The sequence below is a fragment of the Trachemys scripta genome, chromosome 7, assembly GCF_013100865.1.
Source record: "Trachemys scripta elegans isolate TJP31775 chromosome 7, CAS_Tse_1.0, whole genome shotgun sequence".
NCBI classification, from domain to species: domain Eukaryota; kingdom Metazoa; phylum Chordata; order Testudines; family Emydidae; genus Trachemys; species Trachemys scripta.
Genome location: NC_048304.1, coordinates 12998282 through 13286639, shown reverse-complemented (window position 1 = coordinate 13286639; position 288358 = coordinate 12998282). Strand labels below are relative to the sequence as shown.

The following is a 288358-nucleotide window of genomic DNA, read 5'->3' as shown; positions in this document are numbered from 1 at the left end:
TGGGTGGTGCCCTTCCCCCCGCCCCACTGCCCAGCTGGAGAGAGGATTGGTAGGGACCCAGCAGCTCCCCATGGATATTTTTAGTCCACGTCTGGGACAGGTCATGGACTTCCATGAATTTTTCTTTATTGCCCCTGTCCTGTGCATGACTTGGACTAAAAATACCCGTGACAGAATCTTACCCTTAGTTATAAGCTCTTTTGTGCTGGGATTTTTTCTCATTATGTGTTTTTACAAACACTAAAACAGATAATACACACTAAGAAAAAATTATATCATGGCACTGTGGTTTCTGTGGAATGGCAAATGTTGATTTTTTTTTAATGGCAACCACTATAATCTACTAAAGATATTGCTTTTTTACTCAAAACTATTAGGATAACTGTACAAAGCCTGAGAGATAAAGGAAGTCGATACAACACTATGTGCTATTATACAGTCTACAATCTCTTGACATAAAGAAATACAATCCCCATGTGGCGTGCTGCTTTAAGATCTCACATGAAAGTATTTTGGCAATGAAATTATTTTAATCAGGTAATTATCACTTTTTTAAAAAACAAAAACAAGAAACCCACAGATTTGCTTAATAACATTAGTCCTCCCTTGAGTGCAGGGGACTGGACTAGATGACCTCTCGAGTTCTATGATTACTACTGCAAGGAAGTAGAAGAAGGGATTGCCAATAAAACTGATTACATGTTAAATGGGAGATAAAAAATATAATATAGCATGGAGATCTCTCTCTCTCTTTTCTTTTTTGTAATTGCAAATGATTGTCCTTGTATGAAACAAGAAGTCATAAAACAGATCAATACTGGTGATCACCATTAGGTTAGATTTCATTTTCTGTCTAGTTACATTTCAGTGATGTTTCCTGAATTACCGTAGACTTTCCTGTAAAGAATATATATTAATGGGGAATTTGTTACTAGGCATGGAGGAGGCTAATCAAATTAGCCTCTCTCCCAATTGATCACTCAAAATTCAAACAAAAGTCCAATGGTTCCGAACATTTGCTAAGTGTCTTAAAACTTCAGATGTCATTTCTTTACCATCGTTTTTCATTTTGATACATCTCAACATTTATTGTTTTTGAGAAAAAAACATGAGTCCCCCCCTAAAAGGCATGAAAAAGGCCTTTCTCATTGCATTTCTGACTGTAAGTTTTTTCACTATTTTTCACAAGGTATCCAGGGTTTTTGTTTTGTTTTGTTTTTTGTTTTTGTGTGTGCACACTATAGTGTATAGGAATCGCATAGTCTCCCTTTAACTAGTTTGATACCATTGTTTTTTGGATATCATATTCGCAGAAAACACTTTTCTGTTTTAGAGGAAATATCCTTCTCACAATTATTTGTTGAGTACTCACTGTGTGCTCTGAGTAACACATGTAAAAGACTTATCTCCCGTACCACCAAGGTATTGATAATCTAGTGTACTGTAGTGGAGATTAGGAGTGATTAATTACAATTATAAACAATGTCTTTTATTTAATATTAGAGTCCATTACTTCAATAGGACTACTCAAGTATTTAAAATTATGCACAGGCTTAAGAGTTGTATTGCATTTGGGCCAATGTGAATGGCAAAGTGGAATATGGCCCTGAAGATAAACTGACAGGTATTCAAATGGGAGTGCACAAATATTCCCAGTTGAAATGCTGAAAATGGATTGAAAAGTGTTTGGATGTACAGGGCTATTTTGAAACTGATTTTAGCTATTGTGGAGCGAGATTTGGTGGCTAGGGAATTTTATTTCTAATCTGATCAATGTAGGATTTTTGTGCTCTGACTGGAAGTTGGAATGCAAATATGTGTGAAAAAACAGCTTTCAGGATCCTGAGAGCCTGTACATTTCTTAACATCTTTAGGGATGGACTGTATTAGCAAAGATGCTAGTGCTTTTCTTTAATTCGGATTTGTCATGTTAATTAAGTTTAAATAGAGAAAAATGTCTACCAGAAATAATAATAATAATTATTATTAATAACAGTAAAGAAAGAGAATAAATAAGTGGCTTCTAAAATGTTCAACACCACAGGAGAAGTTGGTTTCCATATTAATAGGTTAACAAACTATTGCTCTAGTAATAATTCTATAGAGTTTGGTATGTAAGACCATTTGTATTTCAAGAAACACTTGAATTTACAAGCAAAGAGACAAAAGAGAAATGTTTCTCAAATACTGATAAGTTTACATTCGTAACTTATTTAGGAATTGCAATGATCACAGGATTATAATGCATCTTCAAAACACAATGTCATTGCCAGGTTAGGTTAATGTAACTGGAAACCTTTGTTCAGCTTCATTGTTCAGACCAATAAGTTACTGATATATAGGCCTTCTGTTCACATGAATTTAGATGATCACCTGGAGAACACAAGGTAACATTTTCCAAAGTGCCTACTTGACTTAGGACCTTAAATCCTGCGTTGCCCACTGGGACCAGGAATGAGGACTCTGACTCATTCTATATTAGGTCAGAACTCATCATGAGAAAATTCCATTCTTTTCAATACAACCCTTTTTTGTTGGAAAACAGAATCCCATTTTTGTAAAACATAATCCCAACTATACAAAATGATGGAGTCTAAATTAGCTGTTACCATTCAAAAAAGATCTTGGAGTTATTGTGGATAGTTCTCTGAAAACATCCTCTGAACGTGCAGCGGCAGTCAAAAAAGATAACAGAATGTGAGTGTAACAGGGTGCTGGCTTAAGAGGCACTGAACCAGCCCCTGTTAGCTCAGAACCTGCTAGCGTAGCTCCCATAAAGGGGAACTGACTGGAGCTGGCAGGGTGTGGCTTATTAAAGGAGCCTAAGAGCAATCACCTGTGAGCCTGCTGAGAAGAAGGCCTACAAAGCTGATAGGAAGGAAGTGGAAGTGGAAATGGGGGGGAGAAACAGGAGGAGTAAGGAACTACTGCTCCTAGCTAGCAACAGGCACTAGTTGTCCCCTAGCTGGCTACCTAACTGCAATTGACTTGTACATAGACTTGTATACAGATGGTGGTGGGAATGAACACAGGGAAATAAACGTACACTGGGTTGCAAAATAAGAGGTCTCTGGCTAATTTGTACAGCGAGCAAGAAAGCGCTCATCTACAGTGAGGAATTATTAGGAAAGGAATAGATAAGGCAGAAAATATCATAATGCAACTATATAAATCCATGGTATGCCCATATCTTGAATATTGCTTGCAGTTCTAGTCACCCCATCTCAAAAAATATATTAGAAATGGAAAAGGTACAGAGAAAGTCAACAAAAATGACAAAGGGTATAGAACAGCTTCCTTCTGAGGAGAGATTAAAAAGACTGGGACTTTTCATCTTGGAAAAAAGATGACTAAGGGCCCCCCTTATATGATAGAATTCTATAACATCATGACTGGTGTGGAGAAACTGAATAAGGAAGTGTTATTTATTCCTTCATATAATACAAGAATGAGGGGTCACTTGGTGAAATTAATGGGAAGCAGGTTTAAAACAAATAAAAGGAAGCACTTTGTACAACATACAATCAACCTGTGGAACTCGTTGCCTGGGGATGTTGTGAAGGCCAAAACTATAATAGGGTTAAAAAAAGAATTAGATAAGTTCATGGAGGATAGGTCTATCAATGGCTATTAGCCAAGATGGTCAGGGATGCAACCTCATGCTCTGGGTGTCCCTAGCCTCTGACTGCCAGAAGTTGGGAGTGGACAAAAGGGATCAATCATTCAATGATTGCCTAGTCTGTACATTCTCTCTGAAGCACCTGGCATTGGCCACTGTCGAAAGATGGGATAATAGGCTAGAGATGCACCACTGGTCTGACCCAGTATGTCTGTTCTTATGTGTTGTTCACCAACAATGAAAAGTAGCTTTGGACTTTTTTTTTTCCAATTCTTCATTTTTCATCTAGTGAAAACCACTAGAAGCACAGGCTTGTTTCAAATAACCCTACATGAAAATAAAAAAATTCCATTTGTCTGGCTATTGTTTAGGCTTCAATTAGATTCAGAGTCAGCATGCAAGTTATGGTCACTCATTACTATCCCTTGCAAAGGGACTTAGTTGTTTTGAAAATTTTACCCAGAAAGAGTGTTCTAATAAGGATGTTGCGGAACTGACTGATCTGTGCAGTATTAAAATGATTGATATATGGTTCAAGAGAAAATAGAAAAATATACTATTGTTTTTAATCAAATTTGAGTTGAAATAGCTAAACATGAAAACAAGAAATGACTGTGTGTCCCACCCAAGAAAAAACATAACAAAAGAACAACCATTGTGCCAAAGTATTGAAAGCATAGAATGTTTCCAAACTGTTAAAACACTGAGATACCTCTAAGAACTGGTTCACAGGACGTGCCTTTGAGACTCGCTATTAATTTCCTTGTTTTCATTCTCTCACTATTTTAATATCCCTTTAAATAGAGAGGGGATATTTTTTTAGTATTTTTTTGGTGTGGATTATTTCTACTCTGAGACTTTAAATTTAATGAGTGGGCTTAAGTTGCATGCAGACTGTGAAACTAATTCAGGACTTGCCCACAATGGCACATACTGGAAAATCGATCTAAATAAAATAAATTGTAAAGTGGATTAGTTTAACTGCATTAAACCACTGTGTGAACACCTTCATCCAGAATAAAAGTAGATTTAGACCATGTCTACACTGCAAACTTTGGTAAAGCTGCTTGCGTGTGTGCATACTTGGCTGCATGTGTTGGCACTATGCATGCTCACCAGGAATGCTTGTGTTTATGCACAGCGAGGTGAACTATGGATGGGTATTCTAGTATGCTATGCAGCACCATTTGGTACACTGCCTTTTGAGAAACTTTTTTGCAATGCATTTATGGGTAGAAAAGAGTCATGCAGAGATGACTGGAAGCAAAGGGTCAAGTTCCCTCAATACAACTTTCACTATTCCTTAATGCAATCTACATGACATAAATTTTGTTCCTTTTTTTCAGTCCCACAAACTGTACCCTAATTTTTTGCTGTATGTGGTCTCTGACAGAAGCATGGAGCTTGCAGAGCTCTGCACTAATGTCATGAATGTTGCAAACATAGGATGAACAATACTCCATTATTTTCAGAGCTGCAAGAAAAAAACACAACGATTTCATCAAGGACAGATTGCCAAGGGACATAGTGAAAAACAATTGAAGATTGTTGGTGGCATGCATGAAGCAATTGTATACATTGCATTGCTGCTTCTGGGCCAGAGAAACAGGCATTGACTGATGGGATTACATCGTAATGTAGGTTTGGGATGATAAGCAGTGGCTGCATAACTTTGAGATGCAAAAAGCCACATTCCTGGAACTGTGTGCTGAATTTCCTCCAGCGTAGGGACACCAGAATGAGAGCTGCATTGACAGTGGAGAAACGAGTGGCGATAGCACCAAGGAAACTTGCAATGTTGACATGTGACTGATCAGTAGGAAATTATTTCGGAGTTGGAAAATCCACAGTATGCAAGTATGTAGATCCATCAATTGTCTCCTGCTACAAGTATTGTAACTCGGCAATGTGAAGAGCATAATGAATTTGCAGCAATGGGTTTCCCAAACTGCAGTGAGGCAACAGATGACGTGCACATCCCTAATTTGTCACAAACCCATTCCCTGCCAGACAGTGGAAAATGCACTCAACTCCTCCAGCTGGGTCACATATATTCAAAACATAGACCGGTGTGTCATCATATTAACAGGGATTCATAGGCATTGTTGTCCTGCTGACAGTGAAATGAACAGCAAAGTATCTTTTGACTTCAGTGGAAGACACAATACAACAAATTATATGCCTTGAAGGGCTTAAAGTCAAAATAGGTGAGATAGACAAACCATGGGGGAAGGAAGCATTATTATCCTCCTTACAGAGATTGGGTACTGAGGTGCAGAGACTAAAAGGCTAGATGCTTTGCTTGGTACAGGAATTAGTGCATCAGAAAGCTAGCTCCTGATTACTGGGGGCATCCCTGCCCTGTGTTAAAATTGCTGTGAGTTTTAATTTGAACAAATGCACCCTTTGACAGTACATTACTGCTATGGTAGAGGAGAGATCTGCCATACTCCTTGCACTGGGGTGTCAGAGGTGCAGGTCCCATAGACGGCACATTTGTGACTGCTCAGAGTTCCCCTCTGATGGGAATTTTCAGCTGTCTAGTTGCAGTTCCATTTGCACCTCCTTGGTGATGTAAGGGGACTGGAAACTGATTAGAGAATCTGTCCCTAAGTGACTTGCTCTAGGTTACACATTAAGCCTCTAGCACAGCTAAGAACTGAACCCAGTCTCAGGGTAACTGCATCTGTATCCCCTTCTCCATGGTCCACTCCAGAAGTGCCCAGTCTGGTCTCAGGTCTTCAGCTGTCTCTGGGAACAGACCTTTGTCCCATTCCCTTCTGACCAGGGGGTTTTAAGGCTGCCTTATCTCCAGCAAGTGAATCTGTCTAATGACAAGAGCCCGTGCATTGTTTTCTCTCTATGGGCTATAAACCGTCTATTGCCAGCAGTTACAAGGTACCACACCGCTCTTTCTGAGCAAGCACATTTATTCTTAAGGTAAAAGTATTATAGAGAAAATGTATTAAAAACAATAAAAAGTTCCTAAAAGCTTACCAGAGGCCACCCAGGGGCCCTAGTAGGCCAAAGTCTTTCCAACCCTTTTGCAAGAGTCGGGGTCTCCTTGGACAGAAGGTCCTGTTCATTTACTGGAGCAGAAAGAAGGCCCAGGTCAGTTTAAACAATCTTTTTATATCCAAAGCCCTTTCTTTGTCTGTTAGTCTCTGGAAAATCCAATGTGAACCAGTATTGGCAAACCTCCCCTGGGGGTGCTACCTCTCTGGAGGTGTTTACACCATAAGTGATTCACCTTAATCACCCTCCATTGGTGGTTCCTGGTGGAGCTGCAGTACCTCTCCTCCCCCGAGTAGCATACAATCCCTGGTCCACAGTGATATTTACATTACTTACAAACTTAATACCATATGGTCCCCAAAGGTATTGCAGAGGGTTTGGGGGGTTGCAATCTCTGTCAGACCTGGGTCTGATGTCAGACCTGGGTCTACTGATCCTCAGTCCATTGCTTTAATTATGAGACCACCAATTTCCCCAGCAACCAATGCTTCCTTTCCAGCACCTGGCATTCACTGTAAATTCATTTCATTTAATTAAAAACAGCCAAGAATTCTAAGATCATTACGGGTAATGGGTAACTTTTCAATCAGCTTCACGGTGTCATAGTTTTCTTCCCTAGACTGTATTGGGTGCCACATAGAGATATCAGAATTTATAATTCTATCCTAATTGCTGACTCCCCATGCTTCCTTCCCAATACACAAATGTTTTGTCCATAGAGAATACAACCGTGCTATCAGTGAGCAGGTTAAAACTTTATTAGACAAGGTCAGGAATTTCTTCGACATGCCTGTGTAGCTGGAATACCAATATAGCAACATTTTTGACTGAAAGGGAAGTGGGAAGGATCACAGTAAATGTCATATCCCAACAGTTTACTCTGTATGCTGTTTAGTCTGTTTTCTTTTTATATTTCCATTTAATTATATCAGTATTATACAATGCTGTTAGGGAGGTTTGTTACGCTTGCTTTGATAGTCCCAAAGCCAGCAGAACATTTTGTGGTTGTTGAACAATTATGCAATTAATTGCTCAATAAGATTAGCAATTGTGTTGCTAGGGAGATAGTCAAAATGATTTTTTATTATTAGTTTTGTAATTCAAAGTGGGTCCCAAAGAGTATTGTAGTTTCTGCCTTGTTTGCTGTCACTCGTGCTCTAAATGTCAATGAGAGAGAACCTTGTTCATGTTGCACTCTGAGCATAAAGGCAGTGGAACAGAGGACAATTTAGCATATTGATATTTTTACTTTTTTTTCCCTATCTCCCTAAACAATTTTCTAACTTTATAAAAAAATTCTATCAATCATGTTCTTTTTTAGTGTTAGAATAATAGTAAGATTTCATATATAAATTCCCTTCCCTTACTTTGTAACATCCTTTGTAAATCGGGCCCTTTATATACAATTTTTTTCTCTTCTGACTTTTGCACATAAGCACTATCATAAGAATTTCTCTCAACTCCATAACAGAAAAATAATGTGATCCACACTTGCTGTAAAGTCATGTCAATTTATCTGTTGTATGTGTGTATAGAGAGAGAGAGACCTGAAGTAGAGGTCTGAGTAAGCTTGAAAATTTTTCACCCACAGAAGTTGATCCAATAAAAGATATTACCTCACCCTTGTCTCTCTCTCTCTCCACACACACAGACTCACACTCACACTCATGCTCAATGTGTGTACATGAGCATCTGTGTTCACATGCACCTGTGCAAGCTAATTTTATATTCAAGCCAGCTGGAAAATTCTTCTCTGGAATTTGTGATTACGGCTCTGATCTTCCTCATGAGAAATCCATTGGAATCTGCTCACACTCATCTCATTGCAGGATCAGGGCTTGAGTAAAGATATTGTAAAATTGTAAAATAAAGGAAGCAACAGGGTTTGGAGAGATGTATAAAGTTGTGTGTGTGTTTGCATGACATTTTTCTACTATATTGGTTGGCTGTAGAAAAATCTCTCACACACACACACACACACACACACACACACAAACTTTATACATCTCTCCAAACCCTGTTGTTTCCTTTCTCACTTTAATGAAATCCCCAGTAATGATGCATGTCAAAGAAGACTTGTAATGATTCATTTTACAATTTAATCATGTTATTTGACCATCCAATTTTCTGGTTGCTGATATAATAAAGAAGTGGAACCATATGGATGAAATAAAAGGTAACAGAAATCCTACAAACAGTGATTAATGCCTCTTACACACCACCCATATACCAATTAGCACACCATGTTTCACAGCATGCAGCCTCATAAAAATAACCCCTCCACAATGTTATTGACAAGATATTTTCATCTACAGTTAACAGATGAAAACTGAGAGCCTCCGTCCCACAAAAGAGTGGTTAGCTGCTTGGATTTCTGGCTGAGCTTTGAAAACTTTGGAAAATCCAGCTTCCAAGCAAGCCTGCTTTCTATTAAACCATGCTATGTTTGCAATTTCTCTCTTGCAATTACAAGTGAGCCTATGGGGTGAATGGCACTTAGCTTACAAGCTTTGAGGGGCTTATTTGCCAGACATCGAAACTCTAGTGCGCAGCTTGCTGCAATTCTGTTTCTTAATGGCATGTCAGGGAGTTATAGCCTGGGGCTATAGAAATCTGTGGACGTGGAAAATCTGTGACTTCTGAGGAGTTAGAGTTTTCACAAAGCTTTCCTGAAGATTTTTGTCATATTTCCACAATGTAAGCTTTCATTTTCAGAAAACAAAATTTCTACAACTAACCAGAATGAAAAAACAGAGAATGTGGACTTCAGAAAGAATAAATATCAAAGGAATGTTTTAAATACAGTTTAAAACCTGCAATTTTTACTCACTCCTCACTGAGGGAAAAACTCCCCCTAGAATTGACGGGAGTTTGCTTGCATGGTCACTCAAAGATTTAACCCAATGGGCCAAAATCCACAAATATGACAGTCATATCTGTCTCGTCCTTAAATCCATTTACTCACAAATGGCTAGAATGTGACATCAGGCACAAGCTTGAGCAAGAGGTGATATGAAGCATCAATCCAAGAGTAGTCTCTGGAGACATCATGACTCAGAATCACATTTCTGTCACAATTCTTCCCTTCCTTCCCATTTGCTCTGGGGGATTAATACTTTGCTGCTGGCCTATAGCTGCAGAAAATTACAATCCTCCCTCATCTTGTCTGCACTAGCCAGCAAGTGCATCTGTGTGTGTGTGTGTGTGTGTGTGTGTCAGAAGGAAGGAGGGGAGATGAAGGCGCTGCACATTCTTTGCTTCTCCCCACACACCCCTTCCAACTCAGAGTGTAAAAGTAGCAAGTGAAAGGAGAGAGTGGTACCTGTATTGATAGAATAAAGGAATCGTTAAGAGTATAGACAGTTCTCCTACTGCAGAGCTGTCTGGGAAGAGAAAACAGAGCCAGAAACTCAGTGATACTGGCGATGGAGGCTAATGGACATAGGTCAGAGTAAGAGTAAACAGCTGCGAAATGGTGAAAGGGGGAGAAACAGGTGCATAAGAAATGTTCACATAACGGTGGCTACCAAGCATTTTGTGAAAATATACATCCCAGTAGAACTGGTCGGGAATCATTTTTCATTGACAAGTGCCAATTTGTTGGATCCAAAACTGTTTGTGAAATGGGGTTGAGTTTGAGGAATTTCTTGACTCAAAAAATGCTGAGAAAAGAAGTTTTGAAATTGTTGCAACATTTCATTTTGACATTTTTAAAAATAAAAAAATTCCAGTTTTCCGGTTCAAAACGACTTTTTGTTTAGAAATTTCAACTCATCAGACTGAAAAACGTGCTTGAATTCATGAAACATTTAATAACCAAAACAAAATGTTTAAAAATTTGTTTTTGATTTGCCAATATTTGAGATTGACTTCTAATCTCAATTCGAGTTGCCCACTCGCTGGACAATGGGAAAACAGTTCTGCATCATGCCCAGCTCTACATCCCAGAATCATATTTCTGTGGGATATATATATATTTTCAGTATCAAAAGAACAACATCAATGCAATTATCTAGTTGTACAGAAAACATGGCACTGGAGAGAAAGAAGGTGAGGAAATCTGGGCCAAATTCTATCAGTGGGTAGGTCTGCACAGCTCCCTCTCACTTTAAAGGAATCTACCTGTACTGAGGGCAGAGTTTGGTCATTGGAATCAGCTTTAAAAATAACCATGACATAGCACTGGAAAAACATCTGTCAAGCATTCATTAGACCAGCAATAGAGCACTGAGAATGGATGGAGGTTACAGTGGAAGAATAGAACTGAAGCCAGTAGAATGATGGGAACAGAAGAGCTTGGATGGAAGGAAGAGTATGGATGTCTATAAAGGCAGCTGGAAATGTGGCGGAGGAGGAGCTGCCTTTACTTAGGGGCCACACCTTTATCTCAGCTGCCTTTATTAAGGGCCACTGCTACATAAAGGGGAAGAGGAGAAGAAACAGACTTTGTGCTCTTTGGAGTGGGCAGAGTTGTTTCATAATGTGTTGTACAATGTCTAGTGCAGTGGTGTCCTGATCCATGCATAGGTGCTGCAACTAGGGGCTCTGGGGGTCCGGCTGCACCCCCGGGCTTGAAGTGGTTTCCCTCATATACAGGATTTACAGTTTGATTCAATGGCTCTCAGCACCTCCAATATACAAATTATTCCAGCACCCCTGGATCCATGTGTGGAGGTCCCTGTGTGTTACATTCATAGCATACAAACAGAGATGTTAGATTTAAAAAATGCTTTTTTAGGTAGCTTTGTGCTAGGCTAGCCCCCTAGCCTGCAAGCAGGACCAGGAAACTCCTTGCAAATTAAAGTGACAGCCTACAATTCCCATACACCATGCTATGCACTACCACAATACTATCACTACTATATTACTACTATGAGCTGCCATTTCAAACTTGTGACACCAGTAAGGCCATAGCTGCCAAACATAACTGGGAGTGAACAGTGGAAGAGGGAGAGCCACCACTGGTAGAGGAACATGCAACAGGGAAGTATTAGCAGGACAAGAGATGGAAAGGCACAACAGATGGAGGAGGGAGATGCACTGAAGAGTAAGGAGAGACCGTTTCTAATTCTCTCTGTCAAATAAGGACCAAATACAAACATATTGCATTAAACACAGTTCAAATACACACATACTTTCCTACTATAGCACTTCCCTGTAAACAACTGCTTTTGACCTTGATAAAAAACAACAGGGAGGAACCAGCCAGAGACTCCAACTGGTTGGAGCAACTGCGGAGCAGCCAAAGCACAGACTGCTGTACTGAGGAGAGAGGGGCTAAATGAAGCCCAGCCCAGGCCACATCACGCCCAAGCATCCCCCCTCCAGCTTTGTGGAAACTAGGACTCAGGGTGTACTTTTTTCCCTACCACAAGCCTCCACTACCTGGTCAATAACTCCAGCCAGAGGGAGCGGCTGCAGAAGCAGCCAAAGCAAGGACCTTTGGACATTCAGAGACCTTTCTACAGTTTTGACTGGTCTTTCTCTGCCCCATGTTGACTGGCAGTTTGCTCCAACCCTTCCTCCTCCTTCTCCCTCACAGTCTCTTTTACCTTAGCTTCATTCCACAACAGTCTGTTTTACCCTTTTCTTCCCTCCCCTGGTCCTCTTACATCCTCTCCCTTAAATGTCCCCTCTCCCTTCACTTTTTTCCCCATCTACCTGATCCCCTCCTAATCACCCCACCCAAAATATGTGGAACTTAACATGACATTTGCTGCTATCACATCTTGTATTATATTCCTTTCTAGCATCCCATGGTTGCCTTGTCTCTTCAGATTGTACTGTGTGTCTGGGGTCCATATGTGCTAGGCATTCTTGGTTGGTCTCTAGGCACTGCTGTAATAAACATGATTAATAATAATAATAATTTGTCACAGGGATTTTGTATGCTCATGAATGCAGACTTGATTGGGAGGTAGGGAAAATGTGGGCCAGAAGACTATTTTACTATTAATATATAATAAAAACAATAACATCTAGCTCTATATGGCCCACACTATGGAGCATTTTGAGACTCCTCCACACCTCCTCTGAAGTTTTCCACTACCCACACAGATACAGAAGGGTTTTCCTTAAACTATGCACGTAGGGCCTCAGTCTCCCCATTACTCATGCTAAGTCATAACTTATTCCATGGCTAGTCCCTTTGGGCCAAATTCTATCCCTCTTGCATTGATTTCAGTGGGACTACTCATGGAGTAAGATGCTACTCAGTGTGAGTGTTGTTGAATCTGGTTCTTACTCTTTTGGACTATTTACTTACTTTAAAAGATTTCATACAAAGAAACCATTTTTTTTTGTGAGAGAACTTGAATTCATGTTGAACTTTCATGAAAATGGATTTGGAAGAAAAACGTGTTATGTACATCTGTACTATTCCTTATTCCGGTATCTGTTTTTATTTGAGAATTGACAATGAGACAAAAAAGAAAGGATTTGCTGATTGAAATGGATTAATTAGACAATATTGTATTGGACTGTATTGTTGAGGAAGCAATTTTGTTAGACCTCTGAATACTTATTGTTCTGTGCTGTAAAGTGGAGATTGCTTTTATTTATTTTTTTATGGTACCATAAAAAATAAAAAGGAAAAAAGAGCACTGATCAACAATCTTTTATTACACTCAGAGACTAATACAATGCAGCTGCTTCAAACATAAGAAAATATATTCAACAGGCTACTTTACCCCGGATTCCTTGTGGTAGGACTTATTGAACTAAGAGGTTGTTGATTTGTTTATTTTTATATAGATCCTTTCAAGAAGAATGTACACCACAGACCAAATGTTCATATGATGAGTGGGATCCTTGTATAGATGAGTTATATCTCTGCACGGCTGTCTTAATGACAAATGAGTCAGTTCACTTTGGCTAATTGATCATGCTTTGTATATTTGTTTATTAGCATGAAACCATTTGTTTCTGTTCTTATTTTGCATCTGTAGAAAAGTAAAGCTGGCACCTGGTAAATTATATAAGAGATCTCCTTTGAATTGTAATGATAGGATCATTTTTGAGATAAGTTGGGCTGCACTTTCTTTCAGATACTTTTGTGTTCATATAAGTAAACTACAAAACTGATTTTAAAATCATGTGCTAGATTGTAACCTGTCCTAACATGGTTGCAAAAGGCAACCAGAAGAAGTAAAGCCATGGACACATTAGTGGAACTGTCCCAATTACTGCTTTCCAGCCATCAGAGGAGTGAGGTTCAGGAACAGCTTCCCAATAGGAGTTGGGAGGACAAACAACTTAATTTTTAAGAGAGATCTGAACACATTTATAAGTGCAGTTGTATGACGGGGTTGCTTGTGATGGAAGGGAATAGGGCTCAGAAGACCTGAGGCTCACTTCCAGTTTGTCTTATGTTCCTAAGTCTCATGCTTCAGAGTTTCAGCCAACCACTGTCAGGGATCAGGAAAGGATTTTTCCTCCCAATGGTATTCTGGGAGGTTTTTTTAATCTACCATACTTTCTCTGAAGCATTAGGAATGGTCATAACTGGAGATGAGACATTGGGTGAAGGTTCGGCAAGGGCTCTGAGGTGGCCCTGGGCATTCTCTCATTGATATCAACTCCTGCTTTCATGTATTGTGTGGGTCTCTATTAGCAATTAAGGAAATATTTGAACCCAATAACATTGTTTAGGGAAATCAATATAAATTTACAACAAGGCTAACTGACTTTCAGATTGCCCTGTAACATCTCTTCCCTAGAGTAGTTCAGGAATTCATGTGAATGGAGAGGTTTGGATTTCAGGTGGGAAAGTAATTGGACCAAATGAGGGATTACCCAGGGAACTACAAGATAGGGCCTTTGAGGATCACATAAAGGAACACAGTGGGAAGGAAAGCACAAAATAAAAAGCCAGATCCTCAGCTGGTTTATAATGCCGTAGCTCTACTGAAGCCAGTGAGCTGGGCTGATTTACAATAGCTAAGGATCAGGCTTAACATTATTTTGCAGTAGGTACAAGTTGCTTTTTAGGAAGTTGCATAATGATAACTTTCAGCAGAGAACAATATTCAACAGTAAAGTATATTAAGGAAAGAGCTGAAAAGGAAGATAAGGAGACAGTCTGAGGAGTCATAACTCAAGACAGGAAGAAAGTGGAGTAACTTTCAAAGGAATTAGCAGAAACAGAATCTCTTGTCTTGTTGGTAGGAGTTAAAACATTTTTCATGCTGACGATGATCACAGTTAGAGGTGTATCTGTTCTGATCAAAAGTAACTATGTTTGATTGAGGCTTATTTGGCCAGATTAAAATTACCCAAGACATGATTCCTTGAAAATAGAAGGGGTAACTTGACTACCACAAAATGGTTAGTGCTCAGCCATGGAAGTAGGGTGACCACCCATCCCGAATTGGGTGGGCCAGTCCCAAAATGCAGACTTCAAGTCCTGGCCCCAGGCTGAATGACTTTGACTTTGGGACAGCATTAGTCACGGATTCCCTGCAGCACCGCTCCATGGCTCAGGGATGGCACCAGCATCTTCCCGGTGGTGGGAGGAGGGGACTTAGTCCCCCTTGCCACAGGGTGCCGCCCTCTGCTCCCCTGAACCCCCTCCCCCTATCCAGACCAGAAGTCAGACCCAAGCAGTAGTAAGAGCTGCCCAGGGAGCCTGGGCCATTGTGGGGAGTCCCGGACCCTCCACCTGCCCTGGGGACCAGGGATGGGCTCGGGCCCCCCGGCCAGGGCAGATGGAGGGTCCAGGGCTCCCCACAGTGGCCCAGGCTCCCTGGGAGGCTCTTACCACTGGCCAGGGGGCAGGATCTTGGCAGGAGGAGGGGAGAGAAGAGAAGGATCAGATGGCAGGGCCACAGAGGGGTCAGGGCTCCTGCATATATCTGGCTTTTACCTTTTGAAAATGTGGTCATCCTACATGGAAGACACTGCATAAGAAGAACTGTGTGGGGTAATACCAAGTATTTTCTCCTCAATGTTTACCAGCTGCTGGAGTAAGAAAGGGAACTTCCACCTCTGCACACATTCAAACAAGAACATGAGAGGAAGGCAGTACAATGAGAAGAAATAATACTTACTCACTGAACTGTAGGCTATCTAAGGGTGAAATTCACCCATGCAGAAGGCACTGGGTTGCATGGCCCTCTGCACATTTCTCCCCTTATGTATTTAAAACCATGAAGAGTGTTCACACTGCCCTTAATGCCCTATTGTCTAGGTGTTTTCCTGGACTGACAGCTAACTCCATCACTGAACCATTCTTCAAGACTCATTTATTTGATAGACAGTAGCCAGTAGGTAGTTTCCATCCTGCTTTAATATTGGTTTAACCACCAGAAGAATTTTACTGTTTAAAATATTAAACACATCTTCAAATATTAAACAGTTAACATTCCCCCTCCTCCCGATTGTTACATTTGTACTGAAACTGCCTGGAAACTGTGGTGCAGCCAGTATCTATGGATCTGCGGAAAACTGGTATCAATGGCTATCTCTGATCTCATATACATTTATAAAAGCAGAAAGGGCTCGTTGTGAAGACTTTCAGAACATTGCACAGAGCAAAATGGGGAAAGCTTTTCTTATGTGCCTTTGTGATTGCTCCTGTGGGAAAAAAATCCATGCCAATGAGCCTAAAGGGCCAAATTGATCAGTAGAATAACGGACAGATTATTTTTGCTTTTCCAAGTTTAACAAATGAAAATAATTAAAAATGGGAAAGTAGATAAATGACAAAATCTACTTTTAGTGAGTAGTACTGGGGGCTAACTGCTCTTCCCAGTTCTCTCTGCTCACTGAAAACAAAAGAACAAGTAAAAGGACTATGAGCAGGGGATCTAAGAGAAGCTAATGGGGTTGGGTGTAAGGACACCACTTCTCCACTCCTCTGACATTGCCTGAATGGATGTGCAGCTGCTCCACTGAAATAATTACAAGCAGAGAGTTGTTGTAGCATCCACCAGGCGAGGTTAGGAAAGGTGTGGTTAAGATTGTGAATCCATGTAGTGATGGATCTACTGGGAAAACTCACACCATGCCTGCCCCGGCCATACCTGAAACCCCTGTCTCTGTTGTCATGGGGAGAGGGGCTTCACAGTGTGTTGGAGGTCTAGAGTCTCTCCATGGTCTGTCCTTTCCTTTCCCCTTGCCATGCAGTGTATCGGTGGTAGGTTCACTGGGTTTAGGATCTCACACACAGATAAAAAGGAAAGAAGGGATGTAGTGGCTTTGAGTGGTTCCTCTCGGTCAGCCTCGAAAGGAGGCCACTCCGTCTCACTATGCCACCTAGCTATCGATAATCAATTGGCAGGGGATTAGCAAGGTATGGTAGCAGTTAATGGTCTAGGCCCCGGCCCCTGGGGCAAGTACCAGCAATCACCCAAGCTCCCTCACTTGGGAGGATGGCAGCCACCATCTGGCTCCAGGCCTCTGGGCAGGGCAGAGCAGTTAGCAGTCTTTAGTCCAGCCTCCCTGGCTGGGGAAGACAGCAAACACAGTCAGGCTTTAGCCCTTTGGGTATTTGGCAGATGGCAGCAAGGCAGGAGCGTCTGCCTCCTTCTCTGGCTCCAGCCCAAATGAGCTGGAAGCCCTGCCTCATATACTTCCTGCCCCGCCCCTCTGCTTCTGGCATTGGTGGCAAGCCTGGCCTAGCTCTGCCTACCAGGGGGCAGGGAGTGGTTCCTCCTGATCAGCCTTGGAGGGAGGTCACTCCACCTCACTATGGGGAGGTAAACAGTTGGTCCTGAATATCTATATTTCTAAGGAAAAAAAATGACATTTCATAAATATTGAACTGTGGTGTCATTTTCAACCTATGTCCACTTTCCTATATTGGATTCATTTCTAAAATCTACTAAACCAGTTCAAAAGACTGAAATGTTAAATTAACAAGTTCTGGAGTTTTATCAGCAACATGTAGCTTTTTCATTCAATATATTTGCATTTAAATGACCCCGATGGCTCCAGGGCACTAAGGCAACAATTATTTCATTATATTATTCCATGAATAACTAATAATCATTAGTGGGATGGAGTTTACTACTCTTTTAAGTAGATTTAAAGGAAACTATTGTGCTTGGGAGAATTCTTCTATAGATAGCACTAGAGAGTGAAATCTTCAATATGCCTATGCCATTTACTAAACGGACAGCAGAAATGTAAGGTTCCTCACAATACTCCCCCAGTTTGCTATAGCCTTGACATGGAGAGAAATATTGTTTGTTCTCTGTGATGAGACTGCCGGCAAAAACTGTCAATTAGTGACAGTTTCATTTTGTTTTGTTGCTGTTGTTGTGGTCATCAGTCACTTAGGAACTGCACTGAAGCATTCAACTCACAAGGCCACTGAACAGTCCTCAGTTGTTATTAATTTTAGCTAATTTCCCTGTTGTGCCAGATTTGTGTCAGTGTTCTACAATACTGTTGATGGTATACTTTGTATTTTCTCCAGAAAAACTGGTTTAATGTCAAAATACGAAAGTGTCACTGAACAGTTTCTCTGTTCTTTGACGGAAATTCGAGATTCTTTAAATTGAAAATTCTGAAAACTCCGATCAGCACTACGAATCATTTTGTTTAGCTGATCTAAAACATATTAAGTATTTGAAAATGGATGTATCTTTTATCCTTTGTTTTCTCTGAGCATACAGTTTACTGGAACTAGTATGATGATTAATCATGTGTCTTGAGATGGGATTTGAAGAGAGTCAGAAAGGTCCAGAAGGTGGGACAACATGGGAGAAAATGTTTCCCATTTTTGTGAGACAAGAGACCAGGCTGGAGAATAGGAAAGGTTTCAGGAAAGGACCTTGAAAATTATAAGGAGAAATATTGCATTGGATTCTTAAATGGACTGGAAGCCATTGCAGATTTCTGAAGGCTGAGGTCTTCCATAAAGCCAAACACACAGCCCTAAGCAATTTAATTTCTTTCCATTTTTAGGAATCCATAAAGAGATGAACCACCATGTTTTTATCAAATCAAAAGTCACATTTTTTAAAACTAGAATCCCTAAATCAACCTCAGGAGTTCAGAAGTACATTGGAGTCACTTTATGTAAAAGTGTACATATAGGTAGCACATGTAGTATATAGAAAATACACTGGCTATATGAAGAGTGGATGTTTCTCTTGTTTTGTTGACACTTCCATTCATATGGAAAATTCAGTGCCAAGTTTTCATCTCTTCATGTTCTGTTACCTCTTGTAAAAGTCAATATGTTACTATTTTCTGTATGTCAGCTAAGACTGATTGGACTGCTGACTTTAAAGACAGGTCAGAAAGTCACTGGGAAATAAAACAACAACCTTTGCTAGAACAGAACAATGATAAATGTCACAGAACAAAAGATTTAGATTCAGAGAAGTGACATGCAAAATGTTTTGACTGCCATGTTTAGGAGAACATTCTTTTAATCATATTATTGTTTAACAAACTTTGCAATATAAACATATGGATAGGGATAGCTTAACATGTCATGTTCTCTTCTAAACTGCACCAGCTTAACTGTACCTTTAAGACAGTGAGCTCTGTGTTGTGGGCCGTGCAGAGCTGCACTATTAAGAGAAGCACCTACTGGCACTCTGCAGAATGTCTCCCAGAACTCACAGCACACACAGGGAGCAATGTGCATTTCTACACCCATTTCTAGGATACACTCCCCCTTCATGATGGCCCATTTCCATGGGCTGGTGGAGGTGAGGATTATGCCCCTTCTCTTCCCTGCCATTTTGGATAACTCCAAAGGGAGAATAAAGAGACTTTTTAAATGGCTATAAATGTTTTTCAGTAAAATGTCAGACCTGGGAATTCTGAATTCACTTCAGTTGCCTCATTCATTCCTTATTCTGTGCTATTAATAATCATGCATAGAGCACTATAAATGTACAAAGTACTTTACAGACATAGAGTAAGATATGTCCTTGACCCCAAAGAACTTTAATCTATGGGCTCAGTTGGGAAACACCTACTCACACCACTTGTCCTCATTCACAAAATTAGTCTCATTGAAGTAAATAGAAATGACTGAGTTGCGGTTGCAAGATCAGACCCTTACAATCACTTCTGCATGTCTTTCTTCAGAAGACACTATTTTAGTTCCAGTGACAGAGCAACAAGATAAGAGCACCTTAAAATGCTTTTGACCAAATGGAAATTAAAGCATTTGCCTATTTATAATATAATCTAAGATTTGATCTTCTTCCTAGTATTAACTGGGTCTCAATTTTCAAACCCACGTTTTTGGGGCTGAAAATAATCAGAGGCAAATAGTGAATACAAAAATAAAGGCCAGCTGTTAAAAACTTGTTCCTTACTGTGCATCCATGCTTCACTTAATACATTCTTCATACCACTTTAAAAGCCACAAAGTCAGAATTTGAACATATGACTACTGAACACGTCCATTTTAAATGGTTCTTTAACAGCAGAGTTAGATTCAAAAGTAAAACAAAGTAGAAACTGGATGATTTCAAGGTATTGGTAATGGGAGGTGTAGTCTTTCAACTCTAGGTCAATGGACCGCATCTGGCTGAGTTTGGAAATGACAAAGTCGTTACCATCTGATTGTTCAGTGTGAAATAAGTTGCTAGTCTCAGTCCTGTTCTACTATTACAAGTGGCATGAACTGAGAACCTAAATGACAGTCTAAGCACAAAGGGCAAAGGTTGAATGAGCCCTGAGATGCTGGAACTTCTCACCTCAGAGGGGGTTGCTGAATTCTCCCGGTCTAAATGAAACTTGTGGAAGATACAAACAGATTCCTTCCTGCAAACATGCTGCAAGTGGAACTCCTGCATGTTGGACACTTACAGTACCTGGCATGTATATTCAGTTCAAGTATGATCAACATTTATTAACAGTTGCCATATGGCAGTATCTGACATATTTCCTTACCTAAGTATTTTTGAAGATTTTGATTCTATCTTTGAGCTCTTAGAAATTTGGCAAGGTGCACAAACAGGTTTAACATAAGCATTATTTTACAAAAGTTCCTTGGTTATTACTCTATAATTTTATGGGATCTTATTTATATGATATTAAATTAAAATTAAAATAATAAACTGTGTAATTGCTTATTGTGCAATACTAACTTTTATTTGATCAATTATGAAAAAATTACCTACCCAATACATTTAAACTACAACATTTTATTTTTAGTCTATTCCTGTATTCCAAGTTACTCATGGATGTTATCAAGGGAATTCAATCCAAGTTTTTTAAAACTTTGATCAGCAAAACAGTTTGAATAATTGTGACTGACAACCATAGTTATTAAACTGTTGATCTGTGTAGTCCCATTTTAATGGTATCTTTCAGGGAAGAATATATGTATCATATTAGCATAAATTTAATTTAGTTTCTCATTCAAAATGCAAATCAATTAAGCTTAATTTTAAGTAGCTATCCTTTATTTTTATTTTCTTTTAATGCGAGCAACTCTGTAGGGCCAAGTTTCTCAGCATCGGTGAGATATAGGTGGCTAGATAAACAAATCACTCTAAATCTAGTTTGGACTCATCTACGAAGATATAGCAAATTGTCAGTTTTGGGTGTTTGCCTGATGAGGAATCTATGAAATCTGAGTTGGGTACACCTACTACAATAATTTTCTCAGATATGATGTGATGACAAGGAGATGTTCTTATATTGTTTGCTGGAGACTCAAACTTAAAAATGAACAGTAGAAACTTCAGGGTTGGATGTACAGCAACATCACTCCAGCTGAGGATCTGGTCCCCAGACATTATTTATTTATTGAAGACCAAATCTGGCCATCCTACTCGAAATGACTAATACCTTAATTCACAAATTAGCAGTCTCATTGATTTCAGTGGGATTACTTACAGAGTCTAGTCATACTCAGTGTGAACAAGGTTATCAGAATCTGGCACGGGAACAGCTCCTAAGCTGATTTTAGCCCCCAACCAACAAATCTCTACCCAACAAAACTCCACTCCTGTGCAAATATGAGCTCCCATCAAAGCCCTACTTCATTCCAAGCCTGGGAAAATAAATTGTCTTTTGGAGTGTGCCCCAAAGGTCCTTCTAACCTGAAAATAGAGCATGGCTTTCTAGAAGATGACAGTTCTTTAATATGATTTCTATGTTTATATATTTTTCAACTTAAAATCCTATCTTTATAATTGAATTGAGAAGCAAAATATTTTGCCTCTGATTGACTGGAAAGAAACATTTTACAGCTTTCTCTAGAGTTCTAAGAACTGTTTAAAGTCATCTGGTTTTTAAAGACAAAAGTTAAAGGGGAGCAATTTCAAAGAACCACAGAGGAGAGAAATCACATTTTCTGTATCTTCTTATTTGTATACACTTAAGCACTTATTTAAAAGAAGGGAAAATACATTCTGTTTTGTACAGGCTCAGGATGTGAGACAAATACTGCTTAGGCATTGTCAACTGCAATGCAGTAAAAGCCTGATCCCAGCGCTCATAGAAATCAACGTGATCCTTTCAATTGACTTCAGTGCAAAAAGAATCTGGCTCTGAAACATTCAGAAGCAGAAGAGTATTGTAGCACACTGAGACACATTCTGTATTTACTCCGTTTGAGCAGATTATGTCATTGGGCATTATGTCCGAGCATAATTTAAGGGTAGAACATGATTATGACTTCCAGGTAGAATTAAACAAAAGTCACCTGCCATAGAGAAGCTGCTGTTAAAAGCTAGAAATCTGACATTTTCTGATTGTGAGGTTTCAACAGTAAAATCTTGATGCAAAATGAAAACTAATTTCTAGCATTCTTTTTTTTCCCCATGTCCCAATCAGCTCTATTGATAATATTGTTGCCCCTTCTGCTAGCACCAGTGACCATTCCAGCATCCCTAACATCCTTCTGGCAAGTGGTAATAATGGAGAAGAAATCCATGAAACAGAGTCTGGATATATTTAAAGTGCAACTTGCTTTAATTACACATACACCATTCCTGGAACAAAGACAGTCACAAGCATGATGCAGGTAATCTCCTCTTCCAGACATTTCCATCCCCTTATCAGTGCCTAGTTTCCAGGATTCTACTCTGTCCCAAGTATTCTATCCAAATAGAGAATAAAGCAGAGATCAATCTCCATCTGTCACAGCTTCTTTCAAAGGGCCATCACATAACAAAACTGACAATACAGCATTTCTTCAAGGACTGAAAACTTGCTCGCACTCAAAGAAAAAGAGAAACTATCTGTGACAGTGCCATCTGCTGACTTGTGACAAACAATAGCCTACATTTTTAGGATTTCATTAATCTCGAAGTTGCCCAAAGTTCTTAACTATACAGAAATCACTTCATTTACCAGTGAAGGGCAGATACATCTGAAGTGAAACATGGCATCTACTTTACAGCACACAGGTAGGTATTAAAATATCCAACTTAAAATACAGTTATCTTCCAGGAGGGAAGAATGTACCTTTCTGAGAACACTGTGGTATGGCTGCCTAAAGCAGAGGAAAAGGTTGATCAGAGAATTTTGGAGATTTTCTTTCCCCAGAGATAAAGGCAGTTCTCATAATTACTGTTAACAGTAACTGGCTTTATTTTCTGCTTGGTTATAGTTAGTTTAATTTTCTTTCTCTTTTTGACATTTTCCTGGTTTTCATAACAATAGTTGTTGGTTATTTACTGTATGTGAATACATATGTTTTGAAATAGTCTCTCAATCCTATTTATTTGCATTCTCATTATATTCCTTTTCTTCAGAAGTTTTCAGGGTCCATTGACTTGAGAAACTTAGTCTGAACTCCTTGACGAAAGCATTTCATTTGACAGATCATTTTAACCTTCTGAGTATAAACCTCTCTCTCCACACACATGCAAAGTCAGTCCTACTTCATAATCTTATCTCACAAATATAATCTGGCCTATCCATCTTTTAATGCTACTTCTCCAAAGGCAAATGTCATATCACCACAATGACTCAAAGTTCCAATTCTTCAAATCTCCCCAGGGCAAACACAGTCATTGCAAAATCCCCAGATATGTTGAAAATATCAGATCAAGAATTAAGTCATATCCACTGGTCAATAGTCAAATAAAAGCTTCCTGTTTACGGTAGCCTCTTCACTTGGAGATATTTTCCCCACCATATTTGGCCTTTGATTACTACTAGCACAAATCCTGCTCCTGTTGAATCAGCTATAAAATTGCCATTGACCTCACTGGGAAAAGGTTCAGGTTCCGATTTTTGTCATTCAATCAACAAGAAATTTTAAAGATTAGTCTCTTTACATCTTTGCTTGGTTTGATCTTATATATTCAGTGAGCTGCTCTGGCTGATGCTCAGAGCAATCTTTGCAGACTTTGGAGAGAGCCTTTATGTCACAAAGGAGAATCCCTACAATGGGGCATTTCAGGATGGAGGAAGGAAAGCAAAGAAGAAAAACAACAAGCTGCAAAGATTCTCCCAAGAAGAACAAAGAATAAAATTAATTAAATTATTTGAAAGCAGTGTTTAATCTTTTCAAATGAACTGAAACCTGTTTCCACCCTCCTACCTCTGTTGATTTCTCTTTGATATAAACCCTCAATTAATTTTTTGTAGGCTTTTTTACCAAGGCAGTAAAAAGCTCTCATGAAAATGTCCAACTAGCTGATTCTGTTAATCCACTTTTCTAGATTAATATCTAAATTACATTATAGTATCTGTCCAGCACGTCTACATAACATTCTCTCTTCTATTTTCAATACACCTTCATATAATCACTGGTCCCTATGAAAGGCTTAGTTTGTCATTTCCTAAAACTAATTCATCTTCTTTAAATCCCTTTTCAGTAATCTCTGAAATTAAGAGAAATTATATAAATAAACGATTCAATCAACAATTTTATTTAGTCTTCTGTTTTTTTCTGATGTGTCTGGTCTCAACATTATCCACAATTTTTAGAGATTAATCAGGTTCTCTTGCAAAGGCTTCAGTTGCTCTTAAATAGTTTCATCTCATCTATATTAAATATTTAAACTTCCAACATTTAATAATGATGAATAAGGTTAAGATTGGAGCTAAAAGTAAATTAAGAAAAGTTCTTTTATTTCAGCCAGTGATCACCTAATAGTTTTAAAGAATTATTAAAACCATCGTTCCCATATTTCTTTTCAGGTCATAATGTTGCCACTCTTATATTTAAATATATTCCCTTTTTTGTCTGCTTTGTACTGCTCTTGCTGTACATTAGAGTTGGTGCTTGAAAGATTTTAATCTGGCCTCGTCTATTTGCATACAGCACACTGCTTTTTATGTTGTCTTTTAGGAGACCTAAGTTTGAAAGTGACCTCAGATCTTCTGATTTTTTTTTTTAGCTCAGCAGAGGATGGAAGATGAGGGATTAATTGGCCAAGCACTGTGCAAGTCAAACCAATGGGATTCCTTCCGTGAACAAGTGCTAAACTATCTGGCCCAAAATTATTCATTTTGGGGTGTTTTTCTTTCCCTAGAGGAGGAACATGATTTACCATTTCAAATACTTCTTCTCCACTCCAGAAATCTCAAATGCATTTTTAATGTAACAACACCTAATAACTTTCTAATGTTTGCATTATTGCTTTTTATTTTCAGATCTCCCTTTGAAGAAATATTGAACTTCACATGCAGTCTATATGCACATAGATATTGCAGGTGGCAATTCATCCTGTTTGTGACTCTTCTGTTTATATATATTGTAGTGCATTCATTTTTTTATCGTTCTCAGTAATAAAACATTTTAGCTATTGAGTGTTCCATTCACCAACATCTCTGAAGTCTAATTTTCTAAGTGACGTATGCTTTTGGGGTATTAATTTACCCTGTTTCCCCAATCCACCTTTCTTGAGGTGTAACACCCAATTACCTCCAGATGTTTCAGACTGTTAGTAATAAATATTAAGTCATTAAGACATTCTGAAATTTCTGTTGTGATGCATGTGTTTGTAGTATGAAATCATGATTTAAAGCTTTAGTTGTGGTCCCTTATTAGACACTTCACCAAATTTTCAGTCAAACTCCCTTAGTAACTGTCCTTTTTGCAGCCTGTAAAATCAGCCTTCTTTCAGGCAAGGCTCAATGTTAGTTTCTTATTTTACTTGTAAGATATGTAATGCTTTTCAACTGTTATTTAATGAGTGCATTTCAGTTACATTCTCCCAACACCCTGATGAGTAGTAGTATCCCCATTTTACAGATGCATAACTGAGGCACAGATAACCCGAATCAATGGCCATTGAAGGCAATGAAATGACTCCCATTGACTTCAATGGGCAAAAAAGATTAAACATGGGGTTTTCAAAATCACTCAAGTCTGCTCCCATTCAAATCAATGTAAGTTTTACCATTGACCTCATTGGGAGCAGGGTTAGGCCAAAAACTGGACTATTTTTGAAAATCTCACCCTAAGTGGCATACACAAGGAGTTCTGTGTGAGAGATTGAAATAGAACTCCACTATCTGGAATCACAGTCCATCTGTGGGGAGGAAAATTCAATAATGTATGCTATATATGCATTAGACAGACTACATCTTCATGAGATGAAGATGTTATTAAGACTAACCCTTGAAGGCATTAAGCCAATAAAAGGATGGCAACAGCTAATTTTTGAATACAGCTAGCCCTAAAAGAGGTGAGTCTTCCTCTTTCAGCGAAATTAAAAGAGAGTGGTATAAAGTCTTTCTGAATGGAACAAGCAATGCTCTTTGCTCCCCACTTTTGTGATAATTGGACCTACAAATTTACACTAATTGTGAGTTCAACTGTAAAAGGTACGTGAAAGTTCATAAAATGTCCCGGTAACTTATAGTGACAAACATTAATGGGAAAAGGTACAAAAGGGAGATGGACTGAATTAGACTAAACACAACAGACTACTGATATAACTCAAGGACGGTGTTGATATCATGCTTGGTAAAAACAGAAGTGGAACCGGAAATTAATGTACTAAAACAAATAATAAGGGGATGGGCTATTCCACCTATCACTCCCTTTTTGGGTCCTTAAAGAAAGAAACTTTGGGTATAAAAGATGGAAGAACAGATGGAGGATCTGGAGCAAGCTTCACTATCATGTCTTCCGTCCCACATTTTCCTGGGACACTAAGCCTTCGTCTTCATAATCCTGAGAGATGTCTTGACCCGAGCGGTCAAGAGAGACACAGATGGCATTGCCACTTCTACCAGCTCCAGCTAAATCCCAAATATGGCCTGAGATGAAAAGGGATTAAATTTAAAAACAGCAGCAGTGACAACAGCCAGAGGCGATGAGTTACTAATCTGTTGGGGGGGTGCTTCCCCCCAGCTCCGCCCAGGCCCCACCCCCGCTCCACGCCTGCCCGTCCTACCTCTTTCCCGCCCAGGTCCGCCCCCTCCCCTGAGTGCGCTGTGCCCTATCTCCGACCCTCTCCCTCCTAGTGCCTCCTGACACTGCGAAACAGCTGATCCATGGCAGGCAGTAGGCGTTAGGAGGGAGGGGGAGGTGCTGCATGTCGGGGCACGCCGGCAGACAGGAGGCACTGCAGGGAAGGGGAGGTTCTGGTAGGGGGGCTGCCGGTGGGTGCTCAGCATCCACCATTTTTTCCCATGGGTGCTCCAGCCCCAAAGCACCCACAGAGTTGGCACCTATGACAACAGCAGCTCCAGCTCATCTCAACTAACTTCTTTTACCCAAATGGATAGTTATTACCATTTTTATACCAGCCAAACAGAAAAGGTACAAGAAATGTTGTCAAAATGAAAGTCTTACTTAATACTTTACATTTAAAATACTTTAAGTGTTTTTATTTCTCTGTATCTTTAATAAAAGGTTAAAGGGATTTTTAAAGGTGTGTTTACTTTACATGTACAGTACTAAGCAGGCTGAGGTTTCTGTATAACAAATCCTGCACCCCATTTAATGTTGGACAATGACTAGGTTATGTTAACATCTTTGGCCCATTTATTCCAACTAAACCAATATAACAGCACCCTTTACAGAGCGCATCATGACTCACCCTGTTCATTTCACCTCTGCAAAGAACCAGCAGCTGCAAAACTACAGCTAAGAAGAACAAACAGCCACAGAGGAGCATTACAAATAATCAGCTTTCCGGTTCAGATGACATCATCCATGTTGCAGTCATGTATTGGTGAGATGAAGTTATAGAGCACTGCCAAAGAATTAATTTAGAATGTATCTTCAATGATTTTAAATGGATGTTGAAATGCTATGGTAATTTAAGCTACTAACAGCTTCTCCTATTAAACACATAGTTGTTTAGACAGTGTATTTCTGGAAAGGAGATATAAATTCACATTGGTAAACAAAAAGATATAGTGGGATTTAATTCAAATTTAAAATTGGGAATATTCATTCATTTGTGGGTCTCAAGACAGCTCCTTGTATGGCCTACTTTGACTCAAATTCTTTCTTTGTTATAGGACTTAGTGGAGATTACACACCTTTGCCCACAGCCTGTTTAGGTTATCCATAATAAACCAAACAAGACTCGCACTGGCTCTGTGGATGAGGGGAAAGCAGTGGATGTGTTATTCCTTGACTTTAGCAAAGCTTTTGATATGGTCTCCCACAGTATTCTTGACAGCAAGTTAAAGAAATGTGGGCTGGATGAACGGACTATAAGATGGATAGAAAGCTGGCTAGATCCTCGGGCTCAACAGGTAGTGATCAATGGCTCCATGTCTAGTTTGCAGCCGATATCAAGTGGAGTGCCCCAAGGGTTGGTCCTGGGGCAGGTTTTGTTCAATATCTTCATTAATGATCTAGAGGATGGTATGGACTGCACCCTCAGCAAGTTTGCAGTTGACACTAAACTGGGAGGAGTAGTAGATACGCTGGAGGTTGGGGATAGGATACAGAGGGAGCTAAACAAATTAGAGGATTGGGCCAAAAGAAATCTGATGAGTTCAACAAGGACAAGTGCAGAGTCCTGCACTTAGGACGGAAGAATTCCATGCACTGCTACAGACTAGGGACCGAGTGGCTAGGCAGCAGTTCTGCAGAAAAGGACCTAGGGGTTACAGTGGACAAGAAGCTGGATATGAGTCAACAGTGTGCCATTGTTGCCAAGAAGGCTAATGGCATTTTGGGCTGTATACGTTGGGGAATTGCCAGCAGATCAAGGGACAAGATCATTCCCTTCTATTTGACATTGGTGAGGCCTCATCTGGAATACTGTGTCCAGTTTTGGGCCCCACACTGCAAGAAGGATGTGGAAAAATTGGAACGAGTCCAGCGGAGGGCAACAAAAATGATTAGGGGGCTGGAGCACATAACTTATGAGGGGAGGCTGAGGGAACTGGGATTGTTTAGTCTGCAAAAGAGAAGAATGAGGGGGGATTTGATAGCTGCTTTCAACTACCTGAAAGGGCATTCCAAAGAGGATGGATCTAGACTGTTCTCAGTGGTACCAGATGACAGAACAAGGATTAATGGTCTCAAGTTGCAGTGGGGGAGGTTTAGGTTGGATATTAGGGAAAAAATTTTCACTAGGAGGGTGATGAAGCACTGGAATGGGTTACCTAGGGAGGTGGTGGAATCTCCTTCCTTAGAGTTTTTTAAGGTCAGGCTTGACAAAGCCCTGGCTGGGATGATTTAGTTGGGGAATTGGTCCTGCTTTGAGCAGGGGATTGGACTAGATAACCTTCTGAGGTCCCATCCAACCCTGCTATTCTATGATTAAATGAAATTATTTTGTCCATCTTTAAACTGTTTAGCCATCTATAGTTCCATAAAACAGGACTCACTCCTGATTTTGAGAACAAGGATAGACCACCTCTGAATGGTATCATCTCTGGTGAAAGTTCTCCATAGAAGCCCATAAAGAAGAGACTGTAACCAAAATACTTGTTTGCTGTTTTATTTGGTTTTTAATTTCCCCCTTTCTTTAGCAATAAAATAGTTATAGTTAATTGTGATTGTTGTTCTTGTCTTTAATCATGGTGTCCATGAAGCCATGACAGAGAACCCCCTATGACTAGTATAGTGGGAATTACATCCCTGTATTGGCACTAAGAGACAGAGCTATTAAGATTTGTTTCTCTAGCCTAGAAAATGTTAGTAACATGGAGGGGGGGGGGAATTACTTGAAACCGCCCTTTTCTATTCTCCACATCCTTCCGCACAAGTGCACTCCTGTAGTGGAGGACCGATGGATAACCTCTGGTGTAAACCTCAGTCATCTTTTCTTGACCTATTTTTTAAGGAGGACTATCGAACTGTAGATTAATCAAGATCCATACGGAATGTCTGAAAACAGAGTACAATGAAATCTGCCAAAACAGGGCTGAGCTTGCTGTGATCCTTCTTTTCATCACTCTTTAAAAGCTTTTCTAAGGATAAGTCTAGAAGTGAGCATACTAAGCCACTGAAACCTTTTCCTAGGGCTTAATGAGTCCTACATTTCTTCAGCTCTGGGGCAAAGCAATAGCTGTGTCGCAGCTACTTACACTTTTTTAATTTGTATCCCCGTTTATTCTGTTGTCCCTAGATATACAGTTACTGGGAATGTGCCAGTAGCTAATGTCTCCATTTTATTACCTTGATTTTGTCTGTCCCTAAAGGGGATCTATTTTTTTCTATGGTTTCCTAACCTTGCTTCATATCTGATTCAATAGCTGCCCTACAGTTGGATCCTGCATAAGCTGGAGTCAATGGCAAAACTCCCCATGACTTCACTGGTGCACTAGTAGGCCTGGAATGAATAGTATACTGTTCATGTTATTTCTCTCTCTTCTGGCTAATCACCAGAATTAGGCCAAGGGAATGTATATGGACAACATCCAGTCAAGATGCCAAATAACACAAAAATCAGTAGGCCATATGCAGCAATGGAAAGATCGTCCATGATATGCCACTGTTCTATTGTGGTCCTCGCCTTCCCTCAGTTCTAAGAAGCTCATGCAAAACGATACATTCTTTAAAAAGTTCCCAAAATAAAAAGTTTGTTTCTACTTGCTTGGCAGGAGGAAGAAGCAGCTAATGTCTCCCTGCTGAAAGCATTAACTGATTGCATTGTTGCTTGAGCACAGCAGCTGTCCTTATACATTTAGACTCCTAGTGACAACAAAATTAAGGCAGTCTCCCCTCCTGTCAGGCAATAAAATGATTTTATCAACTTCTTTATTTCTTATGAGAACCTCTCAGATTAGGAGGGACTCACAGGAGAGAGAGAAGACGTGGTCTTTTCAGTGACTGACCCTCTACAGCTGCACAAAGCTGGTCACATGGAATAAGTCCAACCGAACGTAATGACAGAGCCCGCTTTTTATTGTTCCCAAGGAAGGCAAAGAAAAAAATAAACAAGAAAAAACTCAAATTCCAATGTGCCCTGGGGAGAGATTTCCTTCCTGGTCCCAAATTTCCCACTTAGTTTAAATTTGTTCATGTGAGCAAGTGTTTCATCTCGTTTAAGCCCAAGATACCACAGGCATTCCAAGTAATTGTTCATTGTTTTCTTGTATGCTGTTAAGTGGATCCTGCCAGTATATCTGCAGCAGAGTATGATTATCCAGCAAGGGGAGGGAGGATGCCCCTGCATATATTTAACTATTTCTTTTTCATTTCCTGAAGGAGTTCCCAGAGGCTTTCTCATTGCTGCTAAATCTGACAAGATCCCTACTATCCCTAAGGTGAGCTTTCACTGCTGTAATGTCTGTGATGTCCCAGGCAGGCTATGGATCAAAACTCAGGAGCTGTCAGGGTTCCCTCCCCACTCTGAACTCTGGGGTACAGATGTGGGGACCCACATGAAAGACCCCCTAAGCTTATTTCTACCAGCTTAGGTTAAAAACTTCCCCAAGATACAAATCCTTCTTTGTCCTTGGATGAGTACTGCTGCCACCACCAAGTGAGTTAGACAAAGATTGAGGAAAAGAAACACTAGGAGTTCCTGTTTCTCCAAAATATCCCCCCAAGCCCCTTCACCCCCTTTCCTGGGGAGGCTTGAGAGTAACCAAGGTGAGCACAGACCAGACCCTTGGGTTTTTAGGACACTAAAAACCCAATCAGATTCTTAAAAAACAGAACTTTATTATAAAGAAAAAGTAAAAGAAGCACCCCTGTAAAATCAGGATGGAAGGTAATTTACAGGGTAATCAGGTTCAAAACACAGAGGATTTCCCCTCTAGGCAAAACTTTGAAGTTACAAAAACAGGGATAAACCTCCCTCTCAGCACAGGGAAAATTCACAAGCTAAAACAAAAGATAATCTAACGCATTTCCTTGCTATTACTTCCTATTTCTGTAATATTGGATGCTTAATTCAGCTATGGCTTAGGGAGATGTATTTTCCCTGCCCTGGTTCCTCGCTGACCCAGAGAGAACACAAGGGAACACAAAACAAAAACCTTCCCCCACAGATTTGAAAGTATCTTCTCCCCTCATTGGTCCTTTTTTTCAGGTGCCAACTAGGTTATCTGAGCTGCTTAACCCTTTACAGGTAAAGGAGGGATTTTATGCTACCCTTAGCTATATATTTATGACAGGGGCCGATTTGGACTTTGGTTGCCCTTTGGATTGTGTAACCCTACCTTTGCCCCTTCTCCTCCTTTGGGTTCTGTCAAAGTTGATCTAACAGGGCAACTATGGATCTCCTTGTATAGAACAAAAGGCGGGGGGGGGGAAATAGCTCAGTGGTTTGAGCATTGGCCTGCTAAATCCAGGGTTGTGAGCTCAATCCTTGAGGGGGCCATTTAGGGATCTGGGGCAAAAATCTGATCTGTCTGGGGATTGGTCCTGCTTTGTGTAGGGGGTTGGACTAGATGACCTCCTGAGGTCCCTTCCAACCCTCATATTCTATGATCTTTAGAAAAATCTACATATGGCACAGCCAATTCTACATCACCTTCCCTTAGCCCCCTGTAGTGCAGGGTACATGTTGATGGCATAATGTGGATAGAAGGGCATATGGGCAGCATAGAATACTCTTCAGTGGTCTCCAGATGGTGAAGCCCCAGGTGACCTAAATTAGGTTGGGAGCTGAACCAGCCCCAGCAGTCCCATGTATATTGTCCCAAGTATACCTGAAGCCATCATAGACCCTCCCCTTTCAGGTGCACCAATGCTCTGTTCTGGATCATTTGAAGATCTGGGCCACTATCTCTAGTTCTTTCTACTGCTTTCATGTTAGGCCATCGCTGAAATATGGCTTTGCGATCTGATAGTGTAGCGAGGAATAAGAAAACTCCAAGTAGTTTTAGCCTCCAGGACTTTAACACTTTTTGGAGACAAAATTATTAAGGGAAAAAACACAAAACACTTGATCCATTTCCGTGTCTTCAAACGCCTATGAATGTTTTTATTTGGGTGGACATCTTACCTCCTGTGAAACCAATGGAAAGAGGAAACCTCTGGAACCTGAGTGACCCATTGCTGAATTGAATTGCATATAGTTGAAATAAACGGAAGATGAGTACAATGGAATCACAATTTCAGTATATATATATGAAAAAAAATGAATGAAAAAAAGTTAAATCTTTTTTAGGAAAGAATAAAGAGCTAATTTTTGTATAGTTGTTGTTATATATGATTGCATACATACAGCTGAATTCAAGTCAAAGACTTCAGGAGCATTGCTGAGTTCTTGTATCCAATTGACTGTAGAAGAAAATGTTAAAACGTTTCAGCATTCAGCTAAATCATCCAAATTTGCCACAGCAGGATACTTTACCTATTTTCTGAAACATTTAGTTTCATTTTTCCCCCCTCTTAATCTGACCCTTGTAAATCAGTGATGGTAATTTGTGGTCTCTTAAAAATCCCATTTTAAACATTCAGCGTTGATAAATGCATAGTAATACACATTGGGAAACATAATCCCAACTATACATATGAAATGATGGGGTCTAAATTAATGGTTACCACTCAAGAAACAGATCTTGGAGTAATCATGGATAGTTCTCTGAAAACATCCGCTCAATGTGCAATGGCAGTCAAAAAAGCGACCAGAATGTTAGGAACCACTAGGAAAGGGATAGATAATAAGACATTAAATATCGTAATGCCACTGTGTAAATCCATAGTACATCTGCACCTTAAATACTGTGTTCAGTTCAGGTCATTCTATCTCAGAAAAGATATTAGAACTGGAAAAAGTACAGGGAAGCACAACAAAAATGATTAGGGTTATGGAACAGCTTCCATCTGAAGAGATTAAAAAGACTGGAACTGTTCAGCTTAGGAAAGACATGACTAATGGGGCACATGATAAAGATCTATAAAGTCATCAATGGTGTGGAGCAAGTGAATATGGAACTGTCAGTTGCAAGTGCTTTGTAGGATAGAATAAAAATTCAAAATGATCTGAATAAACTGGAGAAATGATCTAAAGTAAATAGGATGAAATTCAATAAGGGCAAATGCAAAGTACTTCACTAAGGAAGGAACAATCAATTGCACACATACAAAATGGGAAATGACTGCCTAGGAAGGAGTACTGTGGAAAGGGATCCAGGAGTCATAGTGGATCACAAAATAAATATGAGTCAACAGTGTAACACTCTTGCAAAAAAGCAAACATCATTCTGGGATGTATTATCAGGAGTGTTGTAAGCAAGACACAAGAAGTAATTCTTCCATGATACTCCATGCTAATTAGGCCCCAACTGGAGTATTGTGTCCAGTTCTGGATGCCACATTTCAGGAAAGATGTGGACAAATTGGACAAAGTCGAGAGAAGAGCAACAAAAATGATGAAAGCCCTAGAAAACATGAACTATGAAGGAAGATTGAAAAACTTGGGTTTGTTTAGTCTGGAGAAGAGAAGACTGAGAGGGTACATGCTAATAGTTTTTGAATACATAAAAAGTTGTTACAAGTAGGAGGGAGAAAAATTGTTCTACTTAACCTCTGATGATAGGACAAGAAGCAATGGGCTTAAATTGCAGCTAGGTCGGTTTAGGTTGGACATTAGGAAAAACTTCCTGTCAGGATAGTTGAGCGCTGGAATAAATTGCCTAGAGAGGTTGTGGAATCTCTATTATGGAGGTTTTTAAGAACATCTGTCAGGGATTGTCTAGATAATACTTAGTCCTGCCATGAGTGCAGGGGACTGAACTAGATGACCTCTCAAGGTCCTTTCCAGTCCTGATTCTATGATTTAGCCCTTCACATAACACAACCACCAGGGGTCACCCAATGAAATTAATAGGCAGCAGGTTTAACATAAACATAAGAAAGTACTTCTTCACACAGAGCACAGCCAACCTGTGAAACTCATTGGCAGGGGATGCTGTGAAGGCCAAAAGTATAACTTAGTTCAAAAAAAGAATTAGATGAATGGAAGCTAGGTCCATCAATGGCTATTCGGCAAGATAGTCAGGAGCACACCACCACACTGTGGGTGTCCCTAAACAGTGAACAGGGGATGGATCACTTGATAAATTGCCCTATTCTGTTCACTGTTGGAAGACAGGATACTTTGCTAGATGGACTATTGGTCTTATCCAGTATGGCCATTCTTATGTTCTTAAACCATTATTACATAGGTATTGCCATGGAACATTGGAAAACAGCTCATGATATAAGAGCAATTGTTATAAAATGACACTCATGCATTTGGATTTTAGCTTTAGAATTAAAAACACCGTTTATTTTGAAATAATGAGGCAATGTTATTTCTACAATTTTTAGTTTGATTTCAGCTGTTAGAATCTCAGTCTGACATCCTAACATGCTAGCATCTTTGCAAGAAAAACACTGATGTGCCATAATTAGTATATTAACATAAATATTGTAAATTTCTTTTGAAATATGCCATTTTTCTGCCCTTGGCCTTCAAAATGTTATGATCACTTTAGCAAGGGATGGTGTATGAAAGTAAGCTTTATAACCATGTTTCCTTGTGACATACAACATGAAGTACCATTACTCGTGTACCTTACCATCTGCTTCCTTCTTTCTCACTCTTCCTATCTGCTTGAGAACCTCTCACACAAGTGACATGGCCACACACCTCCAATGATTCTGCATCAGCCCACATGCTCATTCAGTCCCTAGCTTTCTACTTACACTGGTGCCCATTGATATGGTGTCCTTTATGCTACAAAATGGACACATGCTCAGTTGGTATGGGAATGAGCCTTATCTAAATGCCTAGACAGACTCATATCGCCATCTGTTTTCACCAGAGAGGCCTTTAAACAGTGGCCTATTTTTTTTTAACAGATAAGCTAAAACCTCCAGGACTTTTAAAGACACATCAGTCCTAGTTAGCTAGGACACTCACACCCAGTTGCTTATTATAACTATGGATTTTAAATTTAAATTTAAATCGTATTTCTCTTTTAGCAAAAAAATCAAGTTTTAGGGGATTCTAGGAAGTACATTACTGACTAAGATCCCAATCTTGCTACGATAGTGTCGCCAGTTCTCACAATTATTGTGAGTCTTATCATATTTAATTTTTGTTAACACTCCAACTGCTGGAAAAAAAAGATTGACTGCAGGAGAATCTCAGCATTTGTTTCTCCAAAAAAGTACTTTCTAGCCCTCAGGATTTCAAACAAAAGCTGACCTGAGGGCATTCTCAAGCTCAGAAACCAGAAGGCAAATAAAAAGAACCCCAAATTTATTATTTAGGGAAAAAACCCTGATAATTTTATAGGGCTAACTTATGAATTTTGAATGCTTGAGGTTGTCAATGCTTCAGTAAGTTCTGTGCAGGAGTAGGGCCTGCCTGCATGGAGTTCTTAGCAGAACTGAGTGGATGGAGGGCGGCTAAGTACGAAATCCATTGCTGTGCAGATGGCCCCCATGAGGACTAAGTCCTACTTACATGTTATTTTGAATGCTTAAGTGGGTCTTAAGTAGTGTACAGGTTTTAAGCTGGCGCTCTTCAGCGGTATGAATTGCACTGTAACAGAAAACAGAGAGGGGTCTATCCTCTTCTTTGAAGTCAGTGGCATAAGTTTCAGTGACTTCAATGGAAACAGGTTGCAGATAGGCAACATAAGCTACTCCCCTCCTATCCTCCAGCTCTGTCTTCCAGAGCTACATGCTAGCTAATTTCCAAAGGAAGATTGATATGGACAGAATGTTGCTTTTAGAATCTGGCTTTTTTATTGAATTCCTCTCTCCTCACCAAAATTTTAACTGCTTAGCTGTGCTGACCTGAGATTTTCAGTCAGTTTGTGTACTAGTTAACATGATATATTGCTGCTAAAGAAATTCCATTGAATGTGGCAAACTTTTTATCTATAACACAAGATCAGGATGAAACTCCTTAATGCCATCCTGAAAGAGATCTATTTTCATTCCTTTTTGAGCCACCAGAAACACATTTTGTATTACAAACCACAATTGTAAATAATGATTCTCTTTTAATTCAGTAACCTCAGTGTCTAATCTTCCACTGATGTGTATATGTCACAAGGAAAGCTTAAAGACATAGCTGCTAAATAGATCAAAATGAGCTAAGGAAAAATGCCTTTAGCTGAAGAGAAATCACAAATATTATTTAAGGCACTTTATATGTTCTCAACATGCATGAATGCTAATCTTTGGGAAATCTCATGTAGCAAACATGGTTTTAATTCTCATCTTTAGTTCTCTCAGTCTGGAATTGTAAATGAACTTCACCCTATAAAAAGAAATAGAGACATTAATTTTCTTAAGCGATCTAGCTTATTCAGCTGGAAACTAAATGTGAATTAATGGTCCTGATACACTGAATATAAAATTAGTGATAATGTGAAATGCACATAATGATAATATCAGCTGAAAGAGTTATAATGCTAGGGTATAACTCCCCCCCTCCCTCAATACACTCCACTAGTATAAAAAATGCAGTGAAATGTGCTATCTAGCACTTGGGTGCTTTTTCAATAGCTTCTTTAAAAGAGTTTGTAACACCAGCCATATTAACACTGTGAATGTATACTTTATCTTATTTGTGTGAGACCTGATTTATAACTATGTTGTTCACTGGGATAATATTATAATGGAGCTCAGGTAAAAACCTTCTTGCCACAGGTGGACATGACAGCTGCCCTTCATCCAGGATAAATGTAAGAAACAGCTAAGCTCCTTTTTGGAGTAGATAGCTGAAATAACAGGAGGCAATGCAGAAACTGACTGGTGCAGGCGATGGATTTCACTGGGTATTGTTTGATGGAGATATCTCTGATTGGGAACAGAAGCACTCCGAAGTAGAGCTGGTCAGAAATTTTTCAGCAAAAAGGTTTTTTTGGTTAAAACTGAAACTCTTTGTGGGAAAGGGTTGGTTCTAATTCATTTCTCTTTTTAAATAAAATGGAAACAAGTTTTGAAATTGCCAAAGTGATCCATCTTGACATTTTCAAAATGTAAAATCCCTTTCTTATGGATTTAAAATGGCTTTATGTTTTGAAATTTAAGCTATTTATACTAAAAAAAGACTTTTTGCAGGAGGCGGCATACTAAAACACTGTAATCCTGGCCAACTTCCAAATTACTTAGATTCATTCTACCATTCTTCACTTCTTGCCCTAAATTGTTATGTAGTATTGCTATACACTGTTAAACAGTTGCTGCATTTCACTGTACTGTGGGGTACATTTCTTTGTATCTGTGTAATGGCATCTTCTTTAATGATGTAAAAGCAACCCAAGTATCAGAATGCATGTTGGTAGAAGTCTGGGTATGTCTTTATTAGTGAACAAGATGTGTTCATTCATGTTAGTGGATACATGGTGACTAACGATGTAAAGTCCCATGATGACAAGATAATTTGTAGTTATAACACCAGTAATTAGGCCAAAGTATACCATATTTACAAGTTTGGTTGACAGAGATAATAGTATTGATGTAATATACTTACATTTCTGTATGACATTTGACATGGTACCGCATGTCATTTTGATTAAGAATTAGAATGATACAAAGTCAACAAGGCACATATGAAATGGATTTAAAACTGGCTAGCTGATAGGTCTCAAAATGTCATTGTAAACAAAGAATCATCACTGATGGTGTATTTCTAGTGGTATACCACAGAGAGAGGTTTTTGGCCCAACACTATTTAATATTTTTATCAATGACCCGGAAGAAAACAAAAACTCATCACTGAAAAAGTTTGAAGATGACCCAAAGATTGGGGGAGTGGTAAATAATGAAAAGGACAGGTCACTGATACAGAACAATCTGGATCACTTAATAAGCTAGGCACAAGCAAATTATTAGCATTTCAATATGGACAAAGGGAAGGAATAAAGAATGCAGGCCTTACTTATAGGATGGGGACTCTATTCTGGAAAGCAGTGAATCTGAAAAAGACTTGGGGGGCCATGTCTTGGGGGGGGACTTAATGTTATCAGTGCAACGTTGTGGCGAAATGTGCTTATGTGATCTGTGGATGTATAAACAGGGGAGTATTGCCTAGAGGTAGGGAGGTTTTTATCACCTCTGTATTTGACACTGGTGCAACCACTCGACCCAATAAGTTAATCAGTTCTGACGTCCACATTTCAAGGAGAACGTTGAAAAATTGGACAGTGTTCAAAGAAGAGCCACAAAAATGATTAAAGGATTGGAAAACATGCCTTACAGTGTGCGAATCAATGAGCTCAATCTATTTAATTCAGGGGTGGGCAACTTTCGGCATGGGCCCCATCAAGGTAATCCGCTGGCAGGCCGTGAGACATTTTGTTTACGTTGACCGTTCACAGGCCCCCAGTATGTGCCCACAGCTTCCTGCAGCTCCCATTGGCGGGGAATGGCGAATCACGGCCACTGGGAGCTCTGGGAAGCCGTGTCTGCGGACAGTCACCATAAACAAAATGTCTCGCAGCCCGCCAGCAGATTACCCTGATGGGCCACGTGCTGAAAGTTGCTGACCCCTGATTTAGTTCATAAAAAGAAATGGTGATAGGAATTCTTCAGTCTGAAAGATAAGAGTGTAGCAAGTTCTAATGGTTGAAGTTATACAAATTCAAACTAGAAATAAGGCATTTTTTAATCAGTGGGGGGTAATTAACTATTGGAACAACATTCCAGTGGTTGTGGTGGCTCTTCCAACACTGAAAATGTTGTAACAAAGATTGGATGTTTCCCTAAAAGTTACGTTCTAGTTCAACCACAGCAATTAGCATCGAGAAGGAATTAATTCAAGGAAGTCCTACAGCCTATGTTATGCAGAAGATTAAACTTGATGATCATAGCAGTCCCTTCTGACCTAAAAATCTAGGCTCCCCCATAGTCTTATCTCAACCCTATAACACATTTTAAAACTACAAATTGCTTTGTCTTCACTAGGATTTTATCTCATGTTAGTTACCACATTAGCTAACATGAGTCAAGAACACGACTGTTTTCCTAGTAAAGACAAGACTATTTTCTGAAGAGGTTAGATGTCAGTTTAAATTTGTACACGGAAATGCACTACGTCTAATCAGAACAGTTGCAGAATATTGACTGTGCCTGTAGCCCATTAAGCACAAAATGTTCTCTGTAAAATAAAGTCTAGTTTAATAACCAGTAATTATTAATTTCCTTTCTTTTCATACATTAATCTTTGAGAAATAAACAAATGTTTAAGATGTAGTTTAATTTAACAAAAGTTCAGTTGAATTAAAATCCACAAATAAGTCTTAGAAAATGAATCCTGCAATTTAAAGCCTCCTCAGTTTAACCTTTGTAGTGCTCAGTTAGGAACAAAAGATAAGTGTAAGCAGACAAAGTGTGACTCACAGGCCAAATATAATTGTGAAATATGGCTTGCTGTCATCTTCATCTTTAATAGGCCTACAGAGACTACAGGTTCCAGCATGCCATACTACATCTTAATCTGAACGGAATTGTTGCAGCATCACATGCTAGGACTTTTATTATCTCTGTTTGTCTTAAATTGGAATATTGAACACTGGGACTAGAGCTGCTTGGAAAAAAACAACGAAGAAATCTTTTTCCAGTGCAAAAAATGCAGTTCCGTTAAAATCTAAAAGCTTTGTAAAATCATATTGATTTTGTTTTGAGCAAAAAAAGGGAAAAAATAGTTCTGCCATTGTCAAAACATCCTTATTTGACACTTTTGGAATGAACCATTTCAATTTTTCCTTTTGAAATGAGTTTTCATTTCAAAATTTGTTTATTTTAATGTAAGAGTCAAAATTGAAACAAAAAGTTTAGCTCGGCCAAAACAATATTTCCCCCAAAATTTTCTTTCATGGATCATTTTGAAATGTTCAGGTTTTGTTTCTAATTGGAATGAAAACAAATTTTGCAATCTCATTCATTAAATTTTTGTTCTCCTCACAACTGTAGCTGGGACATAATTTTTTGGCTCTATACAAAAGACAAAAGAAACGACAATCCTGCCTGAGAGTTTCCACAAATCACTTGCAGTTCTTTGGCACCAAGTAAATTGCCTTTATGAAGTCTTTGATTGGATGATGTTTGGATGTCACTGTGTAATTAAACCCCAAAAGAAGAGTCTGATAAAGCAAGTAGCTCTGAAAAAGTAGTGCACGTCTCACATACAAATGGGAAAACTCTCCTCTGAGGTCTATGTGGCAAATTTTGACTCCAATATTCTATGCAAGTGGAATGTGCAGGGTCCATGTAATGTAAATATGAGTTCTGTGAAATGAAGGAGAGCAGAATATTGGAGGGTCTGGGATTGGAAGCCTAAGGACCAGAGAGTAGCATTTTGTCCATAGTAAGTAATGAGCAATATCTTATTAAACATCAGGGACCACATTGGAATTGTGGTTTAAAAATGATGATGTGATTGGGCCCTCGATATTTAATTTTATTAAATGCCAAACTACATACCATAATAGCTTGGAGAGCCTATGAATCAATAAGGCTTGGCAGTTTTATTTTGTTTAAAGCTGTGAACTACCACGTAGTGACCAAACCATAGTTAATGTCTTTAATTTAAAATAAAAAACCCAACTGTTAGGCTGGCATAATGATAAGCAACAGACTGTGATTTTATCTCGTACTTTTCATTTAGTGTTTTTATTAAAATGCTTTACAGACAAGGTTTTATAGAGCAGGGCATGTTCCCATTTTTTACTTCCTCGCAGTGACTTGTATGTCAAAGAACCAGTGATGTATTTATAGAAGAAATCTTCCAGGAGTTGGAAAAAAATAGTTTTATGTTTGGAAATGATTAGGAATCCATACTTATGAGTGTAGTACCATAGATAAATTAGATAAATTATTATGGTGGGCCTTAGATACAAATGTCTGCTGCTATGCACTGCCTAATATTTCAGAATCACTTTGATTTTCCTTCTCTGGGAAAGAGAGATGATGAATAATTTACTCACCTCTTGACTATGTTCTGCTTCTAAAATAAGGATTTTTAGTTACTGACTCTTTTTATTTTATTTTTCTAAGCATTCTCAAGCTCTCTGTGTATGAACAATGTAAAGATTTGGCGGCTTAGCTATTTCAAACCTCAATAACAGGAAGGTCCTTTTGGAATATCCTAATCAAACCACCCTGTATTCAAATTTCTGTCTCTTAGTGAGATCAAGCTTGCTGTTTTCAGGCTATATGATTACATGAAAATGAGGTTGCAACAAAATGATTTTTTAAAGAGACAACAAATAAACCAATATAAATCTGAAAATCATACTGTTCTATTCAGGAGGGTAGGAACATTTGAAATTCATCAGTTAATGGAATAAACAGCAACTGCAAATCTTTTATGGTCAAGGTTACCTAGCGCACACGAGCAGGGTCTACATGGACCAATTAATGTGCAATACATTAGTGCTTTTAGAAATCACAAAACCCATTATGCACATTTCCCCATTGTGTAGACACTCCTAGGTCCCTTTTGAAAAGATACTTTGGCTCCTAAATCATATAGCTGCTTTTGAAAATTACACCCTTTCTCTAATCTTTTGTTCTTTGTCATTGAAGCTTAAGTGTAATTAACAGCTCAGTTCCACAGTACCACCTTCAGATTCAGTCTGTCACTGCTAGACAAGTAGGATGGCACAATTTTTAATCAATTGTATAAGCTTCAATAATTATACTGTACATGTTCCATACACTGGGGGCATCTCAGGTGTTTGTATACATATTTATAAATATAGCATCAACATCCTGAAAGTCGAAGGCAACACAGACTGGCAGGAAGAAGTTGGTCAGAAAATGGAATTTCTGTCTGGAAAGAAATTCTGATGTTTTGAAGTGTCCTTTTGTCCCAAATCCAGATGAAAAAGTCAACAATTCTAAATTTAGTTTGCGACGAAAATGTCAAAATATTTTATTTCAGAACCATCAAAATACTTTATTCAAATGTTTCATTTTGACAATGTAAAATATAATGTATTCAATATTCTATCATACATATTAAATATTGAGTATACTATATGATATAATATTATACATTAACTCCTCACTTAACGTTGTAGCTATGTTCCTGAAAAATGCGACTTTAAGCGAAATGATATTAAGCGAATCCAATTTCCCCATAAGAATTAATGTAAATGAGGGGGTTAGGTTCCAGGGAAATTTTTTTCACCAGGCATACACACACAGTATAAGTTTTAAACAAACAATTTAATACTGGTACACAGTGATGATGATTGTGAAGCTTGGTTGAGGTGAAGGAGTCAGAGCGTGGGATATTTCCCTTACTGCTAAATGATGAACTAGCAATTGGCTGAGCCCTCAAGGGTTAACTCTCTCACTGTACAAGGCAGCAGGAATGGAAGGAGATATGCGCATTTCCCCTTTAAGCACACTGCCTTGTTAATTAGATCAGCTTGCTGAGATGCAGCTGCTGCAAGCTCCCTCTGTCCTGAGCCCTGGTGTCCCCCCCCTGCTCTATGGAAGATGGGGTAAATGGCATGCAGGAGCAGGGGGAGGGGGACACCCTGACATTACCCCCCTCTTCCTCTTCTTCCTCCCCCCCCACCCCCCGCACAGCAAGCAGGAGTCTCAGAGAGCAGCTCCAAGGCAGAGGGCAGGAGCAGCAAATGGCAGTGGGGGGAGGGACAGCTGCAATTGCTAGCCTGCTGGGCAGCTGCTGCACAGGGAACTTAGGGGAGCAGGGAGTTGATAGGGGGGCAGCTGGTCCACCCTGGTTCCAAGCCCCCACCAACTAGCTGCAGGGCTGCTCTTCCTGCAAGCAGTGGACAAAGTAGGCGGCTGCCAAACGACATTAGAAGGGAGCATTGCACAACTTTAAATGAGCATGTTCCCTAATTGATCAGCAACGTAACAATGAAACAATGTTAACTGGGATGACTTTAAGTGAGGAGTTACTGTACTAAATTAATTAAAAGTTACAAAACTCAGAATGAAACAGGAAAGTCAGAACAACAACAACAAAAAGTTGAAATGAAATACTCCATTTTGATAGAAATTGTTTCAATTTTTTCTGTCAAATTTCACTGAAATTGACACATTGCCATAAAATGTTTCGATTTTGATGAAAACAGTTCAGACAAAAAAAAAAAAGATCAACCATCTCTAGCAGGAACATTGCCTATTCCCATTGTGTGGGCAAGTGAAGAATATATATTATTTTAGGCTCGATTCCAGTAGTTTATAGGAAAGTGGATCTGTAATAGTACTCTTTCAGTCAGGCAACTAGTTGTGAGGGATGCTGTAGTTAATAGTACAATAGCACCTAATATTTCTATGCACCTCACTTGACATTGAGTAAGAGAAAGTGTTGTTATGAAATCCCTCTCAGTAAGACTGTGTTCTTCCAGGCAAGTTCACAGTATCAAATAATGGTTGAGCTGATAAATTTCAAAATGTTCAGGTCTGATCATCGCTTTCGCCTTTTCCTCTTTCTCTCTCTCTCTCTTTTAAACAAGGAGAACAAACATTAGAGGTTGCTAGCTGGACTGGATTTTTTTCACACCAAGAGACATTATTCTTTGTCTTCTCTTAGGGCTTCAACAAAAGATCTGCCTCATTGATATTTTTGTGTATTTGTTGTAACATTTTATTATATGCTAGATCTTTTGGATTTTTGCATTCCTTAAAATCAGTCAGGAACTGCCATCTACTTCTCATGGTGGCTGGGGGTGTGTGCATAAATTCAGACCTCAACGTTTTTATACTTTTGCAAGTAGTTGCTTTGAGTGTTTTTTCTCTCTTTGGTCTTGTCATATACAGTGCTACCACTAAAACATACGTGTTTCATTACACAGTAATGTAAATTCTATATGGAAATCATCATTATATAATAGGCATAAAGCCCAGAATAAGTGATAAAAATGCAGTGATCTGGTTAAAAGTACTCCTGTTCTTTTTGCGGATACAGACTAACACGGCTGCTACTCTGAAAAGTGATGTGGTTGTTTTTTTAAAACATTTACACTTTATCATCAGGGGTTGGGATGAAAATTTAGTCCCATTTCAAATGAGATCATGAAGGATCCTAAGAGTTTTCCCTCTAGCCACTATTAGATTTCTGCCTCTATTTCTTATAGGCAGAGGTCATAGAAAATAACTATACACCTCTACCTCGATATAATGTGACCCGATATAACATGAATTCGGATATAACACAGTAAAGCAGTGCTCCGAGGGGGCAGGGCTGCGCACGCCGGTGGATCAAAGCAAGTTTGATATAACGCGGTTTCACCTATAATGCAGTAAGATTTTTTGGCTCTCGAGGACAGCGTTATATCGGGGTAGAGGTGTACTTTGCACTTACTAGACAAAATTTTTGGACAAAACTTTTTGGGTAATAAACATGCATATTTGGGTTGACCAAAAAATTTTGTGAATTAGTGTTGAATTCACCAGATTGTTTTGGCTGGGGAAAAAAAATCCAAAAAATATCTAAACGTTTTGTTCAATAGAAGCTGGTCCAATAAAAGATATTACCTCACTCACCTTGTCTCTTTAATATCCTAAGAGCAACATGGTAACTACAACACTGCATAGATTTCTGATTTTGATTTTTTTCATTTGAAATGACTTTTGGTCTTAAATTTTCATTTCATTTTATTTTAAAAAGGTAAAAAAAAAACCCTCCTCAAAAAATGAAATTACGTATTTTGTTTTGCTACAAACTAAATGTTTCATGTAAACTAACACTATTTTTTTTACGTTTTGTTTCCCTGAAAAACTCAAAAACAAAATTGGGTCAACCAAACCAACAAAAGGATTATTCGCCTAGCTCTAGCACATAGTGGACCAGGTCCTGAGCTGTACATAAGAAACACAACACTTCTCAGAATAAAGAGACACAAAGTTGTCATTTGGTCCTCCCTCATCTTAGAATGGCTTACTGCCCAAGCACATATTAGAATGCTACATGAAGGCTACTCTAAGGCCTGGTCTACACAAGGAAATTAGGTCAGTATAATTATGTCACTCAGGCATAGTTAAGCCATTGTAACCCCCCAAGTAGAAAGCACGTGCTACCCCTCCTGGGGAGGTGGATTACTTAAACTGATGGAAGAGCTAATCTGCTTATAAGGATTTGGGGACTAGAAGCCAGATCTGCAGAGCATGGGACAGCTGATGTTCCCACAATGCCACCAGGAGGCCCCCGCAGGAAGCACTATGGAGAATAGGTGCCTCAGGAAATACACCCAAAACATCCAGAGTGACAGTGCCATGTGGCCCTTTGATTGGCCAAGCACACAATTTAACAATGGAGGGTACCTCAGGAAGCTCTTTTTTAATAATTGGTGTCACATTAGCTATCCTCCAGTAATTTGGTACAGAAGCTGATTTAAATGATAGGTTACAGACGACAGTTATTAGTCCGGCAATTTCACATTTGAATTCCTTCAGATCTCTTGGGTGAATACAATCTGGTCCTGGTGACTTATTACTGTTTAGTTTATCAATTTGTTCCAAAACCTCCTCTAATGACACTTCAGTCTGGGACAGTTCCTCAGATTTGTCACCTAAAAAGAATGGGCCAGGTTTGGGAATTTCCCTCACATCCTCAGCTGTGAAGACCAATGCAAAGAATTTGTTTAGTTTCTTCGCAATGGCCTTATCATTCTTGAGTGCTCCTTTAGCATCTCAATCGTCCAGTGTCCGCACTGTCAGGCTTCCTGCTTCTGATATACTTAAAATGTTTTGCTTTTACTTTTTGAGACTTTGGCTAGCTGTTCTTCAATTTATTTTTGTTTTTGATCTTCCTAATTATATTTTTCATTTGCCAGAGTTTATGCTCCTTTCTATTTTCCTCACTAGGATTTAACTTCCACTTTTTAAAGGATGCCTTTTTGTCTCTCACTGTTTCTTTTACTTTGTTGTTTAGCCATGGTGGCACTTTTTTGGTTCTCTTACTTTGTTTTTTAATTTGGGGTATACATTTAAGTTAAGCCTCTATTATGGTGTCCTTAAAGAGTTTCCATGCAGCTTGCAGGGATTTAACTTTTAGCACTGTACCTTTTAATTTCTGTTTAAGTAACTTCCTCATTTTTGTGTAGACCCCTTTTCTGAAATTAAAGGCTATAGTGTTGGGCTGCTGTGGTGTTTTCCCCACCAAAGGGATGTTAAATTTAATTATATTATGATCACTATTACCAAGCAGTCCAGTTATATTCACCTCTTGGACCAGATCCTGTACTCCACTTAGAACCAAATCAAGAATTGCCTCTCCTCTTATGGGTTCCAGCACTAGCTGCTTCAAGAAGTAGTCATTTAAGGTGTCAAGTAAGTTTTTCTCTGCATGCCTTCCTGAGGTGACATGTACCCAGTCAATATGGGGATAGTTAAAATCCTCCATTATTATTGAGTTTTTTTTATTTTTATAGCCTCCCTAGTCTCCCTGAGCATTTCACAGTCACTATCACCATCCTGGTCAGGTGGTCGGTAATATATCCCTACTGCTATATTCTTATTATTAAATCATGGAATCACTATCCATAGAGATTCTATGGTATAGTTTGATTCATTTAAGATTTTTACTTCATTTGATTCTACGCTTTCTTTCACATATAGTGCCACTCCCCCACCAGCACGTACTGTTCTGTCCTTCCAATATATTTTGTACCCTGGTATTACTGTGTCCCATTGATTATCCTCATTCACCTCATACCAACCCCCCCCCAAAAAACAACAGTTGACCTATAGGGTCCAGTAGGTGAGTTATGAGCATGCTTGCTGGATCAGACCTCCTGGGCGAAGTAGGAGGAGGAACTCCTATCTTCTCCTGGTTCTGGGATGCAGGTGTAATCCACACATCTTCTGGGTGTGGTGTTCTGTCCCATCTAGTGGCACCAAGACCACTTAAAGAGAAAGCTAAAATGAGTCTGCTCTACAGCCTTAGCTAAGAGGCAGGTGGCTTTTAGCTCATGTGCTAGAGGCTCATGCACTAAGCTCCAGAAGTCCCAGGTTCAATCCCGCCTGCCGACAACCCGGGTCTGTGGGAGTTACAAGTGGGGTCCGGACTGGGATTTCAACTGGGAAGTCTCTGAAGCTCGAGATGTGCTTCCTAGGCTACAGGAAGTATGTAACCAACACACCTTCTGGGTGTGGTGCTCTGTCCCATCTAGTAGCACCGAGACTACTTAAAGCAAGAGATAAAATGAGTCTGCTAACACAGCCAGTTGGCTTTTAGCACATGCTGTAGAGGCTCACACACTAAGCTCCAGAGGTCCCCAGTTCAATCCTACCTGCCAAGGATCGGGGTCTGTCGACATTACACAGGCATCTGGCTGCAAAGTGCCTGACCAGAGGCAGAAGATATAGGCACCTAGGGAACTTTTACTGCAAAAATTTAGGCACCAAGCAAGTTTGGGTACCTGCAGGGTTTTGTGAATCCTAGTGGGGCTGGAATCTGGGATTTACGTGTCTAAAGTGGCATTTAGGGGCCTACATCCTTTTGTGAATCTAGCCCTAGGTGTCCTGACTCTCTCTGCTGCTCTACCCACTGTCCAACCCACCCTCCCAATAAACCAGTCCAACCCATACAAAGCAACACTTCTTCCCCTGTTCCTTCTGGGGACAGTAAGGCCCTCACATTTCTTTCCTTCACAAGTCTAGCTGACCCTTCCACTCTCCTGAAGAAGGGAGCGGGGGAGGGAAAACAGAGCTCACCACCAGCATCAGTGAACAGCAGTAAACTCCAAGACTCACCTGGAAAAGCTTGAAGAATGAATAGCTATTTGATCCTTTAGTTCAAAATTAAAAGTTATCCTCTTAACATCCAAGTGTCCCAACTCATTCCCTACCTGAGATTATGGGGTAGGTGTTAGCTCAACTACAGTGATATTGCAGGGGTTGAGCCATGTAGAGTCAGGAGCTTCTTTTCTTGGAATCAGCTTTTGTCTAGTACTTTCTGTGCTAGAAGCAGGAATATAAACATGTAGCACAAGCTCAGCCAGGAGGAAGACTTTCATCAGCTCATTTTTGTCAATAAAGAGAGGAGTCAATCACTCTTGGAATGCAGCTCTTTCCAGTGCTGTACATACTAGGCCAGTGCAATCGCAGAATAAATCAATAACCACATTAATCAATACGCAGTAAAATGCTGATCTCAGTGGATAAATTGTACAGCTGTAAGAAGGCCTTCAAATAAATTTCAAACCCACTCGAACTTTGTAGGCTTTCAATTTACTTAGGATAGTGAGATGTGTGACAGATTCCTGTTGCACATATGCAGTCCCTTTAAAATCTCCAGGGTAGCAGTGCTGCAGAATAACACAATTAACTCACACTAGCACCACCTAAAATGTCTACTTCATGGCACATTGAATGCCCCAGGAAATATCCTTTAGCTGATACCTGTCAGCACAGAAAATTATCAGGAGGCAATGACTCAGGAAGAAAGACTCCTGAATGCAGAGGAGTATAAAACTAGTGGATTCTGGACTGGAATCTGGGCAGCACAGGATTGAAGACATTGTGGTTTCATGGATGTAAAGAAGGGTAGATTTGTGAATCTAATTGCCACACATGCTACCATGTGCCTAGGGCAGGCTGGAATAGTTGTCCCACCAGACACTTTGAGTTCTGATTGAGTGATTAACTCCAGGGGTATGTCGATGCCGCAGCTGTGCGGGTGCTTGCCAGCAGAGATACACAGACACACACTAGTTCTGATAAATCTACCGCACTAGAAGTAGCCACATGTCCATGGTGGTTTGGGGTGGCAGCTCAAGTTAGCCACCCATGTACCAACCCACCTGACCCTTGGGTCTGTACTTAGATTGCTAGCCTGAGTCAGTGCCCATCACCACGCAGCCACACTACTATTTTTAGCATGCTAGTGTAACCCACACACTTTCTGGGTGTGGTGTCGGTCCCATCTAGTGGCACCAAGACCACTTAGAGAGAGTTAAATGAGTCTGCTCTACAGCCTTAGCTGACAGTCAGATGGCTTTTAGCTCATGTGGTAGAGGCTCATGCACTAAACTCATGAGGTCCCCGGTTTGATCCCGGTGTCTGGGGTCTGTCAGCGTTACACTAACTCAAGCAGAGCTAGCATGTGTCCATCTACCTACATTGGGAAGCACACTCCCAGCTGCTGTATAGACATACAAGCAGGAGATGACTGGAAAGAATATTAACATTGAAGTTAAACAAAACTAAAATCCTCAGATGAAAGGCACTATGTAACCACAAAGCAATATTTTCTCAGTGTTAATAATAATTACTAATGAATATCTAACCAATAAAACAAATCCTTTTTCTTGTTGAGAAGGCCATGGAGAAAATACAATTTTTTAAATCTATTTGTTATTCAGGATTATTCAGTAGTTGTAGTTTAAAATTCAAGCTGTGTTTCTTTTTTGTTTTTTTATTAGTTGGGCAAATCAGATGGTGTTGATTATGTTACCTGACTGAAACTTTAATGTTTTTGCTCAGGTTTCTGTCTAGGAGACAAGACTGCTTTTGAAGTCACTTTAGGGTAGTTGGTATTTCTCAGCGTGAAATCCACTCCATCTTCTAATCATCTGAGGTACTCTAGTATCTACAGGCCAGATTTTAAAAGACATTTAGACCTGCCTAAAGATTCAGATAGGCATATAATCAGACTTTTTAAAGCACTATATACCTAATGCCCATTGAAATCAATGGGAGTTAGGCACCTAGTTACTTTTGAAATTCCTGCTAGGCCAAGAAGGCTAACGGCATTTTGAGCTGTATAAGTAGGGGCATTGCCAGCAGATCGAGGAACGTGATCGTTCCCCTTTATTCCCTTTTATTCGACATTGGTGAGGCCTCATCTGGAGTACTGTGTCCAGTTTTGGGCCCCACACTACAAGTTGGAAAGAGTCCAGCGGAGGGCAACAAAAATTATTAGGGCTCTGGAGCACATGACTTATGAGGAGAGGCTGAGGGAACTGGGATTGTTCCAGAAGAGAAGAATGAGGGTGGGGTTGGACTAGATGACCTCCTGAGGTCCCTTCCAACCCTGATATTCTATTATTCTAGGCACCTTTAAAGATCTGGGCCTGGACACCTCAGTATCTTTTAATATATGTATCCATCTTCACAATGCCACTGCGAGTAGAGTAGCTCTATTATCCCCATTTTACAGATGGGGACCTCAGGTAAAAAGACCAAGCCCAGCGTCACACAGAATGTTTGTGGAATAGCAGGAATTGATCCCCCTCCCCCTCTGGCCCAGCGTGCTAACCACTGGGCCAGCCTTCCTATCCAACCCAATAAAGCCCTAATTGTGCTCTATCTGCATAGAGTACAGAGATGTTGCTAGCCACCACACAATCTGCAGACAATGAGCAGAGTTGTTGTGAGCCCACCTCCTACTTCCTCATGCCTGATATTCAACTGTAGCACTTTTGCCTTCGTTCACTAAGCAAAATGGACACAAAAACAATTTCTGTGGTACAAGTGTACAGGCATACATTAGTGGCCACTGCTTTGTTCTCCTTTCACACATCTAAGTATTGTGGAGGGCCTAATGGGGTTCCTTTATACCACTGTGGATCTCAGCCTTATTGCTACCAAATAATTCTCTTTCTAAAGAAACATGTTGGCATATGAAAGGGAAGGTTAAGTAATGAAAAGATACATAACAATAGTATAAAAATGACTTTCTAATTGCTACCTCAGACATATTTTCAGGTACTAAGTGCTAGGAATTTACAAAGAAAAGAAGTTCATATTAGAAAATGAAATGTTTGAGGGCTGTGGAGAGGCCTTGATTTTACCATTCTGTCAAAAATGTCCAAGTGACCTTTTCTATATGGGAAATTTCTCCAAGGAAGACTTTTTATGAACCATTTAATAACACTGATTTTTTTTCTCCTGCTTTTAGGATTAGATAATGGTCAGTGTGAGAGAAATGCCAAGTCCCTGTGTATACTCTGGAGATGACATGGGGCACATTTGAATTATATGTTGATGTTTTGCAACGTTGTTTAAATTTTCAGAAAGAGTTCATATTTTTAATGCGTCATTTTCTATATTTTTTTGTCCCTGTCAGACAGAGCTATCCTCATAAGTGGCAGAACTCCAGTAATACACACTCAGTACTAGAAGGCAGGAAATAGACATTATATCGTTGCAATGGCAGAGAGAGGTTGGACTACCTTTTTTTTTTAAATTATTCCAGAAAGAGAGGTGCAGTGTATGTTTCCACACTATCTGCACTTTGAAAATTTCATATATGTTCTTTTCGAACCAATTTATAGGTCATTGGTCTGATAGTTTTATGCAGCCAGTTTTGAAAATGTTGGCCTTTGCGTAAATGTGGATGGACATATAATAAAATTAAGTCCTTAAATCCATTTTTAGGCACTGATGTAAAAGTGGTCCAATTTCCTGGGCAACTTCTATGGGAACTGTGGGTGCTAGACATCTCAGAAAGCCAGACCTCTGACTATGCATCCACATTTGAAAATATTGTCCCAGACAATACTAAAATATTCTCCTGAAAAGGTGTGTGCAGTACGCCAAATACTGCCTTTGAAAACACCATGCATCCTCTACTGAAGCCAAAGGAGCTGAATGAAGCAGCTGAAAATCCATCCCACTGTGATCTTGTTTTCATGTTTGTCATCTCAGCTGATATCAAAAACGTACGAGCAGGAGCAGAGTGAAGCTATAGGCTCAGCTCATTAGTTCATTAGGGAACAAGGAGTATTCTTGCCTCAGCTGTGCAGAGCAGTTGGAGCACGTCCTACTGAGCATTCATTATCAAAACACAGGTCATTTAGCTGCTGCATGTTCCAGAAGAGGAGGGGAAGACTTGTCTGTGGGGGGAAGGAAGCCTTCTGTTGATGTGAGTGGCCAACAGTCCCCCAGCATATAACACCAAGACAGTCAATCAGAGATGGTGCCCTGAGGCCTGGCAGGTGGACAAGCAAGCTGTAAGCTAATCAGACCCCCAGGAAACCCAAGTGTGTCGCACATACTCAGATATGCCAACAGCAAAAGATGTTAGAAGAAACGCTGTGGCATATAGGCATTGACAGAAGAGAGGCAGGGGACGGCCCAGGAAGGGTGCCAAGTGTCAGCGATATAAATGTGCAGCTGTATCCCACATATATTTCCAATAGCAGAGGGCAGGTCAGCACATGGAACTGGTGTAGCTGGAACCAACAATAACAGTGTGAGAGACAGCCCAGTATATATGTCGTGCCCAGCCAATATTCTGTACAGGCACTAGAAAAAGACAATATGGAGGGTATTATGGGAGCTTGGAGAAGTGACTTGTTCCAGATAAAGAATATGGTGAAATGAGTGGGATTCTTCAAATCCACACATTAGTGAGAGAGCAAGGAATCAAGACTCAAAAACACACAGAGACTGCTGGACCTTGCATAATTATGCTTCACATGCATAATTCCCAAGACCTTCAAGTGACCCTGTCTAATAGCTATTGATTTCTGTCATACCTCAAACATATTCAATCCCAGGCTCTGCTCACCATCACACGCTCCCAGCTGTGACTATGATGTAGTCGGGATTTGAGCTCTTCTGAGAGCCATCACAGGACTACCACACTATTCTCACCACTGAGTTCCCAACCCCCAGTGCAAATGGAAGGAGTGGATATGCATGTAAGGGATCCTTCTGAGATCTGTTGTGTTGATAAAGGGGTGTTTCCTGCCCAACAAGAAGTAAGATGTTAATAAAATCCTTCTTCACTTGTTAGAACATTGAATGGGTAAGTGTGGTTTGGGGTTTCCAATCAAGTTATTGCTGGTACTGCTTTTGTAACAAACACCATTAAAATTTTTACCATTTATTAAAGAGACAGAATAAGAAGGAAAAAGAATTTGAAATGTAAATTACTAAGTAAGGCCTTCATTAAATAGTGTCTCCTATGCCCTTTCCCTTTAATTGTAAACAGACTTTTATAGGGAAAAACCCTCTTTGACAGTCTTTTAGAGGTAGTTAAAGATGGTATTAACAGCCCTTTTCAGTAAAGAAGAGAACAAGTCAGTCTAGGTAGTCTTGAGCTGCTGCTGACGTCCAACTTTGTTTCCTTTAAGACAATGCAAAACAAATGCACACAAGAGGGAAGGAAAAAGAGCAGCAAAGACAGAAACAATTCTGTCTCTGGTGCTGACTTTGTAACCTTGGTGCTGGGAAACACAGACTCAGCAAGTGGTCCGATCAGTCACTCCAAGATGTGGCAAGCTTTTATTAGCATTGGCTGCTTAAGGCATTGTCTTACAGGCTCACAGCTGTTGTTACAAAGGTTGCCTTGGCCAGATGGGCCAGACTCTACTTAGCTAGAAAGCTGGGGAAGAAAATAAGAAAAAGGAGAAATAAAATGGGGAAGGAAAATGACAATGAGGGGTGAGAAGGGAGGCAGCTCATGTCCTAGGTATTAGTCAGGATTTAGCCAAAGCTGGGGGGAGGAGTGGCAATGTCATTTGTTTCCCCCTCTGTGTCATGGTCTGGTCAGAGTGCCTTACAGTATCAGAATAACAAAGACCCAGTGGTGGTGTGGTAGATCCGGGGGTCCCAGGAGATGCTGAGGATGATGACAAAGTTTCCTCCTTCTGTTCAAGCATTCCGCTATTCCTTTGAGTGACCACCTTCCCATAAAAAGATTGAGAAAAAATTGACAAATTTCCATTTAAATTAACAAATCAAAACACGTTAGTGATTTAACTGTAAACATTTCCTCACTGCACTTCACTTGTTCAAGCTTTCCCTCCAAACCACAAGGGACCAAATTTTACTTTAAAAAAACAAAAGCTGAAATTCTCCTAGAATCTCTTCATTTTAGCAGATAGGGCTTCAATGAAAATGTCAAACATCGGAAGACTTCCCATAACATCAAGAGCTGGCAAAACTGCCCTTATAGCTGGTCTTTTAATTTAAACAATTTAGTTTGTCCCAGCCTCAGTTTTTCTCTAATTTTTGTTAACTTTCATAAACAACTTTTTTGAACAGGCTGAGTTGGATTTTTGACAGCTTAGAGTACAGGCCTCCTCACAACAGATCCTCTCTGTAGTGCTGCACTGCAAAGGAAGGCCAGGGCTAAAGTGAGAAACATAAAACCATTGTTATTGTTTTATGGTCTTGCTACTGCAAGACCATAGTTAAGGTTCCCTCTGAATATTTTTATAGGATCTGTAACTTAGTGTCTTGCCTTTATTCAGAAACTTTTTTCGTAAACATACCATGAGAAATTTGAACCAAATTTCAGCCACAAATTACTATGTGTCTGGAATGATCTCCAATGTGTATTTTGTGTTACCATGTTGTTGATGTGTTAGTAAATTTGGGAAAACCAGAACACAGGAAAAACTTTTTTTTTTCCTCACTGTGAACATTTGCTGTCCCCTGCTGCTGACTAAACAGTAACATTGTGACATCAGAGACCGACAACCACTCATCACACCCTCCCTCCAGTTCATTTGCATACTTGGGAAGAATGACTATTGTGCTGGTTGTCGTGGCAATGGTTGCCTTTGATAACTGATTTACATCAAATGACCAGAACATTATTACTGAGAGGAGTCATGGGAGGAACTGTAAGGAAAGCAGACTGGGTTTGGATAAGCACCTGGCACCTGCTTGTGGTAAGTTATACTGTTTCTTTTCAAAGGGTAATTGTATGTTATAGAGTCATAGCGTTGAAGACCAGAAAGTCGCATCAGAACATCTAGTTTGATCCACTGCATATCACAGGCCACCAACACCACCCAGCATCCACATGCTAAACCTAACAGCCTAAAGTAGACCAAAGTATTGTAGCCCACAGAAGACTAGACTATTATATGCCACAGGCAGAGAAAAGAAGTGACCAAGGTGCACCAGTTCCCAAGGCCCCCACAGTGGCAGGGAAGTAGTTAAGTGAGCAATACACAGATAATCTTGGCAAATGACCCACAGCCACACACTGCACCCCACCACCCCCAGGTCACTGCCAATCTGACCTGGGGGGAAATTCCTTCCTGACTCCACATATGGTGATTGGTTAGATCCTGAGCATGTGAGCAAGAACCAGGCAACAAAGCACTTGAGAGAGAGAATGATCGGTGCCACCTCAGAGCCCTGGCCCTCCCCACTTAGTGTCCCATCTCTCGACATGGCCATCCCTGATGCTTCAAAGGAAGGAGACCAAAGAAACCCAAATACACTGGTTGGACAGAGAGGTCCCTTCCTGACCTCTGCAGCTGGCCAGCTGAAACCCTGAAGCATGAGCTTTTAGGAACATAAGACATTCAGCAGAGCTGAGCTCCAAGGGTGCTGAGCCCTGCCCTCTATCATCAAATAATTGCATTCATAAATTTGTCCTGCTCTCTCTAAAAACTAAAGTTGTTTATTGGTTTGCTGCCACAACTCCTATTGGGAACCTGTTCCAGAATCTCATTCCTCTGACAGTTCGAAACATTCTCATTTCCAGCCTGAATTTGTTCATGGCTAAGACTAAGATTTTGTCATGGTTATTTTTAGTACAAGTCACCGACAGGTCATCGGCAATAAACAAAAATTCATGGAGCCCTGGCTCCAGAGCTGGCCACAGCTGCAGGACAGAGGCACACAGCCCAGCTGCAGCCTTTGCTAAGCCTGGGCGATAGCCGGGGGGATGGGGGTTCAGGGCTCTGAGAAGCCATGAGGGGGGCACACGGCACCAATGCAGCTGCTGGCCAGGGGCACACAGCCCTAGCTGCAGCCTTTCCCCCTACAAGCCACAGGGCAAGGGCTGCAGGGTCTTGGTTCCAGCCATCCAGCCCCAGCTGCAGCAGGGCAGGGGCGCACAGTCCCACGTCCAGGCCCGGCTTCAGCTGCTGACAGCTGAAGTGGAAGAAATCACAGAAGTCCGGTAAAGTCACAGAATCCATGACTGCAGAGACCTCTGTGACTAAATCATAGCCTAATTCATGAACAGTTTATATCCATTTATTCTTGTGCTAACAGTGTCCTTTGGCCAAATAGCTCTTCATCCTTTCTGGCGTTTACCACCCTGATGTATTTGTAGAGAGCAACAATATCCCCTCTCAGCCTTCTTTTTGCTAGATTAAACAAGCCAATCTCTTCCAGGCTCCTCTCATAAAATAGGCCCTCCATCCCCCTGACCATGCTAGTAGCTCTTCTCTGCACCTGTTCAAGTTAGAATTCATCTTGCTTGAACATGGGTGACCAGAACTATACACAGTATTCCAAATGGTGTCTTACCAGTGCCTTGTACAATGGCACTAATACTTCTCTCTCTCTGCTGTAAATGCTTCACTTAACACATCCGAGGATTGCATTTCCCTTTTTCCACAGTGGTATCCAATTGGTGGCTTGTAATCAGGTTGTGATTGACGCACACACCCATGTCTCTCTCCTCTGTCACTTCAAGCTGATGAGCCCTCAGCTTTTAGGAGAAAAACTTACTATTAGACCTAAAGTGCATGACCCTGCACTTTGTACTTTTGAACTTTATCCCATTTCTGTTACTTCAGCCTTCAGGAAGATTGGAATGACTTCGTATAATATTCTGATCCTCTGTATTGATTATGTCTCCCAACTTTGTCTCATCAGCTAATTTCATTAGCACACTCCTACTTTTTATGTCAAGGTCATTAATCAAAAAAATTGAATAACATTGGCTCCAAGACCGATCCTTGAGAAATTCCACCAATAACCTCTTTTCAATCCTATAATACACCTTTCAGCACAACATTTTGCCTTTTCCCCTTTAGCCCTTTCCTTATCCACCTTACAATTCTGTACTAATCCCCATCTTCTCAAATGATATTCCCATGTAGTACACTGTCAAATGCTTTACTAAAGTCCAAGTGTATTAAATTTACTGTATTTCCAGTATCTAAAAAAATCAGTTATTTTCTCAAAGAAAAAAATCAGATTAATCTGTATGATCTATTTTTGATAAACCCATGTTGCATTACTTCCCTTTTACTGTTTACCTCCATTAATTTAATTATTCTTTTCTTCACAATTTCTTCTAAAGCCTTGCATACTATTGAGGTCAGACTAACAGGGCTCTAATTGCCTGGGTCACTTTCTTTCTCTTTCTTGACTATAAGTAAGGCATTGGCCAATCTCCAGCCATATGGTACTACCCCGAATAGATAGATGTATTAAAAATCCTTGCTACCAGATTAACAATTTCATGTGCCAAATCTTTTGGAAATTATCTGACAATCTCCACCCCCCCCATCAATCCCTCCAATTTGAGCATATTAAATTCTTTACGTTTTCTTCCACCTCAGATGTGGTAATTTCCATTTCTATATGCTCACTTCCATCAGCTTTCCTGCCTTGTTGTGCCTGTTCCATATTATCACCCTTATTGAAAATTGAGGCAAAGTATTCGCTTAACTTTGGTCATACCTAGATTATCTTTAATCTCCTTCCCATGCACACTGTAAAGTTTTTTTTTTTTATTTGAGAATTTACTTAAAGGTTTGCTCTTTGGGACAGCTTGGTAGGCATATATTTATATATATAGGTGAGAGTATTAGCTCAGGCATGTTATTCCAGAATAACATACTTTATTACCACATAAATACAGTGCAGGGTACTATAAATGGCAGACTAAAGCAGTGAGCAGGGTCAATTTCAGTTCCTTTTACTCTATTAAAGTTTCTCCAGGAAAGAGATTCATATATTTTGTTAAAACCAGGTAACGTGTCTATATCAGTGGAATAGTTTATTCCAGTTGAATGATACCAAAAGCCTGCGTCCTGCAGACATCTTTAGAACATATTTTAATCGAACCGTTTGAATGAACAGTAGCAGCTAGCAGACTGCTGGGGCCGCACAGATAAATAATGATTGTTGCTAATAAATATTTACAACGTAATTATAGTGGGCTAGATTGTGTTTAGGCTCAGCCCTGTGGACAGTCCCAGGCCAGAAATGTGACCAAAAGAGGCACAATTGCTTGTTTGTTCTAAGGGAGTTTAATACACATGTAACTTTATTCACATGAGTAGTACCACCGCCTTTGCAGGAGCTCCACACTTTAATGGGCCTACTCACATGAGTAAAGTTGCACACTATGAGGAGTTTCATGGCTAGGCCTTGTGAACATTTTCTCAAGCAAATAATCCTATTGCAGTCAATGGGACTAATGGCATGACAAAAGGGTTTGTAGGATCAGATAAATATTTGAGGCTAGAATGAGAATAGCAAGGAATGGCTAGAAAAAAATGCTTCCATTTGAAAACTTTCTTCAAAAAGAGAGAGAGAGCAACAACACTGTATATCGAACTGTCCCCATGAAATGTTTCATTTTCCACTAATCTGCGCTCTCTGATGGAAAACCAGTCCCTCGGAGAAATTCTGACTAGCTCTAACTGTAACTAATAGCAGCTTACCTATGACCAAAACAAAACAAAACTTTTCATTATGGTACCTTCCTGGTAACACTACACAAGCAATACATCCATGAGAGAGTGAAATGGATTCTCGTCTGGCTCTGATATCATCAATGTGAGATGCAAATTTCTAACAGTGTTTGCAGGATCAGGGCCAAAGGGAATTTTGCCTCTGTGAAGGCTGCTTCCAGCTGCAGAATCTTTATGAATTATAATGTCAGACAGCCCAGAAAGAACCAGCCTAACATTCAGAGCCTGCTTACGTTGCGGAAGTGGTACATAGAGACGTCAACTCTTTACATGTGAGCTGCGGAAGTTAGATGACTGATTATTGAGAGGTAATTAACATGGAAACTCCCAGCAGCACGCTTGCAGAATGGCTTTCTAGAATAGAACTATACTTTTGTTTTGTGACAAAATCTAACAAGAGAATGTACGGATGTTCAGCCTCCCATCCCCATGTTATTTCTTTGTCTGGTAGACACTATACATTCAGATTACAGACATCTGAAATTGCTATTAGCATGGAAAGGTGCCACGTGAACTGTAACCTACCTGCTGTGTCTGTAAATTGGCAGATACAGCACTTGCACTGACTATTCAAATTAGCTGAAAATAGTTTTGCTTATCTCTATTTTTAAATGTCATCTGTCATAAAATATTAAGCGACTCTAAACAATGTTCAGATGGCTTGTGGGGTTGTGCATGCAGTCAGATATCTGAGTTGGGATTTTGCTCTGACTGTGAGCTCTCCGCAACGCAGAAGAGTGGGAGCAACTCAGCACGTGCTTGCAAGGTTAAATGCAACGGTAACTTCATGAGACAGTCTCTTCATTTTGAAGTAGATAATAAAATGTTCTGATTTTGAAGCCTACTAGTGGATTTGATCATCATGTCAACACAGTCATTTTTTTTTAAATTAATCTCAGTTTTGAAATTATTGGGGTTTACTCTGGTCTCACACTGATCTTCCTCTATTGACTGCAATGGAAAACTCCTGATTTACTCCAATGGGTGAGGAGAATTAGAACCACCCTACTCTTAATCCATCTGTTCCTTTTTCAACGATAATTCAACGTTGCTATAACAGCTAGAGTTGCCATTTGAAACACTTGAAAATATTTCAGCCTCTTCATCTACACAGGTTATTTTGGACATGAAATTTGTTGGCTAAGGCTGAGGTGAGCTTTGGATAGTCCTAGTGCCTTTCTTTGATTTAGAGGAAATAATTAGTTATTATTCTTTCTTTTCATGCTTACAGATATTCATTGTCTTTCAGGAAGTCTTCAAGGTAAACAGAGAGACAATGGCGTTAAAAGAAAAGGTTGAAATTAGTCTCTTATTCAGATATTTAACCGCAGCATTTGTTCTATCTACAGCAGGGCTAGTCAATAGGCAGACCATGAGCCAAATCCAGACTGCCAAATGCTTTGGAACAGACTCTGAAATCTGTTTATTTACTTATTATTATCATTATTGTCGTTTTTGTATTATTTTCTCTGGAGTCTGGACCTTGACTATACCTTGACCAAGAAATTTGGACCTTGACAACAGATAATTGATTACCCCTGACCTAAAGACTAAGTGTTCTGCCCCAATTTACATGGATTTTTAAAATTAATACACTACACAAAGCATCTTTGTGCAGTTAATACACTACACAAAAATAATAAAGATACTAAGTGCAGCATAAATCCTGGTTCTGTATCATAGTGATGTCCCAGGAAATGGATCTGGATTACATTGGAAAAAAAAAAGTCACTGGTGCTGTCTCTCTCTCTTTCAAGGGTGGACTGGAAGTTTCATTTGTCTTCCCTGGAGCTGGGAGAGGACATGTACCAAACAGTTCCAAATACAAAGCAATGTTCCCGAAAGTAAACAATTCAGGTTCCCCAGCAGGGTTTTTCCAGACTGCAATTCCCCTAGCATATGTACCTTAACTGCCCCAGCATTTGGAAGCAGGAAGCTAAAGCTTCCAACATTTGAATGACCCTTCTCTCATCGACAGGAAAGCTGCATTTATTTTGCTTCTCTAGTCCTGATTGGCCCCAGACTCTGTTTTATTCAGAGGCAAGGTTAGGCTTGCTGAGAATTAAACTAAGACAATTAGCCCTGTCTTGTCTGGCCAATTGTTGTTAAGGCAACCCAACCGAGTCCCAGGTGTCAGGAATCTCTTAGGCTCATTTGATTCCCAAAAGAGCGTGAAAAAGGAATTCAAACAACAACAATTCTGCAGCATAGACAGAGTATAGTACAGAAAGAGAAAACAAGACAAGATGATCTTTCATACTCCACTTACATCACATTTATTCACTTAATCAAACCACATACAAACCTGAGTTTTATAGGCTATAGAAGCATCTATATACCCCACAAAGCACCAGACCATCTTGTCACATTCCTGAATATGGGCATCCTTCATGGCACATCTTATCCCTATGTATTACCAAACAGTGTAAAAAAAGATGTGATTCATAAGTGTGCTGGTAAGAGATTAATCTTTATTTCCAACTCCTGGTTCAGTCAGCTGACATGAGTCCAGATTACAAAAGGTTATACCATTGTCACATACCAGGGATCATTGTCTATTGAGTCCTGTGTTTATTGTTACCTCTTCTTTTTGTTTAATCTTTTTGTTAAATCAAATGCAAATAAAGCCTAGTATCAATAAAATTAGCAACCATCAACAAGCACAGGTGATCAGTGGAACACACCAATAGAGATGGAAAAATTTTATGTTTTCAGAACAGTTTTGTGCCTGATTTGGCTTCTGAGGTGAATCTGCCATCTAAAGCCCGTGTTTTTTAGTGCCAGTGACTGGGTGACTTTTGTTACCTCCCTCTGTCAACAGCATTCTGGATGTCCTCAAGAAATAGAGACAATGTCTGCCTTACTTTTGTTTAAATATCATCTTTTCCTCCAGCACAACTGGTTATTGCATATAATCATGTTGTGGATTAACTAGATATTAATTTAGCACATTGGACGCCAATTTCTGTTTGAAATTTGCCCTTCTCTCCCACTTGACATGGGGTAACTGTTTGACATTTGTCTTGTTCACTATCCTCCATTCAAGTTTCCTGGCATATCAGTTTCTTGTAGAGGTGGTTGGAACATTTTCTGCAAAATTTCATTTTGTTGCCATATGCTGTTTCATCAAAGCTGAAACATTTTGTGGGGGTGTATTGGTTTTGACAAAGTTTACCTTGGAAAGGAGAGGGAGACTTTCACACAGCCTGATGTTTAGGGCACTTACCTTTACACACACACACACCCAAAATGAAAATCTCTGTTTTTTGTCTGAAAATGGACATTTCAACACAATTCCATTTTCATAAAAACATTTGAAATAGCTTGTTTTCATGCCAGTGTGGAACAAAAACAAATTCTGAAAATTGCTGTAAATTGGAATTGTCAACTCTAGTTTTTGTTATCTACTTTAAAGTCAATTTCTTTGACTCAAGAAGCATTTTTAGATATTGTCATTCTGCCCATACATCTCCAGAATGGTGATCCTACTAACACATGGGAAGTGTAATCTGATATTGTAATTAATGCTTAGTATGACTCCCTTGAGTTAATCGGGGATATTTTAGCAAGTTTTTTGCTATTTGCAGTGACTTTTCTGCTAATCCATGTAACGGTATTGAGTAATGGTTTGGTGCTTAGATATCAGAGTTCCTGAAATGAACCATAGATGAATTAGGGTCAGATATCTGCTCTTAACACTTATGAACAAACTATGACTCACGATATATGGTAATGAGCAATTACATTGCTACTGAGGGGGTTATCCAACAGCTCAATTTTCAAAGAAACTGAGTATTAGTCCACTTAAAAAACGGTAATCTTTTCTATTTAGTTTAGATATGCAGGCCTTGCAGGAAGGGTGATCAGGAATCTCATGTGATTTTTCTGCCTTTTGTTGTATTTATTGCAAACTCCTCTCCCTGCAGTTCCTTCTTTTCACTTGCTCTTGAAAGTGTATCCACTATAGGAAGTTCCTCCTTGGGCCTGTATTTCACATTTAATGAGGGTTTTTGCAAGTTCATGCTAATTTATGGATGTGTAGATGTCACCTCTCACAATGGTAATATAGTTTCCAATGGTTTATAATCTCTACCGTAACAGATTTCTGCCAATATACATATGCATGAAGCTGCTCACAACCAAGCACAATTGCCAGCATTTCTTTTTCAATCTCAACATAGTTCTGTGGTGTTTTAATCAGTGCTTTAAAAGTGTATGCCAGGGGGTGACTAGTCTGCAGAATGACATCCCCCAATCCATTTGAGCTCACATCTGTTATAGGCAGCACTGGCTCTGCTGCTGATCAGGTCTTCCATGTCTATGGACGAGCATGATGTTTTGAGCTTTGCAAAATGTGACCTGTTCAAAATAAATACTAATCTTAATAAGAATCTGTTCTTACTGCTCTGCTCCTTAGTATGTGAATAGATTTCTTTTCCCTCTGGGCCTTTTGTGAAAGGGAATGGGTACACAATAATCATCAGTAGGAACATTCAGAACATGCAAGCATGTTTCATGAAAAGTGCTGGTGTTAGTAAATATTTTCTCCATATTTCAGTTTTGTAACAAGGAAAGGGGACACAGCCTGGGTCTTCATGCTGAGGGTGCACGTTACACAGTATTTAGTAGTGGAGAGGGAATGTAAACTAGTGCGAAGTGCTGAGGAACTTTTTGGTCCCCCAAACCTAATGTGAGAGAGTCAGTCCATTGATACTGGTGTTCATAAAGCTGTCAAGCTATAATCAACTAGTGTCACTTCACATTTTGGGCCAAACTCGTTTATTTTAAATGGTTTCTAGTCACCTACTATGGGGCTGAGTTTGACTGTCTAATAACTGAATAAATTGAAGAACTTAATCAGGTGATTTTCATCTGAAAGTATACCTGTAGTATAAATATAAAATATTGTTCCTTTCCTTCCCCTTCACAGTCCCGCCTGAAGATGAATCTACAGTTTCAAACCGTGACAAAATAACTAATAGCTAATACATAGTGACGGAATCTGTCAGGAGACTAGTATAATTTTTTTAGTGACAAAGCATTTTAACAAGCTCTGATATAACATTATTGCTCTGATAAATGTGAGAAAATGGTGGAAGTCAAACACAAAGGGAAAACAGATTTTTCCTTGTGAAGGTTGGTAAAATCTATACTGTATATATCTGAGAGAAAGAGAGACAATCTGTAGGAATTATGACTAATACTCTTGCTGAATTGATTAAAGAGCAACTTTACAAACCATTAAAGACATTGGATCCTATTCTCCCACCACATGATTTCAGTATCTCCTGGTCAGATCCCTTTAAGGGCCCTTTAAGATTAGTCAGTGATGTAATATGCATTAGGTGATATTGTACCCCATTGAAGTCAATGGGAGATTTGCTATTGACTTCAATAGGGCCAGGATTTCATCCACTACGTACAGGCAGAGGGGAACCACATAAATGTGAATACCCTGCAATTAGATGGCTGGGCACAAAACATTTCAGAACTTTTTCAACATTTGAGATGATTTATGTCAAATCAATATGCAGAGCTTTTCAACAAGCCACTGTATACTTTATTGGTAACGGAAAAAAGTTCTCCTCAGATTAGTCATTAATTCTTTCAATGATTGCATTTTATTCAATAGGGTAGTATTGGTATAAAAAAAGATATTGTGAAAAGTTTTCTGTAAGGTCACACAACAACCTTTCATCTTTTGAGTGGCATTGCTGTATGCTTGTGAATTGCATTAATGCTAAAGGAAATTATGTACACAAAGTATATCCCAAAGCAGCAAGATGAAAATGTAGTCTTAAATATTTAAGTAACTATATGGTTGGATTATTCAGTTATTTATTTATTAGAAAAACAGAACCGAAGCAGATGATTTAGAAAATGAAACACAAAATTACATTGAATTTATAAGAAAAATAGTACGTCAAATATTTCACAGACCGTGAAGATGTTCCTTTACTAATAATATTAATGTAAATATTTAGCCCCCTCTGAAATGCTTGATTTATTGACCAGAATAGTTTCTTTGCATGAAAAAGTTTTTTAAAAATGTATTTTGAGACTATACTGGTATAGTGTATGCTATATCATAAGAAATATTGTCTCGTTAAGGGCCTAATCCACAGGCTGTGGGATTGAAGTCAATGGGATTGTTTTAACTGAGTTCAATGGGTTTTGGATTGGACTCTAATTCCTTTTGTAGAAGCAGATGACTATTTCCCTTTTCAGAGAAAATAATTTGGTAAAGTTCAAAAGGGTACATTATATGTCGATTCATGTCTTGTAACATCCAGGTGGTAACCTGATACAAATAGGTGCAAAATGTAAACAAATATTTTTTCATTAAATTGTAAAGTGTGATTATTATTCTTTTGTAAAGATTGAAATGAGGAAGATAGGGTAAATATCCACTCCACAAACATCTGCAAACCTATTCCCTCTTTGTTATCAATTCACAATGTATGAGTTGGCCCGGGTCTTTCATGTGGGTCATATAATTAAACTGGATTTGCACCATACCTCATTGTTTGCAAAATATAATAGGTGTCACTTGTTGCAATCACACAGCTATATTTTGGCACCACTCCATTTAATTTATTTATATATATTTATCCACAGATTTTAATATATTTTTATTAATGCAATATTGATATTTACATTCTTAATACTGTACAGTGTATATTCCCACCCCCCAATAGTATAGTCATCGGGAATGTTGACTGTGGCTGGAGTATCAGGATAAAATCTATAGACGATTTACTTTCAAAGGTCCATGACTGTCCGTGGCTTTAATCATCAAAGAGCTGAGAAAGTAAGAATGCAACTCAGAATCATAATCCCATTTGTTACCACATGGACTACCAACTGGAATGATTTTGTTCCTCTGGAGTTTAAACCTATAAAAATACAAAAATAAAACCACCTCAGGCAAGTAAATTCATATGCAAGAGTACTTTGTGTCAGATCTATTTTTCAAAGAATTCAGAATCATTCAAATTTTTCAGCAAAAATGCATATACACATGTTATGAATTATTATAATTCATATCAGCTCATGCAAGGTGCTAAGTGTCATCAGTGCCCAGAGACGCTAGCACGTCATAAGATTGGGACCATGATGCTTTGTTACTAGGGTGACCAAATGTCCTGATTTTATAGGGACAGTCCCAATTTTGGGGGCTTTTTCTTATATAGGCACCTATTACCCTCCAACCCCATCCCGATTTTTTAGACTTGCTATCTGGTAACCCTCTTTGTTATTGCTAATGGGCTCAAATAGTACTTTTTCCGGCAGCGTTGCCCAGGAATTACAGAAGTAAAATGACATAACTTCATCTCAACAAGAGAAAAGGAGGAACCTTTTCATGATAGCTGGCACCTTCTCTGAAGGTATTTTAGGAGGAGATGCACCCCCAAGTCTATTACCAACAAATCAGTGCTACATAATGCCTATTAGGCACACCCTTGTGTTGAATAGAGTCACTTATTCCACATGGAGTTTTGGTCCCACTCTCCAGGCCACTGCAGAGGGAGAGATACCCTAAAAAGTTAGGCCACACACAGACTGTATAAATTGCTTTCCCCAATTTGCATTAAACATAAAACTATACCAGAGATTGCTCCAGGTTTACCTAGATTAAGCCATGCTATTGCTCATCGATCGTGGTGAAGATCTAGTTAGCCTTCCCTTTAGAAGTGCACTGGCTTCATTTTAGACAATAATATTCAGAAAAAAAACCAACTTACTTGACATTTTTGGAATCCTAATTTCCTCACTACTGCTGCCATCCCCACCATCACTGACTGTTCTTATTTCTATGAGATAATCTTCTTCAAATGGTACCAGAAGCTCAGCTGAGGTGTTATTTGTCTCCAGTATATGAGTTTTGCTTTGTCTAGTTTGCCTGTATGAAATCTAAATATAAAGGGATTAGAAAAAAACAGAAGTAATTGGATTTTTGTAGTTGCCTTTTTTAGGGTCTCTGAGAGCGCATTATTTCTCATATCTCACACACATGTAATTCTTCATGTTCAGAACCCTGCAGATTTATTGAGCAGAAACACAGACCACTTCAGAAAGTTACTATAATTTTCTGTGTAGATTCAGCATATGGGGCCTAATGGGTGTAGTGCTTCAATTACAATGCCAATTACAACATTGTCCTATGTGCAATACAGTATTCATAAGAAATAGATCCAAATTTCAGTTACAGTGTAAGGCCATGAAAGATTATTCAAAATGTATTATTCATGTCTCTATCTCACCCAGTGTGGAAGTACGGAGGATGCACTTAAGGCCAGATTTTAGAGTTTCTCATCCACAATTGAGGCCTGATTTGAAAACAGCTCAGCTCATTGCCCATCATCTCCCCTTGTGGCCCCATTTTCGAAACAGCAAAGAAACCATCATGCTTTGAAAATCTGCCCATTTGTTTCTGATCCAAAGTCCATCTGAATCAATACAAATACTCCCATTGAGTGCAATGTAATGCTTAGCTGCAGATCTGAACAGGGGCGGCTCTAGCTTTTTTGCCGCCCCAAGCACGGCAGGCAGATGGCTTTCGGCGGCATGCCTGCGGGAAGTCCGCCGGTCCCGCGGCTTCGGCGTACCCACCGCCGAATTGCCGCCGAATCCACGGGACTGGCAGACCTCCTGCAGGCGCGCCGCCGAAGGCTGCCTGACTGCCACCCTCGCAGGGACCGGCAGGGCACCCCTTGCGGCTTGCCGCTCCAGGCATGCGCTTGGTGTGCTGGTGCCTGGAGCTGCCGCTGGATCTGAAAAAAGTGAAGCAACCTGTAGGTGTATGTACTAAAAAAGCTCAAGAGGAGACAGTAATTTGGATAGTGTCAACTAGAACTCCTTCTCTCCTAACACAGAACTCACTTCATTTAGTACTGTTCATGTGGTCTTTTTGTTATGATATCGTTGTGCCAGCTTACAGATTGGTTGGACTATTTCACTGGTGCACGAGGGCTAGCCAGAGATAAATTTAGATGCAAATCCTGCATGCAAGAATAATCTCTTCTTCAGGAAGTCTTTCTTCTTTGCCAGCACAGCAATGACAGTATATAACTTCTTGCTCTTGGCAGCTTTTTGACACTTTTATGTTAAAAAAGATAAACTGAAGAGTGAAGTGGATGGAGAAATGGTGTTAATGGGCATTTTTAAAATAGGTTTATTGCAGTGAGTACTTAAAGAGCTCCTAGAATGTTGAAATATAATAGAAAAGTATTGCCTAGAAGCAAATGGTTAAAGCACAAAGGAGTGAACCTAACAGAACTCAACAGTCTAGTCTGTCCCCAAAAGTGTGCAGCTCGTCAAATAACATAACTCACTAGGGAGTAACAGTGTGTGGGCTCACCTCTCTTCCAGAAATGTTGGATGTTTTTGTTTTGTTTTTTGGGGCAGGGTTCTTTTTTTTTCATGGGAAATATCTGTGCATAACCTTGGGGTGAATAAAACAACAATTCCACAAAGGTCCTGCATATCCTTACTCATGCAAGTCTTCACCCATGTGAGGAAGAGTTTTTTCAGGACTGGGCCTAAAGGCCAGTGTCTAAATTCTTCATGATGGGAATGAAGAATCTTTCCTTTCTTGCACTGGATTGTGGTCACCTCCCTCCTTGGTCAAAACCACTGCAAACAGGCTTCATACTAAATTTACCCTTTTAAAACAATAGATTTATTAAAATGATTTTCATGTAGAGCTCCTTGACACTTCTATTACCTAGAGGTCTATCCTCTGATCTGTGTGAAGATGCATTTATGCATTGACAAATTATAAGAGCTAATAGCAGATAGCCCAATTTTAATTTTTATATTTGACTGTCCATCATGCATCCCAAACACTGAAGAAGTCAATATTTTCCACTTAGTGATTAGTCTCAGGGAAAGTATGATTGTCATCAAGCATTTGCTCTACTTGTGGTGTCTCTATTATAACCAATATGTATGATTAATTAGACAAAGAAATTACTTACTTTGTAGCCTAACACCTCTGATTCATTTTCCATTGTTTTTACATGTTCCCAATTCAAGCATATTTTTGAATTTGTCAGTTTCCATGCAATGTTTGCTGGTGGTTGACTTGGTGCTTTAAAAAAGATAATCACAAGATACAATTGGATATTAATTTGCATAGTATAATCGAACAAGCTGCTGACATGAAAGTAACCAATGCACGGCTGATCCAAACCAAGAGGAATAAAAATATTTTCAGGTCAGTCATCCCTATCATGTTAGTTAGAACTGTAAAGTTCTACTCATAACACAAATTACCTACTGAGAAAAGTGCAATTTAGGAATATAGGAAGAATCTGGTGCTTTCAGCCTATACTACGTTACACTGAATAGATTTTGTTAAATTTTAAGTACTATTACGAATATTTAGATGTAATGTACTACAAAATGTTTTTCTATGTGGATATCAGAAAAAAAAGAGGTTACAAAGCTTGAAACAAGCTCAATGTGCAAATCTTTGTTTTTGATAGATCAGACTGCCAGGATTTTAGAAACCCTTGTGTCCAGTAGACAGAGTAGACTTTTGAAGGCACAAATAACACTCATTAGGTGATAGATCCACAATGTTCCAGATCCTCAAAGGTATTTAGGTGACTAATTCCTGCTACAATCAAGTGGAGTTAGGCACCTAAATGCCTTTAAAAGTTTAGTGCCTAAATTGAACCTTTCGGGACTACTGAGATCCAATGTTGAATTTAGGCACCACTGAGATCCTCAAAACCCTGCTGATCTGCCACCTAACCCAGTAGGCACCTGGAGTCCCCACGGCACCTAAGCTTCCAGTTGTGGGCATGTGCAAAAAATGCCTAAGTCCTGACTGCCACCAACCTGCTTGGTGCACTAGCCATGCCAGCATTCCTAAATGAGGTGTTCCCCTGCCTGTCTTGCTTGTGGGGCCCAATCTGGTATATATGCTCACAATCCTCTGTCTTTTTTTTCATGAGAAAGGACTGACTAGGTTTAGGAGACTAATTCCAGGAGAAGGTTCATGGCTGAGAATCCCAAACAGGGGGAGGTGCCTCCCTTTTGCCTGGAATTGGGCACCTAAATATCTTGGAGTGGAGACTGGTGGGACTTAAGCCTGTCCCCACTCCTTGGCATTTCCTAGTGGCTAGTTTAGAGAGCTCTTCACTCGGGCCATTGAAAATCTACCCCAAAATGACTGGGATTAAATCCTGCAAAATTCAGAGTTCTCCAAGTATCAGGGGGTTCTCCAAGGATGTGTGAAGTTGAAACAGCATCTCTGAAGTAAATTTGAGATCTAGAATGGTGGATTGTATCCTGCTGTATGGTGTATCTGTCTTGGTTAGGGACCACATCTGGGAGGAGAGCATTTAGAAATTAAGGGAATGAGATGAGATTGCCTACAATGGCATATGGCCCATCTGTGACTACTAATAGAAAATATCTCCAACAGCCAGATATGGGACACTACATGGGGTGGGCTTTGAGTTACTACAGTGAATTCTTTCCTTGGTGTCTGTCTCACTGGTCTCACTGACATGCCCAGGATCTGATTGTCATATCTGAGGTCTGGAAGGAATTTCCCCCCAGGTCAGATTGACAGAGATTCTGGGGATTTTTTGCCTTCCCCGATGCATGGGGCACAAGTCATTTGCTGGTTCGAACTGGAGTAAATGGTAAATTCTTTGTAACTTAAGTCTTCAAATCATGATTTGAGTATTTCAGTAACTCAACCAGAGGTTATAAATCTATTACAGGTTCTGTGGCCTGCAACGTGCAGGAGGTCAGATCAGATGACCACACTGGTCCCTTCTGGCCTTAAAGTCTATAAATATAGACTTGGATTGGAAGGAAGGAAATGGATTCATTAGGACCAGAAGGACTCCTATGGTTTTCATGACTCAGACCTGAAATGAACATATTAATTTTCTGGCATCCATTTTCTCCCCTTTTAAATTTATGCACTGCTGTTTCCACATCTGACCTTGACACTTAACATATGTAAATGATAAGGAACAGTTAATTTGATAACAGTCTGTAATCTCTTTTTGTTTCCTACAGAGATGGAACAAACTAATTGTTACATTATGCAAGAAAAGTAGTGTTGTTTGTTTCATAATTGTGGAGAGGTTTAATCCTTTTCATCATTAGGAAAGGAAGATGTTGGTGAACAACCGAGGTGTAACCAAACAGATGTGTGCATATTTCAGGCGCTCCCTCACTGAGAAATAGTCTGAAAGCTGGGTGAATTCTGATTTCTTTCTTTAGAAAACGCCCATGAACTTGCATAAAAAAGTGAACTCACTTAACTGATGTTCACAACCTTTCCACAAACACTTTTTCAAGCAATTACTTGTTCACAAGGAGGCCCAGTGAAGGGAAAGTGTCATGAATCCTCAACCAATTGTGTATGCTGACGGGTATTTTCATGGTAGCGTTGCAAGTACTTGTGCATGGAGGATCTTCACCCCTCTCCAAAGAGCCGCCACAAAGGTCTTTGTTGTGCCACTGAAGTCTAACTTAAACTCATAAGCCATTACCATTTGACTTTCACCCAAAATGTGTCCGTTTGTATCACAGGAGAGTTATCCAAACCCTCTTGCTGTTACGGTGTATATTCTGGCTGCCTTTGTGCAGCAAAACTGGGGTGGAGGGGAAGGAGATTGCAGAGGGAACTCCAGGCCCTACTGCTATCTGTATGTAAAAGCCACCCAGAATCTAGAACTAGTGTTTGTTCTCTTCAGCACAAGGATGTAGGCTGGCCAGCCACCATGAATTTCCTAAACACCAAAGGGGTAACAGAGACCTCCAAACCATGTAGCCAAGAGCAAAAATTCATGGCAGTCACATTTGCCAACCTAATATACAAAAATACAGCTATATGTGTGATGGTGTCCTTGCTGTGATAAATGTACAGCACCCTGTGATCTTAGTTGTATTTAATAATTTTTGGCTTATATAGGAGAATAAAAAAATGCAGCGTGCATATTAATTTTCTTGCTTTATCAAACAGTCAATTAGCTCCAAAATGGAATCTCAACTGTGCTACCCATTCCCAGTCAGTAACTTCACAGCCTCCTTTCAGGCTGCTTTCTCAGGATCTGCCCAGGTCCTTTTTTCCACACTCACTGCTGGTACCATGTCCTGGATGGTCACCAAGTGAAGAACAAAGGGAGGAGGAGCACTTTCAATTTGCCTGCTCCAGGACTGGATTCCCAATACAACTGGGCTAAGAAGTGGAAACTTCATGGGTGAAATTCAGTTTCTCCTCAACCATCCCAGTGGGATCCCCCTAACATCCCCAAAGTGGAATGAGCCAAGAGGCTTGCCTGTTGTGCCCCCTCCCCCTGCACTACCCATCAACAAGGCTCCAGTGGAGCAATATGACCAGGGATGCCCTGTGATCTCAGCTGCCCCTTAAAATGGGATCCCAACAGTGAAGAGGGTTACAACAGGGCTGGTAATATGGCCTGTGGTACTACCATCCTCTCCAGAGAATCCCCAAGGAGCTTGAGGAGGGGAGAATGCATGATTCACCAGCCTCACTCCATCCTACATGGGGCTACCTATGCCTCTATTTTGCCCTCCATAGCTATTTGTAAGGCAGATTTCACAAAAAAATAAAAACAAATAAAAATATAAAAGCTCGGGGCCAGATCCTTTGCCCTCCACCTGGCTGCTGTACACCTTGTAAAGCTCATGTGGTATTCTGGGATTCCTCCCTCTAGCCAGCAGTACCCTGTCCACTCCTAGCCCCACCACTGTAGGGGGATACATCTGGAGAGGCCTGAATGTGTATCATAGAATCATAGAATATCAGGGTTGGAAGGGACCTCAAGAGGTCATCTAGTCCAACCGCCTGCTCAAAGCAGGACCAATTTCCAACTAAATCATCCCAGCCAGGGCTTTGTCAAGCCGGGCCGTAAAAACCTCCAAGGAAGGAGACTCCACCACCTCCCTAGGTAACGCATTCCAGTGCTTCACCACTCTCCTAGTGAAATAGTGTTTCCTAATATCCAACGTGGAGTTCACTGTGCTAATGGAACAGTCAGTGGGGCAGTCACTACCTGTGTAAATTAGAGCAGTCCTAAGGCTGCTCCAAATTACTTTGGAGGCCAGATTGGCCCCCAGCCAGTCCTAGATTGGTGGACAAGAAAGGTGGCTTACAGCTATCTTTCCCATCCCTCATACCTCCATGTGACTGGACTAGGAGGTCTGGCCTACAGAGAGAAAATAATGTGAATACAATATTCTTATTAAAATAAATTAAGCAAACAAACAAAAGCCTAACAGTCTTTGCAATATTTGGAATTACACTTTCTTGGGCAAGAAGCTTCATCCTATTGAATATTCTGATAGGCAGATCTCACTTTGATATGTCATTCTAGTGTCATGCTAATCAAAAGAAAACACAGATGCTTTAAAAAGAACAGGAGTGCTTGTGGCACCTTAGAGACTAACAAATTTATTTGAGCATAAACTTTTGTGGGCTACAGCCCATTTGTTAGTCTCTAAGGTGCCACAAGTACTCCTGTTCTTTTTACGGATACAGACTAACACGGCTGCTACTCTGAAACAGATGCTTTCCTAACCACAAGTATTTTGGTACATAGAGAGAAGTGGGTATTTGGTGGTGAAGGTGGGAACTAATCAACAAAGCTGCTAGTGAATATAGTTAGAAGTGCTTAATCTTTTTGCTGTCAGTCATAATAAATACTAAAGATAGGCCTAAAACACACAGATCCAAATCCCCTTGAACTGTGGGGAATTTCAGTTCTAGATCAGAACTTCATAGTTCAGGCCTATATGGTACCTACTCTACATTCTTATGTACTGTCCTCTAGTGATAAATGTTAGAGTATCTAGAGAGCTTAGTTTCATTTATCATTACTATTACTTGATACTTGTCACATATAAAGCACCTATCTTCTGAGGAACTTAGAGTTTTTCAAATATTAGTTAATGAGCCCTCATAATGTCGAAGTATAATTACACCCTTTAATAGATAGATAAATTAAGGTTCTAAGAAATTAAGGGACAGATTCTGCCATTTTCAGTTATGGTGAGTAATGCCTTACTGTGTGCTTAGGTGACCAATCACACCACTTCAATGACAGGGTGTAACAGGGTGGCTTGCCTCTTTAAATGCTAGCCAACCCTAGTTACTAGGCAGGCATACCCGAGCAGGGCTCACCTGTATCTGTTATTAAGGGCAGCGGGAAGCTGCAGAGATGATATTCCCTAGGAGACTAGAGTGGGGATGGAGGGAGACGACTGATTTTGGAGAGCAAATAGGCTCCAGCAGAGAACACTGAGATACCAGGGCTGAGCTGAGAGAGTTATGGAGGCCATCTTGAGTACAAAGGTTGCTGGGAGCAAGTAGGTTCCAGCGCAGAAACCTGGGACTCTGGGATTGAAATCGGAAGCAGGAGGCCTCCAAGTGACCTGATGAGAAGATGTAAACAGATCAATTTAAGGAGGAATTTGAATGTTTATTAATTTAATAAACCAAAATCTAAGGAGATGTGTGAATGGACAAAAGGATTTGTGAGTTATAGAAGAAGCACCTAAAAGGCAGAAATTGAGGTAGGGGCTATTTGCAGGACTGCCTTGAGGTCACAAGAAGGCACTCAGCCACATGATGATGTATTCAAACTGATATATGTAGTGAGCAGCTCACAACAAATCCATAGGCTAAAAGATTTTACCCACAATAATCATTTTGAAGGGTAAATTAATCTGCATAAAGCAGTCACTTCGGACAGGAAAAAGGACTAAATTCATTGGATAAACTGTTTGTTACAAATTTTGTGTTTAGCTCTAATTCTGATGTACTCTTTTGAGGAATAGGCAAAATTCAGTTCTGCTGATAGTGAAGTTTACAAAAAACAGTACAAAACAAAACATATTTTTTCTCTCTTCTACAAGACAAACAAAATGCTACCTTTTCATTTTTCTAGCAGCAAAAGTTGTAGATCCGTTCCAGGAAGCAGTATGTAAGTTGTGGACTGAAGGTGGGGAGATAGGACCCAAGGTTATGATAACCACATTTATCATGGGTAAAATAAACTATATGAACTGTAACTAGAAATTTAGAGTGAGAAGGGTACATCTTGAATTATTTGGCCTTCCCCTATGCCCTAAGTATGATTCAGTCAATGGAGCTAAGTGTCCAATTCCCAATGGAGCTAAGTGTCCAATTTAGTCCTAACTCACTAAATCCCTTTTGAACATTGAAGTCTTTGCAATCTAAAAAGGAGATGCAGGTAAACAAAAATAAGGATGGCAATACTCAATACAATTGTTTCTTAAATTGACATTAATAGGGGACTCACTCTTTCTAAAGCCTAATATTCAGGAGGAAGAGCAAATCCAAGAAGCAAATGCAAAAGATTTTGAGAACATTAAGGGCTTTTCACACAGGCCCTAATTCTGGACTGAGAACTCCACTCCAACTCTATTTTTTCTAATAATACTTGAAATATTAAGCTGTATGTCCTGGGACACGTTTGAGCTTTCATAATGTATCATAACACTACATATTAAAAAGTCATTTGGTTCCTCTTAGTTGCCATTATGTTTTGCTTCCAGGATATGCCAAATTTCCAGGTTCTATGCCAGGTTTCTGCCTGAATTATTTTTCACTTCCAACTCAGAAACCATTGAAAACAAGAGTTTATTATGAAAATGATGACAAAAATGTATAGCAGAGTTTCCAGACAGCACTATAATAATAAATTTGGCTTTATAGAGCCCCTTGTATGTGCATTTTTTCATCTGTAGAAATGATATGTAATAAAGGCAGAAAAAAAAAGCAGAATTATGACTGGGGTTAAGATAATATGTGAGAGGCACTCAGAATGTATTTGATAGCAAGGAAAAAACTGTATACTACTTAGTAACTTACATGTCCAACATTCCCACCACTGTATCTAATTAAGGATCAGTACAATTTCTAGCTGTAAATGCTATCAATCTTCAAGGGGCAAAAGAAGTTTAAGTAGTTGATTTAAGCCTTTGACAACAATATGCTTATTTAGATATCATTTAGACATGAAATGTCTGGTTAATATTCAGATTTTGTTTTGAATCTGCCATATGGTATGCACATGCATGCTCACTATTGCACAAAATTGTTCTTCAAACTCTTGCTATTTTTATCCCTGTTTTATCCAGTGCCCACTGACGTTAATGACTTCCACTGGAATTGGATCAGTCTTAAATCTTATTCTTATCAGGATTCCACAAATACATCCCTTCTGTGTAGATCTGTGGCATAATGCTTTTTCTAATGTGTGTTTACTGTTAAGTAATAGGTCTCTCACACGTCTTTAAAGACTCTATCCTGCGAGATGCGTGGTAGCTCCTGGATTGCGCTTGATACTTCCAGGAGTTTCTCAGAACCTTGGAGAATCAAGCCTTAAAACACCATCAGTTATTAGCTTCATTGGACAGCGTTCTAAAAAGGGAGTGGCATGTTTTGTCATAATTCTGTTACCATGGGAAATTTAAATGACTGAATAATCTGCCTTTATATGAATCCATTACATATATTTCTCTCACTCTGCAGAACACTGGAAGACAACAATGTAACCAGTAACATTTAACAACTGTATTACAAAAGAACCCACCCCAAACTCATATTCCTGGTTCCCAATATTGTTGTTTGCCATTTGGAACAGCTTTTCTTTATTGACGTGCCATCTCTTTTGAAATCGCATATGAAAACATGCAGCAATGTAGCACATCATGGCTATTCAAAAGTAAATGTTTATCAATGGTTGCCACATGGCAGCATAATAATGTATGGAGATATAATGATCGCATAGAACTGGAAGGTCATCAAGTCCAGCCCCCTGCCTTCACTAGGAGGACCAAGTACTGATTTTGCCCCAGATCCCTAAGTGGCCCCTCAAGGATTAAACGCACAATGCTGGGTTTAGCAGGCCAATGCTCAAACCACTGAGCTATCCCTCCCCCCTAGTGAACATAGTTACAAGTGCTTAATCTTTTTGCTGTCAGTCATAATAAATACTAAAGATAGGCCTAAAACATACAGAACCAAATCCCCTTGAACTGTGGGGAATTTCAGTTCTGAAATGCCATAGATATTTTATGTTCTAAAAAATGTGGAATTACTGGGGGAATCACCTAAAGGTAGAATAGAACAGATAAAATAACCTGCAGAGGTGAAATCATGGTCCTATTGAAATCCATGGGAGTTTTGCCATTGACCTAATTAGATGACTCTATACTGCTTGCGACTGGCCCTTTTCAGCTGACTTGGGCTTGATCTAAAGGTCTGTTTAATTCTGGTGTAGACATTCGGGCTCAGCCTGGCGCTGGGCTCTAGAACCATGAAAGGTGGGAGGGTCCCAGAGCTCAAGCTGCAGCCGGAGTCCAAGTATCTACCCCGCAATTAAACAGACCCTTAGCCCGAGCCCCTTACCCCGAGTCAGCTGGCACAGGCCAGCCACAGGTGTCTAGTTGTAGCGCAGACATATCTATTGTGGCCAGGATTTCACCCCAGGAGTTCCCTTTGCCTATTTACTGAATGGGCATCTCAGATATCACAGGGGAGGAAACTGTTGGTAAATGTTGACTTTTTAATGTTGACTACTCTGCCTATTAACAGCAGAAGGAGAGATAAATTAGTTTATTTTATTTTTAAATGCACTGTTTAATACTGTCAAGCTATTTGGGATCCATTTATTAACATCACCACATAAAACAAAGATGCACTGTGATATGTTGATATAAGGTTAGGCATTTGTTCTGCTTTTGTATAACTCATTGCATATGAAATTAAATACTTACGTGACTTCTTAGTAGTGATGTTGACTGGAGTGCTGGATGGGCCTGTCCCAGCTGTATTGTAAGCTCTTATTGTTGCAAAATATATTGTGTTGGCCTTTAGTCCTGTGATGTTTTTTGCTGTTACATTTCCACTGACTCTAACTTTACCAGCTGCAGTTTCCTTGGAATCATCTGTCCAGTATAAAACCTGAATATTAAGAGCAAAGAACAGGCAGTTCATTGTTTTCCCACCAATTACAGTCTTGATTGGAAACGAGACAAGCCAACAACTACGGTTTCAAGAAAGACAGCATGTTTTGTAATTGAAACTGTCAGGAAATAAAATTAACCATGAATATTTATAGTGAAGAAATAAAATTTCAGACTCTGAATACAAATTAGAAAAGCAAATGAGAAATCCCTAGTTTTATAGATGTCCAAAAGGGAAACCTTGATAAGGTAAGAAATTTTAAAGGCTTGTCTGATTTTATAATTTGAGCATATTTGAAAAAGACTTAAAAAGACACAATGAGACACTTATATCAGCCATCAAGGAGGTTTTTAATTATGAGTTTTGATACAATAGCAACTATTTACTTAGACCTTTCTCTTGCTCTAATGGATGTTTAATTTAGTAGGGCTTGCATACTCTACACCCCTGCCCCTTTGTTTGATATGTATGCTCATAATGATAGGACAATAGAATTTTAAATATTTCTGTTGTCTGCATTTGATTTATTCTAGGCTTATTTTATCTAGAGAAGTGGGTGTTTTTTTTTCATAGTGCATGTGAAATGGGTTGGATTTACAGCATTGGAACCTCAAATAATATTTCAGTGTTAGTATATTCATAGAACATATAGAGCACAAATAATGGTAATGTAAAAAACTTTCCCCCACCCTTCACCAGTGTGCCTTCACTCTATCCTGAAGACACCACCTCTTGGGATCAATCCCAATTTACATCCAATGAAAACCCATTGATATCAATGGGGTTGCATGTGGTGTACATCAAGGGGGAGTTTGGATGAAGTCTTCATGACCATTTCAGTGCTAGAGACTTCCAATCAGTGTGTGAAATAGGGAGAAATGTGCTGTTACTGTAAGCGGTTATTTTTTATGACATGGACAGTTATTCACTAGAAGCTGGACTGAGAATACCAATGTATTTCATATAAGCTACAGAACAGTCTTTTGATGGTAACAACTTTCAGTTACTTTCAATTTCAAATGGATTTGTACTGGTGACCCAATGTTAAAATACTACTTGCTCTAGCTCATCTATATGTCTCAGTGCCATCAAGTGCCCGATGTTGCTCAGATACTATAGTGATGGTTATGCTATAAGAACATGAATAGATGGATAGATAGTTATGGTTTTTAGAATACAATGCAAGTCCTCTTATAGTACTCAATGCAAAAGAGTAGACCTAAGTGCTGTTAGTGAAGGTTTAATTTACTTTAGTACATTATAGGAAGGCATAGACAGAACTGCAGTACTGGACTGTAAATACTTGTGATTATTTCAGGTGAAATGTTGCTAATGAGAGTTGGGTGAAGGTCTCTTATCCATTAACTCACTGTAATGGAAGGCAAGCTAGAATATGCACGGCTTTTGGAAGAGATATGATTGCAGTGAAGTCTGAAATTAACATCTTTCAACAAAATATGTAATTAATTTTTTGTGCATCACCTCATAGCCAAGTACCCTTCCTGTATGCCTGTTCCATGCAATAGCATTCCAAGATACTTCAACTTCGGAAGCTGAAAAGCTCTGCACAGAAACCCTCATTGGTGCAATCTGTGGCTCTAGGATCATAAGAAAGAAAATGCATGTCTGTAATAAATGCAATTTACAGAACATATCATTTGATTAAAAGTTAAACATCAAAAGTGCAAGAACTAAAAGGAGTAAAAGATATTATGGTTAAGGCACTAGTCTGTGACTCAGGAAATTTGGTTTCAGTTCCTGGTTTTGCACAGACAGCATATGTGATCTTGGCTAAGTCAGGGCATGATTTTCAAAAATGATCAGCACCTGTAGCTTGAGTCAGATTTTCAGAAAAGCTCAGCTCCAATTTAAGCACCAAAAATAAGTGGCCACATTTACAAAAGAGTTTGACATTTTGGATGCCAAACTCTTTAGATAAATCTGGCAATAAGTAGTCTCTTCTAGCCTTCTCCTGAATCCACTCAATGGGGGCTGCTAGATGCGGAGTGGTTTTGAAAATCTGGCCCTGAGCTCTCTTCACCTCCATCCCTTACCTATACAATGCAGGTAATATTGTTTCCTCTTTTACCACATTTTGCCTGTCTTGTGCATTTAGATTGTAATCTCTTTGGGGCATGGAGTGTTTCTTTGAATATCTGAACAGTGCCTAGCACGATGTAGCCCTAATCATGGCCGGGGGTCTACAAATGCTAATAGAACACAAATAAATAATAAATAATAATAATAAATGCTGCTTACCATCTTCTCCCGAGTAGACAATAGATATGGAGCTCAGAGTCCCTTCTCCTTCATTATTGTAGACACCCACTTTAACTTCAAAAGGGGAGAGAGGTGTAATACTTTCATTTCTGTAGACATACTTCGATGCTTCTACTGAAGCCACTACTGCCTTCGTCCAGCTTGTTGAACCAAGAGGCCGAAACATAATGATGTAGCCAAAACCTTTCCCATTTTGTAATTCTTCAGGAACTGACTGTAGATGTAGAGGAAATCAATCAATCAATAAGAATTTGAAAGTATATATGGTTTTAATTGAATCTTCATTCTATCAGTATATTTCAGTTGTATTGATTTGGTTGACTGTGCCTTAGAGAAGATAATAATGTTTGCTCCATCAGTCAATTTAATATTGAAATAAAAATCAAAACAATATATCTACTGAGGCAATCCATTTAGAAACAAAAGATTTGATCAGTCCCATTAAAGGCATGCTCTTGCAAGTGTGAAGTTTTTTAAAATTAAAAGCATTTCACTCAACTCAGGATGTATCTGAATCTTTTCCCCCCACAGGGGACTGAAATGCTAATTTTGGATGATTTATAAGGAAAAAAGAATTTGGAAAAGAGCAAATGTATATGCGTAAGTGTACGTTAATTGCATACCTAAAAGCACACCACTTTTATTTCAATTTTTAGATGAGTGCAATCCCAAGTGCATAAAAATGTCCTTATTTAAGTTTGTCTTGCATAGAAATGTTACTGAAAGTCTACATGGCAAAATTAATGTTTCTATTAATGAAATCTCCTCTCAAGGTATCTATCAATGACTCATACCAAGCGGGCACTTTCATCAGCGCTGTATCCAGTTTGCCCTTTTTTTCTGAGAAAAAAAAAATACTGCCATATTGGCATCTCAAGGAGAGAGAACATCTGTGTAATATTTTGAACAAGAAAGTGAAAGGATCAGTGCTGCATGATACAAGATATACAGGATGTATTCCTTAGCAATATAGCACGCCTGCAAATATTCACATCAAACAAAGATGCACTGAAAAGCAACCATGCAAAAGGGGTGGAAAATCTGGAAGTATAGACAAGGGCAGGAAGAACTGCAGAACCTTCAGTGAGCCTTAGCTTACAGTTCAAAGCTCTACTGTGTGTTGGAATCACCATGACCCATCATCAATATTGTAAAAAGGAGAAAAAAAGCTAGAAGAGCATAACAAGTTTCCTAAGAATCATATTTTAGCCTATTCTCCTTAATCCTCCTGAGCCCAATGGCAAGGAAGACATGAAATAGAAAAGATTAGCATCTATATTGAGCTTACCATCTTTGAAGTGCTTTACAAACATTAATCCTCAAAACCCTCCACAGTATAGCTTTCCCTTCTATTTTGTACTCAGGATTGCAAGAGTTAACTGTGATAGATTATGGTGTGTGTGGGGGCGGGAGGAGGATATGTCAGAGTTTAAGCTATTTGCTAGAGCATTTAATTTGTTTTGAGGCTTTTGTGACCTCAGCTTTAATCAGGGTGATTAGTCAGTTCATCACGGTAAGCAGAAGAGTTGTGTTCTGTTTTGTTAGCCTGGTATAATAAGTGTCTCCCATGGCTGGTCCTCAGGACAGATTGTAGAGTCCAATATGTTAGATTTCAAAACAGGGATAATTTGATGTGGGTGTTTTGGGGTTGTTGCTGTTTTCTTTTTTCATGATGGATGAACAGAGGAGAGGAAACCAAAAAGTGGAGAAAATAGTATATTGAAAAATAAGAAAATCATCATTGAAGTGACATGGGTACACAGGGTGCCCGATATACAAGAAGAGAAACACCTTTGTAGCACTATAAGAAACAAAAAGCCCATTGTGCAATTTAAACTCTGACTCCAAGATTCCTATTTTCTCAGTAAGAAACTGTAAAATATTTTACTGAAATCACCATTTGCTCTTCGATTCTTTCCATGGAGGGAAGAAAATAACAGCAGTGTCATCTCTCACGGCCATGGAAATCAAGAGCTGCCACTTATTTCTTGACACTGTGTAACAGAAGAAGAGTTTATCTGAGGAGGCCGCGTGAAATGTCAGTTTAACATATGATCAAACCCAAGTGAATTTAGATTAGTTGTGGCCACTAATTATGGAAATTGCACCATTTAATTGTCCTTAATCTTCTCTAGAATTACACCCTATCTATGAGTTCAGGACTCTCCACTTTTTCAAAGGGAAGCAAACTCAAGGGGCAAACAGAGGAGCAGAATCAGATCATGCTCCCTCATCATCCTGAACCATGGAGGAAGTTCGACCACTTAGAGAGGGAGCACTGTGAATAGAGGAGCCTGACCCAAAGTCCATTAAAATAAATGGGAGTCTTTCCCCTTAGAACATGTTTCATCTTGTAGAATGTCATATATACTCAGTCTCCCCAGCTCTATCCTACACAGGAAAGGGTGTGGCCTATTTGCCTGGTCTCCACCCTCCAATCTGGTTGAATCCTCCTTTTCATATATCTAGATACAGGTTGACATTTTCTAAGACAACTAAAATATTAACAGTTTAACTCCCATTAATTTCAGTGTGAGTTGTGTGTCTAAATCCCCTAATTGGCTCAGAAAATCCAAGCCACATTTCTGATCAGTAACAAAAAAAACTGAAGGGAAGGAAGTGTCTATCACAGGTGTCTATCACTGATTCTAGGAGTGGGGATTGGAGTTTTAATCCAGACTGTATCTTGTGGCTTGTATATTTTAAGCAAGAGATTTCCTTTGGATGTGTGATTGGTTTTTAATTCTCTAATACTAAGTGTATGCACTGAAAACCTCATCTCTTTTAATACATGATAGGATATGCCTTGTCAGCATCGTATTCAAGAATAAACAACATGCAAACAAAAATGTTAAAAATGTTTAATGCAGAAAATGGCCAAGCAGATTAGCGTGTTAAGCAATTTTCTGTATAATAGAGATAACAGGGTTATAGACGTGTTCTAAATATATTTAGAGTATGCCTCTCAAACTGTTCAGTTCTATAAATTATTTATGACAAAGAAAGCCTGATCTGTATCTTCTGAGTATTTCTTTGCCAGGCAGAGGGTGAAGTCCTGGCTCAATTTAAATCAACGACAAAACTCCCATTGGCTTCAAGGGACCTAGGATTTCACCCATATACTTTTAGAAAACTATTTAGATCAATCGATTTAAAAGTTACCTCCCATGTGATGACAAGCTCAGAGCGACTCCCTCCACCTCCGCTCACATTTGTTGGTGCCACTAGAGGAACTAAAGAACAAAGGGCATTTGTGACTTGCGATTCACAGCAGCTGTTGTCAAATGCATGATTGCAGGCTCACATTTTAGCTGTTTTTATATACAGCAATTCCGCTTTTCAAAATGTAATACATGGACTCTGTGGTACAACAGTATACTTTAAATGAGTTTTAAATTATATTTACACATTTTCAGTTTTCTAAGACTGAGGGCACAGATGGGCATCCTGGTTCAAAAAATTAAAGAACCTAGTAACATCAAGTATCTGACACTAATATGCATCAACTAATTGCAAATGTTCCATTCAGACTGTAGCTGCTATACTATTGATTTTCTGGCTAATTATACATTTGTGCGGTAAACATGTTGCTGGAGAAATATATATTTTTAATTAAATATAGGTTTTTGTTTTTCTTAAGAAACTCAACACTCAAAAAAATCCCATCACGTTTGTGCTTGTTTTTTAACAAGCAATCAGAAGAGGCCAATGGTGCATAAATATGGGGGCCTGATTCACCATAACACTAGAGTTCCAGTGTCCAACTAACGTAATGCAATGGTGATTCAAGCTGAGGAGCATACTTCATATCACTCCCAAGTGAGAGTTGGGGAAGGGAGGCAATAAAGCCAAGGAAATTCCCTGCCTCTTGCAATAAGTTCCCACCAGAAGGAAACTGTTTTTAATCCTTTCTGTGAACCTCACAATGTGCCATATTCTGACAGCATTACTCAGATTGAATAGCACCCCACAAGTAGCACCAATGAGAAGGATTCTCACCTCCACTATGGCCCTAAGTTGGAATGCTGGAGCTAACCAAAAGAGCATTCCCTTCATTAGTAGCATTGCTCAAGGCAGTTTATGCTGCCCTACAAGGCCTCCACTGCCAGGCGTGATGTAGAGCGGAGTCTGTGTCAGATGTGTGATGTGGGCCAGAAGGACATGTCAGAGATGGAAAGGGTAGGGTTACAAATTATTGGGCCCTCCATGCACCTCAAGCAGGCCAGGTCTGAGAGTGAACAAAGGTGGCTTAAAACCTTCTGAGCTGCAAGTTTTATGCTCTCAGAGGCACACCATAAAATAACACCCATTGACTTCAGTGGGACAATTTCTGGACTAAGTTGACATTAAACCAGAATAGAGGTAGCGGAATCTGACCTTATGGACCAAATTCTGTCACCTTTACCTTGAGAAGTCCTTTTTTTTTTCTTGTCAATATTCTATGGGACTAATGACATAAATAAGCTACTACTCAATATCAGGAAGATAGCAGCCATATATGTTGATGCGCTTTGTATTGTTATTAACCAGATACATGACCACACACTAATTACAGGACTCCAGTACAGTTCTAAACCTTTGTGAGGCTTCATCCTCTCTAGAAATATTGTATATAAATCATAGTCTCTCTCCAAGAGAACATATTCTATAACCCAAGTTTAGCCTCAAGCTCATGTCTTCTGAACAACATTTCAGAGGACTGGGTGCAGACCATTTGTTTTGCTTTGTTTTTCCATTTTTAGAAATTCGATGACAGTAAAGTATGATCTTTTGGTGGGTAAATTTTATCGCTCATATCCAACGTCACTGTGTGCTTCATAGTTAAGGAGTTTAAGATGGGAAGGAGGGGGATTAATCTAAAGAAGTAAATGAAGAAAAAGACTTTTAAGCCAGACTCAACTAGCACTCCACTGTTCCATGAACCAGTTGATGCTCAATTAGCACATGTGTTAAATGAGTTCAGTCTTTACTACATTTGCATGGGGAAAAATGTATACTACTGCTCAACAGAGCCTCAACTGGGTCATAGTTGAGAAACAGATGAAAATTTACGGTTGAGTGCACCAACGGCGGCTCAATTAATTCTCAGCTGCATTTTAATTCTCAGTGGCTCATTTGCATCCACAAATCTACTAATGCTCAATCAGGTTTTAGCTGGCAAAATAGCTATTACAACAGGGCATTTCCAAATTACCCTTTCACCGCTAGTCTTCTGCTGCCACTGCTGTGTTCTCGCTGTGAATTCCTATTCTGTTCAGAAAAGAATACTAGGCTGTGTCTAGTATATCTCGCTACACAGCAGTTGTATTCAGGCTGCATATACAGCAGCCAAAATGTTTTACAGCAATAAAGTGTTTAAGGCAGTAGGACCTGACCCAAAGTCCAATAGAATTGAGGGGAGTCTTTGCACTGACTTCCATGGGCATTGGGTCAGGCCCTAGTAAATGCATTGTGAGAAAGTTGTTTTCTCTTATTTCGATTCCTCCCCAGTTCCCTATTTTAAATTGCCGTCTTGTTGCTGGGTGTGTGTTTGTTTGTTTTTGCTGTGCAAGTGCCATCTCTTCACATCTAGTCTTGTGCAGCCCCCTAGCAGAGCTACTGAAAGCTTTCTCTGATGGAAGGAATCTTGAATTCCAACATACTAGTTCTTACTGAAGCATCATGCAAACCACAGCATTGCTAATTAAGGGAGGGAATCAAAAGTCCCTGACTCCAATAGGTCTTCTGAAACCTCATCCTGAGAAGATATTTTGGCATTTGTATCACTCTAGGTTGGTGGGGAATTAGAACTCCCCCTGGGCTATACTGAACTTTCATGCTCAGTCCTATGTGAAGGATGACACATAGCTGTACTGTCCCAGCAGCAGTTTTAGTAAGTCACAATTCCTCTCATACTCCCCACTTGCTCCAGGGGGAGAAGGTAGCTATTTACTATACCCCTTCTGGGGCTGTAGCATACTCCCCTTGCTCTTAAGAAAAGCTGGCCTGTATCTTCAGTCTATTCATCACCACCACCAGAATGAGAAGGGGTGAGTCACCCATTCCAGCTGTGTTGGGTCCCAGTCTTTAAAAAGCACATAGTCTCCCAGTGGGTGGTAAAATGAAGGCAGCTGGGAGACTAAGGGAGTTAGGCAGTGGGTGACTTTCTCTGGAGCACTTCTGACTTATTATTATTGATTAACTGGGGGGGGGGGAAGAGGAGCTCTTTTTGTACTGGGAACTTGCCATTGAGTTTGGTGGGATTCTGGACTGGTTTCTGTGTTTTGAAATCTAGATGTGGTTGAGGACTGTCTCGGCTAGATTGCCTTGAAATTCGGTGAGTTAGCACCAGCTTTCTGGCAGGGGTTTTAGAAGTCAGAGCAGTGCAGTTTTTATTTGAATAGACCAGTAATTAGAGGCAGCTGAGTGAGACAGGTTGAGTCACTCATTCCTGCTGTGTATGGGACCCACACTTTCAGAAGTATGTACCAGGGTATATCTACACTACAATTAGACACCTGAGACTGGCCTGTACCAGCTGACTCAGGCTTGTGGGGCTTGAGCTAACGGGCTATTTCACTGCAGTGTAGACATTTGGTTTGGGGTTGGAGCCTGAGCTCTGGGACCCTGAAAGGGGGTAGGGTCCCAGAGCTTGGGCTCCAGCCCAAGACCAAATGTCTACACCACATTTAAACAGTCGCTTCGCCCAAGCTCCACATCAGCTGTCCATAGGCCTTTAGTTGCAGTGTAGACATTCTTCAAGTAGTTGGTAAGATGAAGGCAGATGGGAGCCTAAGGGAGTTTGTCGGTTGAGGAAGGTAGGTTTTAAAAATCCTTTCCCTAACTTGTAGGTACTCTACAAGGAAGACCCCACAATGAGGGGAAAATGGCATATCACCAACACTACTGCTAGCTTTTCCTCTGTGTGCACCTGTGGGGGCACCCACCAGATATGCATCCTGACTCTGGAGGCTTTTGCTCAGGCTCTAGTCTTGACTTGCAGGGAATGCGGCCTGCATGTTCCCACAGACAAAAGCCAGGCAGGGAGGAACCAACCAATATAAGAGGTGTTTGTTGGTAAAGTCCCTCAGGAAGTAAGTAAAAGAGCTGAAGGAGGGGGTGGTTAGAGAAATGTGTAAGGGCTAGGCTGACTTTGTAGCAAAGGACCTGATCTTTTGGCCACTGAAATCATTGGATACAATCCTATTGGCTTCAATGGTCTTTGGATGAAGTTCTAAGTTACTTCCTTCAGCTACGCCCAGATACTGGTGGCTGAGCTCTCAGACAAATTTTGAATGGAGATGTAAAATGTTGTTAGGGACTCTATTCAGGAAGACGACATTAACGATTCCATGCTGATACTTTGCTCTGTGGCTGGCATGTGCACACCATTATAACCATTATAACAGGCAGAAAACAAGATCTGTGATTAGTGTTTAAACAATAGAATTCATAATTTTGTTACAACAGTATGGCCAAACTCAGGCCTAGTGTAAGAAAAACCATCTCCATTGAGATCACTGGAGTGTCATTAAGACTGAATTAGCGTATTATGAACTGAAAGATGCTTCCACAAATCGAATGTACACAGGGCGTGGACCGTGGCTCATTGATGTCAATGCAAAATCCTCATTGATTTCCGTGGGCTTTGGAGCAGTCCCATAGCCTGATGTAATTTCATTTTTAAATAGAACAGAGTAGTGACTAGGAGGTTTCTAAAATCATTGGAATAAATCAGGAAGACTTACTTGATGCTTTCGTTCTTAGCAGCTCTGATGGTCTGCTTGGCTCCCCAATCCCGATGTTATTGCCAGCAACCACACGGAATTCATATTCAACCCAAGGGTTTAAACCAGTCACTGTTGCTGAATAGGTTCTGCCATTGAGAACTTCAGGAACTAAATACAAAAGACATGTGAGTGAAAATGCACCTTTGGATTAAGTCTTGTGACATGCATGAAAGTGAACCAGAAATTTCAAATTGCTTACCGGTTGAAACTGCCTGCCATCCAACTGAAAAAGGAGTCCTTGTCTGAACACCGTAGATCTGGACTGGACTATTATTATCTGTTCCTGGTCTCCAGCATAGCAGGGCAGTAGTGCTAGAAATGTGTTCGACTCTAACATCTTGTGGGGGACCTGGAGGGCCTTATGGAAACATATATTTTAGGGTAACCAATGCCTAGGATAGTGAATTCATTGTTGGATGGGACTGTGCAACCCATATTCACTCACTGAAGTTAGTGGGCCTGTCTCATGGAAATAAGGGCTCACCTACATGAGTAAGAGTTACATAATCTAGCTCTTAAAATTTCATGTCTTCATTAAATGCTTAAAAAAATGACATTCCTGGGGTATTGAAAACAAGATATTGAACATATCTCTATTGTTAGCATGAAGGAAACAGAACTCAGTTGAAAGAGCTTTATTATATGACTATGTAAAATAACATTTTGGACCTCACATTCTCTGAATATCCAAAATTCCCACTGAAGTTAATGGGAGATTAGGGTCTGGATGGAGCTTTATATCTAGTAGAATTTGACTTTTCCTAAAGTTTGAAATGGATGCATAACTGAGCTTCAACATCTATTGCAGAGCATCTTCTTAGATTCTTAATTGTATCCCTGTATTCGGCGTCTCGGCAGCCAGTAGAATGCACAGAATGTTCCATCCTAAGAACTCTAAAGGAGTGAGGAGGGAAGGCATGATCATGACATTGCCTTTTTGCACCAATGTGAAGAATAACTTGGGTACACCTGGGTGGGGGTCGCCAGGGGGGCGGGGGCAGGGGAGAGCAGACTGTGCCATTCTGAAGGCTGGTGCAGACTGTGGAGACAACCTCCCCATTTACTGGAATGCTTGGGGAGGATGTTTGCCACCTTATCTTAAATGGGGCTTGCTCCCATTGGAATGGGCAGTTACTCACCACCCTTACTTTAGCCAGTACCTACCAAGTATAGTTTGGTTCAAAGAGAGCAATGAGTATAGGAAATGCCATCACATAACTGCATTGTTATACCAGAGACCCACAAACTTTTTAAATTTCACCAACCTAGTTGCTGATGTTAACTTATGTAAGAATGTGAAATGCTTATGTTAGAATTCTACACTTAATAGACTTACCTCTTACAATTACGTCTGCTGTTGCAGATAGACTGTCTATGGTTGTTTGTACCGTGCAAACATATTTCCCGGAATGATTTAGCTGAATATTTCTTATCATCAAATCCCCAACAGATTCCTGGAGATAAAAGGAAGAAAAAGATAAAACTAATCACTCACAACATGTTTTCCAACTGGACATTTTTATAACTTGCTAAATATTAATAAAAATGCAGCTTTTAAATTAAAGCATTCATTGCTGTCATCAGTTTATTTCAGTTTGACACTTTTATTATGGCTTCACAAATAACTTGAGCATGTTTATGAAATATAAGAAAGCAAACTAAATGGATGTAACTTTTATAAAGGAGCAGTGATTTGACATACATATCGAAAATGGGAATTATGAAAGATGTTTATGTGGTTTAAGGACTGTTAAGGACAGTTTGATGAAGCACTAAAGAGTTTGAAGAACTTACTCCTCCAATTCTTTCAAAATGATTCACTCCTCTTTTAAAATCTATCACATCTCCATTGAATGACCATGTGAACACAACCTCAGCGGAGGGGTCATGAGACACCTGACATGGTAGGACTATACTCTCTCCAACTGTAACATCCATTTTAGAAGGTGGAACAGTAATTACAGTCCTCTCTGTTGAGAAAAATCATTCTTTATTATAAACAAGTGTATAAAAATACCAGTATATGTTTGTAATAAAAAAAATTGAATGATTTTTGCAACATTGCTGAAATGATTTAAAATTGATCTAATGTTCTGCTACTGTCCCTATTAAAGAAACTGAGCGTTAACATTTTGATGATTCCAGTGCATTATTCATCATTTACAGCCTATTGCCAAGAGCACTGTGAATAGAATGGGTGCTATGTATATCTTAGAGAAGACTAGAAAATGTGCAACATACCAAATTATTCATAGTATGCTGATTCATAAATGCCATACTCACTAGATCTCAAACAAAACAGCATACATTGTTGAGGCTGCTAAGACTACATGGAGAAGGGAAGAGACATGATAATGCAGACTTTGAAAAACTGTCCTTGCAGAATACTGCAACCAAATAAAATGTGGTCACTGTTTTCTTACTTCTTAAAGAGAAATGTCTTGCCCTTTTAATTTATTATTTTAATAAATTTAATTTACATTGGCAGTTTCCCACAGTGTCACGTGCATTGCAGTATTTAGGCTCCAAAGGAGACGACTCGAAAGACTGAAAAAGCATTTAATCTTTTTTATCCCCATACACTGATAACGAGAGAAGCAGCTCTCACTAAAGGAAAAAGTAGCTTGTTGAAGGGGAAAGACAGTGGTTTATATGGTTTTACTACTGTTGGCATGATTGGCACATAACCTTTCTGTGAGCAATTCTCTTGAATAAAGTCTCTGTGCAGGAACATTTATAAAATCATGAGAATTCAGATACATATGAATAAAATGTGCACAGAATCCATTCAATGATAATAATATGTTCTGAAAAAAATATGTGTGGGGTGGGGGGGGAAGATGAGGGTTTCAGGGACTGCATTAGTCTATCCCATGCCAGGATTAACCCTGTGTATTGGCAAAGTATTTGAGAATACAGTATTTTATTCAATAGGGGACCTTGACTTCAAAGAGATCACTCATTTATTAAAGGTGGAAGATATTAATTTGCTATTCAGAACACACTTTTGAGCAGATTGCCAAAGCAATTGCAGTCACTGAGTGCTATACAGGTGGGAGCATTCTGTATGGTCCTGAAGTTCAAGTGACTTCCTCACAGAGTTGAGTTACAACTTCTGCGACTGTCAGGGCTGCGGTCAAGTGGCAATGGGGAGGAATATTGCGTTTTCTGTGATCCTTCTTTTGAACTAAAACTGAGTCTCCAGTTACAGTGTTTACACCCCCCATCTTTAACTGGCACTTCCCAAGGAATTCAAAGAAGGATCTTTGTATTGTAAAAACAGATTAGGTGTTGCTAAAATCTTTTCTTTGCCTGACTCCCCCTTTAACAGGTACACATTGCAAGGAAAGGAAAAAGAGTCTTTGAAGAACCTCAATTGCTGAAGCAGAGCCAACTTTTTCTTGGTTTCCATTGCATGAATTAATTGCTGTTTAGAACCCTTTCTTTTAATAATCAGAAGAGTTTCACATCACTTGGTTTTTTTGAAGATTTGCCCCAGGGTGAAGACATGACATGACACTACAAAGATTTTATTTTAACCAGTAGAATAGAGAACATTTTCCCCCTCTGAAAGCAAGAGTGGCAGGTGCATTCCATTTCACATGGATTCAAAAGCCAAATTCTCTGTTGGCACAACTCCATTGACGACAAATACTCTGAAAAACACCCAAAGAGAGTTTGACTCTAAAAAGCTTGTAACTCCTCTAACATCAGTGTAGTTACACTAGGGGTTCAGTTCACCTTCTATGCCTAGCTTGATTCATCTTTAATAAAGCTGTGAATGTACATTATATTTCCCATGTGCCAAATGGCCTCCTTGTCCTTCAAATTCCTCTTTGCAACACATATCCGTCACAGAAATCTTGCCGTGTCAATCTCTTCTAGGCTGTCTGAACACCACCTGGTGCCTGAGCTGTTCTCCTGCAAATCTTACTCATCTGTACGGGATGGTAAATCAATGGAGCGGGTACTTTGTGCCTATTCTGTAAAGCTATGTGTAAAGTTATAGCACTCTATGAATACTAATACTACTAGTAAAAACAATTTAGCCTTATAGGGAAGTTATATAAACAGTTAGAAATTAAACCAACAGGGTTGTGTGTAAGTTAAATAGGGCTCCATACATATAATTCAGAAACCTATGGAGTGTAATAGAAAATGATGGAACACCAGCCTCAGTTAGGTGACTAGAGTGAGTTGGGGATTTTTCAACACATTTTTTTTTTTTTGGTCAGAAACTGCCAATTTATCAAATCTAAATATTTTAATGAGAAAGGGTTGGCTTTGAAACATTTCTCAACTAACAAACATTTTGAAACGAAAGTTTTGAAGTTGCCAAAATGAAACACTGACATTTTCTAAATAAAATATTCAGTTTTCTCCTTCAAAAGGACCTTTTCATTTTGAAACATTAACTAATTATAATTTTTTAAAAATAAAAACAGTCATAATCGAAACAAAATGTTTCAGTTGACCTAAGCTGATTTTTTTGTTTATTTGTTTTTACAAATTTTCAGTTTGCAAATTTGTTTGTGGGGTGGGAAATGTCTTGAAGTCTTGAAAAAAAATGCAAGATGGGAAAACTGTTTTCTACCCAGCAATATCTGTGAGTGGGTGGGGTCTGATGAGTCACATGCACACACGCAAGAAAAATAAAATCTGTAAAAACCTGCTAGGAGACAGAACACAAAGAAAGAGCAATGTATCCCTCCCTTCTTTCTTGCCTCCTACTGCCTCCAAATACAGAGCTTTGTTTCCCCCTCTCCCCTTTCCATTCTACCATAGTGCTCAGTTCACTACTCCATATCTTAGGATTGCACAGGCAGGCACAGAGAGAGGGAGAGGGAGACGGGGAACTCCTCAAGCATGTAGTACATCCAACTTCCATTGTGTCTGCCTATTGCTATCTCCCCAGAACCGTGCCATTGTGACCACAAAGAACTGTTGGGTAAGGTCAGCTGGAAGACTATTTTTTCTGGGAATTTATTTGAGTCACAGACCCAAAGAAACTGAGAACAAACCATTATTCTAACAGTTGACAGTAATATCCCTGTTATAGAATTGTATAGATTGAATTCTTAATCCAATAGACAACTTGTCATTTTCTATTGAATCCCATAGGACCGATCCATAGGGATAGGCAAGCAGTTTGTCAGTGTATAAATGGAAGCCTTTTGATATTCCAAAAGAGCAGATCTGTAGTGGGAAGCCCTAGTACTACATTTTTCAAAGTCTATAACTACACAGTTCACATTACCTGCAAAAGAGACCTGCTTTCTCAAAACTTCAGGTATCTTTTTATTTTTCTGCAAATATACTTTTAAACGTCATTATTGTGAATTATATAGGGGGATATTGTATGTGTGTATTCTTGCTGCTTTAGCAAAAAAGGAAAAAGTACATCTTTATAGAAGCATCATGCTGTGAGGTGATTGTTCCTTTGGGTTCATCATTCTTGCTGAACCATGTCACATGACATGTCTCATGCCTACTTGCTCACTTAGTATGATCTTTGCTATTTCCTTTATGAAGTTGTGTTTACAACCTCCACCTCCGATCCTTTCAAATGCCTCTCAAAAACCTTGGTTTCCCATTATCTATCCATCTTGCTTAGTAACTGCAGAGATGTATTAAACAGAATAGCTTTTTTTCCAGAGACAAACAATAGATAAGATGCTATGTGCTTGAGGTATAATAAAGACTTCTATCACAAAGAATAAACAACTCAATGAGCAGCAATAAACTTAATTTGCACATTAGATATGCTTTTCCAAGTTCTGACATTTCAGTTGAAAATAATGCTGAAGCAATGAGCCCTATAATTGAACAGCCAAAACTTCTCCAGAGGGGAAACAAAAACAAATGTTCCCTGCAAACAAGATCATTTTTATACCATGTTATTACTCTGTTTTTTAATACACTTTGTAAATGCCAAATGAAATAATTTTGTTGTTGTTTTTAATGTGATTTTTTGCATACTGCTCCATTAGGATGTATATATGGCGGTATGTGCAATGGTATCTAACTCTCATGAAGTAAGAGCTCCTCAAACACTACACGACTCATTTTATTCACTGCTAGCTGTGCTGTAACATTCTCTCAAATTACACATCACATTGGTACTAACTGCACTTCCAAAATTTGAACATGAAAACTACGTTAGCCAGCTGCGGTATGGTAAGGAGGAAAGTCAAGCCTGCAGGCTAGAGTAAATGATTGGGAAGTTACCTAAAATGAGCCAAATCGGGGAAAAAAAAAAAAAAAGCTGAGTTACAAATTATGCTGAGTAATCTGTCACTCTCATAACTACTATCATTTCTAGTGTTGTCTAACATCGAGAGTATTCTGCTCACAACTGTGATAATTAAATTCAAAGTTACATGTTTTAAATTTACTTTTCTCTACCTTTTCATTGTTACCATTTAATGTCACCAGGATGTTTTCATAAGAGACCAGTTTTATATATATATTAAGAATTGCAATCATGCTTAGTTAGCAGCAAGAGAAGGTACGAACTTTCCCCCCGTTTTCCCTGTGTTGGCAGCTACATTGATGTAATGATTCACCCATCCACTGATCAGCAGGGACTGAACCCAAAATCTTCAGCACCAGTCACAAGCATCCTACTTCTGAGATAAGGAAGTATCTTTATAAGCTGCTAGCAATAGTACATTCTTAACAATTAGGAGGCCCAGCTATGAAATGGAGGACAAGATACAGTTAGGCTTGTCTACGTTGCTATGTCAGCATTCAGTGCAGTTGCACTAGTGAAAATGCTTATTACAGACATGATTTAGATTGATGCAGTGCAATTTGCCTGTGTTTCAAAAAAAAAAAAAAAGGTTGATATTAAAGGCAAAGGTAAAATGCACCATTGTCAATCACAGATGCACTCAGGGCTTGCAGATGAAGTCCCAGTGTAGACAAGGCCTTAGTCATTGTATCACATTCACAACAGAGAGAAAAAAGATCATACAAGCATAATAGACTTTAACGTGCTTCCCAGAACAGCAGTAGGAAGTCAGAGACATTTAAGTTGACAATGACAGAGAGATATTATAGCTACAAAATCATCATTCCACCCTTAAAAATACTTTTAGCTACTCAGGTAGGGTGAAATTCCCCCTTCCAATACAAACGTAGCACCCTGTTTTAATAAGGCTTAGGTGCATTGGCCTTTTACTGACCTGGCATGCTGCATGTGAATGTAACCTTTTCCTGTGCTGGAAAATTGTTTTTTTTTATTCTGTTAGGGTTCCCACCCTTTGTGGCTAATCATTCTATGTAGTATATAAAGAGATTTGGATACTTAGAGTTAAAAAAAAAACTGCCCCTTTCTTTCTCACAAATCCTTTTGTAGGTGATCTTTAGGATAGGTAGGCAGGGCTGACGTGGGGAGGGAGCAATTGTATGGGGGTCCTGAGCTCAGGGAAATACCGAAATATCTGTATCATCTGTGTAAATAAAGTGAAATGGGAAAATGTCAGGTCCCAGATAACATGATGTATCGTAGCCTCAACATTTCCCTCAATGGGCCTGTAGGTAGGCAATTACCTGTAAACAGCCCCTTCAGAAAAAATTAGGTATAGCTCATAGGTAGGAGCAATTAATATGTTGACTCCATATCTCTTTCAATGACAATTCAGATTCTGAGAAACTTCTTTTCATATATTAGCCTGGTGTGTGCATTTTGACATATCCCATCAGGTTACTTCAGTCACATTCTCTTAGAACACTTCAGACTGGATTTGTCAGAATGCAAGCTGACTAGGACAAGTCCACAGTGATGTCTCACAAAGTTATATCCAGTCAATTTTTTCAAAGAAGAGGATTAGAAGTTCCACTAATATGCAGTTTGCAAAAAAAAAAAAAAATTACACGAGAAGAAGGTGGTTTTTTTTCCTTCACTAAAATGACTTGCTTGGTGATGTGAACATTTCTGGTTAGTTGGCAACTCAGATTACTCCCCCAAGAAGCAAATATTTTTAGCTGTTGGAGCAGGCAATGAAATGACACATATGAATTTGGGAAGTTAAAGTGTTAAAATTCAGGAAAGTCACCAGCAGTAAAGTGTAGGAGATATCACAACTGCTCCTTGTTTTCTTTGGGAGTGTGTGTGTGTGGGGAGGGGGAGCATTTTAATATTAAAAATAGGAAACCATCTGAAGGGCCTGAGACCACTCCTCTTTCAGTCATGTTGTTTCAGTGTCATCTGCCAAGGTGGTTAACCACAATTGTGACAGAGGGAAGCAGCTTCTTAGTGGTTCTCTGTTTTATTAGAGTGAAATTTTTATTCAGCTTCTAAACCAACCTTTTTTTTTTAAATAGAACAAAACATCAAAACAAAACAAAAACAATGAAACAATCCAGTTATCAAATTAATTCACTAAATCTCTTTTCCTTAATTTACAGTGGCAGAAATCTTTTTTTAGCCTGAGATCCAATGTAAGCTATAAATGAGCAGCATTGATTCAACCCCTCATACATAGTGGAGAACAGAAAGATGTTCAGAGGCCCACGGCCACTATAGTTCAATTTTCTGGTCCACAAGCTCTTTGGGGCAGGGACTGTCTTTTTGTTCTGTTTGTACAGCACCTAGCACAATGGGGTCTTGGTCTAAGACTAAGGCTTTGTTGTCAATATCCTCTAAGAATGATACTGAAGCATAGTCACTACCTGTGGATAGGCCAGGCATTTTAACAGTTGCTGCAGCCATCTGGTAGTTCTGTTTCAGTGTAAAGATTTAGTTGAAATCCTGCATCATAACAGCATTATTATGATCTTTGACATCCCAGTATGTTTCATCAAATATGTATGTACATTTCCAATATTCATAAAGCACAAATGAAGACAATAAAATACCTTTCACAATCAGGTTTCCTGAATTCCTGGCAACTCCGAATTGATTCATTGCTATACAAGTGTACACTCCTGCATCTGTTTTGGTAATATTATATATCTTGAGACTGCCATCCTCTAGCATAAAGATCCTAAAAAATATACAGACAGATAGATAAACTTAACAGGATATTGTACCAACTTCCTGTACAGGAACTGTAATAAAAGTAGCATTGCATTGTTCATATTTAGATACTATTATTATGATTATGCTTTCCTACAACAAACTAAACGTATTCCCATTATTTTTCACCTCCATATATTAACTGTCAACGTATAAGGAACATAAAAGTGACATACTGGAATTGACCATCAATCCATCTAGTCCAATTTTCTGTTCAATGTTGAATGTTTCAGAAGAAGAAATAAAACCCCAATAATGCAGCTAATTATGCTATATTATACTAGAGGGGATTTTTTCCCTGACCCCAGATGGTAAGCCGCTTACGATGTGAAATATGGGGACTGACAGCCTGTGTAATTTTGTCAATTTTATAAAAAGTTGTTACCAGTCTAGATGAGAGCCTGAAACACCCTCTCACAGACAATGAAAACATAAAATACACAGTTTTGTCATATTGCTCTAAGAAATCACCTTATTAGTGATTATGTTTTATCTTGCTAAGTTATGTACTGATTTGTGAGTACTGACTAGTTATACTGACTAATATTATGAGAACCTCAAAGGTAATGGTGAGATATGTGGAAAGAAAGTTGGAGAAATAGATGCCAGATGAAAGCAGTGCCGGTATATATCAGAACTGTCTCAAGTAATGTAAACTCAAAATCTTGGATTTTTACCTCTGAGTCAACGTGGTATTTCAGAGTATAATCAAGTGCCCAGTTTGGCCTAAGTTCTTGCTGGTTAAACTTTGAGGTGGTTTGAGCAAGGACTCAACATTGTGTTACCTCCCGGATGATGAATATGGACAGATAACACTAGACTTTTCCTGTGTCATTTTATAGACCAGGGATCGGCAACCTTTGGCACGTGGCTTGTCAGGGAAAGCTGCTGGCGGGCCAGCACATCCCTCAGCGCACGCTGCTTCGCGCAGCCCCCATTGGCCTGGAACAGTGAACTGCGGCCAGTGGGAGCTGCGATCGGCTGAACCTGTAGACTCTGCAGGTAAACAAACTGCCCTGGCCCGCCAGCGGATTTCCCTAACGGGCTGCATGCCAAAGGTAGCCGATTCCTGTTATAGACTTACACACAATGTGCAACTATCCAGAAGTGGGAAAATTAATTTCAAATCTGAGTTAAATGGAGAAATAAAAAGTGAGGGAATTTTCTGGCAGAGGGGGAGATATAAATCTGATACATTGTTTTTTTTATGTAAAATATTTTTATAAGCCTCACAGCCAGGGTGTTCAATATTTACAACATAAATTTAGATGATTTAACATTTAAATTATTAAAGCAAATGAACAGCAACTAGAGCGCAACAGGAAGTTGGCGGTAATATCAACTACGTTAAACATATACAAAATATTATTGTATCCTGTATTCCTACATATATTTATATCTTTGTGTTTATCTGCATAACGTACCATGCGCTATGTTCTACTCTCTTACCTGGGTACAATTCTCATTTACTTTATGTAGTTGAGAGCTGTTCTGTGTCACTGAATACGGAATCTGGTCCAAGTTTTGATAAAGTACAAATTATAATTCATCTTGTAGCATCACCACACTGTCTGTGAACTGCATGAACAAATTCTGATTTGTGTGGAGCTAGACATATGATTAAAACTGTGTTCAACTAGCTGTCCAATGAAAGGGAACTCTCACACCAGTTTAGTGTGCTGGGTGATCAGGTGTGAGTATAAAAGTTAGCTCTGTGAGGGTATGGATGGGGAGGGCTTTTCTGTCTGCCACTATTACTGAATCAGCAGAATGCTTTCATAGGTCCTAGAACTGACTAAACTTACCTTCTGATCTACATTTTCACCAGGTATAGTTCATGTTGTTTATTCTCACACTGTTCATCTCCAGGGGTGGCTCTATGTTTTTTGCCACCCCAAGCATGACAGTCAGGTGGCTTTTGGTGGGATGCCTGCGGGAGGTCCACCGGTGCCGCGACTTCAGTGTCCTCGCTGCCAAATTGTCGCCGAAGGTGCGGCACCGGCAGACCTCCCGCAGGCATGCCGCTGAAGGCAGCCTGACTGCCACCCTCACAGCGACCAGCAGGCCGCCCCCCACGGCTTGCCGCCCCAGGCACGCGCTTGCTGCGCTGGTGCCTGGAGCTGCCCCTGTTCATCTCCTAAAAATGTGATTTTTGGGTGGGAGGGGGAGAGGTAGAATATACCTCCAAAATTCTCTGCTGGTGTTAATCGATCACAACTCCACTGAAATCAGGGAAGGGAGGGATTTTCCAAGGTCCGTAACTGAATTAGGAGCCCAAGCCCCACTCCTATATCACTTAAGTGCTTTAGAAAATGCATCCATAAATTATACTCTACTCAAATTAGTGAACAAAGAAGAATAATGCTAAACCAGCCTAATCTCCCCATGCCACACTGAGGAACTTTGTAGCTAAAATGGGACCTAAACCTTTTGGAAGCCTGATAGAGGAATGACCCAATTTATTTTTTGCGAGGTTGTCACTAGCCCTAGCATAGCCATATTGGGAAGAAAGACATGGCTGCATTCGGATCTTATATCAGTTCAGGGGCTTTAACACCAGCGCTGTCCCCTGTGAGGCAGTGGGCATCTATTCTTCTGCCCGCCTCGCTTCTGACCACTTACTGGTACTGACCAGTAAGTCACTTCCCTCCCCCTTTTTCCTGCCCCCAACAAGAGCAAGAGGGAATTGTGAACGGCATTGTGACTGTGTTCTTCCCAGGCTTACTCCGGGGGTGCTGCAGTTTGTGCACTGTCCGTTGTGCCTCAGGCCACACTAGCCCATAGTAAGTATTGATGAAAAGATTACTGCACTCTCAAGTCTTTGGATATCAACACAATCACTAATACACAGCAAATCCAGGGACAGAAAATATTCCCTTTGAGAAACCAACCAATGTTCTGTGCATCTGCCTTGTTATTCCCTATACGCAATGTAATTTTATACAGTACTTTTGATTGCCCCTCTAGGCCAAAGTATTTGACAAATGTGACACTTGTTAAAAGCAATATGGGCTCTTTTTACAGCACAACTTGAGTGTCTCTGCTTACAAACTGGGTCAAATGACATCCCTCCGGTTTTACCTTTTATACAGCCAACAGCTTTAACACAGCAGGAGATGAGGGAGGATGGCCCAACAAGGCCATCCATTGAGCTGTCCTGTACAGGGGCACAGCAGCATCTGGGACAACACATTACAATAGCTGCCACAAGTGGCGATACTGCCGTTCTGAATTCTCTGGTGAAAGGGAAGCTTTATCCTCTGGATTTGGAGTACAGAGAGGAGAAGATTTGGCCTTAAGTGAATATCCTTGTTACCTTGACTATGAGGCTGCTGAGCTGAATTCACATGCACACTGTTAGTAGCACTGTAAGAAAGTAAGTTTGGATTGAACAGCCAATTTGTTATAAATCAACATATCAAACCAGAACCTAGCAACATATGAAACAAAGAGGCAGACTTTTAGATCTAACAACATATCAACTAGCTGACATTTTCAGCTAAGAATGGCTGCACACAGAAGAAAAAAAACTAGCACTTTTTAATTGACATCATTAAGCTAGATATCAGTACAAGAAAATAAGGGTGCCTCTCTTAATCGGTTTTGGAGAGAGACATGATAATAGAATCATAGGACTGGAAGGGACCTTGAGAGGTCATCTAGTCCAGTTCCCTGCACTCATGGCAGGACTAAGTATCATCTAGACTGTCCTTGACAGGTGTTTGTCTAACCGGCTCTTAAAAATCTCCAATGATGGAGATTCCACAACCTCCCTGGGCAATTTATTCCAGTGCTTAATCATTCTGACAGTTAGGAAGTTTTTTCCGAATATCCAGCCTAAATCTCCATTGCTGCAATTTAAGCTCATTGCTTCTTGTCCTATCCTCAGAGGTTAAGTAAAACAAATCTTCTCCCTCCTCCTTGTAACAACCTTTTACATACTTGAAAACTGTTTATCATGTCCCCCCTCAATCTTCTCTTTTCCAGACTAAACAAACCCATTTTTTTCTATCTTCTCTCATAGGTCATGTTTTCTAGACCTTTCATCGTTTTTGTCACTCTTCTCTGGATTCTCTCCAATTTGTCCACGTCCTTCCAGAAATGTGGCACCCAGAACTGGACACAATACTCCAGTTGAGGCCTAATCAGCACAGAGTAGAGCGGAAGAATTACTTCTCTTGTCTTGCTTACAACACTCCTGATAATACATCCCAGAATGATGTTCACTTTTTTTGCAACAGCGTTACACTGTTGACTCGTATTTAGCTTGTGGTCCACTATGACCCCCCAGGTCCCTTTACGCAGTATTCCTTCCTAGGCAGTCATTTCCCATTTTGTATGTGTGCAACTGATTGTTCCTTCGTACGTGGAGTACTTTGCATTTATCCTTATTGAATTTCATCCTATTTACTTGAGACCATTTTGAATTTTAATCCTATCCTCCAAAGGACTTGCAACCCCTCCCAGCTTGGTATCGTCCGCAAACTTTATAAGTGTACTCTCTATGCTATTATCTAAATCATTGATGAAGATATTGAACAGAACCGGATCCAGAACTGATCCCTGTGAGACCCCACTCGTTATGTCCTTCCAGCATGAGTGTGAGCCACTGATAACTACTCTCTGGGAACAGTTTTCCAACCAGTATTGCACTCACCTGACAGTAACTCAATCTAGGTTGCATTTCCCTAGTTTGTTTATGAGAAGGTCATACAATACAGTATTAAAAGCTTTACTAAAGTCAAGATATTTCAAGTCAAAGTATTTGAAAGATGGACTTATGTAAATATGAAGAAAAATCATTTGCAAATGTTTCATTCTCTCTGCTGCAAGCTTCTCCGGCATTTAAAATGGGTCTATGCCACAGCTGCAGATACACAGCCATTAGAAAATACTGGTGATAACATAGATTGGCGTGACTAATAAGCAAAGACAATTCATTCTGTATAGTGAAAATCAAAGAATATTTCACCTGTGGATTACCATGTGGTCACACTGTATACCTGAGTTATAATTCAGACTGAGCAGGAGTTAGAGAGTTTAGAGATATTATGTACTTATTATTTGTATTGTGGTAGCTCCAGTCATGGACCACTATGCTAGGTGCTGTGCAAACATAAAACAAAAAGACAGTCCAAAGAGCATATGATCTAATTAAATAAAGATCTAAACGAATACCTATTGACAGAAAGATCAATCGCATGGCTATACATAGGATCTTTCCATGCACCATAGCTGTAGAGCACTTTGTATATCAAGGATTGGGAAGTCAAAAGGTAGCTTTCTGTTACCTCACTTGTAGGTCAGGAGAGTTCAGTTCAGCTCCTAGTGTAATTTACAGCTCTTCTAAGTCACGCCAGTTTGTAATGCCCCCCAGATGCCATTGTGTGAGCCGGTGGCAACAGAGCATGTTGTGTTGTGAGGAGGTGGTAGGAAGAGCATGTGCTGTAGACCTGGCTACATCACCTCTACATAAGCAGAGCATATCCCATGCCAAGGCATTCCCCTATATAAGGCCGTTTTACACTCCCTTTGTACAGCCAAAGCAGTGTAAAGTGATCTGATACAGAAGTCAAGAAATTACTGACACTTATACTCAGGTCTATTCATCAGTGCTTTATTTGTTCCAGGGCTGAGCCCCGGGACCTCTAGGCCTGGCAGTTCAGAGCCCCAGCACCTCTGGGCCCGGCAGTTCAGAGCCCCGGCACCTCTAGGCTGGGCAGTTCAGAGCCCCGGCACCTCTGGGCCCGGCAGTTCAGAGCCCCGGCACCTCTGGGCTTGCTGCATCCGTTATGAATGTAAAAAAAATTGCTTGAGTGCCAGCGCCTAATTGCTTGAGCCCAGACACCTCTTTGATTACAAATTAAGCACTGCTATTCATTTACAGTAGACTTGTTCCATGAACACAGAATGCTACAAAACAGTCCTCAGCATCCTGCCAACCTATTCTAATTAAAGTGTGTTTCAGAACATTACATGGGGACTTCTCACATGTACTGCAAATGCTGTAAAGATTTCATTATTAAGACATTCAACACCACATTCTGCCAAAGTGACTGGAGTTTGAAACTCACTCTAATGGAAAATTCCTCAAATTTATGAAGTTAATCCAGCTCAGAGAGAGATTACTGCTGATGGTTCATTTCCTGAATTTAGCTGTGCAAACTCAGATATGTTTCTATATTCTCTTCTAGAAATCGAGGCCTCCATGGAGTTGAGCACAATGATTAATGCATATTATGCATGATATCTTGGCTACACACGTTTATCCAGTTGGATTGCTTACTGTCCACTCAGATGTTGGTCAGATAATCCTTGACCTAGAGAATCACTGTTGATTCACAAATCTTTAAATAATCAGCCAGTTTGAAACTGGACATGCTTTCTCTACTGAACAAAATATATGCTGGCAAAGAGAAACTGTGACAAAAGCAAATGGAAGTTTTAGAGTGGTTTTAGAATTTGAAGTCACATTACCTAAAAATTAGGAAGCTGGCAGTAATTAGGGAACACAGGCACAATTATTTCAAAGGGTAATGAATATATAATTAGTTAAAAGGAAAGGCAGTTAAAGCAAAGAGTGTGAGTTTGTTTCTGGAGAAGGATGGGGATACAGAGCATGCCAGAAAAGCAAGACACAATTTAAATACATCCAGAAAAATAAGAGGGTAAAATCCTGGATTTCACTCAGAGGATTGGGCTGGTTGGCCTGTTCCTTGTATTTTTCAGTATGTCATTTATGCAGTGAAATTGTGGGCCTGATTCAAAGCTCACTGAAGATAATCGGAATCTTTCCACTTACTTCAATTGGCTTTGGATCAAGCTTCCTCAGCAAATGATTAGCAAGAAAAGAAGCTGTGAAAAGTGACCCCATTTTGCTTTGGTGAAATGCTTACTATAAAATAATAACTTTTCACAAGGTGTGGACAGTATGAAGCTTGGTAATAATAATTCTTGTTTATATCAAAAGTCAAGGTAATTCCAAGTACTTGAACAAGATAATAATGTGCGTAAATATTTAAAGTTCAATCTAACACAAGTAACCAAGGGATACATTTTCTCCTCCAAGAAAGTCAGTATTTGCCAGCAAATAAATTACCATGTGTCAAAGGACAAAATGAATAAAAGTTAAGGTGAATCTGTTGAAAGCATTTCCATTAAGAGATGTCATGAGGCAAGAGTCAATGAGCTTTTCAGAAGATATAATTGGTTTTCTCTTTCAGACCCTATGTCGGCAAGCTACTTGACTGCGAGCCTAACTCTGAGCATGAACTAGTCCCAGTGAAGTCAATGGAATGGCTCACTGGCTTGAAGGTAGTCATGTGCTTACTATTAATCCAGGTCTGAGCTGTGCTACCGTAGTGTAGGTGAATGACACAAATAGGTGACCATTCCGTGCGGAAATGAAGCGCTGAATGAAAATCCTGCTATATCAGGGGTGGCCAACCTGTGGCTCGGAAACACATGCGGCTCTTCAGAAGTTAATATGTGGCTCCTTGCATAGATGCTGACTCTGGGGCTGGAGCTACAGGTGCCAACTTTCCACTGCTCAACCCCAGGCCCTTCCCCCACTCCATCCCTTACCCCAAGTCCCCCACCTCTTCCCACACCCTTCCCTGAGCCTGCTCCATCCCAGAGCCTTCTGTACACGGCAAAACAGCTGATCGCGGCGGGCAGGAGGCACGGGGAGTGAGGGGGAGGTGCTGATCGGCAGTACTGCCAGCGGGCAGAAGGCGCTGGGGGTTGCGGGGGGCAAACTGATTGGGGCTGCAGATGTATTACTGTGGCTCTTTGGCAATGTGCATTGGTAAATTCTGGCTCCTTCTCAGGCTTCTGTGCTATATAAACACATAAAATAGACACACACCCACTACAGACTTGAATTAATCCATTATTTCTAGAATTATTGCTTCATCTATGAGATAAACATAATATAAAGTCCTATCTCTATAACTACAATCCTTAGCTCTGGATGCCTGTGACTTTACACTACAAGAGAAAATAAAAAGAACACTAATTTTTCACCCGAGTCAAAATTTTCTTAATGGTATCTAGGAATAAAGACATTTTTTGCCACTTTTGTGCAGGAGACACAAGTCTGAGCAACACCAAAAGTGTTCACTAACACTGCCGCACATAAGTAAAAGCTTAAGAAATCAAGCAGAGACAATATGTACAACTTTTAATTAACGGTTCCAAACAAACCATCTCCCAAAGTGATATCTCCTGTGAACAAAAGATTGTTGACAGCTATTTTTCTTGATCTTGAGAGCATGAAAGAATAATATGTATTTAACAAGGCTGATAGAAAATAAAAGCTGGAAGAGGTAGCAGATGTCAACACATTAGATTTTTAACTGTGGCAGAGGTAATGTGTACCCCGCTAAATTATTCAAGGCAAGTTGTGCCATTATGTCATTCATTTTATCTATTTACACACTTGCACCCCTACTTCACCATTGCTTTACTTCAGTGCCCCACCAGCCTAAAGCCATTGAAATCATTAGTTACACGGGTGTAAAGTTTGACTAATGTTGTGGTGAATCAGACCCAATGGTCCAAGTCCTACAGTCTTTACTGTAGCCAATGGGTCTTTTTTCCTTATAAGGGCTGCAGAATCACTGTCTTTTAATTTTTAAAAAATGGTGTTATTTAAACCTACTGCAATTAGGACAATGACGGAGAGAATTTTTTAAACATTAGATCTGAAATTTTGTGTCCAACTTGTGTGCACAATTAGCACAAGTGAATGCACAAGTCTGACAACTGCATGCACAAAGAGGTCTGAATTAAGGAATAGGCACTCTAGGCGTATGACTAGGGACTACATTCCTGGAATTATATGATTAGAATGGAATCTCCACTTTCATTTTGGGAATGGGGAAGAAGTAATTTTCTAGTCCTCAGGGATGTGATGAAAAGCTTTAAACTGTGAATCAATCATAATCAACCCAGCAACATTTGCCTGAGTCTGCAGACAAGCTGGAACAACAACTGAGACTGGTGTGCACAATCTCATGCATTTCAATAGATTGTTAACTCCAAGACCAACTGCTCTGCTCGGTCTTACCAACATCACCCAAAGAGAGGACCCTGTGTGAGAGGAGGGTGCAACATTGTCAGCACATCCATCCAAGATCAACCCTAGCTGCTGGGGTAAGTATGGAGGAGGGGTATCCTTGTAGTCACTCTTCGTGAACAGAAAGTGCCCCCTTTACTATCATCACTCCAAGGAGGTTGTGGTGACGTTGCTGGGACAAAACTTTGCAGGGACCCATGTTGTGGTGTGCCAATAGGCCTAGATTGGTTTAATCCAGCCCTATACACAAATAAGAATTGTTAGCCATTTGTGAATTTAATTACCTGAATTGTATATACAATCAGGGTAACTACATTTACAAATTGGACCAGGAGACCAGATTTTTAAAAATAGGACCGTAAAGTTAGGCTCATAAATCCATCTTTAGGAACCCAAATTAATAGCCTTGTTTTCAAATTTCAGATGAGTACATTCAGAATTCAAATGAGAGAGAGACTGGATTACAGCGATTTGGATAAGTATTACAGAAAACAAGAGAAAGAAATAGAAAAGTGGGCCAGATTCTCAAGTAACTTCACTAAAGACACTCAAATTATACTTTTGAAGGTGTAAATTAGACTTAAATTTAGCTAAGTGAATGAATTGTGCCTCATGACAGCTTTGGTTTTAGTTAAAAGGTTCCACTGACTTCCATCTTAGATCCAGTTGTTTATATTATATGTTAATGATCTTTGTACCAGTTTATCCCATTCAAAGTATTAATTTGTATGCTAATAGTATTGCTATTTAATAAACTATGTTTAAAAGAAGACTTTCTTTATCTGCGGGCTGATATTAATGAGCTTCAAAATCAAATGGCACAATTAACTGCAAAGAAAATAAATACCATTAAAACCAATGTTTGCTATTTGGATCAAAACAAAGATACAATATCTAACTGAACAGGGTTATTAAAATATTTAAATAAAGAATATTATAAAGCAATCATAATAAGCGATAACACAACATTGTTCCGTGCTAATTAAAAAGCAGGTATCTTATTTTTACTATTTTTTCACATAACCTGGGGTGTAGGATCTATGCACAATTTGGGAAGACAAATATTTGTTTTATGCAAATATAGACAGACATCTGAATTGAGTTTTACTGAATGATAAAGCTTACAGGCAAAATGCAATATGGTGAGGAAACTAAGTTTCCATAAAAGATAAGTTAGTAGAGTCCCCCATTTCATCATAGAGAAGAACCAAACCGAACCCATGAGGTCATTTGTGCAGTGACCTGATTTAATTTTGTCTAAGAAAAAAATAGTATAGTGGGTCCATTGTTAACCAGCAACTCACTGTTCAATACAAAATACACATGATATAAAGGACCCTGCTGCACCTGGATAAATCATAGAATCGTCAAAAAGTAGGACTGGAAGGGACCTCAATAGGTCATCGAGTCTAGTCCCTTGTACTGAGGCAGGACTAAGTATCATCTGGAGCACCTCTGACACGTGTTTGTTTAACCAATTCTTAAAAACCTCCAATGACGGAGATTCCACAACCTCCCTAGGTAATTATTCCAGTGCTTAGCTACCCTGACAGTTAGACAATATTTCCTAATGTGTAGCCTAAATCTCCCTTGCTGCAATTTAAGCCCATTCCTTCCTCAGTGGTTAAGGAGAATAATTTATCACTTTCCTCTTTATAACAACCTTTTATAGATTTGAAGACTTGTTATCCTGTCTCCCCTCAGTGTTCCCTTCTTCAGACTAAACAAACCCAGTTTTTTCAATCTTTTCTCATACGTCATGTTTTCTAGACCTTTCATCTTTTTGGTGGCTTTCCTCTGGACTTTCTCCAATTTGTCCACATCTTTCCCAATCTCCCAATCTGTGGTGCCCAGAACTGGCCACAATATTCCAGCTGAGGCCTTAACAGTGCTAAGTAGAATAGAAGTATTATTTCTTGTGTCTTGCTTTCAACATTCCTGCTAATACATCAGGAGAAAGTGGATAAGGAAAAGTTATTTACTTATTCCCATAATACAAGAACTAGGGGTCATCAAATGAAATTAATAGGCAGCAGGTTTAAAACAAATAAAAGGAAGTTCTTCTTCACGCAGCGCACAGTCAGCTTGTGGAACTCCTTACCTGAGGAGGTTGTGAAGGCTAGGACTATAACAGAGTTTAAAAGAGAACTGGATAAATTCATGGTGGTTAAGTCCATTAATGGCTATTAGCCAGGACGGGTAAGGAATGGTGTCCCTAGCCTCTGACTGTCAGAGGGTGGAGATGGATGGCAGGAGAGAGATCACTTGATCAATGCCTGTTAGGTTCACTCCCTCTGGGGCACCTGGCATTGGCCACTGTCAGTAGACAGGATACTGGGCTAGATGGACCTTTGGTCTGACCCGGTATGGCCTTTCTTATGTTCTTATCCCAGAATGATGTTTGCTCTTTTTTCTCTTTCATTATTGACTCTCATTTAGTTTGCAATACATTATAACCCCCAAAAATCTTTTTCTGAAGTACTCCTTCCTAAGCAGAGATTTCCTATTTTGTATCTGTGAAATTGATTATTCCTTCCTAAGTTTAGCACTTTGCGTTTGTCCTTATTGAATTTCAGCCTATTTATTTCAGATCATTTCTTCAGTTTGTCAAAAATCACTTTGAATTCTAATCCTGTCTGCCATAGCACTTTCACCCCCCCCCCCCCCAGCTTGGTATTGTCTGCAATCTTTATCAGAGTACTCTCTGTGCCATTATTTAAATCATATTGAAGATATTGATAAGAACTGCACCCATGATGGATCCCTGTGGGACCCTACTCAATATGCCCTTCCAGCTTGACTGTCAACCACTGATATCAGCTCTCTGAGTACAATTTTCCAACCAGTTGTACACCCCTCATAATAGGTTAATTTAGGCTATATTTCCTTGGGTTTGCTTATGAGACGGTCTTGTGAGACAGTATCGAAAGCCTTACTAAATTCAAGATATATCACATCTACTGCTTCCCCCCTCTCCACAATGCTTGTTACCCTGCCCCCCTCTTATCACCAATGTCCTCTTTTTATGCCTGTCCCAGCTCCTCCTCTGTCCAGGCTTCATCAGCAATTAGACCTTCTCAGCCATGACTCTCCTGGAGGTGCACCCTGTCACAGGGTTAGCTGGCCCTTTCCACTTGGTCAGTCCTTGTGTGGGGTAGACATCCCATCACAATACCACAAAAATAACTGGTTTAAAGGCCAGTGGCTGAAATGCCATTAAAGGTTTAACTCAACCTGAAGAAAAACATTACTCAGCATCCCCAAATTCCTGTTGTCTCCCACTCCATTAATATTGGCTATCTACAGCGTATCCTCCCCCAATCCACTGCTGCAAACCGCAACTCCCCATCCTGGTCTTTTCCTAAGGTCTCCATGTGAGCTCAGGCTACGTACACCATATACTCTGCCCCACAGTGGGGAACATGGGGTGTGAATAACTGTGTGAACCAAAGTGCTGTGATGTAATTCCAGCATGTGGATACTGGGGGTATGAAATAAGTTTTCTAGTTCACATTAATATAGTCCTGTTAGAAGATGACTAGGTAATGCAAACTAAGAACCTTTGTGTTTGCACACACAACGTCCACATGGAGGAGTTACAGCTCAATTTTTTGCAGAGCATTGCTATTCACACACCCCTAGTCCCAACTGCAGGACCGTGTATACAAGCCCTCAGTATTAAGGTTCATCCACACTAGTTATGTCTCCTTTCTGTCTAGCCCCATCCTATCTTCTCATTCGAAGAGAAGACTAGGAAACTGTGCCAGGGTACTTGCCCAACCTCAAAGTTGTGACAATATATACAATACTTAGCTCCTCGGGTGTCTGTGAAGGATTAAATTACCCAAACTGCAAATGGAGATAACATTCCATCCTACAAATGAAAAATAACTAGCCAGCTTGCTCAAATAAAAATCAATACATATAGCAACCACTGAGCAATTCCTGCAAAAGTACACCAAGGAAGCCAACTCCTGCTTCCCTCTCACCGCCACACACACACACACACACACACACACACACACACCTACAACTTTTTCAGGCAATCTGTGTAGGAAGAAAAATATACTCCCAACTACCAACTTAGCAATCAATATTACGCAGCATAGCTAATCAAGAACCAATTCAAGTGTCACCAACCTGTTCAGTACCACCCACCCAGTGACCGCCACCTGATTGAAAGCTACAACTAGAGTGAGAAGATTACCTTCTATTAGCACAAGGGAGGACGAATAATCCTCCCATGCTGTCAACAGGCATACACCAAAACTCATCGTCCGGCCGAGAGAGGTTGAAGGTTTCTTCAGTATGGTTCTGCCATGTGAAGGTGGCACAGTGAAATATAGTCCTTACAGACCTGGGAACCTGAGCCAAGAGTCCGCAGCAGGAAGAAATATAATATAGCTTTCTACTGAGAGGGAAAGAATCAGCTTCCGCTGGTTGTTGAATTCTATAGTGAAAGTAGAAGTGTAAATGTCAAATATAATTGTCAGAAGGATAGCCTGCCAATTTCTCCTGTTTGCTAGTAAATCCTGCTGTGTTTGAAAGACATTAACAATGCAGGAGCACCAGAGAAAATCTCACTTACCCTCTGACAGCATGCCCACACAGCTATTATTAGATCTAATTCCACCATTAATCATTATTTTTCATGATGTTTCAGGTATTATTATGAGTTCAGATACAGCCACTGATAAGACCAAACTCAGTCCTGATGTAAAGTTAGACCATTAATACAGGACTTAAGTGGGATTTAAATGGTGAATTGAGCCTTATGTGACCCTTTGTGTGGGAGTGAATTCACTCCCAGAGAGATTCTTCCTTCCTCTAGGACATACTTAGAGTCAATATAAAATCGAAACTGTTGCTGTCTCACAAATATTCCATATTTACTGTCTGTACAACCAGCAAGTAACATTTAGCCACACCTCAGATGTAAAAGGCCTGATTTGCAGTCCCTGGACACTTACTGTCATGAACACTTTGTCTACAAACACACACAGTCAACTGCACGTGCAATTCGGTGCACTAATATCTGTTCATGCAGTGGAAAGATTCCAACACCCGAATAATTAAATATTTATAATGAAATCACACTGATCAAAATAGAATTTGTGAATGAAAATTCTAACATCCCTAACAATGGGATGGGGACAGAGGACAAGAGGCAAACAGGCAGGTCTGCATTTCTCTCTTACGAAGAACTCCTCATTGCCATCAGTCTTCCCGACTGATTTCAACATCTGACTCTCACTTCCTCTCCTCACAATCTCCCACACTCATCCTTGTGACTTCAGATTGGTACTAATGACCCATCCAACCCCTTAGCTGTACACCAGATCCTCGTTCTCACTTCTTCATTTGACCTGCAGCCCTAGTTCAACTCTCCGACTCCAACAGGGCCGTTAACTTGATTTGGTCTCCACCAAACACTGTTCTTTCTCTGATCTCTCTGTTGATGTGTTCCCCATCCCTGACCAGCACCTAGCCTCTTTCAGCATCATTTATCAGCCCCACACTCATGCCCTGCCATGAAGGCTTCCTGTGACTTCCAATCCACCAGAACCAATGACTACTCATAAGTGTTCAACACTCTATTCCATGCCCTCTCTTCCATTTCTTTCATTGATATGATTGTCAATTATATCATTCCCCACTTTCCTTCACTATTTTTCCTCTCTCTCATCACAAAGTCAGCCCTGCCAACCCCCAGCCCTGGCTCACCCCCAACATCTGCTTCCTCAGCTCCTGCTCTCACTCTGCAGAGCATCTCTGCTAGCAATCCCATGACAAGGCTGATTTCTTCCACTACAGATTTGTTCTTTCCTCGTTTAGTTCTACCTTCTTGCTAGCTAAACAATTCTACGTCTCCAACTTAAGAGAATCCCCCACCCGCAATCTCAGCTGAATATTCGCAGCATTTGACTCACTCCTCAACCTGCCCCCAACTCGTGCATCCACTTATCTCTCTACACAGGACCTCACTGTTTTCTTCCGAAAGAAAACTGACAAAACATGACATGCCCTCCCCTCAGGCTTCCCTTCCTTTCCTCCTTTCCCTCTGACAACTTTTATTATTATTATTTTTATTATCATATCACCTAACAGCCCCAATCATGGACCACTGCGCTAAGCGCTGCACAAATACAGAACAAACACACTGTCCTTGCCCAACGGAGCTTGCAATTTGTGTGTAAGGCAAGAGTAAACAGATGGATTCAGACAGACCACTGAGTACAAGGAAACAAGGAGACAATATTGGTGATAGGCAGTGGTCATAAAACTCCAGCAGCCTAATTATTGTCACGTTTTTTGGAGCCATCATGGGAAAGGAGAGTTTTGAGATGGGATTTGAGGGTGAGTAGTATGTAGCTATGCAGATATACAAGAAGCGTCTCCAAAGCACGAGGGGCACATAATCTTTCTCCATAACATCGCTAATATACGGTCTTTCCTATCCACACGTACAGCTAACACTCTCAACCATGCTCTCGTCATATCATGTCTCAATTAATTCAACATCCTTTTTTTGGACCTTAACATATGAAATCTTTCCCCATTCAGTCCCATTCACAATGCTTCTGCAAAGATCGTTTTCCTAGCCCATTGCTTTGGTAGGTCCGCCCTCTTTTTGCATTCCTTCACTGACTCCCCCTTCTCTGTTGCATCAAACATAAGCTAATTATTTTCACTTTCAAGGCCCTTCATGACCTACCTCCACCTACCTTTCATCTCTTATTATCTTATGTCGAATTCCACCTCCAATCATCCCATGATGTAAGCCTCCATTTACCACTTGTTAAATTTTCAAACATGCTTTCTCCCAGTCTACCCATAAACATTCACAATATTAATTCATTACCCTCCTTAAAACTCTCTTTTTCCATGATGCCGAGCTTCCAGTTATCGATCTGATCTAAAGCCCATTGAAGTCAATGGCAAGATTTCGTTTGGCTTTGAATCGTGCCCTAAATATCAATGATATTTATATTCATGAATCAAGGGCTGAGTATGAAGCTCAGAAAGAGTGACAGAGGGCTCATCAATGACACTCACAGGATTTGAGCTTGTTACAATTCCATATGAAATGATAAGAGTGGCAGATTGTTTGGGACATTTTCAGCATGTACTGCATCCCCTTTGGTATAGCTCACCTTAACAAGGCTCCCAGGAGCTGAATCTGAACATTTTTTTTAACAAAGACAACATACAGAAGGTAAATTGTAACATGTCGATTATTATGCATGTTGTCATTCTTCCTTAAGCATGAGAACATATGGTTCATTTGCCTATCTGACGCTCGCACTAGCTGCTGTACTAAACATGTTACATTAAGAAGTCAGTGATATAAGATAAAATTAGGTTTATTGGCTTGTTCCATTATGAAGCTCTCTAAGGAGGGGGAAGGTGGAGAAAAGGCTTTTTTATTATTGCTTTCTAATACTGGCTGCCTGCTAACATTTCATTGGGTCAAGTAGCTATATGGGTCCCATTCTGCATTCTCATTAAGTTTCGGTGCAATGGCTTCAGATGGAAAGAGAACAGCAAAGGAAGAAAGGGGGACAATGAAACAAAAGTGATAGGATAAGAAAAAAAGGAGGATGTTCCCCTCTCTTTTCCTATCCCTGGCTCATTCTTCTCCTATTATCAATAAATATTTCTGTTCTATATTTGGGGGGAAATTGATGATGTAGTCATGTCATGCAAAAACACTCTTTTCCGTCTATATATCTCAGGAGGGTGTTAACAGCCGCTACTAATGTTAGTCATTTTTAAATCAGCAGGTCCAGGTAACTAGAATGCAAGAATTTTAAAAGAGCTGACTGAGGAGCTCAATGTTGATTTTCAACAAGTCTCGGAGCAGAAGACTGGAAGAAGGGCAATGTTGTGCCAATATTTAAAAAGAGTAAAGATGATGACTGCAGTAATTATTGGCCTGTCAGTCTGACATTGATCCCAGGCAAGATCATGGAGCTGATATGTGATTCAATTAATAAAGAATTAAAGGGGAGGTAATACAATTAATGCCAATCAACATGGAAAATAGATCCGTCAACGTAACTTGCTACCTTTCTTTGAGTTAATAATGCTGATGTAATATACCATATATACTCATTCATAAGCCGAATTGTTTTAGTAAAAAAAGGGAAGCACCAGAGAAGGGGGTCGGCTTATGAACGGGTATAGAAAGGGGAGAGGTGGGACACAGCCCCACCCTCAACAGAGGGAGCAAGGAGGGGCAGTAAAGCCAACAGAGCCAGAAGGGAAGAGGCGGGGCCAGAGTCTTTCCGCTTCTGGCCACGCTGCTCTCCCCCCAGCCTCCAAAGCAGCTGCAGCTCCGGGGCTGGCAGGCTGCAGCCGTGCCGCTCGGCCCTGCCCCCCAGAGCAGGATCTGGCCCAGCCCGCTGGAACATGCTGCAGACGTGCCGCTCGGCCCCGCCCCCCAGAGCAGGACCTGGCCCAGCCCGCTGGAACATGCTGCAGCCGTGCCGCTCGGCCCCACCCCCCAGAGCAGGACCTGGCCCAGCCCGCTGGAACATGCTGCAGCCGTGCCGCTCGGCCCAGCCCCCCAGAGCAGGACCTGGCCCAGCCCGCTGGAACATGCTGCAGCCGTGCCGCCTGGTCTGGCCCGCCAGAGCTGCTGGAGCAGCTCCAGCCAGGCCAGAGACATCCTCTCCTGGCCCTCCCCAGATAAGGTGCGAAGGGATGGGATGGGGAGAGTGTGGGGGTCCTGGGCTAGGGGTGGGGTCATGTGGGGGGGTGGTCACAGGAGTTACACTCCTGATCTCCAGCTTCTCCCCCCTCAAAACATTTCCCCAACAGTTGCTGTCCTGGCCCTTCAGGGTAAGCAGCTGGTGCGCCGGGACACTTTGTTTACTTAGGTTTACCTCCGTGCCTGTGGACGCTCGAGGTAAACAAACCATCTCAGCCCACCAGCTGCTTATCCTGATGGCCCGGGAGCCGAAGTTTGCTGACCCCTGAATTATAGGGTCAGCTTATGAATGGGTTATAAACATTTTCCATTTTTACTCATCCATCTTGGGGGGGGTCGATTTATAAATGAACCGGCTTATGATTGAGTATATACAATGCTTTCTTTAAGGTGTTTAACTTGGTACCAGATGACATTTTGATTAAAGAACTACAGCAATATAAAATCAACATGGCACACATTACATGGATTAAAAGCTTGCTAACTCATAGATCTCAACATGTAATTGTACATGGGGAATTGTAAATGGAGTGTGCGTCTGGTGAAGTCCTGTAGGGATTGGTTCTTGGCCCTATGCTAATGAACATTTTTATCAATGATCTAGAAGAAAACATAAAATTATTACTGATAAAGTGTGCAGATGAGAAAAAAATTAGGAGGCATCATAAATAATGATTGATTGACATAGAGCAATCTGGATTGCATGGTAAAATGGGTACAAGCAAACAATATGTCTTTTAATATGGCTAAATATAAATGTGCATATCTAGGAACAAAGAATGTGGTCATCCTTATTGTATGGGGGACTGAAAAGATTTGGGGGATGTGGTGGATAATCAGCTGAACATGAGCTCCCTGTGCAAAACTGTGGTCAAAAGTGCTAATATGATCCTTAGATGCATGAACAGGGCACATCTCAAATAGGAGTAGAGAGTTTATTCTACCTCTTAATTTGGCACTGCTGCTACCATGCCAGAAAACTGTGCAGTTTTGGTGTCCACAATTCAAGATAGGTGTTGTAAAATTGGAGAAGTTTTAGAGAAGAGCAACAAAAATGATTAAATAATTAGAAAACATACATTATAGTGATAGACTCAAGGATGAGAGAGAAGGTTAAGGGGTGACTTGATTACAGTCTATAAGTATCTACATGGGGAATAAATATTTTATAATGAGCTCTTCAATCTAGCAGGAAAGTATAACACACTCCAATGCCTGGAAGTTGGAACAAAACAAATTCAGTCTGAAAACAAAGTATACATTTTTGACAGTTAGGGAAATTAACCATTGGAATTATTTACCAGGTTCATAGTGGATTCTCCATCGTTGGTAATTTTTAAAACAAGATTGGATGTTTTTCTAAAAGATAAACTCTAGAAATTATTTGGGGAAGTTTTAAGGCCTGTGTTATAGAGGAAATCAGACTAGATGATCACAATGGTTCCTTCTGGCCTTGGGATTTATGAATCTCTCTTCTCTCCTATCATCTTTCACCCATTAGCGAACATAAGAACATCAATAGTTGGTCAGACCAATGGTCCATCTAGGCCAGTATCCTGTCTTCTGACAGTGGCCAATGCCAGGTGCTTCACAGGGAATAAATAGAACAGACAACCATCAAGTGACCCATCCCTTGTCATCCACTCCCAGCTTCTGGCAGACGGAGTCTAGGGATGCTCAAAGCATGAGGTTGCATCCCTGACCATCTTGGCAAATAGCTATTGATGGACCCATCCTCCATGAACTTATCTAATTCTTTGTTGAACCCTGTTATATTTTTGGCCTTAGTCTTGCCTGGAGTCTTTCGGTCTTCCTCCACCCCAACACTCCAGAGCAGAGCAAGTGCTCCTTCTACTTTGCAATCCTCCCTCTTATCTTAAGGGAAAGAGAGACTGATAAGGAGAGAAAAATGATTGAACCTAGAGACAAATCAATATGGTTAAAATGAACTTGGAACAATCTGAGCAATTTCGCAACATTCCTATGAATGGACAACTTTTCAGCCAATGGTTTTTGTCACAGTCTTTGCATTTGGGTGTGAGTGTCTTCGGGTTCCCTCATTCTTTGCTGTTAGACCAAAGGCCCTATTTCTGGAAACACTTCTGCATATGCTTAGTTTTTCATTTGTGAGCAGATCCACTGAGTTCAATGACACTATTCAGAGGTGCAAAGTTAAGCATGTGGAGAAGTATTTGTAGAATTGAGCCTAAAATTGTACATAATTCACAGGAAACAGGATAACAATAGAGTCATTAACAGATAAATATATTATCAAGGTCTATAAATCCCTTCTTCTTACATATTTTTGCCACAAAACATCATTTGCCATCCTTCCATATAAAGAGAAAGAAGCCACTGTGCTCATATAGTGAAATATAGTTTTAAAACATAAATACTCATCACTGTTACCAGCATTCCCTTGAAAGAGATGTAATGATGATGCTGTCAGCTTAGCAGAGTATGTTAAATGTTTAGTGCTTCCTGCTAGAAGAAAAATCAAAGTGATTCTGTCCAGCAAGCTGAGATTTTGCATGCATTTTCATATCTCAATAGGTGATTTCAGAACAAGCAATACATGGGCACTGGAAATAGGCAGGCAAATCTATGTATTTGATTTCTGTCAGTTCATTTGTTAGCTAAGAATAGAATTGAAGTGATTAATCAAATTTAGCAGATGCGGAATCAGTTCCATTGGTTCCCTAAGTCAAATTAGAATGTCATGAAGAGATAAGCTTAATCTGTATTCATGTTGACTTACAGTGATGCTGCCTGAGATATCTAAAACTGTTCTGACTGCTAATGCCAATACTTCAAGAGCTCACTTTAAAAACTAGAAAGGGAAATGAACTTTCTTCTTTACAAGTACAGGCACTGATAAGATACTGAGTTAAAGGGAATCATCAAAGCTATGAAAAACTACTACTGAAGGAAGAGCAAGAAGGATAAATGAGAACAGACTGAAACTGGGCCCCAAAACTGAAAATACACAAACCCAAACTATTTTGTAGGTGCACATATGTTCATTGAACATTTTGCTAGAAAAACCCGAAACCAGAAGTGCTGAAATACAGTGAGAAAGGTTGTTCCCATGTAAAACTGTAAAGTCAGCACAGAAGGTCCCATCCCACCCTCACTGCTAGCAGAAGGTGCATAAGGCAGTGTGGTCTATTGGCTGGGTCACTAAACTAGGTATCAGGAGCCCTGGGGTCTATTTCTCTCTGCCACTGCTCTCATGTGTGACCTTCAGCACATCAATTTGCCTTTTCTTTGCTCCTCAGACCCTTTGTCTGATATTTCAACATTCATTTTCATCAGAAATCAAAGCAAAACACTGACATTTTAAATTTTTTTGTGGAACAGACATTTCAAAAAGTTTCCATTTGGAAATGTTGAAATGGTTTGTTTCACCATTTTCAATCAAAATGAAATATCGTGACATTCTGAAATCAAAATATTTCATTTCTGTTTGTTGAACTGACCTGAAATGCCTCATTTCAAGTCAGTTCAATATTAATCTGCATTTTCCCATTCTGGTGCATTGCTGTTTGGGAGCTGTAGTTTAAGAGCCTGATGCCCCTAATCTCCCCTGAAGGCCAGATACCCTGGCCAGACTACATTTTGCATGATGCATCTGAAATCATGTGATTCCCATGATGTACTACGCAGCTTGGTGAGAAGGGAGTCTGCATTGCACTGTGTGTGATGTAATCCTCCAGGGAGCATAGTGGCCATTGGCGAACAGGAGAGAATGGGGGCCTGAACTACAAGAGACAAGACAATGTGCTGATAGGGAAATGCACTTTAATGTTTTCTTGAACTGATTCAAAACTAAATATTTTGAGTCAGTTAAACAAAATGAAATATAACAAATTTGGGTCAAGCCAACCAGAAACAAAACATTTTTATTTATTTCCACCCAAACAAAAATTATATATTTTTTTTGGTAAAACTGAAATGTTTTGATTTTGTGGAAACTGTATTTTCCATTGGCATACATGTTAATTGAAAATTCCTGACCAGCTCTTCTGTCTTGTCTATTTAGAGTGTAAATCTCTGGGACAGGAACTGACTCTTGCTAAGTGTCTGTACAGTGCCTGGCACAACTGGCTTTGATTTTGGTTAGAGCCGATAGGCACAATTGTATTACATATAAATAAAGCCTTTCGTGGCTGGGGGCTGGCCCAACATCAGTCTGGTTGAGGACACCTGGTTGAGGTATTCCCTGAGTTGTACAACATGCAATACTTCTAGGCTGTAGGACTGGACCTAGTACTTGTAGGGTCAGGGTTAAATTATGTTAGCAAATATGTAGGTGGTTTACACTGTTGCTGACTATCTTGTATCTGTTCTATGGACAGTGAATTTCAGTTCCGAGCATCTTCCATGAGCACTAAATTCATTAAAAAAGAAAATCTTTGCCTTAAAATGGAAACTTATGATCCCTTTCTTCCTCCTCCATGGTATCTATGTTTGGTTGTTTGTTTTTTGTCTAGCTTTTCCCCCTTTCCCAAATAGCAAAAAACGCTCCCCCCCCCCGCAAAGAAACCCCCAAACCCCAAAAGCATCGACAGCAAACAAACAAAAACCTAAGGAGACCTGTCTACTCATCAGGTGACAAAAATGTTTTAACTTTTGACATGCTTGGCCTGACTGGGGTCTGAGTCACACCATTGTAAATAAGGACCAACTGCATTGAGACCAAATGTATTACCTTAGCATACAAATGGTGTAAATGAGAACAAGGCCCTTATGCTCTCACAATATTGTGCAAGCTAGATTTTTCCAAACACAAGGAATTGATAATATCTGTGCATCCAAACACAGAGCCCTGGAAGAACCCTCCTGCTTAGCAAGCTGGTGGCATAGTTCAAATGCAATACCTTGCTATAAACAGACTGAAATCCTTTACTTAATGCAGTGGTTCCCAAACTTGTTCCACCGCTTGTGGAGGGAAACCCCTGGCAGGCCGGGCAGGTTTGTGTACCTGCCACGTCCGCAGGTTCAACCGATCGCGGCTCCCAGTGGCCGCGGTTCGCCGCTCCAGGCCAATGGGGGCTGCTGGAAGTGGCGTGGCCCAAGGGACGTACTGGCTGCTGCTTCCTGCAGCTCCCGTTGGCCTGGAGCAGCGAACCACAGCCAGTGGGAGCCGCAATCGGCTGAACCTGTGGACGCGGCAGGTAAACAAACCAGCCCGGACCGCCAGGGGCTTTCCCTGCACAAGTGGTGGAACAATTTTGGGAACCACTGACTTAATGAAACCTTCTGGGTCACTACACACCATGTTGGGAATGGGCAGATCTCTCTGAGTTTAAGACTCCAAAGGTCAGCTGTAAGATCTTAGCGATTACTGGATAAATCTTTATTAGGCAGCAATAAAAGTCTGCAATTACAACATCTGTTTAGTTGTCTAAGTTTTCTTTAGATAGGTTATTAAAAGACAGCATCTAATTCTTCTTCTTTTCAAGAATTTCCTCATATTCCTCCTCTGATAAATGCCAATAATGTGCATGGTAAATACTGAAAACCCTACATGAAATACATCATGTACTGGAGCTTTGATTTTGGATAGATAATGTCCCTCATGTCTGTAGTGATGGAACTGGAATAAAGTTTTAGCTTACAAGTCAAACTGGGGACCAATAGATATTGTAAAATAATGCTTCCCTTTGTAGATTGCTAGACTGATTTTTGTCCAGTTGCATTGTTTCCTAAAAAATAAAATAACATTAAAAAGTCTGGAGTTTTAAAATTATGAATATTTTTATTACTGATTATTAATTCACTGAAACAGCTGTATACAATTAATATATTCCTTCCTCTTGCCTTATTAAATGATTTCTATGCTTTACCTCAGCAGGCTTCCTGTAAGAAAAGGGTGAGTGATTTATATATGTATGTACATATGTGTTTACAGCATTTTGGGATCCCCTGTCCTTGTATTCAGGAAACAGCGTCTCTCACAGATGACCAACTGGGATAAGATTTTCAGCTGAAAATAACTTGTAATATATAGCAAAGTTTTCATTAGGTCCTGATCCTGCACCCTTGAGGTCAATGGCAAAGCTCCTAATGACTTGTGCAGGATTAAAGTCTAGAGTTCAAAACTTCCTTTATCTGAGGTACAAATCACTCTCTCCCTTCTCCCCCATTTCTGCATTATTCAAAATTTGAGCAAACAGCTAAAATGAAGGTTTGAAAATACTCTTATAGACAGAACAAGAAGGTGGATCTCAGTTGATTAGTCAGTTCTGCCTAATAATCTCTTTGTTTTTATATGTAGGAGATAAAATAGATAAAAGGTAACATTTTCAGACCATGTGATTAAAAAAGGAGTAGCTGCTCATGATAATACTATGCATAGCCTATGCATAGCCATCAGAAATAGATCAAATCGTGAGCAAGCACAGGATGGGGGGGAAAATGAGTATCTTTTCTCCTTCAGGGCAAAATATTCTCCAAAGGTTTGGTAGCCCCATCTCCTTAACAAAGGATTTAATTTGTCTAGATCATCCTAAAGGAGCTATGTGGTTTGACTTATTTAGCAACTTGTCCATCATCGCATTCCTGTCAGAACTGTGAACGATATTTTTTCTCAGATAATATGCCAACCAGCTTTTCAGAAAGGTTAGAAAACGGGTCCATGGAGATTATAAATGCTGCACAATAAAATAGGAAAAGAAACTCAGGTAACCTTTAGTTAAAATAGTTCAGATTTATGTGTCCTGCTAGAATTAAAATATACATATAACAAGCTAGAGGGGATACTTCCCCGCTTTTTAATAAGTAAAGATACATATGATTTTGCTAGGTGAGGAAAAAAACTTACAAGTCCTTACTTCATTTTCTGTATGCTACTTCATATTCTGCGGGACTTCTGGAAGAGTTCTACTACAGAGAACTCTGTCTATCATCTTTAAAATTCTGGCAATAGCTACTTTATCATTTAACAATCAAGAGAAGTAGCAATTTACAAGAGATTGTTGGTTATTATGTTACCTTATGTCCAAATGATACGCTTTAACTGCATGGGAGGAATGGGGGGCTGGTGAATTCAAACACCCAACCATTGCCTTTATAATGGAATTTATACGTTGGTTTGTTTTTTTAAGGTGCCTGGACCTCTTAAGGATGGATGCCCATAAATGCAAGATTATTATAATTATTAATAATAATTTAACATGATCAGGGAACATATCAGTCCAAGTAAATATTATGGCTGTGTGCATGTATGTTTAATTTTATATATAATTATATACAATTATATATTTTAAAAATATATATATTATAAAAATGTATATTATAAAATTATAAAATTGCAATGATATATCTATTCAAGAATTTTATATATAAAATTAAACATACATGCACACAACCATAATATTTACTTGGATTTATATATATAACATGCACATGCAAATCCGATGGGACCCTCATTGCCAGTGCAGACCTTAATGTTGTAAAGTTTAGGCTGTCTTTATCTCCTTACTACTGTACATAAAGAAGCCAAATCATTCTCTCTGCACATTATAGATGTAGCATTTTGGATAGGGACTTGGTTGAACATATTGTATAATCTAAAAATAACTATGTGAAAGATCTGGCTAAACACTAATTAAAACAATACTCATGGTAAGTAATAGCTGAATGTTTTCCCCATAATTTAAAGATACCTCCTTTGCTATTGTTTCAGAGGAAAAATAATCAGGAACTTCTGTTGTGTAATAGCATCTTATATTACCGTCTCTGGGTCAGATTCTCTACTGACTTTATCTTGGGTAATGACTTGTATCTGCGCAAAGTAGATGCAAAGTGCTGTCTTTTTGATTTGGTGGTGTTTTACGCTCACTTTGTACTTTGTAAATGAATATATAAAGTACAAACAAATGGAGAATCTGGCCCTCTGTTTCTATATTTAACACCATTATACACAATTGCAATATTGAATATGGAGACATTTCCACATTGCACATTTGGTTGGTGTAATACCAATGAATTATAATTTAAAGAGTGTTGTTATGGAAACTTAAGGATAGATAATAGGATGTATTAACCGATGGATGGATGGATAGTTTTCCTGTATGGGTGATTGAAAATCTTAGGTAGATCTCCCTTTAAAATCTTAGGGTATGTCTACATTGCAGCTGGGGGGTATGATTCCCAGAGCAGGTAGTCAGACTCATGCTTCGTCTGCTCCAGCTAGTGTGCTAAAAATAGCAGCACAGGCTAGCCAGCCAAGCTAGGACCCAGGGTGTCAGGCAGTCTTGAACATGAGTGGCTCAAGGTAAACAAAGGAGTTTGTGGTGGAGGACTTCTGCAGAAGGGCCAGCACATGGCAAGTGACTCTACTGCTTTGCTGATCCACTAACAAAATCTCCTTGCTTAAGTATTAAAGGTACGGACTGTGGATAATGATGTAGCCCTGGGTTGTAGTACAGCCTATATAGCTAGTGTGCAGTTGATCCGGAGCCATGAGGTAGATTTCATCCACTCAAACCTCCACTGATCTCCCTAACATGAAGCTGATTCAATCAGGCTCTGTATGGGGTAAGAAGAGATGGCCCAGAGAATATTGCAATGATATAGCTGTTCAAGAAAGCAAAGCATGTATCCCACAGACAGAATTTACAGTTACCCAAATGTATTTAAACCAGCTTTGTTGTCAATCAGCTTCCTATCTAGAATTGTATGGATAGAGTTCATGATGAATAGGCCTGCAGCATCAGAGTATTCCAGCAATGAGCTGTCAAAAATGATACTTAGTCAACCGATGTTCAGATACCAAAAAAAAAACCAATCCAAAAACAAACAAAAAAAACAACTCAGCAATCAGTTTACCAAAGTACCTTTTGTTTTGTCGCAGAACATTGGTGCCCTTTTTCCAGTTGATAACTGCCCGGGGAGAAGCATTTGGTTTACATTCAATGGTAACTTCACCCCCAACTTGAGCAACTGACATTTGTTTCACAGGATTTTTGGAAAAATCTGGGGCTGAAGCTTAAAAAAGAAAAGGAAAAAATGAAGAAACCCATAATATAGTTGACAAAATAAATTAATTTTCTGAAATTTTCTCTCTGCTGAACATAGTGGGTAAACTCAATTGCCTTTTTGCCTTTGCAGATTTGAATTCAAGTTTTTTATTTGAATTCTAAGAACTTAAGTCCGTTTAGAGGTCTTGTATTTATATTGCTTTTTATGAATTTTGTTCACCTGGAAACAAAAGGATTAGAACGACCCAACTTTCTGTGGTATCTCTGGTAGGCTTTGCTTAGGACTGTCTGAGGACTGGAAGGAATGTTTATTTTAAATCAGGAATGAGGTGATTTAGCAGAGCTCTAACAGTCTGCACAGTGAGTGTGTACCTAGATAGGGTCAGGTGGGCTTGTGTAGCCCAGGCCAAAGACCACACTACTGCATCTTCAATTTATTTTTAGCAAGCTAGCTGGATTAAAAGCTAAAGCAGATATGTCTACATGAGCTACAAATCATATGCCCAGCTGCAGTGTAGACATACCAAAAGCTTGAGCAGAATTAACAGCATTAAGCCTGAATCTAGTCCATTGTATTCATTGCTAGAGTGTAGATTATTCATTGCAAATAAATCCATTCATTATTCACAGGTATTTGTCAAATAATTTGTTGGTGAAATTCAATCTTCTTGAGAGGAGCAGCACAAGACCTAGTGCAATTGGAGGTCGTGTTTTGATGACTTAAGCGGGACCTGATTGTTGTATAGGCTGCAAAATGACTCTCTGTACAGGGATGAATTTCACCACATGTGAACAAATTTCAGCCTGTGGATGTTGTTGAAATTCATATTGAGATTATATGCACTAATTGTGCTGTTTGCTTAAATCACGTGACATTTTTTGCTCACTTGAAATAATGACTGATGTTTTTAAATTGCAGAATAACAAATAATAATTTCAAATACCAAGTAAGGAATAACACACAATAAGCACCCTTGTTCACCCACAGAAATTCTGTTCACATGAAAATACCGATAAAGAACATCCTTTCCCCCAAACATTCATGCAAACAAAACACGTTTGCCCAAATGTTTGCGAATAGTAAGGGATACAAACATAGCTGAACTAAACAGCCTTGTGGAATTCAAATAGTCCACAAAAGCTGTTTTTGCAGTATTCAGTCAGCTCTCTTCATTTCTCACTTTCAGAATTTCGAAATTAGTTTTACATTCTAGCTGCTATCTGCTTATTTTAATGACTCATTTACTTACCTATCACTCTTAACTCAGCATTGGCGTAAATTGTATTGTATTTGTTTTCCGCAACACACTGATAGAGGCCAGAATCTGACACATTCAGCATAGTTATGGTAAGAGTTCCATTTTCTATTTGAATTCTCTCCTAATAAAGGAAAAACAAGCAAACATTTTGTTTGAAGAAGTGAACATAAAAGCAGGCAGTCATGAGTCAGAAGTTGAGATTTTGTTATTTCTGAATGCTTAATAAAACACTATGAAAATTTAAAAATAAATAAAGCCAAGTAGCTTAGCTCAAATATATATCTTAGAAAAAAGGTTACATGATGGCTGTAATGAAATAAGAGGTGTTAGGCAAAAATTTTCTCATAAAACTGTTTTTTCGGAGGAAAATTCAGATTCAGCAACACCAAAATATTTTGCAAATTTGTGTAGATTTTGATTTAATTGATTCAATTAAAAAAAACTTGAAAAAAAGAAAACACTTTATTTTTCTATTTTAAATTACCTTTATTTTATAAACATTTTTTAATTTATTTTTAAAAAACACATAAAAAAATTGAAATCAAATCATTTGACACCCCCCTATTTTTTTCAACTTTTCGATTTGCCAAACATTTTTAGAAAATGTTTTTAGCTTGACCCAAAATGAATTCTTTTCCAATTTATTAAAATTGCCTGCAAACCAAATAATTTGTTATTTGCCCAGCTCTAGCTTTAAGGCCCCAGTTCATCTAAGCAAATTAAACGTAAGTTTAACTATGGGCACATGCTGCAGTCTCATTGTTTAAAGGCATTGCTGCATTGAGAGCTAAAGGGTTATGCTTCAACAGGAAGCAGACACCAAAGCAGCTGCATCAGGGACAGCTACACCATGAGAGGAGATGGGAAATGAGACCCTGAGGGGTTTACCCGCTTCAGCACCTGAGAGACAAATCTGCAGGGAGACTCCTCCCCAGGGGCACTAAGGCCCATGTAGTCCATCCTTCCCCTCCATCCATGCGGATTTGAGGAAGACAAAAGCTCCAGAGTAGAACCAGAAACTCAGCAGGCAGGAGCAGATACAGAAGCAGCTGCATTAGGGGCCTTTGGAAATTTATGATGTCAACAGACTGTTTCTCAATTTTTACTTTGGACATTCTCTCCTCTCTGCTAGTTGGCTGTTTGCTCCAACCCCTCATACACCCTCTATAACAGTCACTCATGCCCTCCTTAAGAGTCACTTACCTCAGCCTCACTCCCCCTGCCCACCATATTCCCTTCATTTCTCCTTCCCTCCTCTTCACATTCCTCTCTTCAATGCGTTCTCTCTTCCCTTGCTGTTTAGCTAATTCCCTCCAAATAAACCTTCCCTCTCATTTTTTTTAAATCCTGAAACGAATATGATGTTTGCCAACAGTCACTCTGCCTGTATATTCTAGACTTTTCCTTAATGATTTAAGGATTATGATCAAGGGTTACCTTATTACAAATCATAAACATGCCACATAACCTGCAGGACACTAAGCTGTGCCACTTGTCCAGCTAACACTCACATATTCCCACACAGAGAAGCAGCTGTAGAGACTGAGACAGACAATGCAGCTAGGCTAGATTACAACAGCATCACAACTGTCTTGCAAACTTGTCTTTCTCACCAACAGAAGTTGGTCCAAGAAAAAGACACTGCCTCACCCACCTTGTCTCTCTAATATCTTAGGAACAACACAGCTACAAAACCATACAACATTATTTCTTATTGTTAGTTAAATAAATAAACTCCCCTTAAACCTTACCCCAGTCATCAGTTAAACATTTCAGGTGTCCAGCAGATTAGATAATATTGCCTAAAATATTTAAGGCATGAGTCACGTGAAAACAATCAGAATAAAATTTTGGAGGGCATTGATAACGGGGGCGGTTCTAGGCACCAGCAAAGCAAGCAGGTGCTTGGGGTAGCCCATTTGCAGGGGCGGCAGGGATCCAGCATGAGAGCTGAGAACAGGGGGCCCTGGGAGCTGTAGTTTCTTGGTTAGCTCCCTGCCTATAGAGCCAGCCCTGGAGCAGGGAAAGAACTACATTTCCCAGCATTCCCTTGGCCACTACCAACAGGAAAGAGGGGGAGGGAGTGAGGTAGCTGAGACCTCATACTGCAGCCTGCTGTGAATAGAGAGCTGCACTGGGAAGGGAGACCATATTTTAACATTCCAAAAATAGGACACTCCACGGGGAGGGAGGGTAGCCCCACCCTGCCCCCATCCACTCCCTCCGACTGCCCCCCACAGAAACCCCAACCCATCCAACCCCCCTGCTCCCTGATCATCCCCTTCCGGGACCCTGCCCCTAACTGCCCCCCAGGACCCCACCCCCTAGCTAAGCCCCACTGATCCTTGTCCCCTGATTGCCCCCTCCCAGGACCCCACCCCCATCTAAGCCTCCCTTCTTCTTGTCCCCAACTGCCCCCTCCTGAGACCCCCGCAACTTACCCCCTAGGATCCCACCCCCTACCTGTCCCCTGACAAACCCCTGGGAGTCCCATGCCTATCCAACTGCTGCCTGTCCCCTGACTGCTCCCCCCGAATCCCTGACCCATCCAACCCCCCCTTCTCCTTGTCCCTTGACTGCCCCCCGGAACCCCCTACCCCTTCTCCAACCCCCCAGCCCCCTCACCGTGCCACTCAGACCAGCGTGTCTGGCTTTGCACAGCGCCAGACACGCTGCTGCATACATGCTGCCGTGCTCCCCTGCGGAGCCACAGCCTCCCCCAGCACCTGCCTTCCAGATTTGAACACCTCAAAATTCAGGAGTGCTCAAGCTCAGTTTGGGCAGCTGTTACTTCATTTCTCCCAAATCAAATATACTGATCCACTGTAACTTGCTGTAGAAAAAATAGGATAAAATTGAGCAAGAAATGCTTCCCAGTGGTTTTTAGGACTGGAATTGCTATTTTCAACAGCCATTGCCTTTTGTTTGTTTGTTTAAAAGGAAGACAGTGATATTGCATTGACAAATTCCCCATAGAAAGAAAGAGTGGAACAAAAGAATAATAAAGGCACCTCAACTTTTCCTCATTTATGTAGGACAGTCTTATAATATGCATCCAGATATCCTCCAATCACACAAGCTGAAAATTGTTCCACTTTACTGCAGCCCTGTAACCATATGGGAAGCAATCCTGTCAGTGTTCTGTGCACATCCAAAATTCCTGCTGAATGACCCGCCCTGGGAGCGAGTTACCAGGAAGGAGGGTACAGAGCGGGGCGGGAGAGCCCAGGGCTGAGGCAGCAGGAGGTGTGTGTGGGGGGCAATGGTGGGGTGGTAGTGGGGAGCTCAGAGCTGGGGCAGCAGGGTGTGTGTTGGGGAGAGCCCAGGGGGGCTGGGGTGGCAGGGGGATGCGGGTGGGGGGGTGAGAGCCCAGAGCTGGGTGTGCGGGTGGTGGGGGAGAGCCCAGGGTTGGGGCAGCAGGGGGGTGCGGTGAGGAGCCCAGGGCTGGGATGGGGGACAGACAAAATTATTTTTTGCTTGGGGCGGCAAAAAGTCTAGAGCCGGCCCTGATTGATAAGCACATTTAGTCCTTCAACTTTGGATCATGTAATGATATACTCCATTTGTGAACACTCCTAGTTACTATCCAACAATTTTATCCATAACTACAGTTTGGTATCCTTGTTATTAAAGAGTAAAATATTAAGTATTTTAGGTAGGTAGGTCCCAAGTCAATTAGGGCTTTAAATTACAGTCTTCACCTTAAACTTCACCTGCAAACCAACCAGCACAGATCATCTAGTGGAGGCTGGATATGCTTAGCTTGAATTCAAGCTTTTACTAGGCCAATTTAATCAATGGTGTAGTGCTGCTGAAGTAAAAACAACAACAACAAAACAAATAAAAAGACCACACTCACACACTAGGGATAAATTTGGCCCATATTTTTGTTTCTATGCTTTAAACAATTTTTTTTCTTCACTTTTCCTCAGCACACAATAAAACTGGCTCCGTACTACTAACATAACTTAAAACCAAATATTTCAAGTCTTACTATCACTATCCTCCAGGGACAATAAAAGCCACACTGTAAAGTAGAATACCAAAAAGCAAGAGAGAGTACTCTCTCCAAAATGAATCAGTGAGAAAGAAACCCACAACAACAGAATATAAATTCCATCATTGAATGCAGGTCTGGAAGCAACAGATTTGTTTTACTATTATATTCTTTAGACTGGCTATACTGCCTCTATAGAATTTAGAGTGCACCATACAGTGCTACAGTATGTAATAGAATCCTCAGTTGAAATACTGTATGCATCTAAAATAAAATGTACATTTGTGAACTAGTCAATGCATTTCATGTAACTTCCTAATAGTAAAAGATAATGCTAGTTACAGAGATTATTTGATGTCCTCTTGTTACTACATTGATGCATAGGAAAGAGTGCCACCTATTGAGTCAGCAAAAACAATTTCTTCAGCATCTTGGAGGTCTCCCAACCAAGTACTGACCCAATCCAACCTTGATTATATTGAAAATTTGATGAGAGCATAGCCTGGGGTTATGTAGCTGGTATATTGCTAACTAATTAACAACATCACATTACTTATCCACTTTTTTCCTCAAGATTCTGACTACAGATATCTTTTGCATACTTAGTTCTACCTGCAGGGTGTTTGCTATCCTCTCAATGTATTTTGTTCTTCTTTTTTTTTTTTTTTAGCAGACAGTCTATGAATTTAAAAACCCTTTTAAAAAGTAATACAAGCAGTTCACGCAGAAGCTGAATTCCCCCACCACCTCATGTCTCAGCTGACTCTTTTTTTGAGTTATTCAGACAAAATGAAGAATAAAGCACCACATTCACACAAGCAGAAATAATGTAGAGATGACCAGCTATGTGGTCAGAAAGAAGTAGTTTGTTAAACAGTGGACCTATACTATAGAATTAACCCTAGGGTGGAAAGCAGCTTGCTAAGATATTTTCAGCAAGCATAGTGACAGAGTGAATATTTTATTACACTCACTGTACATTCACCTGCAAACTATCCATTTAGTCCATTGAGCAACAACATTCTACATTTTGTTGCTTGAAGTATTCCATTTACAATGTACTGTAAGTATTGTGAAAAATATTAATGAGACTTTAGAGTATTTTATCCCTCTTTTATTAAAAGAATACCATTAGAAAATGGCAAGCTGTAAATAACATCTCCTTCTTCAAAGACAGACTTGATAATTCCACTTAACAAGGGGCAACAATACTCACAAAATGATCATGGTTGTTTTTTTTTTTTTTAAAAAAGTCAAAGCCAAATCCACCTGCTAAACAATGTAAAAAATGTTGTGTCTTACCTCTGGCATAAGGGGTTGGCCATTTTTTAACCAACTGTAGGAAGGACTTGGTTTTCCACTTGCCTTACATTCCCAAAACAAGCTGTCATAGAGAGACAGATAGGCATTTTGGATTTTTTTATCCCATTCAGGGAGTGCTGTATTAACAAGACAAAAAGTGCAAAGCATTGTAAACAGAAGCCATGCTTTTGGTTTGCTCAGTTTACAGCCAATCACGTGGACCAATATTGTCTCATTGTTTCCTTGTATTCCCCAGTCTGTCTGTATCCATCTGTTGTCTTTTGTCTTATACTTGGATCATAAACTCCCTGGGTAGGGACCGTCTATTTGTTCTATGTTTGTACAGCGGCTAGCACAATAGAATCCTGGTATATGACCGGGGCGCCTAAGCACTACGGTAATACTACTAGCAATAATAGGGTGACCAGATAGCAAGTGTGAAAAATTGGGACAGGGGGTGGGAGGTAATAGGAGCCCATATAAAAAAAAGCCCCAACTATCAGGACTGTCCCTATAAAATCAGGACATCTGGTCACCTTACGTAATAATAAATAACAAACTGCATTCTTGGGGGGTGCACTGGGAGATATCCCTCTGTGAACTCTTCAGTGGACCAGGGGACTGTGACAGGATGATGACATCTGCTCTCCCTGGTGTGCTGATCCTGCTCCAGAGACTAGCACAGAGGAGAGCTGGAGCAGAATCCTATCTATTCCTTGCTACTGTTTGCCTTCTTTGAGCTGAGAGGCATCCCTGAGAGGCATAAACAGGGAGCTCTCACTGAGTTCTCCTGCAAGAGACACTTGAGCAGGGTGTTCAAAACGCAGAGAGGCTCTTTCTGACCATACCATCTCACGCTCCAGTGTAAGGGCCAATCACAGTTCTGCCTTAATTAACAAAGAAGATCATTGTAATTTCAGGGGATGATCAGAACAAGATACTGTGACAAAATATCCTTCAGTGTTATTCCTGATACACAGCTAGCTATTGGTTGAATCCTGACTCTGTATCCCCAAATTGTTCATCCATGGAGGCAAAGCTCTCTTAGAGTCCAATCCCTGCATTGGGAATGTACATTTGTGATAAAAGAACAAGTTGGTAAAAGCGGACCATGCTTACCGTTAATTATGAACCGTATTTATTACAGTAGTGCCCAAGGACTAACCAAGAATGGAGCCCATTGTGCTAGGCACTGTACAAATACAACGTAGCAGACAGTTCCTGCCCCAAAGAGCTTACAGTCTAAATAGATCAGACAGACACAGGGTAGAGGAAATGGACAGAACTTTCTGCAACAGTGTGGGAATTAAGCATGAGGAAGTAAATCACACACAAATCATGCCAGCCTGCTTATAAAATCATGAAAAATGCTTGTGAAAATGTTTGTGCTATTTATATACATTTCATTGCCTACCAACAATTATGAATGAAATTGCAAAGCACAATTAATAAGCTTGTAATCTTAATTGCATTTACTGCATTAATAATTGTATAATTAAATTAGTAGTTATTCGTCATGGCAAGGTAATCTGCTAAATGTAATACAACCGTTTGATTCGCATTCCATGAAAACAACTAGACAATGAAAACAAAATAACCCCAACCAAAGCATCATCATCAACAACAATTAAAGCAGCAGCAAATTGTTCTATTTCTGGCATAAACCTATGCTTTGACATTAACCTGGAGATTGGTAGTCTGTCAGTTAAACCAGACTCTACATTAGAATGGAAGTTTCCTAAAGAAAGAAAGAAATGTCTGCTGACATAGAGCCAACTGCAGGATCAGAGAGCTTAGTTTTAAATGATCATGTCTCATTGTCCTGTTTTATTCTTTATTCTCCTCACTTTAAAATTATTTCTGGCCTACAAAGAACAGTGTCATACTTTGCTATTTAGGGAAAGAATGTGGGCTGGTCCTATGTACCCATGCATGAGAGCAAAGGTGATAAGATGCCCCCTGATTTTCCTGTGTGGGCTACATGCATCTTGGGTCATAGAATAGGAGTGGGGGTTGGTTTCATAGGGCTGCTACTCTACACTTCTGTGCAGGTGGGCAAGGGGTAGTTGGAGAATGACTCCCTTCTACAACACATTGGTCAACACAGCTAAACCAGGCTGGTAGGTGAAGGAATCTGCTACTGGTATAGATCCGAGGGTCACAATTCCTTCCCTATGTTCATGGGACATCACAGCTACATGCTGCCCCCATGATATGGGCTGAGCGTAAATTCTCTATCCATCCCTTAATGTTTCATGTAAATACATGAGATTTCTTTCTGCCTTATATTAACCTTCATAGCTGCAGCATGGCACAGCCTACATTTTTCAATCTGATACTAATACACAATATCTTGTACTCGCTGAAGTTTAAATTGTAATTCAGAGGTCATTTCAAGCCTCCAATCCTTTTATTAATCAGCTTAACCTGAAACTATATTCTTCACTGATATCTCCTTGCAAGGGGCTAATGGACTTCATTATCTTTGTCTTGTACAGAATATTTCCAAATGCTAACATACTCTATGTAAAAACAATTCCATTTGCTCACCGTAGATTATTAGTTGACCTCTTGCAATGTTTCTTCCTCTAATGTTCCCTGCAATACATTCATAAAAGCCTTCATCTTCCTGCTGAAAATCTGGGATTTCAAGGACTCCTTTGGATTTGTAGTGTTTAATTTTCCTTGCCAATGGGTGTCCATCACTCCTCTTCCAGCTAATACTGGGAACTGGACTAAATAATTAGACTGCATTAGATGTGGGGATAGTTCAATCAATACATCAGAGAAAAGATAAGTATAATCCCTTAACAATAACTCCAGGGGGAAAGGGGAAGGATTTTAAATAAAGTTTAAAAACACTCCCACATTTCTAAAATGTTAATTAAAATGGTCTCCAAGGATGGGATTTTCAGATGCATCCAAGTGACTTAGGAGCACAAAACCCATGCAATTGGACAGGCAATTGGATTTGTGTTCCTAGGTCACTTAAGTGCGTTTGAAAATTCCAGCCTCAGCCAATACTGCTTCACCCAGATCTGCTCAACTTTTAGGACCAAATCCTGACATCTGATATCAGAGAGAGAGAGACAGAAAGGAGACTGGGGGAGGGGAAACCTTAGAAAGCCTGAAAGAGCAGCTAATCTTCATGCAAGAATCTGAATTATTGGTTGGTTTTCAGAACAAACAAAATGTCTGCACCATTTCAGATACTCATTGCTAATCAGAATGATGAAACTTCTGACAGGCACACAAAGAAGGAATGAAGAGCTATACATAAGGCTATAAAAAGATGGAGTGAAATGAGGGTACAAAAAAAGAGAAATGAGCAGAGAATGGGAAAAGAACATGAGTGACTGAGTCAGGAAGAAGGTAAAGAGACAAGGGAGAATATTTCTTTGTTTCGCATTTTATAGCTTTTTATCGTTTCCATTTATGTTCAGATCAATGTATTCTATATATGATAAAAATACTCAAGTGTGAACAAGGCTATAAATACTTCTTGAGTTTCTGGTAATATCACAGACCATACAAGCTTCACCTTCATGATTTATTGTGTCACCAGAACACTTTGAAATATTAATAGTCTTGCATTTCACGGTTGCCTTTCATGGTACTGAAAAGTAAAGTAAGCTGCTTTTCCATTGCAGAAGATCTGTTACACTGGGAACAGCTTTTTGAAGGGGCTTTTACTGAATGTTGGAGTGACTGTTTTTCCCTGTGGCTAGTAATGTCATCAGAAAATATTCCGTGCTAAAATTTAGAATGGCAACAAATATATTTTGTGTAACTTGTTGTATGCATGTTCCAAGGGAGCAGTAAGTATATGTCCTGATCCTGCATGCTCATTTTCATGGGCAGATCTCTGCTCCTGCATAGAGCCTCATTGTTTATGTCTCTACTGCTAATAAAACCTCACAGCTGGCTGACTCAGGATGACAGGGCTCAGGCTAAGGGGCTGTTTAACTGCGGTGTAGACGTTCGGGCCTGAGCTGCAGCCCAAGCTCTGGGAACCTCCCACCTTGCAGGGAGGATCCTAGAGCTTGGACTCTGAGAGTCAGGGTTCCGGACCTGTATCAACTTGTATTGAATTATATTGAAAGAGAGGTCAAATGTTATCTGTATGGAAATATAATTCTCTAAGTAGGGGAAAAAACAAATGTGCACAGAACAATTTACAGTTACAACACCATGAAATTTAATGAAAGACAAAATCATGCAAACCTCACTTGGTTAAGGTACCATTACAAACTCAAAACTCAGACCAGACGCACTGAAAACTTTGCAAATGTTTTCAGCCGTCTAGTGCTGGCAGAAGTTGATAAATTGTGCAGCAGAAGGACTTCTACCCTAAGCTCCTTTCTGCTATATGAAACTGAAAAGTATAGCATCAAGACCAGAACTTTAGCTGAAAACCCTCTAAGAGCTATTAGAGAACTCAGTGATCTATCTAGCTATCTTAGTATTTCATCAGAACTATGCTGCCTACACAGCCAGTGTCCAGTTATATACAATTCATTCTGGGCCTGACTGTGGCATTTAGCCACAGCGCTGAGTGAATATATATGATTCTAATCTGACCCCTCAGAGTAGCTTATTCAGTTACATCGAAGTGAGACTGGGAAATGGCTGAGAGCTAGCTGAAGGAGTCTTAACTGAATTAAAACTAAGGTAATGTCAGTAGCAAGGGGAAGCACCTGGAGGAAGCAACCAAGATTTTATCAGTGCCCACAATTAATGTGCTATGCCCTCTTTTCTTGTGCAGGTTTGTAACCTACAGGGCTTTTTGGGCCCCAAGTATCTTCTGGATGGTCAGATAGCAGTGGTTGTAAATTGATTCGTTTTATTACAAAGTAAAAAGATTACTTTTATTATTTGTGGTTCTCCAGGAGGTTATACTCTCTTTTTTGCAGATGAAGACCTGCTCACTGTTATCCAGGGCTCTGCTTCTGTACATTGGATTATTGCAAAACACGCTGCTTCTTAAGCTCATGTAAAAAATGCAGCTAGTGTGCAGAAAAGGCCTGTCCCCTCATTATTGTGATCAAGATTACGAAAAAGCTTAGTTGGAGTAGATCTTGCTATAGATTGACTGAGGCCATTGATAACAGGCAGGAGAACATGGCAGGCTTTTAAAAATGATATTGCATATTAAACAATGGATGAATTGCTAAACTTTTTAAAACTGTATCTTTGGGGTGGGGGTTAGCTGGCAAAAAGATGAGAAAGTAGGAACCATTGAGGGGGAGGGCGGAAAAGGACAAAAAAAGAAACAACAATTTAGTGTATTCACTCACACTTTGTTATCCAGAAATGATTATTTAAAGATTTCCTACCCTCTTCCTGGTTTGTTTTATCTTAGCAATCACTATTCATGAATAAGGAAAGTCTTCAGCAGACACCAAGGCCAGAGGCAGGGCTCTGTGGAAAAATGCCTCTTCTGTCAATCTGTCAACTCAGATTTAGCAAGGCCTGAGCTGAAGATGTCCTCCTGTTTTCCTTATCCATGCCAGATCCTTATAATTACTTCCTTGGGGATCTTTCAAGACAAAATCTCCTCCTCTTTTCTTCCCCCTTTCCTTTGAACCAACACGATTGAAATGCATTTCTCCTCTGTTGTGAACTATTACAGGATGACAGAAGTAAAAGTCAGCATTTGGCTCATCAACTTTGCTCTATTTAAATTAGTAATTGCAATAAATACTCAACAGTACTTTGTTCTCTCATAGCAGAGGCTTAGACCCAGTGAATGGCCTAGTTTTATCAAAAGAGAGAATTCATTTGTGAGGACAGCAGCTCCAGCAGACCTTCTCCAACCCAAATTATAGGTTAAATGACTGCTGTTGCAGTCTATAGTTGGATCAGTGTTTCTTTTATGTGCCTATCATACATAAATAGAATCTGCATTATCTGGGCTGTTTGAGAAGGGTTGCATTTCTCCATTGGCTTTTTCTGGTAATTCATTAGCATGGGCTTTCCATGTCTTCAATCACTATTTTTTGCACAAGGCAGCTTTTTATCTGGTTTCTATAGATTTAAATGACACCCTGTTACCAATGAGCTTCTATTCATTACAGTAGAACCTCTTAGTAGCAACCTAATACAGTGGGCCAAATGAAACATTTTGACTAAGGGGAGGAAAAAAAGGAAACACTGAATGGATTTAAAATGGGTAAATTAAAATTCACCTTAACAAAGAGAGAGTAATTTTTTGCTGCTAGTCACTTTCATTAAAAGTCAGTGCTTTAAGGAGCTTAAGTATTGATAAACACACACACAAAATTGTCCAAATGCCAATCTTGGACCTTTATAATGGGAAGTATTTTTTTATGGGAGGATTTGTGTTCATTATTTTTAAGATCAGAATTATCTCAAAGGCTAGTGAATCACCATAACATGAAGGGTCAGGCTGTAGTACCCTTACTCACACTGAGTAGTACCTAACACTATAAGTAGTCCCACTGACAATAGTGAGAGTGCTTGGGGTGTAAAGTATACTCAGTGTGAGTTAGGATATCACAGACTGGCCTTGAGTGTTTCCCCTTTTTTTAACTTGTCCTTTCTCAAACACATATAATAGAAGACTTAGAGGCATCTCTTGTGCATTCATTCCAAAGGGGAATAAGTCTTGAGCAGGTTTAATATAAGAAGCTCACACAAAAAAGGATTATAGAGTGCCAGCCACTTGAGGTCCACTTCTCATCTGTCATTCCCCTTGAAAATACATAAGAAGGCATGAATATGGTGAAATAGTGTGAAGGCAACTTTATGGACTTTCAGCGTAACAGGAATTCCAGCTCATAAGTGATCACACAGCACCAGGCCTTTCCAGATCTTTGGTCTGTGAAGGCCTCTTACGAAGCACAATCGGGCGTCTCCATCATAATAGGAGGTCGGTCCTACACACATAAATGTTTCTCCTTCCCCACTTGCCCCAGAAATCAGATATCCACTCCAAAGGCTCAGCCTTTTCCCCGGTTCCCATCTGGATTTAAATCTCCACGGTGCAGTAGTGTGCAGGGAGCTTCAATGGAGCTGGTCTTCCTAGTACACAGGGGGTATGCATCCCTTGTGTTGGCTCCCCAAAGTCCTGTCCCTCTACTTCTAACCCAGCCTCCCACTACCTCCAACACATACAGTTGCATTAGCTCTGCTGCAAATAGGCCCTCCACAACAAAACAGAGGCAATATTTGTTCCTCTGTTAACAATCAACTCATGTACCTTTGCTTTCATTTAATACATAACAATAAACAGACTAAATTAAGTCATTGTTTAGGATTGGAAAGATTTGTAATGTCTAAGAAAGGGTGTCATAAGGAAGAGGGAGAAAACTTGTTCACCTTAGCCTCTAAGGATAGAACCAGAAGCAATGGGTTTAAACTGCAGCAAGGGAGGTCTAGGTTGGACATTAGGAAAAAGTTCCTAACTGTCAGGGTGGTTAAACACTGGAATAAATTGCCTAGGGAGGTTGTGGAATCTCCATCTCTGGAGATATTTAAGAGTAGGTTAGATAAATGTCTATCAGGGATGGTCTAGACGGTATTTGGTCCTGCCATGCGGGCAGGGGACTGGACTCGATGACCTCTCGAGGTCCCATCCAGTCCTATAATCTATGAATCTATAAGAAGAATGAGGACAATTTAAGAAAGTATTGCACTTCCCAAATAAGAAAACACAGTATATAAATGTGTGCGTGACTGCGAAGATAAATCTGTAGTTTGTTTCAGAGCTCCAGAGCACCGAGGGACACTGGGCACAGCTACTACTTTTATTCATATTCTACAGCACAGACTGCAGAGTCACAAATCCATAAGTCACTAAGTTAGATAGAAAAGAAGACAAAAATATTTTATTTTGGGGGATAAGTCTTATCACACTGGGCCTCAATTTAATGTGTCTGTAACGTCATCATCTGCACCAATAGGAAAGTTCCATCTCTTCACGAAATGAAGGCACATATAGCATAACAGCCAGTCGATCACACTGTATTTGCGTAGCATCTTTCATGCTCCACATCTCAGGACACTTCACAATAAAATTAAATTTGCAGCTTAGATAATTAAGACCATGCCTGGTTAAACAAATGAGACAAAGCTGAGATTTGAAAGCTGCTATAATGTCTGCATCAAATACTGACACACGAAAGAATTAAGATCCAAAGGGCATAATAATTAAAGGGCTCAAGCTTCCAATCATTCCGCTTGATTACTTGGAGAGCAGCTGAGGCTTCCATTCCTCTGCAAGAGATGGTTGGTCAGACATGTGACAAGAATCAAGTGATCCACCTCAAGCAGTGCAACAGGGAAATGGAGATGATCCCCCTGGAGCTTGTAAATGATGATGTAGGGGGAGATAGCTCAGTGGTTTGAGCATTGACCTACTAAGCCCAGGGTTATGAGTTCAATCCTTGAGGGGGCCATTTAGGGATCTGCAGCAAAAATCTGTCTGGGGATTGGTCCTGCTTTGAGCAGCGGGTTGGACTAGATGACCTCCTGAGGTCCCTTCTAACACTGATATTCTATGATTCTGTGTAATGCTAAGAATTGGTTGTCTCTAACAGTTAATGTGCAGAGCATAAGCCAAAATATCCATTCCCTGAATCAGGAGTATGGGCTAGAAATTGTCCATCCCATTTTTAGTATATTAGAACTGGAGAATATCATTTAAAAAAGATTGGGAGCCTTCTAGTGGTCCTCCCCGTCTTCTGTTTCAGTAGCCACCAGATCCTAGCAGAGTATCAGTGTGTAGAGTTAGCTAGAGCTTGCATGTTTTTATATAGTTAGTAAGCATATTTGGAAAGTATAGACACAATGTCCAAAAAGTGTGGCAAGCTGATGGGGACCCCCCCCCCATGATAAGTGTTCTGGGTTATGAGTCAAAGGACCTGAGCTATATAGACTCCATGTATGTGTTTGTAAGTTCTCTGATCCAGCAATGGCCATGTGCCCAGGCTCCCAAAAGGATTATTCCTGATGTTAGCAGAGATAATCTATATGGGGAATGGCTATGAACAGGGTTACTCCCACTCAGAATACAAGTGAACTTTGCATTTGCAGCATGTGTGCCTGTTTTGGAGCCATTTTGTTTATTTTCACAACACGTAAGCATGCTGCTATTCCCATTTGGCCCAGGTCAGGGTGAAAAAGCATTTCTGGAAAGGTGTCTCATTTTGGAAGTTATGTATTTTATCAAAAACATAAACATTAAAATGCTTTTTAAAATATCAAAATCAAACCAAAACTGTTTTTGACATTTAGTTTTGCTAAAAAAAAATGAAACATTTTTGTTTCAGTTTGAGCCTGAAATTATTCCCCTCCCCCTATTTGTTTGTTTAGCCACCAAACTGAAATTAGGTGAAGGTTCCTAACTATCAAAGGAGTGAAGCTCTGGAAGAGCCTTCCAAAGGGAAGAATGGGGACAAAAAACTTGTTTTAAAACTAAGCTTGATAAGTTTATAAAAGGGATGGTATGATGGGACTATAATGACATACGTTTACTATTAGTAAATATCTCCAACAGCTGGAGGTGGGGCAATAGAGGAGGAGTGCTCTTAGTTGCTACAGAGAATTTTTTCCCAAGTATTTGGCAGATGGGTTTTGCCCGCATACCCAGGGTCTAACTGATGACCATATTTGGAGTTAAGAAGGAATTTTTTCCCAAGTCAGATTGTCAGAGATCCTAGGTGGCTTCTGCCTTCCTTTGCAGTGTGGGGCCTGAGTCATTGCTGGTTTAAACTAGAGTAAATGGTGGATTCTCTGTAATGTGAAGTCTTCATGTCAAGATTTGAGAACTTCAGTAACTCAACCAGAGGCCATGGGACTACTATGGGAGTGGGTGGGTGAGGTTCTGTGGCCTGTGATGTGCAGGAGGTCAGACTTGATGATCATGATGGTTCCTTTTGGCGTTAAAGGCAATGAGTCTGATCCTTTATTGCAGTAAACCAATTCAAAAGCATAATAAAGTAATACTATCTAGCACTATTGATACAGTTAAATCCAAAATGTGACCTTTAATGTTGCATGGAGGTAACGTTCAGTGGAATGAACACAAGGCTGGAACTCAGAAGTTTAGATCCCAAGTTCTGCCACTGAGTTGCCGTGTGGCTATGGGAATTTAGTCAAGTAACTCTTTTGAATTTCAGTTTCCCTCTGTGTAAAATGATGAAACTAAAGCACATTTAATTGCTTCATTTGTCCTATTCTGCTCACCCTTCTAGTTAATCATAAATGTAACTGCTATTCATCTGATGGTGATGCATGATATTTGTGTCCTCCAACCCACCCAGTCACCCAACACTTTCAATACTAATTTATTTTCCATCTAAAAGTCAAAGGTTTCTTCATGGTCTGGGGAAGCTATACACTGAGTCTTGTTGTATTCTCCAGAATACGATTCACTGTCAGTAGATGATCCATGATTTGAAAATTACTTTTGAATACTGCCTGCTCCATGCTTGATGCAAATTGAAAGATACTCCATTCATCACTAATTATGGGGTCTTTCATGCTTGTTTTATAATTTGATATTAATGTTGTTTTTCAGCTTGGAGGTACATTCCTGTCCTTCAAATTTTGCGAACAGCTAACTTACATGCAGCTTCTCCATCTACCGGGAAACCACCTCAACTGAGTTAATCTAATATTGATGCTCTGTTCACCTTCACTTTCTTGGCAATTCAACTTGCTGATTTCCGAGATCTATTGTGACAAAAAATTGCTTTCTTCTTGGCAGCCAAACTGCCAGTGAAACAGAGTTCTGCAAGGATTTTTCCCCCCAGTATACTAATTGATCTTTGTTCAGTCAGGTACTTCACTATTGGTTATATCTATTAGACTCCAAGACACAGGAACCTTTGAAGAAGTTGGAGGGGGAGGGGTGAGGCCAAAGTACCCCCTCTCTCTCTGAAGGTGGCTGCTCTGGTAGTAAGCCAGCTGCCCTCTCTTCTGACAACACAGCAGCCCCTGCTGGGTGAAAGGTATAATTGCAGCACATCCCCGGCAGAATCTATTATTCTGTTGGATGAAAAAAAATCTGCAGGGGACAAATTGGGGGAGGGGCAAGTTCCAGTGCCAGTGATTAGTCAAATAATGTAAAAGACAGAGGAAGCTAAATTTATCCTTTGATCTTCAACTTTCCAGAACCATCCAACCAAAAGATAGTCAACACAACGTCTATTTTCACTTATAACTAGAGATAGACAAACTGTTTTTGATAAAATAAAACCTCTTTCTAGGTCTTTTGTCATTTCTAATTCCCACTGTTACCTAATGTTTTTAACCATGCTGTAATAAATAATAATAATCGAGACAGTTTCAGTCTACAGTTACACTAGTTTACACGAAGAGTAAGTCCACGGACATCATCGGACGTACCTTGCATTTACATCAACCTAACACCAATCCATCTCTATCCCACTTCTTAATGTATTATCATTCCTTGTATATATAATAATAAATAGAATACCACCTTAATTATCTTGATCTAAACTATCATGACATTTTTTTTAATCACCGTTACTAAGGCAAATAAAACCAAATCAAGACTAATGGATTTTGAAGTCATGAAATATTAAGTCCATTAATTACAATTAATGGTGAATTATTCTTTCTAGTACTGACATTTTATTATGCAGCTGTACTTATTACCTGAACTTTTTCTTCTGTTTCTTGCCTGACGTTGCAGCTGTTCAACAAAAGACTTTACCTCTGAAGGCAGAATAATTCTAATGATCCCCACCTCTACCCCCAGGCTTCCCCACAAGTCCTTTAGTTTTTAAAATCACTGGATGAATTTTATCTCTATTAGTTTCTGGCAGATTTCGGTAACTGAAATTTTCTACATGGTATTGTTTTCTCACTCTTAATTATTATATATGTGGCACCCACTAGAGTTAAGGGTGAACATTTCAGCTATAATCTCCTTTTGATATATTTATACTTATATTCATTTTGCCATCTGTAGTAACATATAATGATTACTTATTATTTACAGTGACCCAAAGTGTTACCAAACAAATAAAAGGCCATAGTATAGAGGCTAAGGTCTTTATCTAACACAATTTTTTTGCCTATTTCTTAACAGCTACAGTGCTAGTATTGAAAAGCTACAAAGAAAAAAATGAAATTAGAAGTTAATGTAATATTTATTAGCATTTTTGGGATTGGAAATGCTTGTTCTTTACTGTTATTTGCAGAACTATGCCATAAATATTGCAGAAAAGGTAAAATTATTAATTCTTCAGAATTACCTGAGGTCCCAATCATTGTTATACTAGTTTACATGCTATGTCCAGGGTGTAGGAAATATTGTAGCGAGGAAAAGATATATATAAAAAGTCAATATTCTTTTAGAAAGAAATGTTAGATCACTGCATATAAGCAAAAAGAAGCATTTGGCAAGAGAAGTCTAATCATAGAAATGCCAATAAGTCAACATCTTCATTCTTATTGTGATTTAGAATCCATCAAACTGGTGTTAATACAATGGGATGGCTAAGAACAAAAGACTCAGGAGTCAGAAAATACGAACAATGTTTACAGTTCAATCTTAACTCTGATCTCATGCTCTTATATCTTAGAGCGCCAATGTGTTTTGTGAGCAGTAGTCATTGGTGTGGTTTTATATTCCAGAAAAGGAAAAGGTAGTGTTTCTCTAAACACCGTGAAAGTACTTTCATTTAAGGCTTTTGGAGCGCAAGAGCACAGCAGGTTGTCTATAACCAGCTTAGGTGTGAAAGATCTCTGTAATTCAGAGCACAAAGACATTGACAGCTGATGGCACTGGCCAACCCAAGTGGACTAACAGTATGAATATATATGAGTGAATAATGGGAATGCAGTTCTGAAGCCCAAGAGAGACAATACCTCATAACATCTGAGCTATATAAGAGGTGTATTTAAAAAAACGTTGAGCTGATATGTATAGACAATACTAAGCACTAGATTTTTTTTTTAAGTATTTAGGCTCCTATACACACCTTGTGGGATTTTCAAAAGCACCTAGGCTTAGAGGTGTGCTAAGTGATTGTTCGGTTTGCTAACAGTTCCAGGAAAAAAAATGTTTCAGGTTGACCTGTAATAAACATTTTTTTGAAATTATTGGCAAACAAATAAGTTGAAAAAAAATCATTTTGGAGTGAACTAAATATTGTATTAGACCTGAAATGAAATGCTTTATTTTGACTTTGAGGTTTTAAAATGAATATATTTTTAAATAAAAGGAAAGAAAATTTTGAAATGAAGTCATTTTGAATAGAAAAGACAAAACATTTTCTTTATAAAATTTGAAATAGCACATTTTACTTTTTTTAGAATTGTTTATTTGTTTATTTATTTATTTATTTTGGTGGGTGAACAGGTTACCAATTCAACAAATTTGACACAAATTCATTAAATATTTGGTTGAGCTAAATCTGAAATTTTTGTCAAGAAAAGAGGAGAATTTAGTCAAAAAATGTTGCCCATCTCTACATAGGTGACTAACTTCAGTTGAAATCAATGGGAGTTAGGAACCCCGATGCTTTTGAAAATTCCATTGGGCACATATTTGCATATTTAGGCACCTAACTTCCTTTAATAATATGGCCCTATGTAACCTGCTTAAGAATGATGCACATACTATACTTTTTTTCCCTGCTGTACTTATACATGCGTGTCAAGTCTGGAATGGTGTCTTTTCACATATTCACATGCTGGTACAAATGTGGTGCACGGCTGAATTCGTTTTAAAAATATCAAGGACTGCATAAAGGAAGAGAGAGTATATCTGTACTATAGCAAATCTATAATGGAAAAATTCTCCTAAAACTCCATAACACAGATTTGAACACCAAACAGCACCCATCCATTACACACTTGTTCCACAAAGTTCATATTGTCAGTATGGTATCAATGACATCCATATGCATTTATTTATTTATTTATTATTCTTCAGTAGTCACTGGTATTTACTGAATGTACCCCAAAGATACCATACCAGCACCAATATCAGCTGTGATTAAATATGTGGAGTAGCAGAAGCTGCTTTGAACAACTCTAACTTGCTCCCTGTTTTAAAGATAACTCAGAGAGTACCATACTGTTTAACGGATTTGGCCTTAGCCACACCTCCTTTTGGATAGTCAGATCACGTTCACTTTTTTTACAGAATGCCCAAAATGTGAACAAGCCACATGCACCACGTTATTATCCCCTTCTTGGGCTTCCTGAAATAATATGGCAACATTCTTTTTTAATGTGTAACTTACATGCCTTTTAAGATGTCTCCATGTAGCCAGTATCTCTTTCTGTCATATGTTCACCATACATCTGATAAGACTCATACTTAAACCTTTGAAATCTAAAGCCAACACTGACTCACCCACTCTTTCTTAAGTCAAGGCTTTAAATGTGTATAACTGTAAGTATATAAAGCAAAATCACAGTATTTCAGAGGGGGAATCACATTTGTTACATGTAGAAGACTAGTCTGGGAGAAAGTGTCATAAAAATTAGTGATTTTTTTCTTCCTATTCATTTGTTTGTTTGTTAATTTATTTTATTTTTCTTCTTCTCAAAGTGGTTTCCGCAGGAACATTAGATTAATTTGTCTTCTCTACAACTCAGGCTTTTAATCTTCGGAAAAGCTCTAAATATTTAAAAACTCAGCATCTTAAAACAGATTGTCAAAGTCAACTAAAACTAAATAGAAGTCAACAATCTGAGGTTATTTTGGCTTTTCTAGAGAAAATATATACTCAGGGAACATACTGGTCTTCTTAACCCACTTTACATTTATTGAGTTAACTGACTGTTGTTTGATACAGAGATCCCTACAGGACATGTTGGAAGAGATCTTGAGTGCTCGAGTGGGATGTTTGTCTTCCTTGGACATGGAGATTAATGGAGATTAAGATTAGGAAAACAAATCAATTGGAGTTTCCTGCAGTTCATAGATTTTAAGGCCAGACAGGACCTTTAGATCATCCAGTCTGCCCTCCTGTATAACACAGGCCATAGAATTTCATCCTGTTATCCCTTTATTGAGCTGAATAACTTGTGTTTGATGAAAGCATATCATTATGGTGGGGTGAGCATTGGTGGCCAATCTAAGAAGAGATTCACTACAGTGTATAGCAAATTCCCATTACATGTTTTCTCCCCCCAAAATGTCTTTGTCATAGCAGATACAGTCAATTCAATGCCATTTAATAAACACTGTTCTTAGAAAGACCTGTGTTGTAGCTAAAAGGGCCAATCATCTCTCAGAAGAACTGTACTCCCAGCAATATCCGAAGTACTCTGAGAAGGGGACATAACACTTTCTCCATCACTAAGCAGTTCCAGTTTATCTCTAATTATCCTTTACAAATGTCAGTTAATTGTTTTTAATATTCAAAACAGGAACATGCTTTTTATTTGAAAATGCCAATTAATCATGCAACAAGATACCTTAGAAACTGGCCAGATCCTTAGCGGGTGTAAATCAGGACATCTCCATTGACGATACATTGAATTACACCAGATGAGGATCTGGCTCACTCTATTCCTGATTGAGTGTCTTACTGCAAAACATGTTGTGAAGTATGAGGTAGAAAGTCAAGCTACTTCAACTACTCCTTTGAACAAGCACAATAGTTTCCTATAAATACTATGCCTAGATGATATGGTCCAATCCCAATGGGTGCTGAGTACCTGTAACTCCGATGGACTATTATGTGAGATTTGATCCTTAGCACCTCTCAAGAGATAATCAGTACCTCTCAACAGTAGTTATAAAGTGAACTGCGCAAAGGTCAGTGGCTCCATTTTGGAAGGTTCCTTAGCATACGTTCAGGTTCAATCCATATGGGTTCATCCCAAGTTTTCTTCTGAGATGTGAATTTGAACACAAAATTTGGTTTCACATAGTATTTTACATGATCTTGATGCGAAACTGCAAATCAGCCCACAATTGTTCTAAACTAAGGCTTGTGTTTTCTTCCAAGGTTTAGACCCTTGGTGAACCCTTCAGTGAATGCAGTCTTAGTTCTGAGTTTGTAACAAACTGGCCACTAAGTCAGCTTCAGATATTTGTTTGTTTGCGGGCTTGCATCATTGTGAATATTTAACACAGAAACAATAATAAATCAAAATAAGGGTTGTTTTTTTAAATGACCTATCTAGGTATTTTTGACATTTGAATGACAACCAATCAAAAATTCTCCACTTGACCCTAAAGATTCTAAAGATATTCACAATTCACTGTGACTATCATTGTTGAATAGCAAACATTAAAACAAAAACAAAACTCCTTACTTTCCAAGGGCAAAGCATTCCAGTTTAACAGATGAACCCTTCACTGCGTATGTTGTTTCTGGAAAGCGTACTTCAATCTTTGGTTCATACTCTCCCATCACACCTGTTGAACATCAAAACAGCTAGCACTCCAGTTGTGTGTCAGACCTGTCTAGTACAACAGGATTTCAGTGTAAAAGAAAGGATGTGGTTATTTCTAAAAGTAGAGTCTCATCCTGTTCCCATGGGGATCAATCAGCATTTTTTAAATTATTTCAGAGGGAGTAGGATTGGGGTTCTGGGTGAATTTTACCCCTATGCAAGCAGCCACCACGAGGCCCAGGAATTATTTGAGTCTATGTGGATCTTAAGTAGTGTATAGGTTTTGCCCTGCGTAAATTTCACTTGTGGGTCAAGATATTTGAAAAAACCTCAGCACCCAGAAGCTCCCATTCAGAACAATGACTACTAATACACACAGTGTTAACCACAATGCTGTCAAATATCAAAAGCGAGATGGTTAATGTTCAGTATGAGATGTGGGTGAAGATGAAAACAATGAAAACAGCTGGGTACTGAGCACTTTTGAAAATCTGACTATTTCATTTAGGTACCTAAACAGGATCTGAAGGTTTTGGAAAATCTGGTCCCAATTTTCTGTACTGAGCACTTTGGAAAATCTGACTAAGGGTTTAGCATCTGCAATGCTTACTGTGAATAGGATGAGTTTGGAGGTGTTTAGCATTGCAGTGATTGTAGGCTTATATTTTTTAGCCAATATGCTTAAAGTTGAACTTCCTAACTATAAAGGGATAGGGTACACTGCACTAGGATTAACCAATCTGTTCAGTTATTTCCATCGATCCAATGTCTTCACCCATATCCCATATTGGATATAAACCAATGCTTTTTTTTTTTTTTATGTTTAACAAGAATTTCATTAACATTATGTGTGTGGTTCTTCACTGTCGCACAGTGCTTCAGAGATCACTGGCCTGGGGTCTGATCCAAACCCCATTGATGTTAATTGAAATACTCCCATGAATTTCAGTAGGCTCTGAATCAGGCCCCTACTCTCCCTAATGTAAAGAAAGAGGGAAGACTATAAGGAGCAGAAGAGATATGGAAAAAATATGGATGGAGGAAGGAGGGTAGGATAAAAGGAGCGTGTTGGTAGAAAGGGGCAAAGAAGAATAGGAGCTAAACATAGGGTTTTTGTTCCTAGGTTTTATATAAAATAACTAACTTATGAGCTATGAAGCTATATATTTGTTTGGGGGCTGTGGTATTTACGCAAACAGCACAAAAAAGTATCTTCTGAATTAAAATACCATCAGAACTTCATGGCAGAAATATTGCCCTATAATGAGTGTTTGCCTTTTATTTATTCTAGGAACATAACCTTCTGCTGTATTTTGTTAGTTTATCAGAGTACTTTGAAAGCAGTATGAGGGATTACAATTTAGGTAAACAATCCCATCAGAAAACTTTGCTAACAGATTTCCCAGCTATATATTCCCCATTGTGAACATTTATTTAGAGAGCTGCCTAAAGGTGTTTGTTTTTTTCTCACTCCAATGACTCACTTAGTTTTGAGCTACCTCTGGATTTTATATTTGAGCAATAACTTGAATTTAAGTTTAGAAAGCTTTGTCAAATTCAAATCAAAACATAAACCTTCCTGGGAAGAATAAAATTAGAATAGGGAACTGGCATTCTTTTGCTTTCTTTCAGTTGCATTGTTTTGTCTTGCTGTAGATGTGTTTATTAATTAACCCTAAACTGAACCTCTTTCTTCATTTTACCAACTAAGGCCTGATCCAAAGTCCACTAAAGGTAAAAGGGAATCTTTGGATCAGGACCCATATAAGAAGTATGAATCTGCATGTTTGTCTCCAGAGATTTGTTATTGCCTCAAAATGAATAGCTAACATCAAAGTCAAATAAATGATTTTAATAAGTTTTGTATTTTTTTCCAGATAGTCACATTAAAAGAACTTACCATCGCTACGGAGGATGAGTGGAGTGGGTGGGCCCCGAACACTTTGTTCTGATTTGGCATTAGTTACAATACAGGTATAATTGCCCACATCAGATAGCTCTACTTTGGCGATGTATAGATTTCCTGTCTCTTGGGAGACAAATCGACGACTATCCTCCTGAACATACAAGGGGTTATCATTGAAGATCCAAGCATAGGAAAGGTCTGGAAAACATCAAATATTCATCACGCATCCTTTCCAACGTACTCTATTCCATGTTAGAGTCTAACCCAAATGTAGCCAATTTCAAATATCCAGTCATCCTTACAGGAGAAATTTGGGGTGAACTCAGATAAAATAAGCATTTGTTTGCCCTAAAACATAAATCAAACCTTTTCAAAAATTCACCGACTTTTGGATAACTTAAGTGCACCATTCACTTTCATTTTCTAATGCCAATCTATTTCTTGGCTTCAACAACAAGAAGAAACAAAAGTGCTGAAATGCCATGAAAAAGCTGTTTTAGGAAGTAATTTCCATTTATAATACTGTTCTTCTAAATATCTGGCACTTCTATATCCCGCATATCCTTATATTTATTCTGGAAGCTTAGTATGTTTATGTGTGTAGAAAAAGCTTGTTTCTATCCCATCTATCCATCTAGATATTTGTAGGCTATTTGAATCCCATCTCTTCATTGAGACATTTGTAAGCTATTTCTCGGTATTTGTAGCCCCATTACCACAGTGTCTGAAAGCTTTTCAGATATTTGAGAAAAGAAACAACAATTCCGCTTTCTGTTTCTTTCCACCCTGTAGGAGAAATGGTTTGATATTAACATAAGTTTTTGTAGGATGGCTTATTTATATTTGGGAGTGTAAGTTCGTGTGAGTTTTGTTTTCTAGTTCGGAAGGTAGTTAGTTCCATCTGCTCTAGGAGAGAGTTTCATAGATTCAGATCTTGTGAAATTTACGTATCTTCCACACAGTTTTATTCTTGACAGTTTTATTCTACTGGTGGTACGAATATGTTGTGGGAGGTCACAATTATGGAGGGAAAGGTGATTTCTCAAGTAGTTATGGCAAATCTCATCAAGGGCTTTCACCATAAGGACAGAGACCATGAACTTCTTTCCATACTGTTGCTGACATTTGGATTTAAGAAAAATACCTGGGTGCTGCTGATGGGTGCAGCTGTCAGCTGTGCTAACACACTGTCTGCACAGACTGGTGTTCTGGTAATTTTGGCTGGTGTTAGGTTTTAGAATAGGGATAACACTCAAAGTGATGATCACTGTGTTGGGCAACTTAAAGTTCAGAAATCTCCTACAAAGAGAAAGGAGAACAAGAAGAAGCCTGCGGCTCTCCCTGGCATCCATGAAGCAAAGGAAGAGGAACGTAGTTTTGTCAACTTCTCCTTTGTCCCCTCCAGGGAAAGAGGTGGGGATTGTGCCCTGTGCCAGCCTCTCTGCCAGGGAAAAAGAAAGAGACAGAAATAGGGAGAGGTATCACACCAACACCCAGTATTGTATAACTACTGCTTGTTTGTGTAGTGCTGCTCTTTACTGATGGAATCAAACAAGACCTAACGTGTGCATTTATGTCACCTTTGAAAGGCAGCTCATATAACTGATTGTCCTTAATACTACTGCATCTAAAAACTCTTTCCTTTGGGTCAGTAACGGAAAATCATGAGTTTTGCTATAATTATCACAGGTACACTGTGAGATAACTGACTCTATTTTGCAGATTACTGACTACCCAAATGGAGGAGCATACTGAATACTGACCATCAAGTTCCATGTTCATCCCAATATTCTATTGGCCCCTTCTCTTCTGTTTTAAGCAACAAGAGGGGGGAGGGAGGGTGATTTAAGGGTATATCACCAGATTCCCAAGAAGGGAGGAAATGAGGGCCTCATTTGGACATACTTGAGTTGTCTATTTTTTCTATAATTTATTTTAAGAATAGGACGACGTGCATGCCTTTTGCTACCATCTACCTCTTGGTCTCTTGTAGCTCTCACCCCTATATGACTGACTTCTATGTCTCACTTCGCTGTGGTCTCCATGCAGCACTGAATTCCTTGCCTTTCTCTCTTCTAACCCTTTTCTTTCACCCCCTTTCCTCTTGTTTCCCCTCTGTTTCTAAGTTTTCTGTCTGCCTCTGCCACAGCTGCTTCTTTCTGCTGCCTGGAGATTGACAGCTGACTGCAGTGTTCTTTCTATCATGTTCCGAAAGTGGCAGGAGTAGTACTGAAATTCTATTTTTAATAAAACACAGTAAATTAGAAGTTTCAAAATCCAAAGCTTAGCTTTTCTTAAATGTATAATTCATGAGCTAACAACATTCTGCCAACAGCTTCATTTTTACATATCCCCCCCACCCCCAATCATCAAGCCCCTTTTTGAAAACATAATTTATGTTTTTCAGTTATGGCATCAGTACGGTGTGATAATAAGTCTGTAAACTTCAGTAGTTTGTTGGAGTTTTACATTCTCACCCTACAACATTATATGAGTATAATTAGAAATGACACATCTCTGGGGACCGATCAAGGACACTTTCCCTAAGTAGCTAAAGCCTGTTTTACTGCTAGACATTACACTTCACTATTTGGATATACAATAAACCTAGAATAGGTGGCAATTCATAAAATAATGTCATACTTAAAAAAGATATATAGGGACAGATTTTCAGATGTGTGCATAACCAGCTGGTGCATGGACTTCCTCTGATGCAAACTCTAGTTTGAACTAACATGTAAAGCTGGGCAAAATTTCTGAGCCAAAACCTTTTTCGGTGAAAAATGCAGATTTTGCAACATCACATTTTTTGAAAATTCAAGTTGTTTTTTCATATTCTTTGTGTTAAAAATAATCCAAAAAGACAAAGAGCTTTCTTGAAATGAAATGTTTGGGGGTTTTTTGGTTCAAAATGACTTTGTTTTGAAATTGCCTTTATTACAAAAATTAAAAATGCCCAAATAAAAATCAGAATTGAAATTGAAATGTAATGTTGCAGGTTGAATGAAATGCTTCATTCTACCCATGCCTTTTTTCATTTCATTTCATTGAAATTTCAAAAAAATGTGTTATCAAATTGACCCAAAATGAAATTTTTCCACTGATTTTTTGGAATTGCCAGTGACTCAAAACAAACAAACAAACAAACAAGTCAACTAATAGCTCTGCTCTCCTGTAGGTATCTGTTTGTGAAAATTAGTAATTGTATCATAAACAGTTAAATATCTGGCTCATAAGACTTTAATTTTGTTCTATCTGAATTAAACAGTCAATGCCCTAAGTGAAAAGAGCCACATTTTAGGTCGATTTGTGACTCATGTGAAACGATGTTTATTGCAAGCAGTCAGCTGAGACCGTGATTTCGTCAGATTTCACAAGTGTAGTGTGCATCCTGTGGGGGAAGGGTGAGAAGGACGAATAACACCTCCAACATCTTTCTACTATTCAGTTCATATCCCCTTCACTTCAGCTGCAGGACTATAGCATTTTAACTTTTGTTCTCCCCCCACTTCAACTTTTTTTTATAGAGTTGCACCTTTGAGAGTCAGCCCTGGTTTGCAATGGATTTATAGACCACTTCACATCTCAGGATAAACCTAGGGTACTCTAGAAAGTGGGGTAGGTAGTTCAGCAGATTCAGAGGTTCTCTCTTCTAGTGCAATACTAAACCAATGCCCCAGTGTGGTGCCAGAGACTACCGTGTTGCACAGAGTATTGTGAAAAGAGCGAGGAGTACTTGTGGTACCTTAGAGACTAACAAATTTATTTGAGCATACGCTTGCATGGGTTAAAACCTACTTCATCAGATGCATGCAGTGGAAAATACAGTAGGAAGATATATATATACAGAGAACATGAAAAAATGGGTGTTGCCATACCAGCTATAACGAGACTAATCAATTAAGGTGGGCTATTATCAACAGGAGGAAAACAAACTTTTGTAGTGATAATCAGGATGGCCCATTTCCAAAAGTTGACAAGAAGGTGTGAGTAATAGTGTGTTGGGGGGAGAAATTAAAATGGGGAAATAGTTTTTACTTTGTGTAATGACCCATCCGCTCCCAGTCTTTATTCAAGCCTAATTTAATGGTGTCCAGTTTGCAAATTAATTCCAATTTTCCAGTTTCTCGTTGGAGTCTGTTTTTGAAGTTTTTTTGGTGGAGAACTGCGACTTTGAGGTCTGTAATTGAGTGACACTGTTCTCTCTAATAAAATACAAAACCAATGCCTGTTCAGAGGTTATAAGCCATTCCATAGAATATAATAGAAAATGATGTTCCTGCTATCAAAATCAATAGTGTGGTATTAAAAAAAAAACTATAGAAAGGATCATACTCCCTACTAAATGCTATGTAATTTAAGAAAAATTCTACAGAATCCTATTAAATGTCTGTCAAATCCTACTGACTTTATGCTATATAGAGCTTTTCCGTAAGGCTGATCTCAGAGCCTAATGAATCAGCAAAGAAGGGTCAGCTTTCTCTCTCTCTCCTTCTCAGTAGACTCCAGTCAGCCTCAGCTACCACACACTTTGTTAGGCATCTCCCCACATCCCTATCACATTATTGTATTTGGGCTTATCAATGCCAATGGGAGTTTTCCCATTAACTTAGTTGGGAGCAAGTGCAAGCCCTTCTCCTTCATATCTGAATCTATATTTCTCCCAGTAGAAAGAGTATTAGAGCTCCCAGTCTTCTAACTGGAGGTTCACCACCACCCCCTCCCTCCATCCTTCCTCACAGGTCATACTTGCCTAGCAGCCAATTCAACTCCCACTGAGGTCAAAGGAAGCCTTAGTTTTGACTGAGTTCAATGGGATCAAATCCCTGGAGAGCAAGATACCAAATTCTAGAGTTCTCCTGTATGGTATAACACTAGACTTCTAGGCTTCTTTTATAATGCAGCACTACATTTTCTGGGCTATTATCTCTGTAAAAGTTAAGGCACAACTACTTAGACAATGTACACGCCTGTCATTCTATTTTGGGTAAAACAAATTCAAGGCAGAGTCATTAAACTAGTGTATTACTGAAAGGAAGGTGTGCAGAGACGATGTCTGTCACTTGTAGGATTTCCTTCATTTTTATTACTATCAGTAACTGAGCAAAGAGTCTGGTAAGATAATATTGGACAAGTAGATAGGAGTGGTGTGAAGATCCAGTAAAAGAACAGAGAAAGTAGTTGACAGTATATCCTCTGGCTAATGACGCCTACTGAAATTAAAATGCTTGGAAGTTGCAAATATGCAGGCTGATTCACTGAAGGTCAAATAAAGGCACAATTATCTTTTTTTTTTAACGTTGTTCTTCATTTATCTACAGGATCTCTGTGAAAAATGCAGTTATTTGAATCACACCTCTTGCTATCAACATACCTGTGACAGTCTCAGAAGAATTATTGAATTCTGGAGACTGTTGTGTAAGGACTACAGTGTTGCAGGTCGGGATACACATTTTACCCATCAGCAGTGATGAGGATTTTGGGGTGTTCTTTTTTTTCTGTTCAGAGAACACTACCTTTGAGATTTTCCCTTTGGGGTAACTACTTTTATATGAAATTAAAAATAAAACAAAATTTCTGAAGTTAGGGAGTAGAGGATTTTCCAGACCTGATCTCATTATTAGTCAATTTACTCAGTTGTTCTCTTCAACAGTAGACAATGTCTCACGCTTTAGAAATATGAATGCATTTAGCAAAATATGCAGTCTCGCACACGGTGGGTCAGGGGAATTGTAGCCCTTTCAGAATTGCTTGCAGGCGATAAGCTTATTCCCTGAAATATGAGATTTATTTCAAGAAATATTATAAGTAGTCATAAAATTACTTAGTCTTTTCTAGATGTGGTAGGGCCACATAAAAGATTAGATAGATAGATAGATTAGATAGATAGATAGATGCACATCTAACCCACAATGGATTAAAAACTAGGCAAAGTTACATCATTCGTTCATATTTAAACTAATAAAATATCTTTAGAAAGATCTTGTGTTGTTCTGAAAAGAAAAACACACCCTCCAGAATATGCTTTAGATCTTGAAAAGAATGAAGAGTTCTGTTATTAGCAGATGATATTCTTTCCATTTTGGCCCAAATCCTAGCATAGCCGATTACACTGAAGTTAATGGGACTATGCATAGGCTCCATCAGAGACCCAGTGTGTAATATGTTGTTGGATGGGGCTAAATACGAGCGAATCCTGCTCAGTGGCACATCACACATGTGTCAGGCAAGCAGAACCTTGGTCCCAACCACATTTATGGGGTTTTCTGCAAATTTTTGAAGCAAAATCATCTACAATACCAGCTGGATTCATTCCCAGGATACTGTAGGAACAGAGTGTGATTTACCCTTAGGTCGTAAAAAATATTCTGCTAACCTTATGGCAATTTTACACCTGGAGAGTATCCCCTGGCTATGTGTGCCTGCAAATAATGATTGAAAATCAAATTCAGAGAAGTGTGACACTTTTAGGATTTGCTTAGCAAAAAATCCACAGCAAAATGGGAATATATTCATGTCATTTTCTCCTCACATTTTTAATGAACACTGAGGTGTCAGCCTCTCAGACAAGCTTGCAAAGTGTAATTGTTCCAGTTTGATTACAATATTTTGATTATATTCAAGCGCTACATAATAAGCACTGAATGACAACTCCTATAAGCAGTTACTGCTGGTTGGTCTGTGCCCAAAGCAATGTGTTTGGGCACCAAATACTAGAAAATAATTCCAGCCTTCCAATGGCAATGGCCCGGATCCTGCAATTGACTTTGTGTGGGCAGATCCTTTCAACTTCACAGGACTCCAGTCACTTCAAAGGGGATCCATGTCAGTGCAGGGGTCCCATCATAGGGAAAAAGGCCCTAAGCCCATATCCACAAAGGGATTTAGGCACTGAGATGCTGAGCATCACAACAGCTCACTTTTTGGTCCCTAGAAAATCATTGGCCTCAACAAAGCCTGAGTTAGGTGGCCTGGGTCACTATAAAATGCATGGGGAGAGATAGGTGCCTAAGAATGGGATCTTCAAAAGCCATCATGTTAGATGGCTCCCTGCTTAAGCAAGCCAATAGTAGTTGCTGATGAAAAGGCTATGTCGTAAACCCTGCCTCATTCTGGGATTTAGAGACCTATCACTCCTTGGGATCCACAACTGAGAACCCTTGCCAGGAATCAGGTGCCAGAAGCATTTTTGCAAGAAACACAAATGATAGTGGTGCCCTCTCCCTTATAGCACAGTGGTTAGAGCACTCATTTAGGCGGTAAGTGAGTTGGGTTCTATTCTTCCCTATAACTGAGCAGGAGAAAGAATTTGAATAGGGGATATTCTACCTTGCAGGAATGTGCCTGACCCACCAGGCTGTGGGGTATTCTGATGGAGAACTGTCTCCTGTTGTAGCTTTCTACTTTGGATTAAATACCTAAATAGTCATAGGGCCAAAAAGAGAGTGTCTGAGAATGACTCTCTAGCCTGGTGGTTAAGGCACTCACCTAAGAGGTGAGAGACCCAGGGTTTAGTTACCCTACTCAAGTGGTTTCTAAGCCTTTTTGTGGATGTCAGTCCTGATATCCAAATACACATGGAGCAAAGTCTGCCTCCACTAGTGTTCTAATATGGAAAACACTTATGTGCTTAACTCTATGCCTATGAGTAGTCCCACTGAAATCATAGTAGGAAAGCTAAACATGTACTTACATACAGGGAATTAGATTCCAATCCTGTAAACACTTATGCATATGCCTAACTGTAAGCCTATGAGTAGTTCCTCTGTGATCTATAGGACTACTCAGATGCTTAAAGTTAAACTCTTGTGTAACAGTTTGAAGGAGCAGGGCCTCAGGTTTCACATACGGGTAAAGGAGTGTGAAAATGGGTCTTTGGTTCCAGTTCAACAACAAAAGAATCCAACTTCCTTAATGATCAGCTCCAACAAACTAACATCCTTGTTGTCTGGTGCATTCATTTGAATTAATTAACAGCTTTTTTATTTACTTCTGTTACATATTATCCATTCATGAATACACCTTCTTAAAAGAGAAAGGCCTTGTGGCTGTATGCAGGGTTCCACTGAATTCAATGGAAGTTTTTAAGTCACAACTTCTTTTTTAACCTGTATATAACTGGAGGGGAGAGGGACAACATCCTCAGATTTGCTGTTTTATTTTTTCTTTTGTTCTTCTTTTTAAAATTGCACAGAATTACGAGTTAGTAACTGATGTGGCTGACAGTTCTCCCAGAGACTGCGGCAGGGATAGAGATTTAAAACACCTCCCATGACAATCAACTCTCCTGAACCTTGTTAACCAGTCCAGGTAGTTTAGCAGCTGCATCTTGCAGAGTGATGATGAGCATAATTAGTAATAAGCGGCTGATTCTATTTGGGGCGTGGGGCTGGGTATATAAATCCACATAGAAGTAGAAGCAGAAAGAAGCAAGATGGTTTGGGTATTGTGGTAGAAGAGTTATTTATAAGCCGTGTTATTTATTTTAAACCTAGATGAAATCTGCTGTGCATTATTTTGCTTACTTTGAAGTTGGCAGAAAAAAACCTTTCCTTATAATTTCTTCTTTTGACTAGAGCTACCAAAAAGCCTTGAAGAGTCAGGATATTCTTGATTGTAACATTCATTTTGCTCTAAAACTTACTGTCTTTATCTATTAATGTGAGTAAAGGGACAGATTAAGGCTGAAAATTTCAGGCATGGCTAGTGACTGGCAGTTTTAAGGTGCACGATTTGAGATACCATAAGGCTATTACTGAAAACTTTAGCCAAATTATTTAAACTCCATCAAGGTGTTCAGGGTCTCTTGCTTTCTTGCTGGAGATCTTTATCTCCTTTCTACATGACAACCTTCCTACCCAATATATAATTGACCTCTTTTTTTTTTTTGAGATGGTGCCAATTTCTCCTTGCACTGCTGGGGAAATGGAAGATAACCATTATATCTTGGGTTAGGGGATGAATAGTCTTAGAGGCATAACTGACACTTTTTTTTTTTTTACTTCATACATGATAGTATTTACACTTTGGGGAAATCAGTTTATTTTAAAATTGTGCTTTCAATAACGTTTAAAGTGCATTAAAAGAAGAGCACCTTTCTGGCTATCTCCGTACTGCAAATTTAGAATTGGCAATGAACTAGCGTCCATTGCACTGTTCTTTTTCTTATAGCAAATGTTGGTCTAGTGGTAAAGCTAGTTTCAAAACATTTATAAAACAGAAGGGCAGATCCTCAGCTGCTGTAAACCTTCACAGCTCTAGCAGTGGGGTGGGATGTGAGGCCCAAGAGGAGCTTTTGTTCCCCAACCCCCACTTCACTACCGCTGTCAGAGGTGGGAGAAATAGTCTCTTCTCTCAGGGGCTGGATCCATCCCTAGGAGTCTGATTATTTTTTCCCCCTCCATTATTTCATATTTTTATTTTTGGGTCCAATGAACATGAGGACCTAAGATCCCGGCTGGAACCTTATTCTGCATTCCCCTCCTCTTGCTTTTGCATTCCAATCTTCTAGCAGTGGGGTGGGGGAGATGGGAAAGAATTTTTTAATTAATAATGTTTTTTTTAATTAGTGGAGATATCCCATCTCCTAGAACTGCTCTCAGGATTATCTGTACTTAAACTAGTATAGAAAGATCTTCTTTAGTATTCACTATCAGCATTTCCTATGTGTATATTTAGTTTCAGTTCTTCTACACTGTCTTGGGCTTGAAAGTTCCCATATTATTTTGTACGTTGTCTCACATTGAACAAGACTGTGAATTCCTCAAGGCAGTCTTTTCTCTATAATATGTAGAATGCTAGGGATGCATATTACATTCGGCTGCCAGTAATAATAATATAATAAATAATATGGTGGGTCCTTATTTTATGCTTTGCATGTGGAAATCCCATTGGCATCAATGGAATGTCATGCATGGAGCTTGCACAGTCTACAGTATGCATCTTAGAGTTTGACAGTACGGAGTAGAGAACATAAGTATTCTTTATCTTGATCATCTACAAATAATGTGAGGAATAAGATTACAGTTTGATTTCAAAGCCTCTTGATACCATAATACTATTCAAACAGTCTATGTTAAGTGGTGGTGATTTTTATTACAAGGGTCCTTCACAGCTACATGATTCATTTGTTCATTTCACAATATTAAACAAAATTATTAGCTGAAATCTAATGATGAATGTGTTTGAGTGAACTAACCATATCAGGAATGAGAGTTGTGGCAAATTAACAGAGATTTTGTGTAAAGCCCGCATGTTATTCACTGTAATATTTGTGGGAACAATGTGAGGCCTAAAAAGGATCATCAGTGGCAAATTTAGGCAATCTTGGGGTAGAGACCCTTGTTCTGTGTTTGTACAGCGCCTAGCACAATGGAGTCCTAGTGCATGACTAGGGCTTCTAGGTACTACTGTAATACAAATATATAATAATAATCTCATCATTAGTTCTGAGGCTAATCTTAGATTGCAACAAATGGACAGAAGTAAATGAAGAGAGTACAGCCTGTAGAAACTAAAGTTCTGTTTAAAGAAACAAAGATCAATTTAATTTGACCTCTCTCTCTTTCTTTCTCTCTAATGAACGATACAAAAATGTCCATCTTGTAATGATCCTCCTCCTCCTCCTAATCCAGGTTACCCTTTTTGTATAAAACAAGGAAATTCAACACATTTGCAACTTTTCTCTGGCACGGTGTACTGTCCAAGAAAGTAAACAGCAAACTATTTGATAGCTAACTAGTTTCCTTCCAAACTCTTTTTAAGAGCCAAATCCTGCCTGCCTTACTCACACAGAACTTCCATTGAATTCAGTGGGAACCATGCATACAGCCACTAGGCCTTTCTGTTTTAAGTGTTCAATGTCAGGGGAGAGAGCTTCAATCAAAATACTTTTTCCACAGTAATAGACATTTTTCACTGTCTTAGCGCCCTAGAATAGAATACAATTTATACTGTACCTCACACCTTATTCCTCATCTCCATGGCATATAATTTTGGAACAGATACAGTGTCAATGGCTCACAGGAGAGGAACTCAATTTCCATTCTCTGGAGGCTTGTCAAATAACGTTTTTTGTTTTTATACTCTTTCGTCAGCAGCTCACATTTCCAACCAATAAAACACTATGGAAGAGGTTTGTTCATGACTATCCTTCTGTCAGTTCAATTAATCTGGGATCAACTCACCTTTAACTATTTGTTTCCATTATGAACATCCTCCCTGGCTTTGTCTGTATAATGTTTTTACTTTGAGTCTAAAGGAGCCTACTAGTCTGAGGATGGTTAATTGTCCTATCTGTCCCATTGATCCATCTCAGAGACTCCCTTTGGAGCTTTCTCTGCCTTTAAGGACTGGGTTTCATTTAATCTCCCTGATTATATACCTCTTTCATAGTGCTGTAAACATTACATGAACTGACATTTCATCTCTCTATAAGATTTTCTGGGCTTAAACTGATTGATGGACTTCTTTCCCCCTTTGATACACTGCTTTCCCTTTACAGATCGCTATTTATCTTCTCCTCTTGAGAATTTGTCTTATAACTCTGTTTCTTTAATAAGAATTGCGAAAATATTGCTGAGAGAGAGAGAGAGAGGAAGCCAATGCTAGCACACAGTAAAGTATTTTAAGCTCCCAAGTATGTGTGGCCACCTCCCCTGGAAGACAGAAAAAATGAATGACCGAAGAGTAGCTGCTGCTTTCAGTTTGAAAAACTGATTTGGCCATTGTGCTATTTTTAATTATTCATGTTATTGTTTTTAAATGAAATTTTCTATGATCTTTAAGAGGTAATACAGGAAGCTGTTTGGGGCACATTAGAAAACTATAGGGTTATGAGCATTTGATTGCTCATGGGTAGTTCTCAAAAGGTTTGAAGGTCTGATCTGGTTTTTAACACCCAGAATTTTTGTTTGCTCATGCAAACTATTCAAACCCCCTTCTGATTTGCAAGGTTGAGCTGCAAAATCTCAAAAGAACAGTTCTTTTGAGAGTCATATCACTTATTTCTGTTAGGGACATAAATACCATGAGAAAAAAAAATCTATACAGTAACTCCTTGCTTAACGTTGTAGTTATGTTCCTGAAAAATGCGACTTTAAGCGAAACAATGTTAAGTGACTCCAATTTCCCCATAAGAATTAATGTAAATAGGGGCGGGGGGTAGGTTCCAGGGAAAAAAAATTCACCAGACAAAAAACTATATATTATATAGATATACACATAGTATACGTTTTAAACAAACAATTTAATAGTGTTCACACTATGATGATTGTGAAGCTTGGTTGAGGTGGTGAAGTTAGAGGATGGAAGAGGGAGGGATATTTCCCTGGGAATGCCTTGCTGCTAAATGATGAACTAGCACTTGGCTGAGCCCTAAAGGGTTAACTCATTGTTGTTAATGTAGCCTCTCATCAAGGTTTGTAACCTGTCCTTTAAATTGGCTTCTGTACCCAATGACTGGAAGATAGCTAATGCAATGCCAATATTTAAAAAGGGTTCTAGAGTTGATCCCAGCAATTACATGCTGGTAAATCTAATGTCAGTACCGAGCAAATTAGTTGAAACAATAGTAAAGAATAAAATTGTCAGACACATAGAAGAACATAAATTGTTGGGCAAAAGTCAACATGGTTTCTGTAAAGGGAAATCATGTCTTACTAATCTATCAGAGTTCTTTGAAGGGTTCAACAAACATGTGGACAAGGAGGATCCAGTGGACATAGTGTACTTAGATTTCCAGAAAGCCTTTGACAAGGTCCCTCACTAAAGGCTCTTACGTAAATTGAGTTGTCATGGGATAAGAGGGAAGATCCTTTCATGGATTGAGAACTGGTTAAAAGACAGGGAACAAAGGGTAGGAATAAATGGTAAATTTTCAGAATGGAACGGGGTAACTAGTGGTGTTCCCCAAGGGTCAGTCATAGGACCAATCCTATTCAACTTATACATAAATGATCTGGAGACGGGGTAAACAGTGAGGTGGCAAAGTTTGTAGATGATACTAAACTGCTCAAGATAGTTAAGACCAAAGCAGACTATGAAGAACTTCAAAAAGATCTCACAGAACTAAGTGATAGGGCAACAAAATGGCAAATGAAATTTAATGTGGATAAATGTAGAGTAATGTACATTGGAAAAAATAACCCCAACTATACATACAATATGATGGGGGCTAATTTAGCTACAACTAATCAGGAAAGAGATCTTGGAATCATCGTGGATAGTTCTCTGAAGACGTCTATGCAGTGTGCAGCGGCAGTCAAAAAAACAAACAGGATGTTAGGAATCATTAAAAAGGGGATAGAGAATAAGACAGAGAATAACTTATTGCCCTTATATAAATCCATGGTATGCCCACATCTTGAATACTGCGTACAGATGTGGTCTCCTCATCTAAAAAAAGATATACTGGCATTAGAAAAGATTCAGAGAAGGGCAACTAAAATGATTAGGGGTTTGGAACAGGTCCATATGAGGAGACATTAAAGAGGCTAGAACTTTTCAGCTTGGAAAAGATGAGACTAAGGGAGGATATAATACAGCTATGTAAAATCATGAGTGGTGTCGAGAAAATGAATAAGGAACAGTTATTTACTTGTTCCCATAATATAAGAATGAGGGCCACCAAATGAAATTAATGGGCAGCAGGTTTAAAACAAATAAAAGGAAGTTCTTCTTCACACAATGCACAGTCAACCTATGGAACTCCTTTCCTGAGGAGGTTGTGAAGGCTAGGACTATAACAAGGTTTAAAAGAGAACTAGATAAATTCATGGAGGTTAAATCCATGAATGGCTTTTAGTCAGGATGGGTAAGGAATGGTGTCCCTAGCCACTGTTTGTCAGAGGGTGGAGATGGGTGGCAGGAGAGAGATCACTTGATCATTACTTGTTAGGTTCATTCCCTCTGGGACACCTGGCGTTGGTCACTGTCGGTAGACAGGATACCGGGCTGGATGGACCTTTGGTCTGACCGAGTATGGCCATTCTTATGTTCTTATGTTTTCAAGCAATTCCCCAGAAGACTCCTCCCCCATTCTTTATGATGTTTAGTCAAAGTTTTACTGTGTGTTATGTACTGTACACAAACAGTCACAGCATCACACACACACACAGGTAAGCTGAGTTTTGCCTCAGTAGAGAATCAGAGATGTTTCAGAGAATAAAGTGAGTTTCCATGTCAGATTGTATGTATAAATTATGAAACCAAAATAATGGGGACTACAAGGACAAATGGAGACCCTCTTATACCACCCAAAGTGATTTTAATATATAATGGAGTTCTTTCTGCAGGCTACCATTCAGTTACTACACATAGAAAATGGAGGAGTTGACATGGGATGAAGTGAGGTAGTGTTGCCTGTGGATTCACTTCATAGAGGGATACAAAATATTTTCAACTTTCCTACTTTCCCCATCTCTTTTACCCTCTGAAATAATTCTAGCATTACAAGGTGAGATGGGGAGAGGAGAAATACAAACTCTAGCATTACTGAATGGAAACTATATAGGAGTGTGCCGTACATCACTCCCGCGTACTTAAACCAAAATATCAGTGCAACAATACCCTATTTTCTTGCGCCTTAGTAGGCCATCCAATAGACCCTTCTCCTGATTTCCCCCGTTCCCCAGCTACGGTTGTCTTTTTGGAGAGTATCACTGGTGACCAAGCATCCCAAGCTAGTGGCTTTAGTAAACCTCATATCTGCTCCTACTCCAGTATATCTTCTTGCTTCCTCTCACACAAGCTTGAGGAAACAAGAGAAAATAGCTTCTGTTGATCCTTTCAAGCACACAGAATAGAGCTCAGCCAATCAAGAAGCTTGAAGAAATGTCGTGTGACTTCATTCGTGTGTTGATACCCAAACAACCCGGCTTGAAACGCTAAACACTTAACTGAAAACACTGCCATGCCTAACTTCAACTAAATACTCACTGACGAAGCGTTTTGCACAGAAGCTCTTCAGTCTCAGAAAGTGTGTTTAGTTTCTCAACAAATGTTTCACACAGCTCTCAAGGTGTCATAGTGCATGTGGTCAAAATTAGTGATATGGAGTAGTATATCCGTTAATTTGATCCCTATTTTTAGAGTTCCCACTTTCTTGCTATTGATGAAGAGATGTTGAATACTGATGAGGGAATATTTGCTCTAACCCAGACAGTCATTACCAGGTAATGAATAACCGATCTGCATGTACTTGGTTCTTTAGCACAGGGATCATATTTACATCATGTGTATACAGTGGCTAGTACAATGGAGCTTTGATTCTGCATGGAGTTGCAATATGAATAATAATAAAGAAAAATTTGGGCTCTTTTATGACCGTATAAAAAAGAACTATCATCTATCTGAATTTCTTTGATCTTTGAAATTGGACTGACAATCTCATGAAACAGGGCTTCCATTAATTTTTGCTCCTGGTGGATCTGGAAATACAATGAAATCTTTATAATATACTTTGACCGTTTTAGACAAATCCCTTTCTTAAGATGCTACCACAGATTATTCTGAAGTATACTGTGTATATTTCTGCTCCACTGTTATTGGAAGACCTTACTCTCTGTTAAGAAAACAATTTTTATCACTCTTTTGATTAACACACTGCATTGTATTGATAACACTTTTCCAGATGTTTTTGGAACTTGTAATTCAGGCTGAAATTCGAAATGTAGAAGAACATGAAAATGAAAAATAATAGAGGTAAAAGTTGTCCATATTTTTCTGAAACTCTAAAAGGTTTGAGTAAAGTTTTATATTGGAGTGAAGATTTTCAGTGGTTCTTAGTTAATACCGGAAGGTTTACACAGTTCTAGTACTCACCCAAGTATAAATTTAGGCCACAATCCTGCAAACACTTATGCACTTGCTTAACTATATTGCCACTAGAAGTCCAATTTAGGGGTCTTAAAGCTGGAAATCCACACATTGTAAGAAACGCATTTAAGAGCACAGCTTTAGTGGTTTGAATCTGAAGAATACTTACTCATATCTGATGATTTTATAGTAAAGTAGTAAATATACTTGCCATTTCATTCTCTTTTTAGGAATGCAATGCTCTGAAACAAAAATGACCAATTTGTTCAGTCCATCTCACAATATTCTACTGTCCATCACCTTGTGAGCTGCTGGCTACCTTTTGCTGGACATGACAGTATCTGTGTAAATCAACATCAACTGCACAATTCAGAACGTCATATAATACCTCCATAGTGTGGTGGAGGACCACAAAGCAAAACCACTCCTTGTCCTTCTCTGACTGAGACGGTGCTTCTTGTTTTGGTTTCAAAATTTCCAAGATCTTGAACAAAAGAAAACAAAAAACAAATATTAACTGTCAGATTTATTTAGATGCAAATTATGGGTCCAACTTTGCAATCCTTACTCTGACAAAAAATCTAATTGAAATTAAACGAGCCAGGCCTTTTATTGCAATACTATAATAAAACTTCTATCTGCATGCATGCTCATATACCATGTCAGACCAGTGGTCTCCCTAATCTAGTACCCTGTTTCTGACATATTCCAGTACCAGGTGCTTCAGGTGGAGGTGCTAAAATCCTTGAGGTGCGTGATTATAGAATAACCTGTTCATAGGGAAGTTACTTCCCAACTCCCGTCATTTTGTAATACGTTATATTCCCCTTTGCAAGCTCATTCAGCATTATTTGATTATCTATAGCACCACTTTTGGATACTGAACACAAAAAATAAGCTTGTATTGGCCTTTTTTTTGGTATATTTCAAATTTACAAGTCTTTCATATCAATAGAGAAAAAGCCTATTTTTTCTAATAATGTTTTTTCATTTAATTATTAGGTGGACAGTAACTTTAGCATTTACTTTAGTACGTATAGGAGAATCTGTACTAAAATGCCTGAAATGCAGGCAGACCTTTTTTAAAGGAATCTGATCGGTATAGTCCTGATCCATACCGCACCAAAGTCAGTGGTAATCTCTCTGTTAACATCAATGGGCTTTGCATTTGGACCTATAAGAGCAAATGAAGAGCTTTACAGGAGACAAATAAATGGACACTAGGAGATTCATTATGGTAGTATAACCTACCCCTAAGTGTAATTTCTATGGCTAATTGTCAGTTTCTTTTAACTGTAGCTATAAATATACATCAAGAAAAGAATCTACCCTTCTGTTTCATTGCTTATTAAAAAAGTGAGGATAATAAGTTTCTCAGTGTGGTTCCCCGTTAATAATGTGACTCTAATGACAAAAGATAACATAGCAGATGTATCTTCCAAAAAACTCCACCGAAGCCAATGGTTTTCTTTTTGTTCCAAAAGCTCTCATTTAAAATGCTGAGATTCATTACTTTCATGTCAGAGTGCCTTATGGCAGGGGCTGTATCAAATGCTTTTTTTTTTTTCATTCAAACTGTGTTTTAATAAAATATAACAGGATATATCATCTCCTTCCTAGAGCTGTCTATCCCATATAATTTCACATATTGTTTGCTTTATTTTTCTTACCACAAGGGTTTTACGTTCACACTCTGAAAAGTACCTTTAGGTCCAGTTAGGCATGGAAATTTAGACCTGTAGATAGTGTCATGCAAATCAAATTTATAATCTACAAGAAATCAGGTAAATAATAACTGTGTTTGCTTTTTTCCCCTATGAGCTAAACCTTTTTTTTTTTTTCAATTTTATTTTTTTTAGAACTGCACAGGGAGATAGATGTGTCAGAGGACTTTGTTAATGGAGCTGTTAAATGTCAGGGTTAATTCAGGTCATTTGTATCCAGTGACAGAGTCAACTGTTTCTCACTGTGAGAAATAATCAGATTATTTTGTGGCTAAATTAGCTCAGATTTGGCCCAGGCTGTCTGCTCCTGCAGTCACTTTTGTTTTGAATTTTTGCCAATGTCACTTGCTGATATGCTGGTGATGATAAGGAAGTTTTCTGTTATGACCTGCAGATTGAATCCATGTCCTTCTTGGCTAGTGAAGGCCATCAGAAAGTTGCTGGCGATATTGTTGGAAATTTTTTCCATGAGCTGTCTCTGGGGGAGACATACAATTTTCTTTGAAAGAGATGATTATAAGAGCCTTCCCAGACAATGACAGTCTCTTAAAGATATCTTCGTATTTTTTTTTTTACCTTTCTTTTGCTGAGAAGGATAATCAAGAAGGCTCTGGTGGAATTGGTCAAGAATCTAATGGAGTTCTCAGGTTTTACCATAGCCACTTTGGCTTTAAGCAATGCTATAACATGGAGACGATGCTGATTGTGGTGGTCAGCAGGCAAAGAAGATCACATATCTGTGCTGTTTCTTTTGTATTTGTCAGCTGCTTGTGATAGCACTAACCCTTTGGAGTTCTTTGACACATTTGTGGACCTTAAAATGAGGAAGTGGAGTCACATTTAAATGGCTCTGTTCTTTTCTTTTTGAGAAGATGTAGACGGTAATAGTGACCAATTGTTCAACTTCTCTTTGGGCTCTCACATTGATGATTCCACAGGATTGGACAGTTCCCAGTGTGTGTAGGGGATCATTATATAGCTAGCTAGAATTCATGAACTATGATGTCATCAATATGCAATACCCTCTAGTTCTATATGTCAGTCTCTTCAATCCCACCTGCTGTCAAGAGTCTTGCCTAACATCTAATTATGAGGTTAAGGATGAGACCAAGCTGGTGCAGATAAGAATGAGGTAATACCTAGTGGACAACCAGAAGAAATGGAGGAGTCTATATCTGTGCTTACCATTTATTACACAACTTTGCAACTTGGGGCTCTTCCAGTGTTTCCCCTAAGGAACGTATTGTATTTGTGTTTTGCAATCTGTACTCACTGTTGGCTGATTTGGGTGGGAGATTCAAAGTGCTGTTTTTTATCTAGAAAGTTCAGTTTGAGACCTTGCTTTCTCAAATAATACTTTTTTCTTCATGTGGTTCAACAGCAGTTTGATCAGCTGAGGCATTAAAGTTTACAGTCCCTTAGCTTAAATGAGGGGAGGAGAGTGACAAGGGTTCCAAATGATTAGGGGTCCTGAATTCTGGAAATGACATGAAGGAGGCTCAGGATTAAAGGGGTCAGGAACACTGAAATCATATCTCATCCCTACAGAAGGTCCTTCCAGTCCAAGATGGAGGCACATTGGTAGATGTAGGTATGTTGGCAAGGCTTAGATGAGAATGATCCCTTTGCTTGTGTTGCACCTAGTCAATAGCTAGAAGAATTCTGCCTCCAGGGTGGTCAATCCTGCACCAAACTAACTTTTTCAAAGTGGTAAAAATAGTGACAATTTTGTTCAGATTCAGTTTCAGGATTGTATCTGTTCACAATTTCCACAAACAAACACTATTCTCCCCATATTTTCAACAACTGGGTAACTTCCTGAGCCAGGAGGCAGAGAATTTAATAAACAATAATAAAAACAAAAAACAACAAAACAAAACAAAAAAAAACAACCCCAGCCTCATCTACTCAAAACAGTAGTAGTCACTACCTGGACAGGCTCAGCTCTTGCTTATCAATACCTGAAATCGCTCCCTTTAGATGAACCTTACACAACTGACTTTATTTTTTTCCTACTCTCCCTCTTCTTGTATATTGGTCTCCTGTGCAGATATTGTCTATTCAGAGGTGGATGAATTGAATTAGGGAGCTGCAACACCTCATGACACTTTCTACACTCTGTTATGGTGACAATTGAAGGTATCTGTTAATGCATTGGAAAAACATTTTTAAGATATATGACGTCCCTTTAATTTCCTGCCTGCTAGTTTTCTGGGTTGGAGTCTAAGTATTCTATGGGGGAAAAAGACAAAAAGGAAAGGAGCATATAGTATGTTGTATTCACTACCACAAACAGAAAGGAAACCAAGAATGGCATGATTCTGTATGCCTCACTCAAACTTAACAGATTCTTATAGTTTTATTTATTTGGTGTAATATCTAAACACCCAGTCTTTTAATCCTTTTATAAACATGTCTACTTGTTCTGAAAAGTTAATACAATATAAATGAAGGAAGTAATAATAGAGTCATTGGATTATGCCTGTTCCCTTTTCTCCAAGATGTCAACAATTTGCTACAGGTCCTTATCAATTCACTACCCATCTTCTTGGGAAGGGAGATTAGTAGGTGCATAGCACCCACTTACACCTGGACCCAAAGTCAGGCAATGGCATGAAAGAACACAAGTGCATAGGCCTTAGTGGTGACTTGGTTGATATAGGCATAAGTGCCTCATAGAGTACTGTGTGCTTATTAGAACATAGCAAAAAATCAAGTCGCATAAGGTCTTTCCCAAAACTGCTATGAAGATATTGGTGATGGCCTGTGAAGGCTGCTGTGAAAAACTAGTGTTTAGAATGTGTGTAAACACCTCTAGGAAGTGCTTTTGTGAGGATTGGATAGAACCTCATAAGAACAATGCCACAGACTTTAAATGTCACCCATAACATCTGGAGATCATTTAGGCCTGAATATTCCAAATTTCAGAGTTTAGGGTTTAGGAGAAGAGACCCGATTACACTGTGGGGGAAAAAACCTCTCATTGTCTTCAATAAAAGAAGGATCAGAAACCCTCACAAAGTTTCAAACCTGCACAACATTTTCAAAAGACAAGCCTGGGAGCTTAACTCTGCTAGACAGTAAAAAACATGGACTGAACAGAGACACTGGATTTATGGCAATCTGTAACCCACTAATCCCCGTTTTTGTCCTATGGCTGCAGAAGTGTTAGTGGGCCACTCTACCTTGAATAGCGTATGTGCTAACTACTTATGTTAAACAAACTGTTCCATCTCCCAGGTCACTGAGAGTTCCTTTCCCAGGCCTGAAGAAGAGCTGTGTGTGTCTTGAGAGTTTGTGTCTCTCACCAACAGAAGTTGGTCCAATAAAAGATATTATCTCACCTGCCTTGTCTCGCTAATATTATGGAACCAACACAGCTACAACTACAAAGTTTCAAACTGTCAGATTACCTCAGGGATGAAATAAACCAAACCTTTTGAGGTTTATGCATTAGTAATAAAAACCAGCAGAAATCCCTCTCCTGAGCACATTCTTTCCTCCCTTTTGCTACTGTGCAAAGAGAAGACAAGGCTTTATTTTTTTCATAAAACAGAATAAAATAAAACAAAACACCCTGAAAAATGTACGTAGTTTAGTCAATGGCTTCCAATCCCCTTCCAGTACTGTAAATCGTAGATTCACATTTTTGCTAAGAACAAGATTTTGCTGGTAAAAGAAGCTTGGGGTAAGGGGGAGGGTGAGGAGAGCAATACTGTGAAAAATGTTTTCACAAAGATGCAAAATTAACCAAATTTGCACTGCTGTCCTTAGATCTCTGCCAGTAATATTACACATCACTCTGGACAAAAGGCCCATGGGGAAAAAATGGTTGGTGCTGAGCACCCACGGGCAGCCCCCCTATCGGCTTCTCCCCCACCCCAGCACCTCCCACCCACTGGCGGGTCCCACGGATCAGCACCTCACCCTCCCTCCTCGCGCCTCCCGCCCACTGCAATCAGCTGTTTCGCAGCGTTCAGGAGCCTCGGGGTGGGGGGAGGGGAGAGGAGCGAGGGTGGAACTGGACAGGAAAAGGCGGGGCGGGGTGAAGCAGGGGCAGGAAGAGGTGGGGTGTGGGTTGAGCAGGACGAGAAGAGGCAAGGCGTGGGTGGGGCTTTGGGGGAAGGTGTGGGGTGGGGCCTGAGGCGAGGCCAGTGGTCAAGCACCCCTTCCCCCTGGCACTTTGAAAAGTGGGCGCCTGTGACTCTGGAAATTGATTCATTTGCTAGAAAGCAGGAGACTGTAAGGAGAAACTTTTGTCTGGTGGGGCTACAGTAATCTGTCTTGCATCCACCCTTTACCTTTCCTTAAGAAATTGATTTCCCCTTGTTTTTCATTTAAAATCACAGACTCCACCACTGATTAAAATATCAATAGTGCAACAGTGATGTTTTTTTTTTAAGTCCCAGAAACTCCTTTGTTTCCCAATTAGTAGGACTAATTTTGATGTGGTAAGAAATTATCTTCCGTACCTGATCTACAAGTGATGTGCCAAAATCCTTGGGCAGGAATCTTGCCTATTTCACTGACATTATTGGCCAAAGTGTGCAGCACTCACCACAGTTGGGGACAGGTTTTCAAACGAATTTAAGTTCCATTTGGTTACCTAAAGGAAGTGGCCAAATCATGTAGAGGTGCTCAGCACCTCCCATTAAAACCAATGGACACTTAGTGAGTGCTTAATAGAATTAGTCAAAAAAAAAAAATTCCGCTTAAACTGTTTTCTAATGGAAAATTGGTTAAATGACACTTTTTTGGAAAAAAAAAAAAACAAAAAAACCCCACCCCTGCTCTCTACAGAAAATACCAAATTTTCAGAAAAATCCCTAGAATCCCTGGAAAATGAGGGGGGAAATATTGATAAATGCCTCATGGGATTTGTAGCTCAGGTGCCTCATTCTTCTCTATGGGCCAGTTTCCTCAACCAGTCTACACCTCCTATGATGCATAGCAGCCAGGGACTCCCATGATGCACTGTGACAGCAGGAGACTGGGAGGTATAGTCTAGCCAGGGAACCCAGCCCATGGAAAAGAATGGCGGCATGAGGCACCTGAACCACAACTCCCATGAGGCAGCACAGCTGTGTTTCCTAATCCAACAGTTTGGCTGAATATGTTCAATTTTTGGCCAAAAGTTTTTGTTTTTTTAGTTTTTCCATGTAAAAACAAATGTATTTTAGTTTTTGTCATTTTTTTCTGAGGATACCTCCCTCCTCAACCACCCAATTTTCCAATCAGCTCTAGAGTTGAACTGTTTTGAAAGTCTGCCCACTGATATAAGTGACTAAAGGTAAGCTGTTTGGTGTTGAACTCCTTTGAAAATCTGACTCAACAGGAACATTTATAGTAACAGCAGCAGAACCACACTGCCTTCTTTGTTATTGTGTTACCTAGCATAACTTTATAACATAACATGACATAACCTAATAAAACATAATGTTGCCTGTCACGAAGAGTATTAAATAAGATAGCAAAGATCAGGTGTTTGGCATGTGTTTAGATTGCTAATATGCACTTAGGAATAGTGTGGATATGTAACAGATGGTATATTTTGCTAACTATAGACTTTCTGCAGAAATCTATAAATAAGTTATTACCTATTTCTCTATAATGCCTTCCATTCTTTGCCTGCATTTCTCTCCCTTTGTGAATAATGAGTTGCCACAAACTGCATTGTACTATGAGCTGCAAGTCAAAAAAATAATCCCCCTTTCAGAACTGTGTGTGCTGGCAGATTACTATTGGTATGGCACAATTAATCAGTCAAATGTAATAATGAGGTCCTGTAGACAAAGAAAACACTCAGGTGAATAAGTGATTCTTCACAGTGAAGTGTGGAAATATATGGACTCAGCTGTGTGTGGCAGCAAGTCATCATCTTCAGTAGGGAACATTTGCAGACCTCAGCAAGAGAGATATATGCTTAGAGCAGGAAAAACATATGTTACCCAGTGGAAACCAAATTAGCAGCTGACAGGACCATTTCTGATATAGGTTGAAAAATTTGAGGTAGTGGAGTTTCCAGATTTGCATGGGGTATAAATATGGGAAGGAAGTTTGTATAATTGTTATAGCTCTGTCAAAGTCAGCAGAATTATACTGATTTACACCAGCTGAGGATATGGCCTGTGATTCTTAAATCTGGATATTCAATTACAAGTAAAAGGAGAAGGTAAAATGAATAGTATTTTAGAGGAGAGTGAACACCAGAGCGGTTTTGCTAAGTACTGCACTGCAGTTAGCAGGAGATAAGCAAATCCATAGTGATCAGTGAAGTGTTTAGTTAAGGTGATGAATGATGATATCTGGAGAAATGTACTAATGTAATATACACAAACATTTCCTGCTCAATGTGCTCATGCTACTGCATTAAAAGGACTGATGATCAATCACTGAAAGGAGACTATTTCCCAAAGTCTTTTTTCTTAAAGTGTTTAATGCCAACCACTACCATGAATGCTAATTGGACCAGGAGTTTATAACTATTTTTATTTTTATCTACAGGATGCTTGATATTTATTTAATGTAAACGTCTTTTAAAATAAAGTGATGGAGTAATTTCTTTTAAGTCACACAACAGTGCATCCTAACATGTCACAATGCAATGTGTGAGACTGGATGTGGGGAGATGATGCATTTGTGTACAGTGGGTGTCAAAATCCCATCAGGAGTAGGAAATAATTTAATATTATCTATGTATGGTAAGGTCAAAGCTATATAAATTACATAAGGGTAGTTGGGACACTTCCCAATCTGCAACTTAATCAGACATCATTCTTCAGGGTGGTGGAGTGTTATTCCTTTCTTTTACATGCATTTTAAAATGCCAGAGACAGAGATGGCAGAATCCTCACCTTTCAGACAGAAGCTGGTAGGTAGGGAAGGGTGAACCAGTTCAAGTAAAACATGAACTGGTCTGGCTCTTAGCTGATTGTCTATCCCCTGATCTGAATCCAAATGTTTGTTCTAGATAAAACCCCCTCCATCTAGTCTTACTCTGAATCCCACAAACACCCCTATTTCCCACCTCCATTTTTAGCCCACATCATACAGCTGATTTCTCTCTTTTTTTTAAATATGGGGCAGAGCATATTCTTTAGTGGGTCTTGGCAACTGATATGGCCAACACACTATTAATAATTAATTCCCTGCTCTTAAAGTGCTCTTAGGTGCCTTGAATAGACATAAATATACCAGAATCTGCCATGCTTGCTTACAGATATGTGGTGTTCTGATACCATGGTGAGGGCAATGTGCAGAAAATAATAAAACTGTGTATTCTGTGAAGTAGGAGCAGAACAGGCATCAAGGCCAATGAAGTACTGACACACACTTTGCAATACATTAAATTCAGTGTATGATGCTCAGGCCAAGTGAGTGATAAATAGTGCTATTGTAACCCATGCCTCGTTGGTGAGGGACTCTGGCCCGCTCTAGTAGCACATAGACCATCTAGAGCAGTGATTCTCAACCTGTTTACCACTGTGGGTCGCATATGTAGCCTGTAATGTGTTATGTGGGATGCATCCAATACTACCTGTATGGCTCAAGGATGTCACATGGGCCACAGCTGTGTGTTGATTGGGCCACAGGTTGAGAACCACTGATCTAGAGTCTGCTATAACCTTAACCTTGACTCATGTGGCTTGTAGCTCATGCAGAAGAGGTAAGCTTCAGAGAGTCCAGGTTTGATCCTGCCTGACGACAACCAGGGTCTGTCGATGTTATACTATCAATAGGAATTGCATGATTTAAGTTGAGACAGCTGAGCCTCAGAATGTTCATAGTTTTGGGTTCAGTTGGGATGCTTATTAAAAAAGAAAAAAAAAACGATCAGAAATATCTAGGCCCCCTGAGTTGGTAAATTTGGGTTAAAAATGTCACAGGAAGTGGTTGTTTCACAATGTTTTTTGACATTTCCATCACTTCTGCTCCCAGTTATAGCTGGGAACATTATGAGGATAGCGTTTATCATGGCGTTCCATGATTTCTTGTTGCAATCCTGGCCAGAAACACGAAGTAAGAAAGTAGAACTATGGGGGGGGGGGGGAGGGAGGGCAGGGAGAGGGAGAGGGAATCATCATATTCTTTTTTTCAAGATAAGAGGACCAACTCATAAAGAAAACATTGATCCAAATATTTCACAAGTTCCCAAAATTGTTTAGTTATGAATTCTAAAAATGGGCCAAGGTTCAGAAAGTGTTTTATTTTATCCAACACTGTTGATCTCACATTTAAGCCTAGCAATAGAGGACAGGACTTTTGCAATTATTTCTTTCACTGAGAAAAAATTACCTCTTGCATACTGGACAAACAATGGATTTGGCATTTAGAGAGGAATGTAGATCTGGCCTTTCTGTGGATCCTTGAACCAACTTGCTAGTGCAGGACACTGTTTCAGAAAGGCAGTGCTCAGAAACCAATCTTACCACTGCACCAGAAAGGACCCGCATGTATTTCCACCTTATGCATGTTTCCTGACTTTCAGACTGCACAATATATGCAGTAGTCCACTGAACTTTCCATTACACCAGCCAGAACACCAAGTTCTTTTTGGGTGTCCATTAATTAGAGTCATTGTCACTTACACCACTGTTTGGGCAACTGACTCAGGTCATGCAGCAAAGTTGATCTGATGCAACAGTATGTTAAGGATTCCATGCAAGGGATACTCTTGGTGTATTTATATGAAGATGATAAAACAACACTGATTTGGTGCATGAGATTTGGTGATCTGGTGATAAATGATGTTGCTTTATTGCCAATAGCTTAGTAGAAGAAAAAAAGTCTTGTTTGTTATAATTAGAGAAAATAAAACTCTATTAACCTATTTTAGGAATGAATATTGAACAGCCCTGTACTACTAACGAGCAAACAAGGAAATAAGAGCATTTTAATATATGATTGTTACAGACAATTAAAGCAAATGTATCACCTTGCATAATTACTAACAGTTCATCTGAATTAATGCAATTTCATGCTTTCTTGAACTTTTGATTTTTTTTCCATAAACGTTTTCTCATTATATAATCCCAAATATTACTGATATAATTATAGGCCATTATTGAATAATACAATGAATGCTAAGTCATTAAAAGTAAGAGCACTTTACAAGTTGGAAATCCTGCTGAGGAAAAATCAATAGACTTTCTCACATTTCTGTGGAGATGTGTTGATTTGTGATACACCACGTTGGGCTCCGGTTTCTTCTTTGCTTTAGAGCGTATGATAGATCATGACATGATGTATCACAATGCAATTTTCCTCACAGGGAAATGTGACCAAAAATTGTGAACTCAGCAGTTTTCAGAAAAAGCTCACCGTTAAAATTTGCAATAAGCAATTCTACCATCTGTGATTAGAGACTGGTTATTTGTTACCTATTTTTTTTTCTGCAGTGCAAATTACTCATATAACTCACTTCTGTTATAGTATATGGTACAGATCTCCCTTTGTGCCTGATTCACAGAGGATATGAGTCTCTATTACTGCATCCATCTAAAGAACCTGGATCCTTAGCTTAAGCTGTAGCAGTTCATGATTTTAGTTTTGGAGTTCCCTGCTATATTGTCGAAGATGGGAGCCATCATTCACACTTCAATGGTTTTTATTCACATGAGTTAGCTCCAGTGCAAACGATGAGGCTACTCACATGATCAAAGCTTTGCAGGACTGGGACTTTAGACTCATGCCTACCTTTGTTGCTATTTCTTAGTCATCTTCTTTTCTCATGTAAGAAGGTTCATTGACTTCAGCATGGCTACAAAAATAGTTAGGGTCAGATTCTGATTGGCCCAGATACGCATCCACAAGAGTGCAGGGCACCAGGATGCTTTCTCAGAGTGCTCCAGAAGGCATTGTGCCACCCAGAGATACAATGCTTCCAGTTCCCATGTGGACACTGTAGCTTTGAGCAATCCCTAGTGCAGATTGGTTCTACAATGCCACAGTGGGTTGCTAATTCATGTATAATATATCAATGTGTTTCTTGTCATCATTGCTGTACATTTGAAAACTTTTATGTGTAACTATTTTAAAGAAAATCTAAAATAGAGAGTTACACGTGTTGCACTGGAGCCACCTTATTTTGGGCATGTGGGAAATTTCATTGACATCAATAGGTCCACTAGCTTGAGTAAAGCAAGTAGGATGTGGCTCACAATGAAATCTAGTATTCTCACTTTAAATAGCATGAGGAAAACTCATCTAAAAAAAGACAGTTGAGTGAGATTTCAGCAAAAGTCCTCAATTAATTATTGCTGTCTGCAGTGTTATTATAGCCATGTTGGTGTCAAGATATGAGAGAGATGGAAGACCAACAGAAGTTGATCCAATATAAAAGATATTCGCTCTTTGTCTTAATTAACTAGTAATAGAAGAGACTGGATAATTGTCAATCTAAGTGTTCGTCACTAACTGCATCATATGGCTAATTTGTTTAAATAGAAACAAGTAATACAGCAATGTATATAATACTATATTATTGGTACCATTACTTGTAATGTATGTCTAGTCCGATGGTCTTGATGGAAAAAAAAATCAGCACAAGGGAAATAAAAGTCCTGGTATAATTTATTTATAAATCTATATGAACTGCATTTGAATATCAGAAAATGAGTCAATTAAATCAAGATCAATTATTTAAAATCTTGAAGATACCTAAAAAAAAAAAGAAAATTGAAGATCAGAGTCCTTAAAATTTTCTTCTACAGAAAACAACTCTTTTTCAACATCATGGAAAACAGATATTATGATAAACAAAAACCAAACTAAAACAACAACAGAAGATCAGGTAACCTCAGAGTATGTTAATAGTCAGGGTGGGAGGGAAAAAAGTCAGTTTTATCAATGGTAACCCACAGTTTATGCTTGAACACTTATTTTAGAAACCTCCATTGTAAGCATATTAATGTTATCTTTGAATGTCGGTTTGATTTGTTGGTTTCAGGAGTTGTTACGCTCAGTGATCTAAATCAGTGGGTTTTGACCTTTTTCATACTGCAAGCCCATTTTACAAAAGGACTCACTTTCCATCTAGACATAAAGAGAGGGAGGTTCACAACTGACTGTGGACCTGTTCATGACCCCTCAAATGAGAGGGCAGTACATTGCAATTAAAAGGTTGACAACCCATATTATAAATATATATGGCATTTTTTAATCCTTGTGACATGACCTAGTCATGAACAGAAGACTATATGATAAATGATTTCCCTCATGGCATTGCCACCACAGGCTCCCACTGTGAAATCAGATTGCCTGCCACCAAGCAGTGGAATCTGTTAGAAAAACATTGGGGAGGAGAGGACTGTGTTCCACCTTCACATTGCAGGGCATTTGAGCCTTTAATGTGGATCTGTAAGGGCCATGTATTCATAAAAGTAGTTACTTTGGTAAGCACCCTCATTTTCTACAAATATCACCACGGTGGTGCATAGTGATCACATGTTGCTCAGAAACCTCATAGAGTCACAAAATACTTTAACTGTCAAAAGTGAACTTATCAAGTAAGTTCTCTAATGCTTCCTATATCCTGATAATAGTGTTGATGCTATTGATCTCTTTCTTCTTTTAACACTATCTAATCTTCAATTTTTACTTTCTAATTGATTTTCCATAAATTCATTCTTAAGATTAAGAGCAATGCTATTTCTAATTAAGGCAGCTGAAAGCTGCTTAGCATTATTCACTTCCTGATTTAAATCCTTATATTTTCCAGTAAACATTTAAAGAGCCTCTCTTTACTATAATCAGAGGGGTAGCCGTGTTAGTCTGGATCTGTAAAAAACAACAAAGACGCATCTGACGAAGTGGGTATTCACCCACGAAAGCTTATGCTCCAATACATCTGTTAGTCTACAAGGTGCCACAGGACTCTTTGTTGCTCTTTACTATAATCTCGTCTGTCTCCTTTGAAAATATATGTTGGGTAAGCCTCCGAATTGTCATTAATATAATCTTGTATTGCGACAATAGCCCATAGCACACTATAGAGACACAATGATCATGGCTGAACTAACAGCCACAAAGAATGCTGAGTGTCCCATTCCACTAGGCACAGGTTGAAATACTGATCTAATATTTACTGCTCGTGTTCCATTGTCCCACTGGGGATAGTCCACAGGCCTACCCTACCTTCTGTTTAACAGAAAACCTTCATCCTTTTTCCCCTCCTATCTCCCTTCACAAAGGCACAATAGTTCTGGGCATAGGACATTATTTCTCCTTCACTTTGAGATTGAATACCCTCTCTTCTATCCCTAGTTGTCATGGCAGAGCTGTTTGGAACAGATGGGGGAAGAAAGTCAGTGACCAAAATTCATCCTTTTAGAGATCTATCCAATTGAATAACTTCACAGGAGGCCTCTAATTGGCATAAATTGGCTCTGGAGATTCTGATGGAGAGTTGAATTGCAATGAGAGGCAGCTATGCTGAATATTAGACAACCATCATTCAGGAGTATTTGACTGAAACAGTCTGTCCCATTTAAGCATTAATGGCAGAGTGCAAATATGCATTCAGTAATTTCTGAGATGGTTTAGGCTACTGTTTAAAGCTCTGGCTTTTTCAGTTATGTTGCCTTCCTCTTTTAGAGTAAATTGCTCTGGTTGGCTAAGGGACATACAGATATTTTTAATAATCTATAATCAGTCAGAAATCATCAGTTTATTAAAAATTGCAGCAGAAGCAGAGTAACGGTTGGTGGAAGGTTGGCCTTGCAGTTAAGGGACTGGACTGGGACGTTGAAGATTTGGGTTAAACTGACTCAATCCCAGTCTTTCTGGGTGACTTTGGACAAGTCACTTAGGACAAGATATTTTAAGGTATTTACTATATAGGTGCCTATCTACATCTTTAGGTGCATAAATACCTTAAAAATCTGGCCCTCAATCTCTCTGTGCTCTAGTTCCCCTCTTGTAAAACGTGGATAGCAACACTTTGTCTGTCTTATAAATTAAGAAAGTAAGCTCCCTTTGCAAGATAATATCAAGCACCACAATGGAGGAACAGCAAAAAAACATAATTAAATTAAACAGTGAAGTAGAGAAAAATCCTTGACTGAGTTTATATTTGCTGTGTGCACAAAGAAACTCACTGCAAAGTGTATCCTATGATGTCCTTCAGCTGGACCACGTCTGACTTTTTTTTCATCTGTAGTGTTAACAGCATAAAATATTAAAACTCACTTCTGAACCAAGCCAGGGTGAACTGTACTGAGCAGTGAGTATTGATGGAGGCTTTCACTCTAAACTCCATCTGGAGGCCAGAGGCACAGCCAAGAAATTGACCCTCACAAAAGGAAATAAAATATAGATTTTTAATATTTATATTCTTTACATTTTCTTGCTTGTCATCATAGAGTCCATTTGTCACCGGTCATCACAGAGTCACTTTACATCTACATGAGTTTTCCACAGATTGGAGAGTTCTTAAAAATAGATTTCTCTCCACAGTCTAAATCAAACGGGCCAAATTAATCCTTAATGTAACTCTGTTGACTTTAATGCAGCTACACTAGGGATGGCCTTGGCCAGGGCCGGCTCCAACATTTCTGCTGCCCCAAGCAAAAAAAAAAAAAGCTGTGATCGCAATCGCAACCGGCGGCGACAATTGGGGAAGAAAAAAAAAATGCTGCGATCGGCGGCGGCAATTCGGCAGCAGGTCCTTCGCTCCTAGAGGGAGTGAGGGACTTGCCACCCCCAAATTGCCGCACATGCCGCCCCTTTCCCTTGGCCGCCCCAAGCACCTGCTTGTTAAGCTGGTACCTGGAGCCGGCCCTGGACTTGGCCCCTTGTGGCAAACTGTATCTCATGGCAGAGGCATTAATTCTCCCCTTCAACAGGTCTCTTCTATTTCTATTTACCCACTATCCTATTTGGATCTGATTTTTCCGTATGCATATAGGCGTTTATATATGACTAAGTCGTTTGTTCACTCAGACTCTGATCATACAATTGGCTCTGAGCATGTGTAGTCCTGAACCTGCACAAAACCAGTTTCGTGACTTTGTTCACCATAAGCCAGATCTATCTTGCAAAGTGCTGTGAAATACTGAGTGCCCTCATCTCCAGTTATGTATTTATTTTGATTGGCCCTGGGCACCCTCACACAATATTATAAATAATAATCCAATAAAATATAAGCAATAGAAAAAACAGAAGATCTCACAACACTTGGGCCTTCCACACAGAACATAACAAAGATCCCCATCCCACCAATTGTTGCCCTATCCAAATGCTTGTCTAGAAAGATGAACTTTGCAGCCTTAACGGCTCTTGAGCCAGTGTACCCTGACATGCCCCCACCTTCTCTCTCCCACACACATCCTGTACCCCAAGAGGAGTGGGGAGAATCACGGGGTCCAGTTGCTGCACAAAACACCAGCAGGGACATCCCTCTGAATTGTCTGGAATTCACCTGAGTAGTGCAAAGGGGCCATAACCCAGCTTATGAATGTGACCCCAGTTCTATGGTTTTCAACTTCAACTCAAGATGTTGAGATGTGACTATTTATAGCTCTGTGAGGTAAAAACAATGTGATTCTTCAGATCAGAATTTATCCCTTTTAGCCTGAATAGCTAAGTTTGGGGCCTTTTTCACTTTTATTATTAAAAGTATTTATGATGAAGACTCTTTCTGTTCCTTGAACATAAATTGTACAATATAAAGACTAAATAAATGAGCTTTATCTTATGTCTTTGAAACTGATATTAAGCAAGATTTACCTGTGCTACAAGAATAAATAAGTAATAAAAACTGATTTAATTACTTTTTGTTTAAAGAAAACAGTCATTTATTACTGAGAATTTTATGTGGTTTTCTTATTTTTTTCCAAATCTCCATCTATCTTTTTATTTTTTGTGCCAAGCCAAAAATAAAACAGCACATGTGGACATTGTAGATATTGCATTCCATAATTTATTGGAAGCTAAGTCATATTGTGTTCAATGAAACTCGGATAGATAAAACGGAACTTCACCCACACCGCAAATAAAGAGACTGGTTTTACTCTTCAAAAAATATTAAATTTTATCAATCAGAATCCAACAGCTCTGGGACCTATAGATGCTTTGTTACCAACAATATCTCAATCACATATATTGCTTTTTCCAGGAAAACTTACAACAGGCTGATTTAGGATAAACCTTTCTATAGGAATAACAGAAGAGTAAATAATATCTAACTAAAAATAACCTACAAATACTTATATGGTCCCTATTACCTGAGCAATTCATAATCTTTAATGCTCCCCACAACAACTCTCTGATGTATGGTATTGCTATTACCCCCATTTTATAGACAGGGAACTTTGGCACAAGGAGAAGAAGTGACATACTCAAGGTGACACAGAAAGTCTATGGCGGAAATAGAAACTGAATGCAGGTCTCCCAGGGTATGCCTACACAATGTTGGGTCAAAAGAATCGGGCTAGCAGGGTTTGAACTTGCTGTCTGAAAAGAGCGGTGTAAACAGTGCTTTGTAGTTGCAACTTGGGTTCTGAAGCCGAGGGAGGGGATGGGCTTCAGACTCGAGGGTTCTTTGGTGATTTGTGCTCATAAACAGATGGATAGATTCATTTTGTACAAGGCAGAGCTTTTCCAGTCAGTTGGGAATTGTTTCTACGTAATAAGGAGTTGCATTTGTGAACTCCAGGCTTATCTATTACAACTCTATATACAGCAGATTATGCCCATTCCTATTGGTCACATTCTAGCCAGTCACAGGTGGGATTAGGCATTTATTGCTGCTAGCTATTTGAGTACCCACTCATAATGAAGATTCCAACAAGGAACTCAGGTTGTGGACCCATTTAACAACCTGAAGGCACCTGTCAGTCAGCAGTAGGGTATCTTCAAAGAGTTCCCCCCTACTACTACCGACATCACTTTAGTCTTGCCTGAGTTTGGTATAGTCAGTTGCTCTTTCCTCACTTGGGAGAAACGCTGAGGGAGGGCAGGCAGTAATTCATTGCCACTGCATGACCTCTTTGAGGTTGAATCTGCATTGGGGCATATCTTGCCTTGGTGACAGAATGAGGTGCAATGCATTAGGCTGGAAATCATCTTCCAATAGGAGTAGTGGGGGCAAACAAGATAATCAGTTTTAAGATGGAGCTTGATACGTTTATGAATGGAATTAGATGAAGGGTTTGCCTGTCATAGCAGGGGACTAGACTGGATGACCCAGGAAATTCCTTCTGGTCCTATGTTCCTCTGTTCTCTGTCTGGTCCTACATGTGCATACAAGTTGAGACAAGCTTCTCCACCGATGATATGGGAATAACTGTAAGCAATGATTGTGTGTTTTAGGTGTTATTCCATTTAGGTGTCATGATAATGCAATGTAAAACAAATGGCAAAACCGTGACTTGTCCTATGTGCCCCTAGAGCGGAGTAAGGCGTCTTCAAGTGCCCCTTTTTACTCCTCTCTGTGGTGTTCCTGGTCTGAATTTGGCAGTATTACTTCCTTTCACCCCATAGGAAGATAAGGAATGGCCAGAGAAGGGTGGGGAATAAATGAATACTTGGCTCTGTCCCACCTCCCCCAATCATTGGCCAGTGATCCTGGCCAGTTAGAGAGTCAGTGCTGCTGGGGAAGTAATTTGTTGCCGATATGGGTCAATTGCAGGTTGCTTCCATCTCTGGAAGTCACAACTCCTTCCCTGGGCTGCTCTGAGGGTGGTGCTGTAATGGGCTGCTTCTTATCCAAGATGAGACACAGGGTAAATTTTTCAAAAATGCCTAAGTGAGCTAGGAGCCAAAGGCCCATTTTCAAAAGTGACTTAAGTTAATGGGGCTTAGGTTTTTAAAGATCTAAGGCCAGATTCTCAAAGGTATTTAGGTGCCTAATTCCTAATTCCCTAACACCTTTTAGGATTTGGGTCTAAGTCCCCTTTGAAGATGTGTCTTAGACTCTTAGTTTACTTAGGAGCTTTTGAAAATCATATCCATAATTCTCAACCTTGGCAAAAATGAATAAAATGTAAACAATACTATGGAATTCATACAATTATTCATTAAGGAGAAAAAATATTGCAATGATTTTTGTGTCATACAGTACAAGAAGATAAAGTCAGGCTGATTAGTATGCAAGCGTTTGTAGGTAATTAATTGGTAATCAGTGGTTCAAATTACCTGAGAAAGCTTTTACTCCTGGGCAGTAGATACTACACCCACTACATCTTTAATCATGATATAATAATTACAATGGGCATCTCAACACATGTACAGTAGCACACTACCAGCCTAGCTAGTAGTGTCTGAGCCATTTAGAGGGAAATTCATGCATGTCGAGACTTCATAAATTCAGAATATCTGATCTGATTTAACTGCATTGATTTTTCCATTTTCTGTTTCAAAACATATGGTTCAAGTGAAAAGGGTTATGACATTTTGAGGCATGCTATATTGCTTTGTGATGTTCATGTAATTTGTGTGCAGTCAAAGGTAAACAACATGATGAAGTAATCAGATGAAAAGCGGGATTTTATGCTTTCTGAGCATCTCATACAAAAAATGTCTAAAAGGGCTCTGCATGTACCTGATATTGTCATGATCTAGCTAAGACTAAATGGATCTGAATGTTTTTAAATATCTTATCCTAAAATGGTTAGATACTGATAAAGATTTGGGGTTTGGGGTTGTTCCCTCCCCCTCTCCCCCTGTTACAAAACAGAAGATCATGTCCTACAGGTGCTATTTCCTCTTCCATTTGTCACTTTAACAAAGAGAATATTTTGTCTGTTCTACACATACAACAGTCAGACAAACACCATGTTAGAGCGTTTAGGAAATCCAGATTTCTTCCATCTATTCCAATCCCCGTTCTTGCATCCAAAATTCTTGTAGCATATGTGCGAGCACTGAACCTTATCTCCAGCCCAGGGTAGGGAGGATGAAAATGGAACATGAGATGTTCTCTCTAACACTGATAATAAGGTCCAGGTTCTTATACCTTTGCACAGAGTACCATCTTGCTTTCTGAGTAATCCCATTGAAATCAATGGGTATCTAAATGTGGCCATAAAACGTCAAGCAAAATACTAGAGCTCTGTTTAAAATAAAGGGGGAAGCTTTTAAAAATGTGGATAAATATGTCTGTACTACCTGATCCAAGACTGTTGCTTTCTTTTGAAGCCCATTAATCTTGTACTTGAATTCAAGTTCTTTTGAATGTTTATTGGAGTTCACAAGTAAAAAATAAGGATTTCTGACTGTCACTTGACTTTTACATGGGAAAGGAATAGACCTGTGTTAAATAGAAATCATGATCACTTCTTCTGATTAGTGATGGTGTATGGGGAGACTTTGGCAAACCAGTAAAGTGCCTAAAACCACTATGGCTTACTGTTAAAAAGCAACCTAGTCAGCAGGCTGTACAATGGCCATGCAGCTTGACCAAGGCAGGAGGGGAGGAGGTTTTTGGGGTGCCATGAAAGGGGCAGCTTGACCCCACGTCCTTTCTGATAAGAATTGTGTTGAAGTTGCTGATACATGCATTTTAAAAGAGTAGGATATGCCCAGGAATGTCTATTGAGGTCTCAAGGATGCAGGCTCTGGAAAAGCCACACCTGGTTAATCAATAATCAGAAGGAACCTCTTGCTCCATCATTAAATCTGCTTACTTAACAAGGTTTCTGTAAGGGACATATCATTGTATTACTAATGTATAAATAAGGGGGAAAAGCTTGAGATAGTGGGACTCCTTTGGGGGGGCACTCTTCGGGGCTCGTTTGGGGACTCTTTTGGACTCTCCCTCTGGATACATCTTGCAGTCCTCACCGGCAGATGGAAGATTTGGCCACCGGAAGCCTGCCACTGTGTCACTCGAGAGCCACTCGCAGCTTTGGTAATTATCAAGGGTTGGGGGTGTTTTACTAACCTGTTGCGGATGCGTGTAAGTGCTTGAGACTAGTAAAGTTTAGCTTTAAGTGAAAGCATTCTTGTGTTGTCCTGTTTGTGCCAGCCATCTATCGGTCGGACAGCTGTGTCTCCCCTGATTTATTTCCTGACACCTCCTCGCACAGAGTAAAGTTACCAAGAGCTTTGGGTTGAAAGAACCCCGGGTAACAATGGAATATATGACAAAATAATTTTAATGTATTAGAAAAAATCTCATTTCAGATCCCTGACAAATTGGATGTCTTAAATATTTGGTCTGCTGTTTTCACTCTCTATGAATAGTCATGAATGATATTGTTTCACATAATTTGAGTCACAACATAGTATTTTTTCCTCAGTATGTTATTTGACTTGTCATTTCTGGAATGTGCTTGTGTATGTTTGGATCATTACTTGGAACTAAAAGAAATAATAATGGGCAAGGATGGACTGCTTTACTGCAGCTGGTTATGGGTATTTCCCCCCAGGCCAGTTGTTTGCATATACTTAGTTTACTTAACACTGATGAAATAATTAAAGCAAATCCCCAGTGCTTGAGGGATAAAATCCCAGTTGAAGCAGCACTCTGACAGTTCTTCATGACTTTTTTTTTTAAAGGAATTAAATGTGAGTTATATAATCTTCATTCACAAAAATAGACAGGCTTTATGAAAAACAACTCCTTAATATGCATGAAGAAAATGTCTCTTAACGCCAAAGTAGAAGAGAAACACTCTCTGGTCAAAACTCTTCCATGAATTGGGATGCTTTTTCATCTTGTGGATTTTCTGATGTTCCTGCGCTTCCACCTTTGCTATTTCTTGCAATGAAATTACACCCCAAATCACTGCTTTGATTGGCTCTGTGACAATTTCTAGAAACGCCATTTTCTAGTGGTATTATCACCAAGGATCCTGTCATTGCACTCTGGGTATCTAGAAGGATGCTGGCAGTGAAGATTTTTAATGCTACGTTTTTAAATTTAAATTAAATTAAATTTAAATTAAATTATTATTTTTTTTTTTACGTTCATGAAGGGGAAAAGCAAACTAAAACTCTCAAGTCAGGGAAGCCTGCACCCATGCTAAATGTAACATCTTTGTTTTAGAAAATACCATGCTGAATGCAGAACCAGTAGTTAGTTAATGGTCATTCAATATTTGCACATCATCACTCAAAGTGTTGTATAATTATTAAACGGATTGATTTTTCAGACTGAGTGAAGGGTAGTGAGGATGGACAAGGGACTCCTTGACTGCTACTCCAGCATATAAGTTTGAATAGAGCTGAAGTCCCTTTGCACCACTTGCGTAGTGTTTTGGGATCACTGGATGCACATAAACTCAGATTCCATGGGTCCACCACTGACCTGCCCCTAGTCCTCCCCCATCACCACCCTCCTATTTAAGGCTACTTGCTCTGCACTGCCCAAAGGAAATGCAGAGGCCTCTCTGCCTGGCAGTTCTCTTGAAGGCTCCGCCCACTCAGGGGTTAACCATTGCACAGAGCCTCATGCTAGGCCTCTGCACCATGGCTGAATGTGTCACCTAGGTGATAAAAAAAGATGGCTGCTGACTCCTGACTTTGGGAGTGGAGCGGGTGATTCAGAATCTAAATCTAGTTCTGGACCCATTTTTTTGTGACTGGCTGCAAAAGGAAGATCCAGGATCTTTTGAAGGGGTTGGAAATCCAGATCTGGATTTGGATTTGAATTACGCAGCTCTAGTTCTTATCTAGATAACATTAACTGTTGAAGAGCATATTGGGCAGTGAATAATCAACGCTGAATTGCAGTTTCTAATTTAAAAGTATATACTTTATGGGGAATATGTACAATTTCCTTTCTATTTAGGATGACACAAACTTTCACCAAGAAGTATTAATAACCTAGGCATGGCCATGCCATGTGTCCTGCTAAAGCATCTATGTGTTTGCACTGTCCTCTGTCTCAATGATACTGTCTTTTATTTTAATAATCTATGTCATTTCCGCCCACACAATATTCCTCCTGCAGGCTTTGATTTGACAGCTCTGTTTTTAATGGAGTATAAGAAGGAAACTTCAGCTGAATCTGAACACCTATTTGTAATCTCATGGAGTAATTGTTTTGTTACTCAAAGTAGAAAAAGCTCATAATTTTCACAAATCTTGTTGACGTGTGCAATGAATATGTGGCCAACAAGTTTGAGAAGAGGGAGGAAGACATGAAGTTACTTTGAATAACAATAATTTACATTATAATGTATGGTTATTTACCTTGTAATAAGGAAACAAATATACTTAAAATTCCCTTTCCCAAATATATTACTAGAATTATTATTTTGACTGGGATTGTAATAGCATCTTGAGGCCTCAATCAGAGACCAGGGCCCCACTGTGCTAGGCACAGTGCACACATGTATAATAAAATAGACACATTCAGTCACAAAGGGGTTAGCATAAGATATGAGACAACAGGTGTACACAAGAAACAAATGGAGGGAGGTGCGAAGATAGGGAATGGGAGACTGTAACAGTGAAATAATCATGTTTCATATATAATAAGTAGCATTATTACATAATTATAATTCCTTCCACTATTGCTATTTATTTATACAGGGTCTGATTATGCCACACTTAAATTTGATGAGTAATACACTACTAGGGACCTGATCCTGAAGCTGGAACCAATTGGGCAGACCCCTGCATTCCCACAAATCCCTACTGAAGTCCCTGCAGACACAGTAGCAGGCTCAGGGCTTAGGTGAGTAGTCCACTGAAATCAATGAGACTACTCATATAGTAAGGTGTTGTTCTATGTGAAAGTGGTAGAATTGAGTCATTGTTTGTTTCAGGCAAAAAATACAAACACAAACTTAGGACCAGATCCTACAGTACTAACTTTCAGAGTCCCCACCCAATGCAGTAATGGGATCCTGAGACACTCAGAACTCCTACTGATGTTTACGTGGCCTTGGAGTGGGCAATGTACCGGCTGGCTATTAAGCAGTGCGATTTCGAGAGGTCAAAGAAAAGTCAGTGCTTGATTTATCAAGGACTTTCTCTTCATTTTATAAGAGCAGTTTTGTGACTCTAATTTTGCACCACAATTTTAATTCTCCTTTGATTGGACCCATAGGTGGAAAACTGGTTAAAAGCTATGTAGCTTTTGTAATAGGTTGGGGCCAAGAGCCATATAGGTACCATTCATGAAAATGATTAGATTGAATGAATGAAAATCCCTTTCTGTCTTCATATCTTTTAACCTATCTGCCAAGGACTTTGTACTAGACCCCTGAACAAGGTGCCCTTGTGCCTTTCTCAGTGTTGCTGTCTTTTCTTTCTGTAAACCAGGTTATGAGCCATATGTTCAGAGTGACTTTTATATTGGGTGTTTTCACTTCAGTTTCTTGCTGCATTTCTGCCATCTCCTCTGATAATGAAGCCTTCTTCCTGAAATTAGGATCTCATATCTGTTTACATTCCTCTTTCTTGTATGTCCGCATATTAGTACTAATGTTGGCTGGAATTTGCTGGTTCATCTGGTCCACACAAATGAGAACTAGGATCTTGTATTCCATATTCGTCCCACAAGTAGCTGTGGGAAGTGCATCTCTGGGGATATCAAATATCAAATCAATAAACGAACTACTTGACCTTTAATCTTTGGAGCTTCTGGTATATCACTAAGGGACCTTATCTCCCAATGAATTAAGTTCTTCTGGTAGAATGTTTCACCAATATAGAGTGCCAAAAACTCTGTATGAATGAGACAAAACCATTTAACACTATCCATGTAGCCATAGTCCTTACTAGTTGTTGAATTGCTTTAGTTGCATCCAGTTGTGTACTCCTTATGCAGATTTTCTGGCCAGCAGAATTGTCTGGGAAAAGTCATTTGTGTTTTCCTTTAGGTTTTGGTTAACTTTACCCCTGAAAACTGATGGCCAGTTGCTGGTACACTAATCTAGGAGTGAGAGAGTTCTCATAGTCTCCTACGTAGTATCCTTGCTTTCCACTGCTGCATATTGTATTGTTGTTTGTAGATCCTAATAGTAATTGCCTGGCAAAGACAATTTCCTCAGCATTCTGAGATCTAAATCATCCTTCAGAAAGCTGTGGGCCTGCTTTTGGCTTAGCACCATGCAAGAGTTAACTCCTACTCAGTTTGGAGATATGTATCTTTGCAGTTTGTGTCAGATTTAGTCTCACCTTCAAGTTCTTTAGCCAAATAGAGGTTTGTGTTTCCATTCCATTACTTGGCAAAGTTTTCTCTTCTCTGCATCGGGGAGATCTTTCAGTGGATGTTACTTCAAACACAAGCTCCACGTATGGAATGTGTTTCTGTCAGCCATCCTGGCTAATACTCTTGGTCATGTGATTCATGCCAAGAACTGTGTAAAAATAACATGCAACAGCAGCCTGGCAGAGAATGCTTTCCCTTCCTTCTTCCAAGTGAAAAGAAACAGAAACTCCTTCCAGTCCTTCCTGCAAGCCCCCCTTCTCTTTTTTTCAGGTTCCTCTTCTTCTCTTCCAATGCTCCTTTCATCTTGTAGCTCCTCCTTCCCCTACCCAGGCTGTGAGAAGAATATTACCAGAAATGTTCAGGACATCCTGTGGGTAGGGCCCGGATGCCTTTTATTTTTCCTACAGGCTCCCTTTTCAGGTGGATGTATCTTCCTTCTGGCAGGACAATGTGCCTGTAGGTGAAGAAAAGGAGGAGTTTCCCTTCATCAGATTTGGAGCTGGACTCTGAGAGACACCTTGATTACAAGTATATCTGTGACATATATGCAGCCTTCAGCTTCCTCCTCGTAGGCCCTGCTGGGCATCTTCCTTTTCCTCTCTTGATCTCCTCCTCCTCCATTCATTCCCCAGTTTCCTCCCAGTAGCCAACCCTGCTTCCTTCTTCACTCAGTCTCCACACACAAAATTCTAAGATGGCTGCTCCACTACTTCTGCCTGACAGGGATTTTGTTTTGTCACAAAGCAAATTTCACCTTCAAGCTTGGAATTCATTTCCCATGAACAAAAGGTTGCTCGCAGAAATATTTGAGAAAAACAAATACAAAAGGGTCAGAATATGATGAATTAAAATTTGGTTTTCATTTGTCCAGCTCCAGAGACAAAAGCTCTTTGCTTAAGAAAGTCAGTGGGAAAATTATAAAACCCAGTACAAATGATAAACCAAATGATCAGCTTTACGAAAAAAAAGTCTGTGAACCATCTCAACCTCTGATGTCTCCTTTGTATAACCTCTGTGACATGAGATTTGCTATGAGAAATGGAACAAGGTTAATAATTAATACATTTACTGATGTCTGAAATAGCGACATAAGGTTGGCTTTAGAAGTATGTTTTATTAATGAGGTTTGAAAACAATTGCTTTCTCACAATGAAAGACAGTGCAGACCTTTAGACTGAAAAAAAAAAATGAGTGCAAGTAAAACATGTGGCTTCCTTCAAGTTTCCTTTGAGGGTACCAACAGAATTCAGTCACCACTCAGAAATGTGCAGAAGAAATAAAAAAGGGTTAGCATAATAATTATCAAACTGGTTCAAATTGACATCAGCAACTGTACCCAACCTGGCTGAAATATGACACATTTCAGCACAGCAGAACAATATCCTTTTGCACAGTGCATAAGGAAGAAGGGAATCTTACTGTATGTCTGTTAATGTAACAAAATGTCACTGAAGTAATTACTGGTGTGACATTTATGTGACTCTGTTGGATATCATTATGTTGTAGCAAATGTAAAACCTAGTCTTCCTGCAACGTTTTTTGCATGTGGCTAGGTGTGGCACTAGATAATTAATGAATATCACTCCGACCAAAAAATAAAATAAAAGCCCTCTTAAAAAAAACACAACATAACAGCTTTATTGAACAAAAGTAATTGCATTCATCTTCTTTGACCTTTCAATCATCAGTGGTAATTATTGTTCTCTGAGTGCTGTAAGGAATTGGAAGTCTGTTTCTGTTGTTAATATTTTATGAGAAAATAGGGTTTTTTTAAATTTAAAATAGAAAAGCACTGCAGAGGTAAATCCACCCCTTTCATTGTGGTCATCATGATACGTTAATTATCAAATAAATTACATTTCACATACAGAATTACTTAGAAATGCTTTAATAAATGCAGTCTTAGCAACTTACATGCAAATTGAAGCTTTGCCTTCCTGCTCAGAATTGTTCCAAATGAATTTGTAGCCAAACACTGGTATGTTCCAATATCCTGTTTTGTATGTGGGTTATTGATTGCCAAGCTGCCTCCAACCAACCTGTAGTGATAACTCATGGTAAGATCAATATCTGTGCCATTTTGCTTCCACCTTTGAGGGGAAAAAAATCAAATTATGCTTATAATTTACAGAGCCTATTCATATTTATCAAATAGCGTGCTGTAGCATACCTGTAACAATAAAAGTATGGTTAAATATCAGAATGCTTTTTATATCAATCTTAATATTATCAATAATTCTATTGTTTAAAAATCTTTGCTGCTTTGCTGTTAGTCACCAGAGTTCAACCAATATCTACAAAAAGTAATGATGACTTATTCATAAAAACTAAATTATCCATCCAATTGAGAGTACAGAATATGCCTTGACGGCAGATACATTATTTTTATAATCTAAATGGTACCTGAACATGTTTTATGGCCCTTGCAAGTGATGTCATAAATTTGGTTATAGAAATGTTTTAGAGATATAAATCAGAAAGGATTATACTTCAAAGAGCAGAAGAAAGCGGAAAGGTTTTATATAGCATGCCTGAGATTGATAATGTAATAATGAGAATGCTGCTATTTTAAAACATGATTTGTCTCTGTTAGTCTGTTAAGTAGAAAGATTGTGTCTGCAACATTTCACAGCTACTTACAAATGTCAAAATAAACATTATATTTTACTGAAAATAAATATTCTTTATTTTTGAAAGGAAAATGTCTCAGGGCTTTACCATTAGTCACATTAGGATGAAATTAACATAACTCAAGTTAAATCCCAAAAAACTAGCATTCATATGGGTTGAAGCCCCTCAATAGGTCCCGCTCCAGGGGTGGTCTTGAATAACATCTGAAGCCTTGTCCTTGCATATACATATGGTTTTAGCATCACTGGCTCCACATGACCCTGTGGTTCTTCACCTAATCCAGTCCCCACACTCCACTCTACCCTCTGTTCACACCCTGCACTGGCATGTGAAAGTGGGGTAAACCCCTCTGTGGCCTGCAAAAGACATAGACACTTTCTGGATGGCTTAAGTGGCACAGATGCCTTCTGTGAGCCCTCTGCACCAGGAGAATTTTGTTTGTTAATTATCCATACAATCACAGAGCAAAATATAGAGTACTAATTAGCTTCAACAATTAGATTATTCACAGTGATGGTAGTTTAGCAGAACTAGATTCTACAGTCAAAAACTTGAAACAAACTTTTTTACTTTCACCAACATCTTCTAAACTAAAATCATTTCCCACAAATGTAAACACTGGAAGCTAGATCTTCAGCTGTCATAAACTGGCATAGCTTCATTAAAGACAATAGGGCTATACCTGTTTACATCATCTGAGGAGCTGGCCCTGCTGTGCATTGCAAAATACTTTATATGAACCAACCACTGAGAGGGTTTTCTCCATAGAATTTGATTGTGAGGAATATTTGTGAGTAGGAGAAGATGCTTCAAAGAATCATGTGAAATGTCATTGCATGCTGTAAGGAAAATCTTGACAAATATGTACAGAGAAAGACAAGAAACATGACCTTGGAGGAGGATATATGCTTTTAAAGATGAGAAGTGATTGATCAAATATAAAATCAATTGAATTTCATGAACAAATTCTAGTAGCTTTAAATAATTTAGCTGGATCCTCCATATCTCTGACTTCTGTTTTATGAGTGCTTTAACATTAAGGAGTCTAGTGGCAACTGCAGAACATCAATATTTTGCTTGCCTCCAGTTGCTGCTAATTTTGATCCTTGAATTCCTATGTCTTATTTTATCTTTCACATTGTTATCAAGACAAGCAGAGCTGTAGGTAATGGTCATCCATCAGCCTTTTATATGAAGCAGTTCTGTATATCACAGTCAGGATTTCACCATATTTCATAATTTGTCTACTGTGCATGCTCTCTGAACTTTGGTTCTCCTTTTAGTTTTCTAGCATAGGAAATACTGGTATTTAGTTTGCCAGCTCTCTTTAATTTGGGAATCAATCACTGAAATAACTGCTGTCATCATTACATGGCTCCCAATTAAGCTCCATAATTGTTTTTCAACACAAATGCAAAGTTGTTGGCTTAGTTGCAGCAAATGAATTTTTCACAGTATCCCCATAATCATTCTAATCACCATGGAACAATGATTATTAAACTGTGCATATAGATCAGGGGTTCAGCTCCTGGTGTGGGCTTTTTTCCTTAATTAATATGTTTAAATCAATGAAGGAACAGAATTAACGAATCCATGAGATTGCCAGACAAGTGTTTAATCATAGCATGTGTGCCCTAGTGTATTTATCTGATATTAACTAATCCATGAAGGATTATTTCAAATCATTTTTAATATCTTTATACTAAGCCCAGTTGATCTAACAGTTTTATGAACCTTTTTGAATGCAATCATTTACAAATATATATTTTATCACTGTATGTGGAAAATGCATCACTGACTAATAATTTATCTTCAGAATATAAACCAAAAATATGCAAGTCACTGAGCTTGGTTTAAATATTTGTTTAGAAAGGAAATGTTCTCAAATTAGACTGACAAAAACATGACCTCCAGTGAAGTAAATACTACACCTGTTTTTTAGATTCATAGAGTTTAAGGCCAGAAGGGAACTGTATGATCATCTATTCTGTCCTCCTACATAACACAGGCCATAGACTGTCCGCCATAAATCCTCCATCAAACCCATAACTTCTGGTTGAGCCTACAGCACATCTTTTAGAAAGGCCTGTAGTGATAATTGGGGCCTAGCAGGGCTACTCCAGTTGTGAGCCTACATATAAGAAAGTGAATAAAAGTTTTTAAAAGATCACAATAATCTGTAACAATAAATATTTATCAGAAAAAGGTACAAAAGGGAGATAAACTCAATCAGGCCAAATACAAAAGGCCTACAGATATAACTCAAGGACTATGTTAAGATCATACCCTGGTAAACAACAGAAGTGTGGGATTGAAAATCAATGGACAAAAACTGGGGTGTTGGAAATTAGAACGAATTGGTGGACAAAATAATGAGGGCTTCAGCTCCGTTTCCAACCACCTCCCCCCTTTTGGGATCCTCAAAAAGATACTTTGGAGTGAAGGAATTAGTTATCATGGATGCTGGCTGACAGATAGATGGGAGAATAAGAAGGAGTGAGCATCTTCCCACCATCTTCTGGGACCTTGAAATCTATTGTGACACCATTGGAGATTCAACACTCTAATCTTGAGAGATGTCCTGATGAGATTGGGCCAGAGAAGTGGACCCATAAGACATTTTAACCTCCACTGGTTCAAGCTAAATCCCGAACACTACCTGAGATGTAAGACTTTGTGTCCCTCCCTCCTCAGGAATTTGTAATGGTGTGTTTGCCATAGTACTAAGCATGCTGAGGTCTCTGCATTCCAGACTCTGGACACTGATTAAAACTGTTTAATGCTGGACAATGACAGGGTCATGTTAACACCTTTGAGTCTTTGGGTCCATTGAATACAACGGATTTCCACTCTAGATTTAAAGACTTAAAGTGATGGAGAATCCTCCCTCCATGTCTCTTGGTAAGTTGTTCCAGTGGTCAGTTACCCTCACTGTTAAAAAATATGTGCCTACTTTCTAGTATGATTTATCTCGCTTTATCTTTGAACCATTGGATCTTATTATGCCTTCTGTACTAGTTTAAAGGTTTATCAGATATATTATCCATATGTAGACTATGATCAAGTCACTTCTTGACTTTCTTATAGATAAGAAACACCCCTAATTGATGGTTTCCCATTAAAATTACTTTTTGAGATTCATCAGACATTTTTAATCCATTTAATATGTTAGTACATTGATATTGCTCTAACTTAATCAGAATATCAAGCAGTACTAAGGCAAGTGCCTTACAAAAGCCTAAATATATGATGTCAACACAGTTACCTTTATGAACCAAATTTATAATATAATCAAAACATGATATCAAGTTCATTTGACAAGATCTATTTTCCATAAAACCATGTTGACTGGCATTGATATTACTTACTTTCTTTAATTCTTTAACTTTATCTAAACTATAGGTTTCAACATTATAAAAAACACAATGTTTTGATTGCACTAAATAGATTTTTTTCCTCCTGAATTTTCATTCCACAGGAATTTTCAACATTTTGGCTTTTTATTCTAATGTGGAATGAAAACAAATTTTGAAATTTTAGAACTTCTTGTAGAACGGAAATTCCATTTTACACCCAGCTGTAGGTTCTACACGGTGGAATAGTCTGCCTGGGTGCTACCCACTGCAGGACTGGGGTCCTGGTTGGAAATTAAAGTAAACTCATTAGAAAACATCCTCTGAGTAGCTCTTCACATATTGGGTTGCTTTCTGTATGCTACCAAAAAATGCTAGCCACAAGCACAGAAGGAAGGAGGGGGAGATTTGTGTTACCACTTTTGTTTTAAAATATACATTGGGACTTTGTTATAAGCATTAATTAGACCAGCCACATTACTTCCCTTTGATCATTGCACCTGAACGAGCACTATATATAGATCCAAGAAATCATGGACTTTCAAATCAGATGTGCATAGAAGCAAAATCTCCCCTTTATCTCAGTGAGATAGAATGGATTCTCTGAGGCATGTTAGTGCCAACTCAGGTCAATCCAATTATTATTATTGGTCCTTATTGATGCTCTTCTAAGTGGTTAAAATATTTATGTGCAGCTCAGTGACACTCACTGAGGCATGGCAGCCGTTCCTGTCTTTGAAAACATTCAAGACAGCATTTCCATTCTGATCATTACAACCAAAAGCCAAACTGATCAGTAAAAGGGCTGGGCAAGCACACTAAATTTTCTGGAAATCAGAATTGCCTCCATACAGCACAATGAGCACTATGAGTGGTGCTCAATAAAAAAAAAAAACAAAAAAAACAAGTTGCACTGTACAGACTTAAAAGACCCTCTCTGTTGCAGTAATTTTCCTTCATTTTCCAATCTAAGATGAAGTTTCCAGAATAAGCAAATGGTACCCAAATCCCCAGGAGCCACCTGAATCTCACTATCAGTAAAGAGAACAAGAAGTGGGGCAGAGATCGACCACACAAGCATGGCTGCCCCCTCATTCCTCCTCCGTTTCTCCCATAACTTCACAGTACCTAAACCTTGGTGTAAGCATAACACATGTTCCCTAGTTAACTGGACATGGGTGGGGACTGATGCAAAGCTCACTGCAGTCAGTATGAGACTTTCCTTTGATGTCAGGGAGCTTTGACTTAGGTCCTAAATCATCTCCTCTGACCTCTTACACCTCTCTATAGTCTCTCTGAAGTAGCAGCAGCTTCATCAGAAGCCACATGAGCACTGGACATTCATTGGTCCCACTAGACCACTTTCACACCCTCACTGTAGCATCATGTGGAGGCTCATCACTAATTAGAAGACAAATAAATGTATTAGTCATATAGCTGATTGAGGTTATATTGATAATTAAGTCATGAGATTAAAAAAATACACTGTAAGGGCCAGATTCTCAGTTTGTATAAACTATATCTAATTATGCCAGCTGATTATCTGGCCCAACATATTTACCAACTAACACATCTTCTGTAGAAAGAGCATTTTCAAAGTCTTCATTATTAGAGTTCTATTTTTGTCTTACATCCTTTGTAATCAGCTGGAAAATCTCCTACACAACACTTTGGAGGAATACAGTTCTTTTTTGTGATCAATATTTATTTATAAGCCAGATGGACTAATGTCCATGAATGATTACAGAAACAGAAAAAAAAAGTCTAACATCTAGTGACTAAAACAGAGGGGAAAGGGATACACAGATGATTTCAGTTTCATTTTGATTTGACATAATTCACTAATGTTTTTGATATGTTCTTAACATCATGTCCAAGATATAAGTTTGATAGGTGCCTAATTGCTAAATTCATTGCCCTAGGCAGCCTACTGCAGATAGATATTTTTTTAGAGTGATCCAGGGGACAACATGTTAGACAAGGGACAGGCATCAGAAAGGATCGATCCATCAATCATTCTCAGATTTTTCAATAGTATGAACAAGATCTAGAAAATGTATTCTCAGATTCACTGGGCACAGTAATGTTAAATCCTTCTATTTAAGATGCTGTGAGGATCAAAGCACCATCAACTTCCATTGTAATCAACAGGATCTAAAGATTGCCAGAATTTAACACCTCAGTGAACTAGTATGTAAAGTCTGTTGCCAGTAAAACAACAAATGCCAGTGGTCGCTACACAGCATATAAGCCAGATGCCATGCATCCTCACTTTCTTCTTTCAAATCCCTCCACAAAACCCAATCCTTTAGCTATTGACGTCCACTCCTGTGCTAGCTTCCCCTCCCCTCCAACCCCACTTCGACCACAGCTTTAAAATATCAGAATGTATACAATGTTACTAATAAATAACATGGGTTATATCAATTGTAATTGTTTTACCCTTTGCCTTTGCTTTTCCCAACACTTTTACTTGCCTGTTACCTTTATCTGGATTTGGATTTCATTTGGGTCATTTTATCTTATTTTAGTCCCTGAAAATATTATATATATATATACACACACACACACACACACACACACACACGTAAAATGTGGCATTTATTTACTTATTTAAACAAATATCTTTTCCTGGAATGTATAATCAAAGGATGTGAATTTCAAACTCACATGGAATTTTGTATTCAGTAAGCAAGAGAGCTCAGTTGATCTCTTGCAATCAGTGATGGGAAAAAATGCCACATGTCGTACCTGAACAATCATAAGTCATCACCCACAGTTCAAACAGGAAATGTATAAGTATCGCAGAGTACTATTTGTGAACAATCCTCAAAGTTTTTAAAATATGAAAAGAAAAACAGAATGATGAATAAATTAGAGAAAATCAAGATATGCTTATAGATATTTTGCAGTCAGAAAAAGAGACTAAGTATATTGGTAAAATTATTCATTGTGAATTATTGACTTCACTCTAATGAAAATACTCAAGTGCAATGAATTAGAAATTATCTTGCAAGCCTACATGATATTTTTTCCTTTCATCAATATTATATAAGGTACAATAGAAATACTGGGCCAAATATTGCTATAAACAACCAACTTTGTTAGACATTAAAAGGCATAGTAGTGTATTAGATTGGGAGGTAATATAACTGAATATTCATGTTGTTTTACTCAGTATCTAAAGTTATATTTCTATCTTTACTTTAGTTTTCATTGTAATCTGGTCTGCATTCTGCTATTTCTAGCACAATGTAGAATATAGTGTCTCATTTTTTCATTGTTCCCTATGCCCATTTCAGTGCACGCTCTCTCTCCATATATATATATTGGTGTGGTTGTTAAGTATTATGGGTTTTTGAAAAGAAGTTGCAAAAAATTATGACTATCGTCAACAGATATTTTTAAAAGTTATAATGAAAATCTTATAAAAAGACCTTTAGGAAACACTAAACATTTATTATTATTATTTATTTATGTTATTTTCACATCCACATATTTCTTTATATAGAAAAGTACCAGCTGGGAAATTATATTATATATAACTTAATTCCTATTGTAGTGCTTCTGTGTTTATAAATCAAAGAAAAACATTGCAGTAGTCCTTGCAATCCTTAACTCCACACTCAACATAGCATATTACTACAATTTCATACTGGTCTTGATTTATCTAGATATATGGGAACCTAACATATATAGGCCAGATCCTCAGATGGTATAATTGATTTAGCTGCTTTGAAATCAAAGGAGTTAAGTTGATTTACACCAAGGTCTTATTCCAGCTCCCAGTAAAGTCAATGCAAGACCTGAAAAGTGCAGGTGAGGATAAAGCTGCAGGTGAGGATCTGACCATATAAGTGTAACCAGGGCTTTGCACAATATTGTATATAATGCAAAGCTAAAAATGTTTAAACTGATTCTGACATCACACTAGTTGTGCGTCACTGTGACTCCATTTACTATAACTGTGTTACTCTCGACTTACACCAAAGTAAGTGAAAAGGGAGCAAGAAAAAGAAAACAACACCAAATTATTTGTTCCATCTCTTGTTCATTCCATTGTATTTTGGGGGTGGATTGAAAATAGGCAGGATGTGGGTAAAGGAGGTAAGGTTCATGGAATGCGGGAGAGGGAGAAAATGAGAAACAGAATAATGGGGAGGAGGAAGAGGGGGAAATAGGAGAGTATGGGGCGTGACTGAGAAGAGTTCATATTCCAAGGGTGTGTGTCCACAGGGACATCAGGGAGAAGATTCACAATGGATCTGTGACAACTCACACAAGCTGAGGATCTGCCCCAGAGACTCTGAGGTTCTGAAGGCTACTCCTGCTGCTTCAGAGACTATTTGTGCACATGTGTGGAGGAGAGAGAATATACTGCAGGCCTGGGCTGGGGATTTTCACAGGCTGCCAAGGAAGCTCCCTCTTTCCTAGTTCATTGAAAGTGGGTGAGTAGATGTATTGGAGAGCTTGGAACTCAGCGACCTGAAACAACTGATGGCCAGGTTGGTAGATAGCAGGAGTTCATGGGATGAGGGCTGGAAGACCTATATATAGTGCTTCTGAAGAAGTGAGGTTTTATACCCATGAAAGCTTCCACCCAAATAAATCTGTTAGTCTTTAAGGTGCCACCGGACTCCTTGTTGTTTTTGTGGATACAGACTAACACAGCTACCCCCTGATACTATATATACAGTGAGCAGCTACTGTTCCAAAAAATGGAGGAAAATGTACTTCCTCATAGATAAAACTCTGAAAAGATTTAATTGCTATACATTGGCATTTAAAATGCAAAGAAGCCAAGTTCCCATTTGCTACTGGCAGCTTTGCAGGGAAAACCTTCACTTCATATTTAAAAGTTATTGAACATATTCTCCAATTCATTAGGTAACACTTGATTTCTTTCAATATCTTGCATGTACAATTTCTCATTTCTCAGTTTTCTTTTTCCAACATCTTTGCTTTAACCCCATTTAATTAGGAACATATAGCATCCTTTTCTAAACTTACAACTTCTCCTTTTATTAAACTCAAGTTTCCAGAACCTTGGAGCAACAGACTATGTTTAAAATAAAAGAGTCTAAGGTTATTGAACAAACAAACAATGCTATGAACCTAGATTTTATTAAGTGAGCCTATTGGGTATAGTAAGCTAGAAATCAGAACTGTGTCATGCTGTTTCTCTAAATAAACCTTATAAATATATACATGAAATGTTAGAATTAGATTTAAGCAAGACTTGTGTTTTTTGCATTGTAATCTTTTTTATGAAAGTTTTTGCAAATACTTATGCACAGCAAGATGCTACTCTTTTCTGGTTTTCACAGCTGTTCTGTGTATTTTAGGTAATGTTGTAGGTTTTTTAACACTTTATGGGAAATTTTCAGTGATGTGGTTTTTTTACATTAAAAGCTCATGAAATTACACAGGCAAAAAATGACATTTTGATGACGTGTACTCTGCAAAATGGATGTATTTGTGTATTTTTCACCATCTTTTTAAAAAGAATTCTGAACAACTCAGGCCTGATCCAAACCAGTGAAGTCAATAGAAAGATTTCCATTGTCTTCAGCAGGATTTGAACCCAGCTCTATGGGATTTATAATTTCCCAAGGGCCTAATTTTTTGTTTGTTTCTTGCCTTTACATATGATTTCTTAATAATATTTTAAACAGTGGTTACTTTGAGCAGTTTATATTGTCATTATTAGGGTTTTTAATATAAGTATCCAATAAAATTGTTACTCAAGTGAAGATATTCCATTTTTGAGGGTTGGATTGTGCCACTTTCACCCATATTGGTGAGTATCTACTCACAAAGGTAGTCTCATTGACCCATTAATAGCATTATTGTGTCTGTTATCACTCACCAATGTAAGGGATGTGCTACTGAGCTTTTGATCAAGTTTAAAACATTTACAGGGAGACCACACAGTTGCAAAGATGACTTCACCTGTAGTATGGCAATGGATATCCTTTTGCTGTACAATTCAGCAGTATTTCTGGATCCTCTGAACCAATAGAATAAGTGATGTCATATGGCTCTTGGATAAAAATAGGACTATGAAGAGTATCTTCCTCTGTGAAATAAAACAATAATTTAAGATTAGCCTTTTATATGTAGGTGATTAAAAAACAAAACAAAACAAAAAAAACAGAGTTTCCAGTGTTCTTCCCTTTGTTTAAAACCTAAGACCTTGCAAACTATTATATTGGGCATTAATCTGCAGGTTTTTTCTGAAATGGAGCAAACATTTAAAATCAGATTCATAATAAAGCCTCATTCCAGGGGATTTGTGGTTTATTTACATAATGAAAGTGAAGAGTAGCTTGTTTGCATGTTTCCTGCAGAAATTATGTGGATGTCTATTACATCTACTCCCTCTCCTATCAACATCACACTTATGCATAAAGATTATGGGTGGAAGCTGAGAAGGACAAAGAGGTGTCATTCTATCAATCTATCTTGTATGGTGCTCAACACTGCAGTATCTGCCGGCCTCAAAACTGTTAACATATTTATCCTTACACAATAACCCTGCGAGGTAATAAAATACTCTTTATCCCCATTTTACAGATGGGGAGCTGTGACACAGAGAGACTTACTGACTTGCCCAAGGTCACACCGGAAGTCTGTGACAGAGCAGAGAACTGAATCCAAGTCCTAAGCTAGTGCCTTAGCCACTGGACCATCCTACCTCTCTAAAATGTTTAAAATTACTTTGGTAGTGCTCACCAGTTTTCTTTATGCATTTTTTGTCTCAATATGTTTTTTTTCTTGGAAAATGATGATTCATTGGTTACATGTCGTGTAACATAAAGACTGTCAAGTACTGCAACACACTTAAGTATACATTTAGGTCCTGATCCTGCAAGTAGAACTTCACAGGGAGATTTCTATACCTGCCCAGAGCTCCATTGATTTCAAGGGTCTATCAGCTTGCAACTTGCAGAAATGGGGCCTTATAAAGTATACTGCAAAGCATAAGGAACCCTTGTTGCATGACTGGTTTAATCCTCTTGATCCTCTTGCTGTTATTAAAGCTTCTTCTATTCACAGATGAGACCAGAATTTTACAGTTTCATGGATCTAAAACTAATAATGTTTGACATTTGCAATATGTCCATTGAAAAGATACTATCAAATGAAAATCTTGTATATTTTAACTTTATTGCTTAAAAGCTTTTAAAAGATTCCAGCTGATCGTCAAGACAGTACTGCCGAAAAGGCTGCTCTATAAAAGGCTTTTCAGCGTAGAAGCATTTTTTAAAGACTTGTAAGAAGCAATCTCCCATTTCCTATTCCCTGGTACAGTCTTGGCTTGTTTATTTTATTGTTATCCTATTTAGTGCTTAATTATTTATATTGAATAATATTCTGTGGGACAGGATTGGTTACAATCAGATAATACTATAAATATTTATGTACTATAACTACTGTTAGATTTGTTATAATTCATTTCCTGTCCTACACTTTTGTATTGTGCTGTGCTCTTGAACAGCTTTTTGTTCCACCCCAGAAGTGCCTGTTGCTACTTTTGTAAAAGTGTAACATAATGTCGACTACCAATCTTTTTAACGGATGGTTATATCCAAATACCAGTGACCTTGTCAGGATTCCGCCCAAGGTTAAACACAAGTGTTTCCGGTATATTTTAATGTTAAAATCAGCCCTGGAACAAATTCTGCACACTAATATAAACTATATTCAGTCTACACTTCAGGAATGACATAAAAATTCACAGAACTCAACCTGACTGTGAGTGTATTTTTATGAGTAGCACTTGGTAGAAATAGCCTTCAGGAGAGGTGGAGTTAAATTGTGAGTAGTAGTCTGAAGAGATTGATTTATTTTACACTGAAATAGCTGTTTGGGAACACACATCTCATTTTTTTAAGAGTATCTTGTATTATAAAGGAAACGGTAGAGGTATACATACATTAGATACACTAGAAAGATAAAATACATCCACCAAGTTTAGGATATAAGGCTAGAGCTATACAATATTTCAAGCCAGTAAAACAGCTAAGATGAGCTAGTAGTTTGCAGGTAAACCATTAAACTTCTTTGAACGTTATAGGCGATATTATAAGTGACATAACAGACCATAAAATGAAGTAAATCATATGAAAAAGCATCAATTTCCATAACTTTTTACATTCTGCTGAACTTTGTAGGCTATATCTGAACTTGAATGAGACTTCAAACATTTCTTCACTTAGCCATCTCTAGTGGATATAAATTAAGCTTCCCCAAAAAAGAAAGTTAAACCAGTGACAGGATGCAAAAGATAGCAAAGCAAATATATAACTGAATACAACCATTGACACCATCTCACCATTTGTCTTTAGTGGGACTATTCATGCTTTAAAATAAGTATGTACTTAAATGCCTTGCTGGATCAGGGCTTAAATTAAAAAAATATATATTATTTATTATTAATTATCATACTAAAATGTGTCAAATTCTGTGCAAACACAGACGAAAAAGACAGTCCCTGCCCCAGTCTCAGTAAATATCTAAGTAGGGCTTTCATTTGTCTCTGCTTCCAGTGATGTCCAGTTTGCTTGTACTAAAACTACAGACATTTTCCATATTGTAGAACAAAATTTCCCTGACACTAGTAATCAAGGCCTTGATAATTCCTTCCCATATTGCATAGGGAAAGAATCAAATTAGGCTCATCTGGAGTGGCAGATAGCATAGGAGTCACTTTGAAGGTTGCTTCTCTTTCCCTCAGTCCTGTTAAAGCGTCTCCACAGACAGGCTCCATGAGGTGAAAGACTGGGGAGAAAATATCCCCTCCAAGTCCATTAGCACCAATTTATGCAATAAACCCCATCACATTTTGAACATCCATTGGGTTGAAGGGGAGCCACTGGTGGGGACCACAAAAGAGAACAGTCAGCTGTGTTACCATAGAGATGGGAGCTCCAGTGAAGCATTGGGCCTCCTTACAGAAGGCTTCTACTAATGTCCACAAACATTTACGCATATATTTTTTTGGTTTAAAGGGCTGAGCTCCATTTATCCAATTCCTTGAGGGGCAAGGGAAGTCAGACCCCTTCCAGAGAATGCAATGCAGAGTTTGCCATGAATTTGTTCTCATTGGAAAGGGACAACAAGACCCCATTTGAACAGTATTTTTTTCAATAACATTAAAAAACAAACAAACCCACTCGTGTATTGTAGAAAGATATGGGGAGAAAGAGAGGCCCAGGTGACTCCAACATCTGCCCCAGCTACCTCCCTAGACACTTCCAACAGATTAAATATACTGTTCTTTCTCTCAATATTTCCTACAATGCTACTTTTCCTCCACTTGGCTCCGCTAGATCTTTCTAATACTACCCTTTGTCAAACTGACCACCCACTGTGTAAATAACATTTATTTAAATTCTCTCTCTCTGGGCCTGCTGCTTTCTTATTTTTACTGCCTTTCTGAAATTTAACGTTTATTATTCCCAGGGTTTAGCCAAATTATCCCTCGATTGCCTTTCTTTCGGTAAGTGCAATGTGCTTTTCTTGCCTTATGTGTTAATCTACACAGCCCTTTCATCATTATTATCTTCCTATGGCTCATGGCTAAAATTTTCAAAAGCACCTAAGTGTTTTAGAAGCATTAGTGCCATTTTCAAACATGATTTTGGCCCATAGAACTCTTAAGTTTCATTAAAAGTCAATGGAACATAGACTTCCAAGGGTCAGATTTACAAAGGTATTTAGGTAACTTAAGATGCAGAGAGGTGCCTAGTGGGATGTAAAAAAACACCTGTGCAGGTTAGGCACCTAACTGCAATTGAAAGTCTCTGTACTGCAGTATGATGTCAAATCTGGATACACTAATCGACATGTGATCTAAAAGGCCCTTTAAGGGAGACATGTGTTACTTACTCCTATTAGAAAGGTTACCCCAGTATTGTGCATGACTGTTTTTTGTATGTCTCTGAATATGGCTTCTCTGACATGAACCTCTTGATGCCAACTGGCAGAGAGCACAAGGGATCAGCTATATGCATATTAAGTTTACCTAAAGGTGGCATGTGAAGTCTCTACCAACAGACCACTGGTTGTCATAATGATTGTGAAATGTACATATGGAGAAAGTTTAAGGAATTATGTATCTGTACTGAAAATTGTGTTCTCATCATATGTGAGTTAAGGCAGGTCACCAGGAGGCAAGAAACATGCTCCTGTCAGGTAAGAGAGAAGAGACACTTCTCTCTCTCTCTGGCTGGTCAAGTGTGTGTTGTGTATTTTCTGCGTCACAGCGGAGACCTAGCTTCAGTCTGAGACAAATGAGGCACAGATAGGGGAAAAACAACCAGCAGGGGGCAACCCGTTTATGAGTAAGGACAACAATAAGAGTAGGGGGTCTAACTGTGGGTGCAGGGAGCATCCTGCATCTTTTCCACTGAGGAGCCAAGCTGACAGTGTGGCTTGTCTCATGCTTGGAAGATCACAGCCAAGCCTGGCTGTACTACACCGGAAGGATTTTGCATGAGCTTTGCCCTATAAGACAGGACTGTAACGAGTTAAGAAAGCCTGCAGAGGGACAGCAAGGTTTGTGTAGGCAGAGAGGGCGGTGTTCGTGTTACCCATGTCCAGTGGAGTTGATAGCTGACCCCTGGAAGGCACAGACAAGGCTTCCTCAGGCTAAGGGCAGGAGGCAGTGAGGTACCTCACAGCCCTGGGTACCCCAGGAAGAGCCTCATCTTGCCACTGTCATCCTGTCTGCTCTCTAATATTTTCTCTGTGAGCCATGGAGAATGCCACCAAGTTTGTCAGAATATATTTGCGCTGTTGGAGACCATACGGATTAGGTTTTATCGGCATGCATTTCTTCGGTTGTGTTGGGAACCCATTCCTTATTACTGTCTCTCTAAGAAAGGTCAGGCATGGTCATTTCTAATTTCCTGACTCTTCCATTTTGCCTGTCTTGTAGACAACGGTCATATATTTCCCCCCATATTGGCCAGTTAGCCCCATTCCTCCATAACTAGTTATGACAAATGAATCTTTTTAGTGTCTCTTGCTCCTGTACACCTTGAATTTGGATTTTTATTTCAGTCTATCAGAATAACAGCATTTGACTAAATGGATGTATTTGTCCATAAACCTCGGCTGTGAATCTTCTGCTTAGTGTCTGAAAGCAAATACAAACTCTCATTATGAAATACATCCTTATAAAGTTAAAATGGATGTATTTCTCTATGCTGCCTGATCAGTTTGAGCTCCATAAACACCATAATTATGCTAGCTTGAATTCAAATGTGGAATATGGAAATGAAATAACATTCCTTTAATCATTATGTGATATTGTCTTGAACCAATATAAAGATTAACCCAGATATGGTGGAAGCCTATTTTTTTCAGAATCATAAATCAACAGAGGATTTCAATTTGTTTCCCTTTAGTCTCCGTGTAGGCAGCACATTTTCTGTTAGGTGGACTAAAGTCGTCAGTTCAGAGCCAGTCAAACAGTTTTCAGTATGTATGTCCCTCTAGATTTTTACCTGTTTTTACTCTGTGTGTTTCACTCACGGTAAAATCAAGTAAAACTCTAAGTATATTAGATATGCTTGGGATCTGAAAAGCAAAGAACAGACCTGCAGCTCCCCTTCTTTTGACACCCCCACTCCTTGTCACAAATGGATGTATATGGGGAAGAACTATGTAGCTTTCCTTTTAATTATATTAATTCTATGTAATATGGAATTATAGTCACTGTTATGTCATAAAAAAATTCATAGAATATCAGGGTTGGAAGGGAATTCAGGAGGTCATCTAGTCCAACCCCCTGCTCAAAGGAGGACCAATCCCCAACTAAATCATCCCAGCCAGGGCTTTGTCAAGCCTGACCTTAAAAACCTCTAAGGAAGGAGATTCCACCACCTCCGTAGGTAACCCATTCCAGTGCTTCACCAGTTATATAGCACTATAATCACTATTAAAGTGCAGCCTCTATTCATTATAGGTGAAACTGGTCCGTGCATGGAGTGCACCACTTAAACAGAAAGGCCATAGAGGGCTTTTGGCCTTTCTGCATTCTGTAGTCCCCAAAGAGACTAACACAAGAGAGGACACTGGGCATGGGCAGGGCCCATATAAGGTGACCAGATAGCAAGTGTAAAAAATCGGGGCGGGGGTGTGGGGTAATAGGTGCCTATATAAGAAAAAGTCCCCAAAATCGGGATTGTCCCTATAAAATCGGGACATCTGGTCACCCTAGGCCCATAAATGATGCATAAACAGAAGATCACAGGGTTACTGTACTTCTTCTTATTTCTTCTTAAATGTATTCTGATAACATGTAAATGCCCCAGTCTGGGACCTGGATTGTGCTAGGTGCAGTACTAACAAATAACAACAGGACAGTACATGCCATGAAGAGCTTAAACTGCTGCAGCCACTCTTTTGTCCCAGAGGCTTGAGTAGCAGACAGAGAAGAATTGTGTTGCTACTCCATAAAATGAACGGGTGCGTATTAAGGGCAGCCTAAAGATGCTGAAATATCACACCACTGAAGAGGCCAGAACAAGAAAGCACTATGGTGAGGAGTGTTTCTAAATGCTAAGCTGCAATAATTTGCATAAGGAAACCAGATAAGGAGGAATTTATCCCAGCTATTACCTTCCAGAAAGGTTATAAATTTCAGGGGTAGTGAGTCTTTAATGAATCTTTCTTACCATGCCTTAGACAGAGCCTTGTAACTGATTCAAAACATTAATATGACTTTATGAACCAAAAACAGCATATGATTAAGAGGTGTCTTTTCTAGCAACTTTATAATAAGGACCAGGTCAATGCTCAAAAAAAGCAGAACAGATGACGGAGCAACACCTCTGCCCTGTAGTGACACCATGAGGGGGAAAATATGGAAAACCAGAATGTCTTGAAAATCAGTTTAATTCTGGGACTAGAACCACTAGAAAGTTTTTACCACACTCATACAATTATTGCATGACATCAATACAGAGCAGAGTTCAGATTGTTTGGATGCCTTAAGTGTGCATTTCCATACTCAACAAGTTTGGGTTTCTTTTAAGTGTATTCTTAATGCTGAATGTCCTGGTTTGTAGCTTCATATGGGGATAATTACAATATCCCTGTAATGTATTCCAATCTAAATTAATGATACATTTCTCAACCATAATTCCATTTTATAGCTTTTTGTCTTTGTGTTACTATCACTTATTTATATCCTGGTAGCACCTGACCCACCAATCAGGGGAACCATTGTGCCAGGCACTGTACAAACCAGTGTCTGACCCAAAAGACTTATACTTCAACTTGACTAGTTATTTGGCAAGAGAGACTGCTAATGACTCTTGAGGCCAGTGGCCAGGGCACTCACGTGGGAAGTAGGAAGTCCAGGTTTCAGTCCCTGTTTTAATGAATATTTAACTGTTTATACAAGGTGGAACCGCTTCAGTCAATTCACTTTTAATGGGACTTGTGCTCCTAAATCAGTCATGCACTTTTGACAGTCCCACCATAGTGTGTGCTATTTAACTGTGTAAAGGTGTAAGCATCTGCCTTTAAGAAAGCCCTGCAAATCAGAGCGAAATAAAAGAAGACAATATTTAAAAAACAAAACCACCCCACATATACACAAAGAAGAAATGCTGTTTAGGCCCCACAAATATTAAAACTGTGTGAGAACCTCTTGTCGCAAATAATGCTAGGGATTTTGAGTCAGTCCTGTTACAAACAGAACAGAATGGATATTTTCTTCAACCAAAAAGTAGCTCAAGGGCTTTGAATAGTATGACTGGTGCAAAAGAAGAGGCAGTCGATGATACGTAGTGTCAGTTGGTTAGCTTGTTAACACCAATGGAGCATAAGCTTAAAAGAACATATTAATGCAAGGAGTCGAATATTGGCCATGGAAGGAGCTAAGCAGTGACAGGCAGAAAGGAAAGGGAATGAAAGCATCCAAGGAAAGGAATAAAACATGTGAGACATAGCAGACGTATACCCAGGGAGACATATTTTCCCCAGTAAATTGTTCAAATCCCAGCCCGATATTGAACGAGGAGAGTAGCATATAGAAAGTGAGATTAAAGGACATATTACAGGCTTCAGCAACAAAAACAGCCTAAAGCCTGTAGGGATTTTTCCCCACAGGAGTCTTCAACTTTCATGTGCTTTCTTCCCCTCCAGACATTGATGTATAGAGCTTCAGAGACACTGGGTTCCTTTCAGGTTTCAGTTTCTCTTGAAAAAGTCAACTCAGGAGCAACTGAGACCTCCCAGTTTTCTCTTATCGGACACTAAAAATAGAAAGGAACCCAGCTTTGTGAATTGCTCTTGAATGTGGTGGTGGCCTACGAGACACTTGGAGTGAAATCCTAGTCTCTCTGAAGCCAGTTGAGAAACTCCCATTGACTTTAAAGGCATTCAGGATTTCAGACTCAGACTTTACATGGTGAGGCCATATATATAATATATAATATATTTAAATGACTTCCAACAGAGCCAGGCATTATTATGCTCCAGGTCACCACCATTCTGAAGCTCTCAGCATAGGGGGCGTGGCAGGATGACACAGGGCAGAGCTGTGCAGTCTGGTGATTCCCCTTGTGGCCACTGGCCGCCAGGCACAATATAAAGCTGAACAATTTAGAACAGGGGTTGGCAACCTTTCAGAAGTGGTGTGCCAAGTCTTCATTTATTCACTCTGATTTAAGGGTTCGCGTGCCAGTCATACATTTTAACGTTTTTAGAAGGTCTCTTTCTATAAGTCTATAATATATAACAAAACTATTGTTATCTGTAAAGTAAATAAGGTTTTTAAAATGTTTAAGAAGCTTCATTTAAAATTAAATTAAAATGCAGAGCCCCCCCGGACCGCTGGCCAGGACCCGAGCAGTGTGAATGCCACTGAAAATCAGCTCACATGCTGAATTTGTCACGCGTGCCATAGGTTGCCTACCCCTGATTTAGAACAAGCCATTTTTGTACATGTCCCTCCCTTTCCTCCCCCTCCCAGACCTTGTACTGGACCAGAAGATCAGGGTCTACAGAAGGTTTTCTTATCCTTTCCCCATAGGATTGAATTCATTACTGCTAAATCATCCCTGAAAAATGAGAGAGAAATCTTAAATATCTCCAGTGAGAGCAATTCTACACTCTGCAAATGCCAGTCCTTGGGAGATTGCTTCAGTATTTATCTATTCTGATAATTTTTCCTAATATTTAAACCAAAATACCTATGGTATGTTTACTGGCCAGTGCTTTCTTTGGAGTAGTTGGAGATGAATTGTCCATTTTCACACTCTCATTACATATTTCTTGCATATTCTCTGAAGTTCCTTGACGCTACAAATACAATATTGGTGCAAACTATTACATTATTGTGGTTACTGTTTAATCAGGAACAACTTGTCAAAAGTTATTGTATAGGGGTAGGATACAAAATATCACAGTTCTGCCAATGATTATGAATTGAAATAGCTAATTGTACAGAACTGGTTGGAAAACAGGGCATTTTCATGACACTTTTTCCCTCTTTCCATTGCAATTCAAATGCTGATAAAATATTTTGTCAAAAATTCAAAGTCCAAACATATTCAACAAATACTACTATGGTAACTTAGATACTACAGTCTGGGAAGAGTGGTATTTATTTTTAAGTGGTGACCACTATACTTAATTTTCCAGGAATATTCATTCAGTTTCATAATTTGAACTTGTATATGTGAATAAAAAAAGCAATGCTAATTTACACCAGTTGAGATTCTGGAGAATGTATATTAATGTGTACATCTATGTCTGTCCATGTATTTTATAGCTGTATAAATTATAGCTCTTAATATGATTAATATTTCACTTTAAATGTCAACATTTGATGATATTATGGCTCATAGAAAGGAGCATACTGAATTTTAGGGCCAAATTCTAACTTTGGATGTATACAGAGTACTAAGATAATTTAATACAAAGCCAAAATATTCCACAAAGCATTCTGAGCTAGAAGTTCAAGCTATGGCATAGGAATATTTCTGGTAAATTGCATAAAATTGTTCTCAGTCAATGAAGTTTAATCAGTTCTCCCCAGACGAGGATCTGACATTACATTATGTAGACTTGGATGCAGATTTATATGGATAAATTCATTATGTAGACATTGGTATAGCTATATAGACCATAAATAGGTATAGAAAATATAGACATTCACATCCTATGGAGTTTATTACTTGCACAACACCACAAGAAAGAAAACATGCAAGTTTACAACAGACAGGTCTTGCTGGAGTAGAATTACTTGCTGTACACTGCTACACTGTTTTTACAGCACCTTTTTCGGAAGGCTTTTGTACTATTGTGTAAAATGCAGAAGAGATAAAGGAAGCCTTTTCATTTATGAGGGTGATTTGTTTTATGTCATGAACTTGGCCATGTCCTTCAGATATAGAAGTATTGCAGAACAGGCATCTAATTACACAGACAAATATCCACAGTGAAGTTAAAGGGATGTGTCTTTATGATGTACAGTAGTCCTGACGTGCATTCTTCTCAATGAAATTTCATTAGTTTTTGTGTTACCAGGCAAGACGAATAAATAATAATGAACCTTTTTCCAATCTACTGCACAAGCATTTTATTCACTATAATTTCAGCTGTAAGTGAGACCTAGATTCAGTGACAGATATTGTTTGCTGCATTGTACTGTTGTAATATTCATTTGGCACTATTGCCAAACTGACTGAAGGTTTAATTCAATAATTTACAATACAGGAAAAGATAACAGCTATATTATTTAATATCCTGCCAGTTAAATAAATCCAACATTTTGTTCTCATAACTTTTTTTCTGAATAAAATATAACTATGCTTACTACATTAAAAGGATGATGATTGATTAAGTTCAGATCATTTTTATGGTTGCAAAAGTTGGTTTGCTCTATATTCTTGTGCAATTTACTCTAAACTCTATCGCGTGTATTTCAGTTATATTACTCAGCATGTTGCTCTCAGATTCATGTTCAGACAGGGGGAAAAAGAGACTTTTATGTACACTAGTGTCTAACATTTGGTCCATTGCCAAGTTTTATTTAGATTCAAACACAAAATATTGCACCAAAAATATTTCTTCCAACCTCTGTGCTGGAAGGACCATTGGAAATGTGTTAAAGACAGAAGGACATTTGCTTGAGTGTCCATGTTTACTTTATGCTAATGGTTTGGTTTAAATAGATTTAGACACCGTGTTTCATTGAAAAAGCTTATTTGATATATTTAGAGATTGTACTTCTCATAAGGCTACACTGATTGAGTAACTTTATAATCTGTCTTGAGAAAGGGTGGCACTTAACTGCACTGCTCAGGAACATAGCTCAATATTTTCCCTTCTTCTCCGTTGCTCTGTGGAGGGAAAAGATTACTTCAGCTCTTTTTGTGAGGTAGCTTGCTGTGCATAGAGACAGCAATGGCTGGACTGTCTATGTGTATAGCTATGGCTCCTCCCACTCCTTTTAGCTCCTCCCATTTCCATTCCCCCAGGGAGTGAGTAGCCCCAGATCTCCCCCTTCATCCTTGCCCCATGGCAATAAGGACAAGCTGAACAGGGTCAAGGAAGCAGGCATAGGGGTAGGAGGTGAGAGGGTGCCGTATTTCTCCTTAGTCCTTTGAATGGACAAGGAGGGTTTGGGACAATCTAGATGATAATCTCTAGGGGCATTTATACAATCTTTAAAACCACATTTGCTTCTCACTTATCTGATTACCTTCTGGAATGGTTTATTATGGGATCTGCATGGAAGAGAAGGGATAAATACAACCAGATTTATACAGAGAATGAGAAAATAACCTCTCTCCTCTCCCACAGCATGACTGCAGTTACAATAAAGAAAAATATTCATAGGTGCATGATAGATGCATAATAGAATTAGCTTACATTTTTATTGCTGGCGCTAAGATATAGTTTCATGTCACAAATTGAGTGCCTCATCAATTTTCTCTTTGTAAAGGGCATGAGTCAAATCCTTTTGAAGTCAAAAGAAAGTCAATGACTTCAATGAGTTTTCAATCAAACCTATACTAAGAATAACATAACAGTATATATACCACTATCTTTCAATTGTGTGCATATATATGCATGGGAATGCTGTTACTGTGCAAATACTGTGCGTACATACATCTATAGAAGCACACACATACAAACAGATTCCTAGTGGGAAAGAAAGATTACCAAAGAGACTTTCTTATTGCCTTCTATTCAAATTTCATTTTGTGCTGATTACAGTATGCTGTGCAGGAAATAATAATCCATTTACTAAGTACTATGGTGCCTGAAAATTCCACCAGCACTGTGTGCAATAGCTAGTGAATATAGAAGACAGCTGCATTGTTGTAGAGCGGATATGAAGTAGAGTGGATATGAAGTAGTAAAACAACCACAACAACAACAACAAATGGATCTGAATGAAACTGAAATGATGTAAAAGGGTGTATGGTCACATTTTTGTAAGTGTACTAAAACAAACTCTATTTCCCCCTTGTTTCCATAGAATATTCTTTGTTAGTCCTATGCATGTTTAGTAGGAAACATGTGATAATGGGTATTATTTTGGTCTTTACAGTGGAATGATTGCTCAGAACGACCAAGTCCCTGTATGGAATTAGATACAATTGCAATTATAGCCAAGTTAACTAGTAAGTGTCTGGATATTCCTATGTTACAATGTTATTAACATGTATTTGTACTCTGAATAGCTGGGACAAGATGACTGCTTCATATGTTTTGTAATCGTAACTGAGATTGACTGTCAATTTGGATATGAATTCATGAACCACCCACCAAAACAACTTAACTTAGAATCAGACATGATTCTGGCTGTAAAAAGGAAGATTTAAATGTAGCAACAGCACGTAAAACCATTAGGGACTATGAAGAGACACTGGAAATTATACCATATGGAGAAAATTAATTTTGTATCCAAACATAGGGTTCAAGACAAAATCTTTAGAATGCACAAAGATATGTTAAAAAAAATTAGACTGCCCCTTACTGCTTGCTTTCAGATAACTGATAACTGGGGGGGGGGGGGGGTGAAACCTTGGAAAATAAACCATCCCAAGCAATTAGGGCAATGTAAAACCAGATAACACTAAAAGGTTCAGTATTTTCTTACATACAATTGGAGAGGAAAGAAAAATATTTATAACATTTTTAAATCCAGGGAAATCCTGATTCAAGTCAGATTAATAAAACTAGAATGTTTTTGCAATATGTTTTATTTACTGATTTTCATGTGTCCATTGTCACTGCATCTGGACACTTTAAGTAGATGAAATGCAGCTTCATGTTCAGTTCAACTGCTTACAATGGACAGTACAAATCTCTCCCCTTCCTATACCACCCCAACTAATAATAAAGAAAGCAGCTACTGTCCATAGTCAGATTAATGCTTGGCCAAAATTATGTTTTGAACTCTGAGGACCTCGGGGCTGCAGCAGGTTCTGCAGCTAATGATTTTTGACTATTCTGGCCTTTGCCCTGCCCCAAACCCTGTCTTTGCATTGCCTCTGAAAAAGCAAACATAGAGCACTGCTACCTGGCATATAGAGGTAAGTGGAATACCCACTGTCCCCCTGGGGTCACTCTGAAACCTATTCCCCAGCACGTGCAGCGGAATCATTCCAGTTTGACTGTGTTTAGGGTCCTTTGTATCCACAGGAAAGGAGAAGAGTGTGGGGTAACCTAATTGTATCGTAGCTGTATTTCATGTAGCCCCAAGTAGGTCTCATTACAGTAGTTCAGCTAAAATATAACAAAGGAAGGTGTTTCCACACTGACCCCATGCAAAATGTCATATATGCAAAAGCCTATGCAGAATAAATCCTTAGGTTAGCAAAGCAGCTATTTGAAGGCTAAGGCTGTCACACTCACAACTGTGAGTGCCAGTCTTAGGTCAGACTGCCAGAAAACAGAGCAGGCACCACAAACTTGTGGTATAGTCAACAATTAGGTTTCATCAAGTGAGTAACAAGTGTGAACTTCTGGATGACTATACCATTCTTACCATGGAGCCACAGACAGTCCACTTAGGCACTCCAGCCTATCTTGCCACCCAGACAAACAGGACTTAGTGATGATGGTCACATAAGCCAAAAATCACACCACATCAGGTTACTCCCAATCCCAATGGATCAGTCACTTACCCCGGATCAATTGGTACTTTGGGTCTTACATCAAAGACAACACTGACAGCCAATTCTCCAATAAACTAACTACAGATTTATTAGCTAAGAAAAAAGAAATGAGAGTTACTGAGAGGTTAAAGGAGGTAAAATACATTAACAGGTGAGTGAGTCAAAGTTTGTAAGTCCAAATGAAAGCAGTTGATGTAATAAACTGCTAGTTTCCCAAAAGTCTTTTCAGGGAACCCAGATGTTTCTGGGAATCTCCATTTAGCACTTGGTATCTTCCCTGAAGGGTCCAAACAGTCAGCAATAAAAGATCTTTCTTTTGAATCCATATTTACAACTTCTTCTCACAGAAGACAAGCTGACAATCTCTCTAACTATGTGGGTTTTCCTTAGATGTCAATGAGTAGTAAATGGAGACGGAGTCTGTGAATTCCTATTGTTGAACCATAATGACCCTTGCTCTGAAGTTAGCACTCTTCATTTACATTTCCAAGGCTCCAGTTGTGTTTGATGGGTAATTTACTTACAGGGATATACACTCTGTAAAAGGTAATGTAATAGCCAACAACAATTCTTCATTAGTTTTCATGAAGTTTATACATCAAGTACATTCTCATCTTAACAATAACACACACTTTTGATCTAGGATTAATTAGTTGCAGGGATATACATAATGTAATGTAATCACAATCAACAGGTTATAGATAAGTGGAGACAATGCCATTAACATTTCCTTTAACTAAAGTAACACACAAGTCAAGTGGCCTGATTACACTACAATACTTTTTTGACACTCCTTTAATTTCTATCAGCATATGAGTGAATTTGCCTGCACACCAGAGCTGAGCTGGCACTAGCGTAGACAGCATCATAAAGGTCGAGGAGCAGATTGATAGAACAACAAGGTGTGATAAATGCAGAACATTAACAGCAATGCAGCCTATTGGAAACAATATACAAAACATCAGAAAAGTAATCTTAGTGGAAAGTGGGAAAAGCCAAATGTACAGTACATAAAAATGCACTCAACAGACTGAACTCTATCTGTTGTGGTTGTAACAAATGTAAACAATATTGATCTTGGGGGCTACCAATAATTATAAATGACTCTAACATGCCCTTTAAATTACCCTCAGGGGCCCAAGTCAATCTTATTTTATTGAGACACTATATTAGTTTATGTCTCAGACTTCATGTGCACTAAAATGCAAAAGAAAGTGACAAGAGGCTCTGGGGCTGAATTACCAGCTAAAGGAGTGATGAGTTACTGTACAATCATCAGCCAAGAGAATGACTCATATCAGATCAAGTTCTTGACTGTATCAAAAGAAGTACAGCTTGTATGGGGCCTGAGTGCATATGAATACACAAATCTGGTTAAATAGGAGATTACAGTAACACTGAGCATTTGGCTTTGGTTCTGGGTGTCTGGATTTATTCAAAGATGTAGGAAACCAGGCATTCCCCGCATATTGTCATCTGCTGTTGCTTCAGATTTGGCCCAGACTTGGAATATTCATGTTCAGTTATTATCTTGGCATTCTGTCAAAATTTTCCTGTGTAACGTTAGTAACAGAAGGGAAATGATGATTTTGGCCAGTTTATATTTCAGCCAAACCTGAATGGAATTTCATGGGACATAGTCTCAGGGCTTTCCACCCGCTGAATTTCAAAGGCCTGATGAAAACAATGGAAGTACATGAGCTTCACAAAAAAGGCCACAAGAATTTTTTATTGTAGAAATATGTGGCAACTTACATATTACTATTGCTAACATAATTAGTGTTGTATATTTTTGTGGTTGTGTCAAGCACCTCAAGCTCATAGGTATTTTTAAAATAAACATAAGCAGAGATAAATGACTCTGAACTCAGATTTTACTTTACTAATTTAACAATCTTATTACTAGCAATTAAATGGCAAAAGTCCAAAGACAACTACTGTTATCATTCATTGATTAAAAACCAGTTTAGTACGTTGCATTTCAAACTAACCTGTCACTTGCATGTTATGTATTTCAACATGAGTGGCAGCACAATATTTTAAAAATAATTAAGAACACAGCACAAGTGATCTGTGTTAATGTTCTTGAATAAAATTACCAAAGCAAATGATTATAGATAAGCAAAAACACGATTTGAGGGAGTTGTCTTTTGTGAATAGTTAGTATCTTGATGTTAATCTCAGTCTGTGCAAATTACTCTCACAAATAGTGATGAAGTTAAAAGCAGTTCTAATGTCAGTATTCTAAATTTTAGCAGAAGCATATATTCATCTGGATGTGTGTGTTTGTGTGTCTGTAAGTGTGTGTCATAGATATATAGGGTAGAGTGTTTCAGAGATTATCTGTAGCATGTCTCTGTCTAAATGTGGCTATAGTATAATATTTATTTATTTGTTTATTTATATTGCACTACTGTGCAAAATGTCCTCCATGCTTTCTAAACATAAAGGAGGACCATTCCCCACCCCAAAGGGTCTACAATGGAAATAGACAAAACAGCAAACAAAAGGTGAAGGGAAAAAATGCAGCCTACAGGCAAGTGGTTATGGTGATACATAGCAGACCTCTTGGAAGCCCCTGGACTTCCTTCTCTCCCTCCATTAAAATTATGTTTTAAGTAGTGACTTTGAGTGTTTCTCTTTTTTCCAGTGAGGAAGGTGTTTGCTGGGCAGTAAAGAGAGAATGAGATTGATAGAAAAGATAGTAAGGAGGGTAGGAGAGAGAGGAGTTTAGTGGGAAGGTCAGACGTGATTGGAGAAGAGGTCATAGGCCAAAAAACTTCAAGTGGCAATGTCATTGACGAAGTCTGGAGGCCAAGTATTTGTCCCATGCTATTTTGGCAAGGCAGAAGCCTTTCATAGGTGACTTATGATGAGGACCACTTGGGCTTTCAGGTTCCTCTTCACCTTTTGGTCTCAGTGGTGGAAAGCATCTGCTTCAGATCTGCCCTTATGAAAAGAGTACTATGGTATTCCACAGTAATGGTTCCAAATACTGCAGCTTACACTAGTGATACTACTGCAGTGACCTAAAATTGTAATTGGGGTAGAAGAGTTCAGCATTTTTAAAGGTGTTAAGACTGGTCTTTGCGCCTCTCTATTTCTCTTGGGATGTAATTTAAAGTCCTAACTGTGCAATTCTTCACTTCAGAATCTCTGATCTTTCACCCCCTTTCTCTCTGACTCACTGGACCATCACTGAAATTAGCAATGGCTACATTTCTTTTTCTTTGTTTCACTCTGCACTTCCCCTTGATTGTCTCACTCTTAAAACAAACTGCTAAAAATAGTAAAACCTCTTGTGAGATGTGTTTTTGATAGCCATAATTACGGGGCTAAAATAAGTGCTGCTAACAAAATGGTTAAACTGTCAAATGGCAAATTCTATTATAGCAAAACTGACTAGATAAATGCCCTTTTTCCTCAGAGTATTTTTAGTGTTCCTAGGAGAGAGTACTTACATGAATTTTCTTTGTGTTACTTTTATAATTCATGTGAGAAATAATATAAGGCATGGAGAAAATGGCCTTTATCTCATACTCAAATGCCTATCACATAGACATTGTAGAATATAGAGAATATTTTGAATAGAATTTCCCTTGAAAGGAAAAAGTGGTTTTGTTTTTTGTGCTTTTCAAGCATATTTTCACAAGTGAAATTGCCAACTGGAAATGGATTTCAGAAGCAAATCTGTGAAAAATTCCATGTCATCTCTGGTGCAGTCTCCACCAGTGATGGCAGCTTAGCCATTCTGTTTGTATGCTCCTTTCACCCCATTTTCACCAGCAGGTTCCAGTTTTTTGTTATTTTCCCTCCAAAACACAGATATATTGTAGAAATGAAAAAGTTTGCAGAAAATGTCTATCTTCTTCTAAATGTTTGGGGCTTGTATCTAAATATTGAAATTCTGAAAACTGAAAAAAAAATGGCTGAAATCCAAACTATTATGAGGAAAATTTCAATGAAACAAAAATAATTTTTTGAGGAAAAATGTTGACAAAACCAAAAAAGTTTCATTTTAGTCAAAATTCTTTTCTGGGGAAAAAAATCAACCAGCTCTAATTTCCATGAATGTTTCTATGCTGCTCTTCCAATGTCTCCCTCAATTTAAATTTAGACTCCCTTTTCCATGATGTCCACAAACACTAATCGGAGTCAAATGTCTTCTTCACTCTAGCTGTTTTAAAAAAGGACAGTAATAAAATGGGAAGACAAGCATAGTCCTAATTTAACACCTGCTTATACTTCTCTCAGGCTGTTGAGTACTGGATAATTTCCTGAGTTTCTTTGACTGGTTTGGTTCAAATGGATATATTGAGTTTAGGTTTTGTCTGCAAACTGAAGAGCCTGATAGACGTTTCAATACAGGGCAAATGCAGGGAAAACATGGTGTATAAAACTTCTCTCTACATTTTCACTAATGAAATCCCACACGTGCCTCCCACTCCCTGTGAAAATGATGACTATGCAGGGGAAAGTAGATGTGCAGAGAGAGGTACGAGAGGGCACTCTGCATTCAAGGGAAATTGGATTAGTCACCTCATCAATGACAGTGGTGAAATTCAGGCTGAAACAGATAAAAGCATAACGAGAATAAAGAGAAGCAGGGTTCTATAGTACGCTGAAGGAAGAAATGCTCTCAGTAGGTGGACCACTTCAAATAAGTGGGAGAGAGAGTTTGAACTCTAAAGATAAAATGAGCAATTAAAAGTATTCTCATCTAAAAAGAACTCAGTAAATAACATAAAATAGATGCTACCAAAAAGCCATGAGGGCATTTGGGAATTGAAATGCAAGGACAGTAGGTCAAATAAATACGTGATCAAAATCAGTTACAATGGAACATAAATGTCCATGAGTTGTGCCTTTGCTTTAAAGTACAGAGCTTAGGCTGTACTCATCCATTCCATGAAAAGCCTGGTTCAGAAGGTAGAGAATGTACTTGTTTTACTTGCAATGGTTAGAAAAATCTTATCATGGATTGATATTCAGCATGTCTACTGTGTAGCACGACCAAGAGCACTGTGACAAACTGCCTGAAGGCCATATTTTTAGGGAATGGCACAAAAATGATTGATGTGGTGATAGTACTCTGATTTAGCTATGCTGAGGGGACACCATTTGCAAGGGAATAAAGCAGGGCAAAACTTCTGTCATTTCCTTTTTGAGTATGTGTGTCCAACTGGCGGGGGGGGGGACCGGGCGCGCGGATCACAACATATCTTCATAGCTTCATAGAGTCCAAGGCCAGAAGGGACCATTGTGATCAATCTTCTTGTACCAAATATTTTCCAGGTGCCTACGTTTTCACAAATGTGTCATTATTCCTGAAAACTGAAGCCGAATTGTAATGACATTTCAAAGCTTTAGGACATTTTGGCTTAGTGTGAAAATTCCACAGAACTATACATGTAAAAAGAACTTCCCCCCATGGTCTATATACTAGCTAATTTATATGTGCAGTATGTCATCTTACATGTGTTAGCTCTAAAAACAACTCCTCCTATGCAATACATTATATGCATCATATATATAATGAAATGATTTATTGGCTAAAACTTGACTCATTGTACAGCACTTAGGACTCTGGGCCAGATTCTCAACTGGTGTAAATCCATGGAGCTATGCCGATTTACACTAGCTGAAGATCTGGCCCTTTACTGTTTACCTAGAGCTAATCAATTTATTGTTAACTAGAGTTTCATAAAGCTTAACATCCTTAACGCAACGTGGTTCAGTGACCTTTTCCTTTAGTTTTGATTTGTGTTAATTCCCACCTGCTAGGTTTCACTTTCAGTGTCAGGTTAGAATGAACACAAACACTTGGTATGAAACTCAGTTAAAACTATTGCGTTTAACCCAATTTAGGGCTGGCCCCAGGACAGCCATGATTTCAACGTAAACCATTAGTGAGTCTTTCAAAAACATTTTGCGTTTGTAACAAAAAACAGTGAGGAAGAATTGTCTTGTGGTTAGGGCACAAGACTGAGAATTAGCAAATCTGGGTTCTGTTTCCTGTGCTGCCACAGATTTTCTGTCCTGTGTGACCTTAGGCAAGTCATTGAATCTTTCTGGCCTAAAGGACTATGTTATTTTGAAATGGCATGATATGAGATGTTGTTATTAGATAAGTGTTGTTAACCAAAATTGTATGATGGGGCATGTTGTTGGCTGAAGACCAAAATAACATATACTGTTGAATACACAGAGACACGGGGTGCATCAATCAGCAAAAAAAAATCCCTGTGGCAATGAGTCTCAGAGGCTTAATCTACAGACTTTGGCTTGCACGGTCCACAACACCACTAAAAACAGAAATGTAGACATCCCACTTGGGCTGGAGCTCAGGCTGTGAAGCCTGGGGAGAGGGGTGGATTTCAGCGCTTGAGCTCCAGTCCAAGGAGGAACATCTATATGGCTATCTCAGAGCGATAGTGATAGCCCATGTCCGTAGCTCTGATACTCACTGTCTTGAGTGTTTTTCTGAAGGGTAGACATACCCCCAGAGGCTTGGATTTCTGGAATGAAGCTCCACCCAGACTACTTGTTCAGAACTTTAGGGGGATTGACTTTGAATGAGTTGGCATCTGGCTGCAGAGGAGAGAGGGAGTAAGATCACAGAGGGAGTTAGGGAGCTAGACTGTGCTCAGGAAGGGAAGCACAGCTGGGCTCTTATAAAACTAGAGTTTCCATCTGGGAACGAGAAGTAGAAGGGTTACTGGACACTACTGTTTGGTTTACTCTGGTTAAATAAAAGTTTAATGGTTTTTGAGACCCAGAAGTTGGCAGTGTAGTTGATCAGTGGCTCTCTTGCCCCCCAAGAGATCTGCAGAGCCCTTGAAATAGAATGAACAGCAGCCAAGATCATCTGATATTCATAGAAAAGCACCCAGAGAGGGAGATTAGAGGGGGAAAAGGGCTGTGCTAATGCCCCAGAGAGCTGGTATTAAATTGGTGTGCCCAGGAAGGGCAGGTCATTACAACGGTAAAATAGAGATAATAGGTAAAAGTTTTAGGACCCCAACTTCCATTTTTCAAAAGTGACTTTTGTCTAATTGAAGAAATTAGTTTTTTAAAGGTATTTAGGTGCCTAAATAGTGGGCATTAGTAGGAACATTGCCAGCAGATTGAGGGAAGTGATTATTCCCCTCTGTTCAGCACTGGTGAGGCCACATCTGGAGTACTGCATCCAGTTTTGGGCCCCCCACTACAGAAAGCATGTGGACAAATTGGAGAGAGTCCAGCAGAGGGCAACAGAAATGATCAGGGGACTGGGGCACATAACTTACGAGGAGAGGTTGAGGGAACTGAACTTGTTTAGTTTGCAGAAGAGAAGAATGGGGGGGGGTTGATAGCAGCCTTCAACTACTTGAAGGTGGGTTCCAAAGAAGATGGAGCTTGGCTGTTCTCAGTGGTGGCAGATGATAGGACAAGGAGCAATGATCTCAAGTTGCAGTGGGGGAGGTCTAGGTTGGATATTAAGAAAAACTATTTCACTAGGAGGGCGGTGAAGCACTGAAATGGGTTACCTATGTTGCTGGTGGAATCTCCATCCTTAGAGGTTTTTAAGGCCCGGTTTGACAAAGCCCTGGCTGGGATGATTTAGTTGGTGTTGGTCCTGCTTTGATCAGGGAGTTGGACTAGATGACCTCCTGAGGTCTCTTCCAACCCTAATCTTCTAGGATTCTATGATTCTAAGGAAGCAAATAGGCACGATCATGAGAGTTAGGCACCTAGGTGCTTTTAAAAATCTTGTGAGGTACATATCTGTAGTCACGTAAATATCTTACAAGTTTGGCTGTCAGTGACTAAGTCATTTTTTAAAATGGGACTTAGGTGTGCCCTATGTTTCCCTGTACCCCTGCCTTTTGTGTGGGCACTCTAGCGCCCCACCCCTTATTGGTGATTTGCCTCCAGCCCTTCTGATGTGGGGGCTGGCAGTTAACAGGCATTAGGCATGCGCTGAGCATACCTCCTGGATTGGGCCTCACTGGTGAGACAGGTGTTCCCCCATCTAGTTTGACAGTTCTGCTTTGTGACTTCCAAGGCTTCAGTTTGAGCTAAGGCTCCAAGCAGGTTCTTAGATGTGGGGACACATCAGTGCTTAGGTAGCTTGCACCAGCCTTAGGTGCCGAGGGTACTTAGAATCCTACCTGATTAGGTGGTAGCTTTGAACATGTCAGTGGTCACTAAATGGTGGGATCAGACACCTAAAGATGCATATGGGACCTAGGAATCTTTAAGGATCGGGGCCTAGGCTTCTATATCAGTTAGGCATTTTTGAATACTTACCTGGCTCACAAGAGTTTTCTGAGGATATGTCTATTATTGTTTGTGAGAAGTTGAGATACTATGCCATAGAGATGAATGCAAGCAAATAAACCAAAATGAACTTTGAAAAGAGATGAGTTTCATGTAGCTTCAGGTTTTATAATGAAAGATTCTCATTGCTTCTTTTATTAAAGGGAACATCCAGGAGTGATGATTAAGTACCTCATTGTTTGTCTTCAGCACTCTGCAAAAAATTTTTTTAATAATACAGAAGTGATTTTAGTCCATAGATCTCACAGCACTTGTGTAAAGTTTGGTATAATTATCTCTGCTCTTCAAATGGGGCAGTGAAGCCAAGACAGGTGTAGTGACTTGGTCAAGGGCACATAGGAAGTCCGTGGCAGAGTTGATAATAAAACCTGACCTCCAGACTCATTCCCTTTATGCTGTACCACACAGCTCTAGTCCACAATCAGCTATATATGATATTAAGAAGACTTACTATGGTTTGGGAAACTTTCTTCAAAACTTCCCCAGGACCTAAGGATCATCACAAACTTTACCACATTCCACTCCAAGAGCCAGGCCCATTACATTGACCTTGTCTTCGCTAATATAAACAAATAGCAAAAGGTATATTTAGTTAATAAAACAAACAAACAAACAAAGAAAACCCCTCCAAAATCAAGCAAAGAAACAAAGTTATCAAAACAAGACACACCAGTACACATACTTCGCCCTCTGGGGAGAAGATGAGAGACATATGACAGATGTATGTCATGTTCATTACTGCCCTACTGGAAGGCTTGCCGATACTATGGTGAACTGTGAAGTATAAAAGCTTATGCAGAACAGAATAGAAAACAAAACTGAAGAACACATATAGACCACTCTCTCAATTACAATATCACATACAATTTACACACTGTCAGATTATGTTCTGGAAACGCTGAGGGTTAAGTTGGCCAAAAAATAAAAGCACCTACTAATTAGATGATGCCAAGTCATGATAGATAAGATCATTTGTCAGGCAAGTAAGAGTTCAGTGTCTCTCACTGGAAATGACTACATTTCCTCTGGCCTAGAGCTAAATATTCTCAGTTGTAAATACACAAATGTTTACAGGAGAAAAAGATATAGAAAAAGCTCTCTTTTCATCTCTAATACGTACAGCATAAAGCATAACAAATCTAATTATCAACAGCATTTAGAGTTAATGTGTCAGATTCTGACCTCAGTCACAACAATGTAAATCTGGCATACCTTCAGTGGATTGACTCCAGCGTAAATTCATAATCAGTCCCATAATGTTATTGTCAATGAATTAACTTAAGGGCTAATGAGGACATTACAGAAATTTACCCCCACCCTCTTTAGTTTTTTCTTGGCAGTGCACCTACTGGTGTAAATTTCTCTGTGAGCTGCATGAAAGCAAGTAATTGTCAATTGCTATTGGGTACAAGTCTTTAAAGTGGGAAGTTACTAGAGTATAAAAAAGTTGCATTCCATATTTTGTCTTTGTATTGATAAGCAGCAGATCTAGTCTTAGGAATCAGTTCTTGTGACTTCATTTTTATAGGTTTTACTATTAATCTACAAAGTAATTTTCTAGACTGAGTCAGGACAACCTTTATTAGATGGAGAATATGCTGCTATCTGGAGGGAAAGTCAATGTAGATGTCTGTAGAGGTAATCAAATGCTATAAACAAGGAACTGTCCAAGACTATATAAGAAAGGCAAGGTGGGAGAGGCAATGTCTTTTACTGGACCAAGTTCTACTGGTGGAAGAGACAAGTTTTTGAGCTGCATGGAGCTCTTCTTCAGGGCTATTAGAGAATACTATATAGTAATTCAACAAAGGGGTAAAGGATTACATAGAAGTATTTGTGTTATGATTTTATAACACGTTTATATGTTACTAGTGAATTTTCCCAAACAGTAATAGTTTGCCCCACTCCCCATTTTTAAGAAAATCCAACTGCAAATAGTATAACAATACACATAGGGTAGGGGCACTCAAGCTGGACCCTGATTTGTATAAAAGTGAGGTGGGGCTACTGGCAGAGGGTAATCTGTGAGGCCCAGCATCATCATCAAACGTGTAGCCTATTGAGGACCATTGTGCCAGCCAAAGTGACCACAGTTAATGGTGTTGCACTAAGCGTCTTATAGTGAAGTTCCCCCATGTGTCTCAATCCTGTGAATCCTCAAGTCTCTGGGGCAACCCTTCACTTGACCGCCAGGTCGAGTCAGGACATACACCCCTTCCTGCATCAATGGAGACTTTGAGAGCCTGGTGTGCTGGTGTGTGTTTGTCCATTCTGGAGACGTGGCTGAAGAGCAGGCAACACTGCTTTTGAATATAATGAATGTTTGGAGGAAGGTCAGTTCTCTGAGAGATTATGACATTTTGCACAAAGTCAAACTGCTTTATGCTCAGGACTTGGCACTGACAGAGCATATGGAATGCCTCTAGCTGCTGCAGGTCTGCCTGCAAAATGATCCTGTTTCTGACCCATATAGCAATTCAGATCATAGATAGGTTTGATAGATCCTGAACCAGATGGTTTTGCATCCACAAGTGAGATAGGGACTTCATGCAGATGGCAGTGAGACCGATTTGTTGAAGAATGTCTGGTTTGGTGCACCCATTCAATTTCTACGTGCAACCTAGGTAGGTGAACTCATCAACACTCTCCATGATATTCAACCTGACCTGCACCAGGGGTTCTGGTGGCCCAGCTTCGAGCTTTTGTGCCTTTGTCTTCTGCCCTGAGATGTTCCACCTCATTCTTTAGCATGTTCTTTCCCTTCTTCCCCTCACAGTTCAAAAGAGCTTGAATCTATTGATCATTTGAATATCTTCAAAACCCACCTGTTTGATTAGGCATTGATGGAGGAGTAAGGCAGCTGTGGGTGGTATTTCTAACTGGTGAAACAGTGTGGTGGGGAGTGGCAATTTTAAGCATATTGATCCACTGATTAGCAGTTAGATGAGGTATTGTTGGGTTGGGGAGGAAGATGTGTTGCAACTTTACACTATTTTTGCTTTGTCATTCCAATGACATTGTGTTTTCCATTCTATATCAGGAGTGCCTTTTGATGTAGAGTGGGGTTCTGTTCATTTGATTTGTTTTTTAAGACAGAAATCCAATTAAATAAACTAAGAACTCATCCTTTTTTACATAGTTATGCCACTAACAAATGCACACATATATTGTTGTGTATGTACATATAATGCCAGGCATTATAATAAGCAGTTCTACAACATAATGTACTCATTTACAAAGACTACAAATTAGGCTCAGCATATTGATTCAAAAATATTTTCTTTATGGTTATACTGTTTATAACCAATGTCTATAAAACAATTGAACATAAATAGCACTTTATATTTTCAAAATGCTGCACAAAATGTTAACAGAGTATACAGAATTTACCAATGTCATATCAGTAAAAGCAAATAAGCAGTTTTTCAGAGTTATACACAAATAAATAACCACACAATCAATACCAGTGTCAGAAATAATTTATACTAATGGCATCTTACAGACATACCCATTGTGTGTCCTCTGGTTGTTCGGAAGCAGAAGTAAATACGTATCAATTAAAAAATAATGCAAATATGAGATGAAGACACTAGGTGGGGAAAATGCTGTCCCCAGCACACAGGCTGGATAACTGGACTTTATTTTTGGGAAGATTCACAGAGGGCGTGACAGAAAAAAATTCTCTCTCCCGAGGGATAGAGTTTCAGTGTAGCCACTTCACAACTGGTACTGCAGCCTCCTCAGCCATGGTTGCTGTGTGAGACAATGTTTGGTGGAGCCCTGTGGTAATCATAGCACCCTGACCTCACATGCCTCCCCATTCTTTCATACAGATGAAGATCTCACTAATCTCAATGGGCTTCACCAGTTATGCTGAGTCCAGCAACCTCCACGACCCAAGTGGAAGGTGAATCTGTCACTGAATAAACAGCTTCATCCACAGGATTCTTTCTCACCTATTCAGGGCAACACACGCTATGGCATCACTCAGAGGGGAATCACTAGATTAAAAGAACTGGCTTATGTAAATAGAAATGAATTACCTTCACGTAATTATAGCAAGTTGAAAAGCAAGAGCATGTATTTTTTAGTTCAATAGTATCACACATAGTCACTTAATTAAATAGCAGAAATGATTTAACAGACTAATACACTAATGCAGATTCAATTGCCACAACATATTAATAATAATGACGGTATAACAGAGATTCACTAACAATGATAAGCGTATCTATTAGGGAATTCAATAATTGAAATGTAAGCAGGGAAGAACAATATAGCATATTTTCATGTGGGACAAAAGGGGCAAAATAATGTGGTATTAAGTTATAACAAAACCTATTTGTGTCAAAGTGGAATAGGATTTATACAAGAACAAAAGCAACTGTATAACAGTAAAGGCATAGAGGTTAGTAACTAAGCACTGCAGTGGACCTTCCTATGGTAAAACACACAGGAAGGAAATGGATTGTCCAGGCCATAAGTTTCCTCTTTACAGTCCCCTCATAGCACAGGGGTTTGTGGGCCTGGATGAAGCAGATTATGTAGCCCTCTTTTCATGTAGAAGCAGAAGATGAGCAAGGAAATATGGATCCAAGACTTCTACACTAGTTTGAAAGTCCTCTCCCCTTCAGGAATCATACTGCCATTGGTTTTATCCCCTGACAAGGCTGTAGAGTGGAAGGCAGAGAAGAGAGCTTACCACTACATGGTGCTCATTTTAAAAGCAGTATTGGCAACTATTGAGATGTTATCATGAATGTTGCAATATTTGGTGTTTTTCATAAAGTCCCAGTTCCTGAAGTCATGTGATTTTGTAAGAATATGAATTTTTATTATTTCATTATATTTTATTTTTAAAGTAATTTTTCAGCCCTAAAACATGGTGAAGGAGAAAAGCTTGAAAATGTTAACTCTATATTCTCAAAAACATCAGCAAATAAAAAGAACCCATTCTTGTTGTTCCTGTTGTTTTTATTTATTTAAATCTCATTAATCTCATGATATTTGTAGGCCAGGCCTATAAGTTCTGAATGCTTCGGGTCAGCAATACAAAGAAGCCTGCAGGATCTTGTTGTGAGACCCTGCCATGGACAACAGCTGCTCTCAAACTCCAACCTAATATCCATGGCACCCTAAGAACATTGAGTTAGCACGGAGGGCCCAAGCACTCCCCTGTAATTTCCTGAGGTTACCTCCTCCATTTTCTGACAAAGACTTCAAAAAAACTAAAGAAGAAAGATTGCCTCCAGGACTCCATCTCAGGTGTTGCATTGAGCAGACTGCATGTAGCAACAGGATATTGGGGCGATCGAAGGAAGATATGTAGCTTAGTGTGAGTTTTATTGATCAAAACTGCACTATTCAGGTAGTCAACAAAACTCCAACTAAGTTATATGTCCTTCTTCCATTCAGATCTCCACACTTTCTTTAATGCAGCCCCCTTACACCTGGCTCTCCCCAGCAATCCCAATCTAACATGATTCTGTTCTCAATATATAGATAAGGGTCTGGCTCTGACTCATGGTTGGCTTCATGCACACACAAACCAACAAGCAATGATTTTGGTAGCAATTGGGAGTCAGTGTTCCAGATAGTTGTTTAAAAATGCCCAGCTCCCCAGATAGATTTCCCCTCCAATCTACGCATGATCATCTGTGTTTGAATTTTACTTCATGTGTCCAAATTAAACTGTTAGTTTTTGAGGACTACCAAGAAATTGAAGGGGAAAAAATTGCTTTCTTGAGTCCACAAACATAGTGACTGAGTTAGCCAGCATTTGCGAACAACCCTTCTTTTACAGATGTACTGAGAGATGCAAACATAAGGAATTCAAATAAATGCTTGTGTTAATTTCTGCTTTACAAAAAACATGCAAATCCAAACACAACTGAATATGTGTTAAATGAAAAGGAAGTAGCAAATCAGTAACAACTAAGGAAATTTTATTTTCAAGCTTCTGCCAAAAATGGAGGGTTTTTGTTTTTTTGTGTGTTTAATGACACACTGAAAAGTAGTAGATATTGTCCTTTTAGTTTTGGAAAGAGATATTGGGGGGGAGAGGGGGGCATACCCATAGCTGGTGTCAGTGAGCATAGCTCTATTGTCTATGAGAATATATACCAGTTGAAGATTTGGTCCACAATTTCCATTACTACGTAAGCTAATCACTTTTAACATTTCAAGAAAAAAAAAGTTTTCAATTATCTGAGATTGATACATTTGAAAATCAACTCCTGAGAGTGCACATTAACTCATTTTTTCTTACTATCTATCATCACAGTTGTTGTTTATTATTTATATCACCAGGTCAACTAAAAATAGAAAGACCTAACTGGTGAGGTGGCTGCAGCCTTATCTTTAGAGGAGTTTACACATAAATAAAGTGAATCAAGTCCTTTAGATCAGAGAAAAATCCAAGATGGTACAGTAAACTGGAAAAGGTGACTTCATAGTCTTTCCATCGTTCTGTGCTTATAGGAAATTAGAACAAATTTACATTTGAAAACACTGGTTGGGTCTGATTTATTCACTCTTGTTACCTACACATTTTCATATTACCTTCTCAGATTTGATTTTTTAACATTCATTTTTCCACTTTAAGCAACAGAAAAATGCTCAAAAATATTTTAAATCCTTAATCAACTACAATTCTCAGCTTCTTGGCAGAGATAATGAAGTGCAATTGAATTTTCTTTGAACCTGCTACATACCAAAATGAAAACACTAAATTATTTCTAAAGTACCAAAAGAATGTTATTTTCTAGAGTTAAGCCTCATAGGCAAAGATAAAATTACTTGATTTAAAATAGAAAAATACCATACAAGAATTGACTAGATAGAATATATCTAACAAAGTAACTCATTGAAGAGATTATGAAATACCAATTATTTAAAGCACTAGGTGGTAGAATTTTCAGGCTATACATTTGGAGTTATACACTGCCCACATATAGTAATCTCCAGCTGACCAGATACCTCAAGTAATGACTTCTGTGCATTCTAGTACACATCACTTAACATTAAAAACTGTATATAAAATCTTCCTGACAGGTAAATCAATGCAACCTAAAACCTGAAAGTGAATTGACCCTCAAAGAAGCATCTGTGCTCTAACATCTTTTGCACCATATGTTTGTGCACTACAGGGAATCCACAATAGAGTTCATGGTTTTCTTGGAAATGAACTGTGAGCAAAGATTGTTCACAATACTGATTGTAATATTGTTACATGATTTTAAAGGATTTCTCATTCCTTGTGTTTAACAGGTCAGTTTGATGGGCTAGAGTGTGTTTAAGATAAGTGAAGACACCATATTTCATTGTCCTAGTTGTCAAATTGTTTTTTAAATTTAAAAAGCAACATTGAAATAAACCTCTGCAATTTCAAAATGGTATGTATGGGATTTTCAAAAGCGTTCAGCATCAGTCAAACTCTCCTCCTGTTGAAGATAATGGTAAAACTCCCATTGAATTCCCTGGAAGATGAGATAGGTCAGCGCTGAGTGGTTTTGAAAACCCTAACCAATAAGCCTCTGTTGAAATGGATTGTCAATAAAACATCATTCTTGTTGATCAGTCGACTTGTATGTCCCTTGTCACAATAGTCACCTGGGCTAGGGTGTGCCTTGGGGAAGGAAGCCAGTGACATGCTTGATTTCCTGTGTTTTGTGCCCCTATAGTAATAACACACCACAGTTCTTATAAAGAGACAGAGGGAAACAAACAGCATGTTAGCATTAGCTATCACTCCTAAAAGTAGGAGTGTGGGCCAAATTTTGTGCAAACCAGATTAGAGTGTTATTGAGAGCAAAATGTTCCCTGTATTTAATAATGGCTTATTCTCTGTGTAAAACTACTTTAGACATTGTACAGGGAGATTTTGGCAAACCAGTAAAGTGCCTGAAACTAGTATTGCTTATTGCCAAAAGCAGCCAAGTCAGCAGGCCATAAAGTGTCCATCCAGCAGGCTTAACCAAGGGGGGGGGAGGGGGTTGGTGCCACAGAAAGGGCAGCTTGACCGCATGTCCTTCCTGATAAGAATTGTGTTGAAGTTGCTGATAAATGCATTTTAGAAGAGCAGGATGTGCCCTCAGGAATATGTCTAACAGGGTCTCAAAGCTGCAAACTCTGGTCAATCAATAATCAGAAGAAAACCTCTTGCTTGACCATTGGAGCTGTTTGCTTAACAAGTTTTCTTTAAGGGACATGTCATTGTGTTACTAGTGTTTAAAATAAGGGGGAAAAGTTTGAGGTAGGGGGACTTCCTCGGACTGGACTCTCCCTCTGGATACATCTTGTGTTCCCCACCGGCAGCTGCTGTGCCACTCGAGAGCCACTCGAGAGTAATTATCGAGAGTTGGGGGTGTTTTACTAACCTGTTGCGGACATGTGTAAGTGCTTGAGACTAAGTAAAGTTTAGCTTTAAGTGAAAGCACTCTTGTGTTGTCCTGTTTGTGCCACTCATCTATTGGTCTGACGGCCGTGTCTCCCCTGATTTATTTCCTGACACCACCTTGCACAGAGTAAAAGTTACCAAGAGCTTTGGGTTGAAAGAACCCTGGGTAACAGTATTACATGGAAAACCTGTGTGATAGGTACTTCCTTTGAGTGATTTCTGCAAAGCTGGCAGTCACCAACCCATTTACATTAACAGCCTTAAAGGTACAATTTGTAAGGAATGGTTATTTTTAACTCCTATCTGCTATGCACCACAGAGAGGATTTCTTCTACCAGCTGGTGCTTCTAATGCTCTACTGCTTTGTGGACAACAGTATTTTTCTGGTCAATGGAAAAAAGGCTTAGACTTGTTTATGTTTGAAAGCATATGCTGCTGTTCACTGAAGGACAGACTGTGGCTACACTAGCGTGGGAGCCTTCTTCCTCTCTTGTATTGCCCACCTCAAGGCCAGCCACAATAGCAATCTTTGCACTGTAGGGAAAGATCCCTCTGGGTATTCTTGAAGAGGAGGAGGAAGGTGCATTGCCTCATCTCTCCCACTCTACACCAGCCTTTGTTGCACGCTCCAAGCATTGGGAAAAGTGGCTGCACCATCTTAAGAAATACCTCCAAATTACAGGCACCTCAACTGGTGTCAAAATCTAGGTTGAAATCCCATCATACAACAAAAGATGGAGAGAAAGGCCCTCCTTTAAATATCACAGCTAGTTCTTCTGAGAAGGATGTCCCATCACCAACTAACCCACTTTCTGTTGCTTTGAACTCATTTTCAGAAATACAGTTCTCATGGTCAGTGTTTCCCCAGGTTATGAGAACCTCCATCTCTTCAGAGAGAAGCCTGAGCATCAGAACTTTGACTCCTCAGTGGCCCTCCAAGTGTCATATGTTCAGATATGCTGCTACATTTCTGGACTGGACTTGTCCATCTCCACACTCCATTGTTAGAAAAAGCAAAGATGTCACTTGTCTTAATATATGGTCTGTTGTTCCATTCCTAAAAGTGCTGTTATGGTAAAAATAAAACTATAAGAGACTGTGAGCAGTGCCTGGGATGTAATGTATTCAATATTCATCATGCTACAACCTAAAAGAATATTGCGGCATTTTACGTCAGGGAATTTCTCTCCCAACTTAAACAGTTTCAAAATCCAGCCACAGAAGACACAACTACATCTCCCATTGAATTTGGTCCAATAAGTCAAAGTATATTTTAAAATATGGATCCACTCACTCTTTTAAAAGTGAGAGTAAGATATGGCCAGTCTTCAATATATATAATGTGTGTGATTAATTTTGGATGTTTAGGCGCATCCCAACTCACAATCTCCTTTGTTCTTTCTTTTTTACACCCTGACAAAGTGAGTCCATGTGTCAGCAGGGAACAGGCCAGCTGCAGAAGCAGTAACTATCTTAGAAAGGGACTGCAATTTCTTCTTTGAAGACCAGCAGCTGCAAGAAATCTGGAAGGGGAGAGCTCATGTCCCTGAGTCTTGGGGGCAGGTAAGGGTGAAGGGATCTTGGTGGGGAAGGGAGAGCAAAAAAGCAGCATTTTTAAATCCAGAAAAAAATAGATGGCAACAGAGGTGCTGACTTTCTGAGTTCCCTGGGGGGTACTTGACCCTACTTCTCCCCAAGCCCCTCCTCCACTCCACCGCTTCCCCAACCCTCACTCTTGCCACACCTCTTCCCACCCCATTCCACTCCCTTCCCTGCCTCTTCCTGCCCCTGCTCCTCCCCCTGACCCCCCAGCACCTCCTGCACACTACTGAACAGCTGATCATGGTGGGCAGGAGGCGCTGGGGGGAAGGGCAGGAGCTGATCCTCAGGGCTCCCCGTGGGTGATGAGCACCCACTACTTTTTTTCTGTGGGTGTTCCAGCCTCGGAGCACCTACGGAATCGGCACCTATGGGTGGCAACCTGAGAGGCAAAGGTAACCCGCCCCACCCCACACTTATTCCCAAATGGCAGTAAACTCAAGGGGGAGTTTGGGAATGAAATAGCTGACTGGCTACTGTGAAAACCAGACTAGAGCCTACTGTTCCCCTCTCCTTTCACTGCTCAACAGGCAGCCCCTGGCAGGTCTGTTTCTATTTCCCGTCTAACATCATTTTGATCTGCTTTTGGGAGGGAGTGAAGAACACCTGGGACTTCTGTGTCCCCTCCCTCAAGACCCGGTCTCAGAGTAGGGTTATTCCTCCTGCCCCCAGCCTAATGTGGGAGGGAGAAAAGGGATGGGAGAGTCACAGAGCTGCTTTCAATATTTTTTCTTTTATATTAATCATATTGTTGTATTGCAATGGTGCCCAACAGCCCCAGCTGGGATTGGGGCCCCAACGTATTAGGCACACACACACACACACACACACAGAATTTCTACTTTACTGAGCTTAGAAGCTAAAGAGAAAAGACAGATAAAAGGTGGGAACGGAGAAGTATTATTGTCCCTATTTATAAATGGAAAACTGAAGCACCAGGAGATTAAGTGACTTGTCCAAGATCACATGGGAAGTCTGTGGCAGAGCTGGGAACTGAACCTGATTCTGAGCCTCGGCATAGTGCCTAAACCACAAGCTCATCCTTCCTCTCATTTCTGAGATTATTTGCCATTATCCTTGCAGAATAAGGGCTGGAAATGACAGAGCAGATAGGGTAAAGACAGAGAGATGGTGAGAAGAAAGAATGCGTCTCCTTCACAAATAGAATGTCCACTTCTCTATTAGGATCAGATTTTTAACATTCTGTCCAAGTCCTTATTCCTGAAGTTGGATTTTCTCCCTCAACATATTAATACCAAGTGACATTTGCATTTCAACAAGAATGGGACAAGACAGCCACTAGGCATCCTTATAACAAATATACAGAATTTAAAATAATGATCGCTGAGTTTATCTTCACCATCCTCCTTGCCTCCGGTGCTACGCTGAGATCTGATTATCTCATTGAAATAGCAATGGATTATTAAAGAAGAAGAAGAAGAAAAAGAAGAAGAAGAAAAGAAAAGCCCAATCTGTTCCTTCACTGTGCCACTGTGCATGCATGCATTATTGTTATTATTTTATTGCTGTAGACTGTGGCAAAAAATCCCTTGTTGAACCACAAAAAAATACTCTGTGGAAAATGAGAGATGGAAGGAACATTTGTTGCTGCATGTAAAATCTGTGGTTCTCAGGAATATATATATATTTGTCTTGCATGCAGTTAATTGAATTAAGATATTCTTTGTAGACTTATGGGTTCCAATACTTAACTCCCCTTATACCAACCAGTTCCACACCGGTGTGACTCCATACTTTTAAGAATTCAAAGAAGTTTTGTCCTTTAACAGTGGGATTGATTATGGCCACTATGTAGATTTCAGGCCAGATCCTCAGCTAGTATAATTTAGTTGGATGATTTAGTTGGTGTTGGTCCTGCTTTGAGCAGGAGACTGGACTAGGTGATCTCCTGAGGTCTCTTCCAACCCTAATATTCTATGATTCTATGATTCTATAAATCCGCGTAACGCCATTGAAGTCAATGAAGCTATGCCAATTTATATAGCTGAGAATATGAACATTCATATACTTGGTCAAATTGGTTCTACTCTCATTTAAGTCAATGGTAATTTTGCCATTCATATAAATTGCAGCAGGATCAAGCCAAGAGCACTGTATTATACACCTGATTTACTAATAACATGATTATGTGAGACTTTTTTGAATGCTATCTTTCTTGGACCTAATTTTTCTATTGTTGTCAAGTCTTTCATCTATATTTTAATAGTCTTCACAAAACTGAATATTCCAGTGTGACAGTACACTTTTTGGATCCCTTAACTCAAAAATGTCTGACATACTGAGCTCCTTTTAAAAGACAATGTTTGCAGAAGAATATGAAAATAAGTTTACATAATTACAAAATCATGCAGACCTTTTAAAAATAAATATTGATAAAGACTAGGAAATGGAACAGTTAGAACATAAATCAGTCATACAGAATAATAAACATCTTGGAGTAGTAATAAAATGAGTATATCCACTGATGCAGATTGAGAACTGAGTGTATAACGATGTAGTGATGTCTGTGTGAGTCTCCAGGCAACCTGAATCAATAGCTTTGATAGGTGTGAAATGTTCCCATTCATCTCCAAGGGATGAAGATTCTGAAGCCTAATGATGATGGTTTAAATGTCAGCACTGTTAACTACTTCACTGTTGACAAAAGAAGGCAAGGAAGAAGAGGGACAATGCTATAATAAAAATCTGTAAATCTTGTGTGAGTGGCATCTCAAGTAGGTGGGTCTTATGTGACCCAGGGACTTCTTGATGCCAACCGGCATAGGACTTTACTGGGATCCCCTAGGTTGGATATAAGCATAATAATTCACTAAAAGGTGGCATGTGAACAGGGGCAGCTCTATGTTTTTTGCCGCCCCAAGCACAGCAGTCAGGCGGGCTTCGGTGGCATGCATGCGGGCGGTCCGTAGTCCCGCGGATTCGGCGGCGTTTTTGCAGGTGGTCTGCCAGTCCTGCAGCTTCGCCGAATTGCTGCCGAAACCGCAGGACTGGCCGCCAGCGGACCTACCGCAGGCATGCCACTGAAGCCCGCCTGACTGCCGCCCTCACAGCGACCGACATGCCGCCTCCTGCAGCTTGCCGGCCTAGGCATGCATTTACTGCGCTGGTGCCAGGAGCCGCCCCTGCATGTGAAGCCTCTATCGAGATGAAGTAGCCCACTTTTCATGATAATATTGCTAAATGTGAGGATGGATTTAAGGAATTATGTGTCTATACTGAAAATTATGTTCTTTAGGCAGGTAACTAGGAGGTGACGTGTATGACACAGGCTTTTTTCAGGCTGTGAGTAAGAGACATTCATCCCTCTGTCTGGCCAATGTGTATTGTGTGCTTATTTGAATACTGAGCCTGATGCTGATTAAGAGATTGAAAAATCTACAAGAAAGGAGTATACAGGGGAAAACAATCAGCAGGGGGTGTCCTGCTTATGTAGAAGGACAATGCACTGTTCTGGTATGTCTGGGGGTGCAAAGAGACACCCCGGATCTTTCAGTAAGGAAACATGCTGACAATGTGACTTGTTTCATGAATAGAAGATCACAACCAAGCTTGGCTGAAAAATGTTAGAAGGGCTTTGGGCGAGCATTGCCGTATAAGACACGACAGTATCTAGTTAAGTAAGTCTAGGTTCTAGAATGTGTGTTATGGTTTTATTTTATATGTAACAATTTTTTTCCAATACGTCGACTTCCTATCGCTTGAATCTCTATACTTTGTTTAAAAGACTTTTACTTGTTTTCACTATAAACATATTCAAGTGCTATGTGTAAAGCAGAATGGCAATCTGAGGAGAAACTGGTAAACCGAGTGTCCTGTTTCTTTGGAACCAGAGAAACTGTGAATGAGGGTCTAGAAGAACAGGGGCTGGACACTCCAGGGAGTCATTTGGTGGGCTCAGGAGTTGGAGTGTGCCTATCGCTGATCTAGAGAGAGAGAGAGAGAGAGCAGGCCTAGCGTGGAATGCCTGTGTTGCCTGTGACTAGTGGAGTTTGGGGAGCTGACCCCTGGAAGGCACAGCCAAAACTTCTTCATGCTAAGGGCAGGTGTAGCACAATGCCTCATAACCCTGGGTATCCCTGGGAACAGTCACAGCTTGATTTGTGCGTGGAGTTTTGGAAAGGATCCGTTCATATTTGGACAGCATTTGGTCCTGCCATGCGGGCAGGGGACTGGACTCGATGACCTCTCGAAGTCCCTTCCAGTCCTAGAATCTATGAATCTATATTTTTGCCCCCTGATCTGATTCCTGACAGGAACTGAGCTTCCAGAGTTCATGAGAGAGAGGGAAGGCAGTGTTTACACAGCATATATTGAGTGTCTTCATGCATTCCAGCGTGTTTTGAATATGGGGGTAGGCTGAGGACAAGGGCAGGGATGATGGATCTGTGAGCATGCAGGCCACGCAATAGGTGGAGGACTTGGTCCAGAATTAAAGCAGAGATAATAACAGAATGTAATTATTTTAATTGTTTGTTTCCTCGGCAACCTAGATTCCAGTGTATCAGTCTTTTAAAATGCTTAATATGTGGCTATTTGTCATTGACACAGCTGCTGTTAATCATTCATTTAATGGCAAGGTCTTTATTACTGAAATACTAAAATTCTAGATTATACCTAGAGTCTATTAGATCAAATATGACCTGGTTTCATTTTAATTTTATTTTAAAATGCTACCTCAGGCTGCATTCTACATTATCTTGTGCTCATTCTTCAGGTCAAATACAGCTGCTGATTCATGCATGGTATAATTAATTTAAGCATCATTTGAGGTTGCTATAATTAATATAATTACATCATAAATATATGACAAATAGACCAATTGCTTTCAAACCTTTAAAAGTCAATGCAAATTTAGGGGTTGACTTTGTTGGGAGAAGGATTGGGAGCTTAACATAGACAATCCAAATAAACAGCAGAAAAGAAGAGGCAAATTGTTTGGTTAATGGACTATAAACATCAGAAATAGGCATGCTAATTTTCACATTTGGAGGTGCACATTGAGTGAAAACTTCAGTTAGCAGACAATCCTCTGAAAATTGGAAGATAGTCACACATTTCTCATGATATATAACTTCCTATTTTTCCTTTTTGAATGCCACAGCTTAGAAGTATGTTGATGCCCAATATCTTGCTTTCTTGTAGCACTTCAAACATGTCTTTTTTTTTTTTCCTGGGGTTCAAAGTCAGCAGCGTGTATTGCTTAACAATAAAGGCTCTCCTAAAGAAAAGCTGCTTACTCACTGGTTCATGAGAATAAGTACTGTTAGTTTTAGTAATTGCCTCTCTTTTAAAGAAAGGAATTATGATGCTGACATATTTATCAATCACAAACAGTAATAATGGAACATTTTACCTGTGTTGCATCTCAGGAGTGGCAGCAGAATGACTAGTTTCCATAGCAACATCATCTCCACTTTCCAAGGTCAAAAATCCCTCCCATCCAATCAGCAGAGAATAAAATATATCTTCCTGGAACTGTCTTTATAGTCTGGAAAAAAAAAAAGGGTAAAAGATGTTGAATCGTTAAAATGTAAATATAAACCAAATACCCAGAGCCAGGATTTCCCTTGTGGGGTTGCCATTTCCAGCTGCACTGTTGGACAGCCTGCCTCTAAATGGGGCATAACTAGTGCAGGGAAGCTCACTGCAGTGTAAAGGTGATTCTCAGATGCCATAGACCTGAAATATAGGCTTCTTGTAATGCCATGCCTCCTCCCAGCTGTAGTAGGAAGAAGGGTATCGCCAGAGGAAAGGGGTCATGGCTGGGATTCCCCAATGGCTTCCCCCATGGCTGGGATTCCTTAACAGCAGTTTCCATCCCTTGAGGCCATTTGCTGCTGCTATATGTTAGAGCAGACCTCAGGCACAGAAGCACGAGCCTCATGTTTATGCATGTATGGTCTCACTTATATAGCAATAGGTTCTATCAACAGGTCCCTACAGATTCTTTCTACCACTTAATAGCTGAAAATCAGCCCTGGGAAACAGCCCATGTAAGTCCTACGTGTACCTTATGTTCCATTAATCTCTCAAAATGTCACTCTAGAGCAGGGGGTTCTCAAACTGGGGATCAGGACCCCTCAGGGGATCGCGAGGCTATTACATAGGGGGTTGTGAGCTGTCAACCTCCAACTCAAACCCCACTTTGCCTCCAGAATTTAGAATGGTGTTAAATATATACAAGAGTGTTTTTAATTTGTAAGGGGGGTCGCACTCAGAAGTTTGCTGTGTGAAAGGGGTCACCAGTACAAAAGTTTGAGAACCACTGCTCTAGAGGGACTTAAATCGGGCATAGGCCTTTCATGGACCCTTGGCACAGGAATGAATTTCCCCAGCTAAGAAGTTGGTAGAATCTTTATGGATCTCTTCAGAGAGCCACTAGCTGGATGGGGAACAGTGCATGTGCATAAATAGGCTAATCACACCCCCAAATGCTGCCTACACTCTAATGCTCCTAGATGGTTCTTGTCTTGGAATTGGCTGGAATACAAATGGACTTCCTACAACTCATGCAACTTCTGTTCTCATGCACGTATACACAAAAGCCAGAATTTGGCCCATATTCCAAATGCATATGGCCCCGTTGTCCCACTGCATTAAGTAAATGTCCCACTGAAATTAGGAGCTTTTCAGGGTGAGAATCCAATGTATGTTCTTTAATATAAAAGATTTTATTTTATAAGGGGGATAGATAAAAGTTAATAAGTCAGATAAGAATTCTGAAAACAAGTGTTCATATTTGTGTGGGTTTTCAAATTACAGATTACTAGACTCTTTAATTCTTCACTTACTCATACTAACAATAGGATTCATAGAAGCTCAGTTCGGTGATCTTCTTTAAACACCTTAAATCAGTTGTATTAGTCACCAAAAAAACAAAACAAAAAACCCCACAAACCTTGACAAATGTTGTAGTATGCCACATTATTCCACATGCTAAATAGACTCCAGGGAAGGAAATGCCACAAATACCACCTTAATGTTAATTTTACTGGCCAATGGTGATTGGCCAGTTTTAATGAGGACCTTCTTGGTTACCTCCCTTAAATTTTTATTAGTATATTTGAAAATGCAACTATAAAAGAAATAACATCTGCTAAGCCTGGTCTACACTGTGGGGGGTTGATCTAAGTTACACAACTTCAGCTACGTGAATAACTGAAGTTGACGTACTTAGATCTACTCACCGCAGTGTCTTCACTGCAGTGAGTTGACTGCTGATGCTCTCTTGTAGACTCTACCTCTGCCTCTTGCCCTGGTGGAGTAACGGAGATGATGGAGAGCGCTGGATCATATCTAGATCCCCGCTGGATTGATCGCTGCCCGCCAATCCAGCGGGTAGTATAGACATACCCTTCATAACTAAAGACGGGACTTATGGGAAAAAAATATGTATACATTCCATATGGGGTTTTGCTGGGGGACTGTGAGCATCTCACCCAAGCTATGAGCAAACCCAGAGTTCCCCCTACACTTGAATGAATCCAGGACCCATCAGAGAACCCTCCATAATGCCCTAAGAGCTGGGGACATGGTGCTGAAAGGCAGTGGCTCTTCCATCTTCACCATGGGGCAGAGGAGATGCATTGGCAGATCTAGGGGAATGAACATGAATTGTAACTTTCACAATTAAGGTAAAAGCAATATAATATAACAATCTTTTTTTTTTTTTTTGAAGGGTTATTCTTCAGAAATAAAACATGTTTCCCCAAGGGTTTAAATAACAATTTGCTCTAATTTCCTCTGACATTTCAGTCATTGTATGATGAATTAAATCAAGAAAAAAGGATCAGTTTGGCCTTTACTCCCAAAAGGCAAATTAGTAATTTATTGTTGGGAATCAGTTCATTAAAAAGTCAAAACCGGAAAGCACTCGATAAAGTGGGTCTATCAAATTAGAAAATCATTCTGGACCTTTTAAGTGCTGAAAATTGTCCAGTGACAAATTAGATTTATGGTTCACATTTAGGTCCCAATTCTCCTTTCCTTTGTATCACTTTACAGCAGTGTGGATCCATTTATTTCAGTGGAGTTAATTTACACTGATGTAAGCAAGAAGTAAGATTTAAGAGAATGAGAGATGCTGGGTGCTCGACACTTTTGAAAATCACCCAACTTATTCAAGTGCCTAAAAATGGACTTAGGAATCTAACTTTCAAAGCCTGGCCTTAATGGATTGCAGGTGCATTGTCATAATAGACAAACAATCTGATTCTGCACAGTTTCTGCATTAGGTGTTGTTTGCAGGAGCGCCGCCAGCTTTTCTGCTGCCCTAGGCGGCGGAAGGTCCCACCCCGAAATGCCGCCCCCCCACAGAGGCGGCGGAAGGTCCCGCTGCCGAAATACCACCGCGGTCACCGCCCCCCAAATTGTAGCGTTTTGGCGACCACCTAGGTCGCCTAATGGGTTGCGTCGGCCCTAGTTGTTTGCACCTGCACAAAGTGGTTGTAAAATGCTACCAAATCAGAATTCACAGTATACGTACCCTACTAATAGCATCTATCTTCCAAATGATTTCACCTAAAATGTATCCCAAAAGGTGAATTTTTAGACAGTTAGGAATATGTGAAAACAAGGGATTATCAAGGATCTAGAAGTGGGTAAGAATATCTTGCCCAATCTGAAACTACAGTGGTAATTTTGTATAGGTATGTCCTAAACCTTAAGGATTAGGCCTGGACCGTTGTGCAGGTGTGCATTGGGTGGGGGAGGGAATAAAGGACATAGCCTGTGTCAGGGCTTAGCAGAATTGCAGTCCCTCTGCTTACTGGGAGTATAGTGACTGCTCTTTCCCATCTCCCCTGAGGATGTACAACACACTGAAGAGGGTGGGGAGGGCTGGAAAACGAGTTGTATCTCAGCTTCACCTTCAGACATGTCAGACAGGAGTTCAGTGGCCAACTTGGGGAGAGTATGTCACACACATGCCTTCTTAAAGGTTTCTTCAACCGCCAATGTATCAGGGAGCTGGAAGCATTGTATCTCTTCAAATGACATTGGTGCCCCCACCCTCATCTGAGGCGATGCAGCTCCATATTACCCCAACAACAGGGCTGTGTCTGATGCACAGTTGAGTCTTGCTTTACTATTTTTAGCTTTCAGAGAGTGGCAGTTAAATATTAATCTATGAGTATATAAATGGCTTGTGGTTTCTGGAAACAAGAAACCTAGTACAGGTAGTTAGGTTGTTCTGCTGAAGCATGTAATAATGCCCATTTAAACTGCATCTAAACATGAGTCTTTTGTAACACAGATGCACATGCTGCTGCCAATAGCAAGAATACATATCCAGTAATCATGGTATTCATATAAGCTAAAGATATTTATCAATCTTCTGATTTGTAACTGTTGTCCCACTTCTAACCTCAAACCCACAAGTTATTGCACATGATAATAATAAAAAAAAAAATCTACTTTCTTTAGGTAGCCCAACTATTTTACGTATTTAAATTCTGCCAGAAACAAAGACCTTACGGGCAAACAAGTACTTAATAATTTTTACAACAGCTTTCCAACAACAGCTTCCATGGGATTATTTACTGTCAAACTAAATCAAGAATAAATGAAAAAACCCTGAAATATTTATAGTCGGAGAAAATCTGGTTCAGACTAGAACCCCAGTCTGGCATTAAATCAGGCAAAGTAACAAGATAAATCGTGCCGTCATACTCTTTGTTTTCTGGATGTAACACTATCACTTATTATAATTGTTACGCCTTACTTTAAACACACAATCTACTTAGATAAAAAACAAGGCATGCTAAATATGATCATGGGGGAGACATTTTTCCCAAAGAAGTACTGGTTGCATGTCCATTTATTAACAGCATGTAATGTATACAAATATGTTTGTTACAAATGTAGTCAGTACCAGTGTTTTTCTGCTTTCCCATTAGAGCAAACAAATCAATGGAAAAGAACTCACTCATCAGATATTATATTCTAGTTGTCACTTACTTCCTCTCCTTTTGACATTGGAGGGGGGAAATTACTAATAGTCATATGTGGGAGTTACATGGTTATGGGTTGGTATATATAGTTGCACGCTTGAGATGAATATATCTATATAGCCTGATGGATAAAAAGATAGCTGAAGTGGGTATAAAGGAACTACACGCAGACAATCGCTAAAGGCCCAATTCTGCCACCCTTAGTCAGATTGTGTAGCGTGTTACTGTATGACTGATACTTTTGAGATTTTTTTTCACAGACAATAATCTGCCCAGCTCTGTTGGAAAGGATGGATACAGTGTAATATACTCATGAATTACTTCTGTCTCGGCATCTAGAATATTGATTATTTGGGGCCAAATTCAGGCCTGGTGTAAACAAATATATTGACTCCTGTGACATTGTGTTCAGTGTGATGCGGTAGATAAAGGGAAAATTATTTTGTGCCTTAAGGCCAAAGTTTGAAATGTGATTGCTCTTCTCTTAGACAGGAAGAATTTAGAAGCGTATAAGATATAGATTTATTTCATCACTAGGATGAGCTGACATGTATATAATGAAATAGCATAACAATACTCAGTAGATTTGTGTTTTGAGTTGTTTTCTAAAACTTTATTTTGTTACTAACTTTTCTTTTTGAATAACCCATTTGCTAGTTTTAGGCTTGGTCTACACTGGCACTTTTGCTGTTAAAACTTTTGTCGCTGAAGGGTGTGAAGCCCCCCACCCCAAACGGCAAAAGTTTTAGCAATGAAAAGTGCAGGTGTGGACAGAACTTTGTCGGCGAGAGCTGCTTTCCTGTCATTGAAGCTACTGCCCCTCATTGGGGGTGGTTTTATTTTGTTGCCGGGAGAGCTTTCTCCCAGTGACAAAGAGCAACTATACTGCTTACCTTACAATGGCGCAGCTTCAGTGGCACATTGTAAGGTACACAGCCATTGTAAGATACATAGTCTTAGTCTGAGCCAGGGTCATTTGTGGTGACATAACAGATTTCCATGAAAATGTGCAACCTTTCTCATGTCTGCTGTGATTGTCTATTAGTTTTCTAAAAGTGAAAGACAGTCACTTCAGGTGGAAAACTGACATTTTACAGAGGAGAACATTGTTGGGCAATGAAAATTACAAGATTTTACTCTTAGGGCTTGGCTACACTTGCAAGTTACAGCGCAGTAAAGGAGCCCCAGGCGCACTAGCTCACTCCCCGTCCACACTGGCAAGGCACGTAGAGCGCTCTGACTCCGCGGCTACAGCGTGGCTGGTACTCCACCTCAGCGAGAGGAATAGCATTTGCTGCACCTTGGCTACAATGCCCGTGCATCAGTGTGAATGAGGTGTTGCATTACTGCGCTCTGATCGGCCTCCGGAAACATCCCATAATCCCCTTAAGTCAAGTGGCCACTCTTGTCATTGTTTTGATCTCCTGTAGGAATGTGGAAATGCCCTTTCAAAGCTTCATTTCTGACAGCCGGCATGCAAGCCGTTACTGTGGAATGCTGTGTGAGAGAGAGAGAGGTGGGGGGAAAGGGGAGGTCTGCTGCTGTCTGAACTTACAAGACAGCATGCTGACATGCTCTCAGCCCCCCCAAAACCCACTCTCTCTCCCCCCACATACACACAACACACTTCCTGTCACACTCCACCCCACCCCTCCCATTTGAAAAGGACATTGCAGTCACTTGCATGCTGGGATAGCTACCCATAATGCACCACTCCCAATACCGCTGCAAGTGCCGCAAATGTGGCCACACCAGTGCGCTTGAAGCTGTCAGTGTGGACAGATTGCAGAACTTTCCCTACTGCACTCTACGAAGGCTGGTTTAACTCAAAGCGCTCTACATCTGCAAGTGTAGCCATGCCCTTAGTTAAATACAAGCGCATTGACAGTTATACCTACGATAAAATGTTGTGCCATGACTGCAGAAATAGTAACACATTGATCTGAAGAGGAAAAATAGAGTGTTTAACAGTAGAGGACATAGGCCAAATTCAGTAGTGATGCTAATGATGGGACCAAAATATACATCCGTGAGAGTGCATTGGCATAATTCACATGGCAAGGAGATGAAGTGTGGAAGCGTAGCAGGAAGAGAGAAAGAAGGATATGATAGAGTGTGTGTCTAAAACTAGGAGGAGATAAGTTAGGAGTGTGCTTATCTTACTCTTCTTAATAGCCTGTGTTGGAGGATTTTATTCTGCAATCCCGACCTTCCCTCCCATCCACTTACACAAATATCTCTGTCATGATATCTAACTATGAATTTGGCCTATAATACCTATTTCTCTCTTTCATGTACTCAGCTACCAGGAAAGAAGCTGAAGTCTGTCCCAGCCAGGCTTATACTCTTTATTCCTGATCTCTATATTGTCTCCTGAGCACTTGATTTATGGCATCTAATGCGAATTGTCTCATGAATGCCAGTGATATACAGATACATTTTTCTTTTCAAACTCTTCATCCCTCAGACACTCTGCATTCAGACTCCTTCCCAGGTAGCCATAACAGAATGAATAGGAAATGCTTGTAACTATATGGCGCAAAGGCAAAGGTGAGCAGTTCTATTGATTCTGAGAAGATTTACCTACATTGCTATGGCATTTATTGCTTATTTCCAAATTATTGAATCATATCTTGTTGGGGAAGGGGGGGGGGAATTACTATTTGCCTAAGGTTTCCCTGATGCCGATGGGTCCTGTTTCCTCCCTTGTTGCAAAAGGAACGGGGTACCATTGGTTTTACCTTCCAGACTACTACTGTAAACTGTTTCTGTGGAGCTGAAAATAGTGTGGCTTGTTTCTAATTCAAATTTAGTATACAAAGTCTTGGGGGGAGGGAAGGGGAGTTATTTCTGTTAATGCTTTTTGCCTTCAGTGGACATTCCTAACTCCCAACACCTCAGTGGGATACGCATGTACCTGTTGATAGAATATATGCTGTCATTTCTTTCGACATCCTTTGTTAAACACTAGCGGCCAAGTTCTACCCTTGAATATGTGACTGCAGCTTCTCTTGGTTCACTTTTACCACTGACCTCACTAGTATTTGCATGTGCGCATCCAAAGGCAAAATCTGGCTCCCAGTGAAAATTCCACCGTATGGCTCTATGGTGCCTGTGGGTGACTAAGATAGTTTCAATACTCCTCCTACCTCTAAAATGCTATAGGCTTCACTTTAGAAATATCTTTCCTCAGCTGAACCCATTTCTCCATTGATAGTGAAGATGCAGCCCCAGCATTTTACCAGGCTGATCTATGGATGCAAGATGCTGTGTAAATGCAAAATTACTATTGGATAAAAGAAGGAAAAACAAATTTTGTTATGACATAATGTTTTTGGCCTTGCTTTTTCCAGGGGCAGTGCAACTTAAAATGGGCTATGTGCAACCCTCCAGTATTTAATGGTCTAGAGCTTGGATTGTGTATGTCTCATAGCCAAACAAGGAAAGCAATATAGGTATAAATTAACTAGTTGTGCTTTACAGTTCAGTCTCTAGAGTTTCTAATCACACACTGAAGAATGTGTGTATACTTTGCATGCACAGTTATGGGACTGCACACATCATATTTAAGATATATGAGCAAATTACCAGTGGGCAATCTAGATGATCAAATGCACCTGTAACTATTACAAGTGCAAATACAAACAAGAATATTGTTCTCCCAAATTATGCATGAATGCCCACAATTATGAATAGATGAACCTCTGTATAAAAGAACAAAAGTTAACAGTTTGTAATCAGTTGCTGCATTTAACACAATTATTCAAAATAAGAGCTATAAACTCCAGCACGTTGCATTGCTCACAAATAGCATAAAAATATCTTTTAAGAGTAAACTGCTTCAGCAATAAGTCATAATGAAAATAGCTGTTGTAAGACAATCACAACCCTTGAGCTTAACCCAAGCCTTTGGAAAAGCATAGCGAAGGTACAGTTATCTCATAAATACCATGCTCTTTGAAGCTGATTTACTAGTACTTTGAATTTTCTTCAGTTGATACACAGTATGCAATGGCAGTAATCATTCTAAAAGGGTTGTCTCCTGGGCACAAAAAAGAAAAGAAAAGAAATTGCTTCACATACTCAGATTTCAGTATCACTGGCAGTTTTCCCCTATAACATAGACGATCTAGACATATTAGCTTTCTCTCTTTTTTTGAAGAATGTACCGACAAAGGTATAATTTAGGTCAATCATCCCAACTCCAGAAACTTTTTGGACTGTAAAATTATCATGTCTATCGTTTTCACTCTAGTTTGTGCGATGTTTGATAAATAAAGGCTGAGATTCTCCCTTGTGCTGTGCTGGTGCAAAGTTGGCCCTAAAGTTGGTGTAGTGGCTCCGAGGCCCCTGCTCCCTTATGTCAGTGCAGGACAAGATTGAGAGTTAAGGGAGAATGGATTGGGCTTCCCTGTACCCCACTGATCCCTTATTGGCCTTTTTTGGGTTGGCAGCTGGCATAATTTATAGCCGCCGTCAGGCTGCTCTAAGTTACACAAATGAAATTGGCTTGATATCTGGCCAGCTTTGCAACCCTTCCCTTCTAGAGATGCACTGTATGCTCACTGGCTTCAGCAAAGGATCAGCTCCAATCCATTTACATCTCAAAGCTTACCCTATGAACATCCTTCACATTTAGGAAATTTCCTACTTTTAAAAATGAAAATATTTTATTTTTTCAAAGTGATCAATATGAAAAAGAAATCTATTGATATCAGTGAATGATAGTGTAGTGCTAAGCTACCCAGATCATTCAAATCTTCTCAAAGCTGGGCTGTTACATTTCTGTTTTAAACATTACTGCTTTTAAATTAAATCTCTGTTTTTCCCCCCCAAAATTGTGCAAAGCTGCCCATCTAAATCCAATTGAATTCAGTGAAAAGACTTATTGATTTCAATGGGTTTTGTATTAGGCCTTATACGGTGTGCTTCTTGCTGCAGACTTTGTGGCCACTTATTTATTTTTCAGTACCTACAAAAGACAATTTATGAGATCTAGCTTTTATATTAACACATAAGGCCTGACCCAAACCCCACTGAAGACAATGGACAGGCCCAAAGTCAAGAAGGTACTTGGCAGTAGTTTCTATTCTAAACTGTCTCTAGCTCATGGCAGCTTCATTCCCATTACAGTACCTGTTGAGCAGATATCACTCACTGTAGAGTTTGCTTAAATGAGAGATGGTCAAATAGTATTTGTCAATTAATGTATCTGATTTTCATGGATTTTTTCTATTAAAATATTCACTAACTGATTATTTCCCCATTAATTACCCAGCTTTACCCTAAGCAGTGGCAAAAGTAATGCTTCCTATTATAACTGTGCTCCCAAAATACCCAGTTAGGAATGGGAGGCTGGGGCTTGCCTGTGCTCCACTGATCCCTGGCTGACTTACCAGCCCTTTTGCGCTGCTACAGGGTTCCAGTTCCAGAACCATTATCATTGTTTATTACCCACATCCTCTTGAACCTGACAATGGCCGATGCCCATTTACAAGAAGCAGCAGCATTTTAATCCCCCAATACCTCTAAAGGTAATCCCAGGAAGAGCAAAGTCCTCGTATAACCCAGTTGTGATTGTGCCCCAGTTCCAAACCCAGCCCCATTTGCATCTCACTGGTCTGCAAACCAGTCCCTAGCTTCAGAAGCAACAGCTACTACTAAGTATATCAGTGAAACATGTTCCCTAACAAAAATTCAAAACAGGAGTAAGTGTGGCAGACCTAGACAATAGGTTGCTAGCCTGTAACTCTTTTTAGAAATGAAATCAAACTGAAGTGAGACAAAGTGCAGTAATTATATGTCTTATGTTGCTTGATAAAAAAACAGAGGCCACACAAATGCTTCCGGAGGCAATATGGATAATGTACAGAAACAATTGCAGCAGTGATAGTAGTGTTTAGTGATGTATGCCACACTTCCTCCAACCAAGGAACAGCTACTCTAATTTAAACCCTAATATTTCTGTAGGTGACATATACAGTGGATCACCAACAGTTTGGCTGCTGTTGACCTTCTGTCTCTCTGCAGTTTCAAACACACAGATCTTAGAGGCCTGCTGGAAGACGAAAACCTCACATACAGTTTTCTGACTGTCTTCTCTTTTTGTTTCCAGTATATGATTCCCAGTATGTATGATCTGAGGCACATATAAGTAAGGGGGACAGAAACTCCTAAGATCAAACTCCAGCTCTGACACTGATTAAATCCCAGTTCTGAGCTATCACTTAAATAAATTGCCTCATTTTCTCTACTTTACAGGTGGGTTCCAGAGCATTCATTGACAGGCTCAATTCACTCCTTGGATTGCGCTGGTGGAAACCAAGCTAGGGCCCTTGAAGTGTAATGCCTTCCCATGGTGGGGACATAACAGGCTATGCCCTCTGCAACCCTTGCTATTCTGGGGGCCAGGAGCATAGCACATAAAATGGATGGGGCTGGCCAGGAAGGTATTTGCAGAGTATTTGCAATACAGACGCTTTCAGGGACCCTCTGCCACCAGGCTACATGTAGTGCTCTGGAGAGAGTTTAAAGCAGCCCTCTCCTGGTACAGGGCAAAAATACCTCAATTTGCACAGCCTCAAAGAAGCTTTTCTGAGCCACAATTCCTTCCCTTCCCTCTTCCTACCCCCTACCCGTGATCCCAGGGAGAAGTTCAGACTTCTTACTTCCCTGGTCCCCTGTCAGATCTACTGGCTGGAATTTGGGGTTGTGGAGGCTGAACCCTGGTCCCACAAAGTCCATGTCCAGACCTATTCATGGGGGGAATAGCAGCACCAAGTTGCCTGGTCCTCAGTACCGTGACCAGAATGCTAATATGGCAAGCAGCTCATAGAGCTATGGGTGAGAGGTCAGGCCTATTCTAACCCTAAATAATTTAACACTGAAAGGCTGACTTGCAGTGTGATGTGTGTACTGAGGATGACAGTGTAGCTGAAATCGAAAGAGGGGTTATTAGAAAGGGTATTAGTGTGGCTGTGGCTGTGTGTCCTAGGAGCAGTTGACTACTATCAGAACATTGCTTCTATGTTCGATGTTCACGTTGCCTTAACTTATGATTGCCATGGTTTTGGGGTTTTGTTGTAGTGAGCAACCTTAACTCCAAGTTCTCTGCTTTGATTATTAGTTTATTTTGAAGTTTTGATAAGCACCAGCAGCATGCATGCAAAAGAAGACATGGATCTATCTCAACAGAAATGCACTGGGAGAAACAGAGAAAATTACAAGCCTGGAGAAAGATTGGCTGGTTGTTTTTTTTTTTTAATAACAATAATTAATTAGAACATTGTACTGCTGTAGATTAATGTGTTGGTGCTTCCTAAATGAGTGAATTGTGAGGAGGAATTTGAAAGTGAGGGGGCGCATTCTTGGAGCATTGGGACTGAAAGGGCTATTCATTTATAGGATGCACCACAGAAGAAGGCATACAGAGGAGAGTGAGAGAAGGAGGTAAAATGAGTGTATTTAGAGGTGGGATGACAGGGGAGTACAGTATATCATAACAAACCTATCTAGTCCCACTGCTAACTGGGTTATTATACGTTGCCATCACCCCATACTAACAGTAGGAGCAATGTCCTCCAACAGAAAGAATGACAGGAACCAGACCCATGCTATTTATTATTTTATTGTTCAGCATTTAAATAATGCAGTCAATACCGAAGGTATATTACTTATTGAAACTGTCTGAAAGTCCAACTTCTTGCTCAGAAGCTTTGAATCAGAATGGTAGCAATATGCCAGTGGCAATAACTAATGGCAACCTCACCCATCTACTAGACCTAACTTTGCATAAACACTTGATCTGATGGTGAGCTAACGCTTCAGAGCACTTGAGGTCATTTGAGGTATCCTCTCAATGGGTACGTCTACACTTACCGGAGGGTCCGGCAGCAGGCAATCGATGTTCTGGGATCGATTTATTGCGTCTGGTTTAGACGCGATAAATCGATCCCGGATCAATCCCGGAAGTGCTCGCCGTCGACGCCGGTACTCCAGCTCGGTGAGAGGAGTACGCGGCATCGATGGGGGAGCCTCCCTGCCGCGTCTGGACACGCTGTAAGTTCGGACTAAGGTACTTCGAATTCAGCTACGTTATTAACATAGCTGAATTTGCGTACCTTAGTCCGAAGTGGGGGCTTAGTGGGGACCAGGCCAATGTGTCATCACAAAACCCTTTCAGTAGTCAATACCATGTGATGAAAAACACTGCCAGATTCAAATGAAAGCCCTGCAACTACATCAGTTCAAACAAGATGTTGCAACCAGATGGAACTCTTTAAGGAAATAACCTGTATGTAATTCATCCTATGTCATTTGATGAGGTAGAAACCTACAACCTGATTTTCATAGGTTCTGAACATATTTTCAAGGGTTTTTTCCCCCCTATAATCATAAGATCTAGAAACATTGTATTTAAATTTAGATCCTGGAGTCTTCATGCGATAACAGACATTTTTGAAGAATAAAAATTTTCTATGACAATCGCTTTAAGGGTGATCCGTATAATAGTGTTGAAAAATCAAAAGCAAGCATATGAATGAACTTAAAAAGCAGTCTGTCTTAAATTTTGCTACAGTGTGCAGCTGCATCAATTTAAAAAAAAGATTATATATATATATATTATAATCATTCTAAATGAACCCTTTACAGTTTTCCTGTAAAGCGTTCATTTAGAATGATTATAACCCCTATAATAGTTAACAATTACTTAAAAGTTCTCAGAAATCCCTTCATTACTCAAATATTAAGAGCTGTAAGTTTAAGGCGCACACACATTTATTCATACATAACAAAGAGACTAAATATGTGCTTTAAGTGAAAACTCAAATCAAGAACTCTGGAAAATAGCCTCCAAGATACTTTCAGCATGATAATGATAAATAGCTTGATCTTATTCCCATTGAAATCAGTGGCAAAACTCTTTATTTTAATAATGCAGGATCAAAATTGAAATGCAGTTAAACAACATGAGAGATGTCTTTTGCAGGAGAGGGGTTTCATAATGGAACTGCTGATAAACCATTACAATGGTGTCTTGAAGATCTTTTGTCTTGCAAGATCTCATACAGATGTTGTTATAATGTGAGTCACAGTAACACTTTAATTTATACCATCAAGTCCCTTATTCAGTGTTTAAAAAGCTGACACTGGCTTCATATGAAACATCACAGATTGTTTATTAAAAATTATATTAAAATTATTTTGATACCTTTCCAGTGCATGCCCTTCAAGAGGAACGACATCCTTTACTAACAAAGAACCTGATCCTGCATTCCTTGCACACCTTACTGATTTCAGTGGTAACTTTCAGTATACAAGAATTGCAGGTGCCTGTTCCTAGTGACCGGCGCTGGATATAATCTGTTAGGAAAGGCCTACTTAGTGTTTTTCATAGCAGTAATTCTGCGTCTTTTGATTTGTATTGTATCTCCCATCTCCATTCTAGTACTTGTCTTCTACCGTAGAGCCATGCATGTAGCTGAGGGGGCTTTTCTTACAATTACATACAAATCTCTCTTTTTTTAAAAATCAGTATGTAGCAGGAATGTATCATTTATTGAGATAGTCCTTCTTTTTTTTAATTCTTGGCTTGTAGACATATTACATATTTACCTGCCTAGAATCTCAGTTGCTGTTTATTGCTCCTACATCATAAATGATCCTTCTGTTTCTTGTTTCACTCTTGCTCATTTATTATTCCTTCCAAGTATAACTGGCCAGCTTGAAAATCTGGGTTCCATAATATCATACTGGGACCTATTGCTAAGCCTTGTGGTAACTGCCTAGTAACTTTTCTTATTAAAAAAGTAGTCATGGCTAGTTTGTTAAATGACTGTTCTTCCCCCACACTTTCATTTTGTATTCTGGAGGGGGGAGAAAAGGAATAACGTGTTCAGCATACAAAGCATGCCAGGCAAAGCGAATAAGAGTGCACAAAGGAGGCTAGCAGATTGGAGGGAATCCAGTGTAATATGAAGTGGTACTGAACAAGTAGACATTAAAAATAACTATGGGGTTTAAGTGCTGGGTCAAGTGCTCCCTTACACCATACATCCATTAAAGGCACTCTGTAAGAGCTTCTCCCTATACACATACCTCTGCAATAATCCTGAGACTCCCTTGAAAAGAAGTGGCAGGTTTTCTGGCCACCGAGGGAGGCTGCAGAAAAAGCTTACGGAAAGCTGTAGTATAAGGCAGGGTAGTCCAGTGGTTAGGCACTGACTGAGGACTTGGGAGACCTGGGTTCAAGTCCCTGCTCTACTACAGGCTTCTTTTGTGATCTTGGGCAAGGCACTTAATTTCTCTGTGCCTCAGTTCCCCATCTGTGCAATGAAAAGGAGTACTTGTGGCACCTTAGAGACTAACAAATTTATTAGAGCATAAGCTTTCGTGGGCCACTGCCCACTTCTTCGGATGCATGCAGTAGCCCACGAAAGCTTATGCTCTAATAAATTTGTTAGTCTCTAAGGTGCCACAAGTACTCCTGTTCTTTTTGCGGATACAAACTAACACGGTTGCTACTCTGAAACCTGTCATCTGTACAATGGGGATAGTAGCACTTCCCTGCCTCATAGGGATTTGTGAAGATAAGTTCATAGAAGCTTGTGAGGCAGTCTGATGCTTTGGTGATGGGGCCATATAAGTAATTAAAATAGATAACTTTTCACCAGCTTTACTAAGGGATTTAAGGAGAAAAAGCTGGTCAATAATCCTTCACAGCTGCAGATCCCACTGAAAGAGTCCCCACTGGGGTCAGTGTGAGTATACATGAGTGGGGACTGAGGGTATACATTGCAATCTGACTGCTGGGGAATGAGTGGACTTAAGAATGCAGAACAAAACCTGCTGAAAAGGAGTCCTGATCTGAACACTGCATTGGGTGCCAGCTATTTCTAAATTCTAATCCTAGTTCTGACACTGCATCACTCAGCCTTGGGTAAGCCACTTAATCTCTTTGCCTCAGTCTCTTTGCCTGTGAAATGGCAGAAACAATGTTGACCTGCCTCAGAGAGGGGGTGTAAGAATTAATTAGCATTTCAACAGTGCTTTCAAGATGATATGCACTAGGTAGGTACTAGGAAGCCACCTTCTACTCAAAAGACAAGGGATCCTATATAGACATGCTGCGGAACTGGGGATCTACATGGCGTCATTTCTGGGCATATGGTTATCATTTCCTCTTTCCCTGCTTCTGTTTTAGGATGTTTCAGTCACCTAGTCTCATAGAGGCCATATACAGTACCGAATGCAGAACTCCCCTTGACACAAGTGGGAATTTTACCTGTGGAAGGAGAGAGATATATAGCCCTAATTACATAAATAATCTATTTCCTATGGTCTAAAAGTAACCCTTTTGGCTATTGTGAAAGAAGAATGCTTTTCAGTGAAGACAAATGAATCAGGCGGTCTTCCATTTGAAAGTGGAAGTTGGAAGTTCCTCATGAAAATTGAGGGAGTTGCCTGTCTGTGGAATCTGAATATTGTAGAACAGTATACTTGCGGCTCACCATAGCTAAAGAGAATGAGTGATGACAGATTTAAAGAGAGCTACTACATCTAATTGTCTGGGATTTGCCAGCTTCAGGCTTTGTCTTTACTGCCAATAAAAGGGTGTTTGTTTGTTTTTACAGTGAGATAAAGGAGATCTGATGTGCTTTAGTTAAAATGCTAGTGGCCACAAGGTGCTGCATTATTACCATGAGATAAACTAGATGAAGTCTACCATGGATAGGGGGTACAGTGCTGACTTTAACTTGTTAAGGCAGGGTTTGGCAACCTTTGGCATGTGGCCCGCCAATGGGGCCAGTTTGTTTACCTGCCGCATCCGCAGGTTCGGCCAATCATGGCTCCCACTGGCTGCGGTCCGCTGTCACAGGCCAATGGTGGCAGCGGGAAGCAGCGTGGACCGAGGGATGTGCTGGCCACCGCTTCCCTCCGCCCCCATTGGCCTGGAGCGGCAAACTGCGGCCAGTGGGAGCCACGATCAGCCAACTGCGGACGCAGCAGGTAAACAAACTGGACTAGCCCATCCGGGTGCTTACTCTGGCAGGCCACATGCCAAAGGTTGCCGATCCCTGAGTTAGGGGTTGGCTTAATCAGGCATAGGTACCCTGGCCTTACCTTACCCTTCAGGGCCAATTATCCCAAGGTAGAATTTAAAACAAACAAACAAATAAAAATCTTAGGGAAAGGGATCTACAGGCACTTCAGACATTGTACCAAATGGCCTCCCAGTTCACTTGTGTCAGTGAAATTTGTAAATCAGATTCTCCTTTTTAACTCTCTACACAAAGTGGATGGGTGGATCTGCAAAAGATCAGAAGAGTTTTAGTCACTTTTATGAGTTGCTAGTGAGATGCTCTTTTTTTTTTTTTTTTTTTTATAATGGAGATATCCCATCTCCTAGAGCTGGAAGGGACCTTGAAAGGTCATCAAGTCCAGCCCCCTGCCTTCACTAGCAGGACTAAGTACTGATTTTTGCCCCAGATCCCCAAGTGGCCCCCTCAAGGATTGAACTCACAACCTTTTGAACCAGGCACTCTGAGGGCTGGTCCACACTAACCCCCCAGTTCGAACTAAGATACGCAACTTCAGCTATGTGAATAACGTAGCTGAAGTCGAAGTATCTTAGTTCGAACTACAAGGTACTTACCGCAGGTCCACACACGGCAGGCAGGCTCCCCCGTCAACTCCGCGTACTCCTCTCGCGGAGCAGGAGTACCGGCGTCGACGGCGAGCACTTCCGGGATCGATTTATCGCGTCTAGACAAGACATGATAAATCGATCCCAGAAGATCGATTGCTTACCGCCGAACCCGGAGGTAAGTATAGACGTACCCTGAGAAATTCCTTTAAAGAGGGGAGGAAAGCAAGGCCACCTATCACTCCTGGCTCATGAATTTATGTATCATAGTTTGTAACAAAATAAAAAGTGAAAACAGGGCTAATGTTACTTCTTAGGCCAGAACCTGGAATTTTGCCAGCTTAATAACAATCAGGTCTTCAGCCTGGCAGAAAGTATTAATGCAGCATGAATACAAATTCTTAGCTTCAGATTTATCCAGAGAGCTGTCAGGAAATATTTAGATTTTGTAATAGCCAGATATTGCTGCAAAGTGATAAATAAGGAGACTAGGTCAATTTCTACACCAAGCAAGGAGACATGAATTTTTATAGGTTAGGTAAATTTGAACCATCCAGAAATGAGGCTAACTGGAATACTAAATAATATAAATACAAACCAGGCAGTTCTATATCTCCTGCTGCTAGTCAGGGTGTCTTATATTAACTGAGCAATACATGTCTGATATACTGTATTTGTTTCCCAAGAATAAATTCATAACCACTATTCACATATAGATGCATAGATTCATAGATTCTAGGACTGGAAGGGACCTCGAGAGGTCATCGAGTCCAGTCCCCTGCCCTCATGGCAGGACCAAATACTGTTTAGAACATCCCTGATAGACATTTATCTAACCTACTCTTAAATATCTCCAGAGAGATGTGTACATGCATGCCAGTAGGTAAAATTTGAGCTCTGGGTTTATTGTTTAACTAGTTAGTGACTCAAATTAAAATGCTAATCTTTGTAATTGCTTTCTTCTTTAGCAGATGGAAATTGTTTCTATTTATTAGTACAATTTAGACTCTCTTTTGATAATACCGAGAAAACTGGAAGCAGCAAGTGGTTTTAGCTCAAGTCTGAATTAGGTTTAGCGAAAGTAATTTCTTAACGTATAGAAAAGAAAATGTGTGAGTGGGATAATCCATTTCAGCATTTTAAAGAGATTGATTAAATTAGATGTTCTATACAGGATTCTACCTAATCCAGTGGCAACAGAAGCTCCCAAACATAATAACCATTTGCAGAACAGTGGGATTAGATGTAGATGGGATCCAGAAAAAGAGAAGGATGGTATTTGAGCAAGAGTCAGGGAAAAAAGGATGAGACTCAGTGGTCCACAAAGGGCTCCACTAATGACAGTCCATTTGGTGTGGAAGGCTTTCTGATATCATGGTGATGGGCAGCAGTACAACCCTAAGGTAGAGCAACATTGAAGTAATTAACAAAAAACTAGAATGTCTCATTTCTCCAGATTCTGTGGGACTCTGCATTTGGTAGACACATTTTTTTTTTACACATTTCTCCAATGGTAGATGTCTATTTGCAGACCCTCACACAGCTGAGGAACCATTCCTACCCCACCTACTTCTATGCACCGCTACACAGGTAGTTTGCACAGTGAAGTGTTCTGTGATGCGCAGCACATGCCCTGTGTATCACTCCCACCTCCATTTACCCATCTTCCATGCAGAATAGAAGCCCACCAGTGTCACTGTCAAAAGGCCCTCTGCAGCCAAGGAAGGAAGGTGCTGGATTGCATAACAAAAACCAACAAAAAAGACAGACATGCTATATGAATACAAAATCTTATTGCACGCCAAAGCCTGTTGAACTAAAGTCCCTTTATACTGCTCTGGCAGTGCGTTGGTACAAATGAGAAACAGGCACAGTATGACCCAGTCTCCACATTGCCAATGACACAATACTCAAGGACAACAAGGGGACAGAATAGATGCAAATTTGCAAACTGTCACAACTTTTCGTTTCTCCTGTTTTTCATAGGCCATGAATTTCAGGCATATCTACATTCTGAATATTCCCAAATGGTAAAGGCCAGACTGTGATTGGCCTTTGTACTGGTTTGCAGGAAGGAGTGGGTGTCCTGTACCAGGATCTTTCCACCCACCCCTTGTGTAATCCATCCAAGGGCCAATCACAATAACAGGTTGTGTCACTAGGATCTGCCAAGTACTTGCTCCATCTAGGGAGTGGGTGAAGAACAAAGGTGGGGAGGAAGTCAGCCCCTGGCCCTGCTCTCTTCTGCATCAGCCTGTGAAGCAGTGTCAGCACACAGCAGGGAACACATTGTTCCTTACGGTTGATGCAAAGGCCAGGCAGCCCGTCTCACTTGGACCACCATTCCACCCCTATACCAAGCTGTGTGTAAAGCATACCACCTAGTACAACATTGTATAATTGTGTGTATAATGCACACACCAATACAGATCATACAGACAGATGAGTGAGGGTTGAGGGTTTGAAATGTGCAGGTGCTTATCAGAATTTGCAAACTCTGTCTGACTTCAGTATCTCAAACTGAGCTAAGATAGAGTCCTCAGAAGGGCTGATATTGTCCACCAAAGTTCTAATGATAAATGATTTATTAGTGTTTAATAAAGGATACATAGCCATGTCTTACTTTAATAACTTGTTACAAAGTAGGCATTACATGCAGTTTTGATTTCTTAACACACTATAGCAAGTTGCATGCTCATACATATTACAACATGTAGATTATAAAATATTGCAATTCCCTTTTAAATGGATGATTATAAAATAAAGCATATGTTACGATAAGCCATATTACTGAACATATACAGAAAAATGTGTTAATGTGACCGGAAGAAAGCAGAAGGTTAGAGAATACAGAGCACTGGCAGAATTTTAGGCATTTCTTTCCCTCTATGAGAAAATATGCTTTTTTTAAATGTAGAACTTTAAAGTCACAATCTAGTTCCTTCAAGTCAGTTCACACACCAGGCCACTATTTCTTCCTACTGCTCAGAAATTATGATGTAATTCTATTACTAAGATTAGCTGATGTCTGTTTATTAATGAATTTCTTCCCAAATCCATTCTGTTTCCTTGAAATTACGTGTGAGCTGTTCGTGCATGCTGAAGGCAGACCATATCAACTGTCACCAAACAAGTGAGAAAAGGCGATAGAGAGAAACATGAATACATTTTATTACATTCATTACTACTGGAGTCCCATTTCGCACATGACAGATTATTTGTTTTAATTGATTCTCTTTCCTGATAATTATACTGCACTCAGTCCAAGTCATGGATGTGCGTATTAATACATTTGCATCTGCTGTGTATCAGCAGACAATTTCTATAGATTCTGAATATGTTAGACAGAATTTTCGCTTGAATAATAATAAGTATTTGTGAATGTTTTTTTTCTTCCTGGCTACATTAAAGGGATGTGTTCTTGAACTTATTGTTCTGAAGGTGTTTTACTTTTTTTGGCAACACATGCAATGGGAGAGATCCTCTGCTGGTGAAAATAGGCATAGCTTCCTTGAATTTGATGGAGCCATGCTTATTTATGCCAGATAAGAAACTGGTACACATATATTTGGGAAAAAAGCTTTTATATCTAGCCAAGGCAAGAACAATAAGGATGGTATTACTTAGGATTTATTAATATGTAGAGATTAATTTATTAATATGTAATATTTTGGTCGAACCTTGTGTATTGAAAACAAAACAAAACAGAAGGCCATCCATAAGCTGATCTACGTGGGGACTAAGCTAGACAAACTGGCCAGTATACCTTGCCTTCCAGTAATCTTCTCGGTGGAGGGGGAGGCACCTTAAAGGGGCAATGACTCCCTTCCTACCAGCCTGCCAACAAATCCTATCCCTACAGTTAAATGGAATCACTTTCTCCATCCACCAGGACAAAGGGCCCCATGGCTTAATAAGCTGTGAGGACACTTTAAGACAGTGAATCTGCTTTTCATTTCTGCTTTCTTTTCTCATCTTTTAAACTGTACATTCAAAAGGTAATAGAACTTGAACCTGCTTTCTTGTTCCATCACTTCTCTGAGAAGCCTTTTTTATACCCATCTAATCAGCACTTTAATTTAGACTCTTTATACACTAAAATATGTAGTCTGAATCATAGTGATTAATGGAAGGGGGAATAGCAGAACACTAAATTACCTGTTAAAGTATAAAAAAATAACAGTAAAAGATTAAACATCTACCTATCTCACTCAGGCCATTTTCTGCAAGCGTTACTTATGTTAGATAGCACTTATTCACATGTGTAGTCCTACTGTCTAAATGCTAGTCAGCAGATTTTTTAAACTGAATCTTCAAATTTAACAGAGTTCTGGGAATTTTATAAGAAGCCATCACAACAGTTTTGTACTAAAAGTGAAACAAATTGAAATTGACAAGACTCAGGGGTCCATATTAACTTAAGAGAAAATTAAACTGATGTTACCTGAAGCTTTGGCTATTTGAAAGACTCTTAAACCGAGTGTTTTGATCAAAATCCAGTCTAGGTAAGTCCCTTCTACCTCGCTACATTCTCCCTGTGTTTACAATGTTCTATATTTTCTATCCTAAACAGTTGTATGGTGTGTCTGTACATTGTTTAAACATCTGCCACTTTTTAAGACCATATATGGCAGCATTTCAGGGGTGGGTGAAATGAAATCAATGTTCAAGGCAAAGTTTTCTTCCGAGATCCACAGCTTTAACATTATGACAGGTTTCAGAGTAGCAGCCATGTTAGTCTGTATCCGCAAAAAAACCCAGGAGTACTCTGTTTTTAAAGAGAAAGGGAAATCTCAGTGATGTTGGTCATGGGATTCAGCTCTGACGTATCGTTTTTCTTTCATCAGGAAAGGAGAGTGGAGTATTGGGATCAAACTCCTCCAAGTGGATTTAAGAGGAAAATTTTATTTAGAGTTTGCAAAGAGCATAAGGATCCTTTAGAACCATAAAATAGATACAAATGTAATCTCGAATTAATTTGTTATTAAATAATCAAAATAAAATCAGTTTCTCATGCTTGCCTAGTTCATTGTATTGCGCCTATGTGGATGCATGTTCTCATTCTCTTTGTGTTATCAAAATGTTTTAAACATACCAGAACTCAGATCCATTGTCCCTACATTCCCAAGTGCTTTCCAAGGCTACTGCTTTATGGTTGTATGCCCACAAACATCTGAATATACCTCTGTAAATTCAATACAGCTTCATGCATGCTCTGTAATATTTATACATGAGTCAAGGCCATATCACTTGCCAAGTGGAAACATCTTTCCCAGAAGTACCTATAAATTTCCTATATCTAAAAAGCATTACTTAAACACTTAATATATTGTCATCTTTTAGTATTCTCCAACAATAGGAAGCTTTTCAAAGGACTCCAGTTCTCATACAGATGTAGTAGCAGCAGAGGCTAAAGAGATGTTTCAAAATCCTTCCATCGATGTCACAATTACCCACCATGCATATAACAATGGTTTTATAGATTTCTTCAAGTGACTCACAACTGTGTACAGTTTTATAGGACCCTAAATCAAGAAGCAATTTTTGTCTTTTGACAATGATATAGAAAGTACCTACTTTCTCCAGGATAGCATACCCGCTCGAAAATGTTTGATCATTTAAAAAATGTCCCTGCGATTGTTTAGAAGAGTTTGATATGGTTAAAGTCAATCTTATTATAAGACAAGGAATATTTACGTGTCCTAAATCAAATGGCAATTTTTGACATTACTGTGACAGTGTGTTATTTCTCCATATCATCTTATGTTACCCCATTTTTTTAAACCTCTGCAAATGCAAATATGGATAGAGCATAATAAAGCAAACATCCTGACTCAGTAAATCTTATCATACATATTTGCTTATAAGAATTTAAATGTATTGCAGCATATCAATAAAATAAAACAAACCAACCAGCAAAAGTTGACCTGAATTTTGTATCAAGAGAAGCAAATTACCTACAACAGTGTGGTTTGGCTGTTCATTATTGATCATTTTCTGATGAGTGCACAGCCAGAGAGGCAGGATCATGGCCTTGATCCAGCAAATCACTTAACGATGTGTTTATCTGTTTCGATTGTAATCTCTTTGGGACAGGGACTGTCTCCTACTGCATATTTTTACAGTGTCTAGCATAATCAGGCCCCACTCTTGGTTGGTCCCTAGACACGACTGTAATAAATGTGGCTATTAATATTATAGTAATTCATAATACTGTGATTAACGTTAGTCATGTGACTTCTCCCATAAAAACAGTAAGACTACTCACATGCTAATCACTAAGCACATACTGCTAGATAGGGCACCTATGTGCTAAGACGGTTCTGCAGAGGTCAGGAAAGGAACAGAATCGTTGCCTTCAGGCCATTGTGTAATATAGTTACGGCTGCTGCTATTTTTCATACTGCCTGGAGGAGAGGTGGTTTGCCTGGGGGATCCAAGTAGCTGCAGTTTCCCTGGGCATAGCCCCTGCACAACCTCACCCATTGTAAGGTATTAGGAGTCTCCATGAAACAGTGACGCATGGCACGCAGGAAACAATGAACCGATACGCAATCTCCCTGCATCCTGCCCCCTATGCACAATGGGGGACCATAATGATTGTGCTGTTTAGGGACAGTCCATGACAGGTTTTGATTGCATGTGAACAAATGACATGTCAATAACTACCTCCGTTTGAGCCACTTATTTCTTTATTTTGAGCTATTTTAAAACACACCTGCTCAAAGCTCTTGGCAAACATACAGAACAATTATACTATAATATACCCAGAGCAGGACTAGTGCCCAAATCCATCAAACTAGGACTCATCCCAGGACCCAATCAGCCCAATATAGTGCCTTCCTGTCATTTAACCGTATTTGAATAGGAATAAGGGTGGAAATATGAAAAGGAAAAGAAAGGAAAGGAACAGACAGCAATGAGAAGGGGTGAGGATGGAATTCAAATTATGGCATGGGCATTTCCTTGATGAAATCCTTATCCTATGTAAAGCTATGGGACACCTAGCCCACTCTACACGCATATACAGAATGCATATACAGTGTTTATGTCTCAACACTGTTCATCTAGCTATCTGTCATATTTTTATGGGGCACCTCTCACAATTGCAACAGAAAAAGAGAACATTTAATACCTGAACCTTTGTCCATCAGCCTTCAAACACTTTCTCAGACATACAGGCTACAGTGTGAATGTCATGGGTGTATTGACAAATACAATTTTAAATAGTTGTAAAGCCCTCCTATCAATAAACCTTCATATGTTTATTTTAAATCCAATTTTTTTAATATTAAAATAAAGTTCAGTCTCTAATGACCCTACACTAAATTCCTGTTTGAAGAGCAGGAGCTAAGGAGGATCTCAACATTAGAAGAGTGTGCATTTTCTAATACTAATATTATTTTCATCAGAGTTATGTTTTTAATATTATGATTGGTTTCTGGGATTTTACTGCTGTTTGTCATCCACATGTTTAATTGCATTCATAGAATATCAGGGTTGGAAGGGACCTTAGGAGGTCATCTAGTCCAATCCCCTGCTTAAAGCAGGACCAATCCTCAGACAGATTTTTGCCCCAGATCCCTAAATGGCCCCCTCAAGGAGTGAACTCACAATCCTGGGTTTAGCAGGCCATTGCTCAAACCACTGAGTTATCTCTCCGCCCTCCATATGTGGGATGGAGACACTTGTAATTTCTGATGATGTTACAATGGGTGTCTGCTGTTGTTGTATCAGTCCATCTTGTCTAGCAATGTGTGCATATTTTGTTTCATCAGACTGACTTGTTTTGGAAAGAGTTTAGGAGAAGGAATAGGAATGGACGAAAGAATGAGAAGCCAGTGGTATATTCATGAAAACGCCCATCCAGTGATCTTGGTCTAAATTACAGCGTTGTCATTTCTTGCCTTCACATCTGAAGCAATGTTATCACAACATGACTTTGAATGTAAAAAGTTTTACCAATCCAGGACTGAGACAAAAAAAATGGATTCCTTATCTGATCTCCTACCCCATGGAAAGACTTTATTCCGTTTAGGAAGACATACTGCATGTTATTAGGACTTAGGGAATCCACATTCCTTAGCTCTTATAGGTCATTAGCAGGCTTCTTAAGAATGTCAGTAAACTTCACTGGCATTAAAAAAAGACTTTCTCTATATATCAGAATCAGAACTTATTGAACTTATTGAAAAAATTCCATGAGAAGTGTTTTTGACAGAAGAAGATTAGGTTTTAGCCTGATTGATTGATTAACTGATTTTGAAAAAAAGTTATGCTTCCTGTGGAAAAATGTAACCATTCATTGAGAAACATGGAAAACCAATACATTTGTGGAGTTTGGGTTTTCTGATTAAAATCAAAATTTTCTGCAGAAAAATTAGATGAAAACTTTTTTCATCAACATTTTCTGTGAATTTTGGGGGAAAAAATCCACCATTTTCTGACCAGCTCTAGATAATACATAAAAATAAGCCCCTTAGACCACATAGCTCAAAATATCTCAAGCTTAATAAGGTTATGTGGGTCATAAGTCATAGAACAATTCATGACTAATGCTTGCTATATGAAGCCTGATTCCAAGTTCATGCAAGTGAGCAGAAAGACTTCCATTGACTTGAGTGGGATTTGGATCAGGCCTTTAATGATTAGGATTATCAGTCAGTTTAATCTTGATATTAAACAGCATTCCACTTACTGTTTGCCTGTATCTCTAGCTGTGTATCTCTATAAAGACTTAGCCCAGACCTAAAGAAAAGTTATGTGTATCTCAAAAGCTTGTTTCTTTCACCAACAGAAGTTGGTCAAATAAAAGACATTACCTCACCTACCTGGCCCTCTATAGATCTTTAATTGCAATTTAAAGGCAGTCCTACACAGTGCAGCCACTGCTGATGAAAGTTTATTTTGAATCGAGCTGGTCAGAAATTTTTCAATAGAAGATCTTTTCTTTACCAGTGTGACAGTCCTCGGAGTACCCGGGACTGGAGTCTCCTTGTTACCCTCCTGTCTCTAATGAACAGGAGACTTTCTTGTGGGTAGCAGCTCCCTGACACCACTAGCTCTTAAGCCACTCAAACACTCGCCTCTGGGCTATGTTAGGCCTAACTTCACTTTGCAGGTTAATTTGTAGGCACACTCCAATTCCCAACCCCCTTTGAATCATTCCTTTGTGATATCTAGCCCCTGACATTGGCTAGTCAGAGAAAGTCCAGATCCTCTGCAGGCAAAGGTGACGTGTACTCCGATTTACCAGTTTTACCTTAAACCACTGCTCCAGTGAATCACACAGCATTCGTGAGCATATGTCTTGTTGTAACACAAAAATAGATTTGTATATAAAGAGTTAACTAGGAATAAGAGACCGTGGTGGAAACATATAGTTACAACACAAAACAAAGTGTGAATCTGTGGCCACACTTATTAATAATTATCTTTCCTATATAATAAAGTTAGGGTTACCATATCTCATAAATAAAAAAAGAGGACCCTCCACGGGCCCTGGCCCCGCCCATTTCCCCACCCCTAGCCCCGCCCCAACTCCACCCCTTCTCCACCCTAACTCCGCCCCCTCCTCCCTTCCACTCCCAGCCAGGGGGAAAGGGCTGCCCCAGTGCTACCGGCTTCAGGGTTTGCCGGGCAGCCCCCAGACCCTGCGCCCCCAGCCGGCGCTTCCCCAGCGCAGCTGGAGCCCGGGAGGGGAAGCGCCCAGCCGGGGGCGCAGGGTCTGGAGGCTGCCCGGCAAACCGTGAAGCCGGTAGCACTCAGGCTTTGGGCAGCCCCTATGCCTCCGGACCCTGTGCCCCCAGCCGGGCACTTCCCCTCCCGGACTCCGGCGGCGCAGGGTCCGAAGGCACGGGGGCTGCTCGAAGCCGGTAGCGCTCGGGCAGCCCGGCTCTTAAATAGAGCCGAAGAGGAGCAGAGCCTCCAGCCGCGGCGGCTCTGCGTAACTTACACTGTGTCAGTTACACAGAGCTGAAGAGGAGCAGAAGCCAGTAGCGCTCGGGCAGCCCGGCTCTTAAACAGAGCCGAAGAGTAGGGGAGGAGCAGAGCCACCATTTTCCCGGACATGTTCGGCTTTTTGGCAATTCCCCCCGGACGGGGGTTTGACTGCCCAAAAGCCGGACATGTCTGGGAAAAAGAGGACTTATGGTAACCCTAATAAAGTAGATTTCCCACCTAAAATTCTGTCTTTTGCAAAGCTGGCTGGTTTCAGACAAACCAGGATCCAAGCATTCAAAAATTTCTCCCCCCTACCCCACTCCTCAAAGGTTTTCCTCAATGAATAGGTGCAGTGTCCTTCCACACACTCTGTTATGCTGAAGACAGTCTTTTGTTTCTATTCAGAGATAGTTTAAATCCTTGTCTTGTTGTAATGTTTCTTCTTTTTACCTTTAAGTGGTTTCAACTATTTGTCCTTGCCTTTGATGGTTTCCCATTCAAAGTCTTAGCATTGTGCAAGTTTAAACAATTGAGCCTTGCATTGACAGGGTGCATTGACAGAAACTCCCCCTTGCTGAACAGGCCATTATTGAAACATCCTGGTGACTAATCTTTACTGTTTACTCCTAGTCCATAAAGCAGACTTTCAATATAAATGCATTATTCCTTAAATATTACCTGTACATACATATCACAATGATACTGAATCTTGATACATTACCAGCTTTCTGTAGATACCTTACATGTTACCCTTTATGTATAATTATCCTACCAGATATGTATTTGGTGTTATGAGTTTGTCAGGTCTGAGGTGAGAGCTGTTTCCAAAGAACAGGAGACCCTTTGCTAAGGGGTTTCTGTGTCACAATCAGAAGACAGAGATTCCTCAAAACCAAAGCTATTTAAAAGTTCCTTTTTTCAGCTTGGAATGACTTTTTGTTTCAAAATGTAACTATAGTTAAAAAAAAAAGTTAAAGAAAAGTAAAAATGGAAACAAAACATTTCCATTGACCCAATCAATTTACTTATTTATCTATTTATTTGTTTATTTTGGATTATTGGCTAATGAAAAATGTTGAGATTTTGATTTTTTGTCCCATTTCATCATGGGAAAATTTTTGTAAATCTTAAAATATTCTTACTAGACTGGAGAAACCATTTCCCTCTCGTCTCTTCTTATGATCCCTGTATCAGGAGGGCCAAAAACGAGAGAAAAGCTGCATCTCTCTAATAACTGAAGAAGAGTTATTCATTTGTTTTTTATTTCCAATTTGGAAAGTGTATTTGGTTTTAAAAGTTTACACTATACTGTGGAAAAAAAAAATCATAATCTTGCAGTGTCTCAGTCATTTATAAATGAGTCATGACAGATGTTTATATATGGTAGAAATAAGAAGTGAATAACTTATTTGATTTATAGTTACATGTTTCATGCAGTGATGAAAAATATCTCTCTTTCCTAAACGGCTGGAAACTGATTCAGATAATTGGTTGAGATGAACCATATGTGTCACAAACGTATCTTTAAGAAAACACATGAGAAATGAACAAAACATCTCCAAATGAACACAAAATCTGTTTTGCTGGGTTAGTCAATTCTATTTAGGGCTGCATAGAACTCAGTTGGGAAGTCTGAAGAAACTCAGGAGAGACATACAGTCCATTCCTCCAGTGCATCTGAATGGCTATGCACAGGTCTAGAAATGCAAAACATTCCAAAATCCAACAAATTTAGCCTATAGAAAAGTCTTCCTCCCGAGAATAACCCTCATATGAAGGGCCCCACCAAATTCATGGTCAATTTCACGGTCATAGGATTTTAAAAATCGTTAATTTCATGATTTCAGACATTTACATCTGAAATTTCCTGGTGTTGTAACTGTAAGGGTCCTGACCCAAAAGATAGTTGTGGGGGAGTCACAAGGTTATTGTAAGGGGGTCACGGTATTGCCACCCTTACTTCTGCACTGCTGCTGGCTGGCTCTGCCTTCAGAGCTGAGCGGCCAGAGAGTGGTGTCTGCTGGCCGGGAGCCCAGCTCTGAAGGCAGCACTGCGGCCAGCAGGACAGAAGTAACGATGGCATGGTATGGTATTGCCACCCTTACTTCTGCACCGCGGCCTTCAGAGCTGGGCCCTCGGCCAGCAGCCGACACTCTCTGGTCACCCAGCTCTGAAGGCAGAGCAGAAGTAAGGGTGGCAGTACCGCGACACCCTTACAATAACCTTGCGACCCATCTGTGACCTTTTGGATCAGGACCCCCAGTTTGAGAAACGCTGGTCTGCCCTGTGAAGTCTGTTTAGTATAGCATAAAAGTACAGAAAAGACCAGATTTCATGGGGGAGACCAGATTTCACAGTCCATGACGCATTTTTCACAGCCGTGAATTTGGTAGGGCCCAACTCATGTAGTGTAAATCCTGTGCTAGTCGCTTCCTGGCAGGGAGCATAGGGGGTTGACTATGGGTAGGGTTGCCAACCCTCCAGGATTGGCCTGGAGTCTCCAGGAATAAAAGATTAATCTTTAATTAAAGAGTATTGCAATGGGTTCCCCCCCCACCTCCGGGGTACCACATGGGACTGGGGTACCACTGAGCCTTCCTGACCCACCAGCATGGGCTCCCTTTACACTGTATTGCTCAGACAAGCCAGACAAGCCCTCTCTCAGGCTTCAGACTGCACTTTACCAAAACACATACAGGTAGGGACACATCCTGCTGCAGCTTTAAACACAGATGCTGAGATCAGATCTGCATGGGAAGGCTCAGCTAAGGAATTGCCCAATACTCAAGGGCACGCCCTCCTCTCGAGGGGAAACCCAAAATTGTACTGTCTTGCGCTGCACAGAGAATTGTACAGTGTAAGTTCATGAAATCCCCCCCCAACGTGGAGAGAGATATATACAGCTTTCTTCCCCAAGTTATGAATTCCACACACTGAGTTTTAGACAAAACAAAACAAGTTTATTAACTTCACCAGATAGATTTTAAGTGATTATAAGGGATAGCAAACAGATCAAAGCAGATTACCTAGCAAATGAAACAAACACGCAATCTAAGCTTAATATACTAAAAACACCTGGTTATAAGTAGCAAACTCTCACCCTAAATGTTGTTTTAGGTAGATTGCAGAGATTCTTGAAGGCAAGATGCACTTGCTTGCCAATTAAAATTCCAGATATTCCTTTCACAGGCCAGACACCCGCTAGCCTGGGCTCAGCTATTCTACCCTAGTCCAGTCTTTTTGTTCTCAGATGTTTCCAGCAGTCCTCTTTCTTGGGCGGGGAGTCAATAAAGAGTGAACCATGATGATGTCACTCCCCTGCCTTAAATAGTTTTTGCATATGGCGGGAATCCTTTGTCTCCCAGTGTGATTCCCACCCCCACTTAGTGGAAAAATACTAATATTATAATGGAGTCCATCACCAGGTGACTTGGTCACATGTTCCTGCAAACATAACTCAGAGGCTGTTTGTAGGGTCCCCAGGAAGACTTCCTGGTGAGAGATTAGCATCTTCAAAGATGCTTTCCCTAATGGCCCTTCCCAACCAGACTGATTGCATTCTGTCTAGTGGGCGTTCCCCAGATGTAAACACATTTGTAATAGTTGCACAGACAATATTCCTAGCTTCAGATACAAAAATGATACATGCGTACAAAGAGGATAATCATATTCAGTAAATCATAACCTTTCCAATGATATCTCACGTAACCCATCTTTCATAAAATACATCTTACACCATAATCATATCATAACCGTACCTCTATGAAGAATATGGGGCGTAGTGTCACAATTATGTCATGTGATTAAATCTCCAGGAATACATCCAACCAAAATTGGCAACCCTAGCTTTGGGACATGACTCAGACAAGTCTGACCCTCAGCAATTCCCAGCTTCTGGAACAGCCAATGTAAGAAAGAACAGCCCTTGGGCTGCTCTACTTCATGGTTGCGACCACCTAGCCTCTGAACAGCCTCAGGATCAGTGTACGTAGAAGGGGGGAAATGTATATTAGAAAAGAAAAATACCTGAGTGCTAAGTACAGCAAACTTAAATTTACTTCACAGCCTACCACACAATCCCTAACAGCAAGTATTAAATATTCGATCTGGAGGTACAATAGATACAAGTTACTATGGGCTATATTTGACCCTTCTGCGTAGAAGAGTATGGGGGATGAAGGATGCCCACTCTCTCTTGCATTGCCATGTTACCAGAATGTTCACTACAGGTGATGAGGGAATGGTGGGGGGATGGACCTAATGGGCCAGATATTCTCCCAAGAAGCAAATGCACAGATGTTAAGCATAGAGTAAACAAAACCACACCTGTGCCTTTCCCCCAGAATCTTTGCGGATGGCCATGGGGGAAATAAGCAGCACCCGTCTGAAATACCTTCCAGATCACCTCCTGGGTCAGTGCAATTATTCACTACCCACTACTCAAGGCACAGTGTATTATCCCTCTTCTAGCCTTATATTTCCACAGTCAGCTGCAGTTTATGGCACAATGAAAAACACTTATTCTTTAAATACCAACACACCATTTTGTAGCTTGGGGAAAAAAATGTGTGGGAGCCACCCAACCAATCTATAAAACTATATGGAAAATGCTGTGATACTATAAATACAAAGTTGTCCCTTGAAGAAAGATTTCAAGCTGTTCTTGTCTATTTTGGTCTCATTAGGCTGCAGCTACATGATTAATGACTTAGTTTAAGGGTAATTTAATTTATAGCATGGTATGTATGAAAGGTTATTCCTTGTTATGCCCTACTCAAATTATGTCTACCTTACAAAAACAAACTTTTAATGACTCAATAAATAGAAGCCATAGATAGACTGTGTAACAAATTATATATTGGATAACAATCTATAACCTGTTATTAGGTTATGAGGGTTGCATTGATTTGAATTTTACCCAAAAGCAAACATTACGTTTCTGACATCGTAAAATAAAAGAACAGCAAAAGTCTCCATTGTGATCTTTTTAACATGTGGCCAATTCTTCATTTTCCCATTTTAAAAAAAACAACAACTCCTCTCACCAATGGAGTCAAATACATCTATCCTTGCCGGAACATTTCCTGGTTCTCATGCATGATCAAAGAAAAACATAAAAATCGATTAAAGAATGGGATCAAAGAATGAGGAGGGACAGCATTATCTCAGGAGGAGTTATCTTGGTGACATCCATTCCAGACTTTGACTGGAAAAGAAAGCTATAAGACTCAATTGTGACACTTTCATTTTGGGATGCTATTTAATCAATGCAGCTGGGAGAAATTGTGCAAAATGAACAGTATGGGCGTTTTGATGTTTTTCTTATTCAATTGTCTATTTCCAAAATTCGGGGGTTTTTCACAATTTTGAGGGACAGAAATTCATAGTGAATAATATTAAGACTAGACAGACATCTTCACTTGAAACTTTGCATTTATGAATTCTGGGGGTCTAGAAAGCCTGATCCAAAACCCATTGATTTTGGTGAAAAGACTCCCATTGATTCCAGTGTGCTTTGGTTCAGGTCTTAAATGAACAAGGAATCCATGGATTCTGTCTGGATCTTGTTATTGACTTTAATAATACTTTGTTCTTATTTTACAGACATTAGTTACAAAGAAAATCAGAGTTAGACTTAGAAGTGTTCGGAGATTTCTCAAAGTCAATGAACAAGTCAACATCAGAATCAAGACCTCTACCTAATCTAATACAAATCATTTTAATCCTGGTAAATAATATTATCTTTCTTAGCCTTGCTTTCCCTATCTGTAAAATTAGGGCAACAATACTCACCGCAGGCAAAATCTGAATATATATCAATACAGGGCCCAAATATGCAACTGGTGGGAGCACAGGAACTTCTACTGATTTATAGGAAGATGGGAATTTCCATACTGGATCAGACCTAGAGTCACTGTAATCCACTTTCCTGCGTCCAACAGTGGCAGGAATCGGAACAAGCAGACCCGCCAGTCTCCAGGATACCTAATGAGTAGGTTGTAGCAGGGTGCCTGATTGGCTACACTACCGGATTGGTGGGAAGAGTCAGCAGATCAGCTGTTAAACCCAGCAGTTTGGTAGCTTCTCAAAGCATTTCCTTATGGGTGTGACAGCTTCTGTGCCTGCTTGTTCCCCGCAACTGCCCCGGTCTTGGACCCAGCCCTGCCACTACCTTGCCTCACTCCTGGTAACCCAGTTCTGACTGTCGGTTCCTATTCCTGGATACTGATGCCTTTTCTAACCCCTAGGTCTGACTCCTTTGACCATTAGGCCTGACTGCCCACTAACAGTGGCCAGTTCCAAAGGAAAGTGCAAAAATCTCCACAGTAGGCAGATGAAGAATAATCTGCCCCAGTAAAGACCCTGCCCCTAATTCCTAATTGTCAGAGGTAGCTTTAAACCCTGAATCATGAAGTTTTATCTCTCGCCCCAAAATTTATGTTAGCATTACCTATTCAATATCCTTGTTATCTATATACCAGAGTTAGAAGAGTTAATGCTTAAAAAAATGTGGAAGGGATGTAACCTTGCTCTTCAGGGATTAAGCCAATTCTCAGAAGTAGTTCTCTTGATTTCATGCCATTTATTCAACAATGTGCCTTTCCCCACTGACATTGTCAGATGAATCAGAGTCCTCTGGAAAATGGGAATGACTTTGTCTAGCAGAGTATAGTCCCTTTCCTGTCCCCACGGGATTGCCCTGTAGATTTGCAATGCCTCTGGGCCTGCCATATGCAGCAGTGAGGAGCACCTTACCCTTTCTGATGTCTCTTCAATACCACTTGCTGCCAAGGAAAGTTTAGAAGTGCTAGTTCTTTGCCTGGTTCCCTTTTCCTAGTGAGAGATTCAGCTGGCTTCATATTTGCCAAATATTTCATTTACTTCTGATGCCATGTACTAAAGGCAAAACACACAGGAGTGCTGGTAATAGACTATTGTTTTTCTTCATTTTTCTGCAGTGGTTGCCTGATATGCATCAGATAAATAGAAGGCGTATAACCCTATCATATGGCAGGAACGAATATATATATCTACTGACTCTGTTACATTGCTGTGACACAATCCTGTAGCAAGAGTCACCAAGATGTCTTATTAGGAGGTTACATCTTTTTCTGTTGGGTATCCTCCTCCTTGGGCATTTCCAGGAGCGTGTTCTCTGTAAATCAACTCAGAAACTGAAGCTGGTGCTCCATTCGTTCAGCAGAATATCTCAGCCAGCGCACCAGTGCTCTGGAATCTGCTTGATCTCCCTGTTGGTTTTCAGGCAGAGATAAGGTATTGGGTTTGCTTTATAGACCCATAAGTCACTTAAGTGGCTTGGGACCTGTCTTTTTGAGAGACCCATGTCTCTCAGCTGAGGTCAGTGGAAATGCTTGAGCTAGAGTGCCCAGGGTATATAATGACTCTTTCTTTCAAGATGCACTGCTAAGTATTCTGCGCTCCAATCCAAGTAAACACTTAATCATGTGCCTAGCTTTAAGGATGTGAGTAGACAAATTGACTTCAGTGGGACTTTTCCCACACTTAACAATCACATGCATAAGTGCTTTTCTGGACTGGGCCAGTATACTTAAAGGCCTCTCTGTTTTGGAATTTCCCCCTTTCCTGGGTCTATGATATAATCCGAAAATATTCACTGTAAGAAACATCGAGAATCCTATCCATTAGATAGGCATTTGGGGGCCTGGGCACAAGTGTGACTTTTGCTATGGGGGCAGAGGATGCAGATGGGGAGAGCAGAGTTCTACAGGGGGTGGAAGAAAGTCTTAGTGCAGAGAAAGGCCATTGGTTTAGTAGCGGTGTGTGTGTGAAAATGTGCTTCTACCCGGAGTGAGTGAAGGACCTATGCCGAAGTGCCGCCAAAGGCCCAGACCACTGCCAGGTATTCGAATCGGGCCCCGCACTTCCTAAAGCCGGCCCTGCCCATGATAACTGCTTTTTACGTATATATGTTAATCTAAACAACTACTAATATTAACCATTATGATTCTAGCCAGTGGAAGGCAATGGTGCCTACATACACAAGCCAGTTAATTACTTTACACAGAGAAACGTTTTTCTATAAAAGATAATGCACACATATTTTACACATTTTTAAACTATTTACAATGCATCGGAGAATGCAACATGTCAATAACAATTGCAAATGCATTAATTGTACTTAGTGTTGTCCATTTTCTTATAAATGGCTTAAATTCAATCAGTAGGCCAGATACTGTAAAATTATCAAATCGCCTTAAAATCAATATATCTGCATAGTTGCTGACCACTTATGTAATTGGTTAGTAAATCATTCATAATGATGCAAAGATATAAATTCCGTAACAGACCATAAGACATTAAATTATGCAACCACTAAAGTGAATGCAAAATAACTAAACATTAAAAACGTGTGTTAAAACCACTGAAATTGAGTTAAGACAGTAAAATAAAGTTAATGCAGTGGTTATCAGTGAGCTATGAGAGGCCTTTGAAAAAAGGTGTTTGTGCTGCTGAAATGCATGTGGATTTCATGCTGGACACTTTTTTTGATGGGTCTTTTCAATAGTTCGAAATTCTAGGTTCCAGATCTTCCCCCTCTCTCTGTAATTGATGGTACAGCAACAGTAATTCTATGCTGTTGGCATCTCTGCCAATAACTGTAGCCCTGCTTCTAGAGGGGTTTGGCTGGGAGGAATGGCACTTTTGGAATCTTTGCACAAGTCTGGAGGAGCTATTAAGATCTGTGGATAGATTTGGGCAAGGCCGCAGCATCCTTTCAACAATGCTCTTGCTATAGCATAGGAGTGGCTGGAGGGCAGCAAATACAGCTCTTTGTGTGACAGCTTTTAGATCAATGACTGTTGTCACTACTTTATCTATTATTATTATTACTACTACTACACACTTGGAGGAAACTGCAGTAGGGCTCTGGGGTTGGACTTGGGCAAGTTCAAGTCCATGATTCACCCAAGATGTCCTCTGCTGGTATGTGAGATAGGGAGTTCTGTTACTGTTTCCCAGTGGTGTAAGATGCAGTGCTACTAGTTCTGTCTGGAATTATTAACTCTTAGGCCTGGTCCACACTAACCCCCCACTTCGGACTAAGGTACGCAAATTCAGCTACGTTAATAACGTAGCTGAATTCGAAGTACCTTAGTCCGAACTTACCGCGGGTCCAGACGCGGCTGGCAGGCTCCCCCGTCGATGCCGCATACTCCTCTCGCCGAGCTGGAGTACCGGCGTCGAAGGCGAGCACTTCCGGGATCGATCCAGGAACGATTTATCGCGTCTAGACAAGACACGATAAATCGATCCCAGAAAATCGATCGCTTACATCCGGACCAGGAAGTAAGTATAGACGTACCTTTATAGAGAAATAGAAAGCTACCTTGATGCCCCTAAGCTGGATCCAGTCTATTACTACTGCCACTGTCAGACCCTGGGACTCTAGATTTACCTTCTGCTGCCCTCTGTATTGCCTCTTGTTAATTTCTTGTTAGGTCCAATACCACACTCTTTTGAAATATCACATTTCACTATGCGAACAGGAAAAAATCTTACACTCCCCTGCTGAAAACAAGAATTCAACTTGAGAAAGGAAACTCACCAGCTATTAAAGTTAAAACAGGCATAACATACAAAATCTAAATAAATAAGGATTAGATTGTGGTATTTAGGGCCTGTATAGGGCGAGATGCCAATGGGAAGAACACAGTCTTAGGGAGGAGAGTTCCCAAGTGCACAGCCTCTGAATCCAGATTACTATACCCTGTTGTGAAGTGAAGCTCATTTTCCTATGCTGGACATAGACTAGGGGGAGGAAAAAAGAGATCATCTTGTCTCCTCCCCATCTTTTTGTGACTCTCTGTGATTCTTGAGGAGTAAGAATGGAGCAAAATGGATGAATCCCTAAGAACACATGCAATAATTCTGCTTGTCCTTATGTGGTACAGAGAATGGGTTACTTGACGCCCTACTACTTTACACACACACACGCACACACACACACACACACACTTTCTGGGCTGGGCAGAATCTGGCCTTAAATAAACAAATACATATAAAGAAAAGATGTCTCTTGAAGGAGTAGGTGGGAAAGGCTACTAAGGCTGTAAGTGGCGATGAACTTATTTTAGAGGAGTTTCTCTCCTGACAGAGCTGAATTTTCATTTTTTAACTCAATTTTTGACAAAAATTCTAATGAAAAAGGAGTGGTGTGTGTGTGTAAATTCTCATGAAAAAAATTCCCACTTTTTAACCTACTCTTCTGACAATGAGCAGTGGTGTCATGATCCCAACAAGGGCAGTCAGGACCAAGGGTCAGAGCAGGGGCAAACCTGAGGCTGGGGACCAGTTCATAGCCAGGTTCCAGGCCAGGGTCAATACCATAGGTCCAAGTTTGAGTCAGGAGTTCAGGTCCAAGGTCAGAATCAGAAGTTCAGGAGCAGGGAGCACAAATTATCATGGCAATAACAGAAGGTCCACACTGTTGCCTGGACACTTCCTGGAATCCACGTTGGGTTTATATAGAGTAGGGATCTAATCAGGAGCCTTGAGCCTGCAGTCTGTCAAACCCTAGAGAGAGGACTGTCTATCAAACTTTCAGCAGGCCATGTGCAAGTGTGGTACAACTGCTACTGGATGATATTATAGAGCTGTCAGCAGCCTGGCAGACCTGAGTTCTAGACCCATCAGGTCTTATAAAGGGATTTGGTATCTTGTTCCAGGAGGCCTGTATCTAATGGGGCTCCTGAGTCTGCCAATATTTTTATTTGTGTCACTTCTATTTAAATTTCTTTTAGCATCTTGATCAGTTCTGAGGTCACAGACAGTACTTAGACCTCAGTCATTACCTCAAATGACTCCAGTTTATGCTTATTTGATATAGGCAAGCTCTTCTACATTTTGAAAAGTATTCTTTTTTTCTTACTTTGAAATGATGTATTATGTACTTTTTTTTGTATTTTTGCTTTGTCATCTTGTAAATGTTTTCCTTCTGACTGTGATTGAATTAACAGTCTTTGGAATGTCACTGGGGAGGACAGCAGTTTTGTGACCTGTGGGACTCTCATGGTCCTGGGAGAACGTGTTGATGGTCTGCTGAGAACTGTTAGGTCACATAGTGCTAGTTGTTTCTCCTTGTTCCCAGCTGCTCTTATGGGCTTTTCAGCTCTTCCTCATCTAGTTTACATACATGTAGTCCCTTACCCATATTATAGTCCCCAGAGTATTCTTATTGTTGAAGCTTCAACATCATACTTTGTATTCTAGGTGGCACTGAAGACACTTGCTTAAAAATAAACTTTTGAGCAGCTTGTGTATGGGTCTTTTCTCTTACATTGTGTTTTTGTGGCTCTTAAGACAATCAAACACAATTGACAGCAACTCCCTTTATTATCAGGGTGACATTCCTCTGTTGCTTAAGTACTTTTCTACAAATGCACTGATTGCTCTGCTATATTCAAACAACCGCATATGACTACCAAACAGCCCTTTTAGGGATTACTTGACCAGAGATAGCATTAGAATTAACTTTGCTAACTAGTTTAATATGCCTCTATTTCCTGTAAATCCATTGCACACTGTAGAATGCCGGAAACTACAGCTGGTAGGCCAAGAAGCAGTGAAAACAGGGGTGGCTGCACTGAAGGGAAGGGATATGATTGATGCTGGGGCCTCTGCTTCTGAACCCAGTCTCCTGAACCCAGAAACTGTGCAGGGTAGATTCCCCACACATACTCTGGGGTACTAAGACCCAGAGGGTGCCTCCTCTTCCCATTACCATGTGGTGTTGTGGCAAAACTGCAGAGAACAATCAGTAGGGTGACCAGACATCCCGATTTTATAGGGTATTTGGGGCTTTGTCTTATATAGGCACCTATTACCCCCTACCTCCGTCCCAATTTTTCACACTTGCTCTCTGGTTACCCTGACAGCCAGACAGAGACTTGAGCTGGTAGAGGCAGAAGCAGCCAAAATAGGGACCCCTGGACATTCCAGTCAAAACTGTAGAAAGTTCTCTGACTTTCTCTGCCATCCACTGGTAGGCTGTTTGATCCAATCTCCTCACAGTCTCTTCAAACTAAGCTTCACTCCAAACATGTCCCTTCTACTCTCTCCTCCCCTGCACTCCACCTCCCTTCTCTTTTGGGCATAAGCTTTCATAGGCTAAAACCCACTTCATAGGATGCATGCAGTGGAAAATACAGTAGGAAGCTATATATACACAGAGAACATGAAAAAATGGGTGCTGCCATACCAACTCTAACGAGACTAATCAATTAAGGTGGACATGCATCCGATGAAGTGGGTTTTAGCCCACGAAAACTTATGCCCAAATAAATCTGTTAGTCTCTAAGGTGCCACAAGTACTCTTCGTTCTTTATATAGGAAGTGGATGGTGTCCCTTTAAATAGTTTGGAAACCTTGTACTGGGTCTTCTTCCTATCTTCTATTGCCATAGCCATCAGAACCCTGCCAGAACACCAGATCTCGCATATATATATATGGAGATATACCTATCTCATAGCACTGAAAGGGACCCCAAAAGGTTATTGAGTCCAGCCCCCTGTCTTCACTAGCAGGACCAATTTTGCCCCAGATCCCTAAGTGCCCCTCTCAGGGATTGAATTCTTAACTCTTGGTTTAGTAGGCCAATGCTCAAACCACTGAGCTATCCCTCCTCCTTGTTTGTGTATAGTTAATAAACTCAGTTATTTGGAACCCAACTGTATCTGTGTGGCTTCCCTGTATTATTAATGGTGTGTAAAGGAAAAGGACATAACACTGTTTCTCTCATCTTTTTGCCATTTTCCATCTCTCTTAACAAGAACTTTACAGCGGATGCTGCCAAGAATTTTAATAACATGGACTGTGTTTCTGACCATCTTCCTTCATTTGGTCTCGTCTTTAGAGACTAGAACCATATTATAGGATCTAAGTGAGGGAAATGACTCTCTCTCTCTCTTCCCTGAACACTCCATTTGCAGTATGTACCATGCATGCCTTCCACTTGTATCAACAAAACAAACAAAAAACCCTCCACAGAGAGCACAGGGCACACTTTGACAACCTGAAAAGCTATTCCCACAAAAGGCCAGATTGTGCCCATTAGGCCAATGCACCTATGTGAGTTCCAAGAGGCATTGCACACTGCCTCCCAGAACTACCTGCCTGCTACACCATCACTGAAGGGGATCTCTCTTCCACAATAAGCCAGCTATTTAGGCTCTGTGTGACAAAGAGCCATAGTTCAGCTTTCTCCCTCAGCTTTCTCCCTGCTGTCTCGGAGGCAGCTAGCACCTCAGGTGTGCTAGCAGGGAACTGTCCTTGTACTTAAGAGAATTGATGTAACCATGGGTTGTCCCTTTGTGTGAGAGTTAAAAACGTTTGTGCCCTCGTCAGCACACCCATTCAGGGACCAGCTACAATCTGGCTCAAAACTTTGACAGACCAAGGACACTTAGACTACCCTATTGCATTGGAGTTTCTGAGGGGGAATGAAACACAACAGGTTAATTCCTTCGAATTCCCAAGCTCTGCCCAGTATTCTGTGTGATTCCGGTAGGCTAGGAACCCATCTTATATGACCGTTTTAAAATTTTGACAGTGAATTCCTCTCAGAGCTAGAAAAGGCATGTGCACATCTCCAAAGCTGTCTTATCTCAGGACAGGCAATTGTTGGGTGAGTCCTGCCACCGCTGATTCACATGCATGTTTGGGTGTCTGCTTACACTTCTTCATATGACTGGCACTAAGCACCTGCTCTTTGACAGGGGCAGTAGCAAAGGTCGGGTTTAGATGTATTGTCAGAAAAACCCAGCAAATACAATCTCCCCTGAAAGCTCACAGGCGCACAGGCGCTGTGTGGCAAGAGTAGGAGCAGCAGTGCGTTAGAGTGGGGTACTGCTCCCAGAACTTCTGTCCTCTGCAATGTGATATTCTACAGACCAGGGCCTCTCCGCCCCTGCACCAAAACTCCACTGGAAGAGTCGTCAGCCAGAGCTGAGATCTGTAATGGGGCACAGCAGTGAGGACATGCTAGGGCAGCAGGGGACAGGAGTCAGGCCCTACCAAGACCTGCTCCAGGACAGCAGTGAGCAATTAACAAGCTACCCATCTCTATGGTCACCCTGATACCTCTGCATGGATATGTTATTTATGTCTCTATACTTCCCCTCCACACACACCACCACACACACGTCTCCCCCTGCCCCCATTCTCTGTCTTTGTTTGGTTAGACTAAACTCTTCTGGCCAGCGACTACCGCTTCCTGTATGTACAGCACCTAGCACATGTCAATCACTGCCATATTAATAGTAAAGCCTTGCTTCTGTGCCATCCCTAAAAAAGAATGGAAGTGCACATACCTTGCTAAAGTCGATGTAACACACATTGCTGTGTATGTGACAAAAAGTTAGACATGGGAATTGGGTGATACTATATTCCTGGCCACAGGTAAGAGGTTACACCACATCTAAAACCTAAAGGGTGCAGACGGTGATGCCAGAATGCCTGCAACCTGATTGCCCAGCGCGCATATCTTTGCACAGGGTGGACAAATGGAACTATTGCGTATACACAGAAGAGAACTCAAGAGTCATAGGCCTACACTAGGAATTTTCCCATCCACTGTTGCTGTCACGGGTTCAGCTCCTCCAGCGTTAGTAATTTTGTGGGCCCCAGCATGGATGGATCACTAGCAATTTTAATACTGTGCCAAGTAACCCACCTCACAGCAGGGTATTAAAAACATTGGTGTCAGCCATAAACAGTTGAGATTCCAGCACTGCTAATGCCAGTGGAGCTGAACGGGTGTTAGCATCAGTGGGAAATGTAGACAGAGCCATGTTGTAAACTTGCCCTGAAAAGAGGACAACCAGTTTATGCCAAATCCCAAGTAGACAACAGTAGATTTGCAGCACCCATGCAACTGGGGCAAAAGAAAACAAACCAGGGATTTTACCAGTGAGAAATAACCCTGATTGAATGGCGCACAGCTGGTGCTAGCAGTACTGAAAAGAGGTCATCTGTCTTCTGTCCGCACTGAAGTTGCAACATTCAAGAGAATGCAGACCATGAGTGTATTAACAGAAAAGCAGGGGAGATATGTTTATTTTTTTGCTGGTGACCCACAATTTTGCCCTTTTCATTCTTATGAGAGAGAAACAGACATTTGGGACTAGAAGATAAAGGGATCTTGGGAAATCATTATCTGCTGCAATGGCATCAAAGAAGCAGTTTTGTAAAGCAAAGTACTAAAAACGAAGTGAGGTGTTGAATCTTTAATTATCATGTGACTATTGTGGGGCAATTAATTTTACAGTCCCTGAACAAATGGGTGAAAACACTTCTAGTCCTCAGGAGAAAAAGCAGAGAAACTGCTTTTTAATCTACTTAGCTGTATCTAATCCACAGGGCAGGAATCCATTGTGCTAAAATACTGTAAATGAGATGATAGCCTGGCACTTACCTGGCTGGAGCTTCACAGGGAGAGGAGATGGAGTTGGAGCATGAAGGTATAACACAAAGAAAATGGGCACCTTATTCTCTCCCAACACCTCAAGGGAGAGATTCTGAATCCTCTTTTTGCATGTCTAAGTTTCACTGCTCCCTTTTCTAAAAAAGTGTCTTGCCAGCATTCTATTCTATGCTATTCTATTCTATATAGGTGCTTATACCACTCACATCCGCACAGTATCTGAGCTCTTTCCAATAGTACATTTAGCAACTTCACTAACACCTGTCACATGTGGCTTGTCCTTCCTCTCAAGCTCAACTTGGGGGAGAACTGTGTGTGCAGTGAAGTGTTTTGTTTTGGTAGGGTTTTGATTTTTACAGTGTGAAGCAGTCTCACATTGTTTTGGGGAAAAAATGCATTTTCTGTACATCCCATTTTTGTATTGAGAGTTTAAATAATGTGAATAAATCACAGAGATTATCAAATGCTGGTCTGCCATTTTGCAAATGCAAACATCACCTGGACATCTACATAACTGATTATACACACAAATCAGATACTTTGGTGACCAAGGGATAGTAACTGTAAATGTAACTGTAAGTGCAAAATTGTACCTGGAATTATTTAGGCCTACAACCAGTAATGGAAGGCCCATTGAAAAATGGGCTAGAATTTTGGCCAAATGTCTCTATATAATCCTCTTGGACTACCACCTTGATAGCAAAAGGGGGAATTTTTGAGTCAATCTTTTTCTGAATTTATCTTCTTTAAGAGAGTTCACTTGAAATTCATCTCTCAATGGCATGTCACAAAGGAACATATCACTAAGAAGGGTCTGTCTGCACCCATTGAGTTGGGAAAGAAAGGAAAGCATTTGGAGCCCTGACTCAGAGCTAGGGAAATCCTAATTTTAATTCCTTTGAGTGTTCTTTGCATTAGAAGAGTAAACTGCATTCATCTGACCGCACTGTGAGGGCAATTGGGAGAGCATCTGTGATGAGTATCTTTTATAAACTCAATCCATAAATACAGAGTTGCTGCAAAATCTTAGAAAGAAATTTAGCAACACTGGCGTATAGATAGGTACACATTCTTTTAATGAATAATTTCTGTTGAAATACAAAACAAAATATATGGTACTGCTTCAGAGACACACAAAACAAACACACAATCTGAACTCTGCCCTATTTCTGATGCCAGGGCCTTGTTACATTCTTCTTTTGGGAGTGGAAAATATTGTAATACTCACTTATAGAAATCAATGGATTTTTTGGAACACTGCACGTAACAACTCCAGCACACAGAGGCAGGACTAAATTTCCTACAACCTCTGCCCTCCCAATCAGACATAACATAAAATCAAAACAAGACAACAATTTAGCACTAAGATATAGTTGGTGGTGGTGCTGACTACAGTGATCATTACAATATTTGCCTAAACTGCAAGAAACTGGTTTTAGGAAATCCCATAATTCACTGTTAGCCTCCTTAATTTTGGTTGCAAAGCTGGAAACAAAAAAGAAAAGTATATCTCCAATTTGATTTAAAGTGCCAAAGTTCTTTTGCATTATTTACAGATTTATTCTTGAGTTGAAAGACAGTACTAGTTACTAAAAATAAACCCCCAAAATACTAGTATCTCACTAGTATTTTAAGAAGATTGTTATATGTATGGGTGTATTTTATTATTCTTTTTTGTACAGTCTGATATATAGTAGTCACCAGCATCAGATAGATAGGAATTTGAGACGTTTTGTGTGATTGTACCTTTGAAGCAGAGACACAAGAAACACAAAACACTGACTCAATACCCCTGAAGCCCCAAGGCAAAGGCTTGCTGATGAAGATGCATTATTTGTGTTGCTGTGGTGCTCAGAATTGCAAGCATTGTAAGATTTAATTTTCTTTTCCCACATAAGACTTACAGGACTTTCAAGGTATTTGAAGAGGAAGCAAGTTTGATTTCTGCCTTCAGAAAAAAATAAAGGTGATTTAGCTTTAGTAACTATTCTGCATTCATCTTATAATATGTACCTATAAATTACTGCAAAAAAAATACAAAGGAATGAATATACTTTTATCTAAACAGTCCTATTATTTTACAAGTGTAGTTATTCTATGAATGCAGTAAGAAATTCCTAGCATGGAGGCTCATTATATCAGTAATATAAGAAAATTCCCTTTAAAAATGCAACAAATGTCTGCAACAAAATAGTTCTCCAAAAAGCACAATGGAAATATACCATGACATAAAACACAACTGAATGATCATCATACAGTTCCTATTGTTTGTCTCTGGACCCACAAACTTCCAAAACTTTTAATAAAGTATTGCAGTTCCTTTAAAGCTGCAATGTACCATATAAATAACTGATGGAATCAAACTTGCAACTAATTCATAAATCTTTGGATGAAAACATCAAGTTCAGTATATGTTATCACCTCGTTTGTTTGGATTTTTTGTTTTGTTTTGTTTGTTTTGTTCCCCCCATTTAAATAAACAAAAGAGGAAACTTTCATCTAACGACTTACTTAAATCATCTGAAGCCATATGTTTATTGCTTTTAAACCTTCAGCTTTTAGAAAATGAGATGAGTATCCTGTTACCTTGCCCACCTTTTAATATGCAGTATCAAGTCACATGAAAGTGCCAAAATTAGCACTGTCATTCTCTGTGTTGCCCATTAGTTTTACTGCAACACACAGCTAGTGAAACAGTCAAAAATATACCTGTAGTGTCTTTATAGCAGCACAGTCTCCTATTATGTTTTATCCTAACCTCACTTGAATACAAATTCAATATATATTTTTCCTTAGCAAAGAATAAATACATTTTGAGGATCAGTTATTCATCGAAACACAGCATAAATAAAGCAGTGATTTGTTGTTTTCTACATTCTCTACCTCTTATGCTAATGAAAATCACCAAAAGAAAGAGAAAATGCACCTTCCCCAGCATTATTCACATTGCAGTAGACACCACAATTTTGTACTTACAGATCTTAACAGTGAAATGTCTCAGGATCTCTACAATTTTCTGCAGAACTGTTTCAAGCTCTCAGCAAGCCACACTGTTCATCCAGGCAGAACCAAGCCGTATGGAATGTCTGTGCAGCTGGGAGATAATGGAACTATTTTCCCAGCTGGGACTACAAGCCTTTTATCCACTGAGCATTGCGTGTCTCTTCACTGGTACTACCCATGAAATACACTGCTTTCTTGCTGTATTCGTGACAGGACCCACACGATTTGTGTTTGAATCGCATGCACACATAGCCGCTATGGCTTTAGAATATTCTTATCTGGAAATCTTGTACATATAAAAATCAGCTCTCTACTAATCGTTGTTCTTGCAAGCTGAGAAAGCAAAAGCACAGCTTTCACACCAGTAGCATTTGTTTGCAGTGTTGTAGCTGTGCATGAAAGATTAAATTCTTTTCATACAGATATGAGTGCCTGTCAGGTAATCAGAAAACCTCTCTTCTCGAAAACTGGGTCACTAACCAGTAGTAGATTTAGAACAGGAGTGGAAATAATTATGTTTGTTTCCTGGTCCCACAACTGCTTCATGCACTACATAAGATTAAGCTTGTAGGAAGTCTGTCTGGATTTAGATTACATTCTACCACAAGTTCTCTTCACAAAACATTTAAATAACCCTTCTGTGCTTTCCATATTTAAAAAAAATAGACTTGCTTGTCTAAAGTAATGCATAACCAAATTCTATTTATTAATAAACTTCAAAACTGCCCTGATTTCCACTACTCTTTTTGGGATTGCTCCAGTGGAGAGGCCAAGAGCTGAGGATGCTTCTACTTTAGTTAGTAAAATATTTGTATTCACAGGAGAGGGACATGTAAATGGCAGGTTACAGAACATTTCTGCCAAGAGTAGTGCATTGTTTCACAGCTATTGCTTCACCAAAACAGTTTAATGTAATCCCCATGTAAATCCATTAGTTTGAAATGGGATTAATTGCACGCCTGCCTGAGTAATAAGATGCCGAAAGGAAGTGAAAGTCAGACGGCAACAGATATGCACGTGCCAAAAAGACCAAAGTGACATGCTGGTAAATAAAACAGAGGGAACATTTTATTTTGTTTAGATAATTTAGATTGACTCCAGTAATAAACATAAAAGTTACACGCAATAGACCAACTTAAGTTTCTAGCATAACTCTACTGACTTTGGTGAATTTACACCAAATTTAATTTGTTCTTTTTTAGTGTAGTCAACTAGATGGTGCCATACAGGTGAACTTATGATCACTTTGACAGCAGTCATCTCGCAATTGTGTGCCATGCACATTGAAATGTACATAATAGCTGGTGTTGCTGTGGTCCATTGCCCTCTACAGGATGGAATGCCACAGCAGGCAGTGACAATCCCTTAGTCTACATAAACCTTTATATGACAGTACTGTAGCTAACATCAATTCTCTTTTAGCTCAACTGGCCATATCATGGGGTTTTGAAGTTGTTCCTCAGTAAAGACTGAAGTAAGGGGGATCACATTGGTGGGAGAGGGTGATGGAAGCAGCACCCCCAAAAGGAGAAGAGAGTTCACCTACTCTTTCCGGTTTGAAGAAGCCCTCTGCCACAAATGCAGGGAGGAAGACTGGTTCTGTGGTTAGGGTCTTAGCCTGCTACTCTGGTGACCCAAGTTCCATTCTTTTCTCTACCACAGACTCTTGTGTGACCTTGTGCAAGTCCTGTAGTCTCTGTGCCTGTAAAATATGGATAACTGTACTCTCTTAGCTCATTGGTAGTACTGTAAGACTACAATCACTAAATATAGTTAAGTACTCAGGTACCATGGGGCTTGTATAAATACCATAGACAGACAGTAGGGTGTGTCCACCATTGACCAATGTGGTGATAACTCCCGCTCCTGTTTCAATCTACTTTTAACCACTCTTCCTAATTTCTAACACAAGATTTTGCAGTTCTACCATACCTTCCATTTGGGGATCTCAAAGAGCTTTTCACACAGTTAATTAAGCCTTTCAATACTCTGTGAAGTAGGTAAATATTATTATTAATAGCGCTATATTTAATTAGGGAGGAAATTCTTATGGATTTTTGTTATCATTCAAATTCTTCTTCTAAAGAATGTGGGTGTCTTTTCTAAGTTATATAAAAAAGAAAAGTCTAAATGCAGAAGCAAATACTTGCAACATAATAAATTGGTCGTCTTGCCACACAACAAAAACTAACAATGAAACCATTCCTGTGTTTTGAGAAAAATCCCCTCAAAACAAATGGTGTTGCCTAGTAAGTTGTCTATATTTCTGGGCAGGAACAGGATATTTCATTTAATGGGAAAATTGGAGATTTCTATTTTTTTAAGCATTTTCCAACAGAAAAGAACTTCCTTCAGAAGATTTCCAACCAGATCTAATTGTGTGTTAAAAATGTCGATAGAGAAAACAATAAAAATCCATGATATTCTCCTATCCATGCTGTACTTTCAGAAATCTAAAACCCTTGAAAGCACTTTCTCCAGAAATGAAAATGAAAACACACCTGTTATATTTATAAACTACTTTTCACTTCTGTTAACATGTTGTAAAATAATCACTGCATTACAAAATAACCAAGAAAAGTACTAGAGTGAACTCAAAAAAGGATTTCAATGGGATTTCTCCAGTAGACAGCAAATCACAGGGAAGAGTTTTATCAGCTTAAATCTAGCAGAATGCCGATATGACTAAAAATGTCACAGTGGAATCTAGTGTCTGAACTGAAAGATAGGAATTAGGAGGTTTTAGTCTGATGAGTTTGTTGAGAAAACTTTTGAATGTCTGGAACATATTCTCTCATGCCCCATTTTCTTTGTAAAAAGAGGAAATTTCCCAGCCTCAGATTGCTAGAACATATGAAATGGTCAACACAAACCCATGTAACTAATCCAGCCTATCTATATTGGTTAGGGGATCTTTAACCAGTGAGGTTTATTGAAAAAAGAGAAAGAAGGAGAGAGTGTTGTCCAGTACCAAGAATCTGAGTTAGGAACCAGAGGCAGAACTGAGAACAAAACTCAGAATTTCCCTTGGGCAGCATCCTGGCTTTTCCATAATTGATGTTTTCCCCTCACTAAAAAGTGAATTATAGAAATGCTGTGATGCTGCCAAAGGTATACATATCACAGCCGAACACCTGCAAAAAGGAGTAACTTTTTCATTCTTACCTCTGATTTTTTTTTTTTTAAGGGTTGGGCTTTCATTTTTTCCCATCTCCCCTTCAATATGTCAGATAGAAACATATAATATGTGTATCTTAAAATAATGTACTAAGTCACTCAAAATGTGAGATGCAGACTGTGATATCAAATCTAAGATGTTTCAGGCAAGTT

General features: G+C 39.6%; 1 protein-coding gene across 2 annotated transcripts; it reads right to left on the bottom strand.

Annotated features, from left to right (window-relative positions):
- Window positions 1–64805: 64805 nt before the first annotated feature.
- On the bottom strand, window positions 64806–285380 carry CNTN6 (contactin 6). 2 transcript variants are annotated; one of them, XM_034775442.1, is made up of 23 exons: window positions 285002–285380; window positions 239378–239512; window positions 201478–201604; window positions 191456–191580; window positions 165099–165194; window positions 148889–149092; window positions 146908–147010; window positions 133183–133367; window positions 130633–130769; window positions 125325–125454; window positions 123931–124081; window positions 97136–97263; window positions 90068–90243; window positions 89610–89727; window positions 88473–88631; window positions 88232–88381; window positions 83667–83737; window positions 80484–80718; window positions 79707–79822; window positions 78035–78221; window positions 69214–69326; window positions 66979–67147; window positions 64806–66129 (listed from the first exon to the last, which is right to left on the bottom strand). In XM_034775442.1, exons 2-23 carry the CDS (start codon window positions 239430–239432, stop codon window positions 66029–66031), a joined length of 3036 nt encoding a protein of 1011 aa, XP_034631333.1. In that variant the 5' UTR covers window positions 239433–239512; window positions 285002–285380; the 3' UTR covers window positions 64806–66028. The 2 variants fall into 2 exon arrangements, with proteins under 2 accessions (XP_034631333.1, XP_034631332.1); XM_034775441.1 differs by having other exon boundaries at window positions 191456–191631; window positions 285002–285379.
- Window positions 285381–288358: the final 2978 nt, after the last annotated feature.

Coding starts and splice junctions, on each gene's coding strand:
- CNTN6 (XM_034775441.1), bottom strand. CDS start 239,432: ATGATGTTGCTATGGAAACTAGTCATTCTGCTGCCACTCCTGAGATGC. Junction 90,244..97,135: donor AGGAAACCTGATTGTGAAAG/GTATTTTATTGT, acceptor TTTTCTCAACAG/AGAGGACTGTAATTACTGTT. Junction 88,632..89,609: donor AGCAGACGTAATTGTAAGAG/GTAAGTCTATTA, acceptor TGTTTCCATAAG/GCCCTCCAGGTCCCCCACAA.